Genomic DNA, 226,754 nt, shown 5'->3' on the forward strand with positions numbered 1-226,754 from the left:
TACGTAATACGAACTTCCCGGAAAATTCACACAACAATTTACAGATTTACTGATTAATTTTTTACCCCATCCACGCCTCAACATTTGTCAACAAACTAGCGTGGTCCTCATCATTACCTGGAAATCGACCTGTCTTCAAGCAAAACAGACTGTAAGATGACTGAATGTCCATGTACCAAGAAACACACTCTTAAACTAAGAAACATGTTTTATATCCAATGATTATCCGCAAATTTTCATTCAATAAATGGCGGCGTAGTAATTTGGTTATGTATTCATACCACGCTTAAAATAAAAGTGTTTTTCGATATATTTTGAAACATTAATGCACTTCAGTGATAACTGTTCATAAAATCTTTGCACTAAAAAACGAGCAAATAATAAACTATAAAAAAGAATATCAGAGAACTCTTCCTCAACAAACCGGATTTTTTTTACATCGATTGCTACTCTTATTGCAACAGAATTTGAAAATTTTATAATTAACTAGATTTGTAACTATCGATTAAGCCTATGCCATTGTTGTGACACAGATCTCCACTGTTTCACCTGTTGGGGCTGCCAACCAAATTCCCCATAGAGAGCATTGTTGGACGTGTATTTACCCGCACCCACGAAAACCTCATCGCTCGACTCTGAACAGCGTTTATACAAGAATATGATCTACTCCCCCATATAGCTCCGCCATATGCTATTACAGGCCACACTGTGCTGTCATAAAGTTTAGTGAATACAATGTAAGGCATACTACCATATGCTTTAAACTTTGCAATCAGAAGTCCGAGAGCCCTGCCAGCACTCTGTGCAACTGGTTTTGTTGTAAGATTAAAATCTAGAATTTCATCCAGCAATAAGCTCAGGTAAGTATATTTGGCAACCACTTTCAAACTGTTGTCCTCACATATCAAATTATATGAAACTCTGGAAACAGAATGGGGTCTAAAATGAATGATGTTGCTTTTTAAGCGATTTGCAACCATATTATTATTATTATTACACCAATTATTTAATATATCTAGCACATATTGAAGATCATCCTCATTCTCTGCTATGAGCACTATGTCATTTGCATACAGCAATATACATATTTTTTCATTACCAATACAAATACCTTCATTTGCAGCTTTAATTTCAAATCATTTATTAAATCAAAATAAAGAGCAATGGAGAAAGAGAACATACTTGTCTCAACCCGCGCTGTACATTAAAACTTTCAGTATATAAACCATTGACTCTAACACAGGATGACACATTACTGTACAGAGATTTTAAAGCTGTCAAAAAAATTCCACTAACCCCAATTTGCGAACTACTTATTTTCGTCCATAAAAGACTACGCCTTTTTAAAATCTATAAAAGCACAGAATGTGGATTGCTTAGATTTTCTTCTAGTATCAATAATATTTGTTAGTGAAGATAAATGGTCAATAGTGCTTCTTCCTTTTCGGAAACCATTCTGTTCATCCTCTAAAATATTATTTGTTTCTGACCATTTTGACAGCCTGTCATTTAGAACAGAGCAATATATCTTATACATTGCACATGACAAGGCAATACCCCTAAATGAGAATGGATCACGAGGATCAAGTGTACTAGATTTAGGTATTGGACTTATTATAATATTACCCCATTCACTTGGGATGATTCCAGTATTGAAACACACATTGAACAAAACATATAAAAAAGAAATAGAACAATCATTCTTTAACATATCAATTGGAACTTTATCTATTCCACATGATTTGCCTGATTTGGCTTTAACAATTGCTTTCTGTACTTCAAACACTGTAATATTTTCATTTAGACTATCGCAACTTGGTAAATCACCATTAGGTTCATTACCAATTAAATTAACATGAGCATCAACAGTATTAGTTTGACTATCAACAAACAGATTACTAAATTCAGTTTTCCATTTACTGAGTACATTATCAATATCACAAAAGACAGAACCATCATCACAATTTCCATTGGTATAGACTTTTTCTTGGTTTGCCCAACATCTATCCTGCCTATGGTTTTCCAGAAATCCTGTTGGTTATTCACACTGTCTGTGAGTAGTTCGTTCTGCAAAGAAACCAAGTAGGACCGCTTACACCTTTGGACCTCGCGATCAAAAATTCTCCAAGCCGAAATAAAAGCAGTCTTCAAGTTTTTTCTTAACAGACCAGATACTACATTTGTACCAATTCTTTTCTGCCTCGCATAGATTATTCCACAGACAGGATAGGTCATTGTTCCACCAAGGCTTACCATTTTTTCTCTTTTTATTTGAGTTACCAACCTGAAGATAAACATGTTTGTGGTTTGTGGTTTATTTCATCATACATTTCTTTCTTTAAAATATAACATAATTCAGTGTTAGCCGTATCTACATCATTTTGGCATTGTAAACTTTGCTCCAACTTAAAAACAGTATCTATACTGGGATCTGACACTCGTTGTCATTTTATACAAGATTTTTTATTAAACTCGTCCATGAAAGTTGTAAGTAAGCTCGCCTCAGCATGTCTATCCAGTATTGGCTGCGCAAATCGCTGCGTTTTCCCTATTTTTTATATTGGCTGCGTTAATCTCTGCGTTTATACCGACACCGTACAAATGCATATTTATATATAATCTGACAGGAATATAACTGTATAACTATTTGACGTGCTTTATATAACAAGCATTTTTAAGTTTTAATATGTTTTCTATCATTATTTGGAACAAGAGATGTCTACCCGTGCAGCTCCGGCATCCTACTATGATAATTCACTGCATTCACAAGATTTACAAACAAACTTGAGGGTTTTGGCACTCCAAGACTTAAGGTCTTGCTCGGACAAATCAGAACAATTAGCAGGTTCCCCATTTCTGAAATTAGAACAGTGTAATAACGGAACTGTATGCACCAATCTCTACTACAGTCAACAGCATATATATATATAGTGTAACGTGCGCCGCTAACAAACACCAGATAGCTGAGCTTTCTGGTGTAATGAAACAAACACCAACAGATCCCTTCAGGGAAAAGCATGCTCGACCCTGAAGGGGTCCAATGGTCTTTATATACACTAACTTCGCCTCTTTTATTTAAATACATGCGTACGTTAAAAATACAAAATTATCAACTGTGTCAATTATAGGGAACAAATTGTATGTATTTGCATGATATATCATTTTTTTTTTAAATTGATACACTCTTTTTCGTTTGTTAAGTAATTGTTCTTTCAATTGTCCGATTTCCTCTTCGTAGGCGACATGCAATTGAACAGCTGTGAACATTTCACTGGTTGAGGGTTGTTCTTCAAATATGTCATTGCTGCTGCTCTTTTGTCTGCAAAGGAAAAGTCATATGTTTAATATTGTTCTATTCTTATCTTAAAAAATTCATTTTAAGGTTGCCTTTATGAAATCTTAAATTAAAATAAGTTGGTGCTGTTCTTACTGTTTTGATATTGTCTCGTGTGGTGCTAGTATCATCCCTCTTAAGCTCTCTCCTCTTTGGTGTCTTTTTCTGCCAGTCAAAAATATTGGGAACAGTATCTGGCATTACACGTCTTCTGTTTGGAGTCCAGCCAGTATAATCATCTTTGGTGAGGTGTTTTGAACAAACCACTGTTGTTTAAGAAATCTAAAATATACCATATATAAAACTAAGTGTTGTTATATAAGAACATTTACGGTACTGTATTCGATTCTTTTTCAATTAAAACACACCAGAAACATTTAAGAAAAGGAACATTTTAATATCGAAGTAAAAAGTAATTTGAATCAGATGAAAGAACATCATACATGTTACTTCTTGTTTGATAAAATATACGATAATATGTATAATAAACATACGGTACCTGAAACATAGGCCCTTTGTCTCTCCTGATTTTGGCAATCCATTTTTTTACGTTTTCCTTCTACTATTGCCATTTTATGAAAGTTCACATTTAAGTCAGATCTTCCATTACAGTTACAAAAAAGAAACACAACAGAAATAATTTGATATTTTATAGCTTTTTCATAAATTCAGATCACTGCTATCATCTTTGGCAGCCATGGCTAGTATGGCTGGAATCTTTGTTTACATCTGACCTCGTTCTGATTATGGAATGCCAAGCATGCATATAATTTGAGAATGGGCTATTCTTACAGATCCCGGGCTTTGCTATTTACATATTACCAAGTTAACATACGTACTACGAACGTACTTCCGTTTTATACGGAATATTATGAACGCACATCCGCCTACAGCGGACCGTTATATTACTTTCCCCTCCGAAGAGTCTTATGGGTAAGGCAACTCCGTTCTGGCAGTTATCATCATCCCACCGTCTAACAAAAAAACACCAGAGAGCCGAGCATTCTGGCGTATTGAAACAAACACCATCAGATCCCTTCAGGGAAAAGCATGCTCGACCTTGAAGGGGTCCACTGGTCTTTATATACACTAACTTCTCTATTCTCACATAGCCCGGGCTTTGTTAATTTGCATATTACCAACCAAGTTTACATCCGGTATGAACGTACTTCTGTTTTATACGGAATATTATTATGAATGCACCTCGGCCGCTGTAGACCTCCGCCGCTTATAGCAGACCGTTACACTTCAACCAACAGGAAAGCAGAGCTTTCTCTGAAAGATTGTTGAAGTTCTAACTTACTATGCCTCACAGGATAGCTGAGCTTTCTAGCAAGAGCATAGACGTGGAGACTATGAACGCACATCCGCCGCATACAGCGGACCGTTACAATAGCACAAGAAAACTGTTCAAAGAGTATAAAGTTACGTTTATTTCGGTAATTTGGCATCTTTCGGTAAGTCCAGTATTCGGACTTTAGTAAACACCTGAGTCTAACGGATTTCGAAATAAATTGTTTGAAATTCTTAATGGTAACCTTATTAATATTTCTGTATTTGCTTTCATTATAAGTAACACGGAAGTAGTTTTCAAATTGGGATATAATTAGTTGAATTCATAACGTGGGTGGAGAACATGAAAGGTTTATCGTACCCTAGTTATTTTCATTTTGTACCCTACAGTTTCGGTTATTTCGTACCATTCACATACAACTATTTTGAAATTTTTCAATTCAAGTCAAGTCAAGTCAATATTTATTTATTGTCGGGTACTATCATTAACAGTTTAACATAAGCTGTGAATAGCTTTTGACCGACATTATAAATAAATAGCATAATTTATGTAACTAATATATCACACACATCAGTTCATGCAAATAATAATATTCAGTATGTACACTAACATCTTGAAATAAATAATTCTTATAGTAAAATCACATAAACATATTTGGCAGTCGAAAGACATTAGACTATTTAGAGAATGTAGGTAGATTAGCATAATTTATAGCATAAGTTAATCGAAAATACGAATCACAAGGTAATACGACAATGCATTAAGCATGGGAAATAAAACAAAAGAAGTCACAATTAATTAACATGATTTAAATCAAAGACACATTGAAAGAGACCAGCTGCCTAGGCAGTCAAAGCTCGCGAGGTCCCATCCAACATATCTTTGATTAAGACATTTTACAGCATGTTATATGACAGCATTCTTATATATGCAAAATGAGCATTTGCAGTTATCTCCGCTCCATGCCCGGACTAAACTCTTGAAATGATTAAAATTAGTTTCTTCCCTAAAATATTGTGGAAGGGAGTTCCAGAGTTTAGGGGCACCGGAGTGGAAAGAATTGCACCCATATGTTGTAGTTCTTACAGTTGGGATAGCAGCCATCATTTTATATCTAAAGTTAAAGGAATGTTCTTTTATAACCACTAAGTCATGTAGATACATTGGACCCTGCTTGTGGATAATTTTATGGGTTTCTATAGCAATGGACCTTAACCTTCTAAGCTTGAGAGTTGGCAACATTGATTTAGATAAAAAATTGCCTTGATCCAGAACTAATCAAGATCCGGAATACCCCTAACAACTGTAGTTGTTTCGTAACATTTATTTTATTATTATGTTGTTGTTTTAGTCCAAATAATTGTACGTTGACAGATTTTTTTAAGATTTTTGATATGGCAAATCCTTCACGTACAAATTGTTTAGTATCAAAAGTGGGTAGTTGTTCCGATCAGGATTCCGGGTTAAAGCATACAGTGTCTATAAAATATCATAAAAACAAGAAATATTACCAGATAATGTTTTTTTATATTAGTTCCGTACACAAAAAATAAATATCCAACTTATAATTATGAGTTTGATGGCTTTTCTTCATTTCATTCTGTCAAAACATAACGATACATACATGAAGGGCACCTGCATTAGGCTTTAGGGCATAGTTTTAAATCGCTCGGAACATTTCGGCCATGGCCGAGTTGTTACGATTGTGTAACGAGGTCTATCTCGAAGCTTTGTCGGAGGCCGAGTTGTTACGATTGTATCGAGTTGTTCCCCTTCGCATAATTGTTTTCTGTGTCAGTCAACTTTCGTTTTATTGGAAAGGTAAACAACTTGTTTTAATGCATTAAATGCTTGTTTAGTGCAAAATAACATTTCACTTACATGGTAAAATATGAATATAACTCTTTATGATCAATTTCAACCATAAAATTCTTCACTTAAAACAATTTCAATATTTTTTAAAACACCCCCGTTTTTTGCACATTCCCGTTTAGACGTTAGGGATTGGAAGAATCACGTATAACACGTTGTTGTTTCTGGACCATTTTCGGTCTGAATCATAAAATTGAACCTAGTCCTGGCTTCCATAACTTAAATGTTGATATTTAATTTTTTGATGTTTACAACACATTAAAGTTATGGCGTAACCAACATATAAAAGTCAATCAGCAGTGCGTTCAGTAAAGCGAGCGTTTACAAAACGCTCGCAAACGCTTTGTTTTGTATCCCTGTTGCAACGCAGCTCATACACGTTGAGCGGGAAATCAAACAGCAAACGTTCGCTGCAAACATGTTTACTGAACGCGTTGCAATATCAACTGAGTATGATGACGCAATTGAATGACTCTGCAATTACATGACCATGATGACGTCACTGGATTCTATTTATAGCATTGGATTCACATTGTTCATTTAGTTGAAACCAATTGCAGTAAGGTTGAAAATACCTTTTGATAAGTAAAAACAATTAATTTATTCCAAATTTGTTATAAGTTATTTACTTATTATTTGAAATGGAAAAAATAACAGCAAAATAAACACTACATGTGTGAGCAAAATAAACACTACATGTGTGAGCAAAATAAACACTACTGTACATGTGTGGGGTCAAATGTAGGTTACATGGGTATTTTCTGAAAATCTTGTTATCACGTGATTAAATTTGAATACAGCTATGACCTAGTTAAGGAATGCTTATAATCGGATTTATTAAAATGATAAATTAACTATCTATAAAGCGTTTTTTGGTTTTGAAAATGTGTTTATGAACTACATTTTATTTCATTTACCTGAGGATATAGTTATTTTGTCTGTACAATGCATACAAATGAAATAACAGCGTGACATAAAAATGTCATGAATTCTGATAGGGTTTGGATACGGTGTTCTCTTCAGCTAACATGTCCAAAAAGCTAATATATAACTTGTTTGCTGAAGTTCTTTAGCTAAATTGAACCTAATATTCTGGATATGTAGTTCTTGCTTCCATAACTTTCATGTAGATATTTTTTATTTTTTTTATGTTTACTACACATTAACACATCCCAAAAGGTAATATATAACGTTTTCACTGAAGTTCTTCAACTAATATTCATGTGGTGTGTTTAAAAATAAAACACCTCATTTACTGTAATGTCCGGGATTACTTTCTAATTCCAGTTTGATAAGATACTGTAGAGATTTAGTTGGATTGTAGCCACTGTAGGTCACTTTCTGATGTGTCCAAAAGTAGATAAAATGGAAGAATTCCCTGGGTTTTTAAACGGTTAATATCTCAGCAACTGCTTGATGAATTGCATTGAGACTTTATATCTTGGCAACTACTTGATGTATTACATTTAGATGTTACAGAAATTTTGAGAAAGTTGAGAAATCAATCATAAAATGAGGTGCTTTACTAAACAATGACTACTGATTTTGAACAATTACAATGTATAATCTTCAGTAATGATTGTTACATCTGTCGACGAAGTTGTACCCATTTAACAATTAAACATATGTATACAACAGTACTGTACACAACCATCCAACCTAAGATCAAAGATAAAAGTAACTGTACTGGTATTTTGCATAAAATGCAAATTATGGCCATTTATTGTTCAACTTCAAAATTCTGGTTAAGCCTAACTTAAGGTTATGCTTGTTACCACATTTAAATTAATCTCAGCAAACACATAATGTAAAATATTGTATTGAAACTTAAGACATGCCCAACTATCTAACTTAATTAATTAATCAAGTATAATATCTCTATGAGACTCTATCTACATGTAATGGAAATTATTGCCTTTTATTATTCGACTCAGAAATTCTGGTTTTAAAACATCTTGCATGTAGCACATAATTTTTTTTTTTTTTATACCAGTATAGGTTAATATCTGCTTGATGAATTGCATTGAGGTTAATATCAAAGGAGGTATTGCATTGAGATTTTATACAATGGTACTCAACCATCCAACCTAAGTAAGATAACTTTGTTGTATGCCTTATAAATGAATTTAAATGTTTTATATATTTTCATTTTTGTTGAAAAGGGGAGGGTGCTAAGTCAGAAAGGGCACTTTAATTAGTATTGAATAGGTGTTGTAAAGTCTACTACCAATACAAATAGTTTGTTATGAAATAATTGAATGACCTTAGCTGTTATCTTTACCTCATTGTCAAAATTATGAATATTTATTATTTTTATACTTATTTCTGAAATTGACTTGACAATATGTCCAATAAATATCAAATATAGTTAAAAACTTAATAATCATCAAGGCAGCTTTCTCAAACAAGAGGGCATAGCAGGGCATAGTAAAAAGACAGCAGGGTGCCAGAAAAGGGCAAAAGATGTCCATTTAGATGCACCTGACCTAATAGGCGACTTTTTTCATTTTTTTTCTATTATAATCTGCGACTTATGCTTTCCTGTACTCTAAACTTAAAATAAGATTATTTTCTTTTATAGTGAGATTAATCTACAGCAGCATACGGTTTGAATGGAATGTACGTCTGATATTCTATTAATAGAAAGGGAGATTGAAACTAGCAGATAGAAAGGAAACTGGGGACTTGAAGGGAAAAGGGACGAAGTTGTATTGAAATATCAGAGAAGGAATGTGTTTTGTTTAAGAAATTGTGTGATTTATTTGGTATTTAAGTTAGATTAGTGTGATATATTGATGTGAAGTGTTCGGAGGAAATGTAGGATTTATTGCTATGAGAATATATAATGGCAGAAAGTCTTACATCAAGTAGTTCATCCAGTAGCATTTTATCAAATACAAATTCAAACCTTAGTTCAAGAGACCTAGAGTCCATCCCCTGTGGTGAACAAAGTACTGGAACAAATCAAGCGGTGACACATTTTATCCCAAATCCACGTGTTCCAAATATTTACTCTCAAAGAAATCAACCAGCAGTATCTGCATCAGGTGTTTCTATTTATAAAGGCAGGAACCAGGAGGTATCAAGATACACAAGCACTCCTCCAGTTGTATCAGCACAGACTTCATCTATACCAGCTGCGACATCTATTCAAAGAACAAGTCAACCCATTATTGTACCAACCTTTATAGATAATCCCCAACCAAACGTCACCATTCATTCGGAAGAAGAACCCCCTGAGGATATTGCCCCGGATCCTCGTGATTTTTACTCACAGTTTTACCGGGAGGATGATCGATTAAAAACATATTATGACTGGCCAGCAAATGCAGCTGTTACCAAACAAGAATTAGCCAAAAATGGCTTCATATATCAGCATACTGCAGACAGAGTGCAGTGTGTATTCTGTAGAGCATGTTTGTCAAACTGGGAGCGCGGTGATGTTGTAGAGAATGAACACAGGAAGCATTGTCCTGAATGTCCATTTGCATTTGGGTATGATACTCGGAATGTACCCATTGTAAGACGTTCGACCCAGCATGAGAACAGAAGGCCAGGTGGCAGTGGTTCTCATGTGCAGCGCCATGTTGCCGAATCAATATCTAGACCGTCGGACCGAACCCAACCAATTACCTATAATACGACAGTGAAGGTTCCAGTGACAACAGATGACGTTGCTCGTCTGGCAAATCGCTTTGATTCTCATGGAATTCGAGAATCTCCCACTCCAGCAGGTGGCTTTGCCTTTTCTGGTCCTCAGTCTATGCCAGTCGACCAAAGTGTGGCCAATTCCTCTTCCAGTCTATTGGGATCAGGAGGGGTGATTACAGAGCCCAAGTACCGTGAGTGGGAAAATGAAAGCACAAGACTGATGTCTTTCCGTGGTTGGCCGGCACAGATGTCACAAATTCCAAGACAGCTAGTTGATGCAGGGCTGCTCTATATGGGTAGGTGGACAATATAGATATATATACATGTATATTATATTGAAAAATAATATGCTGCAAATGCTGTTCACAAAAGGTTTATTTATTTTGTCTTGCTAACAATAGCTTAACAGCACCATACTTACACTCGTCTACCAGAGTTATCTTTCTGTTGTTTTGTTTTTTGGGCCAAAATTTAGCCCGATTCATTACTCAATTATTATTTTTTATTATGGTACCAAAATTCCTCTCCAGGTAAATGAAGAAACAGATAGACCAAATCTGGCCCAAAATAACCAAGATAAATGAAGAGATATATTTCCATGCTCTCACTTGAATCCCGATAACTTATCAGGGCTGTCTTTCCACTGTCGGGGAATGTGGCCAGGGCCAATCCAAAGGGGAATTTTGCTGACAAAAGGGAGTTTTGAATTCATGCAGTATTTCATGCAGTATTATGATAATATCAAATTAATATATTCAGGGTGAGGAATCACATGACTTCAAAGGTTTTTTACAAGGGTCACCTCAGGTTATAGTGAAGTTTATTTTAAAAAAAACTTTTTTTGACAGAAAAAGAAATCGTTACGCCAAAATTTCAATTTGCCAGAATTTTGTAGAACGATGCAACGCTGAAATTTTGGCACAGGATTGCATCATTAAAATACAAGCAAATCTAAAATATTTCACACGTGTAGAAGCAGAAAATAGCAGAGTCTTTCATAGGCTAAGATATATTTTCATACCCTTTCTGTCCAAAAAATTATTAAGAAATCAATGTCACTTTCTTGTTTGTTGATGTCCGTTGTCTATAACCTGTACACTTGCAGCTGGAGCAACAGTGCTAGCTCTTAAAAGTTACCATAAAGTCATGCAAAGACAACCATGTGACATACATTTTCGCTTGCCTAAGCACAAGTTTAGCACTATGTCTTCATGCAATGTTTTTGGAATCATGTAGTCCGGAGCCTGGAAAAGAAACATTTCTGTTTTAGTGCAATTTATGAAGGGTTTGATTTTTTACGAGTTCTGCTGTTATCTCTTATACTTCTTTAAGATGATTTTGTGTATTTAATATTAATGTAATGGTTTTAGTATTAAATGTCTAAACTTAAATCATAAATTGATACGAAAGAAGTTATATTCTTAATGGTTCTACTTTTTCTAAAGATTAATGAACTTGACACCCTTAGTCTTTAATGTAAGTTATATATAATAGTTCCACCCATAGGGTTTGTTAAAATGGATCATTTCGTTTTGGTCACGTGATAATAGGGTATAAAAGCAGCGAAAGACATATATCAGTCCGTGTCTTGACGCCGATTGGAGAACATCAAGTTAATATACAGGGAAGCTTTGAAGTATCTTTTTGTACTGCTTAGGGCAGGTTCTGAACTATTGGAGACTAGGAGAATTAAAGTGAAGCATTGCTCTACAGCTTCTAGTTTCCAGGTTCGGACATCCATGGGGTTTCTTTTTGGCCTCTTAGTAAGCCTGGATCATTGCGATACAGACAGAACAGGGTCAATGGTTTGATTCCCCGTACAAGCTATACAATTAGGACTGCGGGTTTCACTGATATATTGTGGGATTATCTGCATTTTGTATGTTGGTCCTGTTTGATGATAAAGCATAGGTGTTGTAGTGTTTCTGTATACTGTGCGTTCTTGGTTTTGGGATAATTAAACATTAATTCTGGAACCATAATAATTATTTCCAATCATTTGGTTTTGTAAGCAATCATTGTTAATCATCTGTATATATTACTGATTTCATACTTAATTTTTGAGACAATGCAGTCCGAGAATAGGTTTGTAGTTTAATTTAAGGTAGTATGTCCGGCTAGTTAGGGAAGAATCTTTATGAATGTGCAAAAATGAAAGTATCATTGTACTGTAAATCAGGAGGAAAAAAACACAATGAAAATAGAATGAAATAACAATGCTGTCGAATATCCTTTGGGATATAAAAAAAAAAAATGAATAAAAAAAAACATTACTCACAGCCTCTAGCTCTATTTAAGGCAGTATTAGCAACACACAATGGTTTTAAAGATAACTCTCAATCTTTAAGAAATCCATTCACGGGCTTCAACACTCGCCTCATTCGAAAACAGTGTTATGAACCATATTTTTAAATAATAATATCAAAAAAAGTAAATGAAGCAAGTTTAAATTGATAAATTTCTTCTTTCTAGTAATTCCCTTCTCTCATGAATTTACCCTGAATAAATATATAGTTTGTTCAAAGGGCATAATATAGTATAATATAATATGCAAAAAGTAGTATTTTTTATGCCCCTGAAGGTGGGCATATTAATATCGCACCATCCATCCATCCGTCCGTCCGTCTGTCCGTCCGTCCGGCTCTGTAACTTTCCCTTGTATGGACAGATTTTAAAATAACTTGCCACATGTGTTCCACATACCAAGACGACGTGTGGCGTGCAAGACTCTTGTCCCTACCTCAAAGGTCAAGGTCACACTTAGTGTTTATTCACAATGGAGTGTTGCATATAAGGACAAAAAGTATAGGTTGTCGTGTCCGGGCTGTAACTTTCTCTTGTATGGACAGATTTTAAAAAAACATGCCACATGTGTACCACATACCAAGACGACGTGTCGCGTGCAAAACCCGTGTCCCTACCTCAAAGGTCAAGGTCACACTTAGTGTTTCTTCACAATGGAGTGCTGCATATAAGGACATAGAGTATAGGTTGTCGTGTCCGGGCTGTAACTTTCCCTTGTATGGACAGATTTTAAAATAACTTGCCACATGTGTTCCATATACCAAGACAACGTGTCGTGTGCAAGACCCATGTCCCTACCTCAAAGGTCAAGGTCACACTTAGTGTTTATTCACAATGGAGTGCTGCATATAAGGACATAGAGTATAGGTTATCGTGTCCGGGCTGTAACTTTCCCTTGTATGGACAGATTTTAAAATAACTTGCCACATGTGTTCCATATACCAAGACAACGTGTCGCGTGCAAGACCCGTGTCCCTACCTCAAAGGTCAAGGTCACACTTAGTGTTTATTCACAATGGAGTGCTGCATATAAGGACATAGAGTATAGGTTGTCGTGTCCGGGCTGTAACTTTCCCTTGTATGGACAGATTTTAAAATAACTTGCCAAATGTGTTCCACATACCAAGACGACGTGTTGGGTGCAAAACCCGTGTCCCTACCACAAAGGTTAAGGTCACACTTAGTGTTTATTCACAATGGAGTGCTGCATATAAGGACATAGAGTTTAGGTTGTCGTGTCCGGGCTGTAACTTTCTCTTGTATGGACAGATTTTGAAATAACTCGCCACATGTGTTCCACATACCAAGACGACGTGTCCCGTGCAAGACCCGTGTCCCTACCTCAAAGGTCATGGTCACACTTAAAAGTTTATTCACAATGGAGTGCTGCATATAAGGACATAGAGTATAGGTTGTCGTGTCCGGGCTGTAACTTTCCCTTGTATGGACAGATTTTAAAATAACTTGCCAAATGTGTTCCACATACCAAGATGACGTGTTGCGTGCAAAACCTGTGTCCCTACCTCAAAGGTCAAGGTCACACTTAGTGTTTATTCACAATGGAGTGCTGCATATAAGGACATAGGGTTTAGGTTGTCTTGTTCGGGCTGTAACTTTCTCTTGTATGGACAGATTTTGAAATAACTTGCCACATGTGTTCCACATACCAAGACGACGTGTCGCGTGCAAGACCCGTGTCCCTACCTCAAAGGTCATGGTCACACTTAAAAGTTTATTCACAATGGAGTGCTGCATATAAGGACATAGAGTATAGGTTGTCGTGTCAGGGCTGTAACTTTCCCTTGTATGGACATATTTTAAAATAACTTTGCCACATGTGTTCCACATACCAAGACGACGTGTCGCGTGCAAGACCCGTGTCCCTACCTCAAAGGTCAAGTTCACACATAGTGTTTATTCACAATGGAGTGCTGCATATAAGGACATAGAGTATAGGTTGTCGTGTCCGGGCTGTAACTTTCCCTTGTATGGACAGATTTTAAAATAAATTGCCACATGTGTTCCACATACCAAGACGACATGTCTCATGCAAGACCCGTGTCCCTACCTCAAAGGTCAAGGTCACACTTAGTGTTTATTCACAATGGAGTGCTGCATATAAGGACATAGAGTATAGGTTGTCGTGTCCGGGCTGTAACTTTCTCTTGTATGGACAGATTTTAAAATAACTTGCCACATGTGTTCCACATACCAAGACGACTTGTCGCGTGCAAGACCCGTGTCCCTGCCTCAAAGGTCAAGGTCACACATAGTGTTTATTCACAATGGAGAGCTGCATATAAGGACATAGAGTATAGGTTGTCATGTCCGGGCTGTAACTTTCCCTTGTATGGACAGATTTTAAAATATCTTGCCACATGTGTTCAACATACCAAGATGATGTGTCGCGTGCAAAACCCGTGTCCTTACCTCAAAGGTCAAGGTCACACTTAGTGTTTATTCACAATGGAGTGCTGCATATAAGGACATAGAGTTTAGGTTGTCTTGTCCGGGCTGTAACTTTCTCTTGTATGGACAGATTTTGAAATAACTTGCCACATGTGTTCCACATACCAAGACGACGTGTCGCGTGCAAGACCCGTGTCCCTACCTCAAAGGTCATGGTCACACTTAAAAGTTTATTCACAATGGAGTGCTGCATATAAGGACATAGAGTATAGGTTGTCGTGTCCGGGCTGTAACTTTCCCTTGTATGGACAGATTTTGAAATAACTTTGCCACATGTGTTCCACATACCAAGACGACGTGTCGCGTGCAAGACCCGTGTCCCTACCTCAAAGGTCAAGGTCACACTTAGTGTTTATTCACAATGGAGTGCTGCATATAAGGACATAGAGTATAGGTTGTCGTGTCCGGGCTGTAACTTTCTCTTGTATGGACAGATTTTGAAATAACTTGCCACATGTCCCTGCCTCAAAGGTCAAGATCACACATAGTGTTTATTCACAATGGAGTGCTGCATATAAGGACATAGAGTATAGGTTGTCATGTCCGGGCTGTAACTTTCCCTTGTATGCACAGATTTTAAAATAACTTTGCCACATGTGTTCCACATACCAAGATGTAGTGTCGCGTGCAAGACCCGTGTCCCTACCTCAAAGTTCAAGTTCACACTTAGTGTTTATTCACAATGGAGAGCTGCATATAAGGACATAGAGTATAGGTTGTCGTGTCCGGGCTGTAACTTTCCCTTGTATGGACAGATTTTAAAATAAATTGCCACATGTGTTCCACATACGAAGACGACATGTCTCGTGCAAGACCCGTGTCCCTACCTCAAAGGTCAAGGTCACACTTAGTGTTTATTCACAATGGAGTGCTGCATATAAGGACATAGAGTATAGGTTGTCGTGTCCGGGCTGTAACTTTCTCTTGTATGGACAGATTTTGAAATAACTTGCCACATGTCCCTGCCTCAAAGGTCAAGGTCACACATAGTGTTTATTCACAATGGAGTGCTGCATATAAGGACATAGAGTATAGGTTGTCATGTCAGGGCTGTAACTTTTCCTTGTATGGACAGATTTTAAAATAACTTTGCCACATGTGTTCCACATACCAAGACGATGTGTCGCGTGCAAGACCCGTGTCCCTACCTCAAAGGTCAAGTTCACACTTAGTGTTTCTTCACAATGGAGTGCTGCATATAAGGACATAGAGTATAGGTTGTCGTGTCCGGGCTGTAACTTTCTCTTGTATGGACAGATTTTAAAATGACTTGCCACATGTGTTCCACATACCAAGACGACTTGTCGCGTGCAAGACCCGTGTCCCTGCCTCAAAGGTCAAGGTCACACATAGTGTTTATTCACAATGGAGTGCTGCATATAAGGACATAGAGTATAGGTTGTCATGTCCGGGCTGTAACTTTCCCTTGTATGGTCAGATTTTAAAATAACTTGCCACATGTGTTCCACATACCAAGATGTAGTGTCGCGTGGAAGACCAGTGTCCCTACCTCAAAGGTCAAGGTCACACATAGTGTTTATTCACAATGGAGTGCTGCATACACGGACATAGGGTATAGGTTGTCGTGTCCGGGCTGTAACTTTCTCTTGTATGGACAGATTTTAAAATAACTTGCAACGTGTGTTCCACATACGAAGACGACGTGTCGTGTGCAAGACCCATGTCCCTACCTCTAAGGTGAAAGATACACTAAGTGTTTATTCACAAGGGAATTCTGAATATAAGGACATAACAGTGTAGGTTGTCAAGTATGGGTGGTATTTTTTTATGTTCAGAGGCAATTTAAAATAACTTGCCATATGTATTTGACACATAAAGGCAAGATCAACTTTTCATGTACTGACCTTGTTCGTAGGTCAATGTCACATTCGGGGGCATTCGTCACATACTGTGACAGCTCTTGTAATTTCAATGCATTATGCTTGATAGCTATGTTGCCACAACTTCTCCATTTAAAAAAGTGCAAAAATATTTTTTTATTTGTATAAAAATTGCTTTTTTGTTTGGGACTGATCATTAAAGGCAAATGAGTTAAACATGATTATGCATTAAAAATAAGTAAAAATGCTCATTTTACACCATATGTAACATATTATGGTATATACTTTGTTCGAGTTCATAGATACCATGATGTTCTCAAGTTAAAGGTGCATCTGTAATACAGGAATGTCAACAAGATATTTCATATTAAACCCTGAAGGAGTGTTTTACGCGTTTATGATCATTTTAAAGCTTAAATCTACCAAATGTGGGATAAATAAACTGGGAAACCAAAATCAGTTAGATAGTGTTGAGGATTTGTACATGTATATATAGTTTTACAAGTTAAATGCATAATTGATACTACTGCGTGTACTTATCCAGTTACATTCAAAACAATAGATGCTCATGTATGCCATTGTCCATGGGTGAAAAATGCTTCAAGTATTTCCTAAAAGAGCCATTTTCAATAATTGTAATTTTAAGTTATTATTCTCTCATCCAAAACGGCATGACCCAGAAGTTTGATATTTGGTCAAAATGTATGAAGCCTTGTCATATGGTCCTTTAAAAATTATCACATTGTCAGGGCTTCTGTTAAAGGAAGTTCTGAAACTACATGTATATTCAGGGTTCAACAATGTTATAAATTTTAGCTACTCAATCATTAAAATTAGACTTATGGATGAACAAGCCCGAATTCATATACTTTAGCTTGGCATCAAATTTTTGAACAAGCACTGCTATATAAAATTCAGAATTTGAGCAAGCCCGGAAGACATTTTACCAGTGCAGGGCTTGCGGGCTTGTGTTAATTTCGACCACTGGCTACTAAGGACTCCTAGTTTTTCATGCTTGGAATTCAACCAGACTCCTACATGTAGTTCATGCAAAAGAAAACTGTTATATAATGAATTCTAATTTGTGTTATAAAACTTGTTTAAGTTAAATCTTGCTTAAATATTGCACATTAAATAACTATTATTCAATATGTTCTCCTTTTATATATATGATCATGAATATATCTCAAACAGAAGTTGCAACTTACAATGCCTCACAGGATAGCTGAGCTTTCCAACAAGAGCATAGAAGTAGAGGCTTAAATGTCTATTGTATCTCTCAATGACAATCCGGTCCACTTGTCGGCTATTAACTGAACAGAATGTCAAAGCTTAGCTTTTCAGTAAGGATAATTAATATTTTATATGAGGAACTGCAAAGTTCAAGTCGATTAATCCCGAATTTTTCTTGATGTTCACTGGTCAGTAACTGCATCTAGAATGACAATATACTCAGCCTTATATATTATATCCCGCAGCGAAACTCTTGAGCCCGCAGCGAAACTCTTGAGCAACACGATGCTTTCATTGGTTATTTAAATTGAGTGTCGATTGGTTGTAAACTAAGCCCTTTGAATGGTCACAATCAACTGCAATCAGCATTCTGATTGGTCAAAACTATATATAAATACCTATCAAAGAAGATTCGGCTTGCAATATTCTCTATGTACGCGGCTGTGGTCAAATTTGTCACACAAAGTTGAAGGCTTGGAAATTCACAATCTTGTGTCAGTGTTATTTTTAGCTCTACTGGCCAAAGGCCAGAAGAGCTTATGCGATGGTAATGTGTACGTAGTATGTGCGTCTGTGCGTCTGTAAACATTTTCTTGTTAACGTGATACAGTCTTCAGTTTTGATTGTATCTCGATGAAACTTGTACAGTATTTAGATATCCATTAGAGCTCTGTTCCTTTCGAAAAACCAGCCATATCCGCTCATGCATGCCTAGATTATGGGCCTTGAAAGTTTAAAAAAAATGCTATTTTTAGCGAACCTAGTTTTAGCCAGGTCTGCATGAGCGAATTCTATTTTTAGCCAAGTTTACATGTACATGTAAATTCAAGTCTAGGGAGACAACTTGCTTTTTGGTTCTGCAGTTGATTTTGTGAATAACTCTGACTTGTTTTTGTTGAAAGCCCAAAGGCCTTTTTATAGCTCTAAGTGTCTGTAGTTTGCGCATTCATCTTAACAAAATTGGTTTTAAATGTTTGTTCAAATTATGCACCTGGGGTCATTACAGGCCACGCCCAGGATTCACAGGTTTGGTAAACTTGAATTTGAAAATCTTTTTGTCGGAACCAGCTATGCAGACACTTGCTATTTTGAATAAGGCACAATTTAATGGTCTGCTACCATGGTTGTTCAAATTATGACCCTGGGGTCAAAACTGGCACTGCCCCGGGGGTGACAAGTTTTCTAGAGACTTACTTAAGAATTTTTTCAAATTCTTCTTGTTTCAAACCACAAGGCTCAAACCTTTGATATTTGTGGTGTGGAGCATCATATGATGACTGTCAAACAAAACAGTTGAAAATATGCCCCTGGGGCCAAAGCTGGCCCCACCCCTTTTGACCTTCTTTTTAACTAGGTTTTCACATAGTGAAAACTGGTTATTAGAATGGCGAACGTCGTTGTTCAGGCGGGCGGGCGGCGTCAAACTCACCTATGAATCTGAATAACTTTAGTAAGGGTTGACATATCTTGACCAAACTTGGTCTATAGAAAGAGTTTATGGGTACCTTTCATGGGATTGCGTTTGGGGTCCCTAGGGTCAAGGTCAAGGTCACTGTTACTAAAAATAGAAAAATGGTTGCGTTTTGGGGTCCCTTGATTCAAGGTCAAGGTCACTGTTACTAAAAATAGAAAAACGGTTGAAACTGAACAATTTTAGACAGGGTCTACATATCTTGACCAAACCAGGTATAAAGGAAGAGTTTATGGAAACCTTTCATGGGATTGCGTTCGGGGTCCCTAGATTCAAGGTCAAGGTCACTGTTACTAAAAATAGAAAAATGGTTGAAACTGAATAACTTAAGTTAGGGTTGACATATCCTGACACTACTTGGTATAAAGGAAGAGTTTATGGATACCTTTCAATTGATTACATTTGGGGTCCCTAGGTTCAAGGTCACTGTTACTAAAAATAGAAAAACAGACACAGGCTGAAGTTAATCATTAAAAACCTGGTTTCGTCGCATTGCGGCGTTTCTTGTTTTATTTTTAAAACTATAGAAATTTTGACCATGAGTACAGTTTTGAAAGCTTTTTTTTGTCAAATGACCTAAACTTGGCGCATATAAAAATAGTTCATGCAACTAATCTGCTTACAATACTTTCTGTCCTCAGATGTTGAACGTGCAACGTTTTCAGGTAACCCAAACACAAAACGTGAACTATATGTCTGTTGCCTTTTATCCATACATACATGCTCTGGATTAAAAATGACCACAAGAGCCATGCCAGTAGAGCATAGGCCCTTATGGGCCTCTTGTTTGGTCACAATTTCAATTCTTCTTCTAGTGAAATGAATTATTTTGATACAAATTTCCACAGTCTAGAGAAAAATTTCGAAAATTTAAGGCAAGAATGTTTTATGCTCTTAGTTTGAATGTTTTAATGTAAGCCCTGTAATTTATATTGGGAACCACATTAAAATCTTCTTTTTTAAAAAACAAGACCCAGTCTACCAAAATCCTTCAAAATTTTGCCCCTTGGTTCTGTTGTTTTATCTTATTTTGTGAGTACTCTCTTAAAAGAAAGAGTTGAGTTCATTTGTTTGGAGTAATTGACAAACAAGGATAGGAATTGAAAAATGTCATTTATTCACGTTAAATGACGTATATCGTTAGAGAACGAACGATATACATGTCCGAAACAAAGTTGGAGGTAAATTAAACGCCATAAGAAACCCCAACCTCAACTCATACGTGATAAGAGAGTGACCAAGAGGACATGATGTAGAAACAATTAGTGACTAAAAAAATAACATTTACATGAACGAGAAAAATAATTACAAATAAAGGGAATGAGGGTGTAGAGAAGGAGCCCACAACTCCAATCTTTAAAAAAGAACAACAAAAAACCTTAGCAGTTAGGAGAGTACAGCAAGGAATGAGAGAAAGAGCTCACAACTCTAGTCTCTGAACAGGAATAGCACATAAAAAAGAGAAAGAGCCCACAACGAATCTTAACATATCTGAACACAAGGGGTTGAATATAAAGCAAATAAATTGTCATGAACAAGAAACATACACGGAATACAGCAGAAAAACTGACGTGCTCGAGGCCACAACTCGAAGTGCGCCGCAATATAGATACACACATAAACATTCATATATACATTTATACAACAGGCAAGAAAGTGCTTACACGAGCCCACAACTCGAAGTAGGCATTAAAAGGAATACTGAAACACGGCACGTAGGATAAGAGCGGTTAATGAATAAAACGAAACTTTCCACCGGGTAAGGCCCGAAGGCGTTCAGTTCTGTAGCGTTGGTATGCGGATGTATATTATAAGCCGAGGATTTCCAACGTCCCATTTCCTGAATTTGCTACTCCGAAAGGCCCTGTTTGGCTGCCGAGGTTGCAGCTCCAATACGAAAACTGTGGCCTTTGTAGAGTGTGGTATCACATCCACAAAATATCAACGAAGCTCGCAGATTGCTAGAGAAGAATGTCCTTGACACTTGCGATCCGTCAGGAAAGGTGGAGAGAGGACCTGGGTTGGATCCACGTAGCTTACAAAACTGCCAAAGGGCAGCAACTGGACAAGTTGCTACAGGAGAGACTTTGGCCGGTATAAGCAACTTAACTGGTTTTCCGTGACTGTGTTTATAATTTTCCAGGTGTAGTTCAAGCGCGGAAGGAATGTCAGCTGTATAATGAAACGTTATGCACGAATAAGTGACTACTGCGGGGTCACGACCGTGTCCTGTCAGCTCACCTACTCTGAGAAAAGCATGGAAAGCTAAGAGGTATATAGCCTGAAGTAGACAACGGTGGGAAGCGGCATTACAAGTGAATTGCAAGGAATGCACCAGGCGTTCCGACAACTGCGAGGTGATAGGTAAGCGTTTGTCTGGCGAACGACATTGATTGTTGTATTGAGTGTAACCTAGAAGGCATTTCTTGACTGTTGTGTAGGGTCGCTAAAATTCAAGAGTTTGTGAGCGTAACCAATCGCCGACAAATACGTTAAGGTTGTAGATGCAGCCAACTTGTTGATGTCGCAATGTGCAATGAACGCCAAGATAGCCCGTGGAGGTGAGGGATATGTTTGTGGCAGATCTGTAGTGTGGTTTGCAAGGAAGCTCTTGTAGGAAGCTTTCTCTTGGAGGAAGCCAAAGCTCTGCTGTATGTTTTTATCGAAGAAGTTGCCAAAGCTTGGTTGACTAGCCCGTCTGTAACGGCCATCAAATTATCAAGCTGTCGAATGGAATCAGTTCCAGCACAGGGTGGTGGCCGGACAGCTTGGCAAGAACTTGTGGACCTGGTCACGGGAAAGAAAGTCGACTAAAATGTTGTGAGAGCCGGGAATATGTTCGGCTCTACAAAGTACATTGTGCTGTAATGTCTTTACCACAAAACGGCGAACTAGTTTCATGAGATGCTTATCTTTAGAACTTTGTTTGTTAATAATATGCACTACGTCTTCATTGTCTGAATGGAAAACGATACATTTATTCTGCAGGAGTGACCCCCAAAGCTCCAAGGCCAACACCAGGGGGAACAGTTCTTTCACAGTTATGTGCAAGGTGTGCCATACACTGTCGACCGGCCACACCCCTGCGAAGTAACGATCATTAAAATAATCTCCGAATCCAATGTAACTTGCATCAGTATATAGATCGAGAGCGGTCAAACTGTCCCGGTCAAACGGTCGGGGAGCATCATAGAAATGCCATTGAAAGTGTTTATGAACTCGGACCAGGCTTCCAAATCTGCGCGAACATCCAACGTGAGGCGTTTCTTGTGATGGGGCTGCTGAAGACCCAGAGTGAGGTCAATCATGCGCCGAAGAAACGCTCTACCGGGTACAACAACCGCACACGCGAAATTCAAAAGACCTGTAAGACTTTGCAGTTCCTGTAATGTATCTTTTTTCTTGCGTTTCATGCGGGAGAGACAATCACATATTTTTTCAACTTTTTCAAATGGCAGCCTTTTAACCATGGCAATAGAGTCGAGCTCGATTCCAACAAATGTCATCGTAGTATCAGGTAAATAAGTTTTCCTCCTTGATGGGAACTCCCATGTCCGACGCAAGGTGGAGGAAGTTATTCAGGTGGGCAAGACATTGGTCGTAGGAAGGTTTGGACACAAAGAGAAAGTCATCCAAAATATGAGTGCAACTGGAAGTGCCAAGTTTGTTCGTGGCTATCCATTCAAGAGCTGTTGAGAATCGTTCGAAAAGGTAACACGAGTGGCTTAGGCCCATCGGTAGAGTTTTGTCCACATAAAAACTCCCTTCAAATGAAAACCCCAATAAGTATAGAGAAGACGGGTGGATAGGAATGAGTCTAAATGCTTTTTCTATGTCAGTCTTATCCATGTAACAGCCCAGACCAAAGTGTTTAACCAGTGCTTCCGCATCATCAATGGTATTGTAGTGGACGGCGTATTTGTCACGAGAAACACTGTCATTGACCGAAGTACCATTTGGAAAAGAAAGCTGGTGAATGAACCTGTATTGTCCAGATTTTTTAGGAACGACACCTATAGGAGAAACATGTAAATGTGTGATAGGTTTAGATGTAAATGGGCCAGCAACTCTGCCGGCCGCTAATTCTTCATGAAGGACTTGTCTGACATGGCATGGGTGAGTTGAAGCTGATAGAAGATTAGTCACTGGTTGTTTAGTTAGAGCTCCCTCAAATGGAATTGTAAAGCCATTTGAAAAGCCTGTTAAAAGAAACTCTGATAACTGTCGATCATAGCCGTCTAGCCAAAATCATAGACGGTGGACACGGATTGGGGTAACAATGTTTCGAAGAGAGGTAGTGATATCTTTATTATGCCCCCCTTCGAAGAAGAGGGGTATATTGCTTTGCACAGGCATGTCGGTATGTCGGTCCGTCGGTCCGTCGGTAGACCAAAGCTTGTCCGAGTGATAACTCAACAATTCCTGGACGTATGGTCATCAAACTTGACATGAAGGTTGGGCCTGACCAGTAGATGACCCCTATTGATTTTAGGGCTCATCAGGTCAAAGGTCAAGGTCACAGTGACCTTTAATGGTAAAATAATTTTAAAGCTTGTCCAAGTGATAACTCAACAATGCCTAGACCTATGGTCATCAAACTTGATATGGAATTTGGGCCTGACCATTAGATGACCCCTATTGTTTTTGGGGGTCATTGGGCCAAAGGTCAAGGTCACAGTGACCTTGAATGGTAAAAGGATGTCCGAGTGATAACTCGACAATGCCTGCACCCTTGGCCCTCATTCTTGACTTGGAGGTTGGGCCTGACCAGTAGCTGACCCCTATTGTTTTTGGGGCTCATCGGGTCAAAGATCAAGGTCATAGTGACATTGAATGGTAAAAGGTTGTCCGAGTGATAACTCAACAATGTCTGCACCCATGGCGCTCATAATTGACTTGGAGGTTGGGCCTGACCAGTAGCTGACCCCTATTGTTTTTGGGGCTCATCGGGTCAAAGGTCAAGTTCACAGTGACCTTGAATGGTAAAAGGTTGTCCGAGTGATAACTCAACAATGCCGGCACCCATGGCCCTCATAATTGAATTGGAGGTTGGGCCTGACCAGTAGATGACCCCTATTGTTTTTTGGGGTCATCGGGCCAAAGGTCAAGGTCACAGTGACCTTGAATTGTAAAGGGTTGTCCGAGTGATAATTCGACAATGCCTGCACCCATGGCCCTCATAATTGAATTGGAGGTTGGGCCTGACCAGTAGAAGACCCCTATTGTTTTTGGGGGTCATTGGGCCAAAGGTCAAGGTCACAGTCACCTTGAATGGTTAAAGGTTTTCCGTGTGATAACTTGACAATGCCTGCACCCATGGCCCTCAAACTTGACTTGGAATTGGGCCTGACCAGTACATGACCCCTTTTGTTTTTGGGGGTCATCTGGCCAAAGGTCAAGGTCACAGTCACCTTGAATGGTAAAAGGTTGTCTGAGTGATAACTCGACAATGCCTGCACCCATGGCCCTCAAACTTGACTTGGAGAATTGGCCTGACCAGGAGATGACCCCTATGGTTTTGGGGGGTCATCTGGCCAAAGGTCAAGGTCACAGTGACCTGGAATGGTAAAAGGTTGTCCGAGTGATAACTCAACAATGCCTGCACCCATGGCCCTCAAACTTGACTTGGAGGTTGGGCCTGGCCAGAAGATGGTCCCTATTGATTTTAGGGGTCATTGGGCTAAAGGTCAAGGTCACAGTGACCTGGAATGGTAAAAGGTTATCCGAGTGATAACTCGACAATGCCTGCACCCATGGCCCTCAAACTTGACTTGGAGGTTGGGCCTGGCCAGAAGATGGTCCCTATTGATTTTAGGGGTCATTGGGCTAAAGGTCAAGGTCACAGTGACCTTGAATGATAAAAGGTTTTCCGAGTGATAACTCAACAATGCCTGCACCCATGGCCCTCAAACTTGACATGGAGGTTGGGCCTGACCAGTAGATGACCCCTATTGATTTTAGGGGTCAAAGGTCACAGTGACCTTGAAACCAAACTCGTCAATTCCTGGACCTTTGGTCATCAAACTTGACATGAAGGTTGGGCCTGCCCAGTAGATGACCCCTATCGACTTTGGGGGTCATCAGGCCAAGGTCAATGTCACAGTAACCTTGAACGCAAAAAAGTTAACAATTTTTCTCCCACTGATATCTCAACAATGCCTGAACCTATGATCATTAAACTTGATATGGATGTTAAGCCTGACCAGTAGATCACCCTTATTGATTTTAGGATTCATAGAGCCAAAGGTCAAGGTCACAGTGATCTTGAATGGTGAAAGGTTGTCCGAGTGATAACTCAAAAATGCCTGAACCCATGGCCTTCAAACTTGACTTGGAGTTGCATCTGACTTGTAGATGACCCCTTATGATTTAAGGGGTCATTGGGTCAAAGGTCAAGGTCACAGTGACCTTGAACGAAAAAGACTTGTCTGTGTGATAACTTGACAATGCCTGCACCCATGGCCCTCGAACTTGACATTTAGGTTTCTGGTGACCAGCTGATGACTCTGGATTTTGAGTTCATAGAGTAAAAGGTCATGGTCATAACACACTCTATCCTCACACTTTAATGGTCATAATCTTAAAATTGCCTTAACGGCAACAAATCAGCTGTCATTTCGGTCCATGCATATTTCATTCAATTGTCCATATAATCCTGACAACATGGCGCTCAGGGGGGGCATAATGTTTGACAAACATCTCTTGTTTGTTGAATGCTTTTGGTCAGTTTGGGTTAGGCGCTGACGGCTTAGAAGCTGGTTCTTGATGCGAACTGGAGGCTCCATGTTTGTGTTTAGCACACATGCGTTTGGGATGTGGTCCCCTACAAACTTGACAGGTGTGCGCGTACCGACATCGTAATCTACTGCACGTGGCGTTGTTGAACTGGTAACATTGTTGGCCGCCCACCCGGCCACGAAAGGAACCTTGAGATGGTGAGGATTGAAAACGATAACACAGTCCTTCAGCTAACGCCTTATTATAAAGTTTCGAATTTGGAAGGTCCCATGAATGTCAAACTGGGTTGTCTTCGCGAGCTTTTCTAAAGCGTACGTCATACTGTAAAGCAACATAAGGGCCGACTTGTCTGGCCAGGTCTTGTATGATAGATGAGTACTTCATTAAGGAAGCTATGCATCCAGTGTTCTTTTCTGTATACACCGCCACGAAAATGGCGAAGGCCTTCTGCCAGGCTTCCATTGATTTGATCTCTTCCTGGTCAGCTTTATGAAAGGAGATAATTCCCTCGCTGGATTGGCGTATTGAGGGTTGACCAGATTCCTTTGAGGAAATTAATGCCCGAAATGAAATGAACTGCTCGCCCCATATCTTGGCCTTCAACTTCAGGTCCACTCCCGCAGTAAGCGAAATACCTTGAGCGCCAGAAGAAGTGGCGAGCGTGGGGGGAGCCGGAATTGAGTTTGTTGCATCAAGGGGTGTTATGTCTGGATTGTTAGCTGTAGCATGGGCACCGGCTGAAGTCCGCAACCGATGTAGAGTGTCTGGATCTGAGGGCATAGGGACGGTTGGAGTTGTCAATGCTGGCGGCTTGATGACGCCCATCTCCACAACAATCGGCCCCAATAGCCAAACTCTACAATAGAGTAAAAACAACAATCGGCCCCAATAGCCATACTCCCTAATAGAGTAAAAATCAACAATCGGCCCCAATACCCACACTCTACAATAGAGTAAAATCAAAATTCGGCCCCAATAGCCACACTCTACAATAAAGTAAAAATCAACAATCGGCCTCAATAGCCATATTCTACAATAGAGTAAAAATCAACAATCGGCCCCAATAGCCATACTCCCTAATAGAGTAAAAATCAACAATCGGCCCCAATAGCCACACTCTACAATAGAGTAAAATCAAAATTCGGCCCCAATAGCCACACTCTACAATAGAGTAAAAATCAACAATTGGCTCCAATAGCCATACTCTACAATAGAGTAAAAATCAACAATCGGCCCCAATAGCCATACTCTACAATAGAGTAAAAATCAACAATCGGCCCCAGTAGCCATACTTTACAATAGAGTAAAATTCAACAATCGGGCCCCAATAGCCAGACTCTACAATAGAGTAAAAATCAACAGTCGGCCCCAGTAGCCATACTTTACAATAGAGTAAAAATCAACAATCGGCCCCAATAGCCATACTCTACAATAGAGTAAAAATCAACAAACGGCCCCAGTAGCCATACTTTACAATAGAGTAAAATTCAACAATCGGGCCCCAATAGCCACACTCTACAATAGAGTAAAAATCAACAATCGGCCCCAGTAGCCATACTTTACAATAGAGTAAAATTCAACAATCGGGCCCCAATAGCCAGACTCTACAATAGAGTAAAAATCAACAATCGGCCCCAATAGCCGTATCCCCAATAGAGTAAAAATCAACAATCGGCCCCAATAGCCATACTCTACAATAGAGTAAAAATCAAACAACTGCCCTAATAGCCATACTCTACAATAGAGTTATAATCAACAATCGGCCCCAATAGCCCATAGAGCAAAAATCAAGCTGAACTCCAGAATCGGGAGCCTAATATATAAACTTGGAGTTAGATACACATATATACCTACATAAATAAACACACATACACGTATATATATATATAAATATACAACCATATGTATGAAAATATATATACACATATCCACTCTAAACAGATCCTACAAATAGCATGACATTTGGAGGAAAGCCGAACCGGTAGATGCTAAAATTGTAAGGGAATAAAGACAGTCAATTGTGAATGTTATAGCAATGAAACAAAAATTAAATTATTTGACGTTAATCGGTTTTAAATTAATGTGCAGGATGCGCATGAAATTAGGAATTGTGGTATAAGTACCATAAGCTAGAAAAATAGCGGAAACTTAAGAAAACAAAACAAAACAAAAACCAATGTAGACATGCGCAATGGGAATGAAATAAAATGATAAAGTCTCTATGTATGTGGTCACATTCGGCAGGAGCCGAGTAAATGACAAAGTTAATGTAGTGGCCAACACCGAATGACAGCCCCCCGAATGCTGTGGAACAAAATATTGAGTCCTCTGGCATTCAGATGTACACCATCCAGGAAGAGTCTTGGAGGGGTCCGAGAGACGTCGCACTTTCCAGTAGTGAATACTGTCCTGTCGTCCACATTCAGCTTTCAGGGCACGATTAAAGAAGACCACCGCCTCGTTTCCACGACACGAATGTTCCTTGTGGTTCGTCGCGGAAGTAGCTGAAGAATAAAAATCCCTCGGATGTGAAAGCGGGTTGCCCATAGCGACATCAGGGCTTCCATGCGCAACACTAATAAATGGGGATCCAATAAGCCATTCGCACAGTCAATGTCGTTTCCCCCAATCATCATGATAACAAAGCTCGGTGAATATAACGATAACTTCCTTTCAAAGGAGCAGATAACACGACTGTTAGTGTAGCGACCACCACTGAGTCCAAATAGGCCAATGGACTGACCATGAGACAAACGAAAAGCGTCTGCCACCGAGCTGTCATCCTCGAGGAGTAAACGATGAAGTCTTCTCACGTGGGAATCGCCCAAAATCAAAACATCCATTGTCTTTGTTCACATTCGAAGTTTCTGTTACGTAAACACACAAAGAATTGAAGAAATATGTTCGTAGCGGGACAATACTGCCCAAACTCTTATATCCGTAGATAAATCAATGTATCAATTGAAATCCATCAAAAAACAATCACTTAATACCTTCAATCCTTAATTAACTTGAAATTAAAGGCTTGTGAAAATACTGCGTAGTCCGGTTTTGCATAAATTATCTGTGAAATTATTACGTTGTGAGATCAGCAAGACGAGACGTTTAAATAATACTATCAAAATTGGAAATTCGGTACTTATAATTTACTGAGTGATGAGTTAGATCCCTTGAAAGTATCATAAATAAATTTATTTCTTAGGCAATAAATTGAATTTTGCTGCAAGGCCAATAGGATTGGTAGTCGGTAATCAGCAGGTATGTAGCATCTTCTAGTTGTTTATTTCCACATTCCTTCAATTATGCCCTGGGTCTGTGGTTCAAGGGATCACCTGTATGAAGTTTGGAAAATCTGTACAGTTTTGCCAACATATTTTAATAATATATCTTTGTATGATCTTTAATATGATTTTCTTTACCTGATGTCTGAAGCTACAACATTTTAAATTGGAGCATGTGCACAAACTAACCAGGTGTTCATAAAACTGAGATTAATAGTAACAGTAAGTAAAGCTCCTTTGTTTAAAGAATAAAAAATCCACTTTGAACCTCTCATATTCAGGTGAAGGTGACCGTTGCAAGTGTTACTGGTGCGGGGGAGAGCTGTATGACTGGGAACCGGAGGATAATCCTTGGGTGGAGCATGCCAAGTGGTTCCCGCAATGTGGCTATGTCCACAACAAGAAGGGTGTCGCCTTCATCAACACAGTCAGAGGGGAACAGGTCAGTCATAATTCTGCATTTAATGTTAAATTTACGAAGTTCCCCTTGCAAGTTTTTTCTTCTATATCTATGCATAGTTTTCCCTGTAAATTACACAAGTTCCATGATCATAGTGTGGCACACTTTCTGAGGCCCTGATAGAATATATTTCTTGATTGACTTGTTCGAAAGTGATTGGCAATAAGCTTAGTCCATTGTTCAATATAAATGTATCTGGATTCATCCAGTATGAGGGCCTCAAATATTGTGTCAGTGATGGATGAAAAATAGCTATTCCATGACATGGCCCTAATGTCTTATAACATCTGGGATATTTCCCCTTTAAATAAGTACTTTTAACTTTCAACATGTTATGTAGGGTGTAAGAATATGCTGCAAAACAAATATAAGGTCAGGATAATTGACAAAATGATGTAGAAACTTTGGAAGTAATCATTCAAGTTCACCGGTACCCATGTGTGTGAAATTGTTTGCTATTTTAACCTATGAATATGCTGAAGAATTTTTGATTGGTCTTATATATTTGAGAATTGCCCAACCACCCGAAATAAAATAATATACATTTATTTTATATGATGTATATTAAGTAATTGTACAGTTATGTTAATTTAACTTTTATCAAGAATTTGATTCATGTCCAATATCAATAACCACAACCCTTTCATATAAAATATGATTCCAAACTGAAAAAGAATTTAGTGTCTGAAAGATTTCACATATTTATTATAATCAATGGAATTCCTTCTACACCTTGAGAAATAAACCTGTACAAAGTATGCCAGAGGTGAATGCCAAGTGTTTGTAAAACAAGAGTAGAGCTGCTAGACTGGATATATGCATTGTGTTATGACCTATTTCAACATTCTGATTTGTTATATTTTATGTATTGTTTTCTGTACATTTATATGTACAGTAAGTTAAAAACATTTAAAAATGATAAACAGTGATCAATTGTTAACAAGATCATGAGGAGTGAATGAGAAAGCAGTAAGAACTTAACACGTGCATATTGTTTTATTTAAATATCAAAAGTGTATTGCTGAGGTTGAGGTTTTACACACATTTCTTACTCAATAATATTAATGGCAGGCTAAACATGTGCGTAATTACTCTGAGAAGTTATGGGCCAAGTTTTATTTCAATATATATATATATATATATATATATATATATATATATATATATATATATATATATATATATATATTTATATATAGTACCTTTTATGGTTTAAGTAAATTATTTGTACATCTAAGTAGATATCATGGTTATCACAATGGCCATCATGGTCAATACTCTGTTTAATCAGAATGATTAAAGGTATTGAAGTTATGTTGTTTTGTCTCAAGAGTGTCAGAAATGATATTTTTAGGATCAACAACATCATCAACAACAGCTAGTTTATATAATTTTCAGTTTATGTTTGAGAAATTTAGGTCCAGTGTAGTAAATTTTCTAAAAAAAAATAAAAAATGGATAAATCTTCAATATGTAATGAATTGTTAATAATATCACAGACCTATAAACAGGTCCATGGTAATAGAAACAATCCGTAATTTTGTCTTAAAAACAAACAGTGATGCCGTTATGCTGAATCGTAGCTACTCGGCCATCTCCGGCCAACTTCATTAGATGCGGTCTGAATCGTAGCTACTCGGCCATCTCCGGCCAACTTCATTAGATGCGGTCTGAATCGTAGCTACTCGGCCATCTCCGGCCAACTTCATTAGATGCGGTCTGAATCGTAGCTACTCGGCCATCTCCGGCCAACTTCATTAGATGCGGTCTGAATCGTAGCTACTCGGCCATCTCCGGCCAACTTCATTAGATGCGGTCTGAATCGTAGCTACTCGGCCATCTCCGGTCAACTTCATTAGATGCGGTCTGAATCGTAGCTACTCGGCCATCTCCGGCCAACTTCATTAGATGCGGTCTGAATCGTAGCTACTCGGCCATCTCCGGCCAACTTCATTAGATGCGGTTCTAAGTTTACATAGTTATACAAACAAGCAACCATTATAGTTATAGTTTGACAAATCTTAGCTTTGTTGGCCATATGTAATAATATTTTTTCATATGTATGGCTCTAAAGGGACTAGTCGTGATATCTTGGGCATATCAATAAAAAGAGGTATTCACTTTTCAATCAATCTTTAATTACAGTTGTTACTTTTAAAATCTCTGAGGTCTTGATAAAAAGATAATTTCATTATTGACCATGTTCCATATGTAAATCATGAGATGATGTCCAAATTATTAAACTTTGAGTCTTAAAATGTTACAGGTAGTTTTCTATGTTAAATGTATGTTTGAATACTGTAGACAATACGTTTTAAGGCGTCCACAGTTATTAATGGAATGGATGAATGCCACCTTTCATAATAATTATCCAGTAATTGCTGTTTTATAACACTTAATTTAGATCAAATAGCATATTAAACTGATTCAACCAAAAAAGCCTAGCCCGTGTCCTTTAAGGATTTGTTTTAGTCCATTATCATTGTTATTTTTAGCTCGACTATTCGAAGAATAGGTGGGCTATACTACTCGCCCCAGCGTCGGCGTCCGGTTAAAGTTTTAGGGCAAGTAGGGATTTTCACTTATAAGTCCAATACGTTACATTCAATTGACTTAATACTTCACACAGTTATTCAGGGCCATCACATGATGAGGTTAGATAACTCCATATTATTCTTTACACAGGTTATGGCCCCTGATTGACTATGGAACTTGGGTTAAAGTTTTAGGGCAAGTTGGAATATTTATTAATAACTTCTATATCCTTTGTTTAATTGACTTAATACTTCACACAATTGTTCAGGACCATCCCACAATGAGGTTACATAACTCCATATTATCCTAAATACAAGTTATGGCCCCTGATTGACTTAGGTTAAAGTTTTAGGGCAGGTTAAAGTTTTAGGGCAAGTTGGGATTTTCACTTAAAACTCCAATACCATTCATTCAATTGACTTAATACTTCACACAGATGTTCAGAGCCATCACATAATGAGGTTAGATAACTCCATATTATCTTTTATACAAATTATGGCCCTGATTGACTATGGAACTTTAACCTTAGGGCAGGTTGGGATATTGTTTAATAACTTCTATACCCTTCATTCAATTGACTTAATACTTCACACAATTGTTCAGGACCATCACCCAATGAGGTTACATAACTCCATATCCTTAATACAAGTTATGGCCCCTGATTGACTTAGGTTAAAGTTTAAGGCAAGTAAAAGTTAAGGGCAAGTTGGGATTTTAATAAAAAAAAACTATACCGTTCATTAAATGCACTTAATAAAATTCAAAATTATTTACGACCATCTTACAACAAGAAACATAACTCCGTTTTAAGCCTAAATACAAGTTATGGCCTTGATTTAAAAAAAAAATAATTTCCCTTTGAAAGGCATATTTGTATATTCTTAACCACATTTTCATAATGGGAAATCAAGTTATTTGAATGACTTGCGTCATTGTTTGGGCGGGCTGGTGGGAGGGCAGCATCAAAGTCACCTTATGTATCAAATAATTTTAGTTAGGTTTGACATAAAGAGACCAAACTTGGTATTATTACATCGTTATTGTATTCTAAGTCAAAGCGGCGTAGTCGAGCGCGCTGTCTTACGACGGCTCTTGTTTAGCATAGAATACGTTTTAAATAATATAGAGGTCTCGTTTAAAGTTATTTATCTGATCCAGTACTTGATAATTTAGTTCTTTTTTGTCTGTTTACGTGTACAATTACGACATCTGATCATTCATGGTAACCCGACATTTCTTCACCAGAATTTAGGGTTGGTACAACAAACAAGTCAAACAATTCTATTAATACTGATACGAGGATCTAAATTATTGTAAACTTTAAGAAATTCATAGAGTGGGAACAATGCATGTTAATTTCACATTTGTTGCCAGTTTCCATTATTAAACAGATGTACACGCTGAGGGTTTAATGCAGATAATAAGTCAATCTTTGAGTTATATATGTAGAAGTCTCATAAAGTTTGGTGTTTGCACTTGCATTTGTGGGCTAATGACAATATAGGTTTTACCCCATTTACTGTAGCTCCCTATGATGTAGAATTGATGACTTTGTGACAATGAATACAACATTTATTTTCGTAGAGCATAATTTTTTGGTCTAGGGGACTTGGTACAGTCGTCTATTTTTCATAGATTGCTAAATGCCTCCTCCCTCAAAATCCTATAGCTGGTATTCCAAATTAAAATGTCTATTACAGAAAGGCAATGTCAGATGTCTATTTGAATATTTGCAATTTGTTTTGGAAAAAGCAGCATATTCTGTTTTTAATTCTTACATTAATTACCGAAACTCCTCTTAATAAATTGGAACATAAGGTTTTAAACAGGGGGATTTATAGCATTTTGTGTCTCTTCTTCTTAAAGGAACTATGTAGACTTTTTCAACTTTTCCATATGGGTTCTTTTCAGTATCATCTTTTAATTCAATGGTATTTTTCCCCGAAAATTACCAAATATAGGTATCTAACAGGGGGATTTTGTTGAACTTTGTTTCTCTTCTTTTAAATAATATAAATAGTAATTTAAATGGTATTGTACAAATTGATGACATGACAATATATAAACTATTATTCTCTGGTGACGCGGTAGTTTTTGCAAATGATCCCAAATTATACAATCAAAGTGGACTGTTATTGAATTGTAATACTTCAGGACTGGGTCTGAATGCAAATAAAACAAAAGTAATGATTTTAAAAATATGGCCACCATGTTTATGTTAGAGCTCATTTTGGTGATCTACAGAAATGGAGCCAGCGCACTTATTTTACCAACTAGCTCCACCCTTTGTGTATTTATGTGGCAATTTGGGCGAAAGTTAAATCACCCAGGTGTAAGTTTTATTTGTCGCAGCTTTGTTTAACAAATACAATGGATTGATGTTTGTACAAAATATGGAAAAGCACCAAAACATGATCATTAATGGTACTTTTCATTTAGAAATTGATTGTTGATATTTAGACTATTTGAATTACCTAGGTATGTTTGCATAGCACAGAACTTTACTGGGATGACCTCATAAAGTTTTTAATTCATAATGATCAACAAAAGATTGCACATCTTGGTACTGAATTTGCTTGATAGGTTATATATTATAATGAGCATATTAAAGGAAGAAACGTTAATGCTTAATTTGTAACTGAATATTGGAAATAACTAACTAAACCTGTTTTATTATGAAAATGTACCAATTTGTTTATATATATCTATTTGCAGCCAATTTTTTAACACTGGTTAATTCTTTGGCTTGGTCAATTCATTGGTTAATATTAATCCCAGATAATTATGCACCAGTCAATTGTAACCACGGCCCCCCCAGGTCTGGGGAATAGCGGGGACTTTGACTTTCTGTCCAGCCAACCCCGGCTAAAATCCCCGCCCTGCGGGGATGAACTGATGGTAAAATCCCAGCCAAATGCCCCCACACCCAAGGGACCTTATGTTAGGCCTATTCCCCGCTATATTTTGCGTGAAGACAAAACCACCGCATTCACTGAAAGGTAAAAACACGGCCCATTTCCCCGGCTATCCCCTGTATACCCCCGGACCTGGAAGGCCATGGTCACCATTGACTGGTGCATTACTAATGACAAATCCACTTATTTTGAAAGTGAAACTAGCCAAAAGATTACCTGTGGACAACTTATCATTGTTTAATACATTTGGCTGCAGTTGAACATTGATCGGCAATCTGTTAATAATCTGTGATAAAGTCTAAATCAGCATTACTTTTGTAATGTTGTTATCCTAATATTCTGCTTTTAACTACCGGTAATCTGATTGTTGACATTCTGCTATACAGGTAATGTTAAACTCAGACACACAATTTATAATTTAGAACAACCTGACCCAAAATCAATAACTGAATTCCCCAGATTTGAAATGCCAGATAAATACCTCATTGTTTCTGCTACTCTACATGATCATTATGAATGTATGGCAAATACAGTGTTCATACAAGACATATTGACTCTCACTCCCTTACTTGAAAATCACCGGATGGAATTTAATAAACTTCATACAATGATAGAATATAATAAGAGGAAGTGCAGTGTACAAGAACTCTTTTTTAGCTAATTTCAGAGTTATTTTTCACTCCAAAGGGAAAGCATATAGTTGCCGCTTGGCCTTCCATCGGTCCGTCACATTCTTGTCCAGGACATTACTTCAAAACTATTGATGGGATTGAAATAAAACTTGGTTTGATTATATATATTTGTTGCTGATGTGATCAATAATGTATTATTCTGAAAGCAAACATGTTTCTTGTTACTTTATATATTTTTTTAGTTATCTCCCCTTTACCTGATTTTTTTTCAAAATTGGCTTCTTGTCCAGGCCATCTGTTGGAAAATACTTAATGGATTGAAATGAAACTTTAAATGCAGATAGATGGCAACAATAGGAAGTGCATAACCAAAGAACCATAATCATGCCCTACATTGTTTTTAGTTATCTCCCCTGAAACTTCCCGAATCTAGGATATTTGTGAATTTCAATTGCTGCTTTTTTTATTTCATTTCTTGAAATATACCTGAAGATTTAATTCTCAACCTTGCTCATGAGCTTTTTAAATTTGTGAATAGTAATGCTACAGCAATTTACCTTCTATCAGACATTGTAATACAGTTTCTGTATTTTCATAGAAAATGGGGATACGAGCAGCATCCATTGCTTCCAGCGATATTCTTGTTGCCCTTTGTTACTTTTTCTTGTCCGGAGCATAATTTGAAAACTACCAGATAGAATCTATAAAACTTCATACAAGTTCATCCAACTTCATACAATGATAAAGCACAGTGTACAAGAACCATAACTCTATTTTGGCTAATTACAGAGTTATTGCCCTTTGTTACTTTTTCTTGTCCGGAGCATAACTTCAAAGCTACTGGATGGAATTCAGTAAAACTAGCCATTGCATTGTCCATTTTAGGTGGGATATCTTGATATTTCACTGCAATTTCCCATGAGGGTGGCTATGGGGGGTGGACTATTTATCACATTCACTGAAAGCTCTTGTTAAAGATGTTTTGGCTTGCAGAGCCCTATGATTTAAAAAAGTGAAATATTTGTAATAATTTTCGTAAATTCAAAAACAATGTGATATGGATTGAGCATTGATGGTTAGTTAGTACATGTACTAAAATTGGTTATGGATGTTCTCATATGTTGACCTGCTGTACCTTCTTTATTGTTGAAATTCTAGAAATAACAATTGTATAAATGTTAGGATACATGTAAATTTAATTATGTACAGGCCACCCAAACTAGAGGTACATGTAATATGATACAACCTATTTTAAATGTCACTAAAACAAAATAAATTGTATCCTGGAACTCAGCAGCTAAAATCCACTATGGTAGCACATAACAGTATGTATGTCTGTCAAGATCTAGATGTAAATGTAAATTCATACATACATGTACATTCTTCTGTAGATATATGTGCGTACCCTACTACATGTTCATACTACATCTCGCATACTCCTTTTTGCCTTTCTTTAGACCGGTGAGGTAGTGTCTGGTAATGACAGTCTGCTGCAGAACCCACATGTGTTGGCCGTGCTGCACCAGGGATTCACCCGCGAGCAGGTTGAGGAGGTCTACCGAAGACACGGTGAGTCATCTTAAAAATAACATGATGTATAGTTTATGATTCACCACATCATAAATATTTTATGTTTTGCAAAATTCAGAATGATTAAAAATTGACTTACCCAACTGCAAAAGTTCTGCACAAACAGATGATGCCTTATAGTAAGTAGATATACAACAAAGTACAGAATTACACGAGTTTTGAATATGATAATAATTATTTCGAACAAAACCCATTATTGCAGCTCTAATGTGTGAATGTTGGATAGGTGAGAATGTGCTGGTGAATGCCCCCAAGCTGATAGAAGCCATACAGCGGACCAGGTATGAGAGACAGCAGGCCCTGCAGAACACCAACAGGCAGGACAACAATTCCATCATCAGCAGCAGCAGCAGTCTACCTGAGCCAAGTGTTATGATGTCAGAGAGCCATGGTGTCGTTGCCCAGGCTTCAGAAGATGTGGAGATGGGAGAAATTGAGGAAAACCCACCCAGCTCTGATAATAGGATGCTGCACAACAGGAGCCTGAATTCGATTGTTCGACCTGAAAGTTCTTGCTCCAGTGGATCTCTTGGTGAGAAAAGGAGCTTATATTTATTAATGATATACATGTACACAGGTGTCATACTATATCATATCCGATGTAAGTAAGTAAAGTTTTATGATTTATAGAGTCACTGACAATTAAGTGTGGCTCAATTCTGTTATCACAGGTGATTGTCAATGACCAGGCATTGCCTTTCTGTAATCAATGTAAATTTGAAATGTAAATGTCTTTGTTAATTTACTTGCCTCTGTCTACAATCAGTTGTTATAATTTTTTAGCTTGTCTATAAAAATATGTCAGGGTATTATCTTAGTGTGGGCATTGTCACTGTATAGCAAAAACCTTAACATTAGCCATAACTCCAAACACGTTCCAAGGTATTCAAATAAAACTTAGTACACATGCTGTCAGAGACGATACATACATTTATAGCAAGGGCCATAACTCTCAGCCTCTGACTTCTATAACTATTGAGTTTTGCCCCTTGTTGGACTGAATGCTAGACAAGCGATGGTGTTTGCACCAGTGTGCTTTTTATATTTGTTTCATATACATACAGATGAAATCTGTTGTCGACTTTGTCAGGACCTAGGAAAAAAAGTCAAGATAACGAACATGCGACACATCCGAAGCCCAATTTATGTCCGATGTTAACATCCGCAATTGAATGGTGTTATATAATGCCGTCGTGAAAACAGCAAACTTATTATTTAAAAATAAAATGAATTATTTATGTCAAATTTATTTAATGCACGTTTATTGATTACACAAACACAGATATAAATCAATCACATACATTTGTACATGGTAAAAAACGATATAGGTAGCACATATGACAATAACTTTGATAAAATAAAACATTTGTGATTCGTCATAATTATACACAGCAATATATATAGCAAAATTAAAAAAATACATTTAAATTGGTTTGAAAAAGGCTTTTATGCCCGCTTGTTTTCTACATGCAGTGTAGAGAAATTTCTTTGTAACGTAACTGTTGTCGAATTTCCCCATGATGTCATCGGCATCCTTGTGCGTTTCAAGAACAATTAACACGAGCTGGAGCAATAAATGTCTCTTTTAATCAAAAACATAAACAAACTACTTAAATCATTCACACTTACCTATTATCCTCCAATTATGACAGTTTATTTTGACACGCAAGGTAATTTAGTAACATGTCGCAAACTGTCATGAATTTTTTCACACCTACAAATAAAATGTGTGAAATTCAACCACAGAGACTGAAATAGGGGTTCGACATAGCGAAAAAAATCACGATAGAAAAATCGACATAAGCAGAAATATTCTATAGAATAAGAAGGAATAAATACGGGACTGGGGAAAAAGTTTGACACAACCGGAAAATCAAGATATCCGATGTCGTCATAGCGAGTTTGGACTGTATACATAAACATTTATTAATCTTTGTTATATATTCTATTTGAAGCAATAATGTTATAAACCATAACATTTTAAATAAAAGGACAGAATACAAACATGATTTGTCTCACTAATTTTAGTGTTGATCATATTAATATGACCCGAAGGGCAGACTTTAGTAATCAGACTGTCTTCCTGTCCGTCCAAGGGGTTTGCAATCGATAACTTTCGGACGCTTAGACACAGTGACCTCAATGTTGGTAGGCAGGTTTATTATGACCAGAAAATGAACCTTTTTGATTTTGAGGTCAGTAGGTCAAAGGTCAGGTTTGTGGTGACCATAAGCTTAAAATCATTTCCTATCAATAACTGAAGGTTTGTGGCCAGGGACCTCAAACTTGGTTGGCAGGTTGGTCATTACCAACAGATTGTTTGTTTGGGATTATAAATAAACTTGAGTGTTAACTATGAATTACCTTGTTACAGAGTTAGAATCTGTGTTGGAAGAAAACAAGAAGTTAAAGGACCAACAGCTGTGCAAAATATGTATGGACAAGGAGGTTGGTATTGTTATGCAACTTGTCTTTTGTTGTTGTTTGTACATGCAATCCTATGACAATGGTTACTTTTCTTGATTAGTGATAATAATTACATGTCCATTTTAAACCTCCAGGTATGCATCACGTTTCTGCCGTGCGGACATCTGGCCACATGCCTAGACTGTTCCACCTCCCTGCACGAGTGCCCAATGTGCCGCAGGAAAATTGAGGACAAAGTCCGCACGTACTGGTCGTAAAACTTGTTAACCTTTCCAAAAAGCTGGGAAGCTGGTTTTTACAGTGTTGCTCTTGCACATTAAACCAGAAAACACGGTCACTGGGTGGAATGGTGTAGTGGTATAGGTGTCACCCATGGGTTTCTGAGCTTGAGCCCTACCAGTTGAACTTCCTCTTAGCCTCTGTAAAGGGATACCAGTACTGCCATGCGTTCAGTAAATGTGTTTGCAGCAAACGTTTGCTGTTGGGTTCTCCGCTTGCAGTGAATGGGCTGCATTGCAACAGGCATACAAAACAAAACAGTCTGATAATGTTTGGTTAACGCTAGCCCTACTGAATGCATTGCTGATGTCAGGCCAAAACCAGAGCATGATACAGTCAGCTTATTGCTTGCTCCTGTTGTAGCGTTGCCTTTGACCTAATTTAGATGGTGTAGTGGTAAAGTTGTATCAAAGGGGTCCCAGGTTTAACCATTAGTAGCTATAAGTTGTCCTGGCCTGTTCTTAGGTACGAGCTCTAGATTTAGTAAATAGGAAACACTTTATTTTGATATCAGTTAACCTTATCAAAATGTAAGTTAACCTTATCAAAATCATAGTCATAGCCCTTAATTTAAATATTCATTTTTACTAGGGATGGCAACGAGTAGTAAAATTAGTACTCGGGTACTCGATTACTCGGAAAAATTGATTATGTGTTGCAAAGACAAGATTGTGTATACATGTATCGTTCATGGCGTATATTGTGCGTTGGTCGTATTATTGGTCATTTTCACCTTTAAAGTAAACTTTCATTACGTATTTTAACAAAAAATGATATAAAAAGAAAACACATGTTGTTTCAGGCTTTTCATTTGTTTCATTTTATACAAGTTTGCACTGCAGAAATGAACAACAATCAGCAATACAATGAACGAAAATTAATAGCATACATAAAAATAGTGAACGAAATTCAATACGAAGTTCAGTTGTTTACTCTACAACTTAATTTTTTTTAAATGAAAGTTTTTCGTACTGTGTAATTGTTGTTTACATCATTAATATTCTTAATTCGTGATTTAAAATATCAACCAATCAATTGTGATAATCATTGCAAAAATAGTTAAAATACGCCCATTAAGAAATCAATTCTCAATACTCTTTCGCTCGTTAACGTCCATTGTTTGGTGAAAGGTCTCTAATTGGTATACAATAGAATTGTGTAGGTGAAAGTACCGCTATCAAAACTTCGCTAATTGATATCAGTGCTAATTTGAAATAGGGGTCCTTTGTTCACAGTTTGCAACTATCACAACAACTGTCAACCCATTGATTGAGGTCAATTGTGTACACAGCGGGGATTAGAGGGACCGTAAATTGTCCTCTTGGCAACTAACCAGATCTGATATTTTGTCTGTAAATTGTGTATTTGGTGATTTTTTTATAGATTTTTTTTTCCCGAGTACTCGAGTAGTGATTTGGTACTCGAGTACTCGGACGTTCGATCGAGTACTTAAATACTCAGGTACTCGTTGCCATCCCTAATTTTTACACATGTATTGCAAATGCCACAAATTTGTTAGATTTATTGCAAGACCTCATAGATTTACTAATTATGTAGATTTTTCTGGATAATCATGTGAGTACTACAAATTTACATTGTTTCATCATTACCCAGGACTAAGTACTTATGCATGGTTTATATTAGGAGTACAAATAAGTCGTTTTTAAGGGGCAGTCACACAAGAGGAACTGTTTTTCTAAATGAAAACCTACTGAGACATTTAAACACATAAACAAGTCTGACAAAAACAATTTTCAGATAAGTTCAGACTGTGAAGGGTTAGGCTTTTCTTTATGACTGTGATGAATAAACAACTGATGTCAGATGATACGATGATTGTTATGAAAGTCCCTGTGTATTATTTACCATCAAGTACTTATAGATATCACAGCACAAATCAGCATATTTACCCCTTAATACATATTAAAGTTGGTCAGAATGAGGTCATAAACATTGTTTTTGTTGACCAAAATTATGTGCGAAAGTACTTCGACTGTCGTTAGTTTATGACTGTGCCTTATAAAGTTACCATCAATTTGTTAAATAAGATGCTAACATTTTAATTAAAGTTAATATTAAAACAAGTTTTAAATGTGCTTTTTTACAAAACCCATATCTAAAGTATTGAAACTAGCTTTTTTATCTTAATTGTTATCTTCCTTGTTTATGGCTAAAAGGCTGTATAATCCAAGTTTCAGTCAGTTTCAGTTTCACATACTTTATTCTTTAAGTATTGGACTGCTTGTGGTAAAGATAAAGATTTTAAGGGATGATTGTATGTATGCTTTCATGTTCTTAGCCTTTATTGATTACTTGTAGTTATTTTTAACAATGTTTATTTATTTTTATCCAGTTTCTGATGTAAACAGAGGAAATATCTTGAGTTTATAAAATCCAGAGTCAGTGATATAAATTGCATGTTGAATATTTTTGTATCAGGTGTATGGTAATAATGTGTTTTATGGAAAACCAATGACGTATAGAGTTGTTTTTGAATTCAATACTTACACTTGTTGACAATTGGGTATTTACACTTGTAAATATTAATGTTTCATATAATATAAAAATATTTGAAGTACATGTGTAATCAATAGCAACTCGAAGTGAAATGATGATTGGATAGATATAAACATGTCCTGACACTACTCAACAATTATTTATCATGTATAAATTTGTATCAATTAATATGATGTTGTGATTGTTGCTTTTACTAATTGTTCATCTGTAAACTAGAATTCCACAAAATTGGTTGTGTCATCTTTCAGCTGAGCACCCAATGTTGTCAAACCAAATTTATTACCAATCTGAATGCCACAACCTTGACCTAGAAATCAAAAAGGTCATCTACTGGTCATGGTCAGGAATATTAATGTTTGAGAATCTGAGGGTCAAGAGTTCTGGATATATAGCTTTTTTTAGAAGGTCACAATGACCTTGACCCCAAAATAAGTCGGATGATCTAATCACCATGGCAGTATGCATTTTAAGTTTGACGGCTCAAACCATCTTTCACAAGTTATTGATTGGAAACTGTTTATCTAGTATATTTCACCATGACATACTGGCCCAGTGTTTGCTTAGCTCATTTTTTTGACACTTAAATGCTCATTAACTGCTTAAATTATTCATACATATTTTGATGTAGAATACAGTCCAAACTCGTTGGCTCGATATCTCATGGCTCGATATCCTCGTTGGCTCGAACCAAATTAAAAGGACCGATTTTTATTTACTCTTTGTTCATATAAATTTTGATCGGATGGCTCGATATCTTGAGGGTCGATATTTCTCCAAGCGCGAAGTCGTTTTCGCGGTCCAAAACAAGAATTTCACACTTCGATTTGTTTGCTTGGGTCGATGACATTTTCGCGAGTTCAGTTAAGAATCTCACAACTTGATTTGTTTGATTGGCTTCATTTAGCACAAGGCGCTAATCGATTAAAATTGCTTGACTGGTATTATAATTATTATCGAATTTAAATGGTTTAACAGTTATTGTTATCCATCCCTAAATTACTATGCATTTTGATATAACTTTTAAGCTATGTTTGTGTTACCCACTGTTTACAATTGCTTGTTTTCGCATAAATGTATTTTTATTATTAATAAAATGATATTTTCTAATAATCGAATAAGTCATATTACGAAATTTAGGGTGCGTAACTATGCCCAATAAATACTCTTCCTTCTCTTGCGGAGATAGCGTAGCCAATAACAAACGAGGTAAATAAGACTTTATGTAACAAATGAAAAAAAAACATTCTTGGCTCGATATTCTCGAGGCTCGAAGTACTTTGGCCAGTCCCTAGAATATCGAGCCATCGAGTTTCGACTGTATACGGATTTAATATATGGAAATTTGTGTTTAGTGAAATAAAAACCACATGAACATTTTCAAAAAGGTAGCAATTATATATATTATCAAGCTAGATTCCAAAGCGAGGATACTTCCCTTTTATTGCCTTTTAGGTATAGCTAAGAAATAAAAAAGTGCCATTAAAGATGAAAACTATCTGATGGTATGTATATACATATCTGCTCTGAGGTTTGTCCTGTTATTTTTTTAAAGCTTACAATATAGTTAAAATATTACATTTCCGCTCAAACTACAATAAATTACTTCCTCCTTTTCATTGTGTTTCAAAGTTGTTTGTAATGACTGATGTATTATTGTGTTAACTATTTATTTATCATGTGCAATAAACATATTCTATTAAGTTCTTGTGTGATTTTATGAGTGAGGCCACATTTTATTCTAGTATAGCACAAGGGTAGAATTCCTGGTGGGGTTGTTGCAGTTATTTCAGATTCCAATGAATTTGATGTATGTAATCAAATTATGGTTGACTGATTTGGTTTTTGTATTCAAGTGTAGTGGTATAGTGTAGATAAATTCCATATTGTAAAAATGTTTACAATATTACACAAACCTTTTTGCACTATTCTGCTTGCCAGTTCTTTATTATTCAGGGTACGTCAAAAGTCACTTTAATTTGGCCATAACATACAATTCGTTCAAGAAATTTTAATGAATTTCTGTAGAATCTGTAGAATGTGCGTTTCCAATATGGCTTCAAATTGTGTTTTAATATCATATTTTTCACTCTGAAAAATGTCACTTTGTCTGACATTTTCTCTACTATTTGTTCATAAAAAACCTAGGGTAGGGTGGGACCTGGAGACCACTTCTTAGTATATTTTCATCTTTATATGGAAATGATCCAGAGCTTAGAATGGTTCGATCAGAATTGACACACTTAGTAAAGATATTTAAATAATTGGCGTTAATAATTACGAAGTTAATTGTCAAATACTGACAAAGAACGCGGTTATAATAATTATGAATTTACAGTTTGCACTTTTATTTGATGGTGTGAAACGAGTTACAATGTGTATTCACTTCCGTATTAATTTTCAAAGTGCACGGCTTTATACTTCTACGAACGGATATTTACATTGCATTGTTCGCGATATTCTTTTTCGCGAATTTTGATTATGGCTGACAATAAAACAAATTGGAAGTGTTTGACGATAAAAGAACCTGTCACGTGTATTAAATTTTAGGAAAACGTTGGTACTGCAAGAAGAACTGTGGACGGACTCAAATTAATTTCTTGCCTATGCTGACAATTCAAATCCAAACATTAAAAGAAAATTAAGGAATTCATTAACTTGTGTATTCATGGCTTTTGATTCACAGAGTGACATGCTTGGCATGATTATGTCCTCTCAATGTAAATGCACTTTAAATTAGAGACAGAAGTGACGCAAATGAAAATGACGGAATACTTTAAACATTGAACTTAAAAATGTACATGTAGTTGTGTGAACTCATTTTAGTTATGCCCCCCTTCGAAGAAGAGGGGTATATTGCTTTGCACAGGCATGTCGGTCGGTCGGTCGGTCGGTAGACCAAAGCTTGTCCGAGTGATAACTGAACAATTCCTGGACGTATGGTCATCAAACTTCACATGAAGGTTGGGCCTGACCAGTAGATGACCCCTATTGATTTTGGGGGTCAAAGGTCAAGGTCACAATGACCTTTAATGGTAAAATAATTTTAAAGCTTGTCCGAGTGATAACTCAACAATGCCTGCACCCATGGCCCTCAAACTTGACATGGAGGTTGGGCCTGACTAGTAGATGACCCCTATTGTTTTTGGGGGTCATCAGGCCAAAGGTCAAGGTCACAGTGACCTTGAAAGCAAACTTGACAATTCTTGGACCTATGGTCATCAAACTTGACATGGAGGTTGGGCCTGACCAGTAGATGACCCCTATTGATTTTAGGGGTCAAAGGTCAAGGTCACAGTGACCTTGAAAGCATACTTGACAATTCTTGGACCTATGGTCATCAAACTTGACATGAAGGTTGGGCCTGCCCAGTAGATGACCCTTATCAACTTTGGGGGTCATCAGGCCAAGGTCAATGTCACAGTAACCTTTAACGCAAAAAAGTTAACAAATCTTCCCCCACTGATATCTCAACAATGCCTGAACCTATGATCATTAAACTTGACATGAATGTTAAGCCTGACCAGTAGATCACCCTTATTGATTTTAGGATTCATAGAGCCAAAGGTCAAGGTCACAGTGATCTTGAATGGTAAAAGGTTGTCCGAGTGATAACTCAACAATGCCTGAACCCATGGCCTTCAAACTTGACTTGGAGTTGCATCTGACTTGTAGATGACCCCTTATGATTTAAGGGGTCATCGGGTCAAAGGTCAAGGTCACAGTGACCTTGAACGAAAAAAACTTGTCTTGTGATAACTTGACAATGCCTGCACCCATGGCCCTCAAACTTGACATTTAGGTTTCTGGTGACCAGCTGATGACTCTGGATTTTGAGTTCATAGAGTCAAAGGTCATAACACACTTTATCCTCACACTTTAATGGTCATAATCTTAAAACAGCAACAAATCAGCTGTCATTTCGGTCCATGCATATTTCATTCAATTGTCCATATAATCCAGACAACATGGCGCTCAGGGGGGCATAATGTTTGACAAACATCTCTTGTTTTTTATGTTTTTGCTATGTATTAATTTTTATCTATTGCATTCTATTTGTAAATTTGCAATAATGTTTGTTTTCTACATTTATATTTAGTATTCAACTATCTTTAATGATACTGATACTGGTATATAATCGGCCTCTGTTTGAACAAAGCCAAAGTGTCAGGAAAGTCCAACCTGGACTAAGTGGCCACCTGTAGTAAGCAGCCACTTTTACCTTTTCCCAAAGGTGGCCACTTAATACAGGTTTGACTGTACAACTGTTTCATGATTTGTTAGGCGTTATTAATCCATGTTTGTCATATAAAACATAAATTGTTTATGTTTTGTGCTTCATTTTATGTTTAAAATTTGTATTCTGATTGTTGTTGACAAACTGCAATGCAAGTGTAATATTGAAAACATGAAATTCCATGCCACTGTATGCTTTTGTTATCTTACTATACTTGTGTTATGTGTTACATAATTTTAAGAGATAAATCTACATAAACCATAAATAATTTAACTGTGTTTATGAAATTTCCCCTTTTTTGTTTCAAGTTTTCATTTAAAGCAAAATATTGCCTTCCGACGTAGCATTTATGACACAATTTATCAGGTGGTATACACACTGATACTGTTTGCAAATGTCCATTGAATTTCAAGTCAAGTTTGCCAATCTTCATAGACATCAAAGGAAACCGACTGCAGCCGTTTGTGATTTGGCATAAACTGGTGTCAAATCACAACAAACCAACTACTAATAGGCTCATACCCCCGCAAAGCCTCCATATATGTAGTTTGCAGGTTTCACATTAACCGCAAGAGTGGCACATTGAGAAACTTGGAAGTGCCAAAAATTTACTGTTGGAAACGGCTTTTGGGTTAGTACAAATCGTCTGTATCTTCAGTGCAAAATGGCCTAGTGATCATGCTTCATTATCTGTCAGAAAGACAACTACGCCTTGCCGAGTTTATTTACCAACATGTGTATTTGATCAAAGCATTTGATGATTTACAGCCAAGAACAGACATCCCCAGAAAGCACACATCTAAACATTGGGGATGAATTCTCATATTAACATCATTATCTTAACTTTAATTTCATGAAGTTAGAATTAAGATAATTAGCAACTGATAGAAAGGGCATGAAATAGTTTATTAGTCCTTTTAACAGGACAGTGGATTTTTAATTCAAAGATAATCATCATCAGCAATGCACTTTTATTACACGAAAATCTGAACACATGATTCATTCAATAGAATAATAGAATGGAAAACAAATACACCCTTACATATACAGTAAAGTTGAAAGTGTGTTCATGTTTGTAATGTTTAATCAACAGTCATTGAAATAAGACAAACTGCTCCAAAGCCCACTTATCAAGATTTCTAAAAGACTATATTTAATTAGTCATGAAATTTTCCATGGTTGCAAATCTGTTTGATATAGTGAGCTTTCCAGCCTTTGCTGCTATTCATATTTGTAGTCCAAGTTATTCAGGAACCTGTATGCAGTCTCAGTAGACGCTTGACTCTCCGGATCACAGCCTCAACAAACCCATAGTGGCTGCGGCTCTTACAGAACGTCTGAAAGTAAAATAACTCCTTTTAATAAAATATTCTAAAATATAACCGAGGATCACAAGAAGCATACTTTAGCCACGCTGATGGGGAATGCTATATGCAAATTGTATTGTGAATACCAGATACTAGTATCTGTAACAGTTTCATAGATTTGGTCTTGACGCAGACCATGGCAACAATAACACCAATGACGATGCTTCTTGAGATCTAAGACGAAGACAGGGGGGGGTCAGTACCTGTATTTTTGACAGTCATTCATTCCACATATTTGAAATTTGTGAAAGGCTGGATAAGTCTCAACTTATGAGGCTTAAACTTTCATACATAATAATTACAATCAGGTATTAAGGTAACTGTATGATCAAATATTACATGAGGTATGTAACATGCATGTTAACAAGTGTAAGTGTTTACACAACTGTAAGCATACCTGATTGATTTCCTGTATTTTCTTGAACAGCGACTCACTGAGCACAGTGACAGCTGCCTGTTTAAGTGTGTCGATATCTTGCTGGCGCACATGACGTCTCGAGTCATCCAGGTCAAAACTTGACACACTGTCTCCTCCTCCAATACGATCCATGGACGGGGAACCACCTACACCTACTGCATCTTAAATATGACAGTAAAAAAATTCCAATATTATGCCATTTTGTAAAACTATTGATGTTCTTCCTTCGTGGCATAGAAGTTAGGGCGTCAAAGATTCAAGCACCACACTTGGCTTGTTCTGATAAGGCCAGTTGCTTATCCAGTAGCTCGTTAAATAAATGAATGGGTACTGATGGACTTCCTGTCAGGCGCCCAGCAGATAAGATTGGAATCGAGATTAAAAGATCTTCATGATGTCAAATAAGTCTAGCTGGCCCTTAATTAAGCTGGGCGACATAACAATACACACTCCTGCTTATAGCTCCATTATACATTGCTTCTCACTGAGTCAGGGCTCTTTTTCCAAACTAATAAACCTTCAATGCGAGTAAGAAAGTAGTCGAGGGGAATCTATTTAGTTAAAATAGTTACCCGATATGTTTTTGTTTGCAAGTGCCAATGGTATCTGGATTTTACAATGATCGAGTTGAACAATTAGATGTGATCAATTATTTGTACAACCTTGCAGTCTCCTGATCTGCTGTTGTCTGCGTGCTTGTGTCTGTATGTTGGCCTGGCTCCTGTCACTAGGCACACAGTGGATCAGGTAGTATTCCAGGTGTCTCCATAACAAGAACAGGCTGTTCTCTATGATGTCTGATGCATGGGTTAAGGTGAAATACAGTAAAACTGCGATCACTCCAGGACACCGGGCACCAAGCTAAAACTTTGAGTGATACGATGTTTCAAACGACCCAAGTTTCCATTTTAGTCTGTTATGAAATGTCTTACAATGTATTTTCAAAGTTTGAAGTAGTCAGTTTACTTCGGCACTGATTACGTATTGCGTTGTGGAAATTGCTCATATGTTCAAAAGCTGTCATCAGGTATTAGCGGTCGTGAGTAAACAGTGATAATTGGTTTTTCACCCTTTTCTTATTCCCTTTCATTTGTCATTGCAATTTTTACAACTTGCGAAAATATAACACCAGCCAATTCTTTGTTTATTTTGAAACATGCTTTTTGGAAAATGTGTGAAATTATTACCTCAAGGTAATCATAAGGTTTTGCGCATGATTTGTGTATTTGGGACTAGCAATGGTGCTCGACTCCTTGACTAATACCTTTCTAAAACATTGATGAAAAGAAACTCGATGACCACTCACCAGTTGCAGTTTTCATCATAAGAAATTCTCACCACTGTCCCAGTTATTTGACATAGTCAAAGGATACAAGAGTATGCCTGTAGCTGGCGGTAGTTGTATGCTATGATGTGTGAGAGCCTCTTGTAGGCGACAGCCTGTCGTTGCTGGGATGACATTTTCTCACCCTCAACCACTCCAGAAAACTGAAACAAAGGAAATATAAGTACATAACAATGCTCAAACTTTGAAACAAAACATGATTTATTAACTCTGTTAGAAATTATGCTATGTGTTCATGCATTTTTTCTGGTATGCATACTGCCCTAGTGGTCTGAATGTTGGAATCTTTTCTAATAAAAACCTGGCATTAAATTAATTTGAATTTAAGTTGAATCAATCAGTCATGATGCCACTTTTTATTAAAAATGTTCCCAAATTATTTAAAATATCGTACAGAAACTTTCAACACTGTCAGTTTAAGCACATTACCTGTTTCAAGTCTTCCACACTCAGGTCTGAGAGTCCCTCAAGTTTGCTTAGGTGGAACTTTCTTTTCTCGTACACAGCTAGAAACTGACTCATGCATGTCTTCAGCTGGTACACAAGCACACCCAGGTTTGGTAGCTGGGCCGGGGTCAAACTCGATACTGACAGGTCTGCAGGACAATACATCTTGTAGTGCTTATGTGGAATATCAAAAATGTAAAGGCATTTTACCTCAATGTATATTAAACTATTGACATTTACCGAGACATAAAATTATATATAAACAATTACACAGTACACCAACCAATACACACCTCCACTGCCTTGAATGTCTCGAGTCATTGCCTCCTCCATATTCGGCCAGAAAAGAACTCTACAGTACTGCACATTTGGGCCTGCAAACCAATGGGAGGCAGTGTTTAAAACAACGTACCAGCTTCACAACCATGAGCGTAATGAAGTCTTTCTCAGCAGTATTTACAGCTTTAAGTGAGAAAATGCCCATTGGTGTGTGTCATACAAATAAAATACAGTGGACAGCTCTGTTAAACAAGAACATCACAGGAAGCGAAAGATGCTCCCCTTACTCCCATTTTCTATAAAAAGGCAGCATTTGTAATACAATGTGCTGATAGAAGGTAGAAGGTAAACGGTTGTAGTAGTATTATATACAAGTTGGAAAAATTCACAACATGGAACGATTTGGGCAGGTTTGAGAAGTAAATTTCAAGAAATAAAATAAACAAGAGGGCCCTGAAGGCCCTGTATCGCTCACCTGATCCAATTCAAGTGTGATATAAGTGTTTTCAGGGAGAGGGCAATTGATAACCCAGTTTCAAACTCTACTTAAAGATCATCAAGAATAACATTCTGATCAAGTTCCATGAACATGTGGTCATAAATGTGGCCTCTACAGTGTTAAAATACTTTTCCTATTATTTGTTCTGGTGACCTAGATTTTGACTGCACATGACCAAGATTCGAACTTGGCCTAGAGCTAATCAATATAAACATTCTGACTAAGTTTCATCAACATACAGTCATAAATGTGACCTCTAGAGTGCTAACAAGCTTTTCCTATGATTTGACCTAATGACCTAGTTTTTGACCGCACATGACCCAGATTTAAACTTGACTTGGAGATTATTAATGTAAACATTCTGACCAACTTTCATGAAGAAACATTTATAAATGTGACCTCTAGATTGTCAAAAGCTTTTCCTTAAATTTGACCTGGTGACCTAGTTTTTGACCGCTCATGATCAAGATTCGAATTTGGCCTAGAACTAATCAATATAAACATTCTGACTAAGTTTCATCAACATACAGTCATAAATGTGACCTCTAGAGTGCTTACAAGCTTTTCCTATGATTTGACCTAATGACCTAGATTTTGACCACACATGACCCGGATTCAAACTTGACTTAGAGATTATTAACATAAACATTCTGACCAACTTTCATGAAGATACAGTTATAAATGTGACCTCTAGAGTGTTAACAAGCTTTTCCTTAAATTTGACCTGGAGACCTAGTTTTTGACCGCACATGACCCAGATTCGAACTTGGCCTAGAGCTAATCAATATAAACATTCTGACTAAGTTTCATGAGCATACAGTCGTAAATGTAAGCTCTAGAGTGCTAACAAGCTTTTCCTATGATTTGACCTAATGACCTAGTTTTTGACCGCACATGACCCAGATTTAAACTTGACTTAGAGATTATTAATATACACATTCTGACCAACTTTCATGAAGATACAGTCATAAATGTGACCTCTAGAGTGTTAACAAGCTTTTCCTTCAATTTGACCTGGTGACCTAGTGTTTGACCGCACATGACCCAGATTTAAACTTGATTTAAAGATTATTAATATAAACATTCTAACCAATTTTCATGAAGATACAGTCATTAATGTGACCTCTAGAGTGTTAACAAGCTTTTCCTTCAATTTGACCTGGTGACCTTGTTTTTGACTGCACATGACAGGGTTCAAATTTAGCGGTTGCTAACTCGCTAAATGCGAGTCAAATTCGGAAAATGCGAGTAGAATTTCTTGTCCACTTGATATTTTTAGCGAGTCACTTTTTACAAGTTCAAAACTTAGTTATTTAAAAAAGAGATCGGGAAGTTTACAAAAATCTCCAATAATTGTCTCAGTGATACGCACTTGTGAATTCTGCACGTTAATAAATCGATCCCGCACCTGTCCCTTGTTTTCGTAAAACCTGTTGGCACTTTTGACGTCATACTCCCAGAATACTAAGAATGTATGTTGACAAATCATGTAGATATTTTACGGTGGTTAATTCGCTATTTTCAAATCAAAGTCAGGTTCGCCGAAATTTACGATGATCATAGAGCGATATGCTCTGCCATTTAGAGCTTCAAGCCATGTGATGAATGCTTGTTTATTCAATTAATGTCTGTTTATTTAATTTAAGTATATTAACACATGTAAAGAGTATTCAACGCCCGAAGAGAAAAGGGTGTGACGGATGGAAGGATGTACGGACAAATTAGCAATTGAAATGCTCTCTCTTTGGTGAGCATAAAAATGGTCTTACGTATGGTTTAAGATCCACTGAATAACTTAAAAAAGTCATTTCTTGTTAGTTTTTGCCACTAATACGCAATCTCAGTGATCAACCTTTTTAACCCGACACAGACACTGGCTCTTCATCATTATAAAGAAGAGGGGGTATATTGCTTTGCACATGGTGGTCATCAAACTTGACATGAAGGTTGGACCTGACTAGAAGATGACCCCTATTGCTTTGAGGGGTCATCAGGTCAAAGGTCAAGATCACAGTGACCTATAGTGCGAAAAGGTTGATAAAGCTTGTCTGAATGATAACTCAACAATGCCTTGACCTATGGTCATCAAACTTGACATGTAGGCTGGGCATGACCAGTAGATGACCCCTACTGATTTCAAAGTCACAGTGACCTTGAATGTGAAAAGTTTGTCCAAGTGATAACTCGACAATGCCTGCACCCATGGCCCTCAAACATGACTTGGAGGTTGGGCCTGACCAGTAGAGTACCTCTATTGATTTTAGGGGTCAAAGGTCAAGGTCACAGTCACCTTGAACGCCATTTTTTATTTATTTTAAACAGTCAACAGTTTCACAAGTAATTGTTCAGGCACCATCTTTTTTTGGCAATGCTGTTGGAAAGAGGTAAGTTGAACAAGACCTGTATTTCATGGTGTTTAAGATTTGTACAAAACATTTTTTTAATCCATCTACCCTTTCATGAGTAATCTGCAGGACAAAGGAGACCAGATTATATAATAAATTTAAAACTTAGTAACAGAGTCTTAGACTACGATTCTCTTTTTATATTATATAATACAAGAAAGTTGTCATTGAAAATATACTCTTTTCAGCAAAGTATATAATACACAATGAGATGACAGTACAAACACACATTAGTAGTGGCATGGAGAGTAACCAAGACTTTATCACCACAACGTGTAAAGCTTCAAACTGTATACAGCTTTTGCTGTTTTTCTATCCATCTAAATGTAATAAATTCATGTCCAACGGAACATTATGTAAAGGAGAAAATGGATTTTTTTTTAATTAGGCCATTTTTCTTTTCTGTCTTATTTTTCTTAATTTTATTTCCGGTTTCATTTCTCTAATCAGATTTTGATCTATAATTCTTCCTTAATTCAAGCCATTCACCCAAGTCAAGAAAACATCTGTACATGTGTTAATTGATTCATTACCATGCAACTGTCATACCTGAGTTAGACACAAGAGCGCGGCAGTATGACGTGACATTGGTAGCTACATCAAGGTATGCCTGAGTGACCTGGGCTTGTATCTCTGCCTTGTCACCCTCATGTTGAATGTCCAGGTTCTTCAGCTGCTTCATGAGTTTCTCGGAGACGCAATACCGTGGCAGCAGGGCGACCATGTGACGCTGGATCCTCAATTTGTGGCCGCGAAACTCTATCTCTGCAGTGTTTACCTCTGTATAGGGCTCCTCTTCTGGGAAACAATGTATTGGTGTATTGAAAGGAACACGGTTAAAATTTTAAGTTGTCAGCAACAGATGTACAAAACAATCACATCAAATCTGTTTAAAGCATGTTTGTAGCATGCCTACCCTATAATCTTAGCTTCTGGTATTTTATCCATGGTTTTTAGGCATCCCAATTTTAACACATTCTTTAACTCCTTAATTATGTATGTCAAGTGCGGCAGTGATGAATTTAGCTCTGAAAGTCAACCATTGACATTGTAAAAAATAATTGAAAATTAGTTCATATTAAATCAAATTTAACAAATGATGTAATTTTGACAGCAGGGTATTTTCCATAGTTATGAAATTTTATTTATCTACCATTCAATCACAATCAACGCTACTAAAAATTCTATGCAAACTTGTGCAGTCTCAGAACATTGTGCATGACTGACTTGTAAGACTAAAGGTGATCATACCTCGACAGTTTGCACTTGAGATGACAGCTGTGGTGAGAGCTAGCTCCTGCAGCACCTGGAGGTTGATGCTTGTCCGTCTGTCCAGTAGGATAGCGTGGAATATGTCCCCATGGGAAACAATAAACTGCATCACCTGCACATGAGACACAAAAAGATGACAAGTGAGGTGTGGCATGATGGGTGAGAGCTTGACAATTTAACACAAGGTTATCAATGAAAACAATGTATGCGATAGAGGTACAAACTCTGTAAAAAAAAAATGTAGCCATAAAGTTCTGATAATATGAACGTTTCCTCTTCTTAGTAATAAGTCCGGAACCATATGGACCTATATCACACTATTAAGAAATTTAAAGGGCAAATCTCTAAAAAAAACCCACCAAACATATACATGCTGATAATACGCTCATCTCCTCTTGTAGGTTAAGCTTCACATATGATAACTGTACATGTACTTGTCAATCCAAGTGTCATTTTGATAATTCTATGTGTACCTGTCCATCCAAGTGTTATTTTGATAATTCTATGTTGACCTGTCCATCCAAGTGTCATTTAGATAACTGTATGTGTGCCTGTCCATCCAAGAGTCATTTTGATAATTGTACATGTACCTGTCCATCCAAGTGCATTTTGAAAACTGTATGTGTACTTGTCCATTCAAGTGTCATTTTGATAACTGAATGTGTACTTGTCCATCCAAGTGTCATTTTGAAAACTGTATGTGTACTTGTCCATCCAAGTGTCATTTTGATAACTGGATGTGTACTTGTCCATCCAAGTGTCATTTTGATAACTGAACATGTCCTTGTCCATCCAAGTGCATTTTGAAAACTGTGTGTACTTGTCCATCCAAGTGTCATTTTGAAACCTGTATGTGTACTTGTCCATCCGAGTGTCATTTTGAAAACTGTATGTGTACTTGACCATCCAAGTGTCATTCTGATAACTGAACGTGTACTTGTCCATCCTAGTGTCATTTTGATAATTGAACGTGTCCTTGTCCATCCAAGTGTCATTTTGATAACTGAACGTGTACTTGTCCATCCAAGTGTCAATTAGATAACTGTATGTGTACTTGTGTGCATTTGTCAATCCGAGTGTCATTTTGATAACTGTATTATGTGTACTTGTCCAACCAAGTGTCATTTTGATAACTGTATGTGTACTTGTCCATCCAAGTGTCATTTTGATAACTGTATTATGTGTACTTGTCCATCCGAGTGTCAATTTGATAACTGTTTGTGTACTTGTCCATCCACGTTTCATTTTGATAACTATATGTGTGCTTGTCCATCCAAGTTTCATTTTGATAACTGAATTATGTGTACTTGTCCAACCAAGTGTCATTTTGATAACTGTATGTGTACTTGTCCATCCAAGTGTCATTTTGATAACTGTATTATGAATACTTGTCCATCCAAGTGTCAATTTTATAACTGTTTGTGTACTTGTCCATCCAAGTGTCAATTTGATAACAGTATGTGTACTTGTCCATCCAAGTGTCATTTTGATAATTGGATGTGTATTTGTGTGCATTTGTCAATCCGAGTGTCATTTTTGATAACTGTATGTGTACTTGTCAATCCAAGTGTCATTTTGATAACTGTATTATGTGTACTTGTCCATACAAGTTTCATTTTGATAACTATATAACTATATATGTACTTGTCCATCCAAGTTTCATTTTGATAACTGTATTATGTGTACTTGTCCAACCAAGTGTCATTTTGATAACTGTATTATGTGTACTTGTCCATCCGAGTGTCAATTTGATAACTGTTTGTGTACTTGTCCATCCAAGTGTCAATTAGATAACTGTATGTGTATTTGTGTGCATTTGTCAATCCTAGTGTATTATGTGTATATTACTGATTACTGGTACATATTACTGATTACTGGTACATAAATTAACTGCTTTGGTATATCATGCTTATAAGTTTTGTATTATGTAATGATTTACTATGAAATGTAAAATGCATATAGATTGTTGAATAAAAAAAACAAAAAAAAAAAACAAACTGTATTATGTGTACTTGTCCATCCAAGTGTCATTTTGATAACTGTATTATGTGTACTTGTCCATCCAAGTGTCATTTTGAAAACTGAATGTGTACTTGTCCATCCAAGTGTCAGTTAGATAACTGTATGTGTACTTGTCCATCCAAGTGTCATTTTGATAACTGAATTATGTGTACTTGTCCATCCAAGTGTCATTTTGATAACTGTATTATGTGTACTTGTCCATCCAAGTTTCATTTTGAAAACTGTATTATGTGTACTTGTCCATCCAAGTGTCATTTTGATAACTGTTTTATGTGTACTTGTCCATCCAAGTGTCATTTTGAAAACTGTATTATGTGTACTTGTCCATCCAAGTGTCATTTTGAAAACTGTATTATGTGTACTTGTCCATCCAAGTGTCATTTTGAAAACTGTATTATGTGTACTTGTCAATCCAAGTGTCAATTAGATAACTGTATGTGTACTTGTCCATCCAAGTGTCATTTTGATAACTGTATTATGTGTACTTGTCCATCCAAGTGTCATTTTGATAACTGTATTATGTGTACTTGTCCATCCAAGTTTCATTTTGAAAACTGTATTATGTGTACTTGTCCATCCAAGTGTCATTTTGAAAACTGTATTATGTGTACTTGTCCATCCAAGTGTCATTTTGAAAACTGTATTATGTGTACTTGTGCATCCAAGTGTCATTTTGAAAACTGTATTATGTGTACTTGTCCATCCAAGTGTCATTTTGAAAACTGTATTATGTGTACTTGTCCATCCAAGTGTCATTTTGAAAACTGTATTATATGTACTTGTCCATCCAAGTTTCATTTTGAAAACTGTATTATGTGTACTTGTCCATCCAAGTGTCATTTTGAAAACTGTATTATGTGTACTTGTCCATCCAAGTGTCATTTAGAAAACTGTATTATGTGTACTTGTCCATCCAAGTGTCATTTTGAAAACTGTTTTATGTGTACTTGTCCATCCAAGTGTCAATTAGATAACTGTATGTGTACTTGTCCATACAAGTGTCATTTTGATAACTGTATTATGTGTACTTGTCCATCCAAGTGTCATTTTGATAACTGTATTATGTGTACTTGTCCATCCAAGTGTCATTTTGAAAACTGTATTATATGTACTTGTCCATCCAAGTGTCATTTTGAAAACTGAATGTGTACTTGTCCATCCAAGTGTCAATTAGATAACTGTATGTGTACTTGTCCATCCAAGTGTCATTTTGAAAACTGTATTATATGTACTTGTGCATCCAAGTGTCATTTTGAAAACTGTATTATGTGTACTTGTCCATCCAAGTGTCATTTTGATAACTTGATTATGTGCACTTGTCCATCCGAGTGTCATTTTGAAAACTGAATGTGTACTTGTCCATCCAAGTGTCAATTTTGATAACTGTATGTGTACTTGTCAATCCAAGTGTCATTTTGATAACTGTATTATGTGTACTTGTCCATCCTAGTACTTGTCCATCCAAGTGTCATTTTGATAACTAAATTATGTGTACTTGTCAATCCGAGTGTCAATTTGATAACTGTTTGTGTACTTGTCCATCAAAGTGCCAATTTGATAACTGTATGTGTACTTGTCCATCCAAGTGTCATTTTGATAACTGTATGTGTACTTGTCCATCCAAATGTCATTTTGATAACTGTATGTGTACTTGTCCATCCAAGTGTCATTTTGATAACTGTATGTGTACTTGTCCATCCAAGTGTCAATTAGATAACTGTATGTGTATTTGTGTGCATTTGTCAATCCTAGTGTCATTTTTGATAACTGTATGTGTACTTGTCAATCTAAGTGTCATTTTGATAACTGTTTTATGTGTACTTGTCCATCCAAGTGTCATTTTGATAACTGTATTATGTGTACTTGTCCATCCAAGTGTCATTTTGATAACTGTATTATGTGAACTTGTCCATCCAAGTGTCATTTTGAAAACTGAATGTGTACTTGTCCATCCAAGTGTCAATTAGATAACTGTATGTGTACATGTCCATACAAGTGTCATTTTGGTAACTGTATTATGTGTACTTGTCCATCCAAGTGTCATTTTGATAACTATATTACGTGTACTTGTCCATCCAAGTGTCATTTTGAAAACTGTATTATGTGTACTTGTCCATCCAAGTGTCATTTTGAAAACTGTATTATGTGTACTTGTCCATCTGTACTTGTCCATCCAAGTGTCATTTTAAAAACTGTATTATATGTACTTGTCCATCCAAGTGTCATTTTGATAACTGTATTATGTGTACTTGTCCATCCAAGTGTCATTTTGATAACTGTATTATGTGTACTTGTCCATCCAAGTGTCATTTAGAAAACTGTATTATGTGTACTTGTCCATCCAAGTGTCAATTAGATAACTGTATGTGTACCTGTCCATACAAGTGTCATTTTGATAACTGTATTATGTGTACTTGTCCATCCAAGTGTCATTTTGATAACTGTATTATGTGTACTTGTCCATCCAAGTGTCATTTAGAAAACTGTATTATGTGTACTTGTCCATCCAAGTGTCATTTTGAAAACTGAATGTGTACTTGTCCATCCAAGTGTCAATTAGATAACTGTATGTGTACTTGTCCATCCAAGTGTCATTTTGAAAACTGAATGTGTACTTGTCCATCCAATTGTCAATTAGATAACTGTATGTGTACTTGTCCATCCAAGTGTCATTTTGATAACTTGATTATGTGCACTTGTCCATCCATGTGTCATTTTGAAAACTGAATGTGTACTTGTCCATCCAAGTGACAATTTTGATAACTGTATGTGTACTTGTCAATCCAAGTGTCATTTTGATAACTGTATTATGTGTACTTGTCCATCCTAGTTTCATTTTGAAAACTGAATGTGTACTTGTCAATCCAAGTGTCATTTTGATAACTGTATGTGTACTTGTCCATCCAAGTGTCATTTTGAAACCTGTACATGAACAAACATCTGTACAAATAATAACATCACTATGGACCAAACTTATTTCCATTCGCTATTTATGGACAAATAACCCACTGCATACCTGAGTACCTGCCTCCCTGTTTTCTGTGCCAAGAGAGGTAAGTAGGGCAAGACAGAACCTCAGTGTAGTGAACAGCAGGTGGCGGTATCGGGATACTGCGTCTGGCAGGAAGTCATCCTCCACACTGTACACTGCTTGGCTCCTAATTAAAGACATATGTAAACAAGAGGCCCAAAAGGGCCTATGCTCTACTGGCATGGCTATTGTGGTCATTTTTAATCCAGAGCATGTATGTATGGGTAAAAGGCAACAGACATATAGTTCACATTTTGTGTTTGGGTTACCGGAAAACGTTGTACGTTCAACATCTGAGTCCAGAAAGAATTGTAAGCAGATTAGTTGCATGAACTATTTTAATATGTGCCAAGTAAAAGTCATCTGACAAAAAAAAATGCTTTCAAAACTGTACTCATGGTAAAAATTTCTGTAGTTTTAAAGATTAAAAAAAAAGTTAAAAGTCAAGGGCATCCCAGGACAAAATTGATCAATTTGAACAAATATTCACAAGCAATTGTGCTGAGATGGATGCAAAAACACACAAAAAGATTTTCAAACCTTTCCCAATTTAAGTTTACCAAACCTGTGAACCCTGGGCATGGCCAGTAATGACCCCAGGTGCATAACTTGAACAAACATTCACAACCAATTTTGTTAAGATGAATGCGCAAACTACAGATACTCAACATCTGAGCTCAGAAAGAATTGTAAGCAGATTAGTTGGATGAACTATTTCAATATGTGCCAAGTAAAAGTCATCTGACAAAAAAAAATGCTTTCAAAACTGTACTCATGGTAAAAATTTATGTAGTTTTGAATTTTTTTAAAAAGTTGGTCAAAAGGTCAGTCAAGGGAATCCTAGGACAACATTGATCAATTTTAACAAATATTCACAAGCAATCGTGCTGAGATGGATGCAAAAACACACAAAAAGATTTTCAAACCTTTCCCAATTTAATTTTACCAAACCTGTGAACCCTGGGCGTGGCCAGTAATGACCCCAGGTGCATATCTTGAACAAACATTCACAACCAATTTTGTTAAGATGAATGTGCAAACTACAGACAGAGCTAAAAAAATGGCATTTGGGCTTTCAACAAGAACAAGGCAGAGCAATTCACAAAATCAACCGCAGTACAAAAAGCAAATTCTCTCCCTTAGTCCTAGATTTGAATTTACATGTACATGTAAACTTGGCTAAAAATAGAATTTGATCATGCAGACCTGCATGGCTAAAAATAAGTTAACTAAAAATAGCATTTCTTTAATTTAAAACTTTCAAGGCCCATAATCTAGGCATGCAAAGGCGGATATGGCTGGTTTTCGAAAGGAACCAAGCTCTAATTGATATCTAAATACTAAATACTAAAGTTTCATCGAAATACAATCAAAACTGAAGACTGTATCACGTTAACAAGAAATTGTTTACAGACGCACAGAAGCACATACTACATACACATTACAATCGCATAAGCTCTTCTGGCCTTTGGCCAGTAGAGCTAAAAATGAGGCCAATTTGAATATTCAGAATTCCATAAGAATTCAGAATTACGTTTTTTACATGCTTGTGAGCCTTAAAGCCTTCTGAAGTTTGGTACACACCAATCACTGTAATCGCTTTGCATACGCATCTTATTTCTAAGAAGGATTAAAATGAAGTCTTATATATACTTTTAAATATGTGTACAATTTTTTTTACATTAAGCAAGTGTCTGTACCTATCCATGTCGGGTCTCATGTCGAAGAAGGAACAAGCTGCCAGCTGTGACATGACACCACACCTCAGTATCGTGCTGGCGCCTGTCGCAGTCTCTGCTACTCGGGTCAACAGACTCTGAAACACACAATTCATTATCAATATGCTTGCCAATGTGAATATCTTCTTACTATTGTCCAGTGAACAAGAGCGGTCACAGACAGCTATATCCCCCGCCTCATGGGGACATTTTTTGTAACAAAAGCCAATCAATGGTAAGGGTAGTTTCTCAGGAACATAAGAAATGCGTAAAATTAAGAAAGGGCAATAACTCTTTCAAAAAAGGTCAAATTGCAAAAGCCCGACAATATGCGCTGCGTCACTATATAGTCATCAATCTGTGAAAGTTTGGTAGAAATCGCATTAAAAACGTAAGAGGAGTTGCGAAGAAACCAATTTTAAATGTAAAACAAGCAAAGGGCAATAACTCTTTCACAAATAGTCAAATCGCAAAAGCCAGACAATATGCGCTGCTTCACTTTATGATCATCAATCTGTGAAAATTTGGTAGAAATCGCATGAAAAATATAAGAGGAGTTGCGAAGAAACCAATTTTAAATGTAAAATAAGCAAAGAGCAATAACTCTTTCACAAATAGTCAAATCAGGAAAGCCCAACAATATGCGCTGCTTCACTTTATGATCATCAATCTGTGAAAGTTTGGTAGAAATCGTATGAAAATGTAAGAGGAGTTGCGAAGAAACCAATTTTAAATGTAAAATAAGCAAAGGGCAATAACTCTTTCAAAAATGGTCGATTCGGGAAAGCCCAACAATATGTGCTGCTTCACTTTATGATCATCAATCTGTAAAAGTTTGGTAGAAATCGCATGAAAAACGTAAGAGGAGTTGCGAAGAAACCAATTTTAAATGTAAAATAAGCAAAGGGCAATTACTCTTTCAAAAATGGTCAAATCAGGAAAGCCCAACAATATGCGCTGCTTCACTTTATGATCATCAATCTGTGAAAGTTTGGTAGAAATCGCATGAAAAACGTAAGAGCAGATGCGAAGAAACCAATTTAAAATGTAAAATAAACAAAGGGCTATAACTCTATCAAAAATGATTGAATCGCAAAAGCCCGACAATATGCGCTGCTTCACTTTATGATCATCAATCTGTGAAAGTTTAATAGAAATCGCATGAGAAATGTAAGAGGAGATGCAAAGAAATGAATGTGGGACGGACAGATGCACACACGCACACACACACGCACGGAATAGCGTCTACCAGTACTATATCCCTTCGCCTTTTCAAGGCAGGGGATAATTAAGTTAAAGTATTAGCACAACATGGCCACAACAGAAACCTTTCCCTTCAACAGACAAAGGTTACAAGGTTACAGTGGACATACTACATTTTAATTATTTGGCGTTTTAAGGAATACATAAGGATTTATTTTAATTCAAAATCATCATGTAAATTCTACTCAGTTTATCTCTCAGTTTTGGAGGGGTCAAAGGCTTTGTAGATCCAAGCCCAACTAGGGGCACTTTCAAACTACTGTATTAGCAGAAAGGATATCTGAACTACACTCGTTTCTACCGTGGAAAAAGACTCACACTTGATTCAAATCAGTGCATAGCTGCCTTCTCGATCAATCTGAAATACATTTGCATCAACTCACCAGTTTTGATTCATACAGATAGAGCACTTTGAGGCTGTGTGTGCCTCCAGCCAGGACGGACATTAGTTTTTCATCATCAGCAGAGAGACTGTCGATGAGGTGTTGGAGGTATCCCTTGGAAGACAGGAACGACAACCACTGGCTAAACTTGTCCATCATGACAATACAGTCCAGCACCGATAGGGCCAACATCTGTAAAATTCACATAACATGACTCAATTCTATTAACTAACATGACTCAATTCTATTAACTGGTTTACAGTTATAAAACAAATGTTTTTTTATCCATGATTTCATCACATTACTGTTTTTGTTTATTATCCTGTGCCAAACCAGGTTTTTGGAAGGGGATATTGTTTTGTGTTGTCCGGCCTTCCAGCACTGTCACACTTGTTCTGTCCAGCCATATCTTGGTAGGAATTTATCAGATACTGTTCAAACTTGGTCAGAATGTTCCCCTTCATGAAATCTCTACCCCTTTTAGGTTACATGGGGATAACTAGGTCACTAGGTTGAATCTTAGAAAAACCTTGTTAACACTATAGATTATATTTTTTGCAATTTTTATGGTACAATATTCCTTTTATTAGTTATGAACTGGGTAACATGGGGTCTTAAACTAGATTTCTAGGTCAAATCCAAATGCTACACTTCAAACAATACTCTTTTTTTCAAGAAATTGCAAACAAAATCATATCTCATATCCAATGTTCATAAGAGTCCATCACTTTGCAGTCATATTGCATGTTTCGGTTCAAATATTACACCAACACTTGTTTAATATTGAAGTTGTAAGTCACCATTATGAAATCAATTATTTATGTCCACAAGTGTGTAGACAAACAGAGTTTTTCAAGGTAGTTACTCATTAATGCAACGACGTTTCGATTACAACAACTGTAATGTTGTAAATACTTGATGAGACAACACTGGAAGTGTATGTGTGCCTACCCTGCCCACGTCGAGCCCGTCACAGGCATCTCTACACAGCAGATCCATGAAGGTGTCACCATAGTTGAGGATGGTCGCTATGTTTTCCTTGCGTAGTTGATCATACTCTGTGTCCCCAGATGACAGAAGGCGAGATTCCACACCACCACTTCTCTCATCTTAACACATTAAACCAGGAATTTATATATATTGTGAATTTTAAGTGCAGCTATGTGGTACAAACAAGGACTACTTGTACATGTATTTCTCACATATTATATTGAAGTTTAATATGCAAGGAAAGTTTGTTCAATTACATGTATCTTGAAATGTGATAATTTCACCATGTTGGATCTATATTAATATACCAATTCATCATTATGTTTCTATTAACCACAAGAAGGTATTCATAAACATAAATGTGTACCTTGTAGATGTTTGTGAGAATTCCTGGGCGTATCAGCAATCTGCAGGTAGTAGAGCAGGGTTCCATATAGCTTAGCCCGCACACGCTGCTGGCCTCCACCTGGGAGTAAATACATACACATGTCAAATACAGGCTTATTTGAAATAGTGGGATTCGATTCAGGAGGTTATAATTCAACTCATTTTCTGGCAGACATTCATTTTACATGACCAAGGTCAATGTTGTTGTTTTTAAATTATAAAAGTTATAAGTGTTTGCTTATCCCAACTTAAAAGAATGAGCTAACAAGAGTGACAAATGTCCCTGAAGTGCAGTGGATTATGCAATTACTTATGCCTACAATCAGGAAGAGTTAACATAAACTAGAAGCATAATGGCTGACATTAAGTGTGAAGGAGTGATGAAGGGAGAGGTAGGGATGTGGGTCTTGTTACAGCCAGGACACAACCAACCATACTCTATGTGCAAATATGAAGCATTCCATAATGATGAAGTGTGGCCTTAAACTTTGAAGTAGGGTTGTGGGTCTTGCAGCCGACAAGTTGTCTATATATTTTTGGCTCAATGCCATCAAAATTCCAAGCATTCAGACACGTTATGTGTTGATAATTAGAGGACAATGGATCTATAGCTTGATTGTTCTTGACAACAAGATGAACCCTATTGGTGATTAGTCAGTATGTCAAAAATCTTACGTCATTCAAAATGACATCCTTAAGTTTCATTTTTAATGCAAAAATGGACATACCCCCAGTACCATTCCTAGTTTTATTTATTTTTCTTTCAAGATGCATAACAAGACGCCAATGCGGCAACGCCGCATTAAAGCTGGATTTTTATTTGAAGATGAAATTTTGCAAACCAAGGATTTGAGCATTTTTAACCAAAATAATTAGCTGAAATAGAATTGAGGTTCCTGTACACTGCACGCCCTCTTATTATAATCTATCACTGTATGAAGTTTGATTAAATTCCATCTAATGGTTTTCAAGTTATGCTCAGGACAAGAAAAAGTAACAAAGAGCACTAACTATGTAATAAGCTGAAATAGAATTGCAGTTCCTGTACACTGCACTCCCTCTCATTATGATCTATCACTGTATGAAGTTTTATTAAATCCCATCCAATAGTTTTTAATTTATGCTCCGGACAAGAAAAAAGTAACAAAGGGCAGTAACTCTGTAATAAGCAAGAATAGAGTTATTGTACACTGCACTTCCTCTCACTGTGCTTTACCATTGTATGAAGTTCCAATGAATTCCATCCAGTACTTTTCAAGTTATACTCCGGACAAAAAAAAGTAACAAGGGGCAATAACTCAGTAATAAGCAAGAATAGAGTTATGGTTATTGTACACTGCACTTCCTCTCATTATGCTCTACCATTGTATGAAGTTTGATTACCATTGGATAAAAACTCTTTGATTTTATTACATTAAATGAAAACTTTAACGCAAAATTGTTAACGCCCGCCCGGTTTTCGCAATTCTATAACCCGTAATTTTTCGATGAAAAATTCGGCTAAAAATGAGAATTCAAAAACAAGAAACTTACTACATCTGAGGATATGCTCAATTAATCCTTTGAGAACCATCTGTAGTGAGGTTGCAAACAGAGTTCTTGTTCCTGACCCCTGTGATCCTTGACCCCACGACACGGTGGTGTTGTTCACACCCTGCTGGGACCTATCCAGCATGGTTACATACTGGAGGTCACGATGCTCCTTGTCGCTAGGAGATTGATCATGTGCCATGAAACACTGGCGAAGATTGGCCATCAGAATTAGTATTGTCCCGGCAACAGGGGCAGTTAGCTCTGGCAAAGCATCATCATCAGCTACCTGTAGGGTGGGGACAAAATATGTGTTACAACTTTTCCAATACATCTAGTAGGTACTAGTTATCAAAGCCAATATATAGCTATAACGAGTGTGTGTTAAAAAGCTAAATAACTTGTAACAATTGATGTTGTAATAACTAAACAAGAGGGCCATGATGGCCCTAAATCGCTCACCTGAGTAAAAGAGTTTAACCTTTGTTATTAATATAGCTTGTTTCTCAAAGAATATTGAACAAGAGCTGTCAAAGTATGTGACAAATGCCCCCCAATGTGACATTGATCTATGAACAAGTACATAAAAAGTTGATCTTGCCTTTATGTGTCAAATACATATTGCAAGTTATATTAAATTGCCTCTGAGCATAGAAAAAAAACTGATCATACTAAATGATAGCCAACACTCTTTATGTCCTCATATTCAGCATTCCATTGTGAATAAACACTTAGTGTATCTTTCACCTTAGAGGTAGGGACATGGGTCTTGCACACGACACGTTGTCTTGGTATGTCGAAAACATATGGCAAGTCATTTTAAAATCTGTCCATATAAGAGAAAGTCACAGCGCGGACACGACAGCCTACATTTTCCTTCAGGTTGCCATGGCAACCAGAGTTCTGCATGGAATTAATTTTTTTGAACAATTTTGAAAAAGCACCAACCAAGGATCATTCCTATGAAGTTTCATCAAAATTGTCCAAGCGGTTTAGGAGAAGAAGATGATTGTAACCAATTGTTGACACTTTTCCTTTAGGTTGCCATGTCAACCAGAGTTCTACATGGAATTAATTTCTTTGAACAATTTTGAAAAAGCACCAACCAAGGATCATTCCTATGAAGTTTCATCAAAACTGTCAAAGCGGTTTAGGAGAAGAAGATGATTATAACCAATTGTTGACATTTTCCTTTAGGTTGCCATGGCAACCGGGCCAAACAAAATTATGTGAACAAATTTAAGAGAGGTCCATGCAAGGACACTTCAAACCAAATTTGCTGAAGATCTATCAAGGGGTTCATGCGAAGAAAATGTTAAGTTTTTTTTACTAATTTTAGCTCTGGTGGCCCTTAAAAGGGGCCAAACAAAATTATTTGAAAAGACCTGACAGAGGCCCATGCTAGGATGCTTCAGACTTGAAGATCCATCAAGCAGTTAATAAGATCAAGTTGTTTAAAGGTTTTTCTATTTTTTGCTCTGGTGACCCCTAAAAGGGGCCAAACAAAACCATTTGAACAAAGTTGAGAGAGGACCATGTAAGGATGCTACATATCAAGTATGGAGTCATTCTGACCTTTACTTTCAGAGGAAAAGACGTTTAAGTGACAAGACAATGTAAAAACAAATGACCCCTGAGCAAGGCCAATTTGACCCCAGGACAATAATTTGAATACCTTTGGTGTAGGTCCACTAGGTAACACTATATACCAAATATGAAAGCTCTAGGTCTTATATTTTGGAGAAGAGGATTTTTAAAGTTTTATTATACAAGACTATATAAAAATATTGAAAACCTAAGCCTATGAACACGGGGCGTGGCTAATTTTGACCCCAGGGCTAAAGTTTGAACAATCTTAATAGTGGTCCAATAAACAATGCTTCATACCAAATATCTAAGGCCTTCGCCTTTTGGTTTCGGAGAAGAAGATTTTATAAGTTTTCATCATATACATATATAAGGAAACCCATGACCGCCCGGGTGGGGCCATTTTTTGACCCCAGGGCCAAAGATTGAACAATATTGGTACAAGTCAACTAGATGATATATCATGCCAAATATCTAAGCCCTTGTCACTACTTGATTTTACGTGTGTATCTATATATGTATATTTGTTATCAATTGTTGTATGTGGCCCATGGTATGTGTACTAAATATGTTATCCAGTTTAAATTAAGACGTTACTTGTCTTTGTGAGTTCGGAGAAGATTTTCACTATAACACATCTAGAGAAAACCAAATCATGCCAAATATCTAAGCTCTAAGCCACGTAAGTTCAGAGGAGATGACTTTTGAAGTTTTCACTATAAACATATAGAGAAAACCCATGACCTCCCAAGGGGGCGGGGCCAATTTTGACCCCAAGGCCATAATTTGAACAAACTTTGTAGAGGTCCACTAGACGATGAATCATGCCAAATATCTAAGCTCTAGTCCAAGTAAGTTCAGAGGAGAAGATTTTTGAAGTTTTAACTATAAACATATAGAGCATACCCATGACCCCCCGGGGCGGGGCCAATTTTGACCCCAAGGCCATAATTTGAACAAACTTTGTAGAGGTCCACTAGACGATGAATCAAGCCAAATATCTAAGCTCTAAGCAACGTAAGTTCAGAGGAGATTTTTGATTTTTTTTAATATAAACATATAGAGAAAACCCATGACCACCCAGGGGCGGGGCCAATTTTGACCCCAGGGCCATAATTTGAACAATCTTTGTAGAGGTCCACTAGACGATAAATTATGCCAAATATCTAAGCTCTAGTCCAAGTAATTTAAGAGGAGAAGATTTCTGAAGTTTTAACTATAAACATATCAAGTATACCCACGACCCCCCGGTGCGGGGCCAATTTTGACCCCAAGGCCATAATTTGAACAATCTTTGTAGAGGTCCACTTGACGATGAATCATGCCAAATATCTAAGCTCTAGTCCAAGTAAGTTAAGAGGAGAAGATTTTTGAAGTTTTAACTATAAACATATCAAGTATACCCATGACCCCCGGGCGGGGCCAATTTTGACCCCAAGGCCATAATTTGAACAATCTTTGTAGAGGTCCACTAGACGATGAACCATGCCAATTATCTAAGCTCTAGTCCAAGTAAGTTCAAAGGAGAAGATTTTTGAAGTTTTCACTACAAACATAAAGAGAAAACCCATGACCCCCCGGGGCGGGGCCAATTTTGACTCCAAGGCCATAATTTGAACAATCTTTGTAAAGGTCCACTAGACGATGAATCATGCCAAATATCTAAGCTCTAGTCCAAGTAAGTTCAGAGGAGAAGATTTTTGAAGTTTTAACTATAAACATATAGAGCATACCCATGACCCCCCTGGGCGGGGCCAATTTTGACCCCAGGGCCATAATTTGAACAAACTTTGTAGAGGTCCACTAGACGATGAATCATGACAAATATCTAAGCTCTAGGCCAAGTAAGTTCAGAGGAGAAGATTTTTTAAGTTTTTTTAGAGAAAACCCATGACCCCCCGGGGCGGGGCCAATTTTGACCCCAAGGCCATAATTTGAACAATCTTAGTAGAGGTCTACTTGACGATGAATCATGCCAAATATCTAAGCTCTAGTCCAAGTAAGTTCAAAAGAGAAGATTTTTGAAGTTTTCACTATAAACATATAGAGAATACCCTAACCCCCCGGGGCGGGGCCAATTTTGACCCAAAGGCCATAATTTGAACAATCTTTGTAGAGGTCCACTTGACGATGAATCATGCCAAATATCTAAGCTCTAGTCCAAGTAAGTTAAGAGAAGATTTTTGAAGTTTTAACTATAAACATATCAAGTATACCCATGACCCCCGGGCGGGGCCAATTTTGACCCCAAGGCCATAATTTGAACAATCTTTGTAGAGGTCCACTAGACGATGAATCATGCCAAATATCTAAGCTCTAGTCCAAGTAAGTTCAGAGGAGAAGATTTTTGAAGTTTTAACTATAAACATATAGAGCATACCCATGACCCCCCGGGGCGGGGCCAATTTTGACCCAGGGCCATAATTTGAACAAACTTTGTAGAGGTCCACTAGACGAAGAATCATGCCAAATATCTAAGCTCTAGTCCAAGTAAGTTAAGAGAAGATTTTTGAAGTTTTAACTATAAACATATCAAGTATACCCATGACCCCCGGGCGGGGCCAATTTTGACCCAAGGGCCATAATTTGAACAATCTTGGTAGAGGACCATTTGGTGATCCTACCTACCATATATCAACGGCCTAAGCCTTGTGGTTTGGGAGAAGAAGATTTTTAAAGTTTTTCCTTTCCATTGCCATGGCAACCAGAGTTCTGCATGGATTTCAATTCTTTGAACAATTTTCAAAGGGGACCACCCAAGGAACATTCCTGTGAAGTTTGGATGAAATTGGCTAAGCGGTTTATGAGGAGATGTCGTTTAAAGTAAAAGTTTACGGACGGACGGACGCCGGACAAATTGTGATCACAAAAGCTCACCTTGTCACTATGTGACAGGTGAGCTAAAAAAGTGTGAATGGATTCATTAAGGACAATGAATTATTATCTGTGAGTAAGACGCTATTTCTTCAACTGGTTTCGTTTATTTTCATAAATTTGCGTAACTTCTCTACCTGCGTTACGCTCAGCTGGAGCTGACCATAAACAATACTACTTTACCTGTTCCATTAACAATAAATCACGAGACCAACCACCCATGCAAAAAATATCAAAGGTATACTCAGCGTAAAAAATACGTGACATGAGTGAACCACCTCAAGGTCAACAAACCCCAGTAATTTCGGAAAAAAGCAAGCGGGTTTTGTCCTCACCATTCGACAGGGACGACTTTAAGAAACAGAGGGCACAGTCATCGTTGTCGAATATGTCTGATAATCCCGAAATGAAAGACATATCAAACCATTCGCCTCAATTGTCCTTAAAAGATGAGGACGTTCAACGCATTAGTGCACTTCTAGCCTCCTCATTCGAATCACGACTAACTACTATTGTTTCAAATGTCGTCGACGGCGTTCTTACCCATTTAACCACAAAGGTCGACACGCTCGAAAAGGAAAATGCTAGCATTCGAACAAAGGTCAATGCTCTTCAATCAAAGCTAGCACTTACAGTTTCTGACCTAGAGCACACAAATCAGTACAGTCGTCGAAACTGTGTGCGAGTGTCTGGCCTACCTGAGTGTACTGATGAGTCAACGGATGATAAAATACTTAATGTTGCAAAGGAAGTAGGCTGTGCTATCACACTGGCAGATATAGATCGCTCTCATCGACTGGGCAAACCAAAGACGGGTGCAACACAATCTTCGGCTAACAAGCCCCGTGATGTTGTAGTGAAGTTCGTTTCATACCGCGCGCGCTCCAACTTCATGAGGTCAAAATCCAAGCTCAAGGATTCGAACTTTAAAGGTGTGTTCATTAATGAACATCTTACTCCACTTCGAAGCGACCTTTTCTACCAGGCTAGGCAACTGGCCAATAAAAAGGTCATTGACAGCGCTTGGACATTTGAAGGCACTATCAAAATTAAGGCTTCAACAGGGCGAGTTTTCCGAATCGAGACCCAGGAAGATCTCGACAAGTGCAAACCGCCAACAAACAATGTCGCGTGACTTTATTTCGACAGTATACGTCAGTCTTCTTACAACCGCTTATGATAGTATAGTAAACCCGTGCACGGCGTGAATCCATGAATGGTTCGCCTTAGTTTGTGGTCACCACGCGGAACATTAGTGCTTTGACGCTTTGCTGAATATTGACATATATCTACATAATTTTGTACTTCTTGTATATTGTATCTGATGTACGATTGAATAAGATTTAAATACGATTTAAATATGTTTAATATAGCTATTCATTTTGTGCTATTGTTTATCGTCATATTTTATTTGCTAACAATGCCATTTGACATAATACCTAAAAATCGTCGGTTTAAAATTTTCAGTTGTTAAAGTTAATCAATTTTAGGCAGTATTTGTTGCTCTTCTTCATTTTTATTACTACCATCTCTTACCATGTCAAGCGTATGTATGCGTACATATTCGGAAATAACTCAAGTAACAAGTAACTCTTATTTGCTCATATTCACAATTAAAAATGCTAAAAAGTTATCTACTTTTTACCACATCTTTCGTTTTTATTAATTTTATCAGAATGTTGTTCAACTTGACTAAATATACAATAACGCTTTTTGTCGCACATGGATGTGGGGTTGGCCGCCTGGTTCGTTATAGGGTTCTCTGTATGTTTTGTTGTCTGCTCCCGACAACGCCCGATTCAGTCTCAAGTAACACGTTCTATCCTCCGTAATGACGTTTCCTATTGTTTCCGTTCTGCGTTGTCGGTCACTTGTTAACCGTCCAACAGCTTTGTTTCTATCTTCTCGTTTACTTTCTATATCCGGAGATGTTCATCCAAATCCAGGACCAACTTCCACTTCGGACGACCTAGATACTTCATTTCTTCCATCTTCTTACAGCGACTTAATGGACAGTGGGCTCAGCGTTGTGCATCTCAATATTCAGAGTCTACGATCAAAACTTGAACTCATAGAGGTCGAACTTCAAAACTATGACATTCTTATATTTTCTGAAACCTGGCTTTCCCGAGATTTCCAGCGAAAATATAAAAATTGCCAATTTTAGCCATCCATTCTGTTGTGACAGAGTAGGTAGGCCTGGAGGCGGGGTCGCAATTTACGTTCGTGATGGTATCACAGCTACCGAAAGGACTGACCTGTCTGTTAACGGTATAGAGGCCATATGGATAGAAATTAACATTATTAGGAAAAAACTATTGGTTGGTGGATTCTATCGCCCCCCAAACTCTAACAATAACCATTGGAACCTTATGGAACACAGCTTTGACCAAGCATTTAACCAAGCTGCCGACGACATTCTTATCGCAGGAGATTTCAATATAAACCAATCAATTCCATCCAACAAACTTTCAAATCTTATTAATTCGTACAATGCACATCAATTAATAGATAATCCCACTCATTTCACAGAACATTCAAACAGTATTATTGATGTATTTATCGTAAAGCATGCACATAATGTAATATCCAGCTTCGTATCAGATCCTATCACCCCAGCTCTAACAAGATATCACTGCCCAATAGTCTGCATACTTAAATTCACAAAATTCAAAACAAGCAATTATAAATGTCACATATGGCTTTACGACAAGGGTAACTATGGCGAATTCCGAAATAAATTGCAAGCAACAAACTGGGAAACCATTCTCAACTCAAACAACATCGATCAGACAGCATCCAGTATATCAGATACAATTATCTCAGCAGCTTTACAAACAATACCAAATAAAAATGAAACAATAAGACCTAATGACATCCCTTGGATAAACAATATGATTCGTAAACAAATAAAAGTCAGGAAAAAATTACACAAATTAGCTAAACGGCAAAACACTGAGACAGCCTGGTCAAATTTTAGGAGGTCCAGAAATAAAGTCATATACTCAATTCGAAAGGCAAAAGAAGAACTTGAAAACAAATTAATCATTCAAGTTAATAGTAGCAATATCTCATCTAAAAAATGGTTTAAATTAGTAAAAAACTTTACAAATAAACAAACAAATGCAATTTTACCAACATTAATAGAAAATGATCGCACTGCGTCAACAGATCAAGAGAAAACTGAAATGCTTAACAACTATTTCTGTAAACAATCAACACTTCCAGATGAAAGCACTCAACCGCTCCCTCACGTACGAAATGCTACGTCAGTCGTATCAGACATCGTCATCTCTCCTCAAGAAGTCTTAGATGCGATCACCTCTATCGACCCTTCAAAGGCTTGTGGACCCGATCTTGTCAGTCCCAGACTTATACGAGAGGGTGCACCTGTCCTTGCTACGCCCTTATCCATATACTTTAGTAAACTAATTTGTTAATCTGTTTTTCCGTCGTCATGGAAACTTGACCTATTGGCCTATTTCGTTGCTCAGCTGTCTTGGAAAACTGATGGAGCGCTGTATCCATAAGGTTCTTTATAACTATCTTGTTAGTAACAAACTTTTATCCACTCTCCAATCATGCTTTATCAAGGGTGACTCTACAATCAACCAGCTCACATTCTTATACAATGACGTCTGCAAAGCGCTTGACGATGGCAAAGAAGTCCGCGCAGTCTTCTGTGATATTTCTAAAGCGTTTGATAGGGTTTGGCATCGAGGTCTCCTCCACAAACTATCTGCTCTTGGTATTTCTGGCTCTTTGCTTCGTTGGTTCTCTTCCTATCTATCATTTCGCCAACAGCGTGTGTTATATGCTGGTTTCTCGTCATCTTTGTCTTCTGTCAACGCCGGTGTCCCCCAGGGGTCAATTCTCGGCCCACTTCTCTTTCTCGTTTATATAAACGACATCAAAACGGACATCAATGCCAATATTCGCTTATTTGCTGACGATACAAGTTTATACATCGTGGTCGACCATCCCGACACAGCTAGCACTGTACTTAACAGAGATCTTCAAACCGTCTACTCCTGGTCCCGAACATGGCTTGTTTCCTTCAATCCAGCCAAGTCTAAGTCTATGATATTTTCTAGAAAACACAATAAGCCTGTACATCCACAACTTTACATGAACCATATTCCAATAGAACAAGTCGAGTCACATAAACATCTCGGTATAACACTCTCAAACGATGCCAAATGGACACAGCACATCACTCTAATGTTGAAAAAAGCTTGGCAACGTATCGGTCTGCTTAGGTCCTTAAAGTATCACCTTAATCGTCCCTCTTTAGAAAAAATATACATGTCTTTTATTCGACCGCTTTTGGAGTATGGTGACATCTTATGGGACAACTGCACAAATCAGCAAAAATCTGATATAGAGTCTGTGCAAAATGAGGCTGCTCGTATAGTTTTAGGTGCAACTATGCCATGTGCACCTATTTATCAAAATCTGCTCTATGGAAACGAAACTCTTTCATTTGAACAAAACAAAGCAATATTTTCACTTGTGCAATCGTACATAACTGCCTCTAGGCGGTTCGGTTAGCAATGAGCAGCAACAAACAATACACGAAGACCAACCCTCCCTGGCGTATCGGGCTGATCACGCCTGCTCCATAATCGGTGTGCAACCAACAATTTTCATTTTTTATCATTTTAAGATAATATTAAAAAGACAAAATCTATCAATTATAATCATTTTCAACGTAGCATATAGATGCCATGTCTCATCTGTTTCTTATGCACTTTATCTAAGTAGAGGAGCAGAATTAATATAAGTTATTTCTTGTTTTCTAATCCTCGAACATATTGTGATGTATTTCATTTCTATACATATAACGTATGTATGTTTGTATGCTATTTGTTAAATAAATAAAGTTTAAACTAAAGCCAATATGGAAAATGAATTTCCAAACTACAAAACATCAGGGACAATGTCTCATAAATTCTGTAGGTAAAATAATTAGAGCTGTCACAGGAGTGACGTATACCCCCACTTGCTGCCTGAAAGTATGAATGGCCAACTTTTTTTGAAAAAAGGCCCATAACTCAAACATTGGTGGAATGAAACCAAAGTTGAACTTTGCCCTGTATTAGTGTGAAACATGTGTACCAAGAAATATTTAAATCCATTGTACCTGTCATGTGTTACTACTTTTGGGCACCTTAATTTTTTGGCCGAGTCTAAGCTGAAAAGGGGACAAAACTCTATCAAAAATTGGTGGTTTGCTGCAAAATTGTTATCATTTTTTTTTCCATCAAATTATTTTTAACACCATATTTTTTTGGCAATGCTGTTGAAAAGGGTCTTTTTGGCAATGCTGTTGAAAAGGGGCCATGTAACTTTCAAAAACTAATGGTTTTTAACCAAAGTTAAACTTGACCTGTATTTTCATGGTGTTAAGCATTTGTACCAAAAATTATTAAAATTCTCCGACTGACCTACAAGCTCACTCCTATATATCAAATGATTTAGGATTTGGTAACAGAGAAACTGGCTTAGAATCTACTTTTATATGATTTTACACAAGAAAGTCATACTTAAAAATATTCCTGACAAAGATTTCATCACCACAACCTGTATACAGCTTCTGCTGTTTTTCTATCCAACTTTTTGTAACAAACTCATGTGCAACGTTACGGCCTAGGATATCCTTTCACGTGTGCGGACACGACTCTCCAACCAACTGACCAAATCACAAGCTCATTCCTATACAGCTTAATTTAGTGGGGACTATTAAAAAAAACATATTTAGGGGCTCTAGTGTAATGAAACCAAGGAAATCATGTTTTATAAATCATCTCTAACCTAAAATAGCAATCTGTTCATAATATAAATAAACAGATGAAGCTAAGACTTAAAAATTGTTAACCTTCATAAGCAGCTCTTGCAGAATCTCAAACAGCACTGTCTGGCGTGTTTCCCCCTGCAAGAGGTCGGAGGGACAAGCAGAGAGGACCACCTCCGTCACCTGTCTCCAAGCGTCAAACCCCACCTGCTTCCAATGCAGGCTCGTACACACCCTATTACGCTCTATCACCATCCTTAGTACAAGCTTTATCTCCTGGAAATTATAGACAATACATGCTTTCATAAAATCTCAAAAATTAAAAACAATTTATGATAATAATGTGTAAAGATTGAACAGCAGAAGCAACCACAAAATACTCCATAACAAGATACAGATTTTTGTAACAATTGGATTAAATATGAAAAAAATGTAATTACATATTTTACTTTGAAACAAGAATTTTGCTTTTATACACCAGATCATTCCTCTACAAAAATTAACTAAAACTTGATTCATGTTGATAATATTTCTATATTTTTGTGAGTGATGATTTTTTTGTATTTTGCATACAGCTACGATAATACCACGATTATTGGAACACCACAACATTTTGAATTCCTAAAACAGGTGAGCTACAAAGTGGGGCAGAGTTCATAAACAGCCTACCTCCAGAATCATCTGTCTCTGTCCTGCCATGGTGGTTCCCTGCAGGTTGTTCAGCTCGTTCATGAGGATTCTGTGCAGCCCTTGCACATCATAAAATGTTACCCCATCTTCATCCCGCCGCTCCACACTAGCCACAACCTGCTGTATGAGCCGTTGGTCAAAGAACTCCAGATGCACTTGTTCTGGATATGACTGGTCAAAGGAAATTGTGTCAAGAAGTGACATGACACGACGTCGGTACTGCCGGCCTGCAGAAAATGAAGTATTGAGAATGAGTGAAGTTTTCACAGGTTCATTTTTTGTATTCACTGATACAGTAACAGGTATGTTTTAATAATATTTAAACAATTATGCTCATTCCCAGTGTGTGTATACCACGTGATAAATTACGTCATATATGCTACATCAGAATATGTTTTGACATTGCTCCGTCAGACGGCCGTATTGTGAAAAGGTTTTTGTGAAGTGTTTTAAGAAACTAAACACTCAATCAAACTCTGGTAAAAGACCAAAGGTGGGGCTCTGTAAGCGGCTTAGACTGCGCTATGTTTCATTGAAAATGGTGAAGAAATAGTGAAGTTATCTTTATTAAAGTTTTCATTAGAAGCAAAATATTGCCTTCCGACGTAGCATTTATGACGCAAATTATCACGTGGTATACACACACTGATTCCTAAAGTTCCCAAGTTTTACTTCCCTGCTGTAAAAAAAACAAAGTGTGGGTTATTTGTTCCTATTGAACCAGCATACTTTATATCCAATGCCAGGCCTGCAGAACTGCTCCAATTAAACCAATGTGTATATAATAGGGATGGCAATGAGTGGTGAAATTGGTACTTGAGTACCCAGACAATCTTCTGATGGAGTACTATGGTACTCGATTACTCGGAAAACTTAAATTAGTTTTCGGGAGAGACATGTTCATGTATGTATATATTGACCATTTTCATCTTTCAATAAGTCCATCATTGTGTAATTTACTTAAACAGAAAAATGAAAAAAAAAAATGTTTATTTCTTTTAATTTGTCCTTTTTATTTTTTTATACATAAATATGTGACACAACAATAAAGTGATGAAGTAAACAATATATATATGTCAAAATATTATCTCGTCATAAAAGTAGCATATGAGCTCAATGATGAACAAAAAATCAAAATTACATTGAATGAAATTTAAAAGCAAACATTAAACTTCAAAATACAAAGTACACGTATCCAAATAATAATAAAAAGCACATATAAAAATCTAGCACTATGTAATATTGAACAATTTCCTGCATGTAGTGCCACTATTATATGCTCACTCGATACCAAAAAGCGTACATTTACACAACTTGCTGTTGGCGGCTTGTTTGAACTAATTCCACGCTGCTGACTTTGCAGGCGGCATAATTAACACTACAATCTACTGCGATATATGTTTAGTTGTTTATTCTACAAGATATTATTTCTTAAGGTAATACAGTAATATCCCTATATGCGACCACCCCCTTTCACGACCAACATGCTAATGAGACAGATTTTTTTAGACCCAATTTTGTCCTCTATAATTCAATGGTTGTAATCCCCGAAAAAACAGGCACCCCGTTATTCAGTAGTACGAAGACTTAATCCAGTTCCTTTTATTTAATCACATGTTAAATTGATCCGTTAATGCGACCTCAGGCAATTTGATGACAGGTTTACATGTTTGCGTTAACAACTCCATTGACACGCACTATAAAGAAGTTTACAACACGTGTCCCGGGATAATTACCGACCACTTTAAGACAACAAGTCGCTTTACGATAGAGGTCAATGTTACAGTGAAACATGAAAGTGTTTGATAAATGTTAGATTCTTTATTGATTTAATGCTTTTAATTGTATTTTTGCAAATGCACCTGGCTCATTGTTTGTGTCTAAAATGTTGATTAATATCATTTTGGGTACATGTAATGTTATAAACAACATATCTGCAGATATTTTATGTCTTTGATATAAAAGAAAGAAAGATGTCTGTGGATTTTCGGAGAAACTTACTGTGAAAATATAATTATAGGACCTAAGGTAGGTGCTTTATAATGTTATGCAGCTATTATTAACACATTTGAAAAACAAATTTCATCGGTTAAGTTATCATGTCCTCGTAATTAACAGCCATAAAATTATTTTTTTCATCAACATTTTCATCCATGGACACATTGTTCTGTGTATGTAACTGATACAAGCATACAATGTACATGTATTTTAAGAGGTTTTTGTACACTGAAACTGTGTTGTTTTAATACATGTTATTATTTGAACAATTTATGGTAATGGAATGTGTCATGTTTGTCGGCTGCAGATCAAACGGTACAATTTGTGACGTCACAGCACGAGATGTGTAAACATCAAAGGTGCCTGGCAATGGTTTGTGTTTAAATAAGTCAGCCTTTACCATATAATCCCATTTACTAAATTGCTTCTAGGCTGGGGAAAACATACCATATCAGAAAAATAATCAATAATCCTCGCCTGAGAACCTTCAAACCATGGCCAATATATTTGACTTTACTACAAATATGAATGAACCTTTGGCTGTACGAAAAAATGATACTTTAAATAAATCCTTAACTGCGTAACCTTGTTCTATTATTAACCTACCTCCACATTAGAGAGTTCACAGCTGACATTAAATCGGTGATTTTCTTCCAAGCAAATGAACAAATTTAGTTGATAATTTACTGTTTGGCTTGAACATTACCACAGACTTGGAGAAATTAAAGTGCTGGATTTGCTTTCAAAATCAACCCAGTCTTATAAAAGAGTCTAGACAAAAACACCAGTTTTCATGGGTCACTTGTGTACATAGAGAGGATTAGAGGGACCGTACATTGTCTTATTGGCAATGCGCCAATTTGTGTCTAATTTACTACTCGCGTACTTGGATAAAAAATTTAAAATTCATGAAATACATCATATACAGACAATGTAGCAGTACACTACATTGTCTGTATATGATGCATTTCATGAATTTTAAACATGTTATCCGAGTACGCGAGTAGTAAATTAGTACTCAGGTACTCAGACGATCGATCAAGTACTCGGGTACTCCTTGCCATCCCTAGTATATAACATTGCTTGATGTAGTGACAACATTATTCTATTCCCTATATAAGCCACTTCTTGTGTAAAACTAAGCCTACTATACCTCTGACATTCCTGGAGTAGTGAGAAGGTGCAGTAACGTTCACGAGTCGGGATCCTACAAACTCTGAGTCATCTACCCTCCCTCCTGCTGGCTGTAACACTGAAACAGGCCCCGCAACAGAAAATGTCAATGAAGGCTGTAGAGTGTAGCAGAACTTGCAGCTTAAACTCATTGCACATTTCTGATGTCTCATTTAATTTTTTTGTTAAATACAGTAACATACTCCACAGATCCTCTAAAAGAAATTGGAATTTACAAAGGCTTTCAATTGAGTGGAATTCCTGATCCATATCTTTCTTCACAGTGTCTGAATTGGTAAAACCCATATGAAAGCCAATTCAGATACAAATGTTCAGTTATTTATTATGATATCTACATGCTAACTGTTTTATAAGAAAAACTCCCAATTTGTCTGGAAATCTTCACACATTCCACCCCAAAAGTAGCACACCTGCAGTTTGATCTTCATCAAAATCATCTAGAAGCACTTTCATGAGCCTGTGTGTGTGTGAGCGTTGCCTGTTGAGAGATGTGACACGCAGCTCCACCGCTATTGTCTTCAACAACCACGACTGGTGCTGGGTCACAGGATGCTCTAGGAAAATGACAGGTTCATGAATAGATTAGTAATCTCAGTCTGATAATATAGTGAGCTCTAAGGATGGATAATATACATAGTGTTTTTTCTGTATAAGTAGACAAAATCACTGGGATAGTATTTCCAGGAAAGAATTGGCACAATATTTTAACAGAATCAAAGCTTAACTGTACTGTATGAAATATAGAAATAATCTTCTTACTGTAATCTTTCTGGTCATAAGGTAGGTATTGTAACTGCCTGTAGAGGAAATCGTGTGATGTTCGCAGGTATCTCAGCATGGCTAAAGACGTGTCCTTGTTGGCTGCCAACAGGTATATTAGCTTGAACGCGAGCTCAGCGGTGACAGGGGAGTCAGTAAGACACTGTGGTCCTGCCCCTCCCTGACCTACCCCACGGCCCAGCAGGGTAAGAACCGCGTGAAGACAGGTCTTTGGTGATCCTAGGATACCTGTGGAACCAATTATTACTACAGTTTACAACTTCTGATTTATTCATTGTATTTTGTATGAAAGAGGTTCCTAACATGAAATGCATGCAGTATGGTTCCCTCCCAAAAAATAAACTTTGGTCAAGCAAAGAATACTAAAATTTGTAGCATGTGCATTTCACCTTTAAATCTTGAATGGAAATAAATTACCCTGGTCCTGTAAGTTGGTCTGACTGACTGGCTTCCTTAACTCAAATCCCATGAGATAGTGGGCCAAGTTTGGGGCAGGCAGATCAAGTGAGGTTATCATCAGCTTCAAGGAAGGAAAACTTTGAATCAGATTGCATCAAACTGAAATTGTGTTTCTTTTAATATGTTAGGTGTTAATTTTGTCAGAACTTACATATAATTTGGCAGTAACAAAGATGACATGCTGAATGGAAGTTTGTTTACTAGTCTTATGCTAAAATTGTTGCTCATCTGTATTGCAGCATCTAGTTGAACATTATATGCACCAAAACATGTACTTTTTATGTCAAGCTGAACTTGCAATACAACATGGTGTGTGAATATAACCTTGTGCACTTAGTAACCTAACATATTCCATACAATAGAGATAGCACTGAAATAGATCAGTGTTGTTGATATTTCCTTTCTGCATGTAAGGGAACTACACAAAACACTTCCTATGATACCGTTATACCTTTAGGAGAGATTGTCTCGTGGAGTTATGTGTCCTGGCAGGTGTGGTCTCTGTGTCCAGGCTGGCTATCTCATTATCGGCAGTACACTCATCCTCCACATCGTCCGTCTCCAGGCACTCCACAAACCCATGCAGCAACTCCTCACTTTGCTCCTGGCCAACACAAATCACTCATTATAATTGCAATGGTTTTATGGGAACTATAAACTCAAAAGCCATTGTTTATTCCCTTTTCAGACCTTTTTCATTTAACAATTCCTGATGACATGGATAAAGTACAATACAACTGAATCTACTCTTTGTGAGGGTCATTTCAATTGTACTATTGAGTACAGGTAGGTCTGGTGGTATGAGGCTTGATTAACAATCTGTTGATTACATTTTTGATTTAACATATTTTATTTAGAATATGTACCCTGTTTTCTGTGTACAGATTGACGAGATCAGCCTGTATGGGGCTAGATTTACAGATGTGGTAGAGGATCCGTGTAGCAGACAGGCAGTGGTCCGCCATTGTACTGTTGAACATCAGGAACCTGCAAGCACACAACAATTATAATCAATAAATAGTCTGCTCAGAGTTCCAAGTATATTGTACGAAAGCCTCAAGTCCATATATAAACACAACACATGATAGTGAGCAGGTAACAGAGACATGTACAAGAAGCTAATATAATATCTGTATAATAATTTCAAATAAACACTTCCATAAAATATTTTCTTTCTCAAAGGAGTAAGATAAATACATTGCTTAATTATGTATACAGTATACAAGGTTAGAGTTTAACTCTAATAGGCACTCACATTTTGTACAACTGCCTCTTGTGCTTACTCGAAAATGACATTACACACTCGCACAATCTAAGTTACATATCATGACATCAAATATCAATAACATTCATAGGCTTGATAGCTTTATTTTAATTAAAACATTTGCCATACAACGCATAATGTTGTCTGTAAATTGTGTTATCATTAAATGGTAGGCGATCTTAAATGCACAGATAGATATATCGTATACATGTGTTTATCATTTGTACCAAAATTTATTTAAATCCATCAACCCTTTCATGACCTATCCTCAAAAAAAACAACAGACTGACCAACAAGCTCACTTCTATATACCAGCCTCCAACTCCTTCTTCAAACCAGTAAGTTTGGTTTTGTGGTGGTAAAATTAATACAAAATGTCTTCAATGTAACACTCGCAGTATGGGCAAATGCATTGATCTTTTTGTAATCGATAATGTCTACCAGTTTCAATAAGGAATATACGTACAGAATATCTAAATAATACATAGCATTTACTAAACTAAGTTGCATTTAAAAATATCAAAATTTATTCCAAAAAAATGTAATAAAATGGTGGTCATTCTCTCAGACTTTATTTAAAGAACCTGTATTCTTCTGCTCTTCTTAAGAATAAATCTACTGAAAATTATGTGTACACATATTATGAATGTTATTTCTTGTATGAAATAAATCCATCAGGAATTAAGCCCCTAAAACTCCCCCTTAAAGAGGAATACAACCCCCACCCCCACCCCACCTTTCAAATCTGAAGAAGAGAAAGCTTGAACAGAAGCACAGATGAGAATACAGCACAGTATATATTCTCATACTTGGTGATTGTGACGATGAAGTCAGCCCTGCCAGTACGAGGGTTGATGGCCAGGAGCAGTCTGTCGAGGGGGGTAACCAGGAGAGGGGAGCCTATCTCCCGTACTAGTGCTACAAACCCGGCCTCCTGGTCCAGGGCTCTGGCCAACAGCTGCAGGCAGAGCAGGGCACAACCTTCCAGGTTCTCCTGACCTGTTTAACACAAGGATATGTTGATATATGGGTTAATGATGAAGAACAATGTTTGCATCAATTTCAAGCCCTTAAATGAAAATAACAACATAATATGACATAGCCAAACCTAGTCTTGAAAAAAAAATCCAGTGCAGACATTACCTGCAATGAATAAACTCTTTTTTAAATTTAACAACACTTAGGCTGTCAGAGAAAATATCTGGACTTTTTCCTTTCGAAAAGCACAACAATACAATGAACTTCTCATGCCCTGTCTATTACCTGGAGCCTGCGTGTAGGTTTGAAAATGTTTCATGGAGTCATCCAGAATTCTCAACACCTGAAATAGTATAATTAGGTATTAACTGGAGTCAGATCAACACACACCTGTTAAAACTTTATTTGATGCAGAACATCAACAGGTCCAAGGAATACAGACAACATGTAGAACAAAGAAAAAAGGATAAACGGGAAACTTTCCTCAATGAAAGTAAATTTTGACCTATAAGATTAAAATATTTAACACATCATGCTTTATGAAGTAAAGAATCTTTAACGCATTTGTGATTTAACCACATACCATTTGGAGGAGACGGCTGTCTTTGAGCAGGTGCAGCAGAATGTTGAATCCAGCAGGTTTGTTAGCAAGGACATTTCCCGCAGGACCCTCTACCAGCAGGTCAATAAAGTGTTCACCCACAGGCTCGTACTCATGCAGGAGTTTACACATAATCCTGAGACAGCTTTCTGCTACCTCCCACTAAAGGAAAGAAAACTGATATTCACCTGATGTGCAAGAGCATTGATAAACTACTGCAGCAAAATGATGCTAACATACTTTCTCAGCTCATGAATGGACATTACTCAATTTATGTTTAAATCTGAGTGTTGGAATTCAGACATGACCTTGTATGCAAATGTGCATAATGTCTTTCTTAACAATTTTGATTATTAATGGGACACTTCTATTTCATGAAATCATCATTTTACATTGAATTAAGACATTAAGGAGTTGATAAAAACTAATATGTTTCAAATTAAGTCTTTCTCCCACCTTTTCAGCAGGGCTCTTGTAAGCCCTTGTAGCAAACTTGAGAAAGACATCATCCCGTATGTATGCCAGATAGGGGTCAAAGCCTGGTGGTCGCAAGCCTGCTCCTAGAGCAGTTGGCACAGGGGTGTCAGTGAGGGATGCCAGGAGGGAGAGGAAGGCCCTGGTGATAGCGAACTCCTCCCCACGGGCTTCCACCTCCTCCAGCTCTGCGCCCAGCCCACCCCGTGGGGCGCCTGACCCACCAGACCCACCCGATACAGTCACCAGGATCTGAAACACAAACATGCGGTCTGATAATGGTGACCAACATTCTGCACATCCCATCAGGCATTGTAATGTTTAGGCTTCCATTTTTTTCTGACTCCACTAAGTAATTTAATTTTAATTGAATACAGGGACAATCACAGTTGCATAAAAACTTCCAAAGTCAACCTTTATGACACTGCTGACATGTTGGCATCAGGCTAAGATGAAGCATATGTTAGACACAGACAAAAGTATACGAGTATGTAATGTTGCTATGAATTTCAGTAAACAATAAACATGTCTTTTAATCCCAAATATAAGGGAGACAAAACCAATCTTTGTTTGAAATTTTCTTCAGCAATTAACACTTCACTCAGAAACTGTAAAATGAATCCCAATACTTTTCCAATTCTTAAAATTTAAATCAAATATGAAGAAAGGAAGCTTAGTTCCTAGACATGTTTGTAAATCTGGGTGGTACCTGTGAAGCCTCCAGGGTCTGCCAGAGTGTGGCCGCTATTTCAGGCGTGCGTGCAAGGGCGGCTAGGGTACGGAGGAGCTCAGCCTTCATGGTTGGCGGGACAGCACAGCTAACTAGCCCAAACAGCAGCATCACCACAGACCAATGCTGGTTCTCACACATGGCTACACGACAGTTGTCACTCTACACAGAAGATATGAGTGGCTTCTTGGGCAAGTTGGTTCAACAGACTTCATGTACTAACTAACATGTTTAGGTATGATCAGCTCAAGAGAACTTTCTTGTGAATTTTTGTTTTTAATTTAGCCCTTTAATATAGAGCAAAATAAAGCACACTAAAATGCTCACACTGGAAATTCAACAGTCTCAACATTGCAAAATATGAATTAAATTTTATTAAATGTATTGTTATTCTAACTATATTCATATGCAGTTTTGTCAATAGGTAATAAGGTATGGGGTCAAACACATAAAGCTGTTTCAGCAACAGGTCAGTTTCCAGGAACGAAGATCATTTTCTCTAGGCCACACAGAATTGTATTTCATTGTCGTTGGTCAATTGTCTCACCTGTTCACAGACTCTTCTTGTTAGTTCCAGGACAGCAAGCAGACCGTCCAACTCCTGACGTGTTATCACTCGACTATGCATGCGATATGACATGGACTGGTCGCCGGAGTGGGGGGATTCCCGGCGTAGACTGTTATAGTACTGGTTCAGCGATGTAAAGATGTGGTCCCATGATACAGTGCTTGAGGTGCTTCCTAAAATACACATACATATCAGTGTTAATACAAACTCAAGACATGGTCATGCCATTTTCATAGATTTTTTAAATCATAATATGTAGGGGTGTCTTTCGCTAATTTGCATCTGTAGGTCGGGGGGGGGGGGGGGGGGGGGTTTCGAAATTTAAATTGCATATGACGTAAGGGTGAAAATCCATTTAGACCGATCAAACAGATAATTTGTGTTACCTCCCTTGAAATGTTTATACTTGGCGGAATACTTCTGTTTTTTTTCGTTGATCGCAACTTCGCAATATACCATAATCCTTTGCGGCATAGTAACTTCCGGTTTCCTTACAGGTTAAAACGAATAACGAACTAATAACAGCGCTAAAATCTGATTAATTACCACCCCAGGTTTGTCTCATTATATATGGCATTTCAATGGGTTTATAATACATCGGAGAGATATGATATGCATGAAATAAGATATAAATCGCTTGACACACTACCTAAACAGGAGGCTGTGGTGGGTGGGGTAAACTGTTCAGAAAAATATATGCTGTTCCTACTCTTATTTGATTATTGTTTTGTTTGTTTTTTTTAAATCATTTAGACAAACACTTTTGCTTATAATGCTCCCTTGCTTTTATTTACAGATATGATTCAAATATGCTGATGTTATGTTTTGAGAACACTACTTCCATCAAGATAACCATTAGAATTGGTTTTGCTGCTGGTACACCCAGGACAGCAAGCGGATAGTGATGGACTACTAGTGCTGGTCGACAGACTACTGTTGGTTGGACAGCTTTCGTTTATTTGACTGCTATTTTGGTTGGACCATGAGTGTTGGTAAAACACCTATAGATAGTTGGACTGTAAGTGTTGGTCTGACAACCGTTGTTGGTTGGACTGCTGGATGGACAGCAAGTGTAATGGACAGCTAGTGATGTTTGAACTGCTACTGTTGGTTGGACAACTGTTGTTTCTGGATGGCTATATATATTGATTGGACAGCGAGTGTTGTTTGAACAACTATTAATTGATTGTAAGTGTTGGTTTGACCATAAGTGTTGATTGGACTGCGATTAATAAATGGACCTCTTTTGTTGCACAGCTACTGTAAATTGGACAGCGATGGACCTCTTTTGTTGCACAGCTACTGTAAATTGGACAGCGATTATTGGCTTGATTCCCATTCATTGGTTGTGTTTGTTAGACTGTTTGTTTTTCTGAGCCATGATTATTGATCGTCATATATGTATAAAATTATAAGTACTTATTACTAAGTGCTTATCATTATTACAGTTACATTTATTCAACAAGAGATGTTTGTCAAACATTATGCCCCCCCTGAGCGCCATGTTGTCAGGATTATATCAATAGGGGTCATCTTCTGGTCAGGCTTCTGGGAGTAACATTAAAATGATAGTAACCCTTCAAATCTTGGGAAAATGTTCTGAATTAAAACATAAATGGTTCAATATCTGTATCATCATTAACAGCATCCATAAAAGCCTAATGTAAGATCAATGAATTAAATTTTTTACCTTTTATACTTGTAAATTTTGAATCGCTTCTGAAGGGGGTTATTCCGGGTCTATAAAAACAAATTGAGGTAGGACCCTCAAACGGTTAATTTGCTTCTGTAGGGGGGAGGTCTAGTTCAAAAGTGCCTTCCCCCCGTGGGTTATATGTTTAAATGGAATAGCCCTTACTGAAATTTGAGAATTAGAAGTTATGGTATTATTAATTAAGTATGACTTTGTATGTTATTCATCCCATTTTTGTATGGTATTATGTGTTTAACACTTTGGTCTAGATCAGTTTAGTTCAGGTCTAGTATGTTGTCAAAGTTACTGTACAACTGGTCAAGCTCTCCAAAACGAGTAGCGTTGAACACTGGCTTTTCTTTTTGAAGAATCCAGAGTCACACAAATATATATTCAGTTTACAGGTTATATAAGATTATAAGTATCTTCCATGGCCGAGAGTGTAAGATAGGTTCATTCCGACCCGAGAGTAGGGTGTTTTGCGGAAACGAGGTTTACCGATTTTTCGCAAAACACCCTATGCGAGGATCAGGATGAACCTATCTTACACGAGCGGCTATGGTAGATGCCTTTTCTCCCACCTCAGTTAAACAAAATTAGGTAAAAATGTATTTTTTTGCTGGAACTCTTTTGTGCTTAGTGAAAATAATTGCGTATGGATATGCGATAGCACATGGTTGTCATGGATATCCGCGCAGTGATCCACTTAATGTAAATAGTCAAATCGGTATTTTTAAATAGTTCTAAGGAGAATGAAGCATTATTTCTTGAATGGTGCGTGAAAACTGTTTTATGGTGACATTTGAAGGGAGCAATAATTAATCAGCATTCTAAATAATACCATAAGACAAGATTTCCTTGATGCTACTGACGACAGTCTTCAACAAGGGAGGTAATTACAATGTGGTGACCATTAAAAAGGAGTTCCATATATCTAGCATGGTTAAATTATTGGATCTACTTATCTGAGGTGGGAGGAAATAATTTATTTAAGCTAAACCATTCTTTTTTGTACCCATTTCCAATTTAAGAAAAAAACACTATACCATTCATTTTAAGAAGGTTATAGCAGTGTTCAGCACTTTTGGGTGTGGATGCCAGGCCTGTGAGCATCTTTACGTATGGAACATACAGGGCAGCAGGCAACAAATCGCCCGCCATTCTCACAAACTTGTACAGTGCAACCTGCATGGAAGAAAGTGACAAAGCTGTTGATAACACATTTAATGCCTTTTATGTGAGGCTTTTCCTCACAACTTTTGTTGAAAGTTAGGTGTAAACAAATATTTTTTTCCATTTTATAACTTGACTGCCATACAACATTAAAGATAAGACATTATCTAGATTATTCATGTCTGAACAGACAAGCTTGAAATGTTTTGTAAGTTGGTCAGCTTCCATCGTCAAATGACAATAACTCAAATGCACTTACACCGTGGCCAAATGATGAGTCAAGCATATCAAACGAAACAGATTGACCTATTAAACCATTAGGGACATAATTTTTAATAAAATCCCAACCTGTCTCTGTGGGGGTCTGTATATAAAGGTCTCGTGCTGGCTGACAGGTTCAGGGGGACACCAGTAGTCAAGGGCAAGGTCAAGGTCCACAGGGTCCTTCTCGTACAACACACACAGCTAAACACCAGTAATACATATAATCTTATTTAATCTTATGTTATTTTGGCACATGACATTAAAAGGGCATGGAAAATCTGCAAATATAAGGTAATTCATTGTCCGATATTTTGAAAGGAAAAAGGAAAACATAAATAAACAAGAAAACTGAAGGATTTATACAGATACAATATATTTCTTGAGGAACAATTACTTTGACTTTTAGAAGTTCTCAGTTATATAGAGCTTGTTACTATTTCTGCCCACACTGACCATGTAGAGCATGTCCTCGAAGTCTCGCCGTAGAGATGTTGGGGGCTCCTGTCCCTCCTGTAAGTGGGCCAGTAGAATCCTGGCAGTCTCATCACCACGGTTACGTAACTCCTTTACCTGGCAATACAACTGGTGTTTTGGTATCCAAAATGCATAGCAATGTGTAAAACGTACACAAAAACAAACATGTTTAAAGTGAACAATTTCAGATCATAGAGAATAGAAATTATGGTATTAATACTCAAGTCACAACTTCATGTACATGACCTAACATGTTTTTGATACACTTTAATAAAAACTACCACATGAAGGAAAAATAAAAATATTTTAACAAATAAATAAACACCGTCATATTGTTATCCTTTAAGTGATTTCATTTACCACATGTTCTATAACTCTTTGAAAGTCATAAAAAACTAACTTTCTAACAATACAAAGAACTGCTGTAGGACAGTGTGCTTAACTATACGCCACTTTTTCCTATTAATGAACATAAGGTTCAAAGGAGATGTGTTTTAATAGTTTTGATCAAAGGGAAGTAACAACAATTTATTTTAAGAGGAGCAAGGCCTTCCCAAGGCCATTTAAGCAGCCCGGTACCAGGCGTCTGTTTTTTTTTTATCACCGGAGTGCTTGAAAATCGTATTGCGTTAAGATCAAACTCCCGGGGTGCTGGTATTTTTTAATGTAAGGTCGGCTTTGATCATATTCCCGGTACGCTTGCATTTTCTTGACCAATTAGCCTCTGCCAAACATGGGTATTACATAATTTTCAATGACAAGATGTTGTTTTAGCAGTTTATTGATATCAGATTAATGACTCTCTTTATGACTTGTGCCAATCAATAACTGATCTAAGTAGGGTTTTTTGATGCAGGTTAATTATTTTGGATGATTGGTTATATTTATCGAATATTTTTGGCAGTTCGCACTTCCGGGAACCGTATTTGAATTAGAATCATTATCACCTACAGAATCTGTGTTTTCAACAAAAAATTCTTTCATTTAGTCAAACAAAACTATTGGGAGAGCATGCAAACATAAGAGATACATATTAAATGGTTATTTCCCACTCATCGGTACAAATAATTCCATATTCACAACTAGGTAGGTATTCTGATAACGGTATCCGAATGTGTGTATCCAAATTGTGGAAAGTTGAGGTCGAAAACAAGTTGACATACGACAGACTTGGAAGCGATTCGGGTTTTGTTTTTGTGTGCAAGTAGGTTGCTACCTTTTGTTTTATTGTCGGCAATAATTTTCATGCCCTCACATAATTTTCTATAGGACGAAAAGAGTTAATATTTGTTGAACACAGACTCCAAAGGTGATTACGAATTGTCTATCTAGAGCTTCTTGGAGTTTGGGCTTAAATTATCCATTTGATTTACATTTCCTAAAATGTTATCATGTTTTGAGACCAATGCAAGTTATTTTGAGACATATTTTTAGTATTGAACAACCCCTTCAAACATTGCGCCTGAATTATTTTCTGGGAAAGGCCCTGAGGAGTTAACAAATTGATATTTTCACTTTTGTTATTTCACTGAAAAAACTCAATATTTCATCTGAAAAGCATAGAAGAAATAGAGGATATTTGTTTATTTCAGTGTAAGATTTTATTTTATTTTATGATCACATGTGGAATAAAATACGATCTTACACTGAAATAAACAAATTTTCTGTTTCTTTTCTGCTTATTTTCTGAGTTTTATAGAAAAAAATTCTACTTAATCACTCCCTTTTTCATCTTAATTACCCCCTTTTTCAAAAAGGGTGTTATTTACACCACTATCCTTGGGGCGCTCCTCATGCAAAATTATAGCTGTCAATTTTCCATTTCTGGTTTGCATACATGTGAACTCTACCAGTGGTAGGTAAAATATACTGCTTTCGAGACCCTTCTAGCGCCCTACCGCTTTCCCGTCGAAATCTACCGTTATTAAAAGCTCTTCTAAAAAATCCCAAAATTATATCAAATTGGCCTTAAATTTTATTTTAAAAACATCAAAATTATATCAACCATGCTAAAAAAACATTAATCTGTCACTTTAAAGAACATGGAGCAATAAGCAACTTGTCAATTCACTTCACACTTCGGCCGAGATCGTTGCTAATTTACCGGTACGGTACAAAAGACCACTAATCAGCATTTTTGTTAATTGGCATCCTACTAATCAGCATTTTTGTAAATATCAAAGACATTATAAAACTGTCAAAACATCAACGAGAACAACATTACCAAGGTGTTATTAATTATCTAGTGTATAAAATTTACGACATTTTGGCGGGAAATTTTACATATACAGTTCTGCAGTCGTCTGCACTTACACTCTGACCTGTTTTGGCCATCTGATTAAATTATTTAGCAGCTCTTCTGAATATAAACTTGTTTTTACAAATCAGAGGTAATATTCCATCTGTTTCTCAATCAAAAACACTGACACTTGACAAATTTCAACCAGGACGTATTTATGCGTATTTTCCGAAAATCTAAAAACAGCAACAAATATCAAGTTTTTGTTTACATAGTTTCCATCATTGTTTTTGTCTGAAAAATTAGTAATTCTACTGCTTTTGAACACAAACTACCGCTTTTCAGACCTAAATCTACCTCTCTATCATTGCCAAAGGTTCACTGTCTGGGTTTGTTGAGAAAGAGTTCTCTGATATTCTTTTTAATAGTTAAATATTCGCTCGTTTACGTGCAAAGATTTATGAACAGTTATCAATGAAGTTTTATAAGTGCATCCATGTTCCAAAAAATAATGAAAACACTTTTATTTTTAGCAGGGTATGAATACATTATAACCAAATAACTATGCCGCCATTTATTGAATAAAAATTTGAAAGGTCGAATGTGTTGGCAAAACAATTGCGGATAATCATTGGATATAAAACATTTTTCTTAGTTTAAGAGTGTGTTTCATGATACATGGATATTCAGTTTCTTACTGTCAGAGACCAGTCTGTTTTGCTTGAAGACAGGTCGGTTTCCAGGTAATAATGAGGACAACACTAGTTTGTTGACAAATTTTGAGGCGTGGGTGGGGTAAAAAAAAAAATCAGTAAATCTGTAAATTGTTGTGTGAATTTTCAGAGAAGTTTGTATTATATATTACAACAACTTACAGTTCAAAATACATTTGAACGATGATATAACATTCTATTTATGTTCGAACAGTTGTTTTTGTCTGTAATTTGTTTGGTATGAAAGCAAACATGCGAACATTCAGCTTCAAGATCAAGAAAATTTGTAAAAAAATGGGATAACCATTTTTCTAATAAACAGTAAGTTGTTAATTCCCAAATATATCTTTATTAAATTTTATGTAACATTTCTTTAAATTTCAAATATTTCAGTTGCAAACATTTTCTGTTTCAAAAGTGAATTGTTCTGTTTTGATCAAGGGGAAGTAACTACAATGGATTTTAAAAGTAGTTCTAAAAGTCGATATTTCCACTCCTTATTTTGCAGCGAAAATATCTAATTGATATTTTCACTGTTGTTATTTCACTGATTAAACCCCATATTTCATCGAAAAGCATGAAAGAAATAGAAGTAAATAGTGAAAATCCCAACTTGCCCTAAAACTTTAACAAAACACAATGAACCCTGAAACTTTAACCCAAGTTCCCAAGTCAATCAGGGGCCATAATTTGTATTTTGGATAATATGTTACTTCATTGTAGGATGGTCCTGGACACCTGTGTAAAGTATTCCGTGAATTAAACGAAGGGTAAACTTTAATCAGACGCTGACGCAGTTGGCTTAGCGAGTAGTATAGCCTCCTTATTCTTTGAATAGTAAAATAGTAAATAAGTGGTCCAAAAGGCTCTACCATGTCGGCAACATTATTAAATAGACAATGTATTTGCCACCTACCTTCAGTGGCAGGTGATATATCAAATCTGTGGTGATTCCATGCAGTCGCCGTAGGTAAAACTCCTGGGGAAAAGAAAGTTTTATTCATATTCAAATACAATATTATAAATAAACTATTGAGGCATGTTTTTGAAAAGCAAAAAACAATAGTGCAGTAAAGCTCATCTGGGTTTTTTAGCCTAACTGAACAAACATTAAATCCAGAGCTAAGGGCCTAGTTTTCAAAAGCATAGGACAGTTTTTAATTAAGTTGACCAATCTCAAAATAATGTTTCTTTTGTACAGTTGAAGTCAATACCTACAAAACATATAAAGTTATAAAGGGTGGTAATGTAAGATAGGAACATAAGGTTTATGGTTCATATGTGCTGCACTTCTAAAGTAAATTAAATAAATATATAATTAATTAAAGGGCAATAAGGCCACACCAAATTGATATTTCGTTCCTCGGATTTACCACTCCTATTTTTTTGAAAATGTAAAAAAAATATTTTTATTTTTTTTGTACGCCCGCACCTCCATTTTGATCGCCAAACATTTTTTTTCAGGTAATAATTTATTAAAAGGCTAAAAATAATCAAGTATAATTTTTTACGCTAGTTTTCGTGTTTTTTTAAAGGGAAGTTACCGATGCGTAGTGTTTTTATACTGTATCTCGATCGGTTTAGCATGGGTTTCAATAAATTCAATCAAAATGGCGGCTTCCGGTATAAACAATGTGGCTCGAAGTTTGGAAATTAAATCTTATTTTTGACAATAAATATGTTTTGAGCATGCTTAAAGTCATTGTTGATCGTCTCATGCACTAAAGGATCATTATTTTAAGCAATCATTATGCAATAAAGCATGTGTATCTGAGACTGGTAAGCGATTATATTGCGTAATTAGTGACTCGTTTTGAATGGAAATCGGAATGATCAACTTAGTACTATTTTATTCAAGTCATAATACAATGGACCAAAATTTTACCTCGTTACGACGATGCTGAAGTGGAACATGAGTCATTGTTTGGTCTAAATTGATGTATCAAGCTCATTTTTGATCAAATTCTGACAAAACAACAGTTTTGAACATATATATCTTTTCACAAATAGCGATATAAACACTGGTCTGGATATACCTCAACATAAGTAAGCAGCTAAGTTTAACACCTTATATTTTGTTTTTATTTGCAGCATAATCCGGGATTGTAATGCACTTGTCAATTGTGACCACTGCCCCGCTCACCCCTCGCCCTTGTTCCAGGGGTATACCGGGGACAGCAGAGGCAATGGGCTGTGTTTTTACCTTTCAGGTGGCCCTGCAGTGCCTAGTGAATGTGGTTTTGTCTTCATACTTAAAATAGTCGGGAATGGGCCTCACATAGTTATTCGGGGTTGCGGGGCCATTTGGCAGGGATTTTACCAGCAGTGTGTCCCTGCAGGTCGGGTATTTAACCCGGGTTTTGAGAGACCGGAAGTCAAAGTACCCGCTATTTCGGACTGGGGGGGGGGGCATAAACAATTGGCTGGTGCATAAAAATATCTAAATAACCAAAAAAAGTACAAAAAGTACTCTGAAAAATACCCTTGTTCTTTTTGTTTTAATAAGCACATGTCATTGCATTTCCTGTGATAGTAAAAATAAAATTTAGTCTATGTTATAAGGAGTCTGATGTTTGATGATGCCTGTGTAAGTGATCATTTTTGACAAATCCAAAATCAATCCTAAATTATGTCTAAATACAGTTGCATATGATGTTAAACTGATTCAGGTAGATTTATATAAGTCGTTTCAAACTTTTTACTAAAAGCAGGGTTATTTATTATTATGAATGATCGTCATATTAAAGTACGTTTTAACTATATAAGAAATTAGATTTAGGCCTAAAAAAAATAATTGTTTGGTTAGGGTTACATCCTTAAAAAAAATAGGTAGGGTAGGTAGGCTTTTTATTTTTTTTTATTTATTTTTTTTATGAGGTTTTATATAAGAATATAATTTTCATCATTGGAGAATGGTGTTAAAGCTATCTTCTGTACAAGCATATAAGGTTTAAACTTAATATTGAAAAGCAATTAAAAAAAAAACGAAATTTTTTTTTTTTTTTTTTTTAGTTTTTCATTTTTTTTTTCAAACTGACTATAAAAACGGTAGGGTCGGCGCCTATTCCGTAGGTAGGGTCGGGTAACCCGAACCAAATGTATTATTTTTTAGGCCTAACTAACGTCATCGAAACAAAGTTTACATGTTGCTTTTTGTATCAATCCCTTGCGGAGCCTGACACGTGCCCACACTCTTGATCTTAGTTTTATAAGCGAATCTTTCAATGAGGGAGACGCCATGTTACTAGGCTAGTAAGAATGAAACTCTATGTCTGGTCTGTTATATCTGGTTTGTAATGTCCATGGTCTGTTATATCTGGTCTGTAATGTCCATGGTCCGTTATGTCCTGATACCAAATGAAGTTTGAAAGCCATTTAGGACCAAATACTGCCCAGTCTTAAGTATTTGAAGATATTATAAAAATCACTGAGAGATTTGCCATATCAAAAACTGTTCAAAAACTCGTTGCAATACTGCAAAATACTGACAATACTACTACTAAGGCCAAATATCTGGTTACAATTAGCTATCATTATAATAAATAAAAAGGGCTGACCCCAAATCTGGTAACTTGATCTCTGTTTTCTTTTACACCACAATTGCAACATGAATATACTGCACATTTTTAAAAAGTTCAATACATCACCTTTACAATGACTTTCAACACTTGGCCTTTCTTTCTCAAAACCAAACGAAATTATTTCCAGTAAAAACATGGACAAATAGCATATATATGGCAAATATTTTTGCTCTGCTGATAATGTGATTCATGGGTATAACTTAAGAGTCAATACTATAAAATCAAATATAGTTTTGTTTGGAAATGAGAGACAAACTTTAAATTCAAAAAATATTACTGATGTAGTTAATGATTGAATATAAATATCTTAGGATTTAGTCCAGTAGATCCAGCGCATTTGCTAGCTGCAATAAGCATACTTGTGAATTACACGTTTGGTGACCATCTGTGCATCAGCCTGATTGACAATCATTACTGACCTACACGTTATTTGATAAAAATTATTAAGCCTGTTTTGTCATATATATGCAATGGTACTGAAGTTCAGACATATTTTGATTTCAATGTTCAGTTCAGATCATAGATCAGAATCATAAAAATCTTTGATATAAAAGTTTTTTATTTAATACAAGATGGTCAATCCTTTTATTAGAATAATTGTAGTTAATCATTTTTTTGCAAATAACGCAGTAATCATGAAGTAGTCAAGTACTGGAAATGAGCCAAATGATAACAATTGAATTGATTTCTTGAATACTTCATAGCTTTCAAAGTTATCAATGTCATGTCTGCGTGGGAATAGTTTTTCAAACACAGCAGTCATGCTCCTGCTGATGCACACCATGACATGTTTTAGAATAATGGATCCACAGGAAATAATGGGTCCCACAGGGAAATATGAAGAAAAATAATGAGTCCATAGAAAAACACCTGAAAAATAATGGGTCCATAGGAAAACATCGGAAAAATAATGAATCCATAGGAAAACACCGGAAAAATAATGAGTCCATAGGAAAAAAATCAGTCCAAAGGAAAAACTAATGATTTCACAGTGAAAATAATGAGTGGAACATCTTTGATATATAACAACATATTTGATTGTCTTTGTCCTTCAGGTGTGCTAGTTCCAAGAAATTTCAAGCTTCTAGATGAGCTGGAGAAGGGGGAGAAGGGTTTGGGGGATGGCACGATTAGCTGGGGGCTGGCCGATGATGCAGATAACACCCTTACACGTTGGCAATGTACCATCATAGGCCCATCAAAAGTAAGAAGCTTGTTAATTAATTATATGAGTCATGTATATAGTAGGGTCCTTTAACATTGATTGGAATTGAAATCTTGCCTGGATGCAATCCTCTCATACTTTTTAAGAGATCTGGCCCCAATAGCACGAGAATACTTTAGTCAATTTTCAAACTCAATCTCATCCTTTTTTAACACATAAATGCATAGTATCATTAGTATGATTCCATTTTTGGCTTTTCTTTAAAGCACATTCTGTCATGCATTATGTTGATAAAGAATGTCAACCATTTATAGAGAACTACAGTACTTTATGATGTCAGAGCCCAATTTAATTTTTTTGAGTTTCTACTAATGTACATTTGACCCTCTAAAATTACTTATCTTTATAATATTGAGCCATAATTTTTATGGTCACGATTTATAAGAGAATATGTTTTTAAAAAGGGCAGACCATGTTTAATTTTGATCTATGTAATGCTGTTAGGCCTAAAAAAAAAAAATTGTTTGGTTAGGGTTACATCCTTTTCAAAAATAGGTAGGGTAGGTAGGCTTTTTATTTTTTTTTATTTATTTTTTTTATTAGGCTTTATATAAGAATGTCATTTTCATCATTGGAGAATGGTGTTAAAGTTATCTTCTGTATAAGCATTTAAGGTTTTAAACTACATATTGAAAAGCAAAAAAAAAAAAGAAATTTTTTTTTTTCATTTTTTTTTTCAAACTGACTATAAAAACGTTAGGGTCGGCGCCTATTCCGTAGGTAGGGTCGGGTAACCCGAACCAAATGTATTTTTTTTTTAGGCCTTATCCATATAATGTTTGTACTAAACGGATGAATAAATAGTATGTATTCCGACATTTTCCAAATGTCCATTAGAGGTTCAGTTCAAAATGGCATTAAAATGGGTTCAAGGGCAATTATTTTGAACAATCTTTCTTATTTATATTGAATATAGGGAAAAATATATTTTTTGCTCTTCGCTCGCTTCGGTTTTTATGAAAACTGACAAAAAAAAAATTTTTTTTTTTTTTCGCTCGCTCGCTCCAATTTTTTTTGGCAAAAATCCGAGGAACTAAACATTAATTTGGTGGGGCCTAACTCCCATACACAAAGTAATGTTTCTTTTACACACCACTTATCCTCAACAGAGTCAAAGTGTGTATGATGAAGTTTGATGTCAATACCTCAAAAAAATATGGAGTAATGGAGAAAACTATACTTGTACCGATGACCCAGGACAGTGGTCAGACAGACTGACATAATTGTCATAATATTGACAGATGTGTCAAGGTGATTCTTATATAGCCAACACCACTAGAGGGTGTGGGTATCATTATACCGCGTATCTGATACAGTTTGACCAATCTGATGGTGAAATAACGAAAACTTGAATAGGAATTCATTTTTATATCAGTAACAGTAGAATTATTTTAAGGCCTACAACAAAACATAATTGAAAATTTCTCTTTTTAAAACATTTTTTTTCACTTTCTCATCTGTAAACAGGTTGCTTTCAGCTATTTCTGACCATATAAGTATCAACTCTGCCTTTAACTCATAGATCCAAGTGTATCTATGTGAACCTATGATACAGTGCACATGTGCTCCTTCCTACCTCCTTATGTAGTTTGTTGACAGAGATGACAGACTTGTGTAGGAAGGAGAACACATTCCCCTCTATAGCCAGGTCAATCATGGCTTCATCTTCCTCAAAATACTCCCCCGCACCTGTAAATATACATGTACACACCAAGTGGAAAGGCAACCAATAAAATCCAAGCTTCTTATTTCTACCTTTTTTGTCATTAACTTAAAATATGTTACATTTAGAGGAATTTTAAACACATCATTACATACCAATAACATCAAAAGCCAACTCAGCAATAGTTTACCAGACAAATGTTGCAAATAATGGCATGGCCAATGCTGTCATACAATTGTAGATGGCAAGAGTCTACAAATGAACAAACATTAATATGTTTGATATATACCTGCAGCCTGGGGGTACTGGGATAGCTGTCTGAGGGTGACACCCCAGGCCAGCTGGACCACGGCACGGAGCCCGGGGACCGCCCATGCTGATCCATCTCGTAGCTCCTTGTGGATGTCCTGAATGTACGCTGGGTCACTGAACACTGGCATTCCCACTGTGGTATCTGGAGGGACATGATCAAACATAAAAAACAATACCTTAAAATTCAATTGATCATGTTCAAATATGTTTTTACATAATGGAGACACAGTCAAACCTGTATTAAGTGGCCACCTTTGGGAAAAGGTAAAAGTGGCTGCTTACTACAGGTGGCCACTTAGTCCAGGTTGGACTTTCCTGACACTTTGGCTTTGTTCAAACAGATTATGTATCTTAACCACCACCTCACCCCACATTCAGTTCCATTAAAGAAAGTTGAATATTAAATATAAAGGTAAAAAAAAACATTATTGCAAATTTACAAATAGAATGCAATAGATAAAAATTAATACATAGCATAAACAAAAAACACCTAAAATGAGTCCACACAACTACATGTACATGTTTAAGTTCAATGTTTAAAGTATTTCGTCATTTTCGTTTGCGTCACTTCTGTCTCTAATATAAATTGCATTTACATTGATCCGACATAATCATGTCAAGCATGTCACTCTGTAAGTCAAAACCCATGATTACACAAGTTCAATGAGTTCCTCAATTTTCCTCTGTCTTTTAGCGTTTGGGTTTGAATTGTTAGCAAAAGCAAGAAATTGATTTAGTCTGTCCAGTTCTTCTTGCAGCACTATCATTTTCTAATAATTTAATACACGCGACAGGTTATTTTAGGGTCAAACACTTCCGATTTGTTTTATTGTCAGCCATAATAAAAATTCAAAAGAATATCACGAACAATGCAATGTAAATATCTGTTTGTAGAAGTATAACGCCGTGCACTTTGAAAATTAATACGGAAGTGAATACACATCGTAACTCGTTTCACACCATCAATTACAGTGAAAACTGTAAATTCATAATTATTATAACCGGCGTTTTTTGTCGGTATTTGACAATTTACTTCGTAATTATTAACGCCAATTATTAAAATATCTTCACTAAGAGTGTCAATTCTGATAAGTAAACACGCATGGTAATTGTGTGATGTTATATGCATTTTCATTGGACTACGGAAATATCCGAGGCTGTCGTTCTTTCCGTCAATTTCAGTATCAAATGAAGCTCTGTATTGGCAAAATTACTTGCCTAAGTGTCAGTGACAAGGAATTAGTGGCCGCTAATTAGCGTTTTATAGCTTCACGGGGACAAATATTAGTGGCCGTGGCCCCGTTAGACAGTTGAACGCTTAATGCACATACTTTATATAGTAAAAACGTAAGGGGGCAATTTGGAGTGGCCCGATAAGGCAGGTGGCCATTAAAAGCAGGTGATCGTTCAACCAGGTTTGAATGAATATGTAAAATGTACAATGTCATGTAGCAAATGATCACAATTTTTACATGTGATTCGATGACCATGCTGTTCGCTCATCAAACAATAAAATTAATCACCTTCTGCATCCTCTCTCTCCAACACCGATACATCAAAGCAGTAGAGGAGGGCCATAAGTAAAGCAAGAGTAACAGGCCTTAGAGAGCCGTCCGCAGTGAGGGAGTTGTCTCCCTTGAGATGGTTGATGAGCTGGAGTGTGTCAGTTCGGCCGAGTGGTCGCTGGCATGAGAGGCTGAACAGACACTCAGCACACGTCACCTCAATCTCCTCGTACATGTCTTGTACCTGAAACAGAAATACATGTAACAGTGAAACATCTTGATCAGGGAAAACAAGTTATCATGTCGAAATAAGTAGGATTTAACACTATTACTTAGTATTGATCTTAATCATAACATCTGAGCTGATACAATAAAATACACTTCATCATCAATTAGTTTATATAGAAAATTTCAGCCTAAATCTGTTGCACAATAATGGTCCCTTTAAGCTGCACTCTTCAACAACTTTTTTTTTTGTCTTAGAATTAGCCAATTTTTGCGTAAATGTCTAAAGATAAGAACGCAGTTTTTCATATTTTTGGTCGAAATTTAATGTTTTATGGCTAAAAGCGTTACTAAAATCTCACTTTTCGGGCACTTTTTAGAACGATTGAGTCTATTCTATCATCAGTTATCTTATATGACTGAATGGAAGGCATTTATGCCAAAATCAGCTGATTCTGAGACAATTTTTTTTCAAAACTATCAATCTGTGGGAGTGCAACTTTTAACCTTAACTATACATATACCAGGAATGTAAGTACATAGGTTGACATCTGGGGCTTACCTGTTTCCTGTGTTTAGGTGGACCAAGTGCTCGGTTGTTCTGTAGTTTGTCCAGTTCTGCAGTAACAGCCATCCCCTTGAGAACAGCTGTAACACACAGACACAATGCCAAACAGGAGCGCAGCAAGCAAATGCCAATGCATGTTTATCCAATAACATACTTGTTAACATACTTGTTCTCAGACATGCAAGAAGCATATGATAATTTGGCAAATATCAAGCCAGAGCTGTCATGGGCCTGGCATGTCATGTGGACACTGTCATAGTCAGCTTGTGTACTAAGGTTTATGTTAATACCTTAAGTGGCTTTGTGGCCAACATTTAAGTCTTTCTATGACATCCAAGCCAATAATACTACGCTATTACAATAGTAATCAATTCATTAACTTTTTTTCTTCCCAAAACTGACAAGCTTATAATTCACGAAAGTCTTAATGACATGTTATAAGACGATAGTGGTTATAAGACGCACCAAAAAATCCATGTAAAACTCGAGGAAAAACTTTTAATCTATGTTATGGGTTATAGGACGCATTGAAAAAATGTTAAAATCGTCTGCCCACCATTGGCCCCCATGTTTGTTGACAGTGATGATTTTTTTTTTCGTGAAAATGGCAATGGTTATCTTAAACCATGCAATACTAATACAAAGCAAAATATTCTTTGTGACAGTGTATCGTAAACAATAACCTGTTGAGAATAAAGTTTTGTAAAGCAAAAATCTTACATTGTATGTGTTTGTTTGCAAAATGTCAACACCAACAGGAAAGTATAAAGAACGTGGCAAAGTGCCAAAAAAAACGACTATAATCGCAACAGTTTGTACTATTGGTATGTTAAACTGCTTAAAGGCAGTGCAATATTCACACCTATCTTACCACAGACAAAAAATATTTTGACAGTGCACAGCTATTCTTCTTTATAAGCATGTTTAATTATTGTTTTGAACAAAATAATATTGAATAATGTTATTAATAAAAATGAAAAATTTAAATAATAAACGTTTTACGATTAACTGTATCCCGATCTTCAACTGCCGTTTTAACTCTAATAAAACTCAATCAGGATGAGTGACATCCCATTCTAAATAAATCTTAAAAAAAACATTTTTTTCTCTGAAGAGTCAATTTCGGCATGAAATCGACTTCAGAAAAAAAGGTCAAAAGCTTATTACTGTTTGTAAGACATAGGCATTTTTTTACATCGAAATCAGGGGGAAAAAAGTGTGTCTTATAACCAGTCATTTACAGCATCCTTTGCCATGTTGATACGCACAAGTGAGTTTTATGAATTTTAATATAATACATCAGCAAATTCTACAAGGCCCCATCACTATAAAGAGACAGAACAATCATTCCAGTAGGTCCTTTGCCTAGGATTAAGCAGGATAATTAAAGAACTAGGAGATTAAAAATACAGTTAAGTTACTAGCAATGAGGCTGCAGTTATGTTGCAAAATAACTATCTATAAGAATTATCATACTAAGAATTTTGTTGGTAAGATTTTCGTCCACGAGGTTCAGTATGAATGTGTTTGTGATGTGTGTAAGGTCAGGTGGCAGTCCCAGCGTGAAGGTGCGCCCCTCCAATGACAGGATGAGAGTGCGTAGGGCGTTGAGAAGGCTCCTTCGACCATCGTAGTACAGTAGCACTGCCACCAGGCCTCGTGTCAGTCCTGGGAAGTCTGCACGATTCTCCTCACCTGGGGAAAATCAGTAACAATCAACTAAAAAGTGTGCAACTTAAATTTAAAAAGCTGTGCCAGTATGTAAATCAAATGTAAAACAAGAAACGCCGCAATGCGACGAAACCAGGTTTTTAATGATTGACAGAAGAACTTCAGCCTGTGTCTGTTTTTCTATTTTTAGTAACAGTGACCTTGACCAAAGGGACCCGAAATGCAATCCATTGAAAGGTATCCATAAACTCTTCCTTTATACCAAGTTGGGTCAAGATATGTCATCCCTCACTAAAGATATTCAGTTTCAACCATTTTTTTTATTTTTAGTAACAGTGACCTTGAATCTAGGGACCCCAAACGCAATCCCATGAAAGGTATCCATAAACACTTCCTTTATACCTGGTTTGGTCAAGATAAGTGGACCCTGACTAAAGTTATTCAGTTTCAAATATTTTTCTATTTTTAGTAACAGTGACCTTGACCTTGAACCTAGGGACCCCAAACGCAATCCCAAGAAAGGTCTCCATAAACTCTTACTATAGACCAAGTTTAGTCAAGATATGTCATCCCTAACTAGAGTTATTCAGTCTCAACTGTTTTTCTTTTTTTAGTAACAGTGCCTTGACCTTGAGCCTAGAGAACCCAAACGCAATCCCAAGAAAGGTCTCCATAAACTCTTCCTATAGACCAAGTTTAGTCAAGATATGTCATCCCTAACTAAAGTAATTCATTTTCAACTGTTTTTCTATTTTTAGTAACAGTGACCTTGACCTTGACCCTAGGGACCCCAAATGCAATCGCATGAAGATACCCATATACTCTTTCTATAGACCAAGTTTGGTCAAGATATGTCAACCCTTACTTAAGTTATTCAGTTTCATAGGTGAGTTTGACGCCGCCTGCCCGCCCGAACAACGACGTTCGTCATTCTAATAACCAGGTTTCACTATGTGAAAACCTGGTTAATAAGGGATCTTCCATTATATTCATAACAAAGAGTTAATTTTTTTAAATATTACCAACACATTTACAATATTTAAAGCCACTTCTAGATTGTTTTAATGTACTTCTATTATTCTACATATGTATTGTGTGTGCTTTTGTTAAAATAAAACATCCATTCCATTGGAAAAAGTCCTAAATTGCAATTATTACTGTACAAAAAAGTAACTTGAATAAAGAACACTTACAAGCCTGTCATGGTAACAATTATGAAAATGACAATGAGTTTGTGTTAGTACTGTTAAAATACCAATCAACATCTTATGATGTTATGACACATGACCATTTTCAGATGATAAAAATAAATTGGGATAGGGATTTTTTTTTCCGGGTAAACTAATTTGAATTAGGAAAAATAGATTTTGGAATAGAGTCAATATTTGAAACCTACAAAAGGACTGGAAATTTAGTAAGATTCATGGTTAAAATTTCTATACCAGCCAGAAGCAATTCCAAAGCTGCAAATTCATTCAAATCAAACAGATCACTAAGGATAATAGCTTCCTCAATAACATCAGAGGGAAAAGTCTGCTTTCTTTGCTCCCCATGTATTAGAAGGCCCACAGTGTTGGATTTCTTCACAGCTTCACGATGGGTAGGATTCTTTGGCTAAAACAAATATAGGTATTGTTATACAAATATGCGTTACACAATTCATTCTCAAAGATTTTTCAAGTTCACTAGCCCACTGAAGTAAACAATCTTTGAAATTTAGTGTTTCATTCAATAAACACTTTAAAACAACATTAATTGATGGTTACTTTAAGGTACCGTATTTCCCCAACTATAAGGATGATCCGCTTAGTTTTCCGTACAGCTAAAGGTTCATTCATATTTGTAGTAAATTCAAATATATCGGCCATGATTTGAAGGTTCTCAGACGAGGATTATTGATCATTATTTTTCTGATGGGTATGTTCTAACCAACTAAGACGCAAGATTGCGATCATACAGTAAAGACTGACATATTTAAATACTAAACATTGCCAGGCACCTATGATCTGTACACAGCTTGTGCTGTGACGTCACAAATTGTACCGTTTGACCTGCAGCCAACAAACATGACACATTCCATTACATGTGTTAATAAGTTAATTTTTTTGCAGATGTTTGTTTGGATCTCAGTTGAAGGGACTTAAATTAGGAGAAATAAATAACTATTGATGATTGTGGATAAATTAATGTAACGATTAATGGAATGTGAATTGAAACCTGCCAATTAGTCAGCATGATGTACGCAAAGCCTTATCGTAAGGAAAAAGTGAGTTTTATTTTCGACATGGAAAACAACACAGTGAACATATTTTCAAAATATTTTAATTATTAAGGCACATAAACAAAGTGTTTGAACCGATATGAGGCATTTGCCAATTAGAAGATATTGAGTGTTCACTGTAGCGAAATAAAGCAGATGGTTGTCTTAATCTGATTGGTGTGATCTTGTCTCTTTTATTGGGATGTCATCAACAGATAATAAATCGGTCAGACAAAACCATATGTTAATTATTCCTGATTCTGACTATTAGTTCTGATTTTTTATAGCCCCCTACTTTAAGGTTAAAAATCTGGACCCAATTTCCCCATCTTATAGTCGAGGAAATATGGTAACACAGATAAAAGTAGGCAGATGTTTTGTGTTTACTAGAGTACTATTGGTTCTAACATAAATAATTTCCATTACAACTAAATTCAATTAAGTATTTTGAAAATTTCTAAAAATTTCCATATCTTTCTTCTATAAATAATTATGTATAAACTGTAACAAAATAATGTCTTTTGAATTTTTTTATCTTTAAACCATACATTGTTTTTAAGCAATGACAGGAAATCTGTTTTGTGTTTCTTTAACATCACTTCCAAGTCGTGGACGGCATCTGTCTGTCGACGGTGGATAGCCGACTCCACAACAGCTTGAAGATCCTTGAATGGGCTCCATACCCGTGCAGCTTAAAAGAATGCAGTCTAATAAAAGTTGTGTACAGACGAACAATCCATGTACATATGCACAGCTACAGATAAGGGTTGTAAAGGGTGTAAATACACTTTAGAAGTCACCCATTACGACATAAAATCAAACAACTGTTCGTACCTGTTCGATTAAAAAGGAAATAGGGTGTGAAGTTCTTCCAAGTATTTTTTATCGTTTTACGCTAGCGGTTTTGACAATGCTAAACCGTAGGGCTGTGTATCGCCGGACAAAAGGCGATCCGATTCGAATCGCGATCTTTGACCTGCGATCCACAAATCGATTCACGATTCACTTGGTTATAAAGCAATACATAATTTGAAAGTAAATGAATAATGAAAGTATAACAAAAGCTTCATTTTTGTTCAGTTTTCACTTTTTTGTCAGCCTTTACATCAAATCCGAAATGTTTCCAGATTTTAGAAGAATAGGAAGCTGGGTCATTTCTATATAGCGCTGGATTTGATGTTTTGTTGACTTTGAATTGCAGACGAAAATACATGATAGCTGTACATAAGTTTCGCATTTTATTTTATTATTGTAGATCTCCTTTATAATTTATTTTATGCCCTTGGACTTTTTATTTCTTATTTCTATATTTGTATACTTTTTAAAACATTATATTCCCTTAAAACCTTGACAAGAAGCATTCTTCATTCAAACACCACACACTGAATTGAATGTTAGCGCTGTATGAATTAACTTTCGGTTGCGTCAGTGTAACATATTTCGGATAAACACTGCATTATATATTTTTTTTAAAACAGCCAAATTATTAGCTGGAATTTAATTAAATCATTTTGTTATATTCTTTTATTAAATTTTGCACTTGAATCGCGATCCAGCGATCTCAGCACTGGCGAGTATTTGTGGCGAATATTTTGCTTTGACTAGCGATTACTCCGGTACTCGGGTACTCGTTACAGCCCTACTAAGCCGGTTTGTTTAAATCGATACACTATCCTAAGAGACTTATAGAAGGTTGTTAGCCAAGAAATCAAAGTGCATGTAGTAAAGATGTTTTAATTAATCAGGACTTGTAATTAGCTGAGCAACATTTTCAATTTTGTGTGAGTTCTTTTATCATTTGTACTACAAAGTTCATTAAGTAAAATAAGTCAATTTTGTAATTTAATGTATCAGTACACTTTAGAAATGGCCATTACACTTTACTAGATTGCATAAGGGTGTAAAATACACTTCAAGTAAGAAAGTTATCTGTAGCTCTGCATATGATACAATAAAATGGTGATAACTCAATAATGAAGATGCTCAGGACCTACCTGAACTCTAGAGTTTTGATTTTTGACAGTTACAAAATGCCTTTAGCCTTACTTTCATAGCTACATTCCCTTTTTTTTAATACTACATGATGGACCTTCTATAAGCTTTAGTTTTCAAGCAAATGATTTGCATTTCATAATTAAATAATGTCAGTCACTTTGTAAAATGTCATATCAAAACATATTTGTTCTCTGTTTATGACTAAATATATGTATGTGTATTTCATACAGTACACTCAACGAGTTAGACCCACTTTCCTCGCTCACTCCGAGGGGTAAAGTCGATGATCGCGGGTTTCCTCCGAGGGTAAAATTGTTGCCCTCGCTAAAATCCCCCCCGAGTTCCTCCGAGTGGCTGGCTTACCGCCGAGTTTAATATGAACAACAGCGTTGAGAATCGTTCGATTTTATGATCCCGCGGCGGAACTCCGAGTCTAATCAGATAAGCAAGATATCATTCTTGTTTAGAAGTTATTTATTTTTATGCTATATTCCACATGTTTACTTTATGCTCATATGATAACAGCCTAAGACTACAGTAAACTGTATGAGAAATTATATTTTCATGTATTACATTGTGTCTACGGTAAATGACTGTATTTTTATTCAACCTGTAGACTTTACTCTAAAAGATAGACTAACCTGTACTTGTATACTATACAGTATCTTTACAAAGTAAAACTAATAAATAAATGCAAGCAAGTGTATTTCATGTTTATATTTTTTAACTCATTTCCCAAATTTATGAAAAAAAGAGTATGATTAGATATTTATATTGGGTCTTAGCAAACATTATTCATATTGTGCACAATTAATTACTATTTCAGCATATTATGTTTCAAAAATATGCACTTCACATAGATATGATGACAAATACGTGATACAGAACAGAACATTTGGATCAATATGTGTCTATTTACAGTGTCTTATGCGACAGGCCAAGTGAGGTGTACAACAACTAAATTATTTGAAGTCAGTTATTAAGCTAAGTGTGAACCGACCTAAATCTTTCTTCAAAGGATTATTATTCAAGGATTATTGCACAATGTGATAATTTAAATGCCCTATATAGATCTTCTCTAATTTATAAGTCTTTTAATATGTGAACATAATTTTTAATATATTTAAAAAAATGTCAACAAAAATTTAATGTTGTCTCTTGAAATCAGTTTATAAGCATAAAATACGTCATGGATAAGAGATTTGTCAAATGTCGGTGTTTTTGATTGAGAAACAGAAGGAATATTACCTCTGACTTGTAAAAACAAGTTTATATTCAGAAGAGCTGCTAAAAAACAAGTCGGAGTAAAAGTGCAGACGACTGCAGAATTGTATCAGGGTTCGAATTTAACTTTGAGGAGCACTCGCAAAATGAAAAATCAATTTGCAATTTTATTATTTGCTTTATTCACTTATAATACTGTCAAATTAAAGTATAAATTTACACCTAAGACATATTATGAATATTTAAAAGTATCAATCTTGAGTGATGCGACTACTAGAACATGTTGATGGCTTATTCCATTTGTGGGGTACGGAAAAACTCATCTAATGCTGGCAGCTTTTTGATAACAAAGCTGTCCAATAATTTGACATTGTTCACTTTGTATATTTACCCTCGCCATCGGGTAATTTAATACCCATTCGACAAGCACCCTACAGATATCATTAAGTCTGTAAGTATTAAAATCAATAACATTATAAATTTGAAATAAAAAAAGCAACAGTAAATGTAGCATGGATACTTTGGACCATGAAATATATCGATCGACGAAGTCTATTCATTTTGACAGTTGGGCGAAAATATATTCAAAGGATGATGGGGTTTACATATAGTGCGCGAAAGCGCTAAATTTAGCCAATGATTGAACAAGGTGATAACGTCATTCGTATTCACTAAATGTATACAATCGTAACAACTCGCCCATCTCCAGCAAGCTTCGAGATATCTTGATACTAGCCGAGGAGTTCCAATTGTAAATGTATAATGCACGCATCAGAGCCTCCTGGAAAGATTTGAGATAAAACTCGGCCTTTTCCGTATTTGTTCTATTTTTCAAAACTTACTAGAGCGTGACTCCGTACTGTCTTCTTTACTGTATACTGGTAGTGTAAACATGCCACTTTTAGGCGGTTTACACTCGACAACGTAGCGGAGTTAAGTTCATGTTTATTCTACTTTCCTTTTAACATTTTGTGGTCTAGAAAAAGCCACTCGCAGAATTTTGCGAGCTTGAATAAAAGTCACTCGCAATTTGTAAATGTCGCTCGCATTTTGCGAGTATGGGAGTCTAAATTCGAACCCTGTGTATATGTCAATTTTCCTGCCAAAATGTGGTAAAATTTTATACACTGTAGATAATTAATAACACCTTGGAAATGTTGATTTCTTTAATGCTTTGACAGTTTTATAATGTCTTTGATATTTACAAAAATGCTGATTAGTAGGATGCCAATTAACAAAGAATGCTGATTTGTGGTCTTTTGTTCCGTACTGGTAACTTAGCAACGATCTTGGCTGAAGTGTGAAGTGATTTGACAAGTTGTTTATTGCACCATGTTTCTCAAAGTGACAGATTAATATGGTATATTGGCATGGTTGATAGAATTTTGAGGTTTTTAAAGGAAAATTTAAGGCCAATTGTTATTATTTTGAGTTTTTTTAAAAGAGATTTCAATAACAGTAGATTTCAATGGGAAGGCAGTATGGCGTTAGAAGGGTCTGAAAAGCAGTATATTTTACCTACCGCCGGTAGAGCTCACATGTATGGATTAGCAATCATGTCAATGTAATATATGTTAAAAATATTACAACTTACCTTTAAATATGATTTTTAATAAAAAAAGGACTGTGGACTATTTGACCAAAATGGGGGCGTTTTGTCAAAATTGGGGGCTTTATGACCATTTGTTTCCAAGGGCTATTTGACCAAGAGTGTGGGGGCTATTTGAAAAAAATGAGGGTGTTTTGACCAAATTGGGGGCATTTTGACCATTTTTTTCCAAGTAATGGCCAATTGACCAAGAGTGTGGGGGCTATTTGACCGAAATGGGGGCGTTTTGACATGGCAGCTATTTAACTTGGGGGCTATTTGACCAGGTTCCTGCACATGCACTAATGCAGTTTACAGTACAGTATTCAAATAGCCTTGTTTTGTTGGGATTTTGGCGCAACATAATGTATCGTAAGAAATGTATGCAAATAAACTAACATAACGTAACATCCTGTGTGTTGTTATTGTATGTATCACTTCAATAAAGGAAACAAACCTACACAAAGTGTTTTACCATGATCATCTCAAACAAGTTCGAATAATTAAGTGCTCTTCTTTCAATATGTATCAAATCGCACAATTTTGACAGCCTAGGCAAATATCACTAGCAATATTTAAATTTCGCTCACACTTCAAGTAGACGAGACCAAATTCGAACCCTTGTAATTCAATATAACTCAGGACTTAACAAAATCACAGGAATTTGACTCAGTGTTTGGTCAAAAATTATATATTAAGTCATTATATGACCAAAAACTGACAAAAGACAACAATTTCGGACAAAAACCTGGTCACTTATACTATCAATAGAGAAAGGACCGGCACTCCAGACGTGCCCAAAATCAGGTAAGTCAATTTTTCTTTTTCACTACCGTTGGAATCTAAACATTCTGTACATTTTTGAAAAGCCTGTCCATAACCTTTGTAATGATATACAATACTTGACACTTCTTTCGGAAATAAAAAAGAAATCGGGCAAACAATCATTCCTGTCAGTGCCAAAGGTGCTCGTCACATTGCCTGGATACAGTAATACATTTTTACTTTTTTATTTTTTTTAATATTATTTTTTTTATTATTTATTTTGGTCAAAATAGTGATTATATGTCATTTAAAAAAAATATTCCACAATTTTTCATGAAAGAAAATTAGTATAATATATAAATAAATATAAGGTAAACATGTGCAAAAAATCATCAATTCCAAATGGACCTAATCAATAGAGCATAGTTCCTAAAATAATTAAGATAATCTAATAATCTTTACTGTTCTGATAAGGTAAGATTCCCATCTACAAGAAAAATGTAACTTTTATGCTAGTAAGATTGACCTTTACGGCATATTCAAACAAAATGCACCGACCAGAAACTGAAATTCGCCATTACGAAAGAACCAGGAGGTTGAAAAACAACGGATTTTTTCCCCCCTAAAACACGTTAAGAACAGACTGACATGCAAACTTTGCGCATGCATTACAAAGAGAAGATTAAAATATCATTCCTACCGATAAAAACTCGTTGAGTAAGACGCAATTTATCCAAATAGAACGTTTTTTGTTGCAATATTTCTGCTTTCACTTTGGATAACATTAGAATATTTTCCAGTAACATCATTAAAACAAGGAAAGTCGATGGTAGCCGTCCAATGAAAACGCTTCTTGTATTTAAGTCATAGCAGAGTGCGCGGTCAAGGTCAAAATTGCAAAAAGGTGATTCGAAGTGAAAGTAGAAATACTGCAACAAAAAACGTTCGATTTGGATAAATACGCGTCTTACTCAACAAGTTTTTAATGGTAGGAATGATATTTTAAGCTTCTTTTTGTAATGTATACGGAAATGTTGCATGTCAGTCTGTTTTTAACGTGTTTTAGGGGGGAAAAAATCCGTTGTTTTTAACCTCCCAGTTCTTTTGTAATGGCGAATTTCAGTTTCTGGCCGGTGCATTTTGTTTGAATATGCCGTAAAGGTCAAACTAACTAGCAGAAAAGTTATATTTTTCTTGTAGATGGCAATCTTATCTTATCAGAACAGTAAAAATTATAAGATTATCTCAATTATTTTAGGAACTATGTTCTATTGATTATGTCCGTTTGGAATTGATGATTTTTGCACATGTTTACCTTATATTTATTTATATATTATACTAATTTTCTTTCATGACAAATTGTGGAATAATTTTTTAAATGACATGTATTCACTATCTTGACCGAAATAAATAAATAATAATAATAAAAATAAAAAATAATAAAAAAATAAGAAAATATTAAATAAGTATGTATTACTGTATCCAGGCAATGTGACGAGCATCTGTGGTCAGTGCGATTTTCCCAGGTCGGAAAAGTTTATAGAACCCAATGTTAAACAGTGTGATCAGAGTCAAGATCATGTAACGGTGTCATATAGTGACTATTCATCTACTGTTCCTAACATATACAAACAAAATTTGGATTCCGACGGTGGTGAAAAAGAAAACTGAGATCAAAAGTGACTTACCCGATTTTGGGCACGTCTGAAGTGCCGGTCCTTTCTCTATTGATAGTATAAGTGACCAGGTTTTTGTCCCAAATTGTTGTCTTTTGTCAGTTTTTGGTCATGTAATGAATTAATATATAATTTTTGACCAAACACTGAGTCAAATTCCTGTGAACAAAATAAACTAAAACCAAATAGGAATAGAAAACGAACGCGAAAAAAAAATAAACAATTTGCTTACGACGTCCTGGTATAAGATAGCTGATGGCATCGAAACAATAACTATTAATAAACTCCGTAATTAATGTTCCATGCGGTTTTATAATAAACTACTAAAACAGAAATACTTACCGGCATTCACAGCGACTCCGGACGCCGCCATTTTTGAAAAATGTGCTTCATTCACCATTCATCACACATTTTAATCGATGAAATTATTACAAACAAATCCATTTTAATTTTATTTTCACTGGAAGTAGATTGGTCCCAAATAAATGAGTTATGAGTGGATTACATTTCTCAAAAAGTGGATTTCAACCCGGATTTCACTTGGATTTCCGTTCAGTTTTCGAAAAATTGCACTTTCCAATATGCAAACAATAAATTTTATCTTTTAATCAAAATGAATGATTTATGAGTGGATTTCACTTCTCGGAGACTGGATTTCACTTCGATTTCGGATCAATTTTCGAAAAAATGCTCTAACTTCTTCATTTTTTGACAAATTTCAATAAAATTTGAAATATAAACCCTTCATGAGGCACTTTCCAATATGTATACAAAAATAATTTCAAGTGAAATCCACTGGTTCCTGTATCACCCTGTACCCTTGAAATGATCCTTGTCAGGGCTGTATCTTGACCATGCATTCAAGCGTTTTTTTAAGAAACTTGCCACGAAGTTTCACCATGATGAAGTTGCATGTCGCGAGCAAGATCCGGGTCTAAACCTCAAAGGTCAGTGTCATGCTTAGAGGTCAAAGATTGGAATTATTCTCTGTACGGGCTATATCTTGACCATGCATTTTAGGATTTTCAAAAAAAACACTTTCCATGCAGGTTCACCATGATGAGATTGCGTGTCGCGAACAAGACCAAGGTCTGTACTTCAAAGGTCAAGGCCATGCTTGAAGGTTGTAAATGAACATATAAAAATACCTACCACATATAATGAAACACATAATTATATGTGAAATTGTTTAACATTATATTTGAAAGCGGCTTAGTACCAGAAGTTTGGACAACTGAAATTATAAATCCAATTAACAAAAATAAAGGCGATAAAACAAAACCTGAGAACTATCGTCCAATAACATTTTTTAAGCTGTCTCGGCAAATTATTTACTATAGTGTTTTAAATAATAGGATAACGAATTATGTTGAAGATAATGATGTCATTAATAACTGTCAAGCTGGTTTCGAAAAGGATACTCGACATCAGATCATATGTTTGTTCTACAGCATCTTATAGCTAATTTGAATCACCACAAAAAGAAGTTATTTTGTGCATTTATTGACTTTAAACAAGCCTTTGATAAAGTATGGAGATCTGGATTGTGGGAAAAAAAATACAAAATTTCAGTATTTCAGGAAAATGTTTAAGGGTTATAACTACTATGTACAATAATATCAAATTGTGTGTGTTCTCTTCATCTACTGCAAAATACTCAAATTATTTTCCTTCCAATATAGGAGTCAGGCAAGGAGAAAATCTTTCGCCTCTGTTATTTTCATTATTTCTTAATCTACATGAATACTTGCAGTCAAAGCCAACCGTAAACGGAATTTCAATCCGACTCAATGAAGACAATGAACTTCCCCAGTTCCTGAAGCTTTTTATTCTGTTATATGCAGATGACACAGTAATAATGGCAGAAACGGCACATGACCTGCAAAATGCTCTCGATGCCTATTCTAATTATTGCACTGACTGGAAACTTACGATCAATAAAACAAAATAATAATAAAAAAAAAAATCAGAAGGCCGACAACCAAATTTATTTTTTCACTCAACAATCAACCGCTTGATATAGTGAAGGAATATAAATACCTAGGTGTGCTGTTTAGTAGAACAGGTACTTTCTATAAAAATGAAATACATGTTGCATCGCAGGCAACTAGAGCAACTTATAGTCTCCTCAGAATCTCTAATAGATTCAATCTACCGATCGATCTTCAAATAGACTTATTAAATAAAACAGTTAAACCAATTTTACTTTACGGTGCTTAAATCTGGGGTTACGGGAATCTTGATATTTTAAAAAGAGTTCAGCTGAAATTTTTAAAGTATATTCTCAAATTAAAAAGTTCAACTCCAAATTATATGGTTTATGGCGAAACTGGAACAGAGAAAATGATGTCATACTGCGTACGTTTGTGTAATAATAATAATACTAGTAGTAGTAGTAGTAGTAGTAGTAGTAGTAGTAGTAGTAGTAGTAGTGGTAGTGGTAGTGGCAGTGGCAGCAGCAGCGGTAGCAGCGGTAGCAGAGGTAGTAGTAGGTAGTAGTAGTAGGTAGTAGGTAGTAGGTAGTAGTAGTACTAAACTATCATCGATGATATATAAATGCATATACAAAAGCAGACTTTACCTTCAGACATAATAAGAACACGATATCAATGGTTCTTCAGTATTCTCCAATACTAACAAAGTGTGGATTTATAGGAACTTGGGAATATCAACAAGATGTAAATCCTAAATGGCTTAAACTTGCGGTTAAGCGCAAGCTGAAAGATCTATTCTTTACATCGTGGTACTGCCTTATTGAAAATGCTAGCAACAGTCAATTTTATAAAATCTTCAGAACGTCATTTGGCTATGAAAAGTATCTTCATTCTACACCAAAATCATTATTATATCCACTTATCAAGTTTAGAACAAGAAACCACAAAATAACAATAGAAACGGGCAATTGAAATAGAATACCAGTCGATGAAAGGAAATGCCAAACATGTTACAAACTAGGGGATGAATTCCATTTTTTATTCGAGTGTAACATTTTTGATAACGAGCGTAAGCAGTATATAAAACCATATTTTAACAGATATCCAAACATATATAAGCTTGAACAGTTGGTAAAAACAACTAATAAAAAGGAAATTTTGAATATGTGTAAAATGGTATCTGTTATTCTTAAACAATTTCGTTAAACATTACTGTTCTTATTTATCTTTTCTACATATATTAGTTGACTCTCCCATTGTACTTAACCCATTTATAACTCGTAAACTATAACACTGCTTGAATCCAATGATCCATGTACAATATTTATCCTGTTAAACGGGACTATCTAGTCTTAAAATACTTGATACACTTCAATGTATGTTATTGCTTTGAATCCTCAATTTGAGCCTCTGAAATATATTGTCTTTATCAATTACCTCAATTTTTCATGTTGTGCATGAATTTGAGTGAATAAATGTGTTGACTTGAGGTCAAATGTTAAATCGGTCATATATTGGGCTGTATCTTTACCGTGCAAAAACTTGACCTGTAGGTTCACCATGATGAGTTACACGCATATGCGTCATTTGTCTGTCCGTCCGACTGGACTGAACCTTGTCGGGGCCGTATCTGTACAATGCAATAATAATTAACTGCTTATTGTTCAGCTCCATGTTATTCTGTGTTGCAATTGCATGGAAGAGCTTTAAGTCTGTGTAAAAGGCCTTTTCAACGGACTTGATATGACATAGTGTTGCCATTTGGCGTCTAGTTTTATTGTAAAAATATATTTTCACAACTGGTTTAAACATTGTATTGTTTATAACTATTTGTAAAACAGTCAAAAAATAGTGAATTACATTTATATAGGACATCGGGAAATAATATTACGGAATACTCGCATGTAAATGAGTTTTCGGTGAATATTAATGTTTTTTTTTCCACAATTATATTTTGCTTTCCATGTTTAGTCATTTCCCTATGTGATTCTACATTTTTTCAATATAATAAAGCGTGTTTCAAACTTCTTTAATTAGTTATTAGGCAAATTTTTTTATTAGTTTTAATAAATTTATAAACATCATTAACATATCCTTTGAATTTTTCAATTATCAATTGTTTTCAGCGTTTACTCCAACACTCTAACACATTAATGCCTCCAAACAATCCGTAAATTAGATGTGAACAACATTATTCCAATTGGCACTTTATAGGCACGCCTCCTTTCAAAAGTAGGCCAAAAAAAAATCACAATATATTTTAAAATATTAGTGGGGCGTTTTGACTAGCTACTGGGGACGTTTTGACTTTTGGTGGGGACATTTTGACCAAAATGGGGACGTTTTGACTAGAGTGGTACCATACGTTACTTTTTGATAAAAATCCAACGTCTCTTATAGTAGAGAGTGGTGAGGGTACCAGTCTAAACAAGGACGGTTAGGTAATTGAGCCGAGTTGACCCGACAACCTGTTCACTACATACAAAAAAAACAAAATACAAGAAAGAAAATTTACACCTGCATCATGCACCAGTCAATTGTGACCACGCCCCCCCCCCGGTCCGGAGAATAGCCTGGACTTTGACTTTCGGTCCAGCCAACCCCGGGTAAAATCCCCGTCCAACGGAGACGAACTGATGGCGAAACCCCGGCCAAATGTCTCCGCACCCCAGAGACTCTATATAAGGCCCAACCATCGCTAAATTTGACGTTATGTCAAAACCACCGCGGTCACCCGGCCCTGCGGGGCACCTGGAAAGTAAAAACACGGCCCTTTTCCCCGGCTATCACCGGTATACCCTCGGACCTGGGGGGCGTGGTTACAATTGACTGGTGCAGAAGTTGCGATGTCAATGTTCAACCGGTTTAACAATATAGTAGTGATGATTCAAGCGAGCTAATTAGGGGAGGTAATACAAATACTCTTCTTTTAAAAGGCAATGTACGAAGTGATAGGCGAAGTGATAATGACATTTTGATTTCTGTGTCACATCCTCACGAAAATATTACAGGATAGTATGTTTGGATTTAAAACAATACATGGGCAATAATTTCAGAAGTTGACCCTGTTGTCATATCCCGTTGTACTGATTTGAACCGGTTACAAATACCGGAAGTGAGATTGAGATCTGTCAAAATTTGTAAACAACAATTATAATTGAACATTGACCAAGAATATATTTAAACAGATCATTTATCATGGACCGTGATGATGAACAGATTTTGAGTTTAGATGAAGATATTGATGAGCGGCAGGTGCAGCCTTTTGCAGCCTCGATTTATGACGTATCCAATCAAGAAAATGATTCCAATTCCATCGGCATAGGGGGTGGAAACTTCGACAGCGAACAGGCAGGAAATGGTATAAATATTGAATGCAAGTATCACAGCTACATCTATTCTCATTTGCTTCTGTTAGTTGTTTGCTTGTGGAAATGTTTGCAATTAAGCTATTAATTTTAAGATATAAGCAGATACATCATACTGGTTAGAGTAGGGTTCGGCAATTTTGAGATGTAGCAATGGGTAATGTCATTTGTGATCGGATTGCTAATTTATATATTATTTGTATCATACAACATTTATGTGTATTGCATGTGTAACTGTAGAGTTCAATGTTCTAGTTGTGCCATAAGTTTATTCTTCAATACTGAATTAATTAAATTGATTAGATACATCATTCGATCTGTTTAGAAATGTACTGGGTGAGTTCCCAAAATCCAAACAATACACTTGTCCTGAACACCTGTTTAACATGTTTGTTTAATGTGTTCTATAATTGGAAGATCTCAATCAATGTAGATGCTTGTTTAAGTAATTCTTGTGAAGTTTGGTCTTGTTTTGGTGAGTTAACTTTAGTTACAAATCTGATTCATTATTTTAATATTTAAAAGGTAAAAAAATAGCATGTGGGTTATAACTTCACTGGTTGCATGTGCATCTTGGAAGCCTCTCAGTTATGTTCATATTATTATTGTTGTACAATTTCATATAAATACATTTTTGCATGATTGACATTTGGTTATTACTGAGCAATTTTTTAGTGTTGACTTGTTTCATTTTTGTCTAATTAAAAACATTCATCTGTTTCTATATCTGTGTGTCAAAATTTAGCAAGACATTTTTTTGAAGTGTTTGTGATTTGGGTACTCCATAGCATAATTGAAGGGTGACTGACTGTCAATAAAATGAATGATTTTCAACATATAATTGAAAAGATTGTGAAACCTGTTGTTACACAGATGTTGACACTTTAACCAAAGATAATTCATATAAAATTTAACTTACTGTGACAAAAACTGTCAATCAAATTGTAAAAAACCTTCAATAGTGGTTTTGGCACTTATCCGGCAGATATGTTTTACAATACATATTTTATTTAATGACACAGAAAGTTTAACTAATTGCGCTTCTTTAGCTTTATTATTCAAGATTTTATTGAAGTCATTACAGAAAATTGCTTATGGTAATTATTTGTTTACACAAAAGTCTGATTAATTATTTGAGTTTAGGTAACAGATTTTAACTAATATGAAATGTCATGATGCCTGAGAAGTTTTGTCTTAATTCCATTTTGAAATCACAAAATAAATTATTGTAATTTTTACAATATATTAATTAGCTGTACCATTTTTATGCCATCATGATGCCTGAGAAGTTTTGTCTTTAATAATTCCATTTTGAAATCACAAAATAAATTCATGTAATTTTTACAATATATTAATTAGCTTTACCATTTTTATGCCCCTGGTGGGCATATTAAACTCCGTCGTCCGTCCGTGCATCAGGCTCAATAACTCGTGTCCGGGCTGTAACTTTCTCATGTGTGGACATATTTTAAAATAACTTGCCACATGTGTTTGACATACCATGATGACGTGTCACGTGCAAGACCCGTGCCCCTCCCTCTAAGGTCAAGGTCACACCTAGGTGTCTATTCACAATGGAATGCTGCATAAAAGGACATAGAGTGTAGGTTGTCGTGTCAGGGCTGTAACTTTCTCTTGTATGGACAGATTTTAAAATGACTTGCCACATGTGTTAGACATACCAAGACGACATGTCGCATGCAAGACCCATGTCCCTACCTCTAAGTTCAAGGTCACACTTAGTGTTTATTCACAATGAAATGCTGCATATAAGGACACAGAGTATGGGTTGTCGCGTCCGGGCTGTAACTTTCTCTTGTATGGACAGATTTTAAAATGACTTGCCATATGTGTTAGACATACCAAGACGATGTGTCGCGTGCAAGACCCATGTCCCTACCTCTAAGTTCAAGGTCACACTTAGTGTTTATTCACAATGGAATGCTGCATATAAGGACACAGAGTATAGGTTGTCGTGTCCGGGCTGTAACTTTCTCTTGTATGGACAGATTTTAAAATGACTTACCACATGTGTTCGACATACCAAGAAGACGTGTTGCGTGCAAAACCCGTGTCCCTACCTCTAAGGTCAAGGTCACACTTAGTGTTTATTCACAATGGAATGCTGCATATAAGGACTTAGAGTATAGGTTGTCGTATCCGGGCCGGATTGTTCATAGGTCAATGTCACATTTGGGGGCATTCGTCACATACTGCTCAGCAAATTACAAGTCCTGATTAATTTAAACATCTTTACTACTTTCTTGGCTTATAGCCTTCTGTAAGTCTCTTAGGATAGTGAATAGATTTGAACAAACCGGTTTAACATTTAGTCAAAACGGCTAGCTAAAACGGTAAAAATACTCAGAAGAACGTTAAGCCCTAGTTATTATTTTTAATCGTAACGGTACGAACAGCTGTTTGATTTGAAGTGTATTTATGCCCATTATCTGTAGCTCTGTTACATACATCACCAGTGTTATTCACCCCCATATGTGGTTGGGGTCACAGCGGAATAGTTTTGTTCTAATGATTGATTATATTAAAATATTGATATGAAAGGTGAACATTGCCGACTGCCGATCATGATTTTGTTATAATTGATTATTGAAATATGCTTTTTTTTTATTTCTTATTAAATGAATTGTTTTTATTAAATTAATCAATGCTAGATAAACAAAACTAACAAACAGCCAAGTGATTATTTGAAATCTACAAATGCTTTTGGCTGTAACATGATTCAACTGAGTTACACATGCCTTTGTCCACTCGTTACACATGCCTTTGTCCACTCGTTACACATGCCTTTGTCCACTCGTTACACATGCCTTTGTCCACTCGTTACACATGCCTTTGTCCACTCGTTACAAGTGACTTTGGATTTGTTTCAGATTCAGAAGCGTCTTCGAGAAAAAAAATTCTTCTGTTGAATGTGTTATTTATTACATTTTCTTAAAATGAAAACTTGGTAAATGGTGTTCCTGTAATTGAGATTTCCTTTTTGTTTGATAATACTTCAACGGTAATAGAACTTTTAAAAATATAATTGATTTCATTTTTTTTTTTAAATCAACTGCTTCGAATGTTTGTTAGATTATTAACTTCTGAAATATACACTCATAAAGTTGATATATAATCATATGCTTGTTCTCACTGAAGGGCTTCCAGGTTTGAAAAACTAGTACACACCAAAAGGCACTTTCTTATGGCCTCTCAGATGTTTTCAACCCACTCAAACATAATTCATATCACCTTTGGCAATCAAGCTACATTGTTATGTAAATCAATTTAGTATAAACTAAATATTTGTTGTTGTTTTTTCAGATGAGCTGAGACTTCTGCAAGCGCAAGTTTTCATTGAAGATGCTGCCATGGTAGGACTGTTGCACCTTGTCTCACTGAGCTACTTAGATGATTTTAAGGGGACTAGGTTACATTTTATAGCATTAGTGTTGGATCTAAAAATATTTGTAGTTTGCACAGTAATCCAATGCGTGCTAAACTCTTGGAGTGTATGGAGTGTACAAGAAATTAAAGATTAAATAAGATGAATTTCCTTTTTTCCCCTATTTTCAAATGATTGATTGGTGCTGATGCGACTGCAAAGTTTTTGTTTGTTTCTAAATAAAAGTGCAAGAAGGTCGTATGCATTAATTTAAGTAGCAGAAGCATGTTGGTATGGCAATCCCTGTTTTGGTCTAGCTAAAGCAATTACATAACAAATAATTTGTTTCAAAGTACTTCTGTTATAGCTTTGTGATAAAGCCCATATTTGTATTGATCCCTGATATCCCTAGTCTTTTACAATATTTTATTGACAGTATCGTGCTGTTGACCACAAAGTTGATACAAGGTCCCTGAAACTGTACCGGCTCTACCATTCCAGACCATTCTCCATGTAAGCACACTTAAAATACACACTTACATTTGTACATTTAATGATTATTGTTAAAACCTTGTATTTGATAACCTTTAATTTTATTTATGCTTTTATTTCATGGGAAAAGTCACATTTAGATACATTTTTCTTGTTATACAATTGTAAATAAATAAGCAAAATGAAGAGATACAACAGATAATTGCACTCAAATGGGATCAATTGTTTTAAAGACAGTCACAATTCTTGTCGCACTGTTAATTATTTCTTTGAATCTAACTTAAAATATTTAAAACCATTCCTGTCTTGACTTTATTTTTTCAGTACACTAGCCTATTTAGGCTGGCTAACAGGAAAATGTACTAGCCCAAATTCAGTTTCACTAGCAGTATTGTCCCAACATATTTGAATCATGATTTGTATTATTTGAATAAACACTGACAATTATAGGATAAACAATTAATTCCCTGCAAATGACATCTAAAGGTCAAGCACAAGGTCTTCTGATTTCAAAAGGCCAAACACAAGGCCCTCTGACATAAAACATGAGGTTGTTTGATATCAAAACACAAGGACCTCTGACATTAAACATGAGGTTGTTTGACATCAAAACACAAGGACCTCTGACATAAAACATGAGGTTGTTTGACATCAAAACACAAGGACCTCTGACATTAAACATGAGGTTGTTTGACATCAAAACACAAGGACCTCTGACATAAAACATGAGGTTGTTTGACATCAAAACACAAGGACCTCTGACATAAAACATGAGGTTGTTTGACATCAAAACACAAGGACCTCTGACATTAAACATGAGGTTGTTTGACATCAAAACACAAGGACCTCTGACATTAAACATGAGGTTGTTTGACATCAAAACACAAGGACCTCTGACATAAAACATGAGGTTGTTTGACATCAAAACACAAGGACCTCTGACATTAAACATGAGGTTGTTTGACATCAAACGGCTATACACAAGGTCCATTGACATAAAACACGAGATTGTTTGACATCAAATGGCCAGACAACAGGTCCATTGACATAAAACATGAGGTTGTTTGACATCAGAAGGCCAAGAACAAGGCCCTCTGACATAAAACATGAGGTTGTTTGACATCAAACGGCTATACACAAGGTCCATTGACATAAAACACGAGATTGTTTGACATCAAATGGCCAGACAACAGGTCCTCTGACATAAAACACGAGGTTGTTTGACATCAAACGGCTATACACAAGGTCCATTGACATAAAACACGAGATTGTTTGACATCAAATGGCCAGACAACAGGTCCATTGACATAAAACATGAGGTTGTTTGACATCAAAAGGCCAAATATAAGGCCCTCTGACATAAAACACGAGATTGTTTGACGTAAAAACACAAGGCCCTCTGACATAAAACACAAGGTTGTTTGACATCAGAAGGCCAAGTACAAGGCCCTCTGACATAAAACACGAGGTTGATTGACATAAAAAGGCCAAGAACAAGGCCCTCTGACATAAAACAAGAGGTTGTTTGACATCAAAAAGCCAAGTACAAGGCCCTTTGACATATAACACGAGGTTGTTTGACATCAGAAGGCCAAACACAAGGCCATCTGACATAAAACACATGGTTGTTTGACATCAGAAGGCCAAACACAAGGTCCTCTGACATAAAACACAAGGTTGTGTTTGACATCAAAAGGCCAAGAACAAGTCCCTCTGACATAAAACATGAGGTTGTTTGACATCAAAAGGCCAAACACAAGGTCCTCTGACATTGAAAGGCCAAACATAACGTCATCTGACATAAAACATCGGTCGTTTGACATCAAAAGGTCAAACACAAGGTCCTCTGATGTGAAACCGTTGAACATAGGTCCCTTGTCATGAAATGGCCAAACACAAGGTCCACTGTCATTAAAAGACCATACACAAGGTCCACTGACATCAGACATAAGGTCCTCTTTCATACAAAGGTCCAACATAAGGTCCTCTGACATCAAAAGATCAAACACAAGGTCCTCTGACATTGAAAGGTCAATCACAAGGTCCTCTGACATTGAAAGGTCCATTAACATTTTAAGGTCAAAGTCAGAGTATGCTGACATTTTAGGGTCAAAGAAACAGTATCTGGTACCTCAAGATCTTGCTCCCAAACCTGCCCATTTGTGAAATCATGCCCATTTGTAAGTCTTACAAAAATATGTAATTTTTTAACCAGTTGATTATCATGAAGATCGCATCATCATTTTCTGCACAGAATGACAGTTTATGTATCTGGTTGCTGCACTAAAAAAAACATAAGCTTGTTTGGGCTACTGTTTTGGAATTATTAATTGCCTAAAACAGGTGCCACAAGTCCCATGGTCGGATACTGCATTGGTTTTAACTTATTGTCTGAAATTTTACAGGTTTAGAACTTTTGTGATAGTCCTTCTCCACTTATTGGCATTTTTTGAGTTCCCATCCTCACTAACGTGGACGTCCGATATAAGAACCCGGGGCGAGCGGGTTAACCTGCCTTGCGGGCTCACTGAGGCCATAGAGTTCTTCTGCTTCATGTTCTTTATCTGTGATATTGTTTTGAAGGTAAGTCCCCTTTGGAATGAAGGGCCAAGAGGGCTAGGAGTGACTTTGAACACTGCATTGCTAGGAAAGGGCTCCTTAACGGCCCACCAGTTATACAACAGATCAAGTCCATGTTTTTCCGAGGCTTATGACATAAGCGAAAATTCAGCTATCTATGCAATCAGCTTAAATAAATTGGAAAAGCTATCTCAGATAGACTAAAATGCATAGTACTATTTTTTTATTAGGATTTTAATGAACTCCAACTGACAAAAAAATAATGCTTTGATATATATGTTCTTCAGCGTGGACTTTAATTAAAATGTTTGTTGCATATTATTTTTAGGAGCGTGTATATGGATATCACCACCTGGTTAAAAATCGCTGGATAATAGCAGAGATGGCCGTCATCAGCGTGTCGCTTGTAGACTGGTCTGTGTCTATCAGCCTTGGCTGTAAAGATGTACGTACAAAACAAGCTTATCTTAGAATAAAGCATGAACTTTTTTGGTGTTGATTTTTGGGGCCATGTCTTAATTTTTTCCAACAATGTATATTTTTATAACGTTAAAATAAATTTATAATGATTATAATACTTTCGGAAACTTACTAAGGTACCGATATGGAAAAAGTGTCCACCTTAAACTAGGTGGTCTTGAATTTGATGGCCATTTTTTAGACTAAAAAATGTCCATTATAGGTTGTGCGTGTACGGCGATTGTTGCGACCTCTTTTCATCATACAGAACTCTTCCCTCATGAAGAAAATACTCAACTCTCTCAGGAAAACTGTGCCTCAAATATTTGGGTGAGTATACAGAATTTCTTTTAAGGAAATAAATAACTCTAAGGAAAAAAAACAAGATCAAAAGTTACTGCATATAATTGATTGTCTTGTATATTGTGTATTCAAAACCATTGAATTAAAATGATCAAGAGCACAAAAGAAACCATATTTTCTACATTTCAGGGTGTTATTCATAATGGCTCATGTACACATTTCCAACATTTCAGGGTGTAACTCATGATGGCTCATGTACACATTTCCTACATTTCTGGGTGTTATTCATTATGGCTCATGAACACATTTCCAACATTTCAGGGTGTAACTCATGATGGCTTATGTACACATTTTTACATTTCTGGGTGATATTCATTAAGGCTCATGAACACATTTCCAACATTTCAGGGTCTAACTCATGATGGCTTATGTACACATTTCCAACATTTCAGGATGTAACTCATGATGGCTCATGTACACATTTTTACATTTCAGGATGTAACTCATGATGGCTCATGTACACATTCCTAACATTTCAGGGTGTAACTCATGATGGCTCATGTACACATTTCCTACATTTCAGGCTGTAACTCATGATGGCTCATGTACACATTTTTACATTTCAGGGTGTTACTCATGATGGCTCATGTACACATTTCCTACATTACAGGGTGTAACTCATGATGGCTCATGTATACATGTCCTATATTTATGGGTGTTACTCATGATTGCTCATGTACACATTTCCAACATTTCAGGTTGTTACTCATGATTTCTCATGTATACATTTCCAACATTTCAGGGTGTAACTCATTATGGCTCATGTACACATTTCCAACATTTCAGGGTGTTACTCATGATTGCTAATGTACACATTTCCAGCATTTCAGGGTGTAACTCATTATGGCTTATGTACACATTTCCTATATTTCAGGGTGTAACTCATGATGGCTCATGTACATATTTCCTACATTTCAGGGTGTAACTCATGATGGCTCATGTACATATTTCCTACATTTCAGGGTGTAACTCCTGATGGCTCATGTACACATTTCCAACATTTCAGGGTGTTACTCATGATTTCTCATGTATACATTTCCTACATTTCAGGGTCTAACTCATGATGGCTCATGTACACTTTTCCTACATTTCAGGGTGAAACTCCTGATGGCTCATGTACACATTTCCAACAGTTCAGGTTGTTACTCATGATTTCTCATGTACACATTTCCTACATTTCAGAGTGTTTCTCATGATGGCCCATGTACACATTTCCTACATTTCAGGGTGTTACTCATGATGGCTCATGTACACATTTCCTACATTTTAGGGTGTTACTCATGATGGCTCATGTACACATTTTCTACGTATCAGGGTGTAACTCATGATGGCTCATGTACATATTTCCTACATTAAATGGTGTTACTCCTGATGGTTCTTCTCTTGTACATATTTCCTACGTTTCAGGGTGTTACTCATGATGGTTCTTCACTTGTACATATTTCCTACATTAAATGGTGTTACTCCTGATGGTTCTTCTCTTGTACATATTTCCTACGTTTCAGGGTGTTACTCCTGATGGTTCTTCACTTGTACATATTTCCTACTTTTCAGGGTGTTACTCCTGATGATTCTTCACTTGTACATATTTCCTACGTTTCAGGGTGTTACTCATGATGGTTCTTCACTTGTACATATTTCCTACGTTTAATGGTGTTACTCCTGATGGTTCTTCTCTTGTACATATTTCCTACGTTTCAGGGTGTTACTCATGATGGTTCTTCTCTTGTACATATTTCCTACGTTTCAGGGTGTTACTCATGATGGTTCTTCACATGTACATATTTCCTACATTAAATGGTGTTACTCCTGATGGTTCTTCACTTGTACATATTTCCTACATTTTAGGGTGTTATTCATGATTGCTCATGTACATATTTCCTTCGTGTAAGGGTGTTACTCCTGATGGTTCTTCACTTCTACACATTTCCTACATTTCAGGGTGTTACTTCTTATGGCTCTTCACCTGTACATATTCACATTGTTCGGAATGCTACTTTTCCCCAAACCCAACACTTCACCTGGTAGAAATGGCATGGGAGTGTTACCACCTAGCAACATGAGTAACGCCTCAACATCGACTGGAGATAATGAAGTAATTACATGTTGATATCATCTTAGTATTAGCTTTTCCTTAGTTTAAGCATGTTATTTTTATACCCCCCAAAACAAAGTTTGGGGGGGTATACTGGAATCGGGTTGTCCGTCTGTCTGTCCGTCCGTTTTTTTTTGTCCGGGATTCATCTTTGTCGTTATTGAACAAATCTTTTTCAAACTTTCAGATATTAATGGCCATGATGTAAACTTGCGCCTCTGTGAAATTGGTACGGGTCACATGACCCTGACCAGAGTTATCTCCCCTTGATGTGTTAAAGTAGGCAAAATAAGCCCTGTCCGGGATTCATCTTTGTTATTATTCAACAAATCTTTATCAAACTTTCAGAAATTAATGGCCATGTTGTAAACTTTCGCCTCTGTGAATTTGGTACAGGTCACATGACCCTGACTGGAGTTATCTCCCCTTGATGTGTTAAAGTAGGCAAAATAAGCCCTGTCCGGGATTCATCTTTGTTATTATTCAACAAATCTTTATCAAACTTTCAGAAATTAATGGCCATGTTGTAAACTTTCGCCTCTGTGAATTTGGTACAGGTCACATGACCCTGACTGGAGTTATCTCCCCTTGTAGGCAAAATTAGCTTTGTCCGGCCTAACTCCAGGGCAAACAACCTAGACATGGAGGGGTGGGGGGTATTCGTTAGCCTATGGCTTACAGTTCTAGTTAGCTCTACTTTTCGAAGAATAAGAAGGCTTTACTACTCACCCCAGTGTCGGTGTCGGGGTCTGGTTAAAGTTTTAGGGCAAATTGGCATTTTCACTTATTACTCCAATAACTTTCATTCAATTCATTTAATACTTCACACAGTTTATACTTCACACAGTTGTTCAGGACCATCACACAATGAGGTTACTCCATATTATCCTTTATACAAATTTTGGTCCCTAATTAACTTAGAAACTTGGGTTTTAGGGCAGGTTAAAGTTTTAGAGCAAATTTGGATTGGGATTGCAATTGGGGCCCCTAGGATCAAGGTCAAGGTCACTGTTACCATAAATAGACAAATGGTTGGTATTGGTTGGTATTGAATAGCTTAAGTAAGGGTCGACATATTGCTGCCCAACTTGGTATATATTTAGAATTAAGAAGAATTTAGACCTTTTATGGGACTCTGGTTTTTGCCCGGAGAGTCACGGTTAAGGTCAATGTCAATTATGCTAAGAATAGAAAAATGGTTAGTACAGAATAACTTAAGTAAGGGTTGACATATTGTGACCAAACATGGTATATTGGAAGAGTTTATGGAGACCTTTCACGGGATAGCGTTTGGGGCCCCTAGGGTCAAGGTCATTGTTACTAAATACAGATAAACATTTGGTAATGAATTGCTTTAATGAGGGTTGACATATTGTGACCAATTTTTATATGTAGGAAGAGGTTTTCCATGGAACTGTGTTTGGGGCCCCAAGAGTCAAGGTCAAGGTCACTGTTACTAAAAATAGAAAAAAACAACAGTTGAAACTGAATCTCACAACAAAGCCTCTGACATCTCAGTGTTTCTTGTTTACTTTTAAATTTGATTTCTTTTTATAATTTTGGACAGGCACATATTACATCATTATTGTATTCATTTCTAATACCAAGTGGCGTAATCGAGCGCGCTGTCCTACGACAACTTTTGTTATTTTAAGAATATTTTTTTCATCAGAAATATCAAGGAACCTATCAGATATGACACACAACTGATTTTTTTTAAAATCACTTTCTGCAATTTGATGTCTTCTTAATCTACAAAAAAATGCATTCATAAAAAGTATTTGAATTGAATAAATTGTACAATTACACTAGGACCAGATAACAAGGGCATCTTTAAAAAAGTTAAATGCTCCATGTCTTTCTTTAGGAAGAAACAGTTATGCTAAATGCATACTTTCCAGGTGTGTTTTTTTAAGACTTAATTATAAAATACAACAGTTAAAAAATACTACTTTAGATGAATTATTAGTAAAACTCTACTATTGCTGGGAATGCTGGGTAAGATTTCTATTTTTCAGGCAGCGTATTTCCGCACACTTGCTGATTCTTTCATCAACCTCCTGGTGCTTCTTACAACTGCAAATAATCCAGATGGTGAGTATGGAGTCATATGAACAAATTTTGAACCGTGATATGTTCATATTCCTTTATATGTCTTCTGTCAGTCAGAATTAACATGATAGGAAACCACTCTGAAACCTGTTAAACAAGTGGGGAGATTTACAAGTATAATAAGACATTTGTCTGATGACCTATATCAAATCCAGTTTCTGTGTGCATATAAGACTAACCATCTAATGTTGTTATTTACTACAGTGACATTGCCAGCCTACAGCAGGAACCGGCTGTACGCCATTTTCTTCATTGTCTTTCTCATCATTGGTAAGTAATTGTTGATAGCTTGTCTGTTTTTCAAAGAATAGAATATGTTGTACTGGTTTGATGTTTATTTTCAACTTACCAGACATGTTGCCAGTGAAAATTTGGATTTGTGTTGCTAGACCCATAACTGTTACTAAACTTGTTAATGAGTTATGCCCAATTGGGAATGGAAAGATGCAGAAGAATGTTGACAACTTCCTAACGGTGCTCTTGTTAATATTTCTACTATATTACCTTTACTGTGAATTATGTCTTTATAATGGTACTTTACTAGTAACATGTATTTAAGTACTAATTATCACCCAAATTATTTTTTATAGTCATACATAACATTAAAAGATGGTTGACAAGTTAGCACACTAGCTAGCTTTCACGAAGGCAACATGTGTTCAATTCCTGTCCTTGGTGCATATGAGTTTGGCTTGTGGTCACCAAGACAGACAAGTGTGTTTCCTCCGGGTACTTCAGATTTCCCCACAACATAAGACCACACTCTTATACAACATTATGCCAACAAGAGTGACCTTTGTATAAGTTGACTTTCTTCACAACTGTTGCAAAACATATTAGGTATAAACTATGGTATCATTAAAAAGTACCATATATGTGACACATTATTTAATGGAAAAGTGCTTGTGTGTTATATTTGCAGGACTGTACTGTTTCATGAACATGCTGACTGCTATCATATATAACCAGTTCAGAGGCTACTTCCTGGTAAGGTCTACACTACTATCATAATAGCCGTATTGTCCAACTTTGGGCCTTTGAACATCAATATATTAAAGAAAATAATCATGAATCTAAAGTGCCAAAAATATTAACTTTTATATTTCACCTTCTTTCTATTAAAGAATTGTCTAAGGTGACTTTTTCTTGACAATATTTGACAATAACTTCGCCCTTGTTATCAAAGCAACCACCAATTATTTAAAGATATTGTCATGAAACTTTCATTATTACTTCCTAAATGCCATTGTAATGAAATACCCAATGAAACAAATCAAGCATATATATGTATGTCCATATAGGCCTAAAATTGCACAATGCGGATCATATACAACCAGTTGATAAACCTCTTCCTCGTTAGATCTATACCTCTATCATAATTGTCATGCTGCTTTTTTAGTGTTGATTAGGCTTATTATGCTCATTTGTTTAGTGTTATTATAGAACTTGGATTGTGATATTTCCTTATAAAAAGTGTGTACACTCACTGATGCACTTATTTGATAACCTTCAATGTTTGCAAGTGGATGTGATGTATTTCAGAGCGCTATGCAGAATAGCCTGATGCGTCGACGGCTCGGACAACGGGCAGCATTCGAAGCCCTAAAACACAAGAGCATGAATATGATGCACGTTCAGGATGCAGGGCCCAGTATGGATGAGGAACACAGGTGAGTCATTGATGGGGTTCCGTCTGAAAGTGAAATGTTTCCACCAAAAGTCTAGACGAAATTGGGCTTGGAACCCAAAGTATAAGAGCAAAGAGTTTCTTATAACACCTGCAAAGAGCGGGACACAATGCTGATGTGGTACATGTTTAGTAGGGGTCTCATTAAAGTAAAACAATTTCCATGTTGTTTTCATACTTCATTTTTAGGCACTGAAAAGTTGAAATTACAGTATTGCTGTTTATTTATGTAACTATTTGTATTACAACAATGAATCAAGGTACCTTACTTCTAAATTTTATAGCGAAGGCTTGTTATTGAAGTGTTCTGGTTATCAGTTGGATCTTTTGTATCACTTATATGATATATAAGTTTTTATTGCTACACATGTGTTTGCAGCCATACAGTGTCAGTACGGGACTTGAAGGCCATCATCTCACGATCAAACATTGGCCAGGAAATGAAAATCATCCTGATTGATGTAAGCTTGCTGGTTGATATATAGTTAGTTACTGTATCAGCATTGGTTTTACTTCACTCTTTTTGCAGTCAGTTTAGAGATCATTGTTACCGATATGAAACTGGTATTGTCTTCTGGTCATTACCGTAGATGTAATTAGCTCTTCTACTGTATCCAGTAGCCGTTATTAAGAACTCAATATTATTGGTCTTTAGAAATTTGTACATGTGGATAGGGTAGGACAAACAAGCCTTTCTGTAAACTGTAATAGGCAAGATCAACAATTATGTGAATGTGAAAATAGAGTTATAATGTGTAGTAACAGTGACTTAATATTTTGAGCAAACAGTTTAATCATAGATAAATTTCAAATTGTAAATAAAATATATACAAAGATAAAGCATTGTTTGTAATGCATAGCGCTTGCTGAATACATAGGGAAAATCAGGAAAATACAAATTGCTATTGCCCTTGGCCATCACAAGTATGTTCATATGTGTTTTCAGACAATAGCGCAAGGATTTGTTCAGGACCAGATGTTGTCATGGAACAACTTCCTGTCTGTTCTGCGAATGATGGAGATGGATAAAAGTCAGAAAGAGGTACACAATAGGCTGTTGGCCTCAATTCAAAAGTGAAAGCAAAAAAAATGTAAGAAAGTATTGCAAGGAGGCAAAAGGCATTTAGTGTGATATACTGACTATTTCTCATTGTCAAAACTTGTTTTTATGTTGATTTCTTGGTGATATGTTGTAAATGTTTCTACTCCTGCATACATGCCATATTCCCTAAGGGAGGGAAAATATCCCATACATGCCATATCCCACAGTTGAGGGGGAAACACCCTGTACATGCCATATCCCATAATTGAGGGAGGAAACCACATGCATACCATATCCCACAGTGGGTGGAAACCCAATACATGCCATATCCCACAGAGAGGGAAACCCCCTGTACATGTCATGTCCCACAGTTGAGAGGGGAATCCCTTACATGCCATATCTTAAAGTTGAGGCAGACTCACCATATATGCCAGATCTCACAGTTGAGAGGGGAATCCCATACTTGCCATACCACACAGTTGGGGATCCACATACAGGCCATATCCCACAGTGTGGAGGGGGGGGGGAGAATCCCCATACATGCCATATCTCACATTTGAGAGGGGAATCCCATACATGCCATATTCTGCAGTGTAGGGATCCCCATAGATGCCATATCCCATAGAGGGGGATCCCCATACAGGCCATATCCCACGGTGGGGCGGGGGAGGGGGTAATCCCCAAACATGCCATATCTCAGAGTTGAGAGGGGAATCCCATACTTGCCGTATCACATAGTTGAGAGGAGAACCCTATACTTGCCATATCACACAGTGAGTGAAAATCCCCATATATGCCATATCCCACCTTGGGGGTGTGTGGGGTGGAATCCTCATACATGCCACATCCCGCAGTGGGGGGATCCACATACAGCCCATATCCCATGGTTGGGGGGTTTCCCCATACATGCCATATCCCACAGTTGGGGGAAATTCCCCATACATGCCATATCCCACAGTTGGGGGAAAATCCCCATACATGCCATATCTCATGGTTGGGGAAAATCCCCATACATTCCTAATCCCACAGTGGGGGGAAATCCCAATACATTCCTTATGCCGCAGTAGGGGAATCAACATACAGGCCATATCCTATGGTTCGGGGGAATCCCCATACATGCCATATCCCACATTTGAGAGGGGAATCCCATACATGCCATATTACACAGTGAGGGAAAATCCCCATACATGCGATATCCCACAGTGGGGGACATGCCATGCCACATCCAAGGTGGGGGGAATCCCATACATGCCATATTCAAATGTGGGGGGGGGGGATCCCCATACATTCCATATCACACAGTTGATAGGGGAATCCCATACATGCCATATCCCACAGTGGGGGAAAATCCCCATACGTGCCATATCACACAGTTGAGAGGTGAATCCAATACTTGCCATATCACAGAGTGAGTGAAAATCCCCATACATGCCTTATCCCACATTTGTATGTGTGTGTGTGTAGGGGGAGGGGGAATCCCAATACATGCCATATCCCACAGTGGGAGAAAATCCCCATACATGCCATATCACACAGTTGAGAGGGGAATCCAATACTTGCCATATCACAGAGTGAATGAAAATCCCCATACATGCCTTATCCCACATTTGTATGTGTGTGTGTGTGTAGGGGGAGGGGGAATCCCAATACATGCCATATCCCACAGTTGGGGGAAAATCCCCATACATGCCATATCTCATGGTGGGGGAATCCCCATACATTCCTAATCCCACAGTGGGGGAAAATCCCAATACAGTCGGAACTCGATGGCTCGATATTCTAGGGACCGGCCAAAATACTTCGAGCCTAGAGAATACCGAGCCATTCGGGACTGCTTACAGAATGTCTTTTTTTATTTGTTACAAAAAGTCTTGTTTACCTCGTTTGTTATTGGCTCTCCGCAAGAGAAGAGTTTTTATTGGACATAGTTACACATCGTACAGTTCGTAACATGACTTACTGATACTAAGAAAATATCATTTGATTTTTTTTATTTATTATAAAAATACATTTATGTGAAAACATCAAACAAGCAATTTTAAACAATTGGTAACACAAACATTTATATCAAAATGCATTGAAGTTTATTCAAGGATAACAATTAGAGACAGAACTAAAAGTAATGGCATGTTTATTCAAACTGTTAAACCATTAAAATTTGATAATAATTATAATAAGCGCCTTGTGACCCTGATGATATCGAGCCATCCGATCAAATTTTATATTAACATAGAGTAAAAAAAATCGGTCCTTTTAATCTGGTTCGAGCCAACAAGGATATCGAGCCATGAGATATTGAGCCAACGAGTTTCGACTGTACATGCCTTATGCCGCAGTGGGGGATCCACATACAGGCCATATCCCACAGTTGGGGGAATCCCCATACATGCCATATCCCACAGTCAGGGGAAAATCCCCAAACATGCCATATCTCATGGTGGGGGAAAATCCCAATACATTCCTAATCCCACATTGGGGGGGGGGATCCCCATACATGCCATATACCACAGTGGGAGGAAATCCCCATACATATCATATTCCACAGTGGGGGGGGGGGGGGAATCCCCAGAAATGACATATGCCATTTTGGGGGAAAATCCCCATACATGCCTTATCCCACATTTGTGTGTGTGTGGGGGGGGGACCCCCTTACATGCCTTATCCTACAGTGAGGGGTATGGGGGAAAATACCCATACATTCCATATTCCACAGTGGGGGGAAATCCCCATACATGCCTTATCCCACAGTGTGGGGGAATCCCCATACATGCCATGTACTACGGTTGGGGAATAATCTCATACCATATCCCATGATAATCCCCTTCTGTGCATCTCCTGCTCATGCACTGGTGTCACAGTAGGGGCCAATTTCCTGTATATTTGTTTATTGGCTCAGGGCCATTTAGGGTCTATTTCAATAATATATCCTCCAAAACTGCACAGCAGGATACTCAGATTGGAGACCTGATAAGACAATTAGGCAATTTTACACAGAGGTTGTGTACAATACATGGATTTTGGTATGTGTGTGTGGGGGGGGATGGGTCACTTATAGAATTTTTAAACTAGGCCGTTAAGGTAACAAAACAGCAGTAATGAGCAATATTGATACTATTTATAACTTTATAACTGATTTATGAAGAAGTATGAATAAAATACTTCTGTATGTAGAAAAACATAAATAATGTTGATTGATGAAATTTTTGGAATGAGGATCAAATCCCCTGGTTTTCTGAACAAAAATCGCCTGGAAAACAAAAATCGCCTGGAAAACCTTTCAGAAATATGGCATGTATGCCCTTTCAAATGTTATATTCAGTTTGAGTGTTCAGGTTGTCTTACACTTCTTATCATTTAAATACAGTAATTCTTCTTCTATAGATTACAGATTTTTAACGTTAGTTGTTGTTCTGACCTTGCAGAAGCCAAGCATTCGCTGGATTGTTGGTCGACCATGGTTGCTATGGCTACAGAAGGCTGTTTGTCATCGATACTTCAGTTACTTTGGAAACTTCATGGCGCTTGTCAATGTCATCCTGATATCTGTTAGTAATATTGTAGAAATTACACCTATTAAGCTTACTATTCAAATATACATTTTTAGCTTGACTATTCGAAGAATAAGGAGTGCTATACTACTCACCTAAGCGTTGGCGTCACACCTTGGTTAAGGTTTTGCATGTACTTAGTCTAGGTTGGACTTTTCTGACACTTTGGCTTTGTTCAAACAGAGGTCGATTTTATATATTAGCCACCACCTTACCCCATACACAATCAGTATCATCAGTACCATTAAAGAAGGTTGAATAAAAATGTAGCAAAAAAAAACTTTATTGCAAAATTACAAATATAATGCCATGTATAAAAGCTAATACAAAGCATACAAGAAAAGTAGTCAACACAACTACATGTACATTTTTAAGTTCAATTTTTAAAGTAATCATTCATTTTCACTTGCTTAACTTCTGTCTCTAATTTAAAGTGCATTTACATTGAGCCGACATTATCATGTCAAGCATGTCCCTCTGTGAGTCAAAACCATGAATACACAAGTTCATTGAGTCCTCGTTTCCTGTAATTTTCCTCTGTCTTTTAATGTTTAAATTTCAATTGTTAGCAAGAAACTGATTTGAGTCCGTCCACAATTCTACTTGCACTATAGCCGTTTTCTAATAATTCAATACACTCGACAGTTCTTTTGGAGTCAAACATGTCTGATTTATATTATTGTCAGCCATAACCAAAATTAAAAAGAATATCACGACCAATGCAATGCAAGTATCTGTTTGTAAAAGTATAAAGCCGAGCACTTTGAAAATTAGTTAGAATATGAATACACATCGTAACTTGTTTCTCACACCATCAAGTAACAGTGCAAACTGTTAATTAATAATTTCTTTGTCGGTATTTGACAATTATCTTTGTAATTATTAAAATATCTTCATTAAGTGTGTCAATTCTGATCGAAACATTCGCCGATGTGTTATAAACATGATCCAGGGATGATAAAATTCCGGATTAATCCGGAATTCCGGATTTAATAATATATATACTAATTAATAACATTATATTCTCATCAAATGGAATAAATACTCTTATGATACATAAAAATTGAATAAATACCACTTTTACAATAAACATTTGCAAGCATGATAATTGGTATGTTGTTCATTATTATAAATCAAACATCCCACAGTGTAGATTGTTCATACACAGGCATTTGATCATAGCCAGTTGAGTTTTATGGGAAGTGGGCAACTGAACCAAAATGTCATTGATCTCTCGATAAGAAAACACACATGTTAATTGTGTGACGTTATATGCATTTACATTGGACGACAGAATATCCGAGGCTTTCGTTCTTTTCTGTCAACTTCAGTATCAATTAAAGCTGTGTATTGGCAAACATTACTTGGGGAAGTGTCAGTGACAAGGGTTAAGTGGGATCAGTGGCGGCTAATTAGTGTTTTTATGGATTCAGGGGGGCAAATATCAGTGGCCGCGGCCGCATTAGACAGTTGGCCGCTTAATGCACATACTTTATATATTAAAAACGTGAGGGGGGGATTTGGAGTGGCTCAATAAGGCAGGTGACCCTTTAAACCAGGTGACTGTTAAACCAGGTTTGACTGTAACCAGATTTAAGTCAATATCTCAGCAAATACATCATGTATTGAATGAAACTTCAGATATGTATTCCAAATTATCTAACCTACTAAATTAATGAAGTTAGATAACACTTTTTTGAATATAATGCAACCATTCAACCTTCCTAATTGACCTAGTTAGATAACTCTAGTTTGCATTTAATGCAAATAATGACCCTTTATTATTCAACTTTGAAAATCTGATAAGCCTAAAAAAAAATACATTTGGTTCGGGTTACCCGACCCTACCTACGGAATAGGCGCCGACCCTACCGTTTTTATAGTCAGTTTGAAAAAAAAAATGAAAAAAAAAAAAAAAATAAATAAATAAATAAATTTTAAATTGCTTTTCAATATGTAGTTTAAACCTTAAAAAAAATTAATAAAAAAGCCTACCTACCCTACCTATTTTTGAAAAGGATGTAACCCTAACCAAACAATTTTTTTTTTAGGCCTTAAGGTTTTAGAAAATCTGATTAAGGTTTTGCATGTAAGCACACATAGGTTAATATCTCAGCAACTACTTGATGTATTGCATTGAGACTTGATACAATGGTACTAAACCATCAAACCTTTTTAATTAAATAAGTTAGATAACTCTAGTTTGAATAAAATGCCAAATAATTTCCCTTTATAATTCAACTTTAATGTTTTGCCTTGAAACTATCTAACCTACTAAATTAAAGAAGTAATATAACACTTTTTGAATATAATGCAATTTATGGGCCTTTATTATTTGACTTAGAAATTCTGGTAAAGGTTTTGCATGTAAACACAGGTAGGTTAATATCTCAGCAACTACTTGATGTATTGCATTGAGACTTTGCACAATGGTACTCAACCATACAACCTACTTAACTAACCAAGTAAGATAACTCTAGTTTGCATTAAATTCAAATTATGGCCCTTTTTTATTTGACAGTGATCCATGCATGTTTCGCCAAATCTTTTTAATCCTTACACTGAAAAGTGGTTGAATAGTTGAGCGCGCTGTCTCTGTGACAGCTCTTGTTATTTGTGACATTAGATTATATTAGTTTTGACTTAGAAGGAAATTTAATCAAAACAAATTGCTTTTGTCCGTTTGATTTTGGTTTAACTATTCAGTAAACTATTCAGTAGTATGGCATGTTTACATGTTGCCAACTTGAAAATCAGATTAGTGAAAATTATCTGAACAACTGGCACTGGTTGATTCCTATTTGTTCATGTAGGTAATGAAAGAGGTATGACATCAGGGGCTGTTTTCACGAAGCACCTTATTATAAATTGAATCTTAATCTTTAAAGAAAATTTGAATATCAAATCAAATTAAATTGAAAAGACATTTTTTTTGCCATATATTTCTTTTTTTTCAAAAATCAGTAGCACACAGTTGAAAAACTCATGATAAGAATTTTCATTTAATTGGGTATTACCGACTAATTTCTCCTGGAATTGGGTATTACCCACTCACACTTCCTGCAATTGAGTATTACCCACTCACACTACCTGCAAGTGGGTATATCCCACTTACACTTCCTGTAATTGGGTATTACCCACTCACACTTCCTGCAATTGGACATTACTCACTCATTCTTCCTGCAATTGGGTATTACCCACTCATTCTTCCTGCAATTGGGTATTACCCACTCATACCTCCTGCAATTGGGTATCACCCACTCATTCTTCCTGCAATTGGGTATCACCCACTCATTCTTCCTGCAATTGGGTATTACCCACTCATTCTTCCTGCAATTGGGTATTACCCACTCATACCTTCTGCAATTGGGTATGACACACTCATACTTCCTGCAATTGGGTATTACCCTCTAAATCTTCTTGTAAGTGGGTAATCAGGCTTACAAACATAAAAATCTAATAAAGCAGTTCAATTATTTAATATAATGATTGGTAGAATTGTTTTGATTTTTTTATGCCATTCACATTTAATGTTTTGCGCTTAGTTTTTACATCAATTGCATAAATCAACTAGTGTGTTCAATTATGAATTGCCTTTTTGTGATCATAACCATTCGCAGCTTATCTGGAGCTCCAAGCAACAAATGACACCAATATTTCCTAGCAGTACTACAGAATGAAGATCTTGTAAATCATTTATTAGTGGTTGCTCTGTGAATCCAGGTCCAAATACTTTTACATTGTAACTGAAGTGCATTGTGGCTCATATACAGGTACATGTGTTATAAGAAAGTTTTTCTATCCTTGGAGATTTGTCCCTACATACAAGCATGAGAAAGTTGTTCCTACATACACTCACATGTATCATGAGAAAGTTGTTCCTACATGCACTCACATGTATCATGAGAAAGTTGTTCCTACATGCACTCACATGTATCATGAGAAAGTTGTTCCTACATGCACTCACATGCATCATGAGAAAGTTGTTCCTACATGCACTCACATGCATCATGAGAAAGTTGTTCCTACATGCACTCACATGCATCATGAGAAAGCTGTTCCTACATGCACTCACATGCATCATGAGACAGCTGTTCCTACATGCACTCACATGCATCATGAGAAAGCTGTTCCTACATGCACTCACATGCATCATGAGACAGCTGTGCCTACATTCACTCACATGCATCATGAGACAGCTGTTCCTACATGCACTCACATGCATCATGAGACAGCTGTTCCTACATTCACTCACATGCATCATGAGACAGCTGTTCCTACATGCACTCACATGCATCATGAGACAGCTGTTCCTACATGCACTCACATGCATCATGAGACAGCTGTTCCTACATGCACTCACATGCATCATGAGACAGCTGTTCCTACATGCATCATGAGACAGCTGTTCCTACATGCACTCACATGCATCACGAGACAGCTGTTCCTACATGCACTCACATGCATCACGAGACAGCTGTTCCTACATGCACTCACATGCATCACGAGACAGCTGTTCCTACATGCACTCACATGCATCACGAGAAAGCTGTTCCTACATGCACTCACATGCATCACGAGAAAGCTGTTCCTACATGCACTCACATGCATCTCGAGAAAGCTGTTCCTACATGCACTCACATGCATCACGAGAAAGCTGTTCCTACATGCACTCACATGCATCACGAGAAAGCTGTTCCTACATGCACTCACATGCATCACGAGAAAGCTGTTCCTACACGAGAAAGCTGTTCCTACATCCACTCACATGCATCACGAGAAAGCTGTTCCTACATCCACTCACATGCATCACGAGAAAGCTGTTCCTACATCCACTCACATGCATCACGAGAAAGCTGTTTCTACATCCACTCACATGCATCACGAGAAAGCTGTTCCTACATCCACTCACATGCATCACGAGAAAGCTGTTCCTACATCCACTCTCATGCATCACGAGAAAGCTGTTCCTACATCCACTCTCATGCATCACGAGAAAGCTGTTCCTACATCCACTCACATGCATCACGAGAAAGTTGTTCCTACATCCACTCACATGCATCACGAGAAAGTTGTTCCTACATCCACTCACATGCATCACGAGAAAGTTGTTCCTACATGCACTCACATGCATCACGAGAAAGTTGTTCCTACATCCACTCACATGCATCATGAGAAAGTTGTTCCTACATCCACTCACATGCATCATGAGAAAGTTGTTCCTACATCCACTCACATGCATCATGAGAAAGTTGTTCCTACATCCACTCACATGCATCATGAGAAAGTTGTTCCTACATGCACTCACATGCATCATGAGAAAGTTGTTCCTACATCCACTCACATGCATCATGAGAAAGTTGTTCCTGCATACTCTCACATGCATCATGAGAAAGTTGTTCCTGCATACACTCACATGCATGATGAGAAAGTTGTTCCTGCATACACTCACATGCATGATGAGAAAGTTGTTCCTACATACACTCACATGCATCATGACTCACATGCATCATGAGAAAGTTGTTCCTACATACACTCACATGCATCATGAGAAAGTTGTTCCTACATACACTTACATGCATCATGAGAAAGTTGTTCCTACATACACTCACATGCATCATGAGAAAGTTGTTCCTACATACACTCACATGCATCATGAGAAAGTTGTTCCTACATACACTTACATGCATCATGAGAAAGTTGTTCCTACATACACTCACATGCATCATGAGAAAGTTGTTCCTACATGCACTCACATGCATAATGAGAAAGTTGTTCCTACATGCACTCACATGTATCATGAGAAAGTTGTTCCTACATGCACTCACATGTATCATGAGAAAGTTGTTCCTACATACACGCACATGTATCATGAGAAAGTTGTTCCTATATACACTCACATGTATCATGAGAAAGTTGTTCCTACATGCACTCACATGTATCATGAGAAAGTTGTTCCTACATGCACTCACATGTATCATGAGACAGCTGTTCCTACATGCACTCACATGTATCATGAGAAAGTTGTTCCTACATGCACTCACATGCTTCATGAGAAAGTTGTTCCTACATACACTCACATGTATCATGAGAAAGTTGTTTCTACATACACTCACATGTATCAAGAGAAAGTTGTTCCTTCATACACTCACATGTATCATGAGAAAGTTGTTCCTACATGCACTCACATGTATCAAGAGAAAGTTGTTCCTACATACTCTCACATGTATCAAGAGAAAGTTGTTCCTACACTCACATGTATCATGAGAAAGCTGTTCCTACATACTCTCATATGCATCATGAGACAACTGTTCCTACATACACTCAAAAGCATCATGAGAAAGTTGTTCCTACATACTCTCACATGCATCATGAGACAGCTGTTCCTACATACACTCACATGCATCATGAGAAAGCTGTTCCTACATACTCTCACATGCATCATGAGACAGCTGTTCCTACATGCACTCACATGTATCATGAGAAAGTTGTTCCTACATACACTCACATGTATCATGAGAAAGTTGTTCCTACATACACGCACATGTATCAAGAGAAAGTTGTTCCTACATGCACTCACATGTATCATGAGAAAGTTGTTCCTACATGCACTCACATGTATCATGAGAAAGTTGTTCCTACATGCACTCACATGCATCATGAGAAAGTTGTTCCTACATACTCTCACAGTTGTTCCTACATATGCTCACATGTATCATGAGAAAGTTGTTCCTACATACACTCACATGCATCAAGAGAAAGTAGTTATTACATGCACTGACATGTATCATGAGAAATTGTTTCTACATATGCTCACATGTATCATGAGAAAGTTGTTCCTACATACACGCACATGTATCATGAGAAAGTTGTTCCTACATACACTCACATGCATCAAGAGAAAGTAGTTATTACATGCACTGACATGTATCATGAGAAATTGTTTCTACATATGCTCACATGTATCATGAGAAAGTTGTTCCTACATACACGCACATGTATCAAGAGAAAGTTGTTCCTACATGCACTCACATGTATCATGAGACAGCTGTTCCTACATGCACTCACATGTATCATGAGAAAGCTGTTCCTACATGCACTCACATGCTTCAAGAGAAAGTTGTTCCTTCATACACTCACATGTATCATGAGAAAGTTGTTCCTACATACACTCACATGTATCAAGAGAAAGTTGTTCCTACATACACTCACATGTATCAAGAGAAAGTTGTTCCTACACTGACATGAATCATGAGAAAGCTGTTCCTACATACTCTCACATGCATCATGAGACAACTGTTCCTACATACACTCACTAGCATCATGAGAAAGTTGTTCCTACATACTCTCACATGCATCATGAGACAACTGTTCCTACATACACTCACTAGCATCATGAGAAAGTTGTTCCTACATACACTCACATGTATCATGAGAAAGTTGTTTCTACATACACTCACATGTATCAAGAGAAAGTTGTTCCTACATACACTCACATGTATCAAGAGAAAGTTGTTCCTACACTGACATGAATCATGAGAAAGCTGTTCCTACATACTCTCACATGCATCATGAGACAACTGTTCCTACATACACTCACTAGCATCATGAGAAAGTTGTTCCTACATACTCTCACATGCATCATGAGACAGCTGTTCCTTCATACACTCACATGCATCATGAGAAAGCTGTTCCTACATACTCTCACATGCATCATGAGACAGCTGTTCCTACATGCACTCACATGTATCATGAGAAAGTTGTTCCTACATACACTCACATGTATCATGAGAAAGTTGTTCCTACATACACGCACATGTATCATGAGAAAGTTGTTCCTACATGCACTCACATGTATCATGAGAAAGTTGTTCCTACATGCACTCACATGTATCATGAGAAAGTTGTTCCTTCATGCACTCACATGCATCATGAGAAAGTTGTTCCTACATACTCTCACAGTTGTTCCTACATATGCTCACATGTATCATGAGAAAGTTGTTCCTACATACACTCACATGTATCAAGAGAAAGTTGTTCCTACATACACTCACATGCATCAAGAGAAAGTAGTTATTACATGCACTGACATGTATCATGAGAAATTGTTTCTACATATGCTCACATGTATCATGAGAAAGTTGTTCCTACATACACTCACATGTATCATGAGAAAGTAGTTATTACATGCACTGACATGTATCATGAGAAATTGTTTCTACATATGCTCACATGTATCATGAGAAAGTTGTTCCTACATACACTCACATGTATCATGAGAAAGTAGTTATTACATGCACTGACATGTATCATGAGAAATTGTTTCTGCATATGCTCACATGTATCATGAGAAAGTTGTTCCTACATACACTCACATGCATCATGAGAAAGTTGTTCCTACATACACTCACATGTATCATGAGAAAGTTGTTCCTTTGAGAAAGTTTTTCCTACATACACTCACATGCATCATGAAAAAGTTGTTCCTACATACACTCACATGCATCATGAGAAAGTTGTTCCTACATCCACTCACATGCATCATGAGAAAGTTGTTCCTACATACTCTCACATGTATCATGAGAAAGTTGTTCCTACATACTCTCACATGCATCATGAGAAAGTTGTTCCTACATACACTCACATGCATCATGAGAAAGTTGTTCCTACATACTCTCACATGCATCATGAGAAAGTTGTTCCTACATACTCTCACATGTATCATGAGAAAGTTGTTCCTACATACACTCACATGTATCAAGAAAAAGTTGTTCCTACATACGCTCACATGTATCATGAGAAAGTTGTTCCTACATACGCTCACATGTATCATGAGAAAGTTGTTCCTACATACGCTCACATGTATCAAGAGAAAGTTGTTCCTACATACGCTCACATGCATCATGAGAAAGTTGTTCCTACATACGCTCACATGCATCAAGAGAAAGTTGTTCCTACATACGCTCACATGCATCATGAGAAAGTTGTTCCTACATACGCTCACATGCATCATGAGAAAGTTGTTCCTACATATGCTCACATGCATCATGAGAAAGTTGTTCCTACATAGGCTCACATGCATCATGAGAAAGTTGTTCCTACATACGCTCACATGCATCAAGAGAAAGTAGTTATTACATACGCTCACATGTATCAAGAGAAAGTAGTTATTACATACGCTCACATGTATCATGAGAAAGCTGTTCCTACATACGCTCACATGCATCATGAGACAGCTGTTCCTACATACGCTCACATGCATCATGAGAAAGCTGTCCCTACATACGCTCACATGCATCAAGAGAAAGCTGTCCCTACATACGCTCACATGCATCAAGAGAAAGTAGTTATTACATACACTCACATGTATCATGAGAAAGCTGTTCCTACATGCACTCACATGTATCATGAGAAAGCTGTTCCTACATGCACTCACATGCATCATGAGAAAGTTGTTCCTACATACACTCACATGCATCATGAGAAAGTTGTTCCTACATACACTCACATGCATCATGAGAAAGTTGTTCCTACATACACTCACATGCATCATGAGAAAGTTGTTCCTACATACACTCACATGCATCATGAGAAAGTTGTTCCTACATACACTCACATGTATCATGAGAAAGTTGTTCCTACATACACTCACATGTATCAAGAGAAAGTTGTTCCTACATACACTCACATGTATCATGAGAAAGTTGTTCCTACATACTCTCACAGTTGTTCCTACATATGCTCACATGCATCATGTGAAAGTTGTTCCTACATACACTCACATGTATCATGAGAAAGTTGTTCCTACATACACTCACATGTATCATGAGAAAGTTGTTCCTACATACTGTCACAGTTGTTCCTACATATGCTCACATGTATCATGAGACAGTTGTTCCTACATACACTCACATGTATCATGAGACAGCTGCTCCTACATGCGCTCACATGCATCAAGAGAAAGCTGTTCCTACATACGCTCACATGTATCATGAGACAGCTGCTCCTACATACACTCACATGTATCATGAGAAAGCTGCTCCTACATACACTCACATGTATCATGAGAAAGCTGCTCCTACATACACTCACATGTATCATGAGAAAGTTGTTTGCTGCATGATCAGAAGCATGAATTTCAACTTTCCACATTCTAGCTCTTTTAAGAAAGAATGTTGAGATTGAGATATTGTCATAACTTCAGTGTTGTCGTTTAAGTTTGCATTGTCATTCAAAAACCATAACTCTCAAATTTTTTAAAAATTCACACCAAATTTGGTACACTTGTTCCCAAATGAAAAAATGCTATGACATGACTTTTGCCTCTGGGTCAGGTAATAACTAAGTTAGGCGCTCTTGATCATGCATCTATTTCGAAACATTTATGGTTTCTAACATATTTAACTCTGTACATGATTGACAATGTTTCTACTACATTTATTGTCAAATATATGTTAAAGTTTAATTTTGAGATTACATTTTTTAAGCAATGTCTCATAGGAGAGCAAATCATTATAAATTTTCATAAAATCACAAATAAGCCAGAAATAAATGATAAACAAGTCAATGTAAGTCTATTCATAATTCTGAAAAAATATGTTTTAAATTTTGGTTAAGGTTGGATGGCAAAACATTTGAGAATGGGTGTTATGTAATATTTGAAAAATGAATCTTCTGTTGCTTCTTTTTTCAGTTTGAGTTGGCGACAGAGTATGACAAGTCTCTAATGTCCAGCAAATCAGCCCTTAGGGTGAGAAATGTGCATTTGTTATACTCCCATAAAACAAATTTTAAGGGTCAACGGATTTCAATAATGTTTGGTACACATGTTTAACATCACAAAAACAGGTCAAGTTTGGTTACAAACTGCCAATTGTTGGAGGAGTCAACTTCGAATTTGCAACAAAAGAAAGGGTGTTCAATTGATGACATCTGACATGTACAATGGATTTAAATCATTTTAGTACACTTGTTAATACTATAGAATACATGTCAAGTTTGACTTTAGTTACAATTCATGGATGTTTGACAGAGTGACGCCCCTTTCAAAGTCTTTCACTAAAAAACCCAAATGGAAATAGTTTACAATTCCTGCATTCAGGCGGCATGTGGGGGTATTCATTGCTTTTGTGAAAGCTCTAGTTTTGGCAGGAACTTAAAAATATTGTACAACTAATATAAACTTTTTTTTATAATACACTCAGTTAGAAAAGAAATTATACAGTTTCAAATTTATACTGAACATTGAAATAATGAATATGGATAGCCTGATATAGAAAGAAATCTCTTTTGGGTCAAATATTACCAGAATGAAGATTATCAGAAAATTATAATGTATGATGTTTTCCCCTCAGATCATGAACTTCCTATTCATCTTGTACTACATGGTAGAGCAGGGACTGATCCTCGCCTGTATGGGATTTCGGCGCTACAGATACAGCTGGGCTAACATCTATGACGGATCCATTGTCCTTTTACTACTGGTAAAGTCATTGATATCATTCTTACCTTTTGTAGGATGTTGTTATTTTACTGCCTTACTATTTATAGAGAATTTGTAAAATGTCTGACTGCGGTGCAAGGGGGGTGTGGGGGGATGCAAACACAAGTGCAAATTTGTCTTGTCTTTAAAGAAGGCAAGTAGCCCATGGTTTAATAGTGTGTAACCATGCTTTCATCTAGTGCCATATGTCAAAAAAAAGAAAGAGCATCTAATTTTGAGAAGTTGCTTCTGAATCAAAATACTATGCAGGGGGAGACATAGTTTTAGCAAAGATATCTGCCTAAGCTTTATGGGTTTATTGACCTGAGTTTTTTGTATAGTAAATGTTTTAAGTATAAAAAGCTCATAAAAACGCCTGCTTTTAATATGAGCTATTTTTTAAAAGAGAAAAAAATCTCATAAACCCCTTGAAAGGAATTTCATAAAACTAAAAACGTTAACCACATTTACACGACATGAGGAACCCACACACAAGGTGCTTAATGTCTGGATCACAGATCAAATTCCAAGGTTCAAGAACAAACCCATACATTTTGTGTGAACTCCGTATCACTAACACCCTTGGAAGGATTTTCATAAAACTTGGGTCAAATGTTCACCACATCAAAACAAAATGCAGAACCCACATTCCAGGAATGCAAGCTCAAGGTCACATTCAAGGGCAAAGATTTGAGTCATAGATTTCATGCCAGCTCCACATCTCCTAATCCCCTGGAAGGAATTTCATGAAACTTGTTAACCACATTTATACAACCCATATTCCAGTTGTGTTGGCTTAGTTCAAAGCCCAAGTCATAGATTTCATATTGACATTCCACAAATTCTAAAACCCTCAAATGATTTCAATAATACATGGTTAAAATGTCAACCTCAATGACACATAGTAAAATGTCTTGGGCCAGAATGGGGGAGACATCTGTTTTTGTTTCCAAAAAACAACATCTACTTTTTGTTCATTTGTTGATAAGTTATTTTGAACAGTATCTTTCAGCTATTGGACCAGAATGTGTATACATTTCTTATTATTGTTTATACTTGCAGATCTCAGAAATCATCACCGTTGCGTTGTATGGATTTCCATTCTTTAGGTATGATGTTTGAATTTGGGAAACTGTCTTTAATGAATAATATTAGAAATTGCAGGTACTTTCAATGCATAAAATGTATTCCTTTTGTGTCAGGTTGAAAGAAATATGAATATTGTTAAATAACTATTATTAAACAAAATTAATATTGGTTGTGGTCATATTGTGTCTGTATTATAACCTGCAAAGAAGTTTAAAGGAGTCACCATACTATTAGTTTGATGGTCTGGAGGCGGGCTGTTGATTTATTCAAGAGTTATACAAAGTCATGATCACTATAAAATGTTCTGTTGCTTAACATTTTTTGCAGTCAGTATACCGTAGTCATCACTTCTAGTTAAACACTTGTTTTCACAGTTACAGTCGGTCTGAGGTTGAGAATAACATCACTCTGTGGAATATTGTGCGGTTTATCAACATTCTCATCATGTTCAGAGTCCTGAGAATCATCTGGCACATTAAGGTAGGTCGCAGAATTAAATTACATGTTGTTTTTAAGCTTGTGTCTTTTAATACTCAAATCAACAATAGACTAATAACTTGTTCACAAAGTATGTCATTTGTAAAAATATTCTGATTTAACTGAATGAAAAAAATATGAGGTGTCCTCGAAGTAGGAGAACTTGCCTATATGTATCATAAAGACCATGAAGGTCTCTTCCGTCCTTATCAAGGGGAGTGCTAACCTTCTCTCCTTTCTTATGACACATTATAAAGATGTAAACTTGTGTTATTTATATAAGGTATATATAAGATAGGCAAAATGATAATTTAGGAAATTTGCATAAAATATTTCTTTGTGTTTGGTTTTGATTTTTAAATAAAATAAAGAACTTAAAACAAATCTGTTAATTACTTAATGTTTGCATATTAAAGTAGGTTTTCTGTAAAACTAATATATTGGATTTTCAGTGCATTTCTTGGTATAATTTGGATATTCTTGAAAATAGGAGCATTTTGATTTATGACAAGGGACACAATCCATTTTTTATTATGATGAGATTAAATCTGTGTTGCCTCCCTTGATCCAAACTTCAATAAAAATAAAAAAAAATAAAAAAAATAAAGAAATAATAAAATACATTTTTCTTAAAAAACTAGTAAGACATATTATCAATACTTTCTGATATTGCCTTGTTTTAACTTTGCATCTTTGTTAGTCTCTCTGTCTGGGAACTGTTATTGTTGCAGCATCATAACTATTGAACAGCTGTAAATTTTGAGTATTAACCCTTTACATGCTGGGTAAATTGTCGTCTGCTCAAAAATGTTGTCTGGTTTATTCTAAATTTCTTTTAATTTACTTAAAACTTTGGGGATATATTGACTGAGTGGCAAACAGCTTGGAACCTGACCAGGCGCTGAGTTACTCGGTGTCTGGTCTGGTTCAGAGCTGTTTGCAAAGCCTTTAAAATCACCATCAGCAGCCTAAGGGTTAAAATAACACTGCCAAAGTTGACATAAAATTTGGTGTCAGCATTTTTGTGTGGACCTATGCCCTGAAAACATTATTATAGTCGTTCAGTACTTCATCAACTTATTCACGCATGTCGTAAAATTTTGAGGCCATAAAAACAAGCTTGACATCTTGATTGAAATTTAAGGACATTTAATCAATATTTTACTGTTCATGTTTATATGACAGCAACTATTTTAATTTTGTGCAAAATTTAAAAATATATTATATTGTTTAATTAAATTATTTCAAGTTCTTCATTTCTGCAATGAATGCAGCCCAGGAAATGGCATTACTTTGTTGTGTTCGGCTTACAAGCACTACTGTGAATCAGTTGTATAAGTGAATCAGAAAGGGTTTTTCCTAATCGGACCCTTGTTGTCATAGATTACACAATTTCATTACGAAGGTAGAGCATAAAGTTACTGCTTTGTCCGTCCGTTCAGGTCAACGTAGGTGTGTTGAGGGGGTGAGTTTATTAGGGTTATGGGTTTTTTTTGTTTAGGTTATCTTTTAAAAAAAAACAAACATAAATATACACGTTTGAGGGGTTAAGAAATATTGGAACGTCCGTCATTCTGTCCGTCACACTCTGGTCTGGAAAGTAAAAAAACGACTGATAGGATGGAAATAAAACTTGGTTAATAGATAGATGGCATTAAGGAATTTTATTTTTTTCAAAACGAGACTGTAAAACATTTTGATCTCAAAAGGTTAAAGTTATTATTAATAAAGAACAGGTCATTATTTTTTTTAGAATTTGTTGATTTTGCTTTAAAATTTTGATGATCCAATTTTTAAGCTGTCAATACAGTATGCTAAAATTGTCATATTACTATATGACTATTCAGTAAATTTGATTGTATTTGTTGGTTATGTGATCAATAGTGTATTATTTCTGAAAGGAAATATGTTTTTTGTTAATATGACACCAAACTATAATCAAAATGTTGAAAAAATAATTATATAAAATAAAGGCATTTTCTTGTCTCTCAGGAGATGTCATTTTTATAAAAAAAAATCTGAATTGGGAAAAGAGTTATTCAAGTTTAAATAAAATTGATTTTTGAAAGTTAAGTTCTAGTAATACACATTAAAAAATTATCAAGCTGATAAGTTATCTCCCCTAGACCATTTTCACATGATTGATGTGTGTCTGTGCCATATCTTAGAAAAATACTGAAGGGATTAGAATGAAACTTCAAATATATAGATGGCAAAGAGAGAAAATGCAGTGCACAAGAACCATTATCCTGCACTGTATATTTTTGTTATCTCCCCTTTACCTGGTATTTTTCAAAAAATGGTAATTGATACTAAATGGAACTTGAAATGTAGATAGAAGGCAATAAGAGGAAGTCTATTACCAAAGAAGCATAATCCTGCCCTGCTTTCTTTTTAGTTATCTCCCCTGAAATTCCCCTTCTCTGATAGATTTTGAAAATCTGAGTTTGTCCGGGCCATATCTTGGAATTTGTGAATTTCAATTGCTGCTTTTTTATTTCATTTTTTGAAATTTACTTTAGAATTAATTTTCAAACCTGCACATATATTTCCATGTTATGAGTTTTTCCAACTTGTGTATAATAATGCTACAAAGTTTACCTTTTACCAACACATTAAATTTCAATTACCAACACATTAAATTTCAATTCCTGCATTTTCATTAAAAAAAGGGCGTAAGGGGAGCATCTATCGCTTCCAGCGATATTCTTGTTCAACTGGTCCTGGAACTATTCTAGTGAGTTCATTTAAGGCCCATTTACTAACACATTTCCTGATATTGTTGAATGATATGGTGTATTATATGGCACTTGTGACAAGAGGTAAACCCATACTCCCCACATTGACACAGCTTGCAAAAAAGATTCTCATTACAACTCTGTAAATGTTTCTGTGTATTTTACATGGATTGCCAGCAATGCTTATCATTCAGAACTAAAATCCAGCTTAAATTCTTGCATGAACATAGGAGGAAGAGACCATTGTATGGACAGAGGGGGTTTAAGAAAGGCAAAAGTGACGTTGTCTGCAATAATGAGTCCTGGTGAAGCTTTCAGGTTACTAAGATGAGGCAAGCAGTGTGCTAAATTAACCTATATACCCTGGTAGCCAATAGGGCTACATACTTTGAGATTTCTGTTGCCTGAGCCAGATTTCTGTAGTCAATCAGTTTACAGAAAAACATGGGGCATCTTTACTTTATATGGTTAAAGACATGGAATGATATGAATGATCTTATGTTATTGAGTTAGAGATGCAAGTACATTGGCAGTGGGAGTGGTCCTGTTAACCTGTGTTCCCAAGGGGTGGGAAAGCTAGTGGTGGTTCGGTGTGGGGGCCTCATTGTAAATAACTATTGCAATACATCATGACAGTTAATATTGCATATTGCTCTATAAATGTGATGAAAAACAGTCATTTCGGAAGTCAATAATCCCCAAAACTTAACATCACATAATTCATTAGGACGTTAAATGAACAATTACAGTACAGTTAAAAAGACTTGCATTAAAATATATATATATAAAAAAATACTGATTGGGATTTTTCTCTCCAGATTGGGAAAAATATGATGTATTTTGTGAGCGAAATTTTACTGTTTGTAACAGGATTTCACTAATGTTTTTTTCATATTTTTCGGTAACTACATAATGAAAGCAATACGGCAAGATCATTCTTTGCATATCAGAAATGCATTTCTATATCTTTACCGGGCCTGGAAACACACCATCCTAGAATAACACTTTAATAGGTAATGGTACTGGATTAAAAATGAGGTTTTTAGAAGGGCACAATCAAAATAAGATATCATTATTTGAAAAATCCCAGAAATTAAACAAGAACCTAAAAGTGGTGACATTTTTAAGAACTGTTTGACATTGACTTCAAATGACTAGGTGTCACGTAAACAATTACACACACTTTATAAGGTGAAGTGTAAATTTACAATAACAATGTTTGCTCAAATTTAACATTTTAGGTATGCATAAAAAAGTATCATTCCTCAGGCATCCTACGTGGCCAGTAAATGGGCAAGCCTTGTTACTTTCAAGAAACGATCACCATGTGTAGAATTGAGATGGGATTCTTTTCAACACAGCTAAGATAGCCGCTTTTAAGCCACATTTCTTCACAAAATTGACACTTACTCTTTTTCCTCCTCAGGACACATTTTTTAATGTCAACATCACAATTATATGTAGAGATGAAAGTGAAAACCAATCCTACATTATTAAAGGCATTTGTTTTTTCAGGCGATGGCCATTGTGGCACACACTCTTCTTGATCTCGTGAAGAACCTACAGTCCTTCGGCGGTATACTCATTGTAAGTTAAGAAAGCATAAACTAGCAACATATTTGTATATACAGTTGAACACCGTTAATCCGAAATCATAGAGACCCAAAAAGCAATACAGACATATGGAGGGAGTACCAAGCAATATCCATATGTCTGTATTGCTTGGTACTCCCTCCATATATCTGTATTGCTTGGTACTCCCTTCATGTTTGTATTGCTTGGTACTCCCTCCATATATCTGTATTGCTTGGTACTCCCTCCATGTCTGTATTGCTTGGTACTCCCTCCATATATCTGTATTGCTTGGTACTCCCTTCATGTTTGTATTGCTTGGTACTCCCTCCATATATCTGTATTGCTTGGTACTCCCTTCATGTTTGTATTGCTTGGTACTCCCTCCATATATCTGTATTGCTTGGTACTCCCTTCATGTTTGTATTGCTTGGTACTCCCTTCATGTTTGTATTGCTTTGTACTCCCTCCATATATCTGTATTGCTTGGGACTCCCTCCATGTCTGCATTGCTTGGTACTCCCTCCATGTCTGTATTGCTTTGTACTCCCTCCATATATCTGTATTGCTTGGTACTCCCTCCATATATCTGTATTGCTTGGTACTCCCTCCATGTCTGTATTGCTTGGGACTCCCTCCATGTCTGCATTGCTTGGGACTCCCTCCATGTCTGTATTGCTTTGTACTCCCTCCATATATCTGTATTGCTTGGTACTCCCTCCATGTCTGTATTGCTTGGTACTCCCTCCATGTCTGTATTGCTTGGGACTCCCTCCATGTCTGCATTGCTTGGGACTCCCTCCATATCTGTATTGCTTGGTACTCCCTCCATATATCTGTATTGCTTGGTTACTGTTACTCCCTCCATGTCTGTATTGCTTGGGACTCCCTCCATGTCTGCATTGCTTGGGACTCCCTCCATGTCTGTATTGCTTGGTACTCCCTCCATATATCTATATTGCTTGGTACTCCCTTCATGTTTGTATTGCTTGGTTACTGTTACTCCCTCCATGTCTGTATTGCTTGGTACTCCCTCCATGTCTGTATTGCTTGGTACTCCCTCCATATATCTGTATTGCTTGGTACTCCATTCATGTTTGTATTGCTTGGTTACTGTTACTCCCTCCATGTCTGTATTGCTTGGTACTCCCTCCATGTCTGTATTGCTTGGTACTCCCTCCATATATCTGTATTGCTTGGTTACTGTTACTCCCTCCATGTCTGTATTGCTTGGTACTCCCTCCATGTCTGTATTGCTTGGTACTCCCTCCATATATCTGTATTGCTTGGTACTCCATTCATGTTTGTATTGCTTGGTTACTGTTACTCCCTCCATGTCTGTATTGCTTGGTACTCCCTCCATGTCTGTATTGCTTGGTACTCCCTCCATATATCTGTATTGCTTGGTACTCCCTCCATGTCTGTATTGCCTGGTACACCCTCCATGCCTGTATTGCCTGGTACACCCTCCATGCCTGTATTGCCTGGTACACCCTCCATGCCTGTATTGCTTGGTACTCCCTCCATATATCTGTATTGCTTGGTACTCCCTTCATGTTTGTATTGCTTGGTTACTGTTACTCCCTCCATGTCTGTATTGCTTGGTACTCCCTCCATATATCTGTATTGCTTGGTACTCCCTCCATATATCTGTATTGCTTGGTACTCCCTCCATGTCTGTATTGCCTGGTACACCCTCCATGCCTGTATTGCCTGGTACACCCTCCATGCCTGTATTGCCTGGTACACCCTCCATGCCTGTATTGCTTGGTACTCCCTCCATATATCTGTATTGCTTGGTACTCCCTTCATGTTTGTATTGCTTGGTTACTGTTACTCCCTCCATGTCTGTATTGCTTGGTACTCCCTCCATATATCTGTATTGCTTGGTACTCCCTCCATATATCTGTATTGCTTGGGACTCCATTCATGTTTGTATTGCTTGGTTACTGTTACTCCCTCCATGTCTGTATTGCTTGGTACTCCCTCCATATATCTGTATTGCTTGGTACCCCCTTCATGTTTGTATTGCTTGGTTACTGTTACTCCCTCCATGTCTGTATTGCTTGGTACACCCTCCATATATCTGTATTGCTTGGTACCCCCTTCATGTTTGTATTGCTTGGTTACTGTTACTCCCTCCATGTCTGTATTGCTTGGTACTCCCTCCATGTCTGTATTGCTTGGTACTCCCTCCATATATCTGTATTGCTTGGTACTCCCTCCATATATCTGTATTGCTTGGTACTCCCTCCATGTCTGTATTGCCTGGTACACCCTCCATGCCTGTATTGCCTGGTACACCCTCCATGCCTGTATTGCTTGGTACACCCTCCATGCCTGTATTGCCTGGTACTCCCTCCATGCCTGTATTGCTTGGTACTCCCTCCATATATCTGTATTGCTTGGTACTCCCTTCATGTTTGTATTGCTTGGTTACTGTTACTCCCTCCATGTCTGTATTGCTTGGTACTCCCTCCATATATCTGTATTGCTTGGTACTCCCTCCATATATCTGTATTGCTTGGGACTCCATTCATGTTTGTATTGCTTGGTTACTGTTACTCCCTCCATGTCTGTATTGCTTGGTACTCCCTCCATATATCTGTATTGCTTGGTACCCCCTTCATGTTTGTATTGCTTGGTTACTGTTACTCCCTCCATGTCTGTATTGCTTGGTACACCCTCCATATATCTGTATTGCTTGGTACTCCCTTCATGTTTGTATTGCTTGGTTACTGTTACTCCCTCCATGTCTGTATTGCTTGGTACTCCCTCCATATATCTGTATTGCTTGGTACCCCCTTCATGTTTGTATTGCTTGGTTACTGTTACTCCCTCCATGTCTGTATTGCTTGGTACACCCTCCATATATCTGTATTGCTTGGTACCCCCTTCATGTTTGTATTGCTTGGTTACTGTTACTCCCTCCATGTCTGTATTGCTTGGTACTCCCTCCATATGTCTGTATTGCTTGGTACTCCCTCCATATATCTGTATTGCTTGGTACTCCCTCCATGTCTGTATTGCTTGGGACTCCCTCCATATATCTGTATTGCTTGGTACTCCCTCCATGTCTGCATTGCTTGGTACTCCCTCCATATATCTGTATTGGTTGGTACTCCCTTCATGTCTGTATTGCTTGGTACTCCCTCCATGTCTGTATTGCTTGGTACTCCCTCCATATATCTGTATTGCTTGGGACTCCCTCCATATATCTGTATTGCTTTGTACTCCCTCCATATATCTGTATTGCTTGGTACTCCCTCCATATATCTGTATTGCTTGGTACTCCCTCCATATATCTGTATTGCTTTGTACTCCCTCCATGTCTGCATTGCTTGGTACTCCCTCCATGTCTGTATTGCTTGGTACTCCCTCCATGTCTGTATTGCTTGGTTACTGTTACTCCCTCCATGTCTGTATTGCTTGGTACTCCCTACATGTTTGTATTGCTTGGTTACTGTTACTCCCTCCATGTCTGTATTGCTTGGGACTCCCTCCATGTCTGTATTGCTTGGTACTCCCTCCATATATCTGTATTGCTTGGTACTCCCTCCATGTCTGTATTGCTTGGTACTCCCTTCATGTTTGTATTGCTTGGTTACTGTTACTCCCTCCATGTCTGTATTGCTTGGTACTCCCTCCATGTCTGTATTGCTTGGTACTCCCTCCATATATCTGTATTGCTTGGTACTCCATTCATGTTTGTATTGCTTGGTTACTGTTACTCCCTCCATGTCTGTATTGCTTGGTACTCCCTCCATGTCTGTATTGCTTGGTACTCCCTCCATATATCTGTATTGCTTGGTACTCCCTCCATGTCTGTATTGCCTGGTACACCCTCCATGCCTGTATTGCCTGGTACACCCTCCATGCCTGTATTGCCTGGTACACCCTCCATGCCTGTATTGCTTGGTACTCCCTCCATATATCTGTATTGCTTGGTACTCCCTTCATGTTTGTATTGCTTGGTTACTGTTACTCCCTCCATGTCTGTATTGCTTGGTACTCCCTCCATATATCTGTATTGCTTGGTACTCCCTCCATATATCTGTATTGCTTGGTACTCCCTCCATGTCTGTATTGCCTGGTACACCCTCCATGCCTGTATTGCCTGGTACACCCTCCATGCCTGTATTGCCTGGTACACCCTCCATGCCTGTATTGCTTGGTACTCCCTCCATATATCTGTATTGCTTGGTACTCCCTTCATGTTTGTATTGCTTGGTTACTGTTACTCCCTCCATGTCTGTATTGCTTGGTACTCCCTCCATATATCTGTATTGCTTGGTACTCCCTCCATGTCTGTATTGCTTGGTACTCCCTTCATGTTTGTATTGCTTGGTTACTGTTACTCCCTCCATGTCTGTATTGCTTGGTACTCCCTCCATGTCTGTATTGCTTGGTACTCCCTCCATATATCTGTATTGCTTGGTACTCCCTACATGTTTGTATTGCTTGGTTACTGTTACTCCCTCCATGTCTGTATTGCTTGGTACACCCTCCATATATCTGTATTGGTTGGTACACCCTCCATGCCTGTATTGCCTGGTACACCCTCCATGCCTGTATTGCTTGGTACACCCTCCATGCCTGTATTGGTTGGTACTCCCTTCATGTCTGTATTGCTTGGTACACCCTCCATATATCTGTATTGCCTGGTACACCCTCCATGCCTTTATTGCCTGGTACACCCTCCATGCCTGTATTGCTTGGTACACCCTCCATGCCTGTATTGCTTGGTACTCCCTCCATGCCTGTATTGCCTGGTACACCCTCCATGCCTGTATTGCTTGGTACACCCTCCATGCCTGTATTGCTTGGTACTCCCTCCATGCCTGTATTGCTTGGTACACCCTCCATGTCTGTATTGCTTGGTACACCCTCCAAGTCTGTATTGCTTGGTACACCCTCCATGTCTGTATTACTTGGTACTCCCTTCATGTCTGTATTGTTTGGTTCACCCTCCATGTCTGTATTGCTTGGTACTCCCTCCATGCCTGTATTGCTTGGTACACCCTCCATGCCTGTATTGCTTGGTACACCCTCCATGCCTGTATTGCCTGGTACACCCTCCATGCCTGTATTGCTTGGTACACCCTCCATGCCTGTATTGCTTGGTACTCCCTGTATGCCTGTATTGCTTGGTACACCCTCCATTTCTGTATTGCTTGGTACACCCTCCTTGTCTGTATTGCTTGGTACTCCCTTCATGTCTGTATTGCTTGGTTACTGTTACTCCCTCCATGTCTGTATTGCTTGGTACTCCCTCCATGCCTGTATTGCTTGGTACTCCCTCCATGTCTGTATTGCTTGGTACACCCTCCATGTCTGTATTACTTGGTACACCCTCCATGCCTGTATTGCTTGGTACACCCTCCATGTCTGTTTTGCTTGGTACACCCTCCATGTCTGTATTCTCCTTTGGTGATAATAACTTTGGCCCCTCCCCATACTCACAGTTTTTTTCTAAACAAAATACATTTATTATATGATAATATTCATAAATATTATGTACAGAAATATGTTGTTTTCTTGCACATCGTGGCTTTGGCCACGTTGTTAATGTTAAAAACTGAACACTTTCTAATGTATAAATGAACTCCAGTAGAAAATCGGTGGGAATATGAGAGTTGACACACTTAAAAGGTAATTTTTTATCAGTGTTAATATTTGATCATGATTTGATTATATTTTATAACAGTCCCTACAAATATGTTCTAAAACTGTATCAAATGAAGTTTTCAGGTTTTGATAGAAATGAAAAGGTGTCAAATAAGAAGGTCCAGTATCTTCATTTGTTTTTGTGAAGTGTGTTTTTGTGGAGTGTTTAAGATTTTTTAGCAAGATATGGGACAACTATGTGACAAGAATCTATTTCTCCTCATTCAAAATTCTGTATTAAAGTACTTTCACTTCTATTTATTTAAACATATACTTTGTTGCAAATGACCTCAAAATTGATATGTACGCTATATGCTGTGCATAACATGTTCAAAGTTTTGTTGATGCATACATACTCCAAACTTTTATGTTGTATACTTATTATGCCCTCCTTCAAAGAAAAGGGGTATATTGTTTTTCACATGTCCGTCGGTCTGTCTGAAGACCAAAGCTTGTCCGAGTGATTACTAAAAATTCCTGGACGTATGGTCATCAAACTTGACATGAAGGCTGGGCCTGATCTGTAGATGACCCCTATTTATTTAAGGGGTCATCAGGTCAAAGGTTAAGGTCACAGTGACCTTTAATGCTAAAAGGATTTTAAGGCTTGTCCTAGTGATAACTGAACAATGCCTAGACCTTTGATCACCAAACTTGACATGGAGGCTGGGTCTGACCAGGAGATGACTCCTATTGATTTTTGGGGTCATTGGGCTAAATGTGACCTTGAATGATAAAAGGTTGTCCGAGTTATAACTTGACAATGCCTGCGCCAATGGCCCAAAAACTTGACTTGGAGTTTGAGCCTGACCAATTGATAACCCCTATTGGTTTAAGGGGTCATCAAGTCAAACGTCAAGGTCACAGTGACCTTAAAGTCAGACTTAACAATTCCTTGACCTATGTTCATTAAACATGACATGAAGGTTGGGCCTGACCAGTAGGTGACCCCTTTTGATTTTTGGGGTCATCAGGCCAAAGATCAAGGTCACAGTGACCTTAAATGCAAAAAAGTTAACAGCTTCTTCTGGTAATATCTAAATAATGCCTGGACCTTTGATAATAAAACTTGACATAGAGACTTGACCTGACCAGTAGATGACCCCTTCATATTTAAGGGGTCATTTGGTCAAAGGTCAAGGTCACAGTGACCTTGAATGATAAAAGATTGTCCAAGTGACTACTCGAGAACACCTGCACCCATGGCCCTCAAACTTGAATTTGAGGTTTGGTCTGACCAATAGATGACCCCTATTGATTTTGGGGGTCATCAGGCTAAATGTCAAGGTCAGAGTGACCTTGTATGATAGAAGGTTGTCTGAGAGAAAACTGAATGATGCCTGCACCAATGGCCTTCAAACTTGACTTGGATGTTAAGGCTGAGCAGTAGATGACCCCTGTTGATTTTAGAGGTCATCGGGTCAAAGTTCAAGGTCGACATTTTCTGGACCTATGGTCATCAATCTTGACATGGAGGCTGGGCCTGACCAGTAGATGACCCCTTTTGATTTTAGGAGTTATTGGGTCAAGATCACAGTGACCTTGAATGCGAAAATGTTGTTCAAGTGATTTATCGACAATTCCTACACCCATGGCCCTCAAACTTTACATGGGGTTTGGCCTGACCTGTAGGTTACCCCTTTTAATTAAGGGGTCATTGGGTCAAAGGTCAAGGTCAAAGTGACCTTGAACACAAAGAGGTTGTTTGTGTAATAACTTGACAATGCCTGCACCCATGGCCCTAATACTTGACATTTTGGTTTTGGGTGACCAGTTGATGATTCGTATGGATTCTGAGGCCATAGAGTCAAAGGTCATTACTCATATTCATCATTAAAATTTTGTCATATGTACTTATTCCCTGCTGCTAAGAGGATACACTTTTATCTGCAAATATCAGTGATCATCGGAACATAATTAAAAACTTTACCTACTGTCATCACTTTTTAAATGGTCATAGTCTTAAAACTGCCTCAAAGGCATCCAATGTCAATGACAAATCAGCTTTCATTTTAGTCCATGTATATTTCATTCAAATGTCCAAATTATCCTAACAACATGGCTCTCGGGGGGGGGGGGGGGGGGGGGGGGGGCATAATGTTTGACAAACATCTCTTGTTTATATATATTATATACACTAATGTGGGCTTCTTTAAGGACTGTTTATGAACTGAGGTCTTAGATAATGTTTTCAAAATTCACTATAGAAATCAATTATTATGTTTAAATAAATTATGAAAAAATAACTTTACTACCTGTTTGACAATGTTTGTAGCAAAACTTCAAAGAGCACTGATTATTTAAACTATTGGATGCTAATATCCACATTCATACGAATATTGCCTGAAATCTTTATACAGTCATATCAGTCTGACTGGAATCTGACTCTTGATATCATTTTAAGATGTATTTCAAATAAGTTAAGACAAATGAGAGTGGGTTTCAGCCTATCATATTCGTGTCTTACAGAGCATTACAGTAAATGTTCATGTCCTACAGTGAATATTCATGTCCTACAGTGCATTACAGTGAATGTACATGTCCTACAGTGCATTACAGTCCTACAGGGCTTTACAGTGAATGTTCATGTCCTACAGGGCTTTACAGTGAATATTCATGTCCTACAGTGCATTACAGTGAATGTTCATGTCCTACAGGGCTTTACAGTAAATGTTCATGTCCTACAGGGCTTTACAGTTAATATTCGTGTACTACAGTGCATTACAGTGAATGTTTATGTCGTACAGGGCATTAGAGTGAATGTTCATGTCCTACAGGGCTTTACAGTGAATGTTCATGTCCTAAAGGGCATTACAGTGAATGTTCATGTCCTACAGGGCTTTACAGTGAAAGTTCATGTCCTACAGGGCATTACAGTGAATGTCCATGTCCTACAGGGCATTACAGTGAATGTCCATGTCCTACAGGGCATTACAGTGAATGTCCATGTCCTACAGGGCTTTACAGTGAATGTTCATGTCCTACAGTGCATTACAGTGAATGTCCATTTATATTCTAGGTGATATACTATTTCTTCGCCATGCTCGGAATGGAATTGTTTCAGAACAAGATCACATACAACCCTGGAAATGGCTCCGTGCATGCAGGGTGAGACCTTACATTATTAACATTTCACTCCTTTGTGATATAATGACAAAAATTACTCACTATTTGACAACTGTAAAAAGAGTACTTACTGGGTACTACATCTCAACATGGTTAGAATACTCACAAAAAATGTGACAGAGTGCTTGCTCAATGAAAATTTTAAACATTTTTCATCTGGGACGAAGTGCTTACTAGGTGAGCAGCCTTAAGGTATGAGACAGTGTTGGTAATGGGTTTCAAATGGCTACAGATAATATTCATTACTCAATTGTGTTGTCTTTATCTCTATATACATACATAAATTCTGCTATATTTTTTTATGCTGTTTCAGTATTGGTAATGGTTCCTATATCAAGCCAGCCAACATGACCTGTGGAACGTATGAACAGCTGGACTATTGGGCCAACAACTTTGACGACTTTGCAGTTAGTAGTCATTCAAGCTCATACCGCATGATCATATCCAAAACCAGGCCTGTGACAAGTTCTCAGATCTGTGGCCAGACAGAACACTTATTCATTCAATAAATTGTAGAAGTGATAGAAGCAATTTTTAGAGTGTGGGACCTAAAAATCATGTTTACAGTTGTAGCCCAGTTGAAATTCTGAGAGTTTAAGGGAGACAATTCATGCATATTGATTTTAGTTTTTTTACCAGTTATTGGTTATTGTTTCCCTTACATGGTCTAAGGGAAACAATAACCAATAACTGGTAAAAAAGTAAAATCAATATGCATGAATTGTCTCCCTTAAACTCTCAGAATTTCAACTGGGCTACACAGTGATCATTGTAGAAAGAAATGGGTAAGCAATTGAAAATTATATTTCATCAAAGTCACATGAACCTAGAAATGGTTGATTTATTATGTTTCTGGTAGACATGATGTTATAGCTTTTACTCATATTCAGCCTAAGTTTATAATTCCAATACTTTTAAAATTAGCTTTTAATTTCCTTAAAGAGTTGTTGAGGTGAAAGTTTGAAAACCAGGATCTTGACTTCAGGGGTTTCTCTAGGAAATATTACCCTTGTATATATTGTCTGTACAATAAGTATAGGGTATTTGATTTAGAGAAGCCCCTGTGATCTTGATGACTGCAATTTACCAAAGCACATTTCTTAGCTTGTCAATACATCTCCTTATTCAGGCATCACTGGTGGTATTGTGGGACGTCATGGTGGTCAACAACTGGATGGTCTTCCTTTACGCCTACGGCAAATACACTTCCAAGTAAGGGCATTCGTAGGATCTTTATTGCATAGCATAATTTTAGGACTTCTCTTCTTAAAGGCATTTTGAAGCCTCATTAAAGTATCTATAACAATTACTTAACACATGTTTCCACTATGGAGGCTATTCGTTGCCAAAAGTCCAGACGTGTAATTCCCACAATGTGCTTCTTAATCGTACTAAATATCTCTTACATTTGTCAATGTAGACATGCTATTTGTTGTTTCTATTCGACAGTTTTTCCGTATTGATTTGTCATTTGTCATTATAGTAGTCAAAATGTATATTTGTCAGATCGACCTTGTATAATCTCACTAAAACATAGATCGTATAACTTGCCTTTAACAATATGATGATGTAATTTAGAAAGCCGAATCATGCATATGTAAAACTGCAATCCTACAGTCGACACTCGCATTCGTAAAATGAACATCTGCAGTCCAACAAGTCCAGGTTTACAAAAGTCAATTGACAAGTTCAGAATTACAAGGATAGACGATTTCGCCTATACCTTATATGGTAAATGTCACCGAAAGAAACGAAGGTGAATGGGCGGAGCTAACGAATCAGATTTTCTTTCGTTTATTTCCGTCGAATCAAGCAAGGGAGATAACATCTTCGCCTACCTCCTGTAAATTCCCGGTTGTAAGTCAAAGTACTCTCTCTTTATTTCACAATAAAAACTAAAATTAACTTCATCTTTTATTTTATTTTGACGATCAATGTTCCTAAATGGGTTATAAATCACCATATTATTTAGTCAATTGCAGTTGGATGTATCTTAGCTGGGCTCACAGACCCAGATTTATACTGCCACTGTCAGTTGTTTTTTTACTTATATACCCAAGCAAGCAAAAATTGTTCTTTTATGTTATTTACAAGTGGACCATGGGCGGGTCGTTCAGTGTGGGGGGGGGAGCTGTAGGGCCTGTGTCCCCCCCAGTTGGCCCGCAAGTAAACTTAAAGGTTAATTTTTTTGTCAATATTTCTCAGAAAAAAATACTTAATTACGCCATAATGCACCAATTCAGACTAAACATATTTAAAATATTCTAGGGGGAGTACGCCTAAACCCCACTTCCCACATTTTAAACATATTAATGTCATGCCCACTCGAGGGATCATGTCCAAAAAGTTTTTCCCCTAAGTAACGCCCCTCTAACGCAAGTCCCTGTTCAAAACCTGCTCCAGCAAACCCACGAAACTTTTGATGGACATCATAATGATATCCACCTAGTTTTGTCTGATGTTATACATTTACTATCTTAATAAGCATGTATGGTGTAAACGTGTAATTTCAATACATCATTGAAACAAAATATCCATGTGGATGGAAGAACAGCCCTCCAACCCACTTGTGTCCCCCAGTTATGAATTATGGGATCTGCCACTATGAACCATAACAATCAAGTGGGGGATTTCAATAACATGAAAAAATAGATATCGTGAGTCTTAGATTAGAAAAACAAACGCGTGATTTTTCCCCTCCAAAAGGGGTAGGTCCGCTTCACCTAAATGTGAAAAAAAGCCCTGACTGTTGAGTGTGGGTGGGGTATAAAAGGTAGCAGCAAGTAATAATTGTTTATTAGCAATAAATTGACTTCATCATTAAAATACTTTATTAATTACCTATAAAATAATATTTTTTACAGTATAATGTACGAGTTATATGAAGTTGTAATCTAAGTGTATTTTATCCATACAGTTCCAGCTACCAGGTAAGAAACCTCTGGGGCATCTTAGTGAATAATTTCAACTTAATGAAAATTTAGATTTTTTTCTTCGTAAATTTTAAATTATCTAATATTACTTGCAATCTTAAACATTGCAAAAAGGCAAGAAAGTGTCCTCTAACGGTAGAATTTAAAATAGTGTTTATAGTAATTTAAAGCTGCACTCTCACAGATTGTCAGTTTTGACAACCTTTTTTTTGTCCCAGACTCGGCTGATTTTGGCAGCAATGCTTTCTATACAAATAATAAGATTACTCACACTATAACAGATCTAAATTGTTTGGAAAACTGCCGACATTTTTCATTTTTCTTAAAACGTTACTGTAGTATTACTTTTAGCCATAAAACATCAATTTGCGAACGTAAAACTGAAAAACTGTATCTGATCTTTTGTCAGCAGTCTTATACCACTGGTATCCAGACATTTACGCAAATTGGCTAATTCCAAAACAAAAAATAAAAAAAAGTTGTCAACACGGTTAATCTGTGAGAGTGCAGCTTTAAAAGAAAAATAAGACAATGGGACTTTTCATTCTTGAAGTATAATTTAATGCTAATGACTTACATTTTGTTGTGTTTAAGTCAAGTATCATTTTGCATACCGGTACATCTCATTTCATGTCATATGTGCATATTAATTACTATTATATAGACAAAAACATGTTGTAATATCATATATTATTTTATTCGACATGAAATAATTTATAATCCACCCTGTTTCAAAATCATAGTCCATAATGTCATAATATAGATGATTTGTAATGTCCATAATAGTGTTCGCAATGTCCATGGTCCAAAGTATCCATAATTGGTTTAAATAGAGCCGAGTGATAGCGGAAATTTCCGTAAGGAGGAGTTAAGACATGGTTAAGGCGGAGTTAAGACATGGTTAAGGCGGAGCTATCTATAAATAAAATTAAATTCATCTCGTAAACATGTTGAACTGCGAATGAAAAGTCACCACCATACAATGTACTTTGTAGAACTACGAACTGAAATCTGTCTTCTACACACCGCAATGTAAAACCCGGCATGTGACTTTCACAGAATGACGTGTGTTTAACATACACAACTTTATAAACACGACTGAATCGTCAGTTGAATAGATGCAACGAGAATAAAACTCCAATTGGGTACAATGAAAAATGAAAATGTGCAGTGTAAAATGTAAACATACAACCGATGAGTTGGCGGTTGTAAAATGTAAATTGGTAAATCATCAATGTTACAAACCTAAAATACACACATACACGTCTGGACTTTTGGCAACGAATAGCCTCCATATTCCACAGCAAACAAGTTCCTTTTCAACACTTTCACAGGCAAAATTAATATCATCCTTTAAAAAATGGCTGATTTTTAAAATATATTAAAATGAATTTTCAAACTTTTCTGCATTTATGTTTGAAAAGGGTTCTGTGTTCAGATAGAAAAATAAAATGAAAGCCAGTTGTAATGTTCATATGATATTTTGGGTACTGCTGCAAAAGCATTTCTTTAGCTGTGACATCTAATTTTTCAGACTTTAAAAAGTTGACAATTTTGTTTACGCCGACATTGTTAACATTTAATGTTGAACCATTTATTTTGTGATCATATATTTGAAAAAACAACAAGAATAGCTGAAACAGTTGGCTCACATCTTGTTAGAAATACAGATCACATATGTGTCCATGAAAGTTTCTAGATTGTGAAAATAGTTAAAATTTGAAAGGTGACAACATTGATGTAAACAACGTTGTAAGTTTTAACAATGATCTGAACAATCAGCCCGATATATACATAATTATGCAAATCCTCCTTTATTTGGAATGTGTATGCGTTACACATATTTCTGTTTGCAGATGGTCGTACCTGTACTTTATTGCCTGGTGGCTAACATCTGTGATCCTCATACTCAATCTTTTCACAGCTCTTATTCTAGAGGTATTGCCTTCATTTCTCTACCAATTAATGTTTTTCATGTAAATACTTTTACGTACTGTACATGTAGCTTATTTTCTCATTTAATTTTAAAGACAGTAAGATTGCCTCAAAATCAAAAACATTAAAAAAAGGAACACCTGATGCACAGTATTTTAAAATCTGATTACATATGTCAGAAGGAGCTCATATATTATATAACACTAAGTATTTCTGATCTGTTGAATAAATAATATTTTTAAATGGTTTTCCTATTCAGCTTCATAGACATACATGTATATAAATGGAATTATGTTAATACGCTTTCAGAACTTCATTATGAAATGGGATAGGTTTTACGACAGCCAGCAAAGGTCGCGGGCAGTTCAACCTTCGATGGGTGATGGGGGCGGTCAGAGACGGTCAAGAGCTTTGTCTCAGTCGATGAAGATGGACACACTCACGGTGCATGATATATTCAGGTAACAGAAGTATAGCAGCTAGCAGGGTAAAATATGTAGGGTTGGTTGAGTGTCAAAAGTTATATTGTCTAAGTCTATTGTCAGATTAAAAACTGTGCCACTGTGTGTGAACAGGTCAGTATTACAGTGTGCTGCAATTTGTACTATCCAGGTCCAATCTGAAGGAGCCAGAAGAGCGAGAGATCCTGGAGAACCTATCACAACTCAGGTTTTTCCATTATGTGGATGTCCGACGACACACAGAGAGCTTTGTAACTTGACATCCATTCACAGCCCCCAAGGTCACCATTACTGCGTTCATTCAGATTGTTGAATATGTGTGATAAAATGTAGAAAATAGAACACGGAACAACAGTAGTCATCCCAAGGTTTAAAAGAAGTTTCATTTCAAGTGCTTACTTTGGGAAGCAAGGTTTCAAGAGCTGAGTGACACTGTCACTACTGTGTTCACTTCATAAACATTCATTTGTGATATTTGACATATTTATAAAGTGCCGATTGTATTCATATTCATTGCAATCTATTGAAAACTATTGTATTTATATAAAAGACGAACAAAAACATGTAGAGTTACATTCTTCTACAAATTGAGATTTCATTCTTATGATTATCTGATAATGATCTGACCCATATCTGCCTCAGGATACATACTTGCGTTAATGATATAAATTTAATTTCATGTAAGATATAAACTGCTTTCCTCAATAATTTTTTATAAGATTTAGAACAATATTTATCTATTATACATATATATATATATAAAACTACAGCAGGAAGTCTCCCCTGCCCTGTTGCCACTGTCACACCGGTCCTTGCTGATGTCACTGACAGTATATTTAAAACATACTTTCACTGCTACTGTTTGAATTACCGACTTGTTTATTCAATTGAATTTCAAAAGTAAATCATGTATGATATTGTAAAGCCTTCATCTTAATGGCATTAACGCACAAAGTTACTTTTGATTGCATTTTTATTTTTAAATGTGGCTAAATGAGTGCTTTTACTTTACTTCAGCCCTTGAAATGTAAAAGCCACAAAATACTATTATGATTATTAATCTTTTACTTTACTCTACCAAGGTATGTTAAAAAATATTCATAAAAAATAAAATGTCTGTAGACATTTGCGTTTATGCAAGTTGGTGTCAAAAATAGTTTTAAATAATGAAATATAATATATAAGTGATTGAATGTCTGTGATACAAGATTTAAACTTCTTGCTTTTAATAAATGTTCTTGTAAGATTAACAAGGTATTCAATGAAAATTGGGTTATTAGAATGAGGACGTCGTTGGGTGGGCATTGTCCAGCAGTGCCAAGCTGGTTGTTTAGCTCAATAACTTTAGCTAGGATTGATATATAATGATGAAACTTGGTCTGCAGCAGACTCAATGGAAGACGTTCCTAAGAATTTATTTCTATGCCTAATTTCTTGATGGCACAAATTAAAACCTGGTTCCGTCACATGGCAGGATTTCTCAAAGTTTATCTTATATAACAATGTATAATACTCAATGAGAAGGATTTATAAGCAGTGTAATTATGATGCCACTTTGTTTTTTGGTTGTTTTGGGGTTCTAATAGAATCATTATAATAATTATATTGCTTTACAGTAAAACTTTAATCCCTAAACAGCTCTTGTTTGTTATTCTTTAATACTGTCAGCATTATTATGCAAGAGGGGTATATTGCTTTGCATTTGTCCATCGGTCGGTCAGTCCGTCGGTAGACCAAAGCTTGTCCGAGTGATAACTTTTCTAACTTGATAACAATCCCTGGTCACCAAACTTGACATGAAGTTGGGCCAAACCAGTAGATGATCCCTATCGATTTTGGGGGTCATCAGGCCAATGGTCAAGGTCACAGTGACCTTAAATGAAAAAAGGTTGTCCTAGTGATAACTCAACAATGCCAGCGCCCATGGCCCTCTAACTTGACATGGAGGCTGGGCCTGACCAGTAGGTGACTCCTATTGATTGTAGGGGTCATTGGACCAAAGGTCAATTTCACAGTGACCTTGAATGATAAAGGGCTGTCTGAGTGATAACTCATCAATGCCTGCACCCATGGCCCTCAAACTTGACTTAGAGGTTGGGCCAGACCAGTAGATGACCCCTATTGATTTTTGGGGTCATTGGGCCAAATGTCAAGGTCACAGTGACCTTGAATGATTAAAAGTTGTCCTTGTGATAACTCGACAATGCCTGCACCCATGGCCTTCAAACTTGACATGGAGGCTGGGCCTGCCCAGTAGATGACCCCTATTGATTGTAAGTTCACGGACACAGTGACCTTGAATGATAAAAGGTTGTCTTAGTGATAACTCGACGATGCCTGCACTCATGGCCTTCAAACTTGACTTAAGAGTTGGACCTGAACAGTAGATGACCCCTATTGATTTTGGGGGATCATTAGGTCAAGGGTCAAGGTCACAGTGACATTGAAGGCAAATTTAACAATTAATTGACCTTTGGTCATCAGACTTGACATGAAGGTTGGCTAGTAGATGACCCCTATTGATTGTATTCAATGCGAAAATGTTCTTCGAGTGATAACAATGCCTGCACCCATTAGCCTCAAACTTGACTTAGAGGATAGGCCTGACCTGTAGATGACCCCTCTTGATTTTAGAGGTCATTGGGTCAAAGGTCAAGGTCACAGTGATCTTGAACGCAAAGAGCTTGTATGTGTGATAACTTGACAATGCCTGCACCCATGACCCTCAAACTTGACATTTAGGTTTTGGATGACCAGTTGATGATTTATATGGATTTTGCGGTTAAAGGTCATGGTCATTACTCATATTCATCATTGAAATTTCGTCATATTTACTTATTCCCTGCTGCGAAGAGGATACATTCTTATCTGAAAATATCAGTCATCATCTGAACATGATTAAAAACTGTACCTAATATCCTCACACATTCAATGGCCATTATCTTAAAACTGCCTCAAAGGCGTCCAATGTCAATGACAAAGCAGCGGTCATTTCGGTCTATGCATATTTCATTGGATTGTCCAAATAATCCTGACAACATGGCGCTAAGGGGGGGCATAATGTTTGACAAACATCTCTTTTTAAAGCCAGTCATAGACCTTGGTACCTTGCGTATTGTCATTAATAACATGACATTTGTGTTCTCATTTTATGCCAATATCCTGAATGGTTTTGAGCTTATGACTGAGATTGCAGAATATGTAATTGTAATTTTGTTACTTCCTTTAAAACTCCAATACAAATGAGCATTCAACACACAGACCAAATTATTATGCCCATGTATCAAAAATGTACATCAAAGGATTCAATCAGGATAGGAAATACATGCTCTGTGACAACAGAACAAATTTTTTACTTGTTTTATGGTTTCTTTGTATTCCTCCATAGGAAAGTGAACTACAGTCAAAGCTCGTTAGCTGAAACTCCCATAATGAAAATACCTTGAGTTACAGAAAATTCTGGAATGCTTACCTTCAGTATAAAAAAATCGGTCCGTTACATCCAGTTTAAGCTAACGAGCAATTGCAGATTGTGAGTTTGAGTCAACGGAGCTCAACTGTATGATGTGAAATCATAAATATTCGTGGGACATTAATTTTCGTGGTTTGGCTTATCCAGGAATTCAAGATCTCAACAAAAATTTTACCTTTATTTTTTAAATCATACTGTCTATGTAAAAGGGTATGCATGTATTCAAACATGTTGGCTATATACAACTTGTAAGTACCTAAATCATTGTTTATTTTACTATTAATATGTTTTACAATTATTATATATTATTTAACCTCAATGATAATAAATAAAAGTCAATTATTAGTACTTGCATTCAGTTTTTTTGTATGACATTGCCGGTACATAAAAACAAGTTGATTATCAACCTCTTGTGCAGCACATGTAAAACATACCGATGATTAACCTTGTGTGTTTGAACGTAGTCGCTTGATTTTGATTTGATGAAATTTCGAATCGATTATTTAAGCCTTTCATGCATTTCACAGTTTGTTAAAAAATACTTTATAGACATTCAATGGCTTCACTATTGTATATACTTGATGTTGGTGCATCTTTATTTATGATATAGTAATTGACATATTGTCCCATTTTAGTGCCATGAGAACTGTGCATGGTGAATTTGCAGATGATTCATTATTTTTTTATTATTATTTTAAAATAAAAATCCACGAAATTAAGTACCCACGAAGTTGTCCTTTTTTAAAAAAACATGAGATTTTTAGCCCATGAATATAAACGATATCATAGTTAAAAGGTAAACAGTTAATATGATCTCTATATGTAAATATTGAGATCATTTTTACACATTTTAAAGAAAAAACACACATTTTGGGCACTTGCCTTCATTATGTTTTTATGGACGTATCAATACACTTCATTAATATATTTTAATAATAATCAAATCACACAAACACATAAAGTTTATTTGTTGTTAATGTTTCTGCATAACATTACAAATGTTTCTGCATAACATAACATCAAGGTCATTTCAAACAGGCAGCAAAACAAATGACATCAATCAAGACATAGGATATAGTTGCACACATGTTGAAATAATACATATATGGATCATTGAGTGATACAATAGCCTATTACAGCAATTGTAACAAGAGATGTTTGTCAAACATTATGCCCCCCCCCCCCTCCTGAGCGCCATGTTGTCAGGATTATATGGACAATTGAATGAAATATGCATGGACCGAAATGACAGCTGATTTGTTGCCGTTAAGGCAGTTTTAAGATTATGACCATTAAAGTGTGAGGATAGAGTGTGTTATGACCATGACCTTTGACTCTATGAACTCAAAATCCAGAGTCATCAGCTGGTCACCAGAAACCTAAATGTCAAGTTCGAGGGCCATGGGTGCCGGCATTGTCAAGTTATCACACAGACAAGTTTTTTTCGTTCAAGGTCACTGTGACCTTGACCTTTGAACCAATGACCCCTTAAATCATAAGGGGTCATCTACAAGTCAGATGCAACTCCAAGTCAAGTTTAAAGGCCATGGGTTCATGCATTGTTGAGTTATCTCTCAGACAACCTTTTACCATTCAAGATCACTGTGACCTTGACCTTTGGCTCTATGAATCCTAAAATCAATAAGGGTGATCTACTGGTCAGGCTTAACATCCATGTCAAGTTTAATGATCATAGGTTCAGGCATTGTTGAGATATCAGTGGGAGAAGATTTGTTAACTTTTTTTCGTTAAAGGTTACTGTGACATTGACCTTGGCCTGATGACCCCCAAAGTCGATAGGGGTCATCTACTGGGCAGGCCCAACCTTCATGTCAAGTTTGATGACCATAGGTCCAGGAATTGTCGAGGTCGCTTTCAAGGTCACTGTGACCTTGACCTTTGACCCCTAAAATCAATAGGGGTCATCTACTGGTAAGGCCCAACCTCCATGTCAAGTTTGAGGGCCATGGGTGCAGGCATTGTTGAGTTATCACTCGGACAACCTTTTATCATTCAAGGTCACTTGAAGGCCCAATGACCCCTAAAATCAATAGGCACCATCTTCTGACCAGGCCCAACCTCAAAGTCAAGTTTTAGGGCCATGGGTGCAGGCATTGTCGAGTTATCACTCGGATAACCTTTTACCATTCCAGGTCACTGTGACCTTGACCTTTAGCCCAATGACCCCTAAAATCAATAGGGAACATCTTCTGGCCAGGCCCAACCTCCAAGTCAAGTTTGAGGGCCATGGGTGCAGGCATTGTCGAGTTATCACTCGGACAACCTTTTACCATTCCAGGTCACTGTGACCTTGACCTTTGGCCAGATGACCCCCCCAAAACCATAGGGGTCATCTTCTGGTCAGGCTAATTCTCCAAATCAAGTTTGAGGGCCATGGGTGCAGGCATTGTCGAGTTATCACTCAGACAACCTTTTACCATTCAAGGTGACTGTGACCTTGACCTTTGGCCAGATGACCCCCCAAAACAAAAGGGGTCATGTACTGGTCAGGCCCAATTCCAAGTCAAGTTTGACGGCCATGGGTGCAGGCATTGTCAAGTTATCACACGGAAAACCTTTAACCATTCAAGGTGACTGTGACCTTCACCTTTGACCCGATGACCTCCCAAAACAATAGGGGTCTTCTACTGGTCAGGCCCAACCTCCAATTCAATTATGAGGGCCATGGGTGCAGGCATTGTCGAATTATCACTCGGACAACCTTTTACCATTCAAGGTCACTGTGACCTTGACCTTTGGCCCGATGACCCCCAAAAACAATAGGGGTCATCTACTGGTCAGGCCCAACCTCCAATTCTATTATGAGGGCCATGGGTGCTGGCATTGTTGAGTTATCACTAGGACAACCTTTTACCATTCAAGGTCACTGTGAACTTGACCTTTGACCCGATGAGCCCCAAAAACAAAAGGGGTCAGCTACTGGTCAGGCCCAACCTCCAAGTCAAGTTTGACGTCCATGGGTGCAGACATTGTCAAGTAATCACTCGGACGACCTTTTACCATTCAAGGTCACTGTGACCTTGACCTTTGGCCTGATGACCCCCCAAAACAATATGGGTCATCTACTGGTCAGGCCCAACCTCCATGTCAAGTTTGAGGGCCATGGGTGCCGGCATTGTTGAGTTATCACTCGGACAAGCTTTAAAATTATTTTACCATTAAAGGTCACTGTGACCTTGACCTTTGACCCGATGACCCCCAAAATCAATAGGGTTCATCTTCTGGTTAGGCCAAACCTTCATGTGAAATTTGATGACCATACGTCCAGGAATTGTTGAGTTATCACTCGGACAAGCTTTGGTCTACCGACGGACCGACGGACATGCCTGTGCAAAGCAATATACCCCTCTTCTTCGAAGGGGGGCATAATAAATATATAATAATAGGGAGACACAACAATTTGTGAAAACTAGAAATGTGTCCATAGGACACGGATGCCCCCACTTCGATTTTTTGTCACAGAAAATAAGCCATAATGATTATTCAGGATAATCTCAAGTCTTTTTTTGCAAATAAAGGGCCGTAACTCCTAAATGACAAAAGCGATTTCCATGGCTATCGAACTTGATCAAGATATTATGGTCACAATCATGTATGTAAAGTTTGGTGAGGATTGGACACATACTTTTCAAGAATTAGATTGGAAACATGTATTTTTGAAGTATTTTTGGCAAAAAAGGGCCGTAACTCCTAAATGACTGAAGCGATTTCCATGACTATCGAACTTGATCAAGATATTATGGTCACAAACATGTGTTTAATGTTTGGTGAGGATTGGACAAACAGTTTTCAAGAATTAGATCGGAAACAATCTTCGGGACGTACGTACGTACAGACAGACAGACAGACGTACGTACGGACAAGGGCAACCCTATATGCCGCCACTTTGTGGGGGCATAAATATGTAATTGCATTTAACATCATAAAGAACTTTATTATTGAGATTGTTAGGAAGCATAGTTTTTAGTATATGGATGTTATTTACCGAAGTTTACGCATTTAGACATATAAACATATATTCTTATTTAAACATATATTCTTATTTTCAATATGGCCTTCAAAGTAAAGAAACAAAAGAAAAAGCATTATTCTTGAAAATAAGTCACCTGTCAATGTTAATACTAGAAAGATACATTTACATATAAGAATATTAAACTGTTAATAAATACATTCATACTTAAACATTCACTGAAACTCTAAGGACACGACTATAAATTAAACATATACATGTATACATGTTAAAGAACATGTAAAATAACTTCTCATTCACACAATAAATAAAGCTTACAATTTCCATTGAACGTTTTAAGGGTTTTCAAGGTACGTATATGTCATTCCATATATTTTTGCTATAATTTGCGAATGAAGTTTCCATGTATTTAGTACGAGGTGTTATCTGTAAGACAAGATCCTTGTTTGATACTGATCTGAACTGGTACGTTTTATTGTCAGAGAACATTACAATGGAGAAATACCTTTTTTTTTTAGGTTTGAGCTTTAAGTGCATTGGAAACCATGTTATGTCGAAGACTCTGTTTATTTTGAAATCAGCATCTTATGTCATCATAACTAAAGCAGGTACATGAATACCTTTTGTAACAGTAACAAATTAACACTTCTTCAAGATGGCATCTCATTTGTACATAACTGCACAATGAAGAGAAGGAAATTCATTTGTAGGTCTGGGTATGTTCCATCAGCTTTTATCAACCACAAAAATATATTTGTTTTCTTCAAGAAGGCATCTCAAGTTTAGACAAACGTACAATGAAGTCAAGGAGGTACATTTGCATGCGAATATCCAGGGGTTTATTGGTAACACAGAAGCCAGATACACCAGCTTTCTCCAAGGTGGACTGTTGATCCATCACCTTCTGGTCAAGCTCCAAGATTATCTTCTGATCTTTCTTTCGAATCTCCTCCTCACATCGCTTGTATGTAGTCTGTAAACAAAGAAGGGAATAATCCACTTTTTCATAAAACATCTCATGGAACAAAGTAAAAATTTTTTTTATTAATATCAGTTTTTATGAACATTAATAATAGAAAGCAAATTTTTAGGACATTACAAAATTATATTTGCATTAATTTTCCCTAAAGCTGGCCGCAGGAAATATATTTTATGTCTCAGAACTTAAGTGAGTAACCAATGTACCTCCATTTCTCTGTCAATCTGTGCCTTGGTGAGAGTGAGATTGTGAGGCCGGGCCTGGCAGTCCTGCAGCAGGGCCTTATGTTTCTTCTGTAACTCGTGCTTCTGGGCTACAAACAGATATAACGTTAGACAGAATCTTTTTGCAGTGGTAAAGTGGTAAAACACAATTTAATGACCATGTAGATAAAAGAAAGAAGTCAGAGGAACGACAAGAAAAACAAGAGCTGTCACAGAGACCGCATGCTCAACTATTAAGCGGATTTTAAGTTTTAGGATTGCAAAATTTTGGTGAAACATGCATGGATCACTGTAAAATTGGATTACATTGTACATGCAAAACCTTAACCAGAATTTCAAAATCAAACTATAAAGGGGCAAAACTGGCATAATATGCAAGATAGAGTTATCGTTCTTGATTGTATAAAGTTTCAATGCAATACATCAATAACTTGTGGAGTTTTTGACTTATATGTGCTTACATGCAAAACCTTAACCGTAACTTCAAAGCCTTATGACTTATATGTGCTTTAATTGTACAATTTGATTACAATAAAACTGATGAAGCAACTTACTCTTGTGGTCTTGGATGAGTTTGGTCCTCTGCTGTGCCATGGCTCTCTCTTCCCATTCCTGCACCTCCCGCAGTCCATTAACAATCTGGAACACTGTGCCATCTAGCAGCGCATTGGCAAGACCTGACAGCAGGTCATAGGGTAGCCGCTGCTGGTACTTTCTACAAAACATGTAACAAGCACAGATGAATAACATATTTCACAGTTGCTTGGTGGTGAAGGTGTATGCAGATACTCACAATTATCAGCCATGTGATCACATGCAAATATTCATCAGCTATGTGATCAGATATATTCAACAGCCATGTGTGCTGATGCTAGCATCAAGCAGCCATGTGATTAAAACCATCTAATAGCATTGCTCCCATTGTTCAAAAAAATATCTAATGAAAGCAGTGACAACATCTATAGTTTCAAGTTCCATGATTATTATTATCGCACACTTTGTGAGGCCCTGATAAAATCTACATTGTATTTGTATTTTAACTGAAAGTCATCAGATGTGAGCCTGTGACCATGATTGATAAAAATTCTGGATATATCTAAAATGAGGAACGCAAATATTTAAATCAATGATGCATGAAATACAGCTAATCCATGAGACTGACCTCGATCTTTTTACTGGGGTTTCCCTTTAAGGGCTGGCAACAATGCAAATGTCGTTTTAAGGGCCAAAATTTAAAGGTTTAAAAAAAAATCAATTTTTATTTAGTTTTGAGGTTCAATATTTAGAAATCATAATTCATTTAACAGTTTGCAGCATGTGAAGCTGTCATTAGAAGTTGAGCAATTTTAACAGAAGAAGATTTTATCAGATTTCCAATCAAAAAGCATTTACGGTTTCCCAGAAATGTCTTAATACAAAATTAATATGTTTATAATTAGTCAAACTTATAACAACTACCCAATCAACATTGTCTTAAGGCTTTGTGGTGATTGCAGCTTTTTAAAAAAGATATTTTCATTTTTGTTACCAGGAAATGAATGTCATCCACTATTTACCTTAAGGTAAAGGCAATTTAAATATATCAGTTTTTTGTTCCATTATTCTCATTTGTATCACCTTCTTTATTTGTTTTATCAACAAAAAAACTTTAAAGCATGCATCAATAAAAAAGAATATTCCATATTGCATCATTATTACATCACAACCAATCTGGGAGTAGGATTTGTTATTGATTTGATCCTAGAACCAGTTGATGCACCCGTTTGATTTCTAAAGTTATTTTCAAAGAACATTCTCGACAAAATAAAATTATATTGATTAGAGCTTATTAGATCACGATTTACCAAAGTAGAAGTCAATGCATTATTTGTTATATATTAGTTTGTGGGTTCAATAAGAGTTACAGCCAATGTACATTTATGTACAGACTTGTCAAATGTCAGTGTTTTTGCTAAGAAACAGAAGTAATATTAATTCTGACTTGTAAAAACAAGTTTATATTCAGAAGAGCTGCTAAAAAATCAAATCAAACTGCCAAAACAGGTTGGAGTGTAAGTGCAAACGACTGCAGAATTGTGTATGTCAATTTTCCCGCCAAAATGTCATAGAATTTTATACACTGTAGATAATTAATAACACCTTGGAAATGTTGTTTTCTTTGATGTTTTGACAGTTTTTTAATGTCTTTGATGTTTAAAAAATGCTGATTAGTAGGATGCCAATTAACAAAGAATGCTGATTAGTGGTCTTTTGTACCGTTCTGGTAACTAAGTAACGATCTCGGCCGAAGTGTGAAGTGGTTTATTGCACCATGTTCTTTAAAGTGACAGATTTATATGGTATTTTAGCATGGTTGATAGAATTTTGAGGTTTTTAAAAGAAAATTTAAGGCAAATTTGATATAATTTTGGGTTTTTAGAGCTTTAAATATCGGTAGATTTCGACAGCAAAGCGGTATGGCGTTAGAATGGTCTCAACAGCAGTTTATTTTACCTACCTCCGGTAGAGTTCACATGTATGTGTCAAATTACAGGTTCACGACCTCATCAATTTTATGTCGGCAATTGTTCATTTTATGGACAGTAAATCAGCCTTTAATTTATGCTATGGAGGGCACAAATACAGAACACTTGCAAAGTGAAAATACATGGTCATACAATTAGCTGAAAAGTTATTTATTGTTTCCGATATTTTTCAAAACATGCAATTCAAATGTAAAGTGTTAATTCTATTTATAAATATCTTAATTGAAGGTCAACATAACTGCAAAACCTGAAGATGCTCGTGCGCCCTCTGACGTTATACCCCCATGTGTTACATTTTGATCTTTAAGTGTAGAAACATTGAATGGCTTTTTTTAGGAAAATGCTTTACAAAACAAGATGAAACTTTGCAAGCGTGGCTAGCAAGCCCCTTTATTGATCTAGATCATCAAATAATCGATCACGGTAAACAAACACGTGTTTTAGCCGGTGTTCGAGATCGTGTCCTGTTCGGAAATGCACTGTCAACCGGTATAGTTAAAAACAACAACATTAATTTGAACTCTTCCCTCTATTTTGCTTTAATCAAATAGTACCAAACAGCAACAAAATATATTGCCCTATTAACTTACCCTGGTATTTCTCGGGCCATGTCCTGAAGCTGTGTAAACAGGAAGTAATGTTTCTTCTGTTGTTGTTCTCGCCGTTCATACTCCTCTCTTAACAACTTCGCCGTGTTTTGAATCTCCGTGGGTATATATTCTGCCATAATATTGTATATTGTCGACAATTTATAGCTTGTTATCACAGTGGTTAAATTACAAACAAGGGAAGTAGCTTTTGTGAAATACGAACTAAAGGTTACATTACACCGGTAAGTCCAGTACAGTATAGACTGGTACCCTACGTTAATTTTTTTTGAAGAAAAGAGAATGAGGGTACCAGTCTATATCTACACCGGATACCATTGTGTACACACCGGTCTTACTAGACTGGTACCCTTCGTTACTTTTTGATAAAAATCTAATTTTTGTAGAAAAGAGAATAAGGGTACCAGTCTAGGTCTTACTGACTGTCCATTCGGAACTCCTCGGCCATTTTTTTCAAAAACAACCTCGGATGTATTTGGACGGTTTACATACTCAAAAAGAGGTACGTTTAAGTCCGCTGCAAGTAGATCGCGTAGTAATTTTATTTAGCAGTTAAACTTTATGTCTTAACTCTCGGGAATCTTATTTATGTTTGCAATAATACACTTCACTGGTAATCAATTTAAACTTAAATTAATAAATACAACTCTAAGACACTAAATTTAATTAACGATATAATTCAAACAAATACGAACTACTTCAACTGATGTACCGGCATACATCCGAGGTTGTTTTTGAAAAAAAAATGGCCGAGGAGTTCCGAATGACTGACTGTCTATTTTTGAGACCGGTGTGTACACATTGCACCGGATACTGGACTTGCCGAATTACGCTAAATTACCGAAAGACGAAGATAATTATCGAAATACGCAACAAAGCTACCGAAATACGCATTCTATACATTTTTTTTTTATTGTTTTGACATTAATATTATATTATTGCATTACTAACCAAATTTAGAGAAACATATTAAAAAATTGAAAATAATGATATTGTAGGCATTTGAAAATTCAAGTTTTTTGATCGAATTCTTTATTCTGAATTGCGAACCAAAAGACAGATAAAAACTACCAAAATACACTTTTCTTTCCAATTAATGATGACCTGATAACATTCATATAACTTATCCACACATATAAAAAGGATTTTTTAAAGAAAAAAAAATATAACTCTGTAATTTAATATCGTGTACGTACTATGCTCAAATCGAATAATATATGTGTGTGTTTTATATATATTCACACCTTCTCATGTATATTGTGTACTGATTTATTCTTCAAACTATCTTTGTTCTAAATCTATCTCTCCATTTCCAAAAAATAATAACGTACACGTCTCTATATTTCTCAGTGCGCATAGCCCATATTAATTAAAATATATTTTTATAAATTCTGTAGTCACCTATTGTTGTGTTTCAATGTAGGTATGTAATAAAGACACTTAAAGTTTTACTACATTTATTCTACAGGTGTATAACATGTGAGTACATCAATAGCCTGAATCCAACTGCCTCTCCGATACTTCTAGGGGTTCCACCTTGGTGCCTTTGCAGGGCGGTTACTAATTTGCAAATAGAGGCGGAGCTTCTATGCTCATCACATTAAACCTATGACAAAACAAATCTTATGCAATTAATTCCGAAAGTTCAACGACCACCGACGATTTGTTAAAATTTTCATGTAATTTTGAAATAAAAGTTATTCTGTGTTTACTCTATATATTCCGCATGAGTCTTCATGCAATCTTCATAATTCTATTCTGTTGTTTGTTGTTTTGTTTCCATGTCTTAACCTATCCCAATTTTTATAAAAGAAATATTTTTTGTTTCCTTCATAATTCTAGGTATTAAACCAATTTTCAAAATTTGAAATGAGGTTTCCTTTGCTATCCAAACAAAAATTCTATATTCTATATTGTATGCGTTTCTCAACACCTTCTTTGTCAATAGCGGATCACTTTTTATTTCAATATAAGAGAAAAGGAGTAAAGAAATAAACCCAAAAAGTTACGACCCCTCTAACATCAAATCCTGGACCTGCCCCTGTGTGGTGTATGTGGTATGCCAGTTGAAAACCCGTCTTCGCCTTTGTTGTATGTGTTTTACACTGCGCCATCAATGATGCGTAGAGCACGAATCTAATGTCAAGTAAATAATTCAATAAGTGAATGATTAAAAATCATTGTTTTTTTTTATTATGCTCCCCTTCGAAATAGAGGGGGGTATATTGCTTTGCAAATGTCGGTCGGTCGATCGGTCCGTCGGTAGACCAAAGCGTGTCCGAGTGATAACTCCGCAATTCCTGGACCTATTGTCATTGAAGTTGACAGGAATTTTTTTCATGGACATTTCAGTTATTCAAACAGTAAGTTCAAAGTATATGCAGATCAAGCAAAGTAACATTTATACGTAAACATTTGCTACATATTGTAGTTCTGCTTTCTAAGTAATAAAAAAAATATTTCGGTCTATTTTATAGTCATTAAAGTTAAACATGTACTGTACAGTTCAAAGAATATACAAAACAACTATATATTTGAACAATTTCTAAGTTACTGATCTTATGTTAAGTGATTTATGATTCGAGTGATCTAACCTCACTCAATAATAAAGTGTTTTATTGTATATCGCTTTAAACGCTGAAGAAATATCCATGATTTCAATGAAAAGATCAAAGGAAAAAAAACAAACATGCAAGTAAATCACATACTCACATATTGTCAATGTAAGTTATATACTGAATTATTATTCTAGTAAAACTTTATTAGAAATGTAGTTACAATAGAAAAACTTTCTACAACTGTTCAATTAAACTAAATATATGGCAATATTTGGATTAATGGAATACATTTTTTTTGTGTAAAATATCACAGGCTGTATTTTATAACAATCCTAAAAAAAGATGAAGCAACGTTTCCTCACAGCGTCCACAAAACAATATAGATCATCATCAACAAATTTCATTTTATAAAGCAACGATTTTGTTGTAACTATTCTGTGAACTATTCTTGTTTGTAGCCATTGAATACATAAGTCTCTTGTGCAATATAATACTATTGACATGAAGACATGATCATCAGATCAAAGGTCAAGGTCACAGTGCCTTGAAAACTGGAAAAGGCTGTCAAAGCTTGTTCGAGTGATAACACAATAATGCCTGGACCTATAGTCATCAAACTTTAGATTGTGTCTGGGCGTGATCAGTAGCTGATCCTATTGATTTTAGGGCTCATTGGGTCACAGTGACCTTGAACATAACTTGGACGATTCCTGGACCTATGGTCATCAAACTTGACATGAAGGTTGGGCCTGACCAGTAGATTACCCCTATTCATTTTAGGCGTAATTGGGTCAAAGGTCAAGGTCACAGTGAACTTTAAAGCAAAAAGACTGTCCAGGTAATAACTTGACTTGGAGGTTGGGCCTGACCAGTAGATGACCCCTATTGATTTTAGGGGTCATCGGGTCAAAAATCAATGACACAGTGACCTTCCATGCAAAAAGCTTGTCTGTTTGATGACTCAACAATGCCTGCACTTCAAGCTTAACATTAAGGTTGGGGATCACCAGTAGATGACCCCATGTGGGTTTTGATGCCATAGAGTCAAAGGCCAAGGTCACAACTCATATTAGTCATTAAATATCCTGATATTGTTCATTAAAATTACGTCATACTTACATATTCTCTGCTGCTTAGAGGATACATGCTAATATCAGTCAAAACTGTACCTTCTATCCTCACACTTTAAATGGTCATAATCTTAAAACTACCTCAAAGGCATCAAATATTAATGACAAATCAGCTGTCATTTCGGTCAATGCATTTTTAATTCAATTGTTCAAATATTCTTGACAACATGACGCTCAGGGGAGTATAATGTTTGACAAACATCTTTTGTTGAATTATATAGTCAGTACTGAATGTTATTCCGTTGCATGTTATTTAAGTACTATAATAATGTTTGCTGCACCACAAAAAGCCAATTAAGTCGATAGCATAAAAAGGCACTGCAGTGTACTGGAGATTGGCCTAATATCCCAACAACGCGTTTCCTTCTTCAGTAAGGGGAGGTTACTGTGCAGGAGATGCACAGTTTAGTTTGTTGTGTGCCACAAAACAACAAAACCTTGACTTTCGTTTGCGGAAAACCACTGTCTAAGGCAGATTACATTGACACACTTCTTTCAAAATTTTGTTATAACACCGACTTCTTCGTTATACATTTTACCGTAACTGAAAGAAGAGCATTGACATTAAACGTTATTTTAAGTAGATGGTAACATTTCGGAATTGTCAATTTCGGACTCATAATATATGGGATACAGTATCTGTATTTATTATGCAGTAGTGCATTAACCTTAAAATGATTTTCATTAGAGATTACATATTTCTTATAATTGCATGTTTTCGCACACGTAATATCTCGTTATATTGGAGGAGTTGAAGAATGATCAATTTTGTTTTATAATGTAGTTTCTGGTTCATATAAACAATCACTTCAAGTGTTGATGATTTTTATTTTGGTGACTCTATGTTCATGGGAACATAATGAAAGTCCAAGTTTAAGTCTACCTATATATTTTAGGAATATTGTGGAACAAATAAATTTATGTCAGCCTGGTAGGGGGCTGTCTACGAACTATTAATAGAAGGTGTGATGGTGGCAGATCCCATAATTAAATGAGGTTATGAGTTAACAGTTCTTGGTACTCACTGCTAGACTTGAATAGTCTCCTTGTTTCTTTAAGTGTATCACCATATCATCTTTTAAATGGACTGATTGAGTTTTATATTATTTAGATTTTTGTCTCTATGATGATTTATTTACAGGTGTATAATAAGCTACACTTAATTGAGCACAATGAAGGTGGCGTGGTCTCCCACCAACAAGGACAACTTCCTCACGTTCACCACTAGCATCATAAACCTGTATGAGATCAACAGTTGTAAACCTGGAGACACTGTCCCTAAAGGTAGCCACTCAACTCAAGCAAAAACAGCCTAAGTTTAAACATTTTTTATTTCATGGAAAGGTTCCAACTACACTGTATATATATTTCAATACCCAAATATTTGAGAATTTGACTGGAAGCTAAAACTGTATAAAGATAATGTTCTGTGTCTAAGTTTATTGCCATAGACCCTCAGAAATATATAACAAAATGTTAGTAAGTAGTCAGTATAAACATGTATTCTCATTATCATTTTTAACACATGTTAACGATGCCAATAAGCATAACGAATACTTGTATGTGTCATCACTGGCTTATATATTTCTTGATTTTTTACTTTGATCAACTGAGATGAAACAGAATGATGGGCTGTGGCTTCGTTCATACTGTATATTGTTAGTTGTTATTTTGTTAGAAAATACATGTAGTTTCATACATGTGAACCTTTAGCGGCTAGCTATTACTTTATTTTCATTAAAATTGTTGCGCAGTTGTTCACTATTTTCCATACCCTTGTAGGCATCATTTTAAAATAGACCGAATTATGTAGGCATCATTGAAATGTATATGTATACGTACTCTGTGTTCTCAAAAGAAATGGCTGCCGGCCTAAACGGACAATTCAAATGGCCATTGGCCCACTTCAGATTTGGAAAATTAAGTGAATTTTATGCAGAATAAGGAGTAGCTGGGTGGTTACTTTACCTTTTTAGACGGTTCCACCAAATCTTATTGAAAACCCTGGTACTGTGTATTGCCAGATTTGCAATTGTTAACTTATTGATAATGTTTTTATGTTACAGGGTCACTACAGGTTACAGACGAGAACTATGCCACAAACATTGCCACATTGACAGATGTCAACCTTATGAAGGTAAACATTGGACTTAAGGGTTGACATGGTACATTGTAACATTGTCTGGCATCCACTCTACGAAGGTTAACATTGGACCTATAAAGGATAAACATCATACATTGCAACATTGTCAGGTGTCCACCTAAGGGGGTAAACATTGGACCTTACAGGGGTTAACATTATACTTTGCAACATTGTCAGGCATCATCTTAAGAATTTGATCTTATATAGGTAATCATAACACATTGCAGCCTTGTCAGATGGTCATGTTTAATAGGTAGAAATTGGACCTTATAAGAGTTTACATGATAACTTATTTCATGTCCATTGTAAAGATATGGAATCTTGTACATTACAGGTTGTGGAATGGTACCCGGGTCCTACCAGCGACCATTTGGTGGCCATTGGGCAGGCCAATGGCAAAATACTGCTATCAAAGTAAGCATGTCTGGTTGTTTGTTTTATTGCCTACATGCATTTCATTTTTGTACAGAGCTTAACCTATATCTGAAGCCAAAAGAAATGGACCACAAATATACTGTCAGTATTCACTAACATGTTACAATGTAGGTATTTAGTATTTAGTATTACACTCAGAAAACCAATTTCTTGAATTTAATAAAACATTAAATTTGATATAATAAAATTTCATGAAATAAGTGTAGATGATATTTTAACTTTTTCTTTTTAACCATGGTTTTGTTTCAGTTTTGGAAGAAAGGGAGAGAGTGATTTGATTGGAAAAGAATTTGGTATGTGTTTCAGGGCTTTTTCTCCTCATTTCAAATAGGAAAGAACACGATACAGTCTTCAGTTTTGATTGTATCTCGATGAAACTTGTACAGTATCTAGATATCCATTAGAGCTCGGTTCCTTTCGAAAACCAGCCAGATCCGCCCATGCATGCCTAGATTATGGCCCTTGATAGTATAAAAAATGCTATTGTGTAAACAATTGGTTGTGAACACGATACAGTCTTCAGTTTTGATTATATCTTGATGAAACTTGTGCAGTATCTAGATATCCATTAAAGCTTGGGCCTAAAAAAAAAATACATTTGGTTCGGGTTACCCGACCCTACCTACGGAATAGGCGACGACCCTAACGTTTTTATAGTCAGTTTGAAAAAAAAAAGAAAAACTAAAAAAAAAAAAAAAAAAAAAAAAAAAAAATTCTTTTTTTTTTTTGCTTTTCAATATGTAGTTTAAAACCTTAATTGCTTATATAGAAGATAACTTTAACACCATTCTCCAATGATGAAAATGACATTCTTATATAAAGCCTAATAAAAAAAAAAAAATAAAAAAAAATAAAAAGTCTACCTACCCTACCTATTTTTGAAAAGGATGTAACCCTAACCAAACAATTTTTTTTTTTAGGCCTTGGTTCCTTTCGAAAACCAGCAAGATCCGCCCATGAATGCCTAGATTATGGGCCATGAAAGTTTTAAAGAAATGCTTTCTATTTTTAGCCAGGTCTGCATGAGCGAATTCTATTTTTAGCCAAGTTTACATGTATATGTTAATTCAAGTCTAGAGTTAAGGGAGACAATTTGCAAGTCTAGGATTTTGAGAGAAAATTTGCTTTTTGCTTCTGCAGTTGATTTTGTGAATTACTCTGCCTTGTTCTTGTTGAAAGCCCAAAGGCCATTTTTTAGCTTTAAGTTCTGTAGTTTGCGCATTCATCTTAACAAAATTGGTTGTGAATGTTTAAGTTATGCACCTGGTGTCATTACTGGCCACACCCAGGGTTCACAGGTTTGGTAAACATAAATCTGGAAAGGTTTGAAAATCTTTTTGTGTGTTCGTGCATCCATCTCAGCACAATTGATTGTGAATGTTTGTTCAAATTGATCAATGTTGTCCTAGGATGCCCTTGACTTTGACCTTTTGACCAACTTTTTTTAACTTTTAAAACTACAGAAAATTTTACTATGAGTACAGTTTTGAAAGCATTTTTTTTTGTCAGATGACTTTTACTTGGCACATATTAAAATAGTTCATGCAACTAATCTGCTTACAATACTTTCTGGGCTCAGATGTTGAACGTGCTACGTTTTCAGGTAACCCAAACACAAAACATAAACTATATGTCTGTTGCCTTTTACCCATACATACATGCTCTGGATTGATATGACCACAAAAGCCATGCCAGTAGAGCATAGGCCCTTTTGGGCCTCTTGTTAAGGTATTCCATCCCTAACGGCAAGGAATTAGAACTACAAGTTAACATTCATTTTATTTTTGGAAACTATGTTTGTTGCCACGGATAGTAATTAGCAAACTCATACTTTATTCAATGACAAAAAATAATTTTATGATAACCATTTCATAGGCATATTACAAAATATGGAAATGGTTTCGGTAAAATGCATGTTCAACAAAAAAGGCGAATTTTGTATTTATCTGTTGCTTCTAGAGCCTAGTTTTCCACATAAACAGTACAATTGTCCTTTTCATTTATCTTCAAAAGTTACCTTACATGAAGATTATTGTGTGTAACTAGTATTCAATTTGGGTAAAAATGTTATAAAATATAGCAGAATGGAAAAAAACATTCAGTTGATTAATTGAACCTTTTTATTAAAAAAATAATACTTCCAGTATCAAACTTATTTCTACATCTGTGTAGAAATTGTATATTTTTTTATCATGTATTATTCCCCGAAGCAAGCCGCATGAGATCTGACATTGTATTATATGAACAATGTCATACGACATTTATACAGGTGGAATACTTTAAATCAGATCTTGAAATCTGTTGTCTCTGACTGCATAAAAATCTTTATTGTAAGGAGTGCTATGTCTTCGTAAAATGCATACAAGCTTTTTCAAATGCAGTCGAAACTCGTTATGTCGTCTTTTTCGGGACCTAGTGAAAAAAGTAGAGATAACGAAAATTCGACTCATCCAAATTACAAAAAATATCACCAATCCAAACACGTGTGAGTTAGATTGATTTCCGATGTTTACATCCACAATTGAACGGTCTTGTTACATATTTCCGTCGTGAAAACAGCAAACTTATTATTGAAAAATAAAGTGAAACAAAAAAAGAATTATTTGTGTCAAATTTATTCCACTTACGTTTATGGATCACACAAAACACATATAAAACCACAATCGCATACACTTGTACATTGTAAGAAAACGGTTTAGCACATAGGACAACAACTTTTATAAAATAGCACATTCGTGTTTCGTTTATACATAGCAATATAGCAAATTCTCAAAAAGCTTTCAAGCACTATTATTTATTGGTCGACCAGAGCAGTGGAACTAACTTTTGACATCATGAAGTTATTCTTTCTGTGCCCATTCGGGATTGTTATCAAATCAATAAAATTTTCATGTTTTAAACAATACCAAAAAGAGCTTGAGCAATAAATGTCTCTTTAATCGAAAACATAAACAAACAACTTTAATTATTCGCACTTACCAATTACATTTTTGTATCCTCCAATTATGACAGTTTGTTGTATTGACGCGCACAGTATTTTGCGTTATGCATTTTTTTACACCTACGACTCGACTTACAGTTCGACATAAAGAAGATAGGACATGTGTGAAATTCGACCACAGGGACTGAAAAACGAGGTCGACATAGCGAAAAAGTCGAGATAAAAAAATCGACACAAACAGATTTATTTTATATAGAATAAGAAGGAATAAATTCGGGACCGGAAGAAAAAGTCAACACAACCGGAAAGTCGACATATCTGATGTCGACATAGCGAGTGTGGACTGTATATAAATTTTAAATGCATTTTTGTATGGGATGCTTTCTAACCATACATACACATGTGTAACTTGTCATGTAAAATAATAAAAGCGCTTAAAGCGTTGAATGGCTTTCGGCCTGCAACGTTTTGTGAGTATAGTCCTGAAATTATAAAACATAATTATTAACATAAACATTTAAAGATATTAGATGCTCTCTCATCCTTTCCTTTTCGAACACTTTTAGAGTTTAAAGTTGATTCTCAATGAGATCATGCAGTATAAGTCACTTGAAATGTGGACTACGCCAAATAGTTACTTATAAGGTATGGAGTAATTCTCAATATCATATTTAACCCATATCTGGAGCTTTGGTTTCATGAACAATGCACTGCCACGGATAAGGCATTAAGGAAATTTTAGTAGAATCTACTCTTCACTTGAAACTTGACTTAGGCGTATTTAATTTACTACCAGGATGTGCCAGCTAAACCAAATGCATCCCAACTAAATGCATTGGACATATTAATTAGGTTTATGTTTAAGAATTCTTTCTACAACGCCAAATACCTCTAGATCCAATCACTCACATACTATTTATTTCCTGAATGTTTGATGTACATACATGTATCTTAATTATGTGCTCAACGTATATCACTCTTGGACAAAATAAACAGATTTATATGAACAGATTTATGTCCGTTTTTTTTTTAAAAAGAAATATGCATCATGCTACATGCTCAAAATATTGGACTAAAATTACTGGGACAAACTGAGAAATATTCACATACTTTCCATTCGGCATTACATGACTCTGACACAAATTGAAGCAGGTCCGATAGCCTGTCAACGTTTTACGCCATTTAATTTGAGTGGTAAAAGTGTAACATATTCATTTAGTAATGGTTAAAAGGTTGTAAATATGTACTTACACAAGAGAATGATTTTACATGACATACATTTTACAAAGACAAGTATAAACTAACAATCTCAATAAAAAAAATGTCAAGAAATTTGAAACATAGAAAATATACTCATGAAATAACTAAATTCCCCCAAAAAATGATTGTAGGATAAAATGAAGCATTCATTTAAAACATTATGAATTTACATTTAACGCCTAATTAGCATTTAGTTGCATTATAATATGATCCATATTTTCCGGGTTTTGACGACTTCGCAGAGTTTATTTCCAGGGAGTACACCTGTCTGAATACGATGACCCACATTCTATTTTTAACTTCAATGTACATGTAGATTTTATCGTTCCTCGGCCGAAGCAAAATCGAACCACAGGTATATAGGATTCTGCTTTTTATATTGTGTTCTGTAACTCGCCGATATTAAAATAATTGCTTATTGTACAATTCAATTGCGTTATATTACGCAAAACGCAGCTTATTCGAACTATATTAACCACATAACATAGATTGAGAACTCATTACAGCGTTATTTATAGTAAGCTAATTAATATGCAGAACGCAGTCCGTATCTATTGCCTACAAGGTATGTTCGATGTGAATGTGAATGTAAATTAGGTCGGTGACCACCGCAGTTCTACCCGCGCTGGGGTTGATACGCCCGTGCGCGCATTAATTCGCCAAAAGTTAAAAATGTTATGTCGATCTGCCGATGCGATTTCCGAGATATGGTTATAAAAGTCTGCAGGCCTAGCGGCCTACAGCCTAAAAATGGTCTAGCTGCATCCAAAGTCTTTTTAGAAAATTCTGAATTATTCATTGTTTTCCAGTGCCGCGACACCTACGTTATTGCTCCTATCTCGCGTGGAACCCTGTGTATCACCATCTAGTAAGTACACCACGAGCCACATATCTCATTCTTAGCTTGCTTGTTTTGTCTTAATGAAAACAACTTGAGGTTTGTGTTAGAGAATATATGCACTTCTTGTAAGAGTGGGCAGCATACGGTAATAATGCTAAAGAATATTAGGACAAATATATGCCCAAACTGGTTTAAACAATTCTCCTAAAGACTAGATTGCCATAAACTTGTATTTGTGCAGCTTAATGGTGTGTACATGTAATTCTGTCAATATATGTTATGTTAAGAATTTAAATAACATTAATGAAAAAATGTGTTTAGCTCTGTGAGGGTTTGGACAAGCATCGTAGCGACTGCTGTATCTGTGTGTGGGATGTAAATGCCTGCCCAACTTCTGACCTACCCTACCTGAGTGACCGGCAGCGTTACACCATGCAGGATAACATTGTCAGCAAACCATTCATTGAGATAGGTAATTTGGAAATATTCATTTATTGGGGGTGTGTACAAGGCATCTTGCTTTGGCACAAAAGAAAAGAAGTTGTTTTCTCTGTAGTTTAAACTAGGGGAATATTGATGTCCAAGTTATAAGGGCAGATTAACACATATTGTTGGAACCTTGGCAGTCACTTTAGAAATGTTCATTAATTCCAGGTCTAGGGGAGACCACTTCATCATTTGCCTGGTTTAACCTGGAACCAAAGACATTTGTGGCTGGCATGAATGCCAAGGTGCTACGAGTGTATGATATCAGAGGTATGTACAAGTCACAAGGCAAACGTTTCTATTGGTGTAAAACTTCCTTTAATTCATATTCCTTTGATGGGAAAATTGTTGAAATCTTGATCGATAACCAATTTAATAACTAATATTTGTCATGATATCTATCAAGCTGAGACGTGTGGTCTCGCCTCTCTATAACTTATATGAAAAAAGTGTTATAAAGTTATTCAACAACCATGATGATGGTGTTATGTAGGAATATTATCATTGAAATCGCAATAATTATACCCCCATCAAACAAAGTTTTTTGGGGGTATTTAGGAATAATCTTGTCTGTTGATTAGTCAGAAATGTCTGGACAGTAACTCATAAAATATTTTAATTATGGTACACATGTTTAACAGCATAAGATACAGATCAAGTTTGACTTTGGTTACATACCACTTTATGTAGGGACAATAACTTATGACAGGGTTTACGGGTTTGAATAATGTTTTCAACACATTTATAACACCATAAAATACAGATCAGATTTGACTTTCTTTACAAACTATCTGTTTTTGAGAGAGTTATTTCCCCTTAGAATTTGCCAAATTTGATGTCAGAATGATAACGCATGACGGGTACGAGGACTTTAATTTATTTATAATACACATGTTAACCACTATAAAATACAGGTCAAGTTTGGTTTAAATCTATCTGACTGAGTTATAGCCCCTTTTCAAAGAAACAGTTTACTATTCCTGTGTCCAGGCGATGAGCAGGGAGTAAATGTGACAGCTCTAGTTTGTTTGTCAATCATTGTACATGTTTATTGACAGATACAAGTAAACCCCACCTAGTGGCCCACACCAAGTACGTGAATGGTGTCTGTACTGACCCAATGCATGAGTCACGCATCGCTTCTTATCATGAGGTAAGGGTAAATAGGCTGGTTTAAAACTCTTCTTACCATGAGGTAAGGGTAAATAGGCAGATTAAGAACTCTTTTTACCATGAGGTAAGGGTAAATAGGCAGATTAAGAACTCTTTTTACCATGAGATAAGGGTAAATAGGCAGATTAAGAACTCTTTTTACCATGAGGTAAGGGTAAATAGGCAGATTAAGAACTCTTTTTACCATGAGGTAAGGGTAGTTAGGCAGATTTAGAACTCTTCTTTCCATGAGGTAATGGTAGTTAGGCAGATTTAGAATTCTTCTTTGCATGTGGTAATGGTAATTAGGCAGATTTAGAACTCTTCTTACCATGAGGTAAGGGTAAATAGGCAGATTTAGAACTCTTCTTACCATGAGGTAACGGTAAATAGGCAGATTTAGAATTCTTCTTTCCATCAGGTAAGAGTAAATAGGCAGATTTAGAACTCTTCTTACCATGAGGAAATGGTTTATTGTCAAATTCTTAACACAAGCTACACATTATGTATTAACATTCAGATTCAGAATTCATAGATCTCTATTTACCTTCATACATCAAGTAATACCTAATATTCGTTATTATTTATTTTAGTGTATTTAGCTTTGTTTCATAATTATCATTCATTGGATTGTTTTTATAAATTATTATGATGCAATTATCTGTTTTTTACTTTTGTTTCTATTTTGTTAGAAGATTTAAACAGCACTTATTTTTCAGAACCATGTTTCAATATGGGATGTGAGAAACTTTGAAAAACCTGTATCCTATATTTCTTATTATTGAGTTACTCTGTGTTTTACAATTGTATTAAAAATATTATTGTCTAGGTTTTTTCATCATACTGAAAGTGAATGATAAGGTTCCATTGTATAGTTTTTGTCTAATAAAAGGGAAACCCTGTATCAGTGGTTCACAGGTATAAACATTAAAACAAGTTATATTAGCCAGCATAGTAACAAATTTCCCAAACTTGTTGAATAAAATCGTGTATAATATTGTGTATGATATGATAACCCATGACAAATCCTATATGTATTTGTGTTTGAGCCCTGTGCATATTGCCATTTTATTTGGATGTGAGAATGGACTAAAATTATCAAAATCATGTTTTCTTCGTTTGATGCAGTGAAATATCATGTTGAGTTAAACTGATAAATGTTAATAAACTACTGTGAAATCATTAATGTTCGTGGGGCATTAATGTTTGTGGTTTTTGTGGGTTGGGTGATCCACGAATTCAAGATCTCATGAAATATAGACCCTTTATTCCCTTTTTCAATTGCCTTGTTACGTACATAATCTTAGACTAGTATATTCTTTACAGAGGTCGCAGTATACAGCGTAAATACCGAACTCACTGTATATCTTACTATAATTGTTTTGGCAACAATTATATCTGCCTTTAACAAACCATTAACCAAATCATTTCATTGTGTTTTTTATTAACCAAATGATGAACACATGCTGTAGCGTGTGCTGTTCATGAAAATCTCCAGGTTTACAAGATGTGCGTGTTGAGTGCCGGTACTCGATTTTTTTTCTTTAATGAAATATTTAATCGATTAGATTGATTGTTTGTACTCAAATATACGCACCTTCTAGGTGTTTTCACAGTTTGCAAAATTCTTAATTGATATTCAGTGGCTTCGCCTTCCGTTATCTTTGATCAGGGTCAATCTTCTTTTATAACCCTAATTTCTAATTAAATCGATAATTGACATGGGTATAAGCACTTATTGGCATGTTGTATCACTACGAGTGTCATAAACCGTGTGACGTAGAAGACGGAAATCACATTCCCAGCGCGTGGAGATTATGCAGACGATTTAGGACGAATTCAAGTACCCATGAAAATGTAAATTTTCAGAAAACCACGAAATTTCATGCCAACGAATATAAATGACTTCACAGTACTTGAAAGCAAAAGAAATGCTCTGTTGAAAAAAATATGTAACTTGTATTAGGTGCTAAAGTTAAAAACAATAACAATCATTTCATTATATGTTAATTGGTTGTTGAATTTTAACAGAGGCTACATGTATGTCATATGTTATTGATAGTATAAACATGAGTATAAATATAGAAATATGCCTTAACATGTGCCAAGATTCTGACCATTCCGACTGATAGAGGAGTGATGAAGATAGACTGGTGTCCCACTAGGTGGGTATAGTATGGTACATGTATATAGTACCGGTACTACTTATGCGAGTACAGTAGTTTTAAACCAGAATTTATAGTAACCAAGGTATAACAGCTTGAACAGGCTTTGACATCCCTCTTCTTATAGAACTTCATAAACTTATGTTAAAAATATGAGAAAACCTTTAACATTAAAGTTTATATCATGCAATGGTTAAAATATCTGTTTATTTTTCTACATTTTAAAAACAGATATCTATGTGTGCAATACAAACATTCAAGAAATCAAATATTTTATACATAATTGAAAGAATAAATGCATATACATGTATATTATAATTTTTAACCAGGTTTTCACATGGTGAAACCTGGTTATTAGAATAGCGAACATCGTTGTTCGGGAGGCCGGGCGGCGGCAAACTCACCTATGAAACTGAAGAACTTTAGTAAGGGTTGACATATCTTGACCAAACTTGGTCTATAGAAAGAGTTTATGGGTACCTTTAATGGGATTGCATTTGGGGTCCCTAGGGTCCCTAGGTTCAAGGTCACTGTTACTAAAATAGAAAAAACGTTGAAACTGAATAACTTTAGTTAGGGATGACATATCCTGATTAAACTTGGTCTATAGATAGAGTTTATGGAGACCTTTCATGGGATTGCGTTTGGGGTCCCTAGGGTCAAGGTCAAGGTCACTGTTACTAAAAATAGAAAAACAGTTGAAACTGAATAACTTTAGTTAGGGATGACATATCTTGACTAAACTTGGTCTTTAGGAAGAGTTTATGGAGACCTTTTATGGGATTGCGTTTGGGGTCCCTAGGTTCAAGGTCAATGTGACTGTTACTAAAAAGAGCAAAACAGTTGAAACTGAATAACTTTAGTAAGGGTTGACATATCTTGACCAAACTTGGTCTATAGAAAGAGTTAATGGGTACCTTTCATGGGATTGCTATTGGGGTCCCTAGGTTCAAGGTCAAGGTCACAGTTACTAAAAATAGAAAAACGGTTGAAATTAAATAACTTTAGGTAGGGATGACATATTTTGACTAAACTTGGTCTATAGAAAGAGTTTATGGGTACCTTTAATGGGATTGCATTTGGGGTCCCTAGGGTCAAGGTCACTGTTACTAAAATAGAAAAACGGTTGAAACTGAATAACTTTAGTTAGGGTTGACATATCTTGATTAAACTTGGTCTATAGATAGAGTTTATGGAGACCTTTCATGGGATTGCGTTTGGGGTCCCTAGGGTCAAGGTCAAGGTCACTGTTACTAAAAATAGAAAAACAGTTGAAACTGAATAACTTTAGTTAGGGATGACATATCTTGACTAAACTTGGTCTTTAGGAAGAGTTTATGGAGACCTTTTATGGGATTGCGTTTGGGGTCCCTAGGTTCAAGGTCAATGTGACTGTTACTAAAAAGAGCAAAACAGTTGAAACTGAATAACTTTAGTAAGGGTTGACATATCTTGACCAAACTTGGTCTATAGAAAGAGTTAATGGGTACCTTTCATGGGATTGCTATTGGGGTCCCTAGGTTCAAGGTCAAGGTCACAGTTACTAAAAATAGAAAAAACGGTTGAAATTAAATAACTTTAGGTAGGGATGACATATTTTGACTAAACTTGGTCTATAGAAAGAGTTTATGGGTACCTTTAATGGGATTGCATTTGGGGTCCCTAGGGTCAAGGTCACTGTTACTAAAATAGAAAAACCGTTGAAACTGAATAACTTTAGTTAGGGTTGACATATCTTGATTAAACTTGGTCTATAGATAGAGTTTATGGAGACCTTTCATGGGATTGCGTTTGGGGTCCCTAGGGTCAAGGTCACTGTTACTAAAAATAAAAAAAACGGTTGAAACTGAATAACTTTAGTTAGGGATGACATATCTTGACTAAACTTGGTCTTTAGGAAGAGGTTATGGAGACCTTTAATGGGATTGCGTTTGGGGTCCCTAGGTTCAAGGTCAATGTGACTGTTACTAAAAAGAGCAAAACAGTTGAAACTGAATAACTTTAGTAAGGGTTGACATATCTTGACCAAACTTGGTCTATAGAAAGAGTTTATGGGTACCTTTCATGGGATTGCGATTGGGGTCCCTAGGTTCAAGGTAAAGGTGACTGTTACTAAAAATAGAAAAACGGTTGAAACTAAATAACTTTAGGTAGGGATGACATATCTTGACTAAACTTGGTCTATAGAAAGAGTTTATGGGTACCTTTCATGGGATTGTGATTGGGGTCCCTAGGTTCAAGGTCAAGGTCACTGTTACTAAAAATAGAAAAACAGTTAAAACTAAATAACTTTAGTTCAGGTTGACATATCTTGACCAAACTTGGTCTATAGTAAGAGTTTATGGATACCTTTCATGGGATTGCGTTTGGGGTCCCTAGGGTCAAGGTCAAGGTGACTGTTACTAAAAATAGAAAAACGGTTGAAACTGAATAACTTTAGTTAGGGATGACATATCTTGACTAAACTTGGTCTTTAGGAAGAGTTTATGGAGACCTTTTATGGGATTGCGTTTGGGGTCCCTAGGTTCAAGGTCAAGGTGACTGTTACTAAAAAGAGCAAAACAGTTGAAACTGAATAACTTTAGTAAGGGTTGACATATCTTGACCAAACTTGGTCTATAGAAAGAGTTAATGGGTACCTTTCATTGGATTGCGATTGGGGTCCCTAGGTTCAAGGTCAAGGTCACTGTTACTAAAAATGGAAAAAGGTTGAAACTAAATAACTTTAGGTAGGGATGACATATCTTGACTAAACTTGGTCTATAGAAAGAGTTTATGGGTACCTTTCATGGGATTGCGATTGGGGTCCCGAGGTTCAAGGTCAAGGTCACTGTTACTAAAAATAGAAAAACGGTTAAAACTAAATTACTTTAGTAAGGGTTGACATATCTTGACCAAACTTGGTCTATAGTAAGAGTTTATGGATACCTTTCATGGGATTGCGTTTGGGGTCCCTAGGGTCAAAGTCAAGGTCACTGTTATTAAAAATAGAAAAACGGTTGAAACTGAATAACTTTAGTTAGGGATGACACATCTTGACTAAACTTGGTCTATAGAAAGAGTTTATGGAGACCTTTCATGGGATTGCGTTTGGGGTCCCTAGGTTCAAGGTCAAGGTGACTGTTACTAAAAAGAGCAAAACAGTTGAAACTGAATAACTTTAGTTAGGGTTGACATATCTTGACTAAACTTGGTTTATAGGAAGAGTTTATGGAGACCTTTCATGGGATTGCGTTTGGGGTCCCTAGGTTCAAGGTCAAGGTGACTGTTACTAAAAATTGCAAAACGGTTGAAACTGAATAACTTTAGTTCAGGTTGACATATCTTGACCAAAGTTGGTCTATAAGAAGAGTTTATGGATACCTTTCATGGGATTGCATTTTGGGCCCCTAGGGTCAAAGTCACTGTTACTAAAAATAGAATAATGGTTCAAACTGAATATCTTTAGTTAGAGTTGACATATCTTGACCAAACTCGTCTATAGTAAGAGTTTATGGATACTTTCATGGATTTGCGTTTTGGGGTCCCTAGATTCAAGGTCAAGGTCACTGTTACTAATAATAGAAAAACAGTTGAAACTGAATAATTTTAGACAGGGTCTACATATCTTGACCAAACCAGGTATAAATGAAGAGTTTATGGATACTTTCGTGGGATTGCGTTTGGGGTCCCTAGATTCAAGGTCAAGGTCACTGTTACTAAAAATAGAAAAATGGTTGAAACTGAATAACTTAAGTTAGGGTTGACATATCCTGAGACAACTTGGTATAAAGGAAGAGTTTATGGATACCTTTCAATGGATTGCATTTGAGGTCCCTAGGGTCAAGGTCACTGTTACTAAAAATAGAAAAACAGACACAGGCTGAAGTTCTTCTGTCAATCATTAAAAACCTGGTTTCGTTGCATTGCGGCATTTCTTGTTTATTAATTTAACAATATACATGTATATGACTTAATTTCTATGACTCAAGAATAAAGTATGGTAAACTATATGTGACACTTTGGCAGGGCTGGGTTTCTGGCTGTGCTGAGTCGAGACAGTTCTGTCGTGAAGCTGTTTGATATTCGCCACTCCATCATCGGCACAGAGGAGCTCGAGCCTGTCATCTTCGACAGGACGTTACAACGTAAGAAATCGAGGAATAGGTTAATGACTGACAAAAATGTAATCAAAAGCACAAAGTAAGTTAATGAAAAAAAATGAGGGAATGGGAACATGAATGAATAAAAAAACAAAATAGAAAGACAATTATAGCAAATAGTAAGCATACCGGTACTTTCAATTATTATCTTGAAAAATACAAGTTTAATTTTGTATTTTAATACTGAACAATTACTGCTTGTGCCAATATGTTAGAGATAAAATAAATAAAAGACATACATGTGTGAAATACTGTTAGTTGTCTGTTACTGCTGTTATTCCTCAGCTAACAAGCAGCATGCAGTGGTTAACTTTACGTGGCACCCAACGTGTGAGAACCGTCTCACCACCGTCACCCCTACAGGGCAGATCAAGGACAACCAGATATTTGAAAAACTGCCCATGGTATGTATACAACCACTGTCACTCCTACAGAATAGATCAAGGACAACCAGATATTTGAAAAACTGCCCATGGTATGTATACAACCACTGTCACCCCACCTACATGACAGATCAAGGACAAGCAGATATTTGAAAAACTGTCCATGGTACATATACAACCAGGGTCACCTCGTCCAGGACAGATCAAGGACAAGCAGATATTTGAAAAACTGCCCATGGTATGTATACAACCACTATCACTCCTACAGGACAGATCAAGGACAAGCAGATATTTGAAAAACTGCCCATGGTATGTATACAACCACTATCACTCCTACAGGACAGATCAAGGACAAGCAGATATTTGAAAAACTGCCCATGGTATGTATACAACCAGGGTCACCTTGTCCAAGACAGATCAAGGACAAGCAGATATTTGAAAAACTGCCCATGGTATGTATACAACCACTATCACTCCTACAGGACAGATCAAGGACAAGCAGATATTTGAAAAACTGCCCATGGTATGTATACAACCACTATCACTCCTACAGGACAGATCAAGGACAAGCAGATATTTGAAAAACTGCCCATGGTATGTATACAACCAGGGTCACCTTGTCCAAGACAGATCAAGGACAAGCAGATATTTGAAAAACTGCCCATGGTATGTATACAACCAGGGTCACCCCTGCAGGACAGATCAAAGACAAGCAGATATTTGAAAAACTGCCCATGGTATGTATACAACCAGGGTCACCTCGTCCAGGACAGATCAAGGACAAGCAGATATTTGAAAAACTGCCCATGGTATGTATACAACCAGGGTCACCTCGTCCAGGACAGATCAAGGACAAGCAGATATTTGAAAAACTGCCCATGGTATGTATACAACCAGGGTCACCTCGTCCAGGACAGATCAAGGACAAGCAGATATTTGAAAAACTGCCCATGGTATGTATACAACCAGGGTCACCTCGTCCAGGACAGATCAAGGACAAGCAGATATTTGAAAAACTGCCCATGGTATGTATACAACCAGGGTCACCCCTGCAGGACAGATCAAGGACAAGCAGATATTTGAAAAACTGCCCATGGTATGTATACAACCAGGGTCACCTCGTCCAGGACAGATCAAGGACAAGCAGATATTTGAAAAACTGCCCATGGTATGTATACAACCAGGGTCACCTCGTCCAGGACAGATCAAGGACAAGCAGATATTTGAAAAACTGCCCATGGTATGTATACAACCAGGGTCACCTCGTCCAGGACAGATCAAGGACAAGCAGATATTTGAAAAACTGCCCATGGTATGTATACAACCAGGGTCACCCCTGCAGGACAGATCAAGGACAAGCAGATATTTGAAAAACTGCCCATGGTATGTATACAACCAGGGTCACCCCTGCAGGACAGATCAAGGACAAGCAGATATTTGAAAAACTGCCCATGGTATGTATACAACCAGGGTCACCCCTGCAGGATAGATCAAGGACAAGCAGATATTTGAAAAACTGCCCATGGTATGTATACAACCAGGGTCACCTCGTCCAGGACAGATCAAGGACAAGCAGATATTTGATAAACTGCCCATGGTATGTATACAACCAGGGTCACCTCGTCCAGGACAGATCAAGGACAAGCAGATATTTGAAAAACTGTCCATGGTATGTATACAACCAGGGTCACCTCGTCCAGGACAGATCAAGGACAAGCAGATATTTGAAAAACTGTCCATGGTATGTATACAACCAGGGTCACCTCTTCCAGGACAGATCAAGGACAAGCAGATATTTGAAAAACTGCCCATGGTATGTATACAACCAGGGTCACCCCTGCAGGACAGATCAGATTATGTACATGTCACTAGTATTATACTATGTGTCCCTTAATTTTATAATGAGTCAGTTTCATTTTGAAATTGATGATTAGATTATCGATTATGCTTCTTGTCCAATATTTAATCACAATATTCGATTACAATATGTTATGTGGTAAAACATTTTAAACCGAAAACTCGAATTTAGTTCTTATATTGAAATAAGTATTGGTGTTTTTTTTTCAGAGTTTCAATCCGTCAATGACTGTGTCGTGGATGTTTGGGAAGGTGATCTCTGTGCAAGATTACACTTCTGAGATGGACATATCCCTCCGTATCAAACAGCGCACACTTCAAGGCTATGGCCTACATGTTAGAGATAATATCTGTCACTTTAATTATTGCTTAATTAAGAAAATCAAAAAAAATCCTGTCTCTGACACTCTCTTATGTCAAAAACTCTGCCATAAACATTGTCATTTCATTTGGAATATTAATTTCTGGTTGAAATTTTATTTTTTTCTTGGTTTGTTTTACAAAAGTCGTGCGCTGGGCTTTTGCAATTAAAAGGCATGAATGTTTTAATTTCAGATTTCCACAATCTTAATGTACCTGTGCTTGAATGTTACAGAGAGAAGCACTATGGAATAATGCGGTAGTGGTTGCAGATGAGCCCCATCTACATGCACTTTGGCACTGGCTAGACTGTATCCTCACTGCTTACATCCTAACAGTAAAAAACAAGGATTTCGTTCTTATGAAGAAGAATTCAGCTGTCAGTAGATCAGTCTGTTGGTAGACCGTGTCTTGTCCGCACAAAAACCCTGGGGAAGGTTGAAAGGATCATGAAACTCGACAAATAGGTTGCCCTACAGTTTATAACCCCTTTTGTCTTTAAAGCACGGTAGACACATAGGGATTACTTTGATTGGTGTCTGCTGCTTCTTCTTTGTCATCTTAAGTATAATCCAACCTTTCATTTCCGATTAAAATACTTTTGAATGACTTGATGCTGTGTACAGACTTGGTACACCTTACCATACTCATGGTCAGTAGACGAGCAATATTCATTTTGGGATCAATATGTAAAAGGTCAAGGTCATGGTGACCTGTTCTAGGAAAAATATGGACGCTCTCATTTCTGATCAGTAACTTGAACAGCTTATTGTGGAGTCTTAAAACTTGGTATGCACATAAATTATGGTCAGCAGATGACCCTTAATGGTTTGAGGTCAAAGGTCAAGGACATGGTGACCTTCGCTGGAAAAATTAAGACCGCTTTCATTTCAAATAAATTTTTTGAACAACTTGGTGTAGAATCTTCAAACTTATAGTATGCACATTGGGATTAATCAGTAGATTACCTCAAATGAGTTTGGGATCGATAGGTCTACAGTCAAAGTCAAGGTGAACTAGGCAAATTGTGGGCTGTTATAGACAGGTTGCACATCCGATTTGCAGAATTCTAGTTTCATAAATCATCTTCATTCAATTTTGCACGTAAGCAACACTTTTATGTTATAACCATCAAATTATTTGGATCATAATTATAGTTGTAAAACATTTAAAGTTGAATTACAACAGTGTAAAAAGTTTGCCCTAACCGTTACTAAGTATCCACAACCCTGATATGCGGGGAGGAAGCTCAGCAGCAACAACAGCGTAAGGGTGGGAAGGGTCGGTATGTTGGCGTGTTGGACCTGGTGGCTTGTGACCGGAGTGAGCGTCCAGCCTCCAACCTTGTATACTCAACGTGGCAGTATCCAGAGGGCGCACAAGGGAACTCTTCTGACAGACGACAGGTGAAACAGTACCACAGTGAGGCAAGGTGGGTGAATATGTGAGGACAGGGACAATATTGTACATTGGATTAATATCATGTGGGTTTAAATTTCAGATATCAAGTTTAAAACTAAGGGAAACATTAACTTTGTATAGTTTCAGATAATTAATGTCGGCATCATGAGAGCATATTAAAATCGCACCGTCCGTCTGTCCGGCTCTGTAACTTTCCCTTGTATGGACAGATTTTAAAATAACTTGCCACATGTGTTCCACATACCAAGACGACGTGTCGCGTGCAAGACCCGTGTCCCTACCTCAAAGGTCAAGGTCACACTTAGTGTTTATTCACAATGGAGTGCTGCATATAAGGACATAGAGTATAGGTTGTCGTGTCAGGGCTGTTACTTTCCCTTGTATGGACAGATTTTAAAATCACTTGCTACATGTGTTCCACATACGAAGACAACGTGTCGCGTGCAAGACCAATGTCCCTACCTCTAAGGTGAAAGATACACTAAGTGTTTATTCACAAGGGAATTCTGAATATAAGGACATAACAGTGTAGGTTGTCAAGTATGGGTGGTATTTTTTTATGTTCAGAGGCAATTTAAAATAACTTGCCATATGTATTTGACACGTAAAGGCAATATCAACTTTTCATGTACTGACCTTGTTCGTAGGTCAATGTCACATTCGGGGGCATTCGTCACATACTGTGACAGCTCTTGTCTATATTATCAATCAAAAAGTGTTGTATACAAAAAAGTTTAAACATATTTGAGTTATCCCAACTTGATTGCAATATACATTATACACATCTTTAAAAACAATGGCACAATAGCAAGGTAGATGTCGACCCATGCCGATTTTCAACTTTAATTTTCAAAAGTTTGAAGGACAGACCCTGATTTGTTGATGTCAAGAACAATAAAATTGAGTCTAATCTTCTGCTTGCCATTTTCATATCTTCATCTGTACCATTTAATTGTAAATGATGGTATTGCCTGTTTGCAGGTCACGGGCCTTGCAGCTTTGTGGATGGTGGTACAACCGAGAACCGCAAGACACCTCCGATCCGCTCTCTCTTCTTCTAGACAGGTAAAGAACAGGGATTGTACTACAGTAGTCTCAACAGAAAAAGTGGAGTTTTATATGTTACAATATTTAAGCACTTTTGAACGTTTATTGTTTTATGAAAAGAGTGCAATATAAATGAGGTATAATAATAATAATAATAATATCAAAGATGTGGTTCCATCAATTATATTTTTAATTATCTATTGCTATTTGATTGCGACATTTGACATGTGTTTACTGTAGTTTGGTGACGGAGAATCGGGAGTATGAGCGAGCGGCAGCCATTGCCGTGTTGAGCCTCAAGATAGGGAAGGCAGTCAAGATTCTCAGCGCAGAGGCTGCACGGGCAGGTAGTAATATAATAAGAATATGACATATCATGGTGGGGGGGGGGGGTAAATCCATGAGATTTTTTGTTCTTGATATTGATCATACTTATCTATGGAACATGTCTGTTCATTTCATTCCTTTTAAAATTTTCTAAATTATTTTATCCCATATGCATATAATTATACATCTTCATCATAACATGAAGAATACACTTTTGATTTCATCACCTTATTTAATTAGGTTAATTAAAATATCCATTATACCTTTTCCAGAGGATGGTCATATGTACAGTATGGTAGCAATGGCATTGTCAGGTTTCACAGAGGAGCGTAATGCTCTGTGGTTGCAGACTTGCAGTGAACTACGCCTCTCACTGAACAACCCATACCTGCGGGCCATGTTTGCCTTTCTGGCGTGTGAGCGTGATGGAGACTTTGATGAAGTTTTGGTAGGAACACAGCTACTTGATGCATTACATTGAGACTTTATACTCAACTCAATAGACTGGTACTCAACTATCCAACCTACTAGGATAACGAAGTTAGATAACTTTTTTTAGCATTAAATGCAAATAATGGCCCTATGTTATTCAACTTAAAAGGTATGGTTAAGGTTTTTCATCGGACCAGATTTAAGTCAATATCTCAGCAAATACATCATGTATTGCATAAAAATTTCAGACATGTGTTCCCAACTATCCAACCAAATTGATTAATCAAGTTAGATAACTATATCTATAATCTTGCATATTTTGCAAAATATTGCCCTTCATTATTGGACTTACAAATTATTACGGTTTTGCATGTAAGCACACATAGGTCAATATCTCGGCAACTTCTTACAGTATTGCATTGCGACTCTATACAAAAGTACTCAGCCATCCAACCTACTTGAATAACCAAGTAAGACTATATTTTGCATATATTGCTAATAATGGCCCTTTATTATTTGACCTAGAAATTCTGGGCTCATTTAAGTCAATATCTCAGCAAAGACATCATTTATTACATCCAACTTAGGACATGTGTTCCCAACTTTTCAACCTACTTAATTAATCAAGTAAGATAACTGCAGCGATCATACATAAAAAGCAAATAATTGCACTTTATTATTTAACATAGAAATTCCTGTTAAGATTTTGTATGTTGGCACACATAGGTTAATAGCCCATCAATTACTTGATGTATTGCATTGAGACTTTATACAATAGTTCTCCACCATCCAACCTAATTAAATAACCAAGTAAGATAAATGTCAAAATGCAAGAAAAGAAATAAAGAAGTGCAAGGTGAAATACAAGTTTGAATGTGTAGCTTGCATTAAATACCTTTTCAAAATGAAACAGAAGTATTTAAGGAGTACACGTTGTAATCAAATATTAGGCACAATCCTATAGCACATATAAACTCAGAAACCCCTGCAATAACTTGCATCCCAACTAAGTGTGTCGAGACAGCCACCCACACAGGTGCGGTTGATTTAGTGGTACCCATCGATGGTCAATCAACCCATTCCAACAACACCCGAGATCACAAGCAATAACAGATGTTACACAACTAAAATCATTAAACTTAAAGCACGAAAATACACCAATGACTTGTATAAGTATTAACATTAATTATAACATTTTTACAAAGCTTGTAGCATAGCTATATTCCTTTACAATTTTTCATTTTTTGTACACCTCAAGATGATACACTTGTTAATAGTAGCATTTTCATAATATTTCTTTGGTAAGTATTTTTTTGATATTAGAACAAAAAGACATATTAGCAAAAAAATGGAATTCTGTTTCAACAACATCTTTACATACTTTACATAACCTTTGATCTCAATGAATATTAGAGTATAGGCCATTTTCAATCTCAAGGTTATGTGATGAGCATTGAAAACAAGAAAGAGCATTTCTATTTTTGCATATATTGACGGAGTCTAAGTATATTTCATGACACAAACTTGATTTAATCTGAGAGTAAAATTATCATTTTTTAGAATCTTTAATAGAATGGCAATACTAGTCATTTAAGTGGTTGTTTCAACTAAACAATATACTGCTTTTTATTTAATACTTTTTGGTTATACCAAACGTATTCAAATCCACAGCTAAGCAAAATATTCTTTGCATATGTCATCCAATTTTTATGACCATGTTCTGCCATTGTAAGCATATAATAACCCTTTTTGATCTATCATCTCCTACTTTTAAAAATCTGATCCAGTAACGTTTTGCAGATTCAACATACATAGGAAAACAACCACACTCGCCTAATACAGCAAGATTTGTAGTCATTAGTTGTTAACTCATATAGCGCTTACAGGCATAAATGTGGACTTGTTCTACCACACATATTCGTTATACACCCCAAATCTCTGAACCATATACCGTCAAAACTCGTTGGCTCGATATCTCATTGCTCGATATCCTCGTTGGCTCGAACCAAATTAAAAGGACCGATTTTTATTTACTCTTTGTTCATATAAATTTCGATCGGACGGCTCGATATCTTGAGGGTCGATATTTCTCCACGCTCCCAAACAAGAATTTCACACTTTGATTTGTTTGCTTGGGTCGATGACATTTTCGCGAGTTCAGTTAAGAATCTCACACCTTGATTTGTTTGATTGGCTTCATTTAGCACAAGGCGCTAATCGATTAAAATTGCTTGACTGATATTATAATTATTATCGAATTAAAATGGTTTAACAGTTTGAATAATCATCCCATCACTTTAAGTTCTGTCTCTAATTGTTATCCATCCCTAGATTACTATGCATTTTGATATAACTTTTAAGCTATGTTTTTGTTACCCACTGTTTACAATTGCTTGTTTTCGCATCAATGTATTTTTATTATAAATAAAAAATTAAATGATATTTTCTAATAATCGAATAAGTCATATTACGAAATTTAGGGTGCATAACTATGCCCAATAAATACTCTTCCTTCCCTCGTTTAGATTTGTTTGCTTGTTCCCGTGCCATTTTTGGCAGTACAACTGCCTCATTAAGGTAACTACGACATATGTGAAACTAGTTACAATCTCTATTGGTTCACCGCGATAATACCATTTTTTCCGCACTTGATAGTGTGTCACCATTTTAAACAACATAATTTTAGTAGTTTTGATGTTCACGAATATTTTATATTCGTCACAATAGTCACTGAGTGCATTAAGTAAACACTCAGGAGATCTCATGGGGTATTCACTAGTATAGCAAGATCGTCATCAAATAAAGAATTTTTAAGTGTTGTGCCCGGAAAATATGTATACCATTGTATTTTGTTGGTTGTATAAGGCTTATAATGTCATTTATAAACTATATAAAGAGTATAGGATATGCCATGCATCCTTGTTTTAAACCTTGTGGACAATCAAATCGTGTCTGAGACATGACCTCTTGGAGAGTGGACTCAGACTTTCACACATTTGTACATAGAAGTTATTGCAGATTATAGTCTTCCAACAAAGACATTTTTGAAAAATATATTATATAGGCGTACTCTTTAATCAAAAACAAAAGCTTTTTGGAAATCCACAAATGTCACATAAATTGTCCTTCATAGATAAACGGCGTTGTGCAAATACATATACATATAGATTAAAAGCATTGTCCGTGGAGCGATATCCCTCTCTAAAGCTGGTCTGAAATTCGGAAATCTGGTCGTAAATATTGACATAAAAAGAAATACGTTTACATAAAATACTAGTATATATTTTACTTAGTACGTTAAACAACGAAATGCCCCGTTAGTTATCAGTAGATTTTGTATCACCTTTTTAAATAGAGACTCCCAATTCCAAGTTTCAGTTTCTGTAACCTCTGGAAATCAATGTCTTAAAATATTTTTTTAAGTGCGTTTTCCACTCTTCAATAGATATATTTATCTCAAGTTTGTCGAGTGGTGCATAAACGTTTAAATTTAAACCTGAAAGATTTATTGCCAGTGCAATTATCTATCAATTCGTTCAGTACAGATTTATTTAAATCTTTCTCCTGTTGTTACAATACTCCTTATATTCATTTCTTGCTAATATACAAGCTTTCAATTTTATATCTGACCTATCTCTCCTAAATTAAAGTAACGTTTTTGCTTATGATACTTCAGCAATTTGCATGCTTTATCAAACCTCTTCGTGTTTCGAGGGTTAGTAAATACGAATGTACGTTCACAAACTTCAATTCATCGTTTCAGTGCACTTGTAAATAAGTTAACATCATTTATGTCCAACTTAAAATCATTTAATATAATGAGTATAATGAGAGGAAGTGCAGTGTACAATAACCATAACTCTATTCTTGCTTATTACTGAGTTATTGCCCTTTGTTACTTTTTTTGTCCAGAGTATAACTTGAAAAGTACTTGATGGAATTCATTGGAACTTCATACAATGGTAAAGCACAGTGACAGAAAGTGCAGTGTTCAAGAACCATAACTCTACCTAACCTAATTACTGAGTTATTGCCCATTATTTGTTTTTTTGCTGTCAATTTTTTTCCAGACATTAACTTGCAAACTACTTGATGGAATTTATTAAAACTTCATACAATGGTAAAGCACGATGAGAGGAAGTGCAGTGCACAAGAACCATAACTCTATTTCAGCTATTGCAGTGTAAAGGAACCGCGATTCTGTTTCAGCTAATTACAGAGTTACTGCCCTTTGTTACTTTTTCTTGTCCGGAGCATAACTTGAAAACTCTTGGATGGAATTTAATAAAACTTCATACAGTGATACATCATAATAAGAGGGAGTGCAGTGTACAGGAACCGAAATTCTATTTCAGCTAATTACAGAGTTACTACCCTTTGTTACTTTTTCTTGTCCGGAGCTTAAATTGAAAACTATTGGATGGAATTTAATAAAACTTCATACAGTGATACATCATAATTAGAGGGAGTGCAGCGTACAGGAACCGAAATTCTATTTCAGCTAATTACAGAGTTACTACCCTTTGTTACTTTTTTCTTGTCCGGAGCATAACTTGAAAACTACCTGATGGAATGTAATAAAACTTTATACAATGGTACAGGACAATGAGAAGGAGCTCAGTGTTCATGAATCACTTCACTATTTTAGCAAATTACAGAGTAATTGCCTTTTTCTGTGTGTTTTTTTGTCAAACTTTTGTCCGGACAGTAACTTGAAAACGACTAAATGGAATAGCATAAAACTTCTTACAATGATAAATCATAATGAGAGGCGGCATTCGGGGGTATTAATCACCTTCAGTGATAGCTCTAGTTTCAATTGAAATGGAAAGTGATGCGAATCCGTTCGGTCTCCTACAATAAAATCTTCAATTATATTTAAAATGTCATCCGTATATATGAAGTAGACCACAACACTGCTGCCATTTTAGTTTATGAATGTAAAGTTCTAGGCATGATATGTGAAACATCAATAACGTCAGCATACGGGTCAGATTCATCGACATCTAAGTGGTCCAAAGTAAAAAAAAATAATGGAGCCCTGTTCTTGCATTTAGGTCACCCAAAACTAAAAGGTGTGTATTTGGCATGATAGTGTAGTTAAGTAATGTATTTTCATGTAGTTCGACACCTTTATAGTCCAACCCCGCGTAAAATGGTGATTGTTCTGGTGGTTAGTATGTAAAACATAATATGATGTCATCATTCGTATCCGTCATCGATTTGTCTATTTTTTTTAAAAGCATTTTTAGTACTGTGAAAAGACAGTCACCGTGTATTTTTGACACACTACTTTATGTATAGATTTGTAATATATAACTGTTCCTGATATTCATCGAAATGGAATGTCACCAGCGTCAAAGGCTGTCTGCCATCTTTAGGTTCACCAATTGGTCTGACCTGCTTTGTATCATCATTTATCCATTTATCCCTAGGGCTGGCCACGTTTAGGACATGATCTATGACCTTTTTAAAAAAAAAAAAAGATCCAATTGTTATCGGCTCACTGATGGGCATGCTAAATGTATGCATATTGGCCTTTGAGTTTTCAAGCTGGAGTTCTTCAATACACTTTTCTAAATCTTCAAATTTTGACATGTTCTCACTTTAACCGCATGTAATTCATCAACGTCTTGCTGCAGGGTCTCTGTACAATCTTTATGTATACACGCTGGAGTGCACATGTGCAATATGTTTTTCTAAATCTTCAAATTTTAAAATGCACTCACTTAAATTCCTATGTGAATCGTCAACGTCATGCTGTAAAGTCTCTGTAAATCTTTAACACTATTAATCTCGCCTTTGGTACTCAACCATCCAACCTATTTCAATAACCAAGTTAGGTAACTGTTGTTTTTTTGCATATAATGCAAATAATGACGGTTTGTTATTTGACTTGGAAGTTTTGGTTAAGGATTTTAACCACATTTAAGTCAATATCTCATCAAATGATCATCTATTTGCATTGAAACTTAATACAAGGGCTCCCTACCATCCAATTTCATTTGGTAATTAATCAAGGAAGATAACTCTATCTTTATAATATAAATTTTGCCCCTTTCTTATTTGACTTAGAAATACTGGTTAAGGTTTTGCTTGTAAGCACATACACGTCAGTATCTCTGCAACAACTTCATGTATTGCTGTTTTGCATTTATATACAATTAAGCATGATAACTCGAGTTTGCCCCCATTATAAGCTCGACTATTCGAAGAATGAGTCGCGTCGGCGTCCACTAAAGGTTTTAGAGCAACTTGGCATTTTCACTTATAACGCTAATATTCCTCAATTATTGCCGACCATCATATAATTAGGTTCCATTATACCATTTCATCCAAACTACACATTATTGACCCTGATTGACTTAGGAACGTAAGTCGTAGGGCATATTGTGTCCGGTTTAAGTTTTAGGGCAAGTTTGGATTTTAACTAGTTACTTCTATACCCTTCATTCAATTGACTTAATACTTGACACAGTTGTTAACGGCAATCACACAGTTAGGTTACATAACTCCATATCATCCTAAATACATACTATGACCAACAATTTTCGGTGTGGGCCGATTTTGACCAATTTCAGTAACTAAATTCAAAATTTGATTCAAATGTTGTTCATTGTTGTTTTTTCAATTTCGGTCCAAAATGGCTGTCAGAAAAAAAAAAAAATTGTTATACACAAACAGTGTTATCCATACCACATCCCCAAATACTAGGGGACATCCTTGAGGGCGATAACCTCTGTGTTTATTGACTTTTGTTATTTAATCAAAGGGATGTCAAATTCTGTCTTTTTCTCATGTAAATAATTGCCACACTTTTGCTACGAAGAGTCATAATCCTTATATTAGTATTACAGTTGTCATTGTTAATCCGCGAAAGCCATAAAATTTTGAATAAATTAACCTAGTCGAGCCCTAATTCTATAGGATATCAGCAGCGACATGCTTGATTAACTGCAGAGACTGACCGCTGTGGTACCGCTTACGTTGTTTTAAGAAAATATTTTAAAAGTCCTGATTGTCAATAGAGATATACCTTTTTATTAAAGATTGTCAGTTAAATGCTGATAAATCACAATACTGTTACAGTGGCGTTCCTTGTAAGATAAGAATCTCATTTAAAATTAATTGTATGAATTGCAATCTAAATCGGCTATGATGGCTCTAAAGCACCGCTTACGAAGTGCCGCATCGCGAAAAATTAATATCAGAATACACATCGCGAAAATGTTTGACATAATTCTTCGGACATTTCTATAATTGGAATTTGGTACTGGCCTGTTTGTTTGTTTGTTGTTTTTGTTGGGGGGGGGGGGGGGAGGGGGTCTGGGTCTGTCATTTCAAACTTTTTAAAGCTGTGATTATGGCATTTGATTGACTTAAAAAGAAATGGTTAAAGTTTTGGTGCAACTTAGGGTTTTAACTCAGATCTCTTATTCAATGGCCTTCATATGAAACTTGACATAGAGGCCAGCACACAATTAGGTACATGTAACATTACTCCTTATTTACCCTAAATACAAATTATGGCCCTTGATTGCCTTTTTTTATTGCTTTTGATGGTCATGTTTATATATTTTAACAAGGTTTTCATAAAGTGAAACTTGATAATTAGAATGACGTAGTCGTTGTTCGTGCAGGCTGGTAGGAGGGCAGCGTCAATCTCATCTATGAGGTTGAATAATTTTTAATTAGATTTGACTCATAGTGACCGAACTTGGTATGTAAGAAAATAATATAGAGAGTTTTCATGGGATTGTGTTTAGGGTCCTGAGAGTCATGTTCAAGGTAAAGGTCAATGTTACTAAAAATAGAAAAATGATTATTACTGAATAACTTAAGTTAGGTTGACATATTGTGACCAAACGTGGTATATATGTTACGGATTGGTGTTGTTACGAATGTTGGTGTTCATACCAACTGGGGAACCGAAACTCAAATTCATTTTTCAATTTTCATTAAGAGGTACCAGGTTATGTCTCTCAATCCGAAACAGGTCCAGAAGACAAAACTGTAAGATAACCAGAAAAACTTCTTTTAAATTATTAGAAAGGTCACAATAGGTCGCAATTTGTGATGAATAAATCATACAATAAAATAACAAATTTGATTAAAAGCAACACATGAATAGCAAGATACAATTTTAAACATAGCAAATTATAACAAAATTAATTATCGTAACTAGAATAAATATAAATGATTTTTAGCTCCACTGGCCGAAGACCATGGAGCTTATGTCGTCACAGATTGTCCGTCGTGAGTGCGTGCGTGCGTGCGTGCATGCGTGCGTGCGTAAACTTTTACTTTAAACGACATCTCCTCTGAAACTGATAAGCGGATTTTGACAAAACTTCACAGGAATGTTCCTTTGGTGGTCCTTTACCAAAATTGCTCAAATGGTTCCGGTCCATTGCACAATATGGCCGCCAGAGCTAAAAATAGCAAAATCTTTAAACGACATCTCCTCTGAAACGGTTCGGCAGATTTTGATGAAACTTGACAGTAATGTTCCTTGGGTGGTCCTTTATTAAAATTGCTCAAATGGTTCTGGTCCATGGCACAATATGGCCGCCACAGCTAAAAATAGCAAAATCTTTAAACGACATCTCCTCTGAAACGGATAGGCAGATTTTGATGAAACTTGACAGAATTGTTCCTTGGGTGGTCCTTAACCAAAATTGCTCAAATGGTTCCGGTCCGCTGCACAACATGGCTGCCAGGGCAAAAAAATAGAAAAACCTTTAAAGAACATCTTCTCAGAAACCGATGATCAGATTTTGATGAAACTTAACAGAAATGTTCCTTGGATGGTCCTTTATCAAATTTGCTTCAATGGTTTTGGTCCACTGCACAAGATGGCCCCCAGAGGTAAAAATAGAAAAACCTTTAAACGACTTCTCCTCAGAAACCGATGATCGTATTGCAATGAAACTTGACAGAAATGTTACTTGGGTAGTCCTTAACCAAAATAGCCCAAACAGTTCTGGTCCACTGCACAACATGGCAGCCAGAGCTAAGAATAGAAAAAAAAACGTTAAACTACATCTTCTCAGAAACCGATGATCAGATTTTGATGAAACTTTACATAAATGTTCCTTGGGTGGTCATTAACCAAAATTTGTTAAATGGTTCCAGTCCACTGCACACCATGGCTGCCAGAGCTAAAAAATAAAAAAAACTTTATACGACTTGTCGTCGAAACCGATGACCTTTTTTCGATAAAACTTGACAGAAATGTTTGTTTGGTGCTTCTTTACTCAAATTGCCCAAATCATTTCGGTCCACTGCACAACATGGCAGCCAGAGCATTAAAGTAAAAAAAAAAATTAAATAACTTCTCCTCAAAAATTGATGATTGTATTTCTATGAAACTTGACGAAAATGTTAGTTAGGTGGTCTTTGCTTGAACCTTTTGGCCAGTGGAGCACAGGCACTGATGTGCCTCTTGTTGTTTCTAAAACACATCAATACAGTTGAGGAATGCATACAATTATACTAGTTCAAGAAACATGAAAGCAAACAGAAATTCAAATAAAATACTAAACATGTTGATAAAATAATTCTTTTAACCTACTTCAATATACAACTCAGTACATTTTCATAAGAAAGACTTAAAACAATTTATGAAAAAGAATCTAAATAAAATAATAAATTATACTCCTAGAATAATAAATTGTACTTTTACCTGTAAGATAACCAGAAAAACTTCTGGGTTGTGCGCACGAGAGTGGTCATTTATACTTCAGCCCGTGTGGGTGTAAATTACTATCGGAGCGCAGATCTTACAGGTAACCTTCTTTCGACCTTACCAAAAATGGTTGGACGATGGATAAAAGTTGCTTAGCAGGATAAAAGATTTTGTTCTAGAACTTTTCATGTGGGCAGAGACTATTAACCTTGTACTAGATACTACTATTTGTTGAATACGTTGTGTGTTATGAATATATTTACGGCATTATTTATGAATAGATTGGGAAATAGAATACAATGTTGCATTCTAAGATATTCTTGTACGGAAAGATCCTAACTTTTCAGCAGTCTTACAAATTTGTCACTAAGCTAGGATCTTAGAGAGCTGTTCATGAAGAGTGTTAAATACTTATGTTATTATATTGGTTCTTTTGTTGTAGTTGCTTTTTCCATAATAATAATAAGTTGTTCATCAAATAATATTTAAGCTTGAATAAAATTTTGCAATATATGATCTTTCTGATTGAATTTAAATTTCATTTATTTGAATTTAAAAAAAAAAAAAATCTTATATCTTAAATTTTATGTCTTTTTTAATTAAATTTTATATCTTTTTTAATTTTATTTTATTTAATTTAATTTATTTTAATTTATTTTATTTTATTTTATTTTATTTTATTTTAATTTAATGTTTATTCAATTTATTTAATTATAATGAAAGTTTTGAAAATTAGTTATATTGTTTTGAAACTTAACTTGGTATTATATAGGAAGAGTAAGTGGTGACCTTTCGTAAGAATGTGTTTAAGGCTCCTAGGGTCAAGGTCACTGTTTCAAAAAATAAATAATCCTTTGGTACGGAATAACGTTAGTTGGAGTTGACATATTGTGACCAAACTTAGGCTTGTAGGAAGAGTTAGTGGAGGATGTCCATGGGATTGCATTTGGAGCCCTTCAAGGGTCAAGGTCAAGGTCACTGTCACTAAAAAAACGAGAAAAAAACACAGTTGAAACTTAATCTGACTTTTTTTATTGCTTTTGACAGGCACATATCAAGTGTAGTCATTTCTAAGACAAAGCGGCGTATAGTCGATGGATCTTGTTTTTTACTGGTTAAGGTTTTGCATATAATCTAATTTTACAGTGATCCATACATGTGTCCCCAAAAACTATCCTTAGACTAAAAAGTAACAGAATGGTCGAGCGCGCTGTCTCTGTGACAGCTTTTGTTATTTATTGAACATAATGTCTCGATTGACACATTTTACACAGTTTTCAACAATTCACATTCATTTTCAGAGGGACGAAAATGCAATGGCAGTTAAAGACAGGGTGGCATTTGCCTGCATGTACCTTAACGACTCAAAGGTATGAACTGGTAGCCTGCATTAGTTATTGGTAGACATTACTTGGTCAGTGGTTCAAAGCATCACCTTTTTTTGAACGATTTCTTTGGAATGACATGATATATAGTCATTTGACTTCCTATGCACAGAAGTCATGGTTTGTAGATGATCCCAAAGCACGATGTTATGGTGACCATGCGTTCCCGACAAGCAGCAGATCTTATTTGCGTAATTCTAGTTTGTTTTGTAACAGATAATTACATTCCTCAAAATTGAATATTTGTGATCACAACATACCTGTATGATCTACAAAAAAATCCAGTGAACTGCAAACACCAACCTAGACAAAAAATACTTATTTAATGTATCTGGTCTAAACCTTATTCATTGTAGTTTTTCATACATTAATCTTTACAATTCTATGTATTCCATCCTAAGGTTCTGATTTTATATCAATTAGAATAAAACATAAGTGTTAGTATCTTATTTTTTATCGTTTTTTTTTTTTCAATCTTTATTTATCTTCCAATGTTTGGAAATACACCATGTGTTTGTGTTTCAGTTGAATGTGTACCTGAAGGAGCTATGTCACTATTTGAGGCAGGCCGGCGATCTAGACGGGGTGCTGCTCACAGGTAACACATGTCTCAAGGCCAGGTTTTATTGCTTCCGTTTTTTATGTCAAGTGCAGACATCCCTTTCATGTATAATACTTATTCATTGACCATTTGTCTGTGACATTGTTCAACAATTTGTTTTGAACACTAGTAAGCCATAACTACCACTTAGTTTAGCAACCAAACATTTTCACATGTTCAAACCTTTTGTTAGTGTGTGGTGTGTTTTTCAAAGGTATGGAGTGCTTCTTGAATAGCATGTTAAAACTGTACAGTATGTTGATATTGCTATTTGTACACAATGATGATATTGATACTTGTACATCATGTTGGAACTTGTGCAGTATGTTGATATTAATACTTGACCAGTATGATGATACTGATACTTGACCAGTATGTTGATACTGATACTTGACCAGTATGTTGATACCGATACTTGACCATTATGTGGATACTGGGAGTAGGATGGTCCCTGGTTGATATTAATACTTGACCAGTATGTTGATATTAATACTTGACCAGTTTGTTGATATTAATACTTGACCAGTTTGTTGATATTTATACTTGACCAGTTTGTTGATATTAATACTTGACCAGTTTGTTGATATTAATACTTGACCAGTTTGTAGATATTAATACTTGACCAGTATGTTGATATTAATACTTGACCAGTTTGTTGATATTAATACTTGACCAGTTTGTTGATATTAATACTTGACCAGTATGTTGATATTAATACTTGACCAGTTTGTTGATATTAATACTTGACCAGTTTGTTGATATGAATACTTGACCAGTTTGTAGATATTAATACTTGACCAGTTTGTTGATATTAATACTTGACCAGTTTGTTGATATTAATACTTGACCAGTTTGCTGATATTAATACTTGACCAGTTTGTTGATATTAATACTTGACCAGTTTGTTGATATTAATACTTGACCAGTTTGTTGATATTAATACTTGACCAGTTTGTTGATATTAATACTTGACCAGTTTGCTGATATTAATACTTGACCAGTTTGTTGATATTAATACTTGACCAGTATGTTGATATTAATGCTTGACCAGTTTGTTGATATTAATACTTGACCAGTTTGTTGATATTAATACTTGACCTGAGTTTGTTGATATTAATACTTGACCAGTATGTTGATATTAATGCTTGACCAGTTTGTTGATATTAATACTTGACCAGTTTGTTGATATTAATACTTGACCAGTTTGTTTATATTGATACTAGACCATTACGTATATATTGATACTAGACCATTATGTATATATTGATACTAGACCATTAAGTATATATTGATACTAGACCATTATGTATATATTGATAGTAGACCATTACGTATATATTGATACTAGACCATTACGTATATATTGATACTAGACCATTATGTATATATTGATACTAGACCATTACGTATATATTGATACTAGACCATTATGTATATATTGATACTAGACCATTATGTATATATTGATACTAGACCATTATGTATATATTGATACTAGACCATTACGTATATATTGATACTAGACCATTATGTATATATTGATACTAGACCATTATGTATATATTGATACTAGACCATTATGTATATATTGATACTAGACCATTATGTATATATTGATACTAGACCATTATGTATATATTGATACTAGACCATTACGTATATATTGATACTAGACCATTATATATTATATTGATACTAGACCATTATGTATATATTGATACTAGACCATTATGTATATAATGATACTAGACCATTATGTATATTTGATACATGTCCCGTATGTTGATATTTATGCATATTTGTACATGTACAGTATTTTGTTATTGTTTGCTGTATAGTATGTTTATATTGCTAGTTGTACACTATGCTGATATTGATACTTCTTTAATATAACACAATCAGTATAACTCATAGCCTGATAATGATATTCAGATGGGATGCCGTATACATGTTGCTAGAGGCATAACGCATGTGTCTCAAGGCCTATACTTCTTTATTAATAAATGAGCTGCCCTATTTCCAAACAAATCCCAGACCAATGTTGGCATCTGGTCGTGGTTATATTCTTGTACTGTATGCTCAGGTCTGACTGGCCCCGATGGACTAGAGCTGCTGGGACGGTATGTGGATGTGACGTCAGACATACAGACAGCCGCTCTTGCTGTCATCTATAGCTCACCTAGCGAACTCACTCGGGATGAATGTGTATTAACATGGATTGATAGGTGAATACTTTTACAGTGTTGATTTTCTTGAAGACCCTTTATTTTGCCATAACATGATATGCAGACCTTTGTTATAATTAAATAGAACATAGTTAAAAAGAAGATAATCTATGCTTTTTTGAAAACGTATGGTGAAGTAAACATTTACAACATTTGCAATTATAATTTAGTTTTCACATCATATATTGTAGATTAAAACTTTCTAAGACAATCAAGTTGGACTTGATTTACAATTTCAGCTACAGGGACCTACTTAACAGATGGAAACTGTGGCATCAGAGGTAAACATTAAAATAAATATGGTTTCAACCCATGTGAGAACCGTACAGCTTCCATTAAAATGCGCAGATATATTATAATGAAAGTTCGGGCAAGTTTAGAAATACTGACATAGGAAACCACAAAATTTGAAAATTTTAATATAATTCAATGCCATATATTCTTAGTTAATAAGACATTCATTGATCAAATTTTGGTCAGCTTTGAAATACCAAACATTATGTTTGACATACTTTAATGCATGATTTCTCCACCCCAGGGCCAAGTTTGACATTATCCGGCATGCAGTGGACAAGAGCCGGTGCCTGGACAGGCGTTTGTGAGCTGTAACTACTGTGGGAAGTCTATCGCATGTAACATGACCCTGGCGTCCCGGCCCCGAGCATCACACTATAACCCCCCGCCCAACAATAGGCCTAAGGTCACTGATGTTCATTTTATATGGTCTTGTAACCCCATTACAACTTATTTCTATCATTGTTCCATTAATTTCCCATGGTATGTTTGTACCAATTTGATGAATGTATCACATTAATGTTACTTTATTCCAGAGCTGAAATATTGATATCTGAATACAATTGTTTTAATAGGCCTGCTCACTTACAAGTTGATTGTTGTACCAACTGAGTTGATTTGACTACTTACAATCTTTTTATTCATTTATGTTGATCCAATATTGTGACAGAATTGAAATTAGTTTGATTTGAAAGTGGTTAATAAAGGTTGTATAATTTCAGAGCACAATATGTCCAGGATGCCGGAAGCCTCTGCCACGATGTGCTCTGTGCCTGACAAACTTGGGCACTTTAGCAGGGTCCAATCTGTACATGCAGAAGGATAAAACTGGTAAATCTTAAAGATCATTCTTCAAAATGTTTAAACAGTCAGTCTCCCTTCTAGTAGTATTGTTTTCTTTCTGATGGAATAGTCTGCATTATGGTTGAACAGTTTCTGTTCTGCTGAATCAGACTTCATTTGGTTGTCAAGTCTCCCAAATAGTTGTATAGTCTCCTGCTCCCTATAGTCTAATTTCTGGTTGTATAGTCTAATATCTGGTTGAAAAGTCTCCCGTATGGTTGTATAGAGTCCCATCTGGTTGTAAAGTCTTCCATCTGGTTGTATAGTCTCCCTGGTTGTATAGTCTCCATCTGGTTGTAAAGTCTTCCATCTGGTTGTATAGTCTCCCATCTGGTTGTAAAATCTCCCATATGGTTGTATAGTCTTCCATCTGGTTGTAAAGTCTTCCATCTAGTGTAAAGTCTCCAGTATGGTTGTATAGTCTTCCTTCTAGTTGTATAGTCTCCCATCTGGTTGTAAAGTCTTCCATCTGGTTGTAAAGTCTCCCGTAAGGTTGTATAGTATTCCGTCTGGTTGTCTAGTCTCCCATCTGGTTGTATAGTCTCCAATCTAGTTGATAGTTCCCTCTGGTTGTTAGTCTCCCTCTGGTTGTATAGTTCCCTCTGGTTGTATAGTCTCTCCTAGTTGTATTCTCCCATCTAGTTGTATAGTCTCCCATCTGGTTGTATAGTCTCCCATCTGGTTGTATAGTCTCCCATCTGTTGTATAGTCTCCTATCTAGTTGTATTTCCCATTCTGGTTGTATAGTCTCCCATCTGGTTGTATAGTCTCCCATCTGGTTGTATAGTCTCCTATCTAGTTGTATAGTTTCCCTCTGGTTGTATAGTCTCCCATCTGGTTGTATAGTCTCCCATCTGTTGTATAGTTCCCTCTGGTATAGTTCCCATCTGGTTGTATAGTCTCCATCTGGTTGTATAGTTCCCATCTGTTGTATAGTTTCCCTTCTGGTTGTATAGTCCCCATCTGGTTGTATAGTCTCCCATCTGGTTGTAAGTCTTCCATCTGGTTGTATAGTTCCATCTGGTTGTATAGTTTCCCTTCTGGTTTAACATACTCCCGTCTGGATGTATAGTCTCCCACCTGGTTGAATAATCTCCCATCTAGTTGTATAGTTTCCCTTCTGGTTTAACATACTCCCGTCTGGATGTATAGTCTCCCACCTGGTTGAATAATCTCCCATCTGGTTGTAGAGTCTCCCATCTAGTTGTATAGTTTCCCATCTGGTTGTATAGTTTCCTATCTGGTTGAATAGTCTCCCATCTGGTTGTATAGTCTCCCATCTAGTTGTATAGTTTCCCATCTGGTTGTATAGTTTCTTATCTGGTTGTATAGTCTCCCTTCTGGTTGTATAGTCTCCCATCTGGTTGTATAGTCTCCCATCTGGTTTTATAGTTTCCCATCTGGTTGTATAGTTTTCCTTCTGGTTGTATAGTCTCCCATCTGGATGTATAGTCTCCCATCTGGTTGTATAGTCTCCCATCTGGTTGTATAGTCTCCCTCTAGTTGTATAGTTTCCATCTGGTTATATAGTTCCCCATCTGGTTGTATAGTTTCCCTTATGGTTGTATAGTCTCCCATCTGTTGTATAGTCCTCTTCTGGTTGTATAGTCTCCCATCTGGTTGTATAGTCTCCCATCTGGTTGTAAAGTCTTCCATCTGGTTGTATAGTCTCCCATCTGGTTGTAAAGTCTCCCATCTGGTTAAAGTCTCCCGATGGTTGTATAGTCTTCCATCTGGTTGTAAAGTCTTCCATCTGGTTTTAAAGTCTCCCATATGGTTATATAGTCTTCCATCTGGTTGTCTTGTCTCACTTCTGGTCAAACAGTCTCCCATCTGGCTGCAAAGTCACCTTTTCCTTATACAGTGGTTCTTTATTATCCCTTTTTGTTGAACAGTCTTGGCAATTGCTACTTGTTGTATAATATCTCGTTTGGTTACATAATCTCTCTAGTTATCTCCCACATGATTGTATAGTCTCCCATTTGGTTGTATTGTGTCCCACATGGTTGTATGTTCTCCCATATAGTTGTATAGTCTTCTACATTATTGTTTAGTCTCCCACATGGTTGTATAGTCTCCCATATGGTTGTATAGTCTCCCACATGGTTGTATAGTCTCCCATATAGTTATATAGTCGCCACATGGTTTTATAGTCTCCAACATGGTTGTATAGTATAGTCTCCCACATGGTTGTATAGTCTGTATAGTCTCCACATGGTTGTATGTTCTCCCATATAGTTGTATAGTCTTCTACATGGTTGTTTAGTCCCCCACATGGTTGTATTGTCTCCCACATGGTTTGTATGTTCTCCCATATAGTTGTATAGTCTTCTACACTATTGTAGTCACACTATTGTATAGTCTCCCACATGGTTGTATAGTCTCCCACATGGTTGTATAGTCGCCAACATGGTTGTATAGTCTTCCATATACAGGACTGTTAAGACCAAACTTGACAGTATGTGAACTTCTTGTTCACTATCAGTTCACCATCAGTGCACTTTGTAGTGCACTAGGGTAAGACAAGGGTAAGACCAGGGAAAGACTAAATGTAGACAAGGGGCTGACCAGATAAGGCTTCTTCAGTCTATAATAAAAGCTATCTTTATAGTGAAACTTAGAATGATGGGTGTAGTTTAAACAGATGTTTTAATGTTAATTTATACAGAATACTTATAATCCATTTGGACCTTTCATGTTACTGATATAGATTTATTGAAATAAAAAACTGATGTTGTTTTATAAAAAAAAGGGAATTGTCAAACAAAGATATTTAAATGTTTTTTTTTTGTTTTCTTTATTAATATGCATTGCATTATTTTGATATTAATTGATAGGTATAATGATATAACTTCGGCTCTGGGTCAAAGGGTTTCATTTTCAAACACTTATTGAATATAACGATGAAATGAATTCATTAGCCTTTATTTTAACTATAACAGTAAGTTTCAAAAGGAGATAATTACAAGTTGTTCGTTATTGAAAATAGTTAATCATCAAGGTTCATACCTTATTGTTCCAAGCTCAAACTGTCAAACAAATTGTTGTGCCATTGTTGATTCATTCAAAGGTTATATAAACCAAGATTTTCTTCCATCTATTCTAAAACTTTCAATTATATGTTTATTTTTGTTTAACAAATGTATTATGATTGAAGATGACAGCCTAACAGCAATCATTATCAAATAAGTATACCATTAATTGCCCCCCCCCCCCCCCCCCCCCCCCCCCCCCCCCCCCCCCCCCCCCCCCCCCCCCCCCCCCCCCCCCCCCCCCCCCCGTAGTACACAATTCTGTGTATTGATCTCTATCTTTTTTGCCTCCGGCTGTCTTTTAAATCTCAGATCTGTCAGTGTTTGACTTACCATCTATACAGGAAAGTTACAGCCAATTGCAATATCATCTAGTATTTATAAACTTTTTGATGAAGTTATAATGCAATGCATATATGAAAAATCTGTTTCTGAACAAATACCCTGAGCTTCTATTTTTAAATCTAATTAAGGCGAGGTATTTTTTCAACACTGCATGTTTTATCACAAGTTAAACAATGATCTGCTAGAGGAAATGATCTGATCAGTAAAATTAAATCAATATAGTAAGGCCAATCTGAGTGGAGCAGGAAAATCAATACTGGCTTATCTAATAAACTACAGACTACATTAGTTTATCCATAGTGCACAAAATGTTCACATCTAGTGCACTACTAGTGAACAAGAGTGTAAAGTTTGGTCTTAACAGTACTGTAGTTGTATAGTCTCCCACATGGTTGTATAGTCTCCCATATGGTTGTATAGTCTCCCACATGGTTGTATTGTCTCCCAAATGGTTGTATAGTCGCCAACATGGTTGAATGGTCTCCCATATAGTTGTATAATCTCCCACATGGTTGTATAGTCTCCCACATGGTTGTATGGTCTCCCACATGGTTGTATAGTCTCCCATATGTTTGTATAGTCTCCCACATTTCTATTTGAATTGTTTCTATCATCAATGATTCAGAAGTGGGTTTTTTAATTTCTTTTCATAATTAATTAAGTTTTAAGATTGATTCCATTACAGAAAACAAATCCAGCTGTTATTAGCCTGGCCCCAATTTCTCAAAACGTCTTTAAGGTAAAGTATAAAACCCCTAAAAGAAGTAGATATTATGCAAAATATTGAAAAAGGAAGATAGTGAGCTTAGCATTTTTGTGTTTCAGAGTACGAGGGCAAGCTGACATCATTTGACAGTTGGTTTACATGGTGTCAGACGTGTCGACACGGCGGACACTCTAAACACATAACAGACTGGTTCCGTGAGCATGCGGAGTGTCCAGTGACTGGTTGTCTGTGTCACTGTATGACACTAGATCCCAATAGTCAACTCCAGGTGGATTGTGCAGCTTAGTCACTATTGTTCTACTGAAATAGCAATTTGGATTTCAAACGGGACGAGAAAGAAGAGCAGGGTAGCTTCATAAGGCTGGCTATGGCTTATCCATATACAAAACAATTCAAGCATACCGCACTGAATACTGGGATCGTATGACACGTGGACTACGAGTTGCCCTGTAGGCTACTGTAACCTTGTCACATTCCGTCATAGAGACACAAGGAACTTGCACCGTTTCCCTGTTATTAAAGCAGCTTGATACCAGCATATTGTGTAGAAACAAATAAATCATGTGTATGTGATAATTATTAATTTAATTACATATTGTCTTTTTACAACCATGTGACCTGATACTATGTATTGTGCCAATATACATGTATTACATAAATTGCATGAAAGACTTTTTACCCATGATGGTTTATTTATTATTTTATTGTAATAGATCATCACATTGAACTTCTGTGTTGATATCACTAATGCACCTTTATTCTAGGTCACAATGCACATCAAACACCTACGTTGTTTGCGAATATATCACCTGTACTTTGATCAAATGAATACGAATGAAGAGATAGCTCTTGTGTAATCAGATAAAGTGTTGAATAAGGAAATCAAGTTCAAATTTTGATATATTGAAGTAAATATGTAAGATTAATGTATTTTTGGTTGTTTTTAAACAAACCATTTAAACTTGTAAGATGACTCTGATGTAATCTTAACAAGCTTCATAATCTTGGGAAAATCTTATGAACTGGGAAAAAGACAAATCTAAAATGGTTTGTGTCTTAATTATTACCACTGTTCAAATACGAAACTTAAACTCTTTAGAAGTCTGTATTTAAGTCACAGTTTAAATTGAATCGTGAACACTAGCAGATGAAAATAAAACTCTGTTATATAATAAAATGAATGTGGTTGTTTAAGGATTCATTACACCTTGTTGGTTCATGCAGGGTTGCATGTAATATAGCAGCAAGGTATTTGAACCTGTACCCAGCTCCAGTCGTGTCGGGTATTTGAACCTGTACCCAGCTCCATTCGTTTCGGGTATTTGAACCTGTACCCAGCTCCAGCTGTGTCGGGTATTTGAACCTGTACCCAGCTCCAGTCATTTCGGGTATATGAACCTGTACCCAGCTCCAGTCGGGTCTGGTATATGAACCTGTACCCAGCTCCAGTCGTGTTGGGTATTTGAACCTGTACCCAGCTCCAGTCGTGTCGGGTATTTGAACCTGTACCCAGCTCCAGTCGTGTCGGGTATTTGAACCTGTACCCAGCTCCAGTCGTGTCGGGTATTTGAACTTATACCCAGCTCCAGTCGTGTCGGGTATTTGAACCTGTACCCAGCTCCAGTCGTGTCGAGTATTTGAACCTGTACCCAGCTCCAGTCATGTCGGGTATTTTAACCTGTACCCAGCTCCAGTCGTGTCGGGTATTTGAACCTGTACCCAGCTCTTGCTGTGGCGGGTATTTGAACCTATAACCAACTCCAGTTGTGTCGGGTATTTGAACCTGTACCCAGTTCAATCCGTGTCAGGTATTTGAACCTATACCAAGCTCCAACCGTGTCGGGTATTTGAACCTGTACCCAGCTCCAGTTGTGTCTGGTATTTGAACATGTACCCAGCTCCAGCAGTATCGGGTATTTGAACCTGTACCCCGTCCCAGCTCCAGCCGTGTCTGGTATTTGAACCTTCACCCAGCTGCAGCCTTGTCGGGTATATGAACCTGTACCCAGCTCCAGTTGTGTCAGTTATTTGAACCTGTACCCAGCTCCAGTTGTGTTGGGTATTTGAACCAGTAACCAGCTCCAGCTGTGTCAGGTATTTGAACCTGTACGGGTATTTGAACCAGTACTCAGCCCCAGCCGTGTCGGGTATTTGAACCTGTACCCAGCTCCAGCCGTGTCGGGTATTTGAATCTGTACCCAGCTCCAGCTTGGTCGGGTATTTGAAACTTTACCCAGCTCCAGCCATGTCTGGTGTTTGAACCTGTACCCAGCTCCAGACCTGTAGGGTAATTGAACCTGTACCCAGCTCCAGTCGTGTCGGGTATTTGAACCTGTACACAGCTCTAGGTGTGTCTGATATTTGAACCTGTAGCCAGCTCCAGCTGTGTCGGGTATTTGAACCTGTAGCCAGCTCCAGCTGTGTCAGGTATTTGAACCTGTACCCAGCTCTTGCCGTGTCGGGTATTTGAACCTGTACCCAGCTCCAGTTGTGTTGGGTATTTGAACCAGTAACCAGCTCCAGCTGTGTCAGGCATTTGAACCTGTACGGGTATTTGAACCAGTACTCAGCCCCAGCCTTGTCGGGTATTTGAACCTGTACCCAGCTCCAGCCGTGTCTGGTATTTGAATCTGTACCCAGCTCCAGCCCGGTCGGGTATTTGAACCTATACCCAGCTCCAGCCATGTCTGGTATTTGAACCTGTACCCAGCTCCAGACCTGTAGGGTAATTGAACCTGTACCCAGCTCCAGTCGTGTCGTATATTTGAACCTGTACACAGCTCTAGGTGTGTCTGGTATTTGAACCTGTAGCCAGCTCCAGCTGTGTCGGGTATTTGAACCAGTAGCCAGCTCCAGCTGTGTCAGGTATTTGAACCTGTTCCCAGCTCTTGCCGTGTCGGGTATTTAAACCTGTACCCAGCTCCAGCTATGACGGGTATATGAACCAGTAC

At 36.5% G+C, this 226,754-nt stretch overlaps 6 protein-coding genes and 1 non-coding gene across 9 annotated transcripts; 3 read left to right on the forward strand and 4 right to left on the reverse strand.

The window, feature by feature from the left end:
- Positions 1-4,785: 4,785 nt before the first annotated feature.
- On the forward strand, positions 4,786-47,331 carry LOC128237226 (putative inhibitor of apoptosis). Of its 2 annotated transcripts, none has more exons than XM_052952574.1 (7): positions 4,786-4,867; positions 9,082-10,447; positions 29,770-29,930; positions 37,488-37,599; positions 37,823-38,152; positions 39,995-40,068; positions 40,182-47,331. In XM_052952574.1, exons 2-7 carry the CDS (start codon positions 9,346-9,348, stop codon positions 40,302-40,304), a joined length of 1,902 nt encoding a protein of 633 aa, XP_052808534.1. In that variant the 5' UTR covers positions 4,786-4,867; positions 9,082-9,345; the 3' UTR covers positions 40,305-47,331. The 2 variants fall into 2 exon arrangements, with proteins under 2 accessions (XP_052808534.1, XP_052808535.1); XM_052952575.1 differs by having other exon boundaries at positions 37,847-38,152.
- LOC128237227 (uncharacterized) lies at positions 26,019-29,739 on the reverse strand. The gene has a single exon (XM_052952576.1). The coding sequence runs from the start codon at positions 27,030-27,032 to the stop codon at positions 26,484-26,486; it is 549 nt and encodes a 182-aa protein (XP_052808536.1). The 5' UTR covers positions 27,033-29,739; the 3' UTR covers positions 26,019-26,483.
- Positions 47,332-48,034: 703 nt separating the features above from the next.
- On the reverse strand, positions 48,035-113,625 carry LOC128238514 (nuclear pore complex protein Nup205-like). Its single transcript, XM_052954503.1, has 40 exons — positions 113,581-113,625; positions 106,539-106,681; positions 105,173-105,344; positions 103,536-103,754; positions 102,054-102,139; positions 101,285-101,510; positions 99,739-99,903; positions 99,363-99,475; positions 93,897-93,959; positions 90,008-90,124; positions 89,639-89,755; positions 89,164-89,302; positions 86,404-86,597; positions 85,836-86,018; positions 85,109-85,378; positions 84,635-84,814; positions 84,337-84,394; positions 83,883-84,072; positions 82,676-82,796; positions 82,261-82,413; positions 81,768-81,870; positions 81,330-81,578; positions 80,981-81,124; positions 80,530-80,628; positions 77,358-77,605; positions 76,773-76,964; positions 66,437-66,722; positions 64,884-64,982; positions 64,478-64,635; positions 63,527-63,718; positions 61,863-61,978; positions 60,148-60,289; positions 55,089-55,221; positions 54,387-54,635; positions 50,948-51,028; positions 50,637-50,803; positions 50,236-50,350; positions 49,525-49,659; positions 48,842-49,023; positions 48,035-48,414 (listed from the first exon to the last, which is right to left on the reverse strand). Exons 1-40 carry the CDS (start codon positions 113,609-113,611, stop codon positions 48,325-48,327), a joined length of 6,120 nt encoding a protein of 2,039 aa, XP_052810463.1. The 5' UTR covers positions 113,612-113,625; the 3' UTR covers positions 48,035-48,324.
- Positions 113,626-118,094: 4,469 nt separating this feature from the next.
- Positions 118,095-171,974, forward strand: LOC128237501 (two pore channel protein 2-like). Of its 2 annotated transcripts, none has more exons than XM_052953086.1 (25): positions 118,095-118,548; positions 121,865-121,914; positions 122,362-122,438; positions 124,823-125,000; positions 125,326-125,442; positions 125,680-125,786; positions 127,761-127,914; positions 129,933-130,008; positions 130,231-130,296; positions 130,949-131,013; positions 131,569-131,696; positions 132,093-132,174; positions 132,660-132,755; positions 136,178-136,300; positions 146,997-147,053; positions 147,658-147,786; positions 148,848-148,894; positions 149,249-149,354; positions 153,605-153,676; positions 162,348-162,436; positions 162,768-162,861; positions 163,584-163,666; positions 167,244-167,325; positions 167,632-167,783; positions 167,935-171,974. In XM_052953086.1, the coding sequence occupies exons 1-25, from the start codon at positions 118,371-118,373 to the stop codon at positions 168,041-168,043; spliced, it is 2,517 nt and encodes an 838-aa protein (XP_052809046.1). In that variant the 5' UTR covers positions 118,095-118,370; the 3' UTR covers positions 168,044-171,974. The 2 variants fall into 2 exon arrangements, with proteins under 2 accessions (XP_052809046.1, XP_052809047.1); XM_052953087.1 differs by having other exon boundaries at positions 118,095-118,533.
- LOC128239494 (U6atac minor spliceosomal RNA) lies at positions 149,481-149,599 on the reverse strand. The gene has a single exon (XR_008261901.1). It is a non-coding gene; the product is annotated as a U6atac minor spliceosomal RNA (small nuclear RNA).
- A 106-nt stretch (positions 171,975-172,080) lies between the features above and the next one.
- Positions 172,081-179,812, reverse strand: LOC128237503 (protein DGCR6-like). Its single transcript, XM_052953088.1, has 4 exons — positions 179,565-179,812; positions 177,004-177,164; positions 176,432-176,538; positions 172,081-176,219 (listed from the first exon to the last, which is right to left on the reverse strand). The coding sequence occupies exons 1-4, from the start codon at positions 179,699-179,701 to the stop codon at positions 176,010-176,012; spliced, it is 615 nt and encodes a 204-aa protein (XP_052809048.1). The 5' UTR covers positions 179,702-179,812; the 3' UTR covers positions 172,081-176,009.
- Positions 179,813-183,721: 3,909 nt separating this feature from the next.
- Positions 183,722-224,729, forward strand: LOC128238691 (GATOR complex protein MIOS-B-like). Its single transcript, XM_052954846.1, is given in 27 exon segments — positions 183,722-183,857; positions 184,412-184,554; positions 185,337-185,407; positions 185,748-185,827; positions 186,098-186,141; positions 190,859-190,917; positions 191,212-191,362; positions 191,545-191,646; positions 192,435-192,529; positions 193,248-193,289; positions 194,638-194,693; positions 198,702-198,820; positions 199,121-199,239; positions 201,286-201,411; positions 201,671-201,746; positions 202,654-202,867; positions 203,839-203,922; positions 204,145-204,251; positions 204,504-204,679; positions 215,653-215,721; positions 216,262-216,334; positions 218,421-218,562; positions 218,802-218,843; positions 219,101-219,147; positions 219,150-219,262; positions 219,579-219,687; positions 223,902-224,729. Coding segments are annotated over 26 exon segments (2,616 nt in total). The 5' UTR covers positions 183,722-183,857; positions 184,412-184,442; the 3' UTR covers positions 224,090-224,729.
- Positions 224,730-226,754: the final 2,025 nt, after the last annotated feature.

This window comes from Mya arenaria, chromosome 6 (assembly GCF_026914265.1).
Source record: "Mya arenaria isolate MELC-2E11 chromosome 6, ASM2691426v1".
Lineage (NCBI taxonomy): Eukaryota > Metazoa > Mollusca > Bivalvia > Myida > Myidae > Mya > Mya arenaria.

What these genes read in the sequence shown, in the direction of transcription:
- LOC128237226 (XM_052952574.1), top strand. Translation starts at nt 9,346, where the DNA reads ATGGCAGAAAGTCTTACATCAAGTAGTTCATCCAGTAGCATTTTATCA. An exon ending in GGAGGTCTACCGAAGACACG is followed by an intron (nt 37,600 to 37,822) that starts GTGAGTCATCTT and finishes CCATTATTGCAG; the next exon opens with CTCTAATGTGTGAATGTTGG. An exon ending in AAATATGTATGGACAAGGAG is followed by an intron (nt 40,069 to 40,181) that starts GTTGGTATTGTT and finishes TTAAACCTCCAG; the next exon opens with GTATGCATCACGTTTCTGCC.
- LOC128237227 (XM_052952576.1), bottom strand. Translation starts at nt 27,032, where the DNA reads ATGGGCGTCATCAAGCCGCCAGCATTGACAACTCCAACCGTCCCTATG.
- LOC128238514 (XM_052954503.1), bottom strand. Translation starts at nt 113,611, where the DNA reads ATGGCGGCGTCCGGAGTCGCTGTGAATGCCG. An exon ending in CGAGACAATCTCTCCTAAAG is followed by an intron (nt 81,871 to 82,260) that starts GTATAACGGTAT and finishes CCTTCCTTGAAG; the next exon opens with CTGATGATAACCTCACTTGA. An exon ending in ATCTGTATGAATCAAAACTG is followed by an intron (nt 61,979 to 63,526) that starts GTGAGTTGATGC and finishes TGTGTGTTTCAG; the next exon opens with AGTCTGTTGACCCGAGTAGC.
- LOC128237501 (XM_052953086.1), top strand. Translation starts at nt 118,371, where the DNA reads ATGGACCGTGATGATGAACAGATTTTGAGTTTAGATGAAGATATTGAT. An exon ending in GAATCATCTGGCACATTAAG is followed by an intron (nt 149,355 to 153,604) that starts GTAGGTCGCAGA and finishes TTGTTTTTTCAG; the next exon opens with GCGATGGCCATTGTGGCACA. An exon ending in CCTTCGGCGGTATACTCATT is followed by an intron (nt 153,677 to 162,347) that starts GTAAGTTAAGAA and finishes TTTATATTCTAG; the next exon opens with GTGATATACTATTTCTTCGC.
- LOC128237503 (XM_052953088.1), bottom strand. Translation starts at nt 179,701, where the DNA reads ATGGCAGAATATATACCCACGGAGATTCAAAACACGGCGAAGTTGTTA. An exon ending in ATGGCCCGAGAAATACCAGG is followed by an intron (nt 177,165 to 179,564) that starts GTAAGTTAATAG and finishes CATGTTTTGTAG; the next exon opens with AAAGTACCAGCAGCGGCTAC. An exon ending in ACTCATCCAAGACCACAAGA is followed by an intron (nt 176,539 to 177,003) that starts GTAAGTTGCTTC and finishes ATCTGTTTGTAG; the next exon opens with CCCAGAAGCACGAGTTACAG.